The sequence below is a fragment of the Corythoichthys intestinalis genome, chromosome 17 (genome assembly GCF_030265065.1).
Source record: "Corythoichthys intestinalis isolate RoL2023-P3 chromosome 17, ASM3026506v1, whole genome shotgun sequence".
Classification (NCBI taxonomy): Eukaryota; Metazoa; Chordata; class Actinopteri; order Syngnathiformes; family Syngnathidae; genus Corythoichthys; species Corythoichthys intestinalis.
The window spans coordinates 21,382,959-21,671,316 of NC_080411.1; the positions used below are offsets into that span (position 1 = coordinate 21,382,959).

A 288,358-nucleotide genomic window follows, 5' to 3' on the forward strand; every position below is an offset into this window, starting at 1 on the left:
GTTTATTTCAACAAATTCCGTGCAGTTTTTCAGTTATTTGTTAGTTTCAGGGCCATTTAATCAATAGTGTTGGCTATGTTTTCAGGATAAAGTTATTAAAACTTACTATTGCATGTCAATAATTGTAGTATGAACAGCAGCAACATTTTAAACTTTCATTTGCCCATTTCGTCCGTCTCTTTCCACAGCCTCTAAATGCACATTTCACCTTGCTGCCGTTCTCAGCGCTTCCAACTCAGTAGACGTCAGATTGATGCAACTCATGAATTTGCGGTACTTTTTTTCCCCGATTTCGCAACTTAGGTCTCCGAGTTCGAGTGGCGTTCCAATGACATTTTCCTGGTCGGAGGTTGGAAAACGTCAGTCTACTGAGTCTTGACTGAGGAACGGCAACAAGGTCAAATGTGCATTTAGAGGATGTGGAAACAGACAGAACAAGGAACAATATAAACTGTGGTTACTTGTTGCTGGCTGCGACATAAACACACCGGTGGAAAAAATATCACTCTGCTCTGCAGCCTGTTCCCTGCATGGCTGCTGGATTACAAATGTTGCTGTTCATTTTACAATTATTGACATGCAACGGTAAGTTTTAATTACTTTATCCCGAAAACATAGCCAACACTATTGATTGCATGGCCCTGAAACTAAGAAATAACTGACAAACTACACAGAATTTGTCAAAATCAACTCCACCGACTAATTACCGGTAAACCCCTACTAACTGGAAGATTAAGCCTAATACCAAAAATTCTGAACTTTACCTTTAAGGTCCTGAAGAGTTTTTGGCTTTTCATTCATTTGTTTTTATGAAACACTTTTTATTTTGTCTCTATATACCATATAAAAATATTTTTCACACCCTGGGTATATTATTATATTTTTTCTCAGCACACTATCATATATAAACTGTTATTGTTACACTATTGTTAGGGCCTCTGCCACACCCTCCTGAGTCCTGGCCCACCTTGGGCAGGTGTGCATGTTTTTATTCTGATTACAGGTTGGACGTCAGACGAGTGGAGTGGCCACAGGTGATAGCAATGACAATCAGCCCTCTTTAAAAGCAGTGGACGCAGCCACCTCGTCGCCTGATCAACGTGTTTCTTTCCATCGTCAGTTGTATCTCGCATTCCTTTTTGAATTCTCTGATCACCGGCTCACAATATATTGCTCTTGCCCCAAGTCCTGTTTTTGCGCACCCCTCGTCGGATTATATGTCTGCCACCTTCCTGAGCTTCATCGCCTCACGCCAACCCGACTACTCCGATCAGAAAGCACCACTACCTTGTTTTGGGATACAAATAAAGTATTTCGTTCATCACTACACCACGCCTGTGTCTGCTAAGGGATCCTCTGCATTCCGCGAATTCTAACAACTTTAACATTATGTTACCATATCACGTAAAAAAAATACACCAAAATAATTGAATTCCGACTGGAAAAATATACAGAAATGAAAGGTCTGCTGTCCAATCACAAGAGCACGAGTGCCCCAAAGTGAGCACTCATGCACGGACAAACATATTTTCTACTATCAAATTAAAACAGTCATATCTACGTATTTCTACAGTTTATCCATGTCAAATTAAAACTGGGAGAGAGTTTGAAATCCAAACTATCAAGATTAAGCTGCTTTAAAGACACGTGATCATAAAACATAGAGGGTGATTTGCGACTCCATGCTTGGGTGTGGTCATGTGACTATTGTTACATCTGATTGGTATAAAGGAGTCATGAGATTATTGTTGCAACGTGTCATTGGTGAAACTGGTAGAGCCACTGTAGGCATCTCTTGCAAAAATAATATAAATTAAATTTAGAACAAAGAGGAAAAAGGTTAATGACTCTAGTGTACCCCAAAGTAGCGGAGTAAGAGTAGTGTTTTTAATCATGTCTTTTCAAAAAAAAGTATGGCGTGGCAGAACTACTGTCATTACTACATTTTTCTCAAGAAGTTACTCAAGTTAATGTAACGGAATAAATATAAATATATACCACTGCCAAAGGACAAAAGAAGCCTAGAATACAGCCACTGCATTCTATCCTGGAGAGAACGATTTGTTTTGCTCCATACTATATTCTGTACCAGTTCTTTTCTCTTAACACTAACATGTTATGGTCCTAATGATGACACACACACATGCAAAACATGCACACACACACACACCCCTAGTCTCCAACATCTTCCAGACCCAGTGGTACACTGTAGGCTGTGGCTCATAATGATGTGCTAAATTAAAAGAGTCCAGCAGGGCAGTGAAAGGGGGTGGGAAGAAGGTTATGTTTCACATGCCAATACAGTAGATGAATGTACATTTAACAAGGCTTAGAATGGCTCAAGAGTAGACATTTACAGGCAGTTCATAAATGTTTCTTCCCTCTTCTGAACATGTATCCCTTATTAAAACTGCGTGTTTCCCCTCAGATGCATTCAAATGTTAAAAAAAAAAAAAAATCACAACTGTGAAAGTCTCATTCACAGTACATTTTACAGCCTCTATCTCCATGATGTTAGGGAAAAAATGCAGCTTTTTCTTATCCGAAGAATAAGTATCAGGTTGTTAGAAGGCTGCTATAATTGCCTCCACAGACACAGCATGTGACAAGCAAGAGGTTGCACTGAATGTGATGTTTTTGCTTGTGGAGGTTCAGAAAATATTGTGTGGGTGTCAATTACGATATGTAGAGAAAAAGCAGTGATTCTTGCTTGTTTGGGTAATCGAAGCATTGAAGAGTGTTCTTGGAGTTTAGAGAGAACATTTAGGATGGATGACTTTATTAACAAAGGTATTAGAAAGGCTCCACCCCTTCATTTAAATGGTTAAATATTTCACAATTTTTTTTTTATCTTTGATGTCTGTGGTTTTTGCAATTGTTCTTCATAAGATGCAAGGATAGATGGGTGAATTAATGGATGGATGAATTCAAATTCCCATGTGAATTATGATGACTTAGTTATAGAAAGAAATAATACATAAAAATGCCGAAAGCCAAATGTAGTGTACCGTTTGAGAATCAAGCCTTTTGAATTGTTTCTATGTCACAGGTAAAGACGGAATGAATCAATGGGAGGACTTTCAAATTGATCCCAAACTACACTGTCACTACAAATGACTGGATTAAACGATCTGTCAAGAACATCGTTGAATGTGCTGGAAAATAACACCCTCAACAAAATTATTTTCCTTCTCATGCATGCTGTCTAAACTGTTTTCCGTGCTCCTTTTTATCTTCCTTTTACTGTTGTGTCTCAATATTCGCATCAAGGCAGGCATTGGATAAAACCACAAAAAATATATTTTTTTACCTTTTACCGTATGAATGTTTTCCTCATGTTTAAGTGAGTTTTCTCCAGGTAGCCTACTGTGGTTTCCATCTACAGTCACAAAACATGTATGCTTGGCAGTGGTGGCACACATACGGTATATGCCAGGTGGTGCTCAGGCACTAAACCTTGCCCTCTTAACTGAGCAAATGCCCGTATCAAGGGTATTAAGTCATGATCTTATTATCTTAGTAATTCATGTGCATACCCTTCCAAGCGACGCAGCCAGAATTACTGTGAGAGCGCCCCCTGTCCTCCAAACGTGCAAATACAACCTCCCGGGAGGTGCATACCACCCGTCATTTGTGAACATGAATGCGCAGCACGGACAAAAATGTACAAAGGCAGCACATCAATTGCAGCAGGAGCTGCATATACAATAGGTGCCATCCACGCTCTCTCATCGCCCCCACCTGCAGCCTCTATGCAGAGGTAACACATAATGAGTCGAATCTCGAGTGTATGTTTGTGACCCCTAAACCTCAGTTGTTTAACTATTTTTCTCGTGAAGTAGCCCTTGTATATGTGCAACTCTCTAAATTAGCCAACTGCCCTGTCCCACCTGTTAACCAAGCTAGGCTACCCGTTCGCCATAAATCAATTAATAGATGTGACGACCAGCACACAACCACTGGAAAAATAAATAAAATTATATATTATAGCTCAATATTTAGTGTGTGTAATGTGTATGTATGTTTAATATTAGTACTGCTGTTCCAGGAGAATGTTGCTGCTTAACAAAAAACTAATAAGAATCAAAATAAACACACCAAAAATATATATTGTAATACCCCGGCAGAGGAGTCCGGAATGACTTTATTCACTTTAATGTGGCAACAATAAACAAAAAAACAACAATACAGAGGGCTGCTGCAGAGCGCGACTGACACCACCAGCTACCGACCAGTTTGCTCTCACTCTACTCACTCGCTTCCCCCTGCGTCACAAACCATAAGTTCCAAGCATCTCTTAAAGGGGCCGCACTTAGTTATGGACATTATAGTATATTTAAAACTCACCAGGAGGAAGTGAGACTGAGTGTTTGTATTGGAAAGTGAATAATATACTCCAAGAAAACTGTAGGCTCCCACGTTTGAGTATGGGCACACAGATACACTGTTATGACAACAATTTTAAAGCAGGCTATAAGTATTATTTATTTGCTAAATGCCAAACATAAAATTAGTTGTGTAGTGTGTGTACCATGCTGTAACGTCAACAAGGAGGCTTATTCAAATTGTTGGTCATATTGTTGAGATAACCATAGTAAGATTATCGGGATCCTCATAACATGGCACCAAGGAGATTGCTCCTTTAAAGTCGAGATGATTCTTGTTTGAACTGTTTGTATTATATGACTGTACAGTATTTTGTTGACACTTGCTAGTTTGGAATAGGTTTCTATTTATTTAACTATATACATATCTAATTATGTAATACATCCTGAAGGAGATAGTACCTTTTCTCGTAGGCACCATCTAACTGTTTGCATTACTCTAACACACTTAATATAATCAATCAGGGAATAGTATCGTTTGTCGTATTTACTGTTTGACTGTTTGTATTACTCTAACACACCCAATATAAAATAAATAGCACTTATATCATAGTTTAAGGAAAACAAGCATAATATAGGGCATAACAGATAAACAACACCTTCTTATCACGGAAGCCCAGCACGTGCATCATTCAACTGACTGAGCAAGACTGACGCATCAACTCCCGAAATCAGTTCTTCTGGACAGTCCAGAACAAATGGCAGGACGCCCTGTCCCGACACAAGGAAAATCAACGCCCGATATCCAAATGATAACACGACTGACAAGACTCTAAGAGCCCCTTTGACTCTGAGGTGGCAAAATCCACAACCCAAGTTGCCCTGACAACAGTAACTCCCAAATCCTCCTGTCCAATCCACAAACAGACAATAATCTTAAACAACGCCCAAACACACCCTTCTTTCAGCCCATGGCCCGCCCAGCGACAGCCTTCAAAAGACTGCATGTTTAACTAATCGTGGTCATTTTTCTCAAAAACCTTTTGTTGACGTGTGTTTGGGTGACCTTGCCTCCCAGCCTGAGTGTTTCTGCTTCACCTTGCCGTTTTGATCGCTGTCGACCTGAATAAATTGTCAACTTGTTTTCGGTGGGCCTTCTTTAAACCTTTCAAAATGGGGTCAGTACAAAGGGTTAAGACGAAGATGAACGCACGAAATTTGGCCTTCTAGTCGGATTGTGGGGTCACGCCGGCCCGGGTCGTTGGAGCTGCGCCATTGCGGGTCTGGCAGTTCGGCTGGCGCGATTCCGACGGTCTGGCTGGATGGTCAGATTCCTTCATGTTTTTTTTTTTTTTTTAAATCTTTTATTAATTCACATTGTTCCAACAAGGCAGCTGGGCTGGCAGTTATATACGCTGCAAAAGGTACCCTTTTTTTTCCCCTGAGCACCAGCCCCCCCAAATTGTCTATGCACGCCACTGGTGCTAGGTTGATTGAAGACTCCAAATTCTCCATAGGTGTGATTGTGAGTATGAAAGGTTGTTTGTCTGTAATTGCCCTGTGATTGGCTGGCAACCAGTTCAGTTTGGTAAACATGCCTCTTTCGTTGTTTTTTTTTTTTTTTAATATCCTGCAAGAATTATATTGAAATATCTAGTCCCTCTAGTGTATTCAAGTTGAAAATGGTTTTCTAACTGTTTTATTTATTTATTTATTTATTTTTAGAATAATGTAGTTGTCCTCCACCTGTTTTTGTTTGTTACACCAGTGCATTAGTTGTGCCAGGAAAACGTTTATGTCCATATATATTTTTTCCCTTTTAGAGCTTCTTATTTGCCTGTGATTTTGGTTCAGTGAATCCTGCTGATTGCTTATCAGTTGTCCCTTAGGTACAAAGATAATGAATGTAATTTAAAAAAAATCCCTGTGCTTATCCATATTATTAAAGCATTGGTGTTTTGATTTTGAAATAATAGAGCTATCACCCAATCTAGGTGTAATCCTTTATTATTGACTATAAAAATTGCGAGCTTTCGGCTTTTTGGCTCATGAAATTATTACGTACATTTCTTTTAAACTCTGCCACTTTTACTCTTATGTTCTTTATTTTATTCAAGACAATGGAGAAAAGACAGAAACACAAGACCCGCCATGTGAGTTAATGTCATGCATTTATTTTAGCACTGCGACGTCCCTCACATGACCACTAACATGTCAATCATAATTTAATCACAAAGCAGACCTGGTTTTAAAACTTAATTACAGGACATACGCACATACATGAAACTCTAAGTGTTATGCTATTTGCTCAGTAATTGTCAAAGCAATTTTGTGTGCATTTAAACTTTTATGTAAACTTTAACATTTGTAGAGTGTCTCATTTCATTCCCACTTTGATCATTTGAGCATCCTTAGCGCATATCAACATAAATGCCTCAATAGTGGCTACATGTCACAGTTGTCTGACGCTTTCTTGCACTCTAGAGGTGCATAAATTGGCAGGTGTTTCTGATGTGTCAAAATATAGCTCGCAACACAACATGAAGTCTTAATTAATGGCAATATATACAGTACATGTCACAAACTGGGTCACATCTTTATTCAAACTACTTGTACAATGAAAAGAAAACAAAGATGTATAGACTAGAGTGAAGAAACAGGGTACATCTGAGAATACATGAATAAATATAGTTTTGTAATGCATTTATAATAAATTAGACTAATTTGTATAGCAGCTCTATTACATAATTTCTGTTTGATATATTTCTCTTGCCTGCAAGGTAAACATCTTCACAGATGCCTATCCGCGATAACAGTGTGCCAAGAACTGAATTTTGCATGTGCCTCTGTGTGGTGTGATTAATAAGGTGATAGCAAATAAACACAATGGCATAACAGTAGCAGGGAATTTTCATGAAGGCATAATGAGGCCCAAAGGAATTAATGCTTGAAGAGTATCTGCCTGTCAATGTAATGTACCCACACAGAGAGGTTAGTTCTAGCACGAGGGCCATCGAGTCTAGTGTTCATCATTTCACAAAGCGCTAGCAGCCAAACAGTTTTTGTGCATCTACCTCTTCACAATGTTGGTTTTCAGAACCTCTCTGTCTGCATTTTGATCCTTGTCCTTCCCTCCTGCTGTCACTCACTTAACACTATTTTGCAATTATGTTATTTGTGCTGTTTTTGTTTGCTTCACAATCACATCGAGGAGGTCAGATGCGTGTACTGCCATCTTTTCTTTTCTCCTTCAGCCATCTTCATGGTGTCATCAGGCTTTCCTCATCATCCCGCAGACTTTCAGGCACATCCTCTTCAATCCCCCTCCACTTTTTTCTGCCAGGTGTAGTGCAGGGTACTGCACTATAGGGGAAGACGGATGTGCATGGCTGAGCTATTGGGCCGGGCAGCCAAGATGTAGATGGCACTCTCCCTGAGAAAGTCTGCCCATGATGTTGGCCTATTAAAACCAGACAATATTAAAAATACATTACTGGCCTACTACATTAGTCAATAATAGGCTCCTTCATTTACAGCTAATTTCCTTGTGCCTGCAATCACGATTACAACAGATAAAAGTGTGTCAATCTAAAATGGTTTCAAAGGAAGAAATTGTTTCCGGAACCTGCTATTTGGGGGAAAATACTCTTTAGTCACTGAAGTCTTTATTTGTGATTTGCCTTCTACTACACTATATTATATAACATTACATTATTTTATATTACAGACAGACAGACATTAGATATTAATAATATATGGATAATATATTTCAAATTGAAGACTAAGTAGAACGCCTGACAAAATAGGATTGATTTCTGGCAGTGCATGCAAAGTCATACAGTACACCTTAAAAAAAACATTTAAAGTCACATCAATTTTCCAAATATTACATTTATTAAGGACCCCTCTCATCCTGGCCACTACCTCTTTGACAGGCTGCCCTTCAGCAGATGCTACAGATCCCATAAAACAAGGACTAACAGGCTGAGAGACAGCTTCTTTCCCCGGGCCATTACTACCCTAAATAGGGACAAAAAAACTTGACCCCCCCCCTCAAAAACGCTCTTCAACTGGTGTTTGTAACCTGCACTAAGCCGTGAACCTGCACTTTATTCGAACGACTTTTCTATTTATAGAATTTTTTAATTCATATTTTATTCTTGTTTTTGTACAAATGGCGCTGCTAACTTCAGGACCGTATTGCACTATTTCTCTGTTGCACATCCAGTATTTCAGTCTATGCAAGGTATAATTACTCACTCATAGTCCTGGAGTATATATTTTTTTATTTTAGTTTAATGAAACACATATTTTTACACCGGAGTGCCACGTCAAATTTTGTTGATCACAATGTTCATTCGTTGCTGACAATGATGATAAAGATCTTTTCTATTCTATCAAATATTAACCTAAATGAACCTCAATCTATTTGAGTGGCGTACGTATGAAAATAAAATATCGTGTTTACAAAAATAAATAAATAAAAAGAAAACTAAGTCCCACGTTTTTTTTTCATTCACTTTTTTCATTGTTGTACCAGTCATGTGGACAATGTGGTGATGGACTCAGATGCAACTTGCATATATCTTTTCTAATAAATAAATAAATAAAGTTCTTAAGTTATTTTCCCCAATGATATGAGCAATGAGTACACATTACCTACAGTAATGTGTTGTGTAGTGTTGTTTATACGTTTTAAAGCTAAATAACCAATAATTTCTTATGTTAACATACCATACACCTATTTAGCCATTGTGTATTTCTTCTATTATTATTTTAACTGAAAAGTCAGTTTCTCTTTCTATGTAAAATACGGTACATTTGCTCCCAAAATGTCACTTTGGAGTTCAGTCTGATTACGTTAATGTATTTTTTTTCAACTTCTTCATGATGTACTCTTTGACAAGAATGATTTGTACTCCAAAGCAATTTATAGTCTGAAACATTATGGTAACTGTCCCATATACTCTTTTAAATATCCACACACAGCATTTAAAGAGAATCAAATAATTTAACAGACGCATGCTTATTTTTGGGTAGTTATTCTTAGTATCAGTCTTTTTTTCTCTTTCCTTAAGATCACAAATGACATATCCGTCCTCTTTTTTTACTTGTGAATAATCACATCCTACCAGGGTCTGATTTTGACTGTGTCTTAAACTGTTCTCTGATGAATATTTAACTTGACAGCTTGCGGAACAGTGCATAACTCTGTTGGATCCCATTGGGAAAAAAATATGATATTTTAAGAACATTTGGCTTCATGAGACGGGCAATTAACACAAAATAAATCTGTATGATAAAATGCAATTGACCAAACATACAGTATCATTCAACATTGTTAAACAATTTTTCTAGCATTGTGAAAATATAACATAATTATTGTTAGCTCCTGTTTTGCATCTCATTGATTAGAATAAACAAAGTAGAGTAATACGAACCGATTGTCATCACTCTTGATCTGTTCACTGTTGGAGCTGCCTGGGCTGCTCTCACAAATGGGACCAACATTACTTATACTTGTGGACACAAGAAAACAAGACACCCCCCACAAAAAAGTTATTATCTGTCACAGAGCATTGCTTACAATTGCAACATTTTTTTTTTCATGAGAACTGTAACAATTGTTTTCTTGGGGCAATCTTGTTTAAAAATGTTGCCAGGATTCAAGAAATTAGTGAGATTTGATTAAAAGATTTAAATAAATAATGAAATGAATAAATAAATAAATAAATATTTTCATTTTCTTGGACTGAACACCGATGAACTTACAAAGGCAGGATGGAATGATTACACTTACTCTTCGCATCATTCGTAACCTCAAAATTGGATGTCAGGACTTTGTGCAGAACTCCTGATCGAACACTCTTAATTGTCCCTAGGTGTGAGTGTGTGCGTGTATGGTTATTTGTCTCCTTGTGCCCTGTGATTAGCTGGCAACCGATTCAGGGTTTACCCCGCCTACTGCCCATAGTTATCTGGGATAGGCTCTAGCACCCTTGTGACCCTCGTGAGGATAAGCAGCTCAGAAAATCAATGAATGAATGTACATATATACAGTATGTATGTACAGTATATGTATATATGGCGGAAAATCCAGACAAGACTGAAAAAGCAGTTTCTGCTCTTGCACTCCTCTTTAAAAGAAACTGCTGTATTTTAAGCCAAAACATCTGTTGTGTTTGATAGAACAATATCTCTATATGCTGCCATAGCAGATTCATGGCGCATTAAGCCCCCGAACTATTTTCAATTTGTCCGTTTTGCCCTGAAAACCCCGTTTACAGACGTCGCACAACCGCTTTTGTTTTAACTCAGCCATAAAACTAAGGTAATTAATTATATTTATTATTCAAAATGTCTGTCATTTTTAGCTTAGAATCATTAATTGATGTCTAATATTTCATTAAAAAAAAAAAAACGACTTTAAAAAATTATTCCCTCGCATATTTTAAACTTTTAAACAAATGACGTCACAATGAAAAAAAATACAGTCTGTAAAAAAGTCACGGATATCTACCTCATAACTATCGCTTAATTGTATTTTTTTTTTGTTACTGTCGCATTTTCTCCGATATGTTAGATGATAAATAATCGATCCAAAGGAAAAAAAAAAAAAAAAACGTTTAAAGGGGTGAATGTATGAAAAAGAAAATCTCGACCACTCTTTGATGTCTGTGATTTCTGCATCGCGACCCTTGTTATATTGCCATGTTTCACCCATAAAATCCCCAAATATCAATCTGTGGGCATTCACAACAGTGTCTTGACACTCAGTGATACATGTTGCATGGAGTTTCTGGATCGAAACAAGGTAAGTACGCGATAATATCTCGTAGTCGTGGCGTCTGTAATTCTGCTCTCGCGTGCTCTCGCCTCCAGATAGGGTTTTGCTGTTTAAAAAAACATTTTTTTTTTTTTTTAAATGCCTTCCTGTTCAAAATTTTTCCTCCCCCAGAAAATGAAGATTTTAAGCTTTCCAATGATGTATCACACATGCATATCGGACAATTTTGAAATTTGGCCAAATTGGGGGTCTCAGAGCGGAACTTCAAGTCACCTGAGTGTTTTCCGCCATATGTATGTATTTTATGCAATATTTATATTTTGTCTCATTGTAGTGTCATGTGTAGTACCAATGTGCACTCTCGATTATCCACTTATCTTTGGCGGGGGCTATTAATTCACAGGAGAGAAGGCCCGCCGCAAGATATAAGAGCTCATCATTTGAAGGGTTCACACTCCTCACGTTCTACAGGTACTTAATTCAAGGCACTGCATGTGTCCATGGTTCTCATATGCTTGCTTGGCAAGTGTCTAGAATGGATAATTTGGCTGAGCATGCATGATGAGTATCGCAGAGAGTTCTTAGGGTGTCTGAGAGATTGAAAGGAAATTAGCTGTGCCCATTGCTGGGTTAGACTCACCTGCAATTGATGGGCGCGCAGAGTCCTATGAGTCTGCGTGGTTGGTATGTCACATGATGAACAGGTGAGCGGGATGGAATGGTGCATCATGCGAAATAAGGCATTGAAAGATATAAAGATGTAGATGAAGCGCATGAAAGTCTCAGTGGTGGAAGCACTATTTTCCAATGATTGATTTCAAATATTTATGATGATAATCCAAGTGGATCCTTCTTACTACATAAGGGTAATAGTGTAAATATTATATATTTTGTTGATAATACATGTAAATTTGAAAAATGTTCAATATTGTGTTATACTTTTTTTTCCCACCACTGACATAAAGAAAATAATATGGTAAACAGTGAGTATCAACCAATTATAGACTGTTAGATGTTATAAACATAAATAAGTTCAGCTGTCATATCAGGTCCCTGTGGATTTTAATGTGATAAATGTTCAGGCACCGGTCACATATACAGAGTTCATATTGCACAATATCGAACGTGTTTCCTGAAAGTGCCTTGGGCCAAAGGAATGAAGAATCAATACAGTTGAGATGAATGCAACAGATACAGAGCCCATCTGTACTACCAAGTCAAGTCCAATGAAGTTATTTGTATTTATCACTTATTTGTGTTATGGAGTATGGCTTCTTTTGAAATGTGCTAACAATTAAAAATATTCTTTCTAGTACAGTAAAACCTTATCATACAATCTTCAATGACACACTGCATTAATTACTACTCCTACTATACTTGCCGCACTGCTACCACTACTAAGAATAACATGGATTTATATTTTGCCTTTCAGGAGCTCCAAGGGCACTAAATGGTAACTCTGGGCCATGATTAAAATTGATTAAGGTTATTATTATTTGTTTTAAGGAACATATGTGCCAATAACCACTTAAGCTACTTAATACTTATAGCGCATCCATATGGCTTTTGTTGTTGTTACGGCTTTCCTGTTGCATTCCAATTCTCTATTTCATTGAGTTTGCTCGAAAATTGAAAACACAAAAATGCGTTTACCTACTTTGTTAAATATGTAGCTTGACATGAATTTTGAATCAGCTAAACTTCTATACAGTATGATTGCTTCCTGCCTGACACGCCTTTGGAGTAGCTACACCACTGCTGGGTTTTGTACTGTTCATCGCTATATAGTCCCAGGAATCCACAGTTCCGTGATCACAGAATTGATCACAAATTTTAACGTCTTCTGTGGAAATCAAAACAGTCTGCGGAAAAAAAGGCGAGGTGCAGAATATTTCATTTTACCTGTAGTTTTAAAGCGAAGATAGATTTTATTAAAATGCTATAGTCTCGATTACAGTGGCCAGAAAGTGTCAGGCAAATTGCAAATACCAAAAGAAAAAAAAAGAAAAGAAAAAAAAAGAAAGAAAAAAAACCGCAAATGTTAATAGCCACAACACAAATGCAAAATAACTAAAACAGTTCAAACCTATAATGGACGTAGACAGTGGTATATCGCTAAGATATTTTGCTCTCCTACAATTTATCAAAGTAGAATTTAGATTCAATCAGACTCAGTGTGTGTGTTTAATTCTGTGCACTTACCTCACATTGCAGGATTGTGAGTCTTTACTGAGCTTGTTAAACCAAGACTGCTGGGCCTGGCGACATTCTGCTCTTGTGATCCAGCCATCTTCATCCAAATCCACACCTAGGAACACCAACCGCGCAGTGTCTCTTTCCTTGGCAGTCAGCAAACGGACAAGTGAATTCTAGGGGGAGTATATGGAATTTAGAATCAGATAATGACATTTAAGATTTGTATGCAAAGTCAAAAGCGACAATGTCCAAACTTGGTCGGATCCACCTAGGTTATTTTGTTAGATTTAAATATAATGATTATTCAATCCAAGTTTTCATCCACTTTCTTAGATGGCCTCTGGTTAATCAATGGACAACATTCCACCAGACTAGTCATATTTCACAATCACACTACAGTAAATGAGAAGGATTGCACCACTACAATAACTTTGAATTTTATATGGTATATTAACTGATCTTGGAAGATGAATGAAGTTTTAAATGTTTCCGAAAACTTGAAAAACTACAGCATGGTTCATTTTTTAAATTAACAGAAGTAAATATTAAACAGCATAAAAGTAAACTCGAATTTGTTGTTTTCAGGTGGGTCATTTTGTTAATTTTTTGTATGTTCTTCAAGCAGAAGTGGAGAAGGTCTTTATTTGAAAACATATGCTAATGGCTGAGCATCCAGATTGATCTCGCATTTTTCATGTTTAACCATTGTGATTGTCGTCCATCTCTCTCTAGAGCAGCCACTATGTTGGTTTCAAAAAGCAACAGTTTTAATTAAACGACCAAATTTGAAGGACAATTGCTTTAACACGTTTCAAATACATTTGATTGAAAGTTATGATTGATTAAGCATCAAACAAACTCGTAATAACTGACCACTCATGACAGCTTCAGCATTGAAAGGTGGAAGGTAGTTGTTAAAAATAGTAGTGGGAAAGCTAAAAGGACCTTTTATGATCAAATTACCCATCCCATAGGGATCTTTACCTCAGTGCGAAACTTTTTTAAGACAGCCAACGTTTCAAAGTAGAGAAAGTCAGACCACTCGACATGACCCTTCTTTTCCGGGTCCAGGGCTGCAAATTGTGCCAGTACTTCTTCCTCTTGCTCATCAGTTAGATCCTTATCAAACTGCTGCTTAGAAACAAAATGGTGGTACTGCAGCAGCTCATCTGACACCAGGCATGACTCTATGGTGACAAAGAGCAATTAATTACACACTGTGCACCTTCATTAGTCACTGAGAGCGTTTCTCAAATTATAATGACCTTTGAGTAAAACTGTTCAAACAAAGAAAGACCTCCCACACTTGTCAATTAAAGAATATAACAGAGGTTAACAATGAGACTCAGGGCTATTACGTGTAATATCATTCATTAGTTGACTGGGAGATAAAATAAATTAATAATAAAAAAACGGTGGATTCAGTTGAAATATTCTATTGAGTATATTCAATGCGACATATTCTTCTTTCCCCAGAAAGTAATTAATATTTCTGACTCCTCATTTAAATAAGAATATTGTTGATGCAACAGCCAGCCTTATTAATAGACTGTGTCACATGAACGTAAAGCAGTATTTTTTTTTTTTCCAGTGTTTTTTCAGGTACACACCTGGGATTATCTTACACTGCTTAAAGGTCTCCATAAGACTGTACATTTCTTCCTCTGTTAGCAGTAGGTTTAAATTATCCTGCAAGAAAAAGAGAAAAATGTTAGATTATACTGTGGTTGATTGGCAAATTGGGTCACATCTTTAATAGCTCATAGCAATTGTAATTGCTTTACACATAACTCAAAAAATGATTAAACGACAAATTTTAAAGGGCTATTCCAAAGATCTATGTTATATGAGAGAGAGAATGAGAGAGAAAGTGAGAGAGTCAATGGCTAAGATTCCAAACATTATGGTAAATAATTAATTTATGTAATTGCTTCTGCCGGATAAACAGTGCCTGCACAACACTGAATATAAGATAAAAATTGAAACTCTAAAATGTATACTATAGTTTTAAAGTAAATCACATATTTCATTGGATGACCAGTTAAATTGTTGTCTTAGAACAGGGCTGTCAAACAAATTTTTGTCACAAACTGGATGATAGTTACAATTTTCTTTAGATGGCATATATGATTGCAGACTTATATCCGTGTATAACCAGTAAGGGAGTTCAAAAAAATTGATTATTAGATGCATCGCGATTCGACACCTGTCGATTCGATTAAAATTCTCAAAAAACGATGATTTCCCTAATAACTTTATGACAGCCGCTCGTAGCGGAACGAAATTCAAGACCTGCCACCTGGACACCTTTAACGGACACATGCACAACGTTATGATGGATGCTGCCGGTTACTGAGCGAGAGATTTACTCCTTTTCAAAAGACTGGAAAATAAATTTGTGTATGAGACAGGGGTTGTGCTTCTGTGCGCAAGTTATTTTTTCAGAGCGAGAGGGGAAGAGAGATAGTTCGTTGCTCCTTGTATTTCAGATGTCCAGCAGTAGTTTCAAGTCATGTCAATTGAAAAATATCCTGAGTGTATTGCTAAGACCCGCGTGCGTCTATAAGAGGTGAGTACACGAACACTCTTGTACTGTTTAGCCTTTATAGTTGTTGTTTTTGAGATGTTAACAGTTAGCTCCGAGCGCTAAGCTAATTAGCTAATTCACTAACGTGTATTTCATATGCAGAACGTGTACAACAATGATTAAGTACAGTGGTAACACTACAAACATGCGAAATAGTACAGAAATCTGTGAAAACAAAGTATATTGGTCTTATTTCTAAAGACACTTTGTTTCCAGGAAATGCGGAATTCATTCCACCTGTGAGAAAAGAGTAATGCCTTTAAAATGGTTAATGTTTTTGCACTTTCTTGTAAAAAAAAATAAAAAAGCAGCTTAAGAGCAGCTTTTTGTTGTATGGGCATGTGTTCATCGTCCCTGTTGAATTATTAGGATATATAAATAATGGAAATACATTTTTTTTGGCTACTTTATTAATTAATAATGTGTGATGCATCGATAATCGTGATATCCGTAATCATCGTCAATACTGTGGTCATCGTTCAATAATCGAATCATAGCACCCTGAATCGTAATTGAATCGAATCAAATCGTGGGGTGCCTAAGATGGCACACCCCTAATAACCACCTAATTATTTTCCCACATATACATTGAGTGATATCTGATTTGTAATCAGAAACCTGTAAAAAGAAATGCATTCAACCATTATTCTATTTGTTTCGATAATTCCGCCTCCATGAAAAAAAAAAATTGCTGGCATGCTCTTAACACTTTGAAATGTGAAGTTGAGGCGCATAATTTGCTGTCGTCGGCCACTCATAATGATGTTGTGGAAAGGATTTGGCTCCCAGGCATTGAACACCTGTGTGATACAATATTGCTCAAAATGTCCCTAAGCTTTGCTATCAAGTGGTTCAGGCACTGCTGAGGCTACAAACATTTGATGAATAATGAAATGAGACGGCCTTTCCCCCCCATTTTCTTCAGGATGAATTGCAAGTATCTAAAGATTCTTTGCACGTCATGTCAAATTATTCAAATATGGCATGAAATATTTATTATCTTTCTTTAAATGTTCCCTGAAGCTGAGAGTCTCCCATATCGGGGATTGACAGCTTGCTTCTGGAGATGAAATTAATGTTATTAACTGCAGCTACTAGTGTTGGTTGGTTCCCTCCTAAGGCTAGAGTCCAAGAATTAGGACATGATAGTTCTTTTTCTGTTGCATTAAAAAGATTGATGATGATGATAAACACTTTTTTTTTTTTTTTTAAATAAACACACATCTTATCTTGGAAATCCAGTGTAAAGAAATAAATGTTTATTTATTTTGTAAAAGCTGACAATGAAAAGCTTCTTTCCCACTTTCTTTTACTCAGACAGAAATGTCTTCCAGTCTGCATTCCTCTCCCAGTGAAATATCTAACAAAAGACAGAGGCTCTTTCAGGGCCCTTTTTCAGAGTGGCTGAAAGCCCCCCTAAAAAGCCTCACTGAGTGTGTTTGGCATTTGCTTGAATTTCCCAGTGCTGATGCAATGCAAAGCGTCTACTTCACACTGAAGTGTTCTTGAGCAAAAATACTGTTCTCTTTCATGCAGGAATTAAATAAAAACAAAAAAAAACCCTGCTACTATTATTTTTAACAGGAGAGAATTTCACAGCTGAATATTTACTGCTCAAGAATACACACAAAAATGTTACCGTACTTTCTAAGGTTCAAGCCTTTGATTTCATAAGCTGTGATATCAACATGCTGCATGCGTTCAAATTTATTGGACAAAATAGTTATGAAGCTGTATAGCGTTCAGAAGATGGCCGCGAGAACAACCAACATATACTAGATATTAATATACTTAATGCCCAGGGCTTCCTATGTAAATAATTTAAATTTTAGTCAGTGGCTATTTAAAATTGGAATGTTTTCTCTGAATTCACACATGCAACTAATGCATTTTCAACATTTTGGGAACTATTTTTGCAGACGGTCCCCAGACACGCTGGTGTAAACCAAGTGATTTCATGCCAACGCAGTCCATTGCTGCATGTGTTTTTGAATTTGTGTGGGGCAAATAAGTATTTAGTCAACCACTAATTGTGCAAGTTCTCCCACTTGAAAATATTACAGAGGCCTGTAATTGTCAACATGGGTAAACCTCAACCATGAGAGACAGAATGTGGAAAAAAAAACAGAAAATCACATTGTTTGATTTATAAAGAATTTATTTGCAAATCATGGTGGAAAATAAGTATTTGATCAATACCAAAAGTTCATCTCAATACTTTGTTATGTACCCTTTGTTGGCAGTAACGGAGGCCAAACGTTTTCTGTAACTCTTCACAAGCTTTTCACACACTGTTGCTGGTATTTTGGCCCATTCCTCCATGAAGATCTCCTTAAGAGCAGTTATGTTTTGGGGCTGTTGTGGGCAACACGGACTTTCAACTCTCTCCACAGATTTTCTATGGGTTGAGAGCTGGACATTGGCTAGGCCACTCCAGGACCTTGAAATTCTTCTTACGAAGCCACTCCTTTGTTGCCCTGGCTGGGTGTTTGGGATCATTGTCATGCTGAAAGACCCAGCCACGTCTCATCTTCAATGCCCTTGCAAATGGAAGGAGATTTTCACTCAAAATCTCTCGATACATGGCCCCATTCATTCTTTCCTTTACACAGATCAGTTGTCCTGGTCCCTTTGCAGAAAACAGCCCCAAAGCATGATGTTTCCATCCCCATGCTTCACAGTGGGTATGGTGCAATTGAGTATTCTTTCTCCTCCAAACACGAGAACCTGTGCTTCTACCAAAAAGTTCTATTTTGGTTTCATCTGACCATAACACATTCTCCCAGTCCTCTTCTGGATCATCCAAATGCTCTCTAGCGAACAGCAGACGGGCCGTGTACTGCCTTCAGCAGGGGGACATGTCTGGCAGTGCAGGATTTGAGTCCCTGGCGGGCATTGTGGTACTGATAGTAGCCTTTGTTACTGTGGTCCCAGCTCTCTGTAGGTCATTCACTAGGTCCCCCCGTGTGGTTCTGGGATTTTTGCTCACCGTCCTTGTTATCATTTTGATGCCACGGGGTGACATCTTGCATGGAGCCCCAGATCGAGGGAGATTATCATTGGTCTTGTATGTCTTCCATTTTCTAATAATTGCTCCCACAGATGATTTCTTTACACCAAGCGTTTGACCTATTGCAGATTCAGTCTTCTCAGCCTGGTGTAGGTCTACAATTTTGTCTCTGGTGTCCTTCGACACCTCTTTGGTCTTGGTCATAGTGGACTTTGGAGTGTGACTGACTGAAGTTGTGGACATGTGTCTTTTATACCGATAATGAGTTAAAACAGGCGCCATTAATACAGGTAACGAGTGGAGCCTCGTTAGACCTCGTTAGAAGAAGTTAGACCTCTTTGACAACCAGAAATCTTGCTTGTTTGTAGGTGACCAAATACTTATTTTCCACTCTAATTTGGAAATCAATTCTTTAAAAATCAAACAATGTGATTTTCAGGTTGTTGTTTTTTTCACATTCTGTCTCTCATGGTTTAGGTTTACCCATGTTGACAATTACAGGGTTATCTTTTCAAGTAGGAGAACTTGCACAATTGTTGGTCAACTAAATACTTATTTGCCCCACTGTGTGTGTGTGTGTGTGTGTGTGTGTGTGTGTGTGCGTGTGTGTGTGTGTGTGTGTGTGTGTGTGTGTGTGTGTATGTATGTATGTATGTATGTATATATATATATATATATGCCACATTTTTGCATCAGGAGAAAATACTTTTATTTTTTACTTGTAAATTTTTAAGCAATTACTTTTGTACTTTTACTTGAGCATTTTTTTCTTAGATAGTTGTACTTTTAATATAAGTAAAAGTACAGACACAGGGACAAAAAAACAATACTTAAATATAAAAAGTGAGTACTTCATCCACCATTGCATAACTGTTACCATCTGTATTATACTGCTTAACCCCTTCAGACCTAAGCATGTTGCTGTAGGACATGACGCGTTTGCGTCTCTAAACCAATAAATACACTGAATTTAGTTGCTATTGGCAGTTCTGGGAGATGATTGGACGAAACTTTACCATCGAAATCAAATCATGAAGTTTAGCACGCTCTCTTTGCTATTTTTGGCTCTTTAAAAATGACTGACACAAAATACAACTTCAAAAAGGCAAACGTAAGGGCTCATTTCTTATTAAAAACACATTAATTTTAACATGAAAAATAACCAATAAAAGAATGAAATAATCCTCACCAAAAATTGCACTTTGTTCTGGTGTTTGAGTATCAGCGAATATGTTTTTTTTTTTGCCCAGCAGAAAAAATACGGGTCTGAAGGGGTTAAATTATCATGCTGGCCCAGACAGCGGGTGGCCAAGTATGAGGGGCAGGGGCATGTGAGCTTCGGTGTTCATGGTGAAATCTCCCTACCCAAATTCATGTGAGCTCCATGGGAGGTCTGCTCTACTCCCTCATACAATGTGTGTTAAACTTCTAATGAACAAAGCAGTTCCTCCTTCCGTCAGGCAGAAGATGAGCAGTGCCGACAAACAGCGGTAATTCACAGGCTCTTAAGCGACACATGAGGAAGCCTGCTAATTAGTGCGAAGGAGTCTCTTGCGAAGGAGGTGCTCTTTCCAAAATACAATCTCGCATCTGTCCATAATATTACAGCAACCTGGTTTAAAACTCTCGTTTGCTTGGCGCAGACCCGTGCTGGTCTAGATTTAGACCATAAAGAGACAGGGCCCTTTTGAAACATAACTGAATACCTGGGTTGACCCAAAATTATGTCTTATCATAGTTCCTCCTAAGATACACTTAGATTTAAACATAAATCTCAGATTCAAAACATGCTGGTAAATTTCTAATTCTTGTTCAATGTCTACTTACTGTATGTAGCAATTACAGTATATTTTAGACCACTATGGTCGGCAAGGACCGCAACAATACAGTGTGAATGAATCCCATGCATTCTGAGTGTCATTTTTCAAAACAACAAATGACAACGCTTACACAATAGTAGCAACTCCAGCCGTTAACTGTATGAGCGGTGTCTCTCATCTCCTGCAAGGCCTCAGCACGTAGGTAGCCCAACTCCCTCAGGCAGCCGTCATGGAACACTCGAGTGCAGATTCTGCATGGGTACAAGTCGTCGGCTGTCCAGACTTCACATACGTCACACATCTCATCGCTCGGTGGCTGGAATTGAAGAGAAATTGGTTGTGAAAGTGTGGCACCGATTTGGATGCCCTCATGACATTGTTGGGCTATCTGGTGTCTCGTATCAATATATCTAACACTCACTCCTAATAAGTCCAAGTGATATGGATAATGGATGGATGGATGGAATCTTAATACCCATGCAAGCTACAACAGATATTCTGTTTTGTTTCTTAGTAAACGATTTGGAGTGTGTTCCCTCCATAATTTTGTGCCCAATCAAAATCTTTCCATTTTTAATTAGTTTTCCAGCCCATCTTGAATAATAGGAAAAGGTTAGTTGGAAAATAGTACTGTTAGCTGGCTAAGTAGAGAGGCATCATGTGTCCCTTTGTACATTTCCTGCTGCCTCTATTAATATCAAAATGCTATTATACTTTCCCAATAATGAAAATAACCACATGATACTTGGCTGTTTAACACCAAGAATAAAGCTCCTCACCTGTTTCATCTTTTCTCAAATGCTTCAGCACTAGTTTTCGGCTTTTCCACAGTGACCCAACGCAGAAGAATATTGCTGCTGTCTTTATTAAAATGGCATCTAATATTTTGTTCCGTGACTATAATTGTACAGGAGCTGATTCAAAAGAAATATGAATGCAAATATCCTTTGGTAACCATGGGAACACACATGCCCATCAATATGTGAGCACTGGGATTTCTGTCAAGTTATGAGCCATTCAAGCTGCTGCTGAAGGGTTTTGTGCTTTGCTTTCCACCGTATGAACATTTGCTGTTGGATGATTTTTTTCCCCCTGTAATCCTTGTGGTAACTGAGCTGCAGCGGAATGGTATAAATATTCCAAATAGAGTATCAGTCTGTTGGGATTTACGGACCATCTTTCAAGACTGGACGTGTCCACTTAAGAATTCACTGTCCAAACAACCGGCAATTGGAACCTATATTTGGTAAATAGATTCTATACATTATTTTCCCACTGTTGTAGTGCCACTGTGCAATGTGCCATATTTTCAAGTGTACCTGTTGGCTCTATGTAACAGACAATATCATGATAACATAAATACAGCCGTAAAAGAAATGCATGCATTTCAAAATAACATTCTTCATGTTTGAATGCATTAAAATATGCCAATCAGGAAGAACAACCCTTGTGGACCGGATTGGACTCCCTGGTACAACAGTTTTGGCCCCTGGCCAAGAGTTTGGCTCCAATGGTTTAGAAAATAAAAGAGGTCCCATAAGTACATTCTCTTTTGACCGTACTATGACACAGTAGTAATATACAACACTTAAAAATATGGGTAATACTTTACAATAAGGGTCCCTTATTAAACATTAGTTAATGCATTTTTAGACAATAACTAATGTTTAAGTAACATGACAATAATTTATTTAATCCCTTATCTAACATTTATTAATATATTAATTAACATCAGTTAATGCATTAGTTAATGCATAACCAGACAGTAACTAATAGTTTGGTAAAATTAAAAAAAAATATATAGGCTGGGTTTAGGGTTTGTTAACTTAAGCATTAATTTCTTAGTTAAGGGACTCATGTGCTACACTTTACAATCAGGGTCCAAAAATCATTCAGTAATGGTTAATAAAAGTTAAGTGGGGTGGGGAGGATGGGAACTTAAGCATTTATAATTTCTTAGTTAAAGGGACACATGTGCTACACTTTACAATATGGGTCCAAAAAGCATTCAGTAATGGTTAATATAGGTTAGGAGGGGGGTAACTTAAGCATTTATAATTTCTTATTAAGGGACACATGTGCTACACTTTACAATAACAGTCTAAAAAACATTTAGTAATGGTTACGTACGTTCACATGAAATGATACGATACTTAAGGTTAGGTTATAATATATAATATATTTAATACATCATTTAACATTAATTCACGTATACATTAGTGCATTAATAAATAGTTATTAATGTATACTGGTACTAGTAAGTGATTATGTTATTTTAAAATGAGGAACATTGCTCTGTGAGTCCTTGGGTGCTGCTAACTAGGGTTGTTCCGATCATGTTGTTTTGCTCCCGATCCGATCCCGATCGTTTTAGCTTGAGTATCTGCCGATCCCAATATTTCCCGATACGATTGCTTTTTTTTGCTCCCGATTCAATTCCAATCATTCCCGATAAATTTTCCCGATCATATACATTTTGGCAATGCATTAGGAAAAAAATGAATAAAACTCGGACGAATATATACATTCAACATGCAGTACATAAGTACTGTATTTGTTTATTATGACAATAAATCCTCAAGATGGCATTTACATTATTAACATTCTTTCTGTGAGAGGGATCAACGGATAGAAAGACTTGTGACTTTGTATATTGTGACTAAATATTGCCATCTAGTGTATTTGTTGAGCTTTCAGTAACTGATACTGCAGCCATGCCCCAATGCATGATGGGAAGAGGAACCATGACTGCGTAGTGCTAGCAATTGATATATCTTCTCTGCGTTGGGAAATAACATAAGGTGTTAAGAAAAAGATCAAATGCTACCTTGCTTCCCCACATTGTTTCCCATGATATTTCTAATCATAGGGAGAGGGATTGTAAGGCTTTAGCCAATTAAAATAAGCCTCCAAAGGCTGTCAAAATTCACTCTACTTAATTTACGTTGCCTTTTAGCTCTCTATATAGGTAAAATGGCGCCATTGCAGATTGAACACGACAATGCGTGAGTGGGTCGTGCAACGCATGCATTAATTGCGTTAAATTTAATAATGTAATACATTTAAAAATACTTATTACCACCGTTATTGGGTTAAATTTGATAACCCTACCTTAAGCCTAAACTGAAGACTCTGGATGAGTGTAACATATTATGTCTGTAACGTTAAATACACTTACAAAAACGATGTAATTAAAAAAATATTTTTATATTACAAAAAGGCATGGCCGATATTTTTTTGCCGATTCAGATACTTTGAAAATGACGTGATCGGACCCGATCGATCTCTAATTGTAATGTTACTTAAACATTATTTATTGTCTAAAAATCCATTAACTAATTTTAATTAAGGGACCCTTATTGTAAAGTGTTACCAAAATATGTATTTTAACAATGCTTTATTATTATTATTATTATTTTTATATTTGTTTGTTTAATAATAACGTTAGTTCTGAGTTTTCTCCTCAGTGTGAATTTACCTGCCAAGTTCAGAAAACATATCTTGTAATAAGTCATCCTTAATTTTATTGTATTATTTACTCGCTGGAATCTTTCTTTGTTTCTTTTCAAACTCTCTTTTAAAAAAAAATCTTTCCCTTAAAGACTTTACTTAACATCGCATTTAGTCTTGAAAAGCATATATTAAATGGTGTCACTGATCCATTGAACTCAAGTCTGTTACAACCACTTTCTTGCATGCAGGTCACTTTGCCGAGACAAATGAAGCAACCCACTCTCTAGATGCTCTATGTGAATTCCCTTGAGCACACACGAATCTCACAGCAGGTTTGGAATGTAATGATCTTTTTGAACTTTTGAACTTTCTTATATCCTCCAAGAATGTTAATAGTAAAGCTCAAGATTTCCCTCCTAAATCGCTTCAAACCTGGAGAGGAAACCAGATCATCTGTTGGTGTTGCCATGGAGACTGACATCGCACAAACACCTCTTTATTACCATGCCACAGGGATTTTAATACGTGTGTAAACTAAATTTATTAAATACTTTCATGTATACTCTGCCAATGATTGCGATGGGCATGTTGTTTTGGTGGACTAACACGGACACAAGTGTCCATTTAGCTGCATTTAGCTATCACTGGCCAAATTAATTTAAACTGGCCTTCAGGTATATGGTCGCTAACAACTGTGTGCATCGGCACTGCCCTCACGATTCGATTACGATTCGGAGGGCCACGATTCGATCCGATTCGATTCGATTCAGAGGTTCACGATTCGGTTCGATTCGGCAATGCATCGCGATGCATTAAAGCCTGGGATGCATTAAATTTCTAAAGCAAAGCGTATTTTTCGTGAATCATTAGGCAACACAAGCGGTCAGACATTAAACAAATTTTTATTGGCTCTTGTGTCACTCCTGGTTGAAGTCAGATGAAAATAGTATACTTTCAGAGATATATTTATATATATATATATATATATATATATATATATATATATATATATATATATATATATATATATAAAACAGATCACAGCATTTAATTAGTGCTTTCTCTTTTTTTTTTTACACACAGTAGCAGCTTTTCATACAGTGCAACATCTGAACTCCTGTGCAAAATCAGTAATAACAGTCACTGTATTTTAGTCACAACGACCCATCAATAAAAATATTCAAGTAAATATTAAAGAAAACGACAAAGAAAATATTGTAGTGCCGCAGCATCTTTATCACAATAACAATCCAGGGAATTGATTGATATTTGAATGTAAAGTAGCTCCCTCTACAGTTGAGCCTAGATCTTGAGCCCGAACCTGAACCCGACCCGACCGAATTTCGGGCCGGGTCGGGCCCAAAATGTCCATTTACGTTCGGGTCGGGTCGGATCGGGCCGGACTTCACTCCCGCTAACGTTTTTTTTAAATAAATATATATTTGTATACTAAAAGAATGTATGGATGTTAAACTAAAGAATACTTGTTATAAAATAAATAAATTGGATGAAACAGAGAGAAGGCGCTTTTGTAATCACAAACATGAGCCAGTGCGTTGTTTGCGCACATGAACGCCGTGGCCCCGCCCTCCTTTTAATCTTCCCCACCTGCTCTTGGCGCTCTCCGCGAGTCTGCAACGCTGCATCCTGGTATTTCCTTTTTGAATTTCAATATAGAGCCGCAAGAGGTGAAAAGCAAACTAAAGACGGTGGGATTGAAAAGGCAAGAATCCACAAGTGGTGTGTGGAAAGCATTTAAATTGATAGTGGAAGATGTTACAGAAAAATGTCGGCCTTGCCGAATGCAACAAATGTGGCGCTTTGCTCTTGTACGAGAGCAGAAAGACTGGCACACTGACGCTGAGCAGGCATTTTAAAAACTGTACTGGCCTAAAAGATATTAGTCAAACATCGTTATTATCATTTATTTCAAGGCCTGCACCTCTTCGTGCTAAGCAGGACATCGTGGAGTTCGTGGTGTTCCTTAAAACGTCTTTATTTTGTTTCAGTGCTCCTTAAGGCAGGTTGTTCTTTTGTGTGTTCTGATGTGAGTCATTAAAATAAAGAATGTTATTTAAAAGTATTTTAGTTTATTTTTTAATATGCTGCTGTTCCTCTCCTTGTCAGAGAGGCGCGTATAGTGAGCACAATGTCCCACACAGAAATATATTTAACAAACCTTTCCAGCGTTATTTCGTTGGGTAAATGCATTTATAATTATAATAAAAATATGTAGACTATTTAAACATCAAGAAAACTTGTGTGTGTTTTTTCTGCCAACTCGAAGAAATTGAAATAAATGTCTATTGCATTTTGCCGAGGAATGATGCATGAACTATCCACCTGATAGAACAGACACACAAATATAAACGATATAAATGTTTATTGAATATGCATCTTACAGTCTTGTTTATCTGGGAGAATTTGTTACAAAAGACAGGTTTTAATTTATCATTATGCACATAGGCATCGTCCCAGTTGTGATCACACAAAACGCAACCACGCATTGCATCCCCGCATTTGCTCCTCCTGCTGAGTCCTCACAAATAAAACGGGCTCAGGCCTACAAATGAAACGTAAAATTTCGGCCTCTCGGCCTTTAATACACAGGGCCGGGTCGGGCTGGATTTTTTAGGCCCGAACTAAGGTCTAATCGAGAGAGCAGAGAGATAGGACATAACATAACAATGGCTGAAGCGGAGAAAGTGGGAGCGAGAAAGATTATTGATGCACCTAACACATTAAAAGCAGACATCTGGAGACATTTTGGCTTCTACGAGGTTGGTGGGAAACTTGACCAGAGTTATGCGGTGCGTAAAAAATTAAACATGAGAATAATAATACAAATGGGGAAACCAAATCCATTGCATCACCGGAATTGCGCAGGGAAGATTTTTGAAAGTACTTACATATTTTAAAATGTGCTGAATCGATTCGGCTTGTTGCCCGCATCGAATTGAATCGTCCATGCCCCGCATCGGGATGCATCGCCGCATCGATTATTGTTGACACCCTTGATATATATATATATATATATATATATATATATATATATATATATATATATATAATTTACACTCTGTAAAATAAAATAAACGCTACCTGCATGTTTTTTTTTGTTTTTTTTTTGCTTTTAACCAAGAATCAAGACTGTTTTACGCCCATATCTGTAAAGAATTCTGGGATTTAAGCATTATTCACAAGAATTTTCAACGAAAAAAGCTCTTTGTATACATATGGCGGCCGCTAGCTACATTCACTAACAGGCTAGCATTGTACTTCAACATATTTGTGTAAAATAAATGGTAACTGCAAGTTTTTTTTTGTTTTTGCTTTCAACCAAGAATCAAGACTGTTTTATGTCCATATCTATAAAGAATTCAGGGATTTAAACATTTATTCACAAGAATTTTCAACAGAAAAGCTCTGTTTACATAAGGCGGCCATTAGCTGCATTCACTAACACAATAGCATTGTACTTTGACATATTTACGTAAAATAAATGCCAACTGCACATTTTTTTTGTTTTGTTTTTTTTTTTTGTTTTTTTTTTTTGCTTTTAACATAGAATCGAGACTGTTTTACATCCATATCTACAAAGAATTTGGGGATTTAAGCATTTATTCATAAGAATTTTCACCAAAAAAGCTCTGTTTATATAAGGCGGTCCTAGCTACATTCACTAACTGACTAGCATTGTACTTCGACATATTTACGTGAAATAAATGCTAACTGCACGGTTTTTTTTTTTGTTTTGTTTTTTTTTGCTTTTAACCAAGAATCAAGACTGTTTTACGTCCATATCTATAAAGAATTTGGGATTTAAGCATTTCTTCACAAGAATTTTCACCAGAAAAGCTCTGTTGACATAAGGCGGCCACTAGCTACATTCACTAACACTCTAGCATTGTACTTCGACATATTTATGTAAAATAAATGCCAACTGTACGTTTTTTTTTTTTTTTTTTTTTTTTTGCTTTCAACCAAGAATCAAGACTGTTTTACCTCCATATCTATAAAGAATTTGGGATTTAAGCATTTATTCACAAGAATTTTCACCAAAAAAGCTCTGTTTATATAAGGCGGCCCTAGCTACATTCACTAACACACTAGCATTGTACTTCAACATATTTACATAAAATTAATGCTAACTGCACGTTTTTTTCTTGTTTTTTGCTTTTAACCAAGAATCAAGACTGTTTTACATCCATATCTATAAAGAATTTGGGATTTAAGCATTTATTCACAAGAATTTTCACCAGAAAAGCTCAGTTTACATAAGGCGGCCGCTAGCTCCATTCACTAACACACTAGTATTGTACTTCGACATTTTTACGTAGAATTAATGCTAACTTCACGTTTTTTTTTTTTTTTTGCTTGTAACTAAGGATCGTATCCATTTTAAAAAAATCAGGGATTTAAGCATTTATTCACAAGGATTTTTTCAACGAATAAAGCTCTTTGTCTGTGATTCCACTGGGTCAGCTTTGACGGCCTTGCCAACAATGCAGGCCCCTTATTTATCGGCCCTGCGGCCCGTGTCCCTTCATACATTATGAAATCTATGATATGATATGTATATCTAAAACTATTAGAAAGTACAACAGTAAACAGAAGTAAAATTTCAAAGTTGTGATCACAAACCCAAACGTTTGGGGAAACAAAAGTGTTTTTCTATGTCAATCTGACAAAACAAACTAGAAAATACCACTTATAACCTGGGAACAAAATATGTGTTACATGGTGTACAAACAACAAAATCAGCTAATTTACATGGCTGGTCATGCATGTGAAGGATGTAAAATTTAGAATCAGAATGCCTTTAATTGTAATTGCAAATAAATACAACTTGCACTTTGTCAAATTTTAAGGGGAAAATACATCCAATTAAGGGCAGTCTGGAGCCCCGCTGCTGGTACTTTCTAATTCTATGATGTTGTCAACCTTGCACAACCAGTTTTACCAGTTTTAATTCAGTCTGAGAAAGAGCTGCCCCAGCAAACGCGTGTCGCTATTAAAGGGAGTGGAAGAAGCGAACTAATTGGTGCAAAAATCAGTGTTTTCTCACGCCTATTACCACAGTATCCCACCATCTTTGCAAAGCGCATGCTTGGCCTGTCCAACAAATGATCAAAATCTGTCCTAAAATGCCTCTTCGCTTAGCACGGACTCACACTGCTCTAACTTTAGACAGCAGATCGCCAGAAGTGTTACCTGTTCTTTCCTTGCCAGCTCCACTTCTAAAGGCTGATCGTCATCTGCTTCCCTTTTGGGCCGCACATAAGCAGGAGGTGTGAGCTGGTGACTCTTTTCAAGATCTTCAGGCTCTACTCCTTTCCCATCCCGTAATCTGGACCAAGCCTCTTGATTTACAGAGGTCGTGGCCTGCTGCGCTGCAGACAGGCCGGTGCCGCTTTCCGTTTCCCCACCTTCTGCTTCTATGGTAGTCTTCTCCTCGGGTATGACTGAGGATTTAGCTGGCCCCTCACCGTCCTCGGCATCTCCTTCCTCCTGCTTGACAAGTCCTGCGCGGTCCTTTATTCCTGACTGGAAGGCTGAGACCACAGCAGTACACCTTTGCACCTTGTCCACCTGCTGTTTCTTTGACATGAGCACACCCATGGCTGCACACAGATGGAGAGAGGAAGGAACAGGGGACACTTGCATGAGTACGCTGAATAAGCCTGAGGGGTATAACGTAGTAAATCCATCTGCTAGCCATTTGGAAAGAGAAAAAAAACCCACATCATATTACACTATGTTATCCCCACTCAATTTAATCTAAGCTCTTTTATTTGTTGTCTTTCAAAAATTAAAGAAAGATACCGTATTGGCCCGAATATAAGACGGCCCTGATTATACAGGAAGACGATCCCCTCTTTTTCAAGACTCAAGTTTGAAAAAAGACTTTTTGAACACCAAATTAATTTTCATACAGAAAATAATTACAGTACATCCGAAAAAAATGATTATAACAATATATTTGAGAGAAAAAGCATGTTATTTCGCTTCATTCAAATCTTAATATTCGAACATTTAAATATGTAAACTAAAGTGCAATGACATTCATAAATGAATGGCTTCTGGTTTTTGAAATGTAAATAAACCGATCTATTGTGATAAACAACAAAACTGCAATAACTGCATTAACCACCAATGTGAAGTCTAACTGTAACTGTAGTCTTGAAACAAATCTGAATAAGGTAAAACATTTCAATAAAATAATGCAAACTGGTTAAACTTGAGAGTAGCTGTGATCTGTCATGACAGAACATCGCTTCAATGATATCTGGTGCCATCTAGCGTCGTGAATGGGGAGAGTAGCTGAGATCTACCATGACAGAAAATCGCTTCAATGATATCTGGCGCCATCTAGCGTCATGAATGGGAATAATGTCTAGACCGCGAATATAAGACGACCCCCACTTTTTCAGTCTTATTTCAATGCAAAAAAACACCGTCTTATATTCGGGCCAGTACGTTATTACATAATTTTAATTCTCTTGCAGCAAGACTGCTCTTTCTGCCCAGGATTACATCTTTGTTTTGAAAATGAATTGAATCTGCAATGTAATGTGAATTTAATGGCTTTCCACATACTACACATATGTTTTACTTATACAGTATGATAAATACATGAGGACAAACAATTATATTACTGTAGTTGGTCAAAATGACTCATCAATAAACTTTCTGACATGCCTTTAGCAAAATTGTCTTTCTCTATATTTTACGTATCCTGAACTGTTCTTTATTTTCTAAATTACCTCAACAACTGCTGACTCATGAGCAGTGTTGTCAGTAACGCGTAAGTAACGCGTTACTGTAATCTGATTACTTTCTTCAGTAACGAGTACTCTAACGCGTTCATTTTTCCAAGCCTGTAATCCGATTAAAGTTAGTTTCCCTAGTGCTTGTGCGTTACTATTTTGTTTTTGCCTCATAATGTATGTAGAATGAAGAATACTGTAGTCATGTACGAAGAGCATTTCTCATCGGGGGGGGGGGGGGGGTCACGTGTGTTACGAAGCTGTTTGAGGCTGTCTGCCATGGCGGTCAACAACATAGCATTTTGACGAGGCAGCGAGGCTAACACTGTTAGCCTAACAGTGAAAGGCAGTATATATATATACCGCAAATGGATGCCTTTGCTCACTGGAAATACAGCCATTACTTCACATTTCTGTCCAGTAAAGATGACAAAAATATCTCCGTGCGTTGCAAACTTTGCGCTAGCTGTAAAAGACTATCGGCCGCTAAAAACTCTACATTCAATTCAACAAGGAAGCACTTGGAATTACAGGACAACGCGGAATTACAGGACAACGCGACAAAACTCGAAACAAAGTTTGTAACCAGCCTTTATGCACATTTTATTGTCAGTGTTTGTAACCATAGGCGGAGTTTTACTTTTGTGGGGATGGGGGCAAAGCATGTTGATGACTGAAACAAAAGTCAAAAGTTTGGACACACCTAAACATTTTTACGTTTTATATATTTTCACCACTATTTTAAATCCTCTCTGAATACGTCAAAACTATGAACGAACATGTGGAATGGCAAAAAAAAGTGAAATAACTGAAAACGGGTTTTATATTGTACATTCTTCAAAGTATCCACCTTTGAGGTGTCGCCAAACTTTTGGCCAATACTGTATATATACATATATATAAAACTGTTCAAGCTCAGTTGTTGTTGGTTGCGTTTGAAAGCTTAGGTTTACAGATATTCTAAGTACCCATCTTGCCTCCAACAGGTGCAGTTTTGGCTTAGAGAAGCAAAAGCTAGTGTCTTAGGTGCTAGTCACATGATCTGCTCGAAAAATGATTTTGACCCACGAAATATACGTTGTAGGATTCTTGTTCGTTTCATTAATTTTTGTTGTTTGTTTTATTGCTTTACAACTTTTATAGACAATATTTTAACAGCTAGGTCTTTATTTTAAAGGGGAAGTTCAGAATTTTTGACAATAGGCTTTATCTTCGAGTTAGCGGGGGTTTATTTAGTCGTTGGAGTTGATTTGAACAGATTTAGTGCAGTTTGTCAGTTATTTGTTAGTTTCAGGTCTCCGAGGTGGCTAGGCTAGCGCGAGTCAATGGTGGTTGAAATCAACTCCATCCACTAATTAACCTCGCTAACTCAAAGATTAAGCCTTATGTGAAAAATTCAATTACATGCGATGACATTTTTTTTGTTGTCATTTTTATGTTGAGGCAGCAAAAGGAGAAAAATTGGTAAAAAAGTAACTGACAAGTTACTTTTAAAGTAACTTAGTTACTTTGATAATAAAGTAATCGGTGAAGTAACTAGATTACTTTTTTGCAGTGTAATCAGTAATTAGTAATTAATTACTTTTTGAAGTAATCTGTGACAACACTGCTCATGAGCACATTTTGAGCTTTGAAGATCACATCTACTAGTACTTCAATGTCGTTAATATTGGATAATCGCAAGTGCTCCAGCTTCCTCCCTCTTAGATAAATTGAATACAATGAGTTGAAGGGCTGTCTATATGTGCCCTGCAATTGACTGGTCAGAATTTACCCTATTTGCCCAAATTCATCTCAGATTTATAACATCATGAGTGGTTCTGATGCTAGGAGGTGTTTAAAAAATTTTTATTCTTTTAAACGGAACCTAGGACTTCAAGACTTGTAGGCTGTAATAAGCCACAATTGTTCTCTTTTACTAAAATGTGCTATTAGAAACACATAAAATATTGCCATTGATTTAAAAATCTAATATTTAGTGCGTTTTGACCTACGGAAGGCGCCTTGTTTTAAGTGCACAATGGACGCTCAGGGTAATGACGTAAATTGTCACTGTCACTCGACGAATACTACCAGGTTACAGCAATTGCTTCTTCGCAGTGAGACGTCCAACACATGCGCTCATCGGTTAAAAGCGACGAGTACTTACTATTTGTGTTATTATTAAGTCTATTATTACCTATTCATTTCCTCAAAATACTTTTTGTATGTGTTTCCCTCTCATACTTTTAAACAGTGTGTTGTGGTAGCTTAAAAGCAGATTGTTGATCGGTTGACCACATTAGTCACGTAGCATATTTAAACCACGTAGCATATTTAAACCACCCTTATTTGCTATTACTAAGTTTAAGTATTTTCTTCAAGCATTTTTAGTATGTTCTGCCGGTATGCATCTAAACAAAACAAGCTGAAAGTGCACAGTAGTACTTTGGGTGTCAAATTCACCTCTATTAAGACGTTTCGCTGGCGGAGCACATTTTGGCAGAACAGTCTTTTTCCCCTACTCTCGTCTCATCCCGTCTTTCTTGTTCATTTTACTTTTGCTGCTCGTTTTGTGAAAAATCGACAGTGCTATCATGCTCATTATTAATGTCCCTCTCGGGTTCAAATTGAAAGGGTTGAGCAGATGTCATGTTATGTCGATAGAGTTATACTCTTGAAGCCCTGCAGGGTAACCATGTGACGTCATTGCCCAATGACGTCAACAACATTGGGGACCTATTAGTTAAACTAATTTTACAAATTGTATGAAAACGAAAACATCAGGAGGGGCTTTAATATCAAATTATTTTAACTCATAATAACGTTTATCTTTAAAGAACTACATGTCTTTCTATCCGTGGATCCCTTTAAAAATAACTCTTGGACAAAATTGATGGCTTGTGACAACCTCAATAGTGAATTAGCAGATACGCCTCCATGAAAGTATCAATCGTGATTGATCGTTGTTATTTCCGTAAAGGTTAAATTATCGTATGAGATCTCATTATATCGTGTTTTTTTAATACATGTTTTTTTTTAACACCTTCCGAGGCTAAAAGAAAACTACTTTCAAAATGCTTGCCTAATGTATCAGGTCATCCATAAACTAGGGCTGTCAAATTTATCGCGTTAACAGGCAGTAATTAATTTTTTTAATTAATCACTTAAAAATATTTGAAGCAATTAACGCAAGCACGGAATGACCTGTTCATGCGTTGCCTCAAACAGTTTACAAAGACGCAGTTTTAGCACATTGAGAGCGAAAAGGCAGAGAAAAGCGAGTGGACACAGGTGTTCATTGGACCACACCTTTTATTGGCTTAACCTTTGGCAGCCACTTCTAACAGTCACAGTTGGCCAACTTACCATCATGCATTTGGGCGGAGCAAGAGACAATCTTTTTCTGAAAACGTTTAATTGAACCCAACGCAGAACATATTGTATACTATTTGCAGCCACCACTGACAGTCATGGTTGCCCAACTTCCCATCATGCATTCGGGCGGAGCAGGAGAGGTTCTTTTTCTTCCATCCATCCATCCATCCATCCATCCATCCATCATGACGCTTTTCCTCACGAGGGTTGCGGAGGTGCTGGATAACTACGGGCAGTAGGCAGGGTACACCCTGAACTGGTTGCCAGCCAATCGCAGGGCACAAGGAGACATACAACCATTCATGCACACACTAGTGTTGTATCGGTCGCGAACGATTCGTTCTTTTTGAACGAATTGTTTTGGTGAACGAGACCGAACTAATCATCATCTGCACTGATTCGTTCTATGAAGGTGGTGCTTGTTCGCTGCGTGGGAGGGCGTTGAGCAAGCGGCAGCGTCTCCTGACATCGCACACGACCAATCAGACGCCAGCCTCATCGCGGGCAGGGGAGGGAGCGGAAACAGAATCAGGGCGTTTGTCACTCACGTCCACGTGTGGCCAATAAGCAGCCAGCGTGCAGGCAGGGGGGCAAGACTGAGTTTTGTCACTTCCCGTTCAGTGACTCGGTCCTCCGGTTCCTGACCTAGCTTGCTGCTAACTTGATTTTCCAGTAATGACTATGCGGTGAACGAATCAGAAAATGAAAGGAAATGACTTTGTCACATATTTGTTAACGTGGAGCCTATCAAATGCTGCTCAAACAGACAAAAACACCACACAAATCTAGCGAGCATTGTTTAGAGTAGTACTTTTCTCAACAAACTCGTGACTGCCTATGACGACATACTATCAAATTTACAGTAATTTAAAACACGGGTAGCTACGAGGCAAGCAAAAGCTGAGCTGCGGTCGCGTGACTGTCACTATATGGAGGCTTCATGGCAGCGATATTTACCTCATATGTGCACAGAAAAAAATATTTAGTATGATCACCATAATACTGATTTGCAATGAAACTGTATATACATGTCAATTTTTTCCCGAGTGTTTTATTTTTTTTTCGTGTCAGCGTGTCGGGTGTTGGTTTGTTTGACAAATTATGTCAATGTGCTACCCAAGCGCCCAAAACAACGCACGCAGACACGGGAGATGTCGCAATATGTCTACATTTTTCTTAACAGACTAATGAGAGTAGAAAGGCGACATCGTAAAGCGCTAACAATTATTTCTCGTCAGCATTTGACGATCTGAGATGCGGGGACGACAGGGGAGCTGACCGGATTATTTTATTTATTAATACCAGTGCAAAAAAACAATATGATCACCATAATACTGATTTGCAATGAAACTGTATATACATGTAATTTTTTTCCGAGTGTTTTTTTTTTTTTTTTTTTCGTGTCAGGTGTTGGTTGGTTTGACAAATTATGTCAATCCGTCCATCATGTGCTACTCAAGCGCCCAAAAACAAAGCACGCGGACACGGGAGATGTCGCAATATGTCTACATTTTTCTTAACAGACTAATGAGAGTAGAAAGGCGACATCGTAAAGAGCAAACAATTATTTCTCGTCAGCATTTGACGATCTGAGATGCGGGGACGACAGGGGAGCTGACCGGATTATTTTATTTATTAATACCAGTGCAAAAATTCAACACGATCATCTTAATACTAAAAAACAAAAATACAACAGAGCGAGATGTAAATATGATGTGTTGGTCGTTCCATATTCAGAAATTAAACTTTCGATGTATTTTTATTTTCGTGACAGCAAACATGCTGTATATGTGATTGTATGTGTGATCAAGAACCTGCTAAAGAAAGTCCGTGCGCCCCCGCCCCCTACTCCCCTCACAAAAGGAAAATGTTTAACCGTGTCCTAAATCGAAATGCAAGCACGAGCCATGACTTTGAGCCCATAGAACTAGGACAGACGACGCGGAAGTTCTCCCTCGCTTTTGCAGCAGCAGGAGGGAGACGAGGCTGTCTGTGAAAGCAGAATGATACAGCCTGTCACTCATTTCTGAAACTACGACGAGTGGTCAATGTGGAAGAGAGGGAGGGACCAAGCAATGTCACTTCCCGTTCAGTTATACTGCGAAGCGGTCTTTGGTGATTCGTTCGGCAACGTCACTTCCCGTTCAGTAACCGAACGATTCGTTTGGGCGGGGAGGGAGGTGAGGGGGGCGAACGATTCGTTGAACGATTTGTTTGAACGAATCTTTTTACTGAACGAACCGGAATGGATTCGTTTACTCAAGTGAACGACAAATCTCGTCACTAGCACACACTCATACCTACGGGCAATTTAGAGTGATCAATCAGCCTACTATGCATGTTTTTGGGATGTGGGAGGAAACCGGAGTTCCTGGAGAAAACCAGGTTCTTTTTCTTAACACGCCTAATTGAAAACATCGCAGAACATACTGTATACCATTTGCAGTCACCAATGACAGTCATGGTTGCCCAAATTCCCATCATGCATTTGGGCAGAACAAATACAGTACTTATGTACAGTATGTTGAAAGTTTATGTCTGTCTTGTGTCTTATCTTTCCATTCCAACAATAATTTACAGAAAAATATGGCATATTTTAGAGATGGTTTGAATTGCGATTACGATTAATTAATTTTTAAGCTGTGATTAACTCGATTAAAAATTTTAATCGTTTGACAGCCCCACCATAAACTAAACCATAAATTAAGTGACCTCATCCTAATCTGTATTCCTCAACATATATATATATACTACCGTAAGAAAAAAATCACATCACTAGGAAAAACAAAAGGCTAAATTGTATAATTTTTGGCATTGTGTATAGAGGACCACAGATCTGGAATGAACTTGACGAAACACTTAAAATATCACACTCCATCTCCATTAATAAGAAAAAATTCTGATTCTTTGAATAACATTACTAAGGTATGTCATATCAAATCTGATGTAACCAGAATGTTGAAATTTTCCATAGTTAATTGTTTGTATGTGTATGGGTATGTGTATGTGTGTGCTGTCCAATTGGGCCCCTACTAAAAGCATTGAATAGCTTATTCGGAGTGTCTCTTTCACACATCTTATCAGATGAACTGTTTGTATATGACCATGTTTCTATGTGTAGCTTGATATAATGTGTAAATAAACTGAAACTGAACTAAACATGTATTGATTGATATCATCTGATTCAACTATAATCTACCCGCATATATAAAATTGTAATTCTATCGGAATTCAGGGTGTGCAGCATTCATTATTTTGTCATACCATGGTCACTTTCCTCCATGGGATTAATTTTGATCTGATCAGATTGGCTGGCAACCAGTTTGGGTGTGTGCCGTCTCCTGTCCATAGTTAGCTGAGATAGGCTCCAGCACACCCATGACCCTTGTGAGTATAAGCAGAATAGAAAATGAATGAATGAATGGATGAATGAATGAATGAATGAGTTTATCACTAATGTTGAGTTGTCAAAATAAATGTTAACCAAACATTAAATTGGTTTTGAGGATGGATATCTTTCACTTAGGTAGATTTTATTTCTAAATTTTACTAAGCCAAGTGCACACACTTTACTATAATTTGTAATTCTGTGAGACATTGCATTCTATTATTAAACCAGAATACACCGTCATGGATTCAAGTTGACTACATGCTTCCGATGAGACATGTTTCTTTGCTCAGAAATTCAATCCCATCCATCTTCACTCCACGTAAGTGGTTGTATGAAATTCGAGCTCATTTATCAGGAGTGAAATGGGAGTCATTCTCGCTGTATCCCCCCTGGCTACTCTAATGGCCTGCAAGCCTCTCATTTGGTCTCAGGCAGATAGTGAACTGTTGTACTTTATAGACAACAGAGGAGACAACACCCATATATAGCACAAACTCATTGGCCACATTTACACGGAACCAATATTCCGATTAAGGTCAATATTCCTTTTTTTGTTTGGTGCAAGGGGTCGTGACCACACAAATTAAATATCATGACAAATTGCATCATTTCTACATTTCTTCAAACCCTGCAAACTTGTTAATTTTCCCCCTCCTTCTTTAAAATCTTGCTTTTTTTTTTACTTCTACCGCCAATATATGGCTTAATGTTTAACTTTTTCCCTGTGACTACTGTATGCACAAAAAACAAATGAATACTCCGGACAGTTGGTTACATGGCTAGAAATATGGATTAGAAAAGGGTTAACCTAGGAGTAGTCCTAGTTTTTAAAACCATTAATATGAGCATATTCAAGTTTTTGAACATATTTACATCGCTTTGCATTACCGAGATACTAACAAAATCCAAATTATAAGATTATTGGCTGCATAGAAGCAACTGTGGAAACTGACACAGTTGGTGATGTCTCAGGTTTTCACAAGAAACACGATGTTTGCGTATGTGGGTGGTTAGGTGCGTTTACGTGTGCATGTTTGTTACAGACACACAACAGTCCCTTAAAAACCTGTTTTGAATGTTTTGACTTGGAGTCAAAATTTGAAAAATGTGTTGAAAATTTGCAGGTCGTGCCCCCTCGATTGCTATTCTCTAACCATCTGCCAAGTCACACATTGTGTTGTTACAGATTGCTTAGGGTGTCATCCACAAGGACAACTATTCCCTAAAGTGGTCAGTCACCGGTAAGTGATATCCATTACAGATTCCACATATATCTGTACATTCTTCCATACAAAAAGATTATACTAAAAGAGCCGGTAAACAGTAATGATGGCAGTGTCCTTGAGTTTGTGTGCTACATATGGGCTAACTGCAGTGAGGCAGTCCGAGCAATAATTATAGATTAGCAAATATAATAAATTCAGAGATGGACAAGCGCAATTATCCATCATCTGTACAGTTTATCCTCACAGGGGTCGTGGGGGTGCTGGAGCAGATCCCAGCTGGCTGTGGGAGTGAACTGATTGCAAGCCAACCACAATTCAAACATAATCAAATATTAGCATTCACAATTCAAATATTAGCATTCACACACACACTCACTTGTGTCGACAATTTAGAGTGTTCAATTACCTACCATGCATGGTTTTGAGATGTGGGAAGAAACCGCAATACAAATCTGAGAAAAAGTTCAATGAGAAAATTCAATCCAAGTAGCAGAATAAATAATACACATACATGTAATCCATAGTACAAAAACAAAAAAGTAGTCAAATAAACAAAACAATTGTTCTACCCACTGGAAAACAAAAACATCTTGAAGAGAGAGGGTGCTTGAGCAGAGCAGATTGGAACAGTATCCTTTACATATACTATACGGATTTTTTAGTGTTAATTTAAGATACTTTTCTAATCCATGCATGCTCCACCATTGCCCTGATGAGTAAACAGAGCTCTGACATTTTAACTAAGACTGCCCGAAAAAGCCCTTTTTCTTTTCTTCATTACAGAGCGTTTGGGTCGAAACCTATGGGCGCACACGCCTCTGTGCACGTCCGTGCATGTCCCTATGGAAGCAGCGCTGTTTCAGTCTCCATTTCACAAAAATACGTTACTAACCCACTTTTATAACCCACTTAAGACTTGCTACCAACAGTAAACAATCATGTTTGCTGTTCTTAGGTTTCTGGTGCTGATTTGATGTGCCCACGCTTGTTGCTTTTTGTTCGTGCTCATACAGCATGCGCACAATGCACGAGCTTTAGGCTGTAGTTATCCTTTAGGCTAGAGGTGGCAGTTGTGAGTAAAAAAGTGTTAATAAATTGTGCAAATCTTGTTAAAGTACATTTACAAAAACACACTAACATGAAATTATGAACCGTAAACACGATTTGGTGAAGAGAAGTTAATGATATAAACAAGAATGCTGCAATGTTGTTAAAACTGGTATACAGTACAGTAATTTTCTGACTATAAGACACACCTGACTATAAGCCGCCACCATCCAAATTTGAGACAAAAACGGCATTAGTTCTTAAATAAGCCGCACTGGACTATAAGCTGCAGCTGTCCTCACAATATTATGGGATATTTACACCAAAAGATATTAACCGGTAACACTTTATATGACAGCGGCATCATAAGACTGTCATAAGAACAAATGAACCACCATGAAGCTTTGAACAAGGTTGGTTGCAAAGCTGCATTGCTTCAAGAAGCTTCATTTGGCCATCCCGGCTCCTTTGAGGAAGACTATCAACCTCTGCTGCCGCCTGCCGTCAATGCTGTTGTCGTCCAACATGCCTCCTAGCATGCATTGCAGTGCTACAGATGTAAATAAAAATTGAAATTCATGTTCTGTGCTAATTATTTTTTCAGTTACTGTTCTAGTTGTGTCATTAATAGCTCGTTATAGTATTTGGTAACACTTTATTTGACAGTGGCACCATAAGACTGTCATAAGGCCATCATAATTATGACATGACACTGCCATGAGCATTATTAAATGCTTATAACATATCATTTTGTGTCATACGGCAAATTATCTCACTTGTGAATGGATGTAAAAGATCTGTGCTGGACATACAGTAAATGGGGACATGATTTGCCGGATGACACTAAATGACATCTGTCATATCCATAATGCTCATGATAGTGTCATGTCATAATTATGATGGTCTTATGGCAGTATTATGGTGCCCTGTGTCAAATAAAGTGTTATCTATTAACCCAATAAATCAACAAAGAAGCCGCACTGGACTATAAACCGCAGGATTTAAAATTAGGGAAAAAAGTAATGGCTTATAGTTCAAAAATCACGGTAAGTATGACTCCAAATAGATCATCCATCTGAATCAACAACACTTTTGTTTTGAGAAAGCCACAATACAATTAAAAAAGTTACTTCCTGACATCCTTTAAAATCATCACATTTTACATCCCCGCTGAAAGATTCCTATACTAATCAAAATACTGAATGTTCTTATTAGGTCGGTGGGAAAACCAAGATTTGTTATAACCTGTCATGGATTGCCGAATATGAATCCTGTGGATACTGTATAGGTGAATGAAGAATTTATTCAAATTAGACCCCTCACAACTCAGTCAAGATGTATTGATTCCTGAGTAAAATAATATGATATGCAACTTGAAACTTAAATATTTGTTAAGCAGTTGTTGTGGAGAACAAATAGCAGGTAGGCAAGTGTCTGCAAATTCTGGAAACAGTTTTTCTGTAAGTACGTAACAGCAGCAGATGTTGCTGATGCTTGTCACCAGCCTCTTTGCCCTCAAGGAAAAGCAAGTTGGATGCTTTTTCCATGGACTAAAAGACAACACTTTAAAAATGCTATATTTCATATTCAAGTACTAGTATAGTATAATATACAATAGTTGTATGCTGTGCAGTTCAAGAGTTATTCATATTTTGTTTATGTTGAGTGACTCCATCAGTCCATTTATGTATTATTTATGTAACATGAATGATATAATGTCATAGGAAAGATACTATTTGTATTCTCCATACAGCGGAGACAGGGGAGATGACAAGTGGTGTACGGAAGCAAACACGACCTTGTCATTTTCAGGTTAACTTCTGAATATTAAATAGGACCTCTGTTTTTGGTTACCCCTCACGAAAAGTTTATTCTGACACAAATGGGTCAGTGTCTTGCTTTGATACTTTCGTTTGTAAGAGTTCAGTAACCTGCCAGTTTGTCACCACTCAAACGTGACATCCTGAAGTCTCCTCGATGCTGAACTGACAGCAAGTTTGTGCTGTTCTGCAACTAGAGATAATTCTGGGGGGGAAACTGCTATCTTCCATCAATCTGTTTGAATTACAATTCGATTTTGCAGAGTATAGCTTTTTGATAGATCTTTCTTTTTATTGTTCTCCAAACACAATTGATTTCATTCTGTGTTAGTCCAAGACTGGTGCGCTGGAAAATGCAAAACATTGTAATAGTGGCATAGACTTTATAATGATATTGACGGAACACATTCCCCAGACACTGGGCCACACCTTCGAGTAGGGGGCAGTAACAAAGAATTGAGACTGTTTTACGTCCACATCTGTTAAGAATTCAGGGATTTACGCATTTATTCACAATAATTTGAAACGTAAAAAGCTCTTTGTGGTGATAAGGCGGCGCCACAGTGGCTTAAAGGCGAGCAGCACATTCAAAATATTTACGTAAAATAAATGCTAATGCCCGTTTTTTTGCTTTTAACCAAGAATCGAGACAGTTTTACGTCCATATCTATGCAGAATTCAGGGATTTAAGCATCTTTGGGTTGCTTTGGGGTTACTTTGCTGCATCTGGCACTGGACTATTTGACGGTTTGCATGGCATTATGAAGTCTGAAGACTACCAACAAATTTTGTAGCATAATGTAGGGCCCAGAGTGAGAAAGCTGGGTCTCCCTCAGAGGTCATTGGTCTTCCAGCAGGACAATGACCCAAAACACACTTCAAAAAGCACTAGAAAGGGATTTAAGTATTTATTCACATGAATTCTCGATGTAAAAAGCTCTTTGTGGTTATAAGGTGGCACCACAGTCGCTTAAAGACTAGCAGCACATACAGCATATTCACGTAAAATAAATGCTAACTGCCCGTTTTTTGTTTTGTTTTTGCTTTTAACCAAGAATCGAGACTGTTTCACGTCCATATCTATAAAATTCAGGGATTTAAGCATTTATTCGCAAGAATATTCCACTTAAAAAAAAAACTTTGTCCGCGTTTCCACTCGGTCAGCTTTGACGGCGATAGGCCCCCTATTAATCGGCCCCGCTTCCCGTATCTCATCAATATATTATGAAGTCTATGATAGTGGATAAATACTAACTATTGTTTTGAAGCGCTTGGAAACAGTAGTTGTATCCACATCTTGGTGCATCACCACATGCTGGTTGTTTCAGATATTCGAACTTTCATCTCTGAACTATATCCGAGACGTAACCCTTTTCAACAACATTGAGTTTGTTGTTTGAACATATCATCAGCCCTCAAACACAAGAGTGAGAGGTACTGTTTTGATTCCAGGTTGTTGCTTTCTTTGTCAGTTTTTCTGAAGGATTACATAAAACTGACCTCTGATTTCAATTAAATTTGGATTGTGCATGTGTGTAATGAAGATATCGGCTCAAATTTCAAATACCGAATTACAGTTCTATGAATTACTTAGCTGTAAATGAGCACTAATTTTGAACCCTTTATTAGGACGTACTTGTATTATTGGCTCAGACAATTATGTCATTTGTACTCCTTCCTGACAGTTACTGATATAGACCAGCCCTGAAACATGGGCGTGCTCTGTCAAATATGGCTCTGTGAACATTCTTCCACAGACTAAAGCAATTTTTCTTTTTAACACTCTTAAGGCTATAGTGAGTACAGCGTACTGCTCATGACCCAATACCATGGGAACACCTTTTCCCTTTCAAATACGCTGCCAGTGTAATATCCACACAACAAACACACAATGGTCACACAACTAATATATACAATGGTCCAATTAATTACCGTATTTTTCTTTTTCTTGCCGTTTCTACCCTGCAGCTTTTATAAGGAAGCGGCTTATTCATGGATTTTTATTTTTTTTTTAGTTTTTTTGACAAATGAGTTCATATTTTCCTGTTAATTTTTTTTTATTGGATAATTAGACACATTTTAAAAGAATGGCTTTCCAAATTTTGTCATGACATAGATCTTAGCGACTGCACTAGCACAAATAAAGCTTTCCAGAAGTTAGTCATTTACTCAAAAACCCAGCATTTTATAGATGAATATGGCGCCATCTGATACTATATGCTGCTAAAAAAGAACAATTTTAAATGGATGGGTATCCACCAGCGGTGAAAGTGGGCCACAACGGTCAGGAACGCAGTTCCGGTATAAGATTCAGGGCCGGAGCGCTGTTCCGGTATACGGTGCTTGATTCCGAAAATATGACGGCAACTGTCAAAGCGCTATGAAAAAAAAAAAGTTCAAAGCTGCCACACATGCATTTTATCTCCAAGAAGAAAGCAATTTACCAACATCCGATTTACATACACAAGTGTTAACAACAAGCATAATAAAGGGCTTGTGTATCGTAATCCGTTTCCACGTTTCCGGAGGTTCAGAACATCTTAACTGTCAATGTGCACTTTGGACTTTTATTTTTGTTCATTTATGTTAGGCTACTTATTCATTTCCTTATGATTTAAAAAAGTCAATGTTTGCGCGATCTTCAAAATAAATTCCATTTCACTCTGCATGATATGAGCCATTTGTACTTATTTTTATGAATTTATGTTACTTTTATTATTAAAGAAACACACAAAAAGTTAATGTTTACATTAACTTCAGTTTTAATTTACATCTTATGTTCTTAAGTAGTTAAAATTTGGCATTTAGTATATGAGGAAATGAGGGAAAATAAAAATTAGGAAATAGAGTTTGGAGTTATTGCTGTTTTTGTTAACTTTTATTTTGCAAATCATAGAAAAAATACAATTTTGAATGAAAACCAGTTTTTGTATGTGTTATAGAAATAACTGACCAAAACCGTTTTCTTTGCATTTTCAGTAGTTTTGACCCCCCCCTCCCCCATTTATTTTTTATTAAAAAAAAAATAAAAATAAATTCTGGCTCCGTTGCGACCTTCATGTCGGGAAGTTCGGCAAGAAATTCTTACCACTTTCACCCCTGGTATCCACTATTTGCTACGACAAGAGAATGTGATGCTAGCGTTGATTAGGTGTTTTCAAATGGCACTCGGAGGACTTTATTGCCACAATATGCTACAAAAAAGCTGCTATATAAGGCCTAGTGCTAGATGTTAACCGTTTTTAAGAGGATTTCATCCATTTCAAGTTCAGAAGGCAAGATTATGTATTTTTGCAATTGTAGTGACTTGTTTTTAAGCATTCAGAACACAAGTTGGTGATGTTGATGCACGTTTATCTGGTTAATAAATATATTTTGGATTAATCAAATATTTCTGTGTAACATCTATGTAAACATCCAATGTTAAGATATGGACACATGCGGCTTATAGTCAAGTACGCCATTGTGGTGGCTACCACTACCACCACAATTTAGTGTTTCAAGATTTAGTTAATTATTTATGTGATATTTTTTGGGACATGTATTTTCTAATGGGTGCACACTTTAGTTGATATTTGTCTGAATGCTTACTAGATTTTATTTGTCAGTTTGAGGTAACGATCCCCAGCTGTGTAAGATCTGGCACCTACCATTCTGAAGCGGGGATATTTAAGTTGGTTTAATTATGATTTTTTGGGGGTAAAGTTTTCACTGTTTGTTTAAATGCACATTAGTTAATTAGTGTTTGAATATATGTATATTTTCCATCTGTTGTTGTTTTATTAAGTTGACAATGTTTGGTTAATTTGTCATACCTCCTTCAGGTGGTCGTTAGTAGAGTCCGCCCTGATTTAAACGGCCACAGAGATGTGTCTGGAGGTCAGTTTGGTTGAAGCCTTTTGTTATGTTGGCCTCTTTTATGTTGGATATTTTGTTACATGTTTGTTTTGTGACTTTATAAAACTGAATTTTTATCTAAGTTGTAACGTCAGTGCCCTCATGTATGTGTGGTTCACTACAGGCATGCATGTAAATTTATTTCTAAAATTTTGTGAAATTTAGCCGATGCTGCTTATAATCAGGTGTGCTTTATATTCCAGAAATTACTTATAATGCTTTTTTAAAAGTTGCATGGGTGAATTTCAAAAGTTATCTAATGTCAACATTTGTAAAAGATTTGAGGAGGACATCTTCAATTTCTCTAAAACTTGACATTCTCTGTGTTCTCCCCCTCATCCAAGCCAGATGCATCTGAATGATTTACATGCCCCAGGTTAAAAAAAGATCTAAGGGAAGGGAAGGAGGACCTTAAGGCTGATAGAGTCTGACATATACTGACTTGGGAATGTTCAAAGTTGCATTCAGAATTTTTACTTGTAGTTTATTCTGACACTAGAGCAACACTTTCCTAAAAATAAATGTTGTATTTAGATTGAGGAAAATATACTTCTTTTTCTCTGACTAACCATGGTGAGAAGTTAAAGTACATGTGCATGAGGGTAGGTTCAATACCCACTGAGCCTCTTGAGTCCTGTCAGCAATTGATGGCGACATTGCTTTCAAAAGATTCTTGGATTGATTAAATATTCATGAATTGAAAAGAGAGGTGAGACCAAAGACCTCTTTAAATCCCTCTCATGTATTTTTCCAATCCACTTGAATGTCTTTTCTAGTATGTTTGTACCCCACAGCATAAATATTTTTTTTATCATAATAATGATTATGATTAAATGAAATATGACTTTTCAAAAGGCATATTCAGGCGCATACACTGCTGGCCAAAAGTACTGGCACCCCTGCAATTCTGTCAAATAATGCTCAATTTCTCCCAGAAAATAATTGCAATTACAAATGATTTGGGAGTAATATCTTCATTTATTTTTGCTTGAAATGAAAAAACACTAAAGAGAATGGGGAAAAAAATTAAATCACAAAACTTCAAAAATGGGCCGGACAAAAGTATTGGCACCCTTTGATCAAGTGATGCTACTCTAATTTGCAGCACCAATCAGTTACCTGTGGCACATAACAGGTGGTGGCAAGAAATAAATCTCTCTTGCAGCCAGTTAAAATGAATTAAAGTTGACTAAACCTCTGTCCTGTGTCCTTGTGTGTGCCACGTTGAGCATGGAGAAAAGAACGTGAAGACCAAATAACTGTCTGAGGTGAAGCAAAATTGTGAGGAAGCCTGGGCAGTCTCAAGGCTACAAGTTTATCTCCAAAGACCTGAATGTTCCTGTGTCTACCGTGCGCAGTGTCATCAATAAGTGTAAAGCCCATGGCACAGTGGCTAACCTCCCTAGATGTGGACGGAAAAGAGAAATTGATGAGAGATTTCAACGAAAGATTGTGCAGTGATGGTTAAAGAACCTAAACTAACATCCAAACAAGTTCAAGCTGTCCTGCAGTCTGAGGGTACAACGGTGTCAACCCGTACTATCCGTCGGCGTCTGAATGAAAAGGGACTCTATGGCAGGATACCCAGGAAGACCCCACTTTTGATCCAGAGACATAAAAAAGCCAGGCTGGAGTTTACCAAAACTTACATGAGAGAGCCAAAAGCATTATGGAAGAATGTTCTCTGGTCAGATGAGACAAAAGTAGAGCTTTTTTGGAAAAGGCATCAACATAGATTTTACAGGAATAAAACAAGGCCTTCAAAGAAAAGAACATGGTCCCTACAGTCAAACATGGCGGAGGTTCCCTAATGTTTTGGGGTTGCTTTGCTGCCTCTGGCACTGGACTACTTGACGATTTGCATGGCATTATGAAGTCTGAAGACTACCAACAAATTTTGCAGCATAATGTAGAGCCTAGTGTGAGAAAACTGGGTCTCCCTCAGAGGTCATTGGTCTACAAGCAGGACAATGACCCAAAACACACTTCAAAAAGCACTAGAAAATGGTTTGAGAGAAAGCACTGGGGACTTCTTGATGGGGGAAAATTTTACATTATGCTTTTGTGATGTATGATTGCTTCTGTGACATATATTGTAACAACTTCTATTGTTTTTCACCTTGTTCCCATAGTTAGGAGACACGCTTGAGAATCTCACAAGATAACTTGTTTTGCACCCATAATATTTACCATTTGTTGGCATATGTTGAAGCACAGCTCATTTGTCCCATGTGAAAAGCCCTTTTTCAAGGGCCTGAACCAAAAGTAGCTTAAATGTTTGTGATTGGACAGGGCCGCGCCGCTCGGGGGCGGAAGTTGGCCTCTCCGCCTCCAAGGGGTGCGTCCTTACAAAACCGGACATTTCCGGGCGACCCGTGAGGTCCGCCAGCGGGTCACATACGGATCGCCTGGCTTTGTCCCGTTGCCGCTTTACTGGAGTGTTGCTGGCTTCCCACTCACTTGTCACAGTAAGCGATTTTCATTGCTAAAGGGACATTTTGTTTTGCTGTAACAGTAACGCAGGGATTCTGGAGTTGACAAGCTCAAGTCCAGCATCATCGTTGACATTTGTTGATACTTGTTTGCTTGCTCTTGTGGGATTGTAATCAATAAATCTCATTTATTCTGCATTTTCTAATCAATAAACATCGTCTATTGAGTAAAAGTGTGCCTGTTACTGATTCACCGCGAACCTGGAAATTTTGGAAAACACTTCTTCAGTGGCCAGCAATGAGTCCAGACCTGAACCTTATTGAACACGTGTGGAGAGATCTGAAAATTGCATTTTGGAGAAGGCACCCTTCAAATCTCAGAGACCTGTAGCAGTTGGCCAAAGAAGAATGGTCTTAAATTCCTGCAGAGCATTGTAAAAAACTCATTCATGGATACCAGAAGCGGTTGTTTGCAGTTATTTTGTCTAAAGGTTGCGCTACCACGTATTAGGCTGCGGATGCCAGTACTTTTGTCCACCATTTTTTGGAGTTTTGTGTAAAATGATAATGATTGAATTTTTTTCAATCTCTTTTGTGTTTTTTCATTGCAAGCAAAATAAATCAAGCTATTACTACCAAAGCATTTGTAATTGCATTCATTTTCTGGGAGAAATTGAGCATTAACTGACAGAATTGCAGGGGTGCCAATACTTTTGGCCAGCAGTGTATGACTGAAAATATCAGCGTAGGGAAGTTATTTAAATAATTTAAGTAACAAATAAATTGTATGTCATCATAAACATACAATTCTCGCAGTAATTCAGAAAGATTTCATAGTCTCAATTTGCTAAATAAAAATGCGTGTATGGCTAAACGATGATGGGTTTGCGATTTATTTTAACCCAAACATACATTGACTAAAACAGCTTAATCGTTTTCACTGACAGCTCGATTACTTATGAATAAAAAACAAAATTGGCTCTACACAGTTTTACATGCATGTACATAATGTCAGATGAATTAAAAATATGTAATCCTGCTTGGGGGCATTGTGGCACTGGTGCTTCGGTACGGTGGTTATGACTCCTTTCCCAAAGCTGTTGGAGATCACTGGTATGTGCTGATTAGAATCCCAACCAGCGTTCCCTTTCATTCCTTGCCTAAGAGGAAGGGGACCTTTTTCCCCCCTGATGGAATCCCCACAAAGCATAGCTCTGCATGGGAAAAAATCCGCCCCCTTTAGCCACAGAAGTGACCCTCGGAGCAGGGAAGCAGAGACCTGGAACTAATTACTCTAATGAGTTTAGCCAGAACCTTCCAGTAAATATGTACAATTAAGTGGAATCACTCTCGAACATTTAAAACGTGCCGTTGGACATGCTTTTTAAATTTGAGGAGCTTAATATATTCAATTTAAGATGCTTCCACATTGATTCATTCATTAGTTTCACATGGAACGGTCAAATTAATACTGCTGAACATATGAAGTCGAACTGCATGATACAGGTGGAGTTTAACCTCAAGATTTTTATAGCGATGCAAATAATAAGCCTTGGGAAATAAGATTGTGGTGCTCAGATTGTATAGGGTCAGACCCTTTCCCCCCTTTCGTTCATAGTTCTCTAGTCAATATCACACCATTCACCAACAATAGCAGGGTTCCTGTGAAGGGGGGGGCTAAAACGCAGATCTCACTGAGATGGAGACTTCTCTGACTTATTGTGCAACATCACACATAACTGTTTAAATCTCACATTTAGCACTCAGCACTTTTTACACTTTACTAATGTTATGTAGAGCATTGCCCTAAATATAGTTTATATAAACAAAGCAACAAAAACATGTACAGTATGTGCTCTTTCAACCAGAAACTGTAATAAAACCATATGAACACTCAAGAATGGCAGATTATTTTAAATGTTATTGCATGTGCGCACTAAGAGACAACACATTGGCATTAAGGCACTGCCAAAGCTGAGCATGTTGTGTGCCAGCTCACATTCAGACAATAAACAGCAGAGAAGGCGGCTCACACTGTGGGGATCTGTCACATGCTGAGGACTCGAAATTGGCTCGATTGTGCAGCAGTGTGGGTAAGAAGATAACAAAAACAGCGATTAGAATGAAGACTAATGACAAAAAGCTAACAAGTGCTTTTTGAGATATAATAACCCATTATTGTTTATAGGGAGCAGAATCCACTCCACACAATCAATTTCAGTTCTAGTCATTTGTACAATCGAGAAGGTCATTTCTTCACAAAAGAAATGAGGAAGAAAAAAAAAAACTATATCACAGCATTGTAAAGATGGACAGACTCTTGGGTGTGACATTGCAATGTTGCTGTAAAGCCAAACAATCCACACCCAAGTGTATACTGACATGCTTTGAGTAATCTAAAAAGAGGCTCCATACTGTATTAAATAAAGTTAAAATAATGTACATTTGCAGCTATAGTGTGTTACTCATTTAACGCAAAAGGGAACTTAGGAAGTGGACACTTTCCCTGGTCTTGCAAAGACCACGTTTGAACCAATTATCTCTGTTCACTGCAAAATCTTCAATAAAGTGAGTCCCCAGAGCACAACCACCACCCATTGTGTGTGTGTGGGTGCGCACATCTAATCTTGCGCAGCTCGGTCCAGACTCACCGTTAAAGGGAAAAGAACAACGCTCAAATTGAACTTGATCACTCCGGTACGTTCACACTGGGCCGTGCAGCATGGCAGGAATTTGGCTCGGATGAGATCGTCACACCTTCGTTATTCCTTCGTCTCTCACCCCCGAGAGGAGATTATATGGTAAGAAGCAGATTCTCGCCTTCAGGAAAACAAGGAGGTGGGGACGTAAAGGCTAGAGTAGAGACTTTGCGGACAGTTCCAGTGCTGAAATGTGGTTAGCCTCCTTCCGTGGGCTGCTCCGCCAGTGCGTGTGAGCGGCCACGCAGAGTCCCTCCGCTCGCGTCAAGAGGAGAGACCTTGACGCTGCTGACTCACAGGCAGCCAATCAAGTTCCATCGCGGGTTTATAAGCATTGCATCCATAGCACCCTCCCATCACCCCTTCCTCATGCCTCCCTCCATCCCTACCTCCCTCTCTCGACCTCAGTGAGACAGTCAAGCGACCACTGAGGTTAATAAAGTTGTGGGTTGCCCTGATTGGACCAAACTGAGCTGCTGCGACAAAGTCATGACGTTAGGGAAGATGCTTCCTCAGCAACCAATTAACTCTTATCACATTCAGAGCGAGACAGGTCAAGCTGTTAAACTTTTCGTTCTTTTGTCTTTGCATCGTTAACAAGTGAAACCAAGGGATAAGTTCCTTTTGGATCTTGTCCAATTTAAGTCATTTCATTTGCATACTTTTTGTGGCTCTTTGGTAAACAAAAAATTGTGTAAATTATATGTCTTGGTAGTTGAGAGAACCCTCTGGTCAGTTTAAATTCACCAGATATTATTAATGGAAGTTGAAACATCCATTTATACACAGCTTCATTAAAAGAAATTGGAGGATTCTCAATACTTTGTGGCTATAGCCTACCATTAGACCATGCCCAATCTGTGATTTTAGCAGAATGTGTTCTACACCCATAATTTCAAAAAATACCTAAAAAGGTATTACCGTATGTATGCGACACACTGAGAAAAATAGGACCAATGGTTACTTAAAAAAGAAACAGTGACAGAAAAGTGACACGTAATATATTTTAAGCTTTTAAATTTTAATTAAAAATACAGTGAATACATTTAACTAAAATAATAATAATAATAGTACATGTACATGAAACCAGAAGTTTGTGAGAAAAAGCAAATGATAAAACACCAATAGGATTTTGTACATCATAGTCAATGTCACAAGGATAACTGTTTTATATTTATCTGAGCAAAAATAATTCAGATTCACGAAAAGCCTGGGGGAAATTAATTCATATTTACTGATTATTTATTTGTTATTTGGGTAATCAATATACATTAACTAAATAAACTATACTATTTTTAAATATTTGCCGCCGATGACACTTGAACTTCTGACTCATTGAATTTCAAAACATTGTCCAATAATTCTGAAGAAAAACTTTGACTGTTCCTTCTTTTGTTTAAAATAAAAGTAATCTAGAAAGTTAGTGTTAGTTTTTATTATTCTTAAACTTTTAAGTTTAGCAATCATTATTGATCAATTCACAAATTACAATTATAGATTTATTATACAAACAAAATAACACAAAAAAACTCCCTGAGTTTTATTACTTGCCCCCCTCATAAAAGGAGCGCAAACAATTTAAACACTAAGTTAGCAATTAATGTCAGTCAATATTGATTGGGGTCGGCAACCCAAAATGTTGAAAGAAGGATATTTGACCACAAAAAAAGAAAAAAAAAACATGCCTGTAGCCCAAAAAAATTAAAAGCCTTATAATGCAGGCAACACATGCCGTACGTATCAATATTTGCTATATTGGCCAACTATAAAAAATGACTAATTTGGCTATAAATACATAATGAGCCTTCATGATTAAATGTTTATTTTCCCTGCAGTGCATCCTGCAGAGAATGACGCACCGCGTGACTACTCTGTTGTACGATGCGCCACAAGTTTAACTTCATTACAACATTTATGAATTAGAAAAATGAGTGTGCCATGTTTGTCCTCCTACAGAAACCATATTAAAACAAAAACTATATTTCCTTCCCCCCATCTTTTTTTATTTTCTAATATTTTTGAAAAAGCTACTGGGAGCCGTTAAAGAACTGTTTGCTGACCTCCAGTTTAACCATTGAAAAAAAAAAAAAATTATGTTAATGGTTTAAGGTGAAATGCAAAACAATACAACTATCAATAGGGAAATTACCATTCAAAATCAATTATAGTTAAATTGATGTCCGAACTACCTTATCTGGCTTCTGTCAATAGCTCAAGTCTGAGTTGTTTTTGGCATTTTACATCTATTTTCTTTACTATTTATTTTAATGCTGTATACCAGATCACTCAACTCACGACCATAACAGCAGAGGTAGCATCTAGACAGTGATTTAAACAGCAGCTACTCCATCGCCTCTCTAGCCACTGCATGACTTGGTTTATGTATGAAAAGCTACATGTGCGGTGCCATACTGTGTCATTCCTAAGCTTGCTGTTTCGAATGGAGGCACCATGCATTATTGATAAAGACATACTAAGTGCAAGCTGACCAGCCAGTTTTAAAGTTCTAGGTCTCTTTCTACAACAGCACAGGAAGAAAATGGATGAAACGGTCCGTCATGGTATGTCACACGGGAAATGTGAGCTTCGACACATAACACAACATGAATGCACCTTTGCACATTGTGATTTATGAATATTAAAGTTTTATATTATTTTGAACCACCCGCCATCAAATGAAGTGCAAGGCATTGTCTAGAAAGACGAACAAAAATGACACTGGCCTTCATTTAGAAACAATTTCAATGACCTCATTGGAATAGTCAGTCACCATTAAGGAGTTGTACAGGTATATATTTCAACGGCCTCGATGGAATAATCAGTCACCATTAAGGAGTTCTATTTATACCAGCTGCATGCTTTGGAGAACACCCATGGAGCTAAAGAGAGCAATCATTGTCCTTTCAGCTCAGGATCAATTGAAAGTGGGGAAAAACACAAATGGCGCTCATAGTGCCTGATTCTTATGTTCAATTAAGCGGCAGTTGTACCTTTCACTCAGTATTTTGTCTTTGCTTGGCTTTTGTGAGTAAATTACTCCTTCTAACCTCCACTTATTGGTCACAGTTCACAACATGCTTTAGGTGCTGTTGTCGATATGCCTATACGGTATCACCCTGCTTCAGATTAGCCATAGTTGTTTACTTTGTAGAACTGAGTACCACAGATGCATTCTGGTCAATGGTATTATACTTATAGTAATCAGTACATTGAAGAGAAAGAAGAGAAACTATCGGTGGCAGGATTAGCAATCAGGCAGCATGGAATAGGATGTCAACATATCCACACTTACAATTGATTCACATAATACTGGGTTCTACACCTCACATTGCCAATTTGCTAGTCAGTAAGGAAATTAGCGGCCGCCATTTGTAAACAAAGAGATTTTTCCATTGAAAATTCTTGTGAATAATGCTTAAATCCCTGAATTCTTTATAGATATGGATGTAAAAGAGTCTCGATTCTTGGTTAAAAGCAAAAAAAAAACAAAAAAAAAACGTGCAGGTTGCATTTATTTTACGTAAATTTTGTGAACTATGAGTCTATTCAGTAAGGAAATTAGCGGCTGCCATATATCAACAAACAGCTTTTTCCATTAAAAATTCTTGTGAATAAATGCTTAAATCCCTGAATTCTTTATAGATATGGACATAAAACAGTCTCGATTCTTGGTTAAAAGCAAAAAAAAAAAAAAAAACTGCAGTTAGCATTTATTTTACGTAAATATGTTGAAGTGCGATGCTAGTCTGTCAGTCAATGTGGCGGCCACCATATGTAAACAGAGCTTTTCCGGCAAAAATTCTTGTCAATAAATGCTTAACCCCCTGAATTCTTTATGAATATGGACGTAAAACAGTCTCGAATCTTGGTTAAAAGCAAAAAACGTGCAGTAAACATTTATTTTACGTAAATATGTCCAAGTATGATGCTAGTCTGTCAGTCAATGTTGCGGCCGCCATATGTAAACAGAGCTTTTCCAGTGAAAATTATTGTGAATAAATGCTCAAATTCCTAAATTCTTTATAGATATGGATGTAAAACAGTCTCAATTCTTGGTTAAAAGCATTAAAAAAAAAAATCACGTGCAGTTACCATTTAGTTTACGTAAATATGTCGAAGAATGATGCTGGTCTGTTAGAAAATGTGGCGGCAGCCTTACAACAAAATGCTTTTTACGTTGAAAATTCTTGTGAAAAACGAAAAATATAATGATTACCTTGAATCCTCGAACAAATCACTCCTCAATCAAAGACAATCCTTCCTGTTTGTATGAGGTACAGCTTTCGTACTTTTTCAACTTAAATCCGGATATGGATCCCTGCATGTGTTGACTAACTGCGATCGACTGCGAATAATTGAAGCGGACTGTAGGACGGCCCCCTACTTGAAGGGGTTGTGCAGTGGCTGACGGATGTGATCCGTTAATACAATTATGAAGTAAATGTGGAGCAATTACAGCTTTGCAGACTTTGGTATTCAAGCTGTTAATTTGTTCAGGTAATCTGGATAAATTTCACCACGCTTCCAGAAGCCTCTCCCATATGATCGGCTTGAAGGGTTCTTCTTAAATACTTTATGGTCAAGCTTCTCCCAAAATAGCTCAATGGGGTTGAGGTCTGGTGACTGTGCTGGCCACTCCTACCCTGTACAAATCTCCAACTTTGCCAGCACCAAAGCGACCGTACCTAGCCTAAACCCTGCCCTAATTCAAGTAGTTTCGAAATCTCTATTTGACTAATTAACAGTGTTGGGAATAACAGCAAATAAATAAATAATGAATAATAATACATAAAAAACGGCATTATTTGTTCCGTTACAACGCCGTTACCGTTACTGACGGTCAAAAGCAGTGCGTTACTTACTCTGAATAAACTGAAGAAACTACCAGCCGTAGCGAGTCTACTCTGCTCTGTTTATTTGTCATCCAAGACTTGTGCGTTCAGGTTCGAGAATAGCTCACGTGTTTTGTTTTGTGCTTTTTCTTGGCAAAGATATACCACACAGGACGTGCTGGCAGTCTGTTTCTTAAATAGCACATATAACTTCAACATTAACACAAACGTACAGCTCTCGGCAGGCCGTGTCTCTAACTCAGTCCCGCATCATGTGAGCAAAACAATATTGGTGCCGTGTGCACTTTAGGGTGCCTTGGATAATTCTGTATCAGAATATTACAGCATGTACTTCTTATGACTCCAGGCTGTTTGTCCCTGCTCATTCAATTAGACAATGCTTTCCAAAGCTTGCTAACGTTTCTGTGTTTGCTAAACCTGAATGCTAGCCTCGTTCCCATTCCCCACTCTCAGCCAGCAAGAATGCTGTTTCCATCTTGAGGACGGCAGACGCATTGAGGGGGACGGGAGGAGTAGGGTGACCTGAATGCACCACCTGGATAGGTGCGATGGAAGTGACTGTGATTGGCTGAGGGTTAGAGTCATGTGTCATGGTAAGCCAATCAGAGCCGGTGTTTTCACACACAAACAGAACAGCGCGTGCGGCAAACACACACACACAAAACAGATGCAGAGGGATATGATGGCAGAGCATTCAGAGGAAAATGTGTCCTTTACGAGGTGGAGATATAAACACTATTTCAGGTCAAAATACTTGAAGTACACTAGGCTATGTCTACTTGACCAGTTGTCTCAGGTTGTGAGAGTTAGATTTAATTGACTAAACTCACTTTATATTGGTTACTGCTGATTGTTATTTTATTATATTGTTTACTGTTTATTTTGTTGCACTTCAAGTGTAGGATAAATCTGTTGCTGGTGAGGTGCAATAAATATTACAAGGTTCTATAACACAGCTACCTGTCTGCTCTTCTCTATTCAACTGACTCGAATACTGCTCAGAAAATTTCAACTTCTTTGACATACAACAACTTGTTTTTAAAATAACGGAAATAATTACTTCCCCTGGTAACTAGTTACTTTTACTATAGAGTAATTCAGTTACTAACTCAGTTACTTTTTGGAAGAAGTAGTGAGTAACTATAACTAATTACTTTTTTCAAAGTAACGTGCTCAACACTGCTAATTAAAACCAACAGTCATAGGCACTTTGCGGATATTGTTGTCTTTGCCATTGCATAAAATCAGCCCTATTCATTGCAGCCAAAGGCTTTTGTTTTACCCCCCCACAGAGCATTTGCGAGACATCCAACATGCCTGAAAGCCTTAGACTAAGGAAAGGTTATTATGAATCATTTTTGTGGGGCTTGAAGTTATATAGTTCTCAACATTTTGTCAGGAAATGACACTTGTACTGTATGTGGTGGAGGAAAATGAAAGCAAGTAGGCATGGCAACAGTGACTAACACGAATAAATCCAAGGCCTTGGATGTTTTTTTCTAACCATTTCTTATGTGCTTCATTTTCTTTAAAACATAATTTATCTGTGCCTGTGCCTCATTTAAAGAAGAAATCAATAAGATTGTTTGTGAATCACACTGGCATTTAATGAATTTTACAAAAAACCTGCACTAGAGTATAATAAGTTGCAAAAATTATGTCAAATACTGATAGGGAATCTTGAACGTCACATTTAAATATTGCTTTGTGGAGATGTTATGACTAAGGCTTCTTGTTTTTAATTGAACTCAGCTTGATGTCACAACTCTATCAGTAAAACTCAGCTTTGCAACCAAATATAGATTAGAAAATAGAGAAGTCCACACTTTTCAAAAATAAATGAACCTGTCACAATGGTGACAATGAAAAGAAGAGAGACCACAGGGAAGGTGTTGGAGGGAATTGTTAGGTGCCTTAAATCACACATAACAAAACAAAAATACCGATGTCAATACTTATCATTCTTTAAAAACATTTTTCTCAGATCTGCGGACAATTAAACATTGTGGAATGATTCAACTGAACTAAAATGGATAAATGATAAATTAAGCAACGTTTATATTTTTTTATCTGCCGAAACAAAATCACACTGATTTACATTTTAAATGTGTGTTGTCACATCTAATTTTAATTATCTTATCTTTAATCATATGCTTATTTCACACGAGGGGGACTCTCGTAAATTAATAATTAGATCGTCAAACTGCAACACTGACGGAAGAAAATGTTGACTGGAAAATTGAGACGGATATGTTTTCTACATTTTGTGTAAAAGCTCTACTGCAATAAAAGTATATATATAGTATACTGTATATACTGTGTACAGTATCTGGTGCAACCCTTACTGAATGTGATTACAGTTATTTATATACCTTAGACACATCTCTTATCATCTTTTAATTTATGACAAAGTACATCTTTGTCGTAAATTTAGCATGCGTTGAGTTCTTGTTAAATTGGACCTATTTAAAGGCTTATAAATAAGCTCATAAATTTTTTTATACTGCTCCTGTGTTGTGTAGATATAGCCAGTGTAGCCTGAGATGACTCACACCTGTATTGACATCTTGAGATTACTGCTTGAAGTTCATAGGAGCGGCAGTGCTAGCCATTTTTGCTGCTGGAATACACTCATGTTCTGCTTTGCTTTGTAAACTGATGTATAAATGTATGTATGTGCAGAATTAGCGTGTCTGAAACTGACAGTCATGACTCTAAACATAGATGCAGTTTTATTAGGTTTACTTCTGAACTGTGGAGCCAATGGTAATTGTGTCTTTTATTTCTTTTTTCATCTTTTCAGATTAGTTCCGATTCTCTATGTATTTTTCTGTGTGCATTCTGGACCTCCATGTGTAAATTCATCATTGGCATTATGAACTCTCTCACTTTATACTTAAAATCTTTTTGGGCCCCCAAAATATGTATTTTAGCCATGTTCCTATTGTATGTATACCTTATATTTAAATGATTTGTTTCTTCTTCTTTCTAAATTATTGTTTTTGTTGTTGTTGGTTTATTTTCTTTACTTGTTGTTGTTGAAATGCTTTTAAATGAACAAATGAAATTAAAATAACTTGCAAAAAAAAAAAAAACGTTCATTGTTTGGGACATTTTTAGTTTAAGCATAAATGGCTGTTTATTCAGTCCTAACAGCGTCTGTCAATGAACTGATGAAGACTGCTCAAATTAGGGGTGAAATGACATCTAAGACAACTAGAACATTCCAATGGATGCAATGCCCCTAGATCAGGGGTCCCCAACTGCCAGGCCGCAGACCGGAACTGGTCCGCGGTGCATTTGCTACCGGGCCACAGAGAAATATTAATTTATTAACGACTGCATTCAGGCCGAATTAATTTTGGCCTGTGCCCATTAACACACCAATAACTCTGTCTACTCTAGATATAATAGGACAGGATGTCATCATAGAAATCCATTGATTGGACTGCTAGCAGTACATCTTGTTTTGTATATCTACAGTATGTGCGCTTGTCCTCGATAATAACGTATGACGTAGGGCAGGCACATCACATTTGTTCCTGGGAATAATTAGCCCCAGCACTAGAATGACTGAAAAAAAAGACATCTTTGGACAGATTTTTTATGGGGAAAAGGGCACCTGATGAGCCAGAAGATGGGCCTTCAACCTCGAAGAAAAATAAATCAACGCTAATTCCCAATCACTAAAGACCCACGAACTGCGAAGGAGTGGATTTGTGACCCGTTTGTGAATAAACCGAGTAATTTAAGCATGTCTGTGCAACAGGAGAATCCGCTTGTAGAGATTGCAAATGACAGCGACCTTAAACGTACTGTACATTTGAGACAACAACTTTACCGAGGTTCTGGATTAAAGTCATTCCGGAATATCCTGACATCGGTATGAGAGCACTGAAAACCGTGCTACAATTTCCAACATCGTATCTTTGGGAAGCGGGCTTCTCGCAATCTCCCATCGCACCTAGATGGGACCATCTCGTCTCAACGAAACAAGCTCAGGCCTCCCGCTGATTCAGCGGGTGAGTTATATTTTCCCTGCACTTAACACGACGGGGCTGAAAACAAATGTTTTTTTTATATTTGCTGTATTTTTCTGCCGCACATTGCCGGTGTTCTAACAAATTTTGCATGCGCGTAATTTTAAAAATGGCCGCGAATGCAGCGATTCCAAAGTAAACACTTCAAACTGTCTTTAAAGAAGGGAATATTAAGTTATGTTTGATCATGGACGAACATGCAGAAAAGTTCTTCTCAGACACATCCTGCCATGTTAGCTGCACACAACAACTGCGCGCCACTCTCTCACTTGATGACTTCGCCGTGTCGTTAAGCATTAATTTACGCCATTTTCTTGTTGCACATGTATGTTTATGATGTAACTAGTTTTTGTTTTAGCAACGTTGGGTAACTTTGAGAGTTAAACTGAATATAAAAGAGTGTTTTTTATGAGGGTGCAAAATTTGGCAGAACACTGGTCGGTGAAAAAAAAGACCAAAATCACACCAGTCCGTGGTGCAAAAAAGGTTGGGGACCCCTGCCTTAGATGACTTTGCTGGATAAATGGGAATATTCACAAGGTTTTATCATTTGATTCATTCATTTGTTGGAAAGTGACAAATTTAGTGAAACTGTTCCAGAGGGCAAAGCTCACTACTGTAAGTCTTACCTGCTGTCTAACAACTGAATGTCATATACAGTATGTACATTGGGAATGTATAAAAATAAACCTTAGACACGGTATTGAAATCCAACAGTTTCTTGCTTTTAGCTTAATACAGTGCATTTTTGCCCTTCATGACACCTCTAAATGACGCTGTCGAGAGCGGCTTAGCGTACACGTTCTCAAGTCCCAGTGCAATATGATGTGGTAATTGGATTTCTTTCTCAAATATGATAGACTGCTACCAAAATCTTACTATATATCTTATCTACCTGGCCATCACACTTTGGTGACTGACAAAGCAGAGATGCAGACTATTCTATAATCAGAAAGACTTGTTTCACGGCAATACAGCTACGTTTTGTCACAATATGGCAATCAGTCAATCATGTTTTTCAGAGGTCATCAGCCAAGGCATGCTGACAAAACCACTGCATTAAAGGACATAAAGTACTGTGGTACTGTATATAACCAAGAATGGAGCTGTCAGTGGAAACATAAAGTATGTAATTATGTGCTTCTTGGGTGATGATCACAACAGAAAATGTCCCGCAAACCAACATTTAACCATTATAATGACTTGAAGGTGGAGTATGCCGATCTTTGTGTGATTTATACCATGAACAAGTGATGAGCATATTATTATGACACTTGGATTGACCGCTAACTACATTGTAAATTAATTTATAACTATCAGAATACATTTTAAAATAAATCTAACACTGCAGGTGTTAGTTAAAATTCTGGAAATGTATGTTTATTATATTGCATTTTTCATGACTTCTCTTACATGCTGTTCATATGCATGTATTTGTGTGTGACTGAGAGTGGGTAGTAAGGGTGGGTTGGTGGACGGCATTTCTGTTTTGTTTTGTTTTTTTTGGTTTTTATGTGTTCGTTTTATTTTCATGTGGGGCACTTTCATGTAAATGTATCAATGGCACTACAGACCCCTTTACTGTTAGTAAACAAAGATGATATCATTAGAATAAGTGTGCCGCTTTGGCTAAAAAAAAAAAAACCATAACAATCCACATTAGTGTTCAAGGTCACCGCTGCTATGTGTGAAAGATAGTGAAAATTACTACTAACCTTATCAAAAGATAAGCATCTTTTTTTGTTTGTTTGTTTGTTTGTTTGTTTTTGTAGATGTTGTTTATTGGGCACATGAGTCTCATGATAATGAGGCAACAATTGAGAATTTTCCCCTTGCAAAAAAAACAAAACAAAAACTGACAAACAAAAAAACAAACAAAACAAAACAGAAAAACCCAAGTCAAATAAATGAAAAGACTTCCACCAAAAGAAAAACCACCCTCAACCTCCCCACTATCCACGGCACATATCTCCAAAACAAACTATATGATTATTGTTCCTCTTTAGAAGGGAAAAGGGCACTGATCAAGAAAAACTAACACATATATACAGTATTTGGTGATTTCCCAGGCAAAGTTCAATTCAGTTCAATCATTCTGTGCTTCTAACATATAACAAAAAAGGGTTCCAGACGTCCTCAAAGGACTCGGCCGATCCACACAGTGTCAATCTAATTATTTCCGGTTTGAGAAAATATAACATCTCTCTGATCCAATGGGCTTGCGTAGGTGGGACTGAAGACTTCCATCTTAAAAGAATTAGCCTCCTAGCCAGCAAGGTTGCAAATGCTATAAGGTCCTATAACAGTCAAGGCATTTGAGCAATATCTATCCCAATGACCTTTGATAAGACAGCAAAAATGCCAGACCAAAGTGAAGTTATAGAATTACATAACCAAAATATGTGTAAATAATTGGCCGAAGCCTGCTTACATCGATCACGAGTGGAGGTGACCGCATCAAGCAATTTGGCCAGCCTAGCTTTGATATAATGTGCTCTGTGTAGAATCCTGCACTGAGTAAAACTGTGTTTAGCACAAATTAAGGAATTGTGTAAAAGGTAAGCATCTTAGCGATCCATACAACTTGCAGCCACAAGCTCCTGAAAAGGCCTGTTTCTTCTTGGGATTGAGAATAACTATTACCCCATTGCAGTGTTGATGTTAATATTTTTTAAAACGGTTCTAAAAACTATATGAACCACCAGATCTTCACATCCACTCACGTTGTCTCAGGGAAATGAGTCTAAACAAATACAGTTTGAGTTGATTTTATTTGTCATTATCATTAGTCCAAATGTCAGCCGAAGCAACCTGCTGCCACTAAGAACTCAAATTGGACTGGCAGGGTTAATAGATAAGACATGAGGTGACGGAAACCGGAACTATTTCTGAGCCCACAAGCGGCAGAAGTCACATTTGGGTCAAGCTTTTTAATTCTAACTTTGAAATAAGCTCAAACTTTTCAGTGTCTGCTTTCCCTTGTTAATCGAGAGAACCGTTCAACTCCACACCTGATATCTACATCCTGTATAGAAAGTACAAGTTAATTTCTGTGCACTCAAGAAGACAGTAATGAAAGGAAAAGCCATTAGCTGTGTATATCATAACCACCCGACCTCATTACCAGCAGTCATCCAGAGATTACAAGTAATTTGACGTAATGTTTTGAGTATGAACAGCAGCCCATATTTCCATGGCAGTGGCCCAACACAGTGTATTAGCGCAATTTAATATTTGATAGGATCCCTTCCTGTAATCATGACGGAGAAAGATCGTGGCAGTCAGGTTATGGTCAGCAGCCTGAAAGCTGGAAGAAAAGGAAAATGACAATATTATTTCACTGGGAAGTACAGGTCACAACCTGGGTGACGAACGAGTTCTGCTCTTACGCTGGGGACATAAAACGAATTTCCGCATTTGTCGGAATTAACCCTTTAAGAACCCTTGAATACCCCAATAATCTCAAAATAACTATCCAAAAACATGTATTTGTTTGGGCCTTGGCCCCTCCATCCTGAGACCAGGCCCACCTTAGGCAGGCGTGCGTGTTTTTATTGATTGCAGGTTGAATGCCAGACGGGTGGAGCGGCCACAGCTGCTGGCAGTGCCAATCAACCATATTTATAAGCCGGATGCCACCACCTTGTCGCCTGATCAACTCGTCAGATTCCCATGTCCTGTTTTATGCGCACTTCCTGTCAATTGACATAGGCGGGGGTGGAGGCTGAACATGGGGGAACAAGAGACTCGCTGGTTGGTGCGCTCACACTGACCAGCAGCTTGAAGCTGCCCTCTGCTGTACCACGCAATCCCGGAATGAGCAGCTTCCGTGGATTGACTACGCACACAACACGTTACACCTCCTCTGGTACGTCCCCATTCCTTTGCGCTTTGGGTTACCAACCCCTATTGTTCCCCTCACAGGAGAGCAAGATTGCTGTCCCGTTGGTCCAGGGGCACATCAGTCGTTGCTCCATGGTCTGGGAACAGGCACGCTCCGTGCTCCTATGTGCCTCCAAGAGGTCCCATGCTCAGTCTGACCGGCGCCGCACACCTGCGCATCTATGCAGTGGGTCAGAAAGTGTGAAAGTCCCTACTGCTGAAGACCGGTCCGGGTTCGTGAAGCTCTTGCCCCGGTTTGTCAAACCCTACGAGATCAAGAAGGTGGTGAATCCTGCTGCTGTGCACCTCAAGCTCCCTGCCCATTTCCACGTCCAGACTACCTTCCATGTCTCACAAGTAAAACCTGTGACCTCGAGTCCCTTGTTCCCCCCTATTCAACTTCTGCCACCGCCTCTGTCGATGGACAGGGAGCGTGCATAAAACAGGATGTGAGAAACAGACGAGTTGACCGGGCGACGAGGTGGTGGCGTCCACTGACTTATAAAGATGGTTGATTGGCATTGCCAGCAGCTCTGGCCGCTTCACCCGCCTGGGGTCCAACCTGCAATCAATAAAAACACACACACATCTGCCCAAGGTGGGCCAGGTCTCAGGAGGGAGGGGCCGAGGCCCTAACTGTATAATACATCATTGTACTGTCATCGTCAAGACATTGGAGCTAAATCCTAGCCAAACAGCAGCTAAACTTTAATCTCTCTCTCTCGCTCACTTTCTCTCTCTCTCGCTCTCTCTCTTTCTCTCAGCTGCGCGACTTCTTTGTGGGAACAAATACGCACTTCCTCGTGTGTCCGCGTGCGCTCTTCTTCGTGTGCACAAATACATTCTTCTTATGTGTATATGTGACCTTACCCGCATGCGGAAGTACTCCCTCTGCGCTAAAATAAAAGCATGCATCACAAAACAAAAGTCAACATTATAATCAAATACACATTTCACCTAAGGACAGAACAGTCATATTAATAAAATAAACGTAAAAAATAATGTACATTAAGGTACTGTCTACGCGACTAAAAAGAAAAAAAACAACTTAAAACAAGGCGGACGGGACTCCGGCGTCGTAACGTCAAAATCACGGCTACGTCGTAACTACCTGTATTTACATTTTGCATTAAATAAATAGAATGCAACTTCTCTCCCAATTGTGAGGAAATCTACCATGCAAACATTCATTCAAACTCTGTTCCCATGAAATCTGAAATTATGTGCATTAGGGGTGTGACAAAATATCGAAATGGTGATATATCGTGATACTTTCTATCCCAAAAGGTTATCAATATGCTCCTGCCAAGAATCAAGATATCATTTTAAAAAGGTGTCAATGTCGAAAAAAATAAAATGAAAAGGAACCAACAAGTTGCTACCAAAATCTTCCACCATAAAAGTGTCTCAGTTAACTCTACGGTACACGACGCCCAATACCTTTAGACCGGGAATGTCCGTTCATTCGAAACCAGAGCATTCAGTCATCCTGTCCGATTTTCAGGGCATTTACAGGTCACTTGCGGTTCATTTTAGGGCATTTACAGGTCATTTCCTGTTGAGTTTGAGTCATTGCCTATTCATTTGGGTGATTCCCAGGTATCTTCCTGTTCTGTAACTCAAAATAAACAGGAAGTGACCCATAAAATACCCCAAATTAAACAGGAAGTAACTGAACATTAACAGGTAAATGACCTTTAAATGGCCCAAAATTACCTCATTGCCTGGCATTGGCTGCCACTGACGGCCATAGACGTTCTTTCCATTTGAAGTGGGAGGGATGGCAGCGAATGAACGAATGGTCATTCGCTGCTACCCTCTCAGTTCAAATGGATTGGACGTCTACTAGTAATAAAGTCATTCCAATTCACAGCAGAAACTTGTTTTTCTGTTTATTAGTTGTTTGTAGAATATCCTAGAATGATTTCCTGACCAATGTATCGATAATCGTTGTAGCGCAATATCGTCAGATCATCGTTATCGTGAGCTTTGTATCGCAAATAGTATCGTATAGTGAGGTACCAAGAGGTTCCCACTCCTAATGTGCATGGCACGATGTTTTCATGTTCTCGGCTACAACACATACAGTGCATCACTAACCCACCAGAGCAATTTTAGAGGCACATGGCTCCAAAATCTGATCTGAGATATCAAAAACCTGCATTTGCAATTATACTAATCCTCAGTTTTTACTGAGTCACGAGGTATACTGTACATTCAACAATATGTTAACTACTGTGGTTGGAGTGTGTCTCTGTGTACAGCAGTACTACATCATTCTTATATACTTCTCTGTGGATTTCAAACCATAAGCCTCATATATATGAAGTAAAACTGACAAAGTTTGTGTGACATTATTTTGGGAAAGCGAAATGCTCGAATGGAAGGGGAAAAAGCCAAAGCAATAACTGTTCCTTTATTAGTCACACTGAGGGGAAATTAATGTAGATAACCATTTAGTAATTAAATCAGATAATGCATATAAATTCAGTAAGCCATACAAAAATAGTCAAACAGCACATTGTGATGATCTGATTGGAATCATAACCCATATAGCAGACCGACGTTGAAAAGATGTTGGATCAACATTCCGCTGTCGATCTTATATCGTTGAATCAGCGTCACTTTTGCACCCTCAGTTAATGTTATTTCAACAGTGAAATCCTTATAAACCTAAATGTAATTTCGATTATTAATAATATTGGAACAACGCTGAATCAATTTTATGTTTTCGACCGAAGCGCCCACTCAGTCATAATTCAATGACTTTTTAATCCTGTTTACTGGTCATTCATAAATCAACTATTTGTCAACATTAGTTCATCAAGTATAATACAATCTTAACCCAACCATCGCCTGACATACTATTGAACGATGTTGTTGCAACGTCTCTTGACGTCGAAAATTTCGATGTCAACCATACTGATCATTTTGATGGGAAATCAACGTTTATTCACTGTCTGTCTGCTATCTGGAAAACTATCGCAGCATTATCTCATGCTGTGTCTGCAGGCATCCATCCATCTTACTCCCTCTGATGTCAGTCAGCTTCCTGCATGATCATCCACAATCATAAATTTGATGGAACCTTAGAGGTCACCAATATGAGTAGCCTCAAGCCTGGTGTAAAATAGCTCAGTAGTGGTGAGCCTTTGAAATTACATTTTGAAATTAGAAGTCAACATGCTTGATAGCATTTGCAATCATTGATCGAAGAAAAAAAAAAAAAACTACATTCCTTTTTTGGTCTTTCCTACTTTATGAAATTGTTGATAATTATTAGGTATATTGTTAATCAATGCATAAGAATGACTTGAGTACGTTGTTTTGTTTTGTTTTTTTCCCGAAATGGTACCCTTTCGTATATTCAGTATCACCAAAGTAGTCACTCTTTGTTTCGAAAAGGTTGAGGACCACTAGTAAGACAAAAAAAAAGAAAAAGAAAAAAAAAACTATAAAAATCAGATAAAAAAAAGCAGATGACTACACAGTTATACAGCAAAAGTTACTAGTGCTCCCAAAAGTTTTGTTTTTTTTAAGACCTATTATTTCGTCATGTTTTTATGTTTGTTTTATGTATTTTAATCCTTTCATTACTTTTTAGAATTTAATTTGACTTCATACAGGAGCTCAGCACTGCAATCGCATTTTCATAGCTAAACCATTTTAGATGTAACATTTATAATATTTATTTTAGGTCTGTGAAAATTACCGCGTTAACGGGCGGTAATTAATTTTTCAAATTAATCACGTTAAAATATTTGACGCATTTAACGCACATGCCCCGCTCAAACAGAATAAAATGACAGCACAATGTAATGTCCTCTTTTTACTTGTGTTTTTTGGTGTTTTGTCGCCCTCTGCTGGCGCTTGGGTGCGACTGATTTTATGGGTTTCAGCACCATGAGCATTGTGTAATTATTGACATCAACAATGGCGAACTACTAGTTTGTTTTTTTATTGAAAATGTTACAAATTTTATCAAAACGAAAACATTAAGAGGGGTTTTAATATAAAATTTCTATAACTTGTACTAACATTTATCTTTGAAGAACTACAAATCTTTCTATCCATGGATCACTTTAACAGAATGTTAATAATGTTACTGCCATCTTTGTTGATTTATTGTTATAATAAACAAATACAGTACTTATGTACCGTATGTTAAATGTGTTTATCCGTCTTGTGTCTTATCTTTCCATTCCAACAATAATTTATAGAAAAATATGGAATATATTGAATAGATCTGTTAGGTTTTGTGTTGGTTTCCTCCTAGTGTGTCCCTGTCATTGCCCATGTGCTCGTCAATGTCTGTGACGGTGTCTGAGTCAAGCCCTGTCCAAGCCCTCGTGTATCAGTCCCTCCGATTTAAGTAAGTTTTGTTTGAATCTTGCCCTTTTGATCCCCAGTGCTTTTGGTTGTACTTTGTTTTTGTTAGATATCATTAAAACGTTTTTTGAGTTCACCTGCCTTGCCACTTTTTGTTTCCCTGCAATTGGGTCCACTAAACCTGCCTGCCTGCCCGCGTCCCTGACAAGATGGTTTGTATTGCGATTAATTATAATTAATTAATTTTTAAGCTGTAATTAACTTGATTAAAATTTTTAATCATTTGACAGCCCTAATTTATTTATATATTTTCATTGTTGTTATTATTATCTTTGTTGTTCTTTCGTGTAGGCTCTATGCAGGTAAAACTACTTAATTGGTGGTCACTGATCAAGAGGAGGGCATAACTTCAAGTTATAATAACGGCAAGATGTTTGAGATGGAAACAAACACAAATGGCTATTTGCAATTATTAATACTACCGTGGTTGTTTAGCAATAGTAAAAAATAATTTCAACATTGACATACTGTAGTTTAATCAATAAGCAAGGTCCCTCTCCATGTCAAAATGTTTGAAAAAAAGTGTTTGGCCATATTTTATCAATTCACTAGTAGACGAAAGATAAATACAGTATACTATTATTTGAACGGGAGGTGGAAAAAACATTTCCCTTTGGCCAGGGTCTAATGTGAAAGGAAATGGTCTGCCACTTATCGCAAATGCACCATTATGGATCTCTTGTTTTGTTGGGTGAAACACCATGTCACATGATCAGACGCCAAAAGGATCTGAGAGATCGTATATAAATAGGATATCACATTAGCAAGAAGGTTCGATGTGATTAAAGAATTACTTACCCACATTGTCTCTATACTGTATGTAGATTGTGGTGAACTAAATGTTTTTCTGGCCCTCATGATTTGACTTTGTTATTATTGGACAGCCCGGTAAAAAGCAGAAAGAAATATTTGTATTTTATACTTTTTATATTAATTTGTTGCTGTCAAAACAGTGCTTCTTAAAGTGCCTATGACAGGATAAAAAATAAATAGCACTATTATATGAATTAGAATCATATTTTGAGACGACTCGACTATATACAACAATTTGGCAAAGCACACATGACGAGAAATTACTCTTTATTCTGCCGTTCAGCCACGGCTACTATTATAGGGCACCTTCCAAACTGCTGTATATTTTATGCCCCTGGAGTTAGTCCGGCTTTTGTCATTTCCCTGCCCCGGCTTCGGAGAGCGAAAACAAACCAGAAGGTGTGACAGATAGCCAACATGCTAACCCAAACCGAGTGATGTTTCAAAGTCTTTTTCTCGGCTTTTGAAGCGAAAAATCACACAAAACTACCCAAGATCATGTCACACGGCAGCTGGGCTATCGATTGTCTTCGCCGATCAGCAACCCGCCGGCGAGCAAGTTACAGCTCATCGGACTCGTTCCCCTGCTGCGGGCAGGAGAGCTCGTTTGCCGGGGACGCGGCTGGACAAACCGGCCGACGTCTGAGGAGCGCATAGCTGCCACATGTTCAACACGAATATCGTATAAAATAATGCTTTACTACACGGCGAAGACGTAAACAGTGCGAGAGCGGTGTGCAGTTGTTGTGCAGCTAACATGGCAGGATGTGTCTGAGAAGACCTTTTCTACATGTCCGTCCATGATCAAACGTAAGAAAGGTAGTCCTTTATCTAAAGAAAGCTTGTAGTGTCTACTGTAATCATTGTATTCATGGCCATTTTTAACACAAAGTTGCAATTTCTGATGGGGTTGAAAATTTGACAGAACACCAGGCACACGAAGAGGGCAATAAGCCGAGTATGGCGCTCTCCCGGCGGCACACAAAGGGCCGAGGGATGTATGCGACAAGCCGCCGGTCGGCGGCCGAGTGGCATTCTCGGTGCACAATCAGCCACAAAATGCAAGCCATCTCCGTATTAAAATGTGTGCCATTATCCCAGTATTTGACATAATACAAAATATGATGTTTACTCACTTCCTCCTAAGTTCAATGGTCCCAAAGTAGTTGGGCTTGTTTTGGCCAATATGCACGGTGAATGGGAACCTTTTGTAACCCAAAAAGGCTCACAAGCCTCTCCCTGGTGCAGCAACAATTTTCTGCAGCACAATTGGTTGGCTTGATGCAAAAAATAAACAAATTAATTCGCAAAATCAGCTGAATCAGCAGTCCATCTGCATGCGATAAAGCAATGCTGTTTTGTGAGATGCTGACTTGGGTGACGTAACATTCACATTCGTCCTAAATCTGAGACTAGAGCAGGACGTTACTCATTTTCATGGAAAATCGAATACATAAAACGATCGTTACCACACAAATCCAAGCGGTCCATTTCATTCAGGAGCATAAAACACCACGTGAAATATGAAATAAATATGCTTTTTGTGTCATACACACTTCAAATATTGGTTCGGTGTGATTCCAGTGGCACTCTCATTGTCACTATGGAGTAAGGATTTTTTTACACAAGCAAACAATGTGAAAAGTGTAAACAAACCCTTAAGATGCACTCTTTGCACAGGGATAAAAAGAAAGGCGGCAAGAGACAGAGATAATGACAAAAGACGAAAGAAAGTGACCTAAACGCTATGAGGAGGAAATATGACAATGCGTATGTAGTGCTAGGCTAACAATCTTAATTAGGATTTTTTTTAGTTTGTTTTTCAATTTCAGGCAAATTGATGCACCGAAGAACCAAATATGGGAGAAATTGCTATGTTTCAGTTGAAGCCAGTGTTAAAATGTACAGTATTTTTTGGAAACTAAGGGAAATTTAAAGTTTGCCTTATAATCCAGTGTGCTTTATGTATGAATTCTTGTTGTGCTCACTGATATCTAATTAATTTTTTGCCGCATAACTACTATACTGCTCCAGTGCTCAACACACATTCATTCATCAAACCCATAAAACAAACCATTAAATCATATAATAGATAAATTCATAAATAAAACATTTACAATGTTAAACGAACAAATTACAAATTAAATATATTGATGCACTAATGTACCCATTTATTAGGCGCGCCTTATGTATGAAAATAGTCTCCTTCATTGATGGTGCGCTTTATAATCCGTTACGCTTTATAATCCGAAAACTGTGGTAACTACAGTATTTTTCAAACATGATCTCCTTGGGGAAAGTGAATCCAAAACACAGCACAACACTCTCCGGGATGATCGCTATTGTTCAGGAAGCCCTAAATGCGTGATACATTAGTGAGCGGAGGTTGAAGATGGGTGTTTGGAGGCTATGAGGGTGGGGGCGTGGGGGCAGTTGAAGAGCCCACCAGATTGCACATTGATCCATTAGCTTAATGTGTTCTTCCAGGCCGTGGAAAATCCTCAGCAATGCCCTGATGACTGCTCTGCCTTGTGCGCTTCCCCTTGTGCCTCTGGAGAGTGTTTTAAGAGGTACAATAGAGATCACACAGCATTCTGTAGTTGTGTCTCACTTATAGCTGCTCGTAATGGGACACATTTACTTATCACATTATTGATGTCTCTTGTTGTTCACTGTCCTAAAAAGATACAATACTTGACTGTAGCAAGAAAGCATACTGTACATGACTGAAATGGTTAGGGTTAAAAGTATATCACAATCATTCTTGCAAGATTTGTGATTGCGCATAAGACATCTGTATCTACTCCAGCAGCATATGCCTCACAGCTGTCAGCGGTACTGTGAGACCTAGAGCTCACTGCTACATGCTGTAAATATGTAATCATGGGACATGGCGACTAGAAATTACACTTTAAAAAAAATATAACTGATGATACGTTCACCTGTCATGCTGAAAATCATGCATTAGATGCCAATCTTTATACAGTGGTATGAAAAAGTATCTGAACCTTTTGGAATTTCTCACATTTCTGCATAAAATCACCATCAAATATGATCGGATCTTTTTCAAAATCACACAGATGAAAAAAAAACTGTCTGCTTTATTTAAAAGCACCCAAACATTTATAGGTTTTCATATTTTGGTGAGGATAGTGTGCAAACAATGACAGAAGGGGAAAATAAGTAAGTGAACCATCACATTTAAAATTTTTGTGGCACCCCCATTGGCAGACATAACTTCAACCAGACACTTCCTGTAGCTGCAGATCAGGCTGGCACATCGATCAGGACTTATCTTGGCCCATTCTTCTTTACAAAACTACTGTAATTCAGTCAGATTCCTGGGATGTTTGGCATGAATCGCTGTCTTTAGGTCATGCCACAGCATCTCAATTGGGTTGAAGTCTGGACTTTGACTTGGCCACTCCAAAACGTGTATTTTGTTCTTATGAAACCGTTCTAAAGTTGATTTACTTCTGTGTTTTGGATCATTTTCTTGTTGCAGCATCCATCATCTTTTTAGCTTCAACTGTCTGACAGATGGCCTTCGGTTTTCCTGCAAAACATCCTGATGAACTTTTGAATTAATTCTTCCAATAATGATTGTAAGTTGTCCGGGCCCTGAGGTAGCAAACAGCCCCAAATAGTGATGCTCCCTCCATCATGCTTGGTGGTGGGGATGAGGTTTTGATGTTGGTGAGCTGTTCCATTTTTCCTCCACACATGATGGTGTGTGGTACTCCCAAACAATTCAACTTTGGTTTCATCAGTCCACAAAATATTTTGCCAAAACTTCTGTGGAGTGGCCTTTTTGCGAACATTAAACGAGCAACAATGTTGTTTTTTGGACAGCAGTGACAGCAGTGGCTTCCTAAGTGGAGTCCTCCCATGAACACCATTCTCGGCCATAGTTTTACATATAGTTGATGTGTGCACAGATATTGGACTGTGCCAGTGATTTCTGTAAGTCTTTAGCAGACATGATATGGTTCTTTTTTACCTCTCTGAGTATTCTGCGCTGAACTCTTGCCGTCTCTTTGGTGGACGGCCACTCCTTGGGAGAGGAGCAACAGTGCCAAACTCTCTCCATTTGTAGACAACTTCTCTGACTGTCGATTGATGAACATCTAGACTTTTAGAGATGGTTTTGTATCCTTTCCCAGTGTTATACAAATCTATACAAATCAACAATCCTTGATCACAGGTCTTCAGACAGCTCTTTTGACCAAGCAATAATGCACATCAGACAATGCTTCTCATCAAGACATTTCTTACCGTGTGTGTGTTTTATAGTGGGCACAGCAGCTTTAAACCAATCATTAGTGATTGTGTACAGACCTGATTTAAAATGTTTGTTAAAAATTGGATTCAATTGCGCTTTAAGTCTCCTTAGCCAGAGGGTTCACTTACTCATTTTCCCCCTTCTTTCATTGTTTGCATGCTATCCTCATTAAAATATGAAAACCTATAAATGTTTGGGTGGTTTTAGTTTAACCAGACACTGTTTTTACATCTGTGTCATTTTGACAATGATTAGATCACAGGGTTTGAAGGAGGTGATTGGGAGTAGCAGCGGCTTAAAGTCCAAAAATGACAATCATTTATTCATTTCAACAACTACGTGCATGAATGGGTTACTCGTCCCATGAGAAATTAGCAAAACCAGTGTACATGACTGCCTTGGAAGACCTCGGTAAGATATAAGGAACTAATTTGTGTTTTTGTTGCTGCTAATCCTTTATAAGGAGGCATCTGGAGTGAGCATGTGTGAAGTGTGCTTCTTAGAATTATCGGAGATGCCAAGCAGAAAAGTGTACCCTGAGAGAAGTTGAAGTAACAGCTGTGGCTCATCAAAGGATTACCCATCCAATAGGCTAAAATCTTTTCGGTTTCAGCTTTCATTAAAAATTTGAGTGGAACAGTTTTATTTTAAAGAACTATAGAAATATTAGTATATTGCATGACCTTTCACACAGTAACTGAACTGAACTAATATATTTATATGTTGATTAACTCACTGTATCACATAAAACAGACCACAACAGGTATGGAAGATAGCTCAGAAAATTTCTCCATCTTCTATTATGTTTTCAAACTGGGATTTTGGAGCTTTTCTCTTATTTCTAAACACGGTGGCCGTCGGTGGGTATGGAAAATATTCAGACCTCTTGAATTTTTCCTTTTTTGTTCTAAAAGATTTTGCTTCCTCATTAATGTACACACATCAGCCCAACGTGTCAAAGAGACTTTTTTGCAGATTTATTACAAAACAAAAAAAACATAGGTCATTATACTGTCATTTCTTCTGATATTCCTTGAGATGGTTCTACACCTTCACATAGTCGAGCTGCGTTTGCTTATCCTGACTGGATTCGATTGGAAGACCTTATACTGTAGCTCACAGTGCATTGTCAGAGCGAATTATAGTCATGAGGCCGAAGCAACTGCATGAAGAGCTCAGACAGACACAAAATTGCAGTAAAGCTAAGATCTGGAAAAAAGTTACAAAACATTTTTGCTCCACTTAAGGTTCCTAGGAACACGGCAGCCTCTATAATCTTTAAATGAAAGCCGTTTAGGACAACCAGAAGCCTTCCGAGACCGTAACCATAATTACAGGTGATTTACATATACTGGGTTCCCCACCTCACATTGCAGAATTGTGTAAGCGTTATCCCGCCTAATCATGTCTCCTTTTGACTCACCTTCTCTTTCTCCTTTTTTATCAGGCCTCCTGCATGGTGTCCAAGGGTAAATATAATTAGCTAACAATAGCCCCACTATATTTATAGATATCATAGGCGTCTAATAATGTATTTCTCGTTGTTGTTTGTTCTTCTCTTCTGTCTGCTTCCTTCCTTTCTCCCACCCCCTTATAACCCTTTCCTGCTCGCTTCCTTCTCATAATAAATAAAACAATGAGCAACTCAATGGGAGTATGAGACCACAAGGACACCCAAATTCCTATTCTTCGTGTCTAAGCAGATGAACAGGACAGGTAAAAAAAGAAAATAAAAAAGAAGTAGCTTTCCTAGACCGTCGAACCAAACTGAGCAATCAGGAAGAAGAGCCTAGGTGAGAAAGCTAAAGAAGAATCTAAAGGTCACTGTGGCTGAGCTTCAAATATGCAGTCGGGAGATGAAAGTTCTAGAATGCCAATCACCATTGCAGCCCTCTACCAGTCAGGTCTGAAAAAGTCTCTTCCCATTGCAAGAGTCATGAAAGTTCTCATGGAATTAGTTTTTTTTTTTCTTTTCTTAATTTATTTTAAATAAATCAGTAAAACACCTTCGGACTACAACATGGGGAGAATTAATATTTTCTGGTCAGAGCGTTTTTGTTTTAATGTTAGGCATTACGTATGGGGAAAAACAGACTTACTATCCAATTCAGCCCAAACATTAATGTGGCAGCATGATGCTGTGGGGGTGTTTTTTTAGCGTTGTAGTTAGGACAACTGATTGTAATCAAAGGAAAAATGATTGTGGCTAAATATAGGGATATCCTGGATGAAACATTTCTCCAGAGTGCTCAGTACCTGACTGGGTCAAAGGCTCGCCTTTCATCTAAGATATTAACCCTAAGCACACAGGAAGAATGAAGGAATGGGTTCAGACAAACAATCACTGTTGTTGAATGAACCAGCCAGAGACCTGACTTAAACCCAATTGAGCTTTCTGACCTGAAATCTTTTTTAAAACAATGTAGCTTTCACTCTACTATATAACAGCTCTCCCTACAATGATTTAAAAAACAAATGTGACAATAAGCACTTTCTTTCCAGTGAGTGTGTTTAACAAGTCGCCGAAAGAAAATACAATTTGTTTATATTCAAACCGTTGACAGTTACCATTTTAGTGAGTGTCTTCTTGTTGCGAAATGTGCATGCAAAGCACTGGTGTTAGTCCATCTGTGTTTACGATCAGTAACATAATCAACACACTTCAATTGTGGCATTCCATTTTTTATGTCACGCATGAGCATTGTGCCACATGTTAATTACATTGACTGAATGAGGTGGGATCTCTAAGAGGCCATTTTTCATCCATCCGTTTTCGATACCACTAATTCTGTTAAACATTTTCGGCAACCAGAACCTATCCCAAGACTGAAAACAATGGTCAGACAGAAATAGAGGTAAATGCATTTCTTGTGTCACAGACGAAACACATGTAGCAGATTATAAAATGTTCCCAATATTATTATATTTATAAATCCTGGTATTTCTGTAGATGGCTGATAACTACATAAATAGTTAAGTAGTAGAAGTAATTCGATGCAAGTACTTTTCAAGGTTGAAATTCCTTTAGCCAACAGTGCACCACTTAGTCTGTTGCCTTTAAGTAGAACATAGAGTATTGCTCTGCTTTTTATTTGAACATATTACCACAGACCTGTAAAACTGTAAATGTCTCATTAAACGAGATAAATATCAGTAAAGCCGTCAAAAGATTTTAACGGTAGCAATTATAAAAACAATAAATAATTCACAGTAACCTTAGATAATTCCAGCAAATGGCGAGTACACTAGGTAGGGGTTGATGCTATCATTGTCATCACTCTGATTTAGTCTTCAGAGCAAGCACAGAAGTGCGTGCATGTGAGTCCATTCATTCATCCATGCTTTTTTTTTTTTTCCATTCTGCATTTTCAAGCAGACCATAAAACTTCAATATGACATGCCATTACTGAACAAAAGTGAAGTGTGCAAGGCATTCCTACCGTATTTAGAGTAGGATAATAAAACACAAGCGAGTTTCAAAGGCCCTTGGGAAACCTTGGTAAAAGAACATTTCCATTTTTGGAGTTCAATCATTCACTTCAATTTTGACAAATAATAACAATTCTAATCATAAAAGAATTACATGAACAAAAATTTGGTTGGATTCGGTTTAAGACGCATTTCGAGGATGCATCAAAATCTTTCAAGTGATCTAATATGGGAATCGCAATTGTGGATGTCCCTAGTGAATAATGAATGAAGCACATTGATTGATAGGTAATAAAATCTGAAGTCATATCATGTGATCAATAAACATGTTTCTTTTTAAAAGCACCTTTCAAATATAAATAGTTAGCAATATATAATGTACCATTCAACAGCTGAGATGTACATTGGTATGAAAAAGTATCAACCTTTTGGAATTTCTCACATTTCTGCATAAAGTCACCATCAAATGTGATCTGTTCTTTGTCAAAATCACCCAGATGTAAAAACGGTATGCTTTAAACTAAAACCACCCAAACATTTATAGGTTTTCATATTTTAATGAGGACACCATGTAAACAATGACAGAAGGGGAAAGATAAGTGAAACCAATTTTTACCAAACATTTTAAGTCAGGTGTGTGCCCAATCACTGATGAGCGGTTCAAAGCTGCCCTGCCCCACTATAAAACAGATAGAATTGTCTTGATGAGTAGCATTGTCAGATGTGTATCATGGCTCGGTCAAAATAGCTGTCAGAAAACCTGTTATCAATGATTGTTGATTTGTATAAAGCTGGGAAAGGATTCAAAACTATCTCTAAAAGTCTGGATGTTCATCAATCGACAGTCAGAGAAGTTGTCTACAAATGGAGAGAGTTTGGCACTGTTGATTCTCTCCCAAGGAGTAGCTGTCCACAAAAGATGATGCCAAGAGTTCAGCACAGAATACTTAGAGAGGTAAAAAAGAATCCTAGGGTGTCTGCTAAAGACTGACAGAAATCCCTGGCATAGTCCAATATCTATGTGCACACATCAACTACAGTGGGGAGAACAAGTATTTGATACACTGCCAATGGGTTTTCCCATTGACTGTGTATCAAATACTTGTTCTCCCCACTGTATATGTAAAACTATGGCCAAGAATGGTGTTCAAGGGAGGACTCCACAGAGGAAGCCACTGCTGTCTAAAAAAACACTGTTGCTCGTTTAATGTTCGCAAAAAGGCACATGGACACGCCAGAGAAGTTTGGGCAAAATGTTTTATGGACTGAGGAAACCAAAGTTGAATTGTTTGGGAGTAACACACAACGTCATGTGTGGAGGAGAAATGGAACAGCTCACCAACATCAGCACCTCGTCCCCCATAATGATTTGGGGCGGTTTTGCTACCTCAGGGCCTGGACAACTTACAATCATTAATGGGAGCATTAATTCAAAGGTTTTGTAGGAAAACCTGAGGCCGTCTGTCAGACAGTTGAAGCTAAAAAGAGGACGGATGCTGCAACAAGACAATGACCCAAAACACAGAAGTAAATCAACTTCAGACTGGTTTCACACAAAAAATATTAAATGTGATAGTTCACGGACTTATTTTTCCCCCTTTTGTCATTATTTGAATACTATCCTCATTAAAATATGAAACCCTATAAATATTTGGGTGGTTTTAGTTAAAGCACTTTTTTCATCTGTGTGATTTTGACAAAGATCAGATCACATTTGATGCTGATTTTATGACGAAATGTGAGAAACTCCAAAAAGTTTCTTTTTCATACCACTGTCATTGAAGGTATTCCCAATAGCAATCATATTATAAAGTTATATAAATTATTTTATTTTAAATTATTTTAGTTCCTCGTATTGTCCTACGCATTTTACTCAGAACAAGCCAACAAAAATTGACACCACAGCAGACGCTCCATGGAACAGAACCTTCCATTGATCTGACGAACGCAGTGTTTTTTCAACCTGAGCTCAACATACTTTCAATGTGCATTATTTTAATGAATTATTAGCAACACATTACACATAGTAACCTGGACACTGACTCGGACATTCTTCAGAAAATACATTGTTTCTAAAGGTTGTGGATTCAATGACCTTTCACTACATTATTCAAAAATAAGACATTGCTTTATGTCATGAGTAAGACATCTATTCAATTAGGAATTTGGAAACAATGCTACAAATCATTCGTAAAAATATGAAATGACATGTCAAAAGTCAACAGCCCTATTAAAATGACAGCTTAATAACTCAAAACACACAAAAACAAAACACATGATAGTTTTAAGTAGAATTCTTTTAGATGTCTTCTAATTATTATTATTATTATTATTCAAATTAGTGCTTGCATTACAATGATCAATTGTGATTTAAATATTTAAAATTGACAGTAACCTGGCACTTCAGTATTATCTAAACACAACAAAAATACATTATACAGCAAAAATAGGGAGTTTTTTTTTTTTTTTTGTGATAACCACAAGAGGTGTGCTAGTATTCTTGGGAAGCCACAAAAGTGACACATTCTATTTGCATTGTACAGTGGTACCTCTTCATACGAATTTGTTCCACAATAATGCAACTAATTGGGTTCTAATAAGGCAGTTCTCCTTTGCATGCTGTTTGTCGTTGGTGGGGGTGGAGCGGCCCAGTAAGCCGCGATGTCTAGCCAGTTCACTCACACGCACATCACGCTTATATTTTTCTATCAGTTCTTTCTTAATTTCAATGGTAAGCATCACCTCTTTCCACCACTTGCACTATCCTTCTTGGGACCCGTGTTGATTTCTCTCACAAGAAAATCCACCGTATGTCCGTCTCGCAGGAAAACAATGGAATTGCGACGCTGTCATTAATCGTCGTATTTTGAGCATGTCGTCATATGTAAAGACAAATGGCTAGTCAAATTTTACGTGGAATGTCAAAAGGATCGTATGTCGAGGTACCAATGTATTCGCCTAGTACCGTATTTTCCAGATTATACTGTACTTAACAGTGGAGGCAGCAGTGACAGTCGTAGATTAGTCTTTTAAAAATGTCTGATTACTGCACAATGAACAACACCTTTGCTTTCTGAGGCTGTAAGACATTTAAGAATGGGGAAAACATTCAAAAAGTGCATATCTTACTCAGACTTATTAAATTGGTAGTTCATTTACGTGTCTGAAAGAAAAATAAACTTTCAAAATGTTCCAGATTTGGCAGACTTAACATCTCTCCAGCCAGCCAACCAGCTCACTATTGAGGCTTTAGGTCTGTCTCTGGTTGAGCCTTTGCGCTTGAGATGAAGTGTCTTCAGAGCTTAACCACTTTAACCATTCCTTTTATGGCACAGTGTTCTCCAGTGGGCTGCAATGGTGAAGCAGCAGTTTGGTTGTTGCTACCTAGACACGTCAGGGATAAGTCTCTTGAACCAACGTCCAACGGCCACATCGACTCTAAGCACTAATGAGACACCAAGCAGCGAACATATGCAGCTCACCAGGAACCCTGAAGCTTCAAACATTAACCTAAAAGGAGGAAGACAACATATAAGCATTTTGGAAGTGTCACTCTGGGAAACAGCACTCAGTTGCAATTTTCTGAACTCTGATATCTGTAACTACAAGTAGATATAAGATATCTATTGCAGTGGTCCATTACTACAAGGTGAATCTAGATGCTCTAATGTGTGCACAGTGGAAACCTGTGTAAGTGCCTGGCATTTCCACCGAGTCCATATCCCAAAAAGCCTTTAAAACAAGCGAGTCTGTGTGAGCGGGAAATTGTAGTCAGGCACTTACTTGGGTGCGAAAACACTCCACACCATTAGGTGTCTCCTGAGAATAGCAGCTGCACATGCTGAAGAAAAGACCTGGGAAACAAGAGAAACAGATAATTACAGAAACAAATGAGAATAGCACAACAGGCTGCATGCAGATGCCAAGGCCAAGAAATGTGACTGTTGATCAATTAGAGATGACACAGTCTGAACATTTATTGATTACAACCAAACTCATTTTAGTCTAGTGCTGTCAAATGTATCGCGTTAACAGGCGGTAATTAATTTTTTAACTAATCCCGTTAAAATATTTGATGCTTTTAATGCATGCGTGGAATGACCCGCTCATGCATTTCCTCAAACAGATTACAATGATGCCGTTTTTTTGCACATTGAGAGCTAAGAGGCAGAGAAAGGCGAGTGGACACAGGCGTTCATTGGACCGCGCCGTTTATGGGCATAAGCTTCGGCAACTCCTTCACAACAAACATACAGTAAGTATCATTTAGTGAAAGCACAACAAAATAATATTCCTATCCCTCAAAAAAATATAATGTTCACAAAAAGAAAAGCGCTTCAATCGTTTAGCTCAACAAATACACTGGATGGCAATATTTAGTCACAATATACAGTACAAACTATCAGATGTCTTGTACGTTGTGAAGCCAGCACTCAAATGACAGTGAAGTACAATGGAAACAGGGAACTATACGGCATCAGTCGAAGGACAAAACACACTCATTGGCATGATTTCTAAGTAATTTAATACTCACCTTTGACACCTTGTGGTGTATTTCAATCACTACCTTACGTAGTTAAAGACACTGTGGAAGAACGGCAGGGAGCCCATGTGACGTCATCGCTCGGCGACATCAACAATGGCGAGCTGCTAGTTATTTTTTTATTGAAAATTTTACAAATTTTATTAAAACGAAAACATTAAGAGGGGTTTGTATATAAAATTACTATAACTCGTACTAACATTTATCTTTTAAGAATTACAAGTCTTTCTATCCGTGGATCCCTTTAACAGAAAGAATTAATAATGTTAATGCCATCTTATGGATTTTTTGTTATAATAAACAAATACACTGTATAGTACTTATGCACAGTATGTTGAAAGTATATATCCGTCTTGTGTCTTATCTTTCCATTCCAACAATAATTTACAGAAAAATATGGCATATTTTACAGCTTGTTTGAATTGCAATTACGATTAATTAATTTTTAAGCTCTGATTAACTCTATTAAAAATTTTAATCATTTGACAGCCCTATTTTAGTCATATATTTGATTGGGAAAAAAACCCAAACAATTTTACTTTTAATTCCATTTTGATTGAATGAAAGCCAAATAAACAGATGGAATTTTGATAGGATAATTCATAATTCAAATAATTAATTTCATTTTTTTCCCAGCTAGAAAAACTCAAAATAATGTTTGGTTTATAAACAGCAGAAAAGGGACCGCACTCTTCCAGTTGCTCGATAAAATGTGAAATTATCGCCTTGTTATTTTCAGTGCACCACCAAGTGTGGTCGTTGCTCGATAAAATGTGAAATTATTGCCACGTTATTTTCAGTGCACCACCATGTGTGGGCACATGAATGTCACCCGTTGACACAAAAATATACTGCTTAGTCCTGCTAACGAGCTAGAATGCCTCTTACCGACTACACCTAAGGCCAAACAGTCAGGTTTCTAAAGAAAGAAAGTACACCTCCTGCATTTTGCCTCAATTTTGTCATCGACACTGCTGGCCAAAAGTATTGGCACCTCTGCAATTCTGTCAGATAACGCTCAATTTCTCCCGGAAATTGATTGCAATTACAAATGCTTTGGTAGTAATATTTTCATTTATTTTGCTTGCGATGAAAAAACACAAAAGAGAATGGAAAAAAAATCATTATCATTTCACACAAAACCCCAAAAATGGGCCGGACAAAAGTATTGGCATCCTTTGATAAATCATGTGATGCTTCTCTAATTTGTGAAGTTAACAGCACCTGTTGCTTACCTGTGGCACATAACAGGTGGTGGCAATAACTGAATCACACATGCAGCCAGTTAAAATTGATTAAAGTTGACTAAACCACTGTCCTCTGTCCTTGTGTGTACCACATTGAGCATGGAGAAAAGAAAGAAGACCAAAAAAACTCTCAGAGGACTTGAGAAGCAAAATTGTAAGGAAGCATGGGCAATTTCAAGACTACAAGTCCATCTCTAAAGACCTGAATATTCTTGTGTCTACCGTGCACAGTATCATCAATAAGTGTAAAGCCCATGGCACTGTGGCTAACCTCCCTAGATGTGGACGGAAAAGAAAAATTCATGAGAGATTTCAACAAAAGATTGTGCAGATGGTGGATTAAGAACCTCGACTAACATCCAAACGATTGTGCAGATGGTGGATTAAGAACCTCGATTAACATCCAAACAAGTTCAAGCTGTCCCGAAGTCCGAGGGTACAACAGTGTCAACCTGTACTATCCGTCCGCATCTGAATGAAAAGGGACTCTATGGTAGGATACCCAGGAAAACCCCACTTCTGACCCAGAGACATAAAAAAGCCAGGCTAGAGTTTGCCAAAACTTACCAGCCAAAAGCCAAAAACGTTTTGGAAGAATGTTCTTTGGTCAGATGAGACAAAAGTAGAGCTTTTTGGGGAAAAGGCATCAACATAGAGTTTACAGGGGGAAAAAATGAGGCCTTCAAAGAAAAGAACATGGTCCCCTCAGTCAAACATGGCAGAGGTTCCCTGATGTTTTGGGGTTGCTTTGCATCCTCTGGCGCTGGGGTTGGACTGCTTGACAGTGTGCATGGCATTATAACGTTTGAAGACTATCAACGAATTTTGCAGCATAATGTAGGGCCCAGTGTGAGAAAGGTGGGTCTCCCTCAGAGGTCATGGGTCTTCCAGCAGGATAATGACCCAAAACACACTTCAAAAAGCACTAGAAAATAGTTTGAGAGAAAGCAGTGGAGACTTCTAAAGTTGCCAGCAATGAGTTCAGATCTGAATCCCATAGAACACCTGTGGAGAGATCTGAAAATGGCAGTTTGGAGAAGGCACCCTTCAAATCTCAGACCTGGAGCAGTTGGCGAGAGAAAAATGGTCTAAAATTCCAGCAGAGCATTGTAAGAAACTAATTGATTTATTCCGGAAGCGGTTTTTCGCAGTTATTTCGTCTAAAGGTTGTGTCTGGCCCATTTTTGGAGTTTTGTGTGAAATGATAATGATTTCATTTCTTTTCATTCTTTGTTGTGTTTTTTCATAGCAAGCAAAATAACTGAAGATATTACTACCAAAGCATTTGTAATTGCAATCATTTTCTGGGAGAAATTGAGCATTATCTGTCAGAATTGCAGGGGTGCCAATACTTTTGGCCAGTAGTGTACATTCAGGCATTATTATTTTGTTACATGTGGATACGTTAGTAGTTGTACCTGCAGTCCTTGAATAAAGAGGTAGCGTGTTGAGAGTTGCAGCAGAGCCCAGCTGAACATCTGAGGCTTCTCCCTCAGCCTCATTTCCATCACGGCGTCATCTCCTCCTTTTTCTATCCGAATTCCACGGACCTCGCACACCAAAGGCCAAAAAAGCAGCAACGGACATCCCACTGGGGACAACAAGGCACAATTGGTGGGACATAAATGTTATCAAAGTCTAAATGTTTAGGTATTAAATGTTATATACTTGAATATATTGAACACAAAAAAAAAAACTTATTGTTGCCTACTACCAAAACCTATACTGTCTATACTCCACAGGATCACAAATTTTCTCATGTTCTCATTATTGTTCATTCATTCATTCATCTTCTGAGCAGCTTATGCTCACGAGGTTTGCAAGGGTACTTCTCAGCTAACAATGGGCAGTAGAGAGGATACACCCTGAATTGGTTGCCAGCCAATCACAGATTACTGGTAATGCTAAATAAATATGTATCACTATACATGATACAAGAACAGTAACAACAATCTTACTTTTCTCCCATTACACAGACCATTTAACGACAATGGAAGTAACATACTTATTGTTTAATATCTCTTTGACAGGATTAATGACAACAAAATTATAACAATTGAATTGTTATACAATTTATGTATAAAGCAGTTTTTTCGTCAACGGTGACCATAAAAAATTTTTTGTCCAAGAACAATTTTTTCATGACGATGCCATGATGATGACGAGCTAAAAACGTGTCTTGGAAGACTAAAACATAACGAGACGAATGCCTGTTTTTGTCTGACGAGACGAGATGAAAATTCACCATAAGTTTCCATCTTAAACTCACAATGTGTGACATTTTCCTATTATATGTGTGGTGACTACGCATCATAGCATTGTTTTGCCGTGTGACTCATGTGACGTTCCGCGCCCCAACCCACACACGCTTACTTAACAGTGTCCTCCAGGCTCTAGACTTGCCTTTTGCTGACAAAAATGTAAGGTGCTGCTTGGTAAGTTTTGTTTTCTTATCTAGGTTACAGTGTCGTTTTTGGCAGCTATTTCAATTTTTGTTTTAGTCTTAGTCTTTTGAACGAAAATACTTATTTGTCTTAGTCATATTTTAGTCATTTCAAAATGGTTTCGTCTTTGTCTAGTTTTAGTCGACAATTTTCAAAATGTTTTTTTTCTATAAACTTCAAAAGTTTGGGTCCATGACTAAATAAAAGGTTTCCAACAATTTCAAATGAACATGACAGACGAGCACGTAACTGTTGAGTCTCAAAGGACATCACCATTTTCATGATACTACACACTCAGCGGGAAAACATCACATTATTTACAATTATTTAAACTCACCTGGAGGCACAAACTGTATGTAAAATGTTCAATGAGTTTAAGAAGACACCGAGTCACCACGCTAATGCTAACGTGAACGCTATGCTAACGCTACAAATTAGTGTAGTGTGTGATGATCACTCAGCACAGAGACCTTTAAAGGGTAAAGCAACATGGCATAATCTAGTCTACGATAAGAAAGCAAAAATGATCAAGCAGCATCTGACACATATGCATACCTGTCAAGTCGTAGGGTTTCGGCGTAATTTGAACAAAAGAGCACTGATTTTTAAATGTGTACGCCGTACGTTCAAAATCTGTACGTTTTTCGTGCATTACGTTTATTTTTCTCCGTTCGGATTTTGTCACCGTTTCGGCAACGAGACAATGTGCGTTACTGTGTTGGTTGAATGACGCGAGAAAAGTCAGAGACACAGAGAAAGAAGAGCGGGAGTGGGAAGGAGGGAAGAGTGTTGTCACGCTTTTGCAAACGCGATGCTAGGTGGCTCCAATATTTCCTGACTGTAGCCGACAGCCTCCAATCTACACCCACCTGATGCTACACTAGATAGCATATGCATTAGGGCTGCAGCTATCGAATATTTTAGTAATCGAGTAATCGACAGAAAATTCTATCGATTAATCGAGTAATCGGATAAAACATTTTTTTTTAGGTAAAGAGCAATTATAAATATACTTGAGAAAAAAAGACATTTAATCCAATATTAAAGATTTTCAGTCAATCAATGTCTTTATTTTCGATGTACATTGTTGAAAACAGCCAACAATTGACTAGAAAAAAAAAAATCACTGCCTCGCTCAAAAAACTTCTAGATCTTAAAAAAACAAAACCTATTTCTTACCTAAAAATTTAATTACGCTTCATAACACACATCACTTGAAAGCTACGTGTTTTTCCCCACGTGCTTCAAGTTAATTTCCATTTGTGTCAATTTATTTTTAGGTTCTAGTTAAGTTTTAAGTTAGTCTAAACTGTAAGTACTGATAGGATTTTGAGTTTTTGCAGTGTTCAAAATAAATGTATGATACCTGCTGTATTGGAGCACATTAGGGACCAGTGCTACTTGGCGTTTTATTCAGCAATGACTACTGAGCTAAAACTGACAGTTAGCTTTATTATGTTTTAATTTTAGACTCTCATCACTCTACAGCGCTGTGTTTTTACAGATTAAATAAAGCCTGTATGTAAGACACGTTAGCCACGCATCGAAAGTGGTCATAATCAACAGAAGCCTAGCCCTCCGAAGGGCTAACGTTACGTGAGCGAGTGACAGTAACGTTATATTTATTAGCGATGAGAAGTCTACTGCTTAAAGATGGCAGCTGTTTACTAATGCTGCCCAGGCGCGGCCAAGTCTGTCATTTCGCATCTAGTCCTAAATGCATGCGATATCTATGAGACGCATCGGACACTACCTGCTACCACACTAGCATCCTGCGTGCGTAGTTTTTAGCAACGTCGGCGTATTTTGTAGCGGCTGTCGGCTGCGGTAAGTTGTTTTATTTTATTTATTGCTTCTTCCTCTACGTCAGCGCGTTGTCCCGCATTAAAAGTAGTCCGGGCAAAACGTGATGCTTAGAGATGGCAAAATTAAACGATTCCTCGAGGTGAATAAAATTACTCGGATCAGTTTTTAAACTCGAGTTACTCGAGTTGCTCGAGTATTCGTTTCAGCTCTAATATGCATATTGAACTAGATGCAAAATGACAAACTCGGCGGCGTTAGTAAACAGCCGCCATCTTAAAGCAGTAGACTTCTCAGAAAGGCTCTGTTGTATTGAACCATCCTAGCGAGTCTATGTAACTTTTGATCTAAAATACTCCTAAATCGGCAACATTTTGACTTGAATCTATCTTTAAATGACAAAACTGTTTTAAAACTTTCACATGTCGAAAGTAGACACAAGGGAACTAATGCAAAAACGGAAGCAATTTTAACAACTTTACTGGTTGACTCACAACATTAAATGACGCCCAAACATAGCAAAGGTTACTATGTTTTTTTTTTATTTTTTTTATTTTAAAAAAAACAAAAAGGTAAAACCAGTTACTTTGCCAAGTAATTGCTCTTACATTCATACATAGAAATTGCCAAAAGTGCTACATACAATTATAACAAAAGTCACTGTTAAATTTTAGTATCATGATGTAGCTGAAGATATTGTTCTTTGATTGCACCAGGTTATATGTGACAATATTACCAATAAATTCATATTATTTTAAAAATTAGAGTATTATTTTCGTTTCATATTGCACGCTATATAAAACGTTGTAAGATTAGTTACCAATTTGTAAGGGCATACGTCACTATTTGTAAGATTGCCAACGGCCTCGGGTTGACAGGTATGCATGTGTTTCACAAAATGACCATGGAATAGGCACAGGCTTAATCATTGGAGCGTGTGTGTTGGGCGGAGGGGTTGGGGGAGAGGCGCAGCATGTCACATGAGTGACACAGCCAAACGCTGCTAAATGCGTTCCAACTACACATACAATACGAAAATATCACACATTGTGAATTTATGACAGAAACTATGGCAAATGTTCATCTCGTTCTCGTGTCATTAGACGACAACTGGCATGGAAATATTTTCGTTATCGTAATCGTTGGTGAAAACAGCACTGCTTAGATATGCCACATTGCTTTAGCCTTTAAAGGTCTATTCTGAGTGCTATTTACAGACTAAATGTAACTCGAAGCGTTAGCATAGCATTCGCATTAGGCTAACGGCGAGCGTCCTCGTAAACTCTGACAATTTTTTTTACATAAGTTTTGTGGCATCCAGGTGAGTTTAATTAATTGAAAATAATGTTCTGTTTTCCTGCGGAGTGTTTATTATCATCACAAAGATGGTGATGACCTTGTCGACTAAAATTATGTGCTCGTCTGTCAATGTTGATTGAAACTGCTGGAAAACTATTGTTTATTTATTTATTCATGGACAAAAACTTTTGAAGTTTACAGACAAAAACATTTTGAGTAATTGTCGACTACAACTAGATGAAGACGGCATTTTGAAATAACAATTATGACTAAGACTAATAAGTATTTTCATCCAAAAGACTACAACAAATGACAAAAATTAAAAAGGCTGTCAAAAACAACACTTGTATATAGTGTAATTTCAGCATCTTCTGTTGAGGTAGATTAGAAATGTCAGGTTTGTGCAATTCATACACTTTTGCAATTTATTTTTAATGAATCAAGAGACATTTTTATTAGACCGTCCGGAGGGCTAAAATCTCTCTCGCTTTGTTTGTCTTCTTGGTGGAGACATTAACTCAAATCGACTACTCTGTCATTTGTGGACAGATGGTGATTAAATTTGGAAAGTACTGTACTAGTATATTCTAGGGATGTAAACGCATCAATCCTTGGAGCCGGATTTTATTTATTCTTTTGTCTCAGGGCTGATTAATGAATTCATTAATCAATTAATGACTTATTGGCGAATGTAGGTTCGGACTTTTCCAGTGGAAGGCATGTGCTTTTTGAGCAGGGGTGCACGATATCAATTATTTGAAACCGATATCGATAACTTCCTGCTCCTCAAGGCAGATACCGATACGATAACCGATAATATATATAATTTTTCAATGTATATTCACCTGAGTTTTTCAACACCTGTAGGTCAAAAATACTAACGTTGATTCAGCATAGATTTGTCTTTGACCGAACCAGAATTTCATGATGACATGAACGTTATTATAACGAACAAAACAAAGACAAGAACAGTTTTGACTTCAAATAAAGTGCCCTTAATAATTTTCTCAAATAAATATAATTTGAGTCAATCACAATCAATAATTCAATATTTTTAACGATGTGTTCCGCTGAACAATGAGCACAGATCTAAAACAAACATAAACCAGACAGGTATTGTGCTTTGTCAGCAGATTAAACATTTGGTGCAACAGGACAGGAGACTTTTGTTGTCTTGGTCCATGAAACAACTTTCTTAACCTGGCAAATATAGAACAGCAAGCCTATCAATAACCAAAAGGTCTCTCAAGAACTTGTAAACATAACACTGTAAAATGCAAACGTTTGTGAATTGCCATAGTAAGGTTTCTAACTCAGTGAAGCAAAAATACGGCCTCTAAAACAGTAACATAACTTTGCAAACTGGCGAAACAAAAGTTGAAACAAATGCACACATCCCAATCAGACACCGTGCCAAAAATATTATTGTTAGGTCCGATAATATGTATTGTTATTGGATTTATCGGGATGACGTCATAATTCCTATTATCAGACCGATTACCGTATTTTCCGCACTATAAGGCGCTCCTAAAAGCCTTCAGTTTTCTCAAAAGCCGACAGTGCGCCTTATAATCCGGTGCACTTTATACTAGTATATGAATCAATATTGAGCCGCAACAGTTTATTTATTTATTTATTTTTTTTGACCGAGTTATACAAATTTGCAAACAAAAACGGGCTTACAAATTTGCTCCATTATAATAAGAAAACCACAAATAACACTCTCCATCATAATATACAAAATCTTTGCAACTTTGCACTATTAAGAGTGTTACTATATTGTGATTGCACCAACGTTTAACACTTTAAGGTTAACCTTTTTTGTCTGATTTTGCATGCCTTTGATATTGCATTTATATTTCATAGAAATAATTGTTCACAATGGCCTGGTTTGGTTCCTTTTTTCAGGACACCTTGAACTTCATGTCCAAACTGTTGTTTTTTTCACTGACCAGTTATAAATCAACATTTTGGGACCAAAAAGACAAAAATCCCCTAAAAATTTGAATAAATAATTTAATATTTGATAATTCGGCATAAGCAGCAGGTATAGTCATAGGCGTTTTTGGCCTTTATACATGCTCTGGTCAAATAAAGGGCATACATTGCAAAACAGTGGAAAAATTATAACCCATCTAACACAAAAAGGGTGACTGTGTACAAGAAAAATGTTCCCCTCCATTTTGTGATATAAATGTTGCACTAAATGTTTTACCTTGTTGTTGTGTTGCTGTTTTGTTGACATTCCCTTTAGCGCAGCACCGTCTAATGGATGCATAAAATAACCCCAGCCTCTACTGTAGCGTTTATTCTATGCGCCTTATAAAGCGGTGCGCCATATATATGGAAAATGTTTTAAAATATGTCATTCACTGAAGGTGCGCCTTATAATCCAGTGCGCCTTACAGTGCAGAAAATACGGTATTATCGGGCCGATAATTATCGTGCACCTCTATCTTTGAGTGAGAAAAATTGCCAATCATGTCTCTGGGTTGATGATACTTTTATGGACCGGGGCAGAGGTAGTTTGTTTTAACTTGTTTCTGAAGTACCTGCAAACAGTATCTGTGAAGCAAACGTGTTGAGGGCAACCAATGAGGCCGGCAGTAAGGTGCCTGTGTGCCCGTCAGGAAATCCTACAAAGGCTGCTCCCCACTGAATGGAAGGGAAGGAAGGCAGGTGACCTGTTGCGTGGAAAAACTGGGATGCTGCCAGTGACCACAGCACAATAGGAGTCCAAGGCACATTGAAACCATCTAAGGAAAATAGTGACATTGTCATATTTGATGAGGTGATGATGTACAGTAGGTAGATAAGCAAGGAAATGACAACATTCCCAACTCACCACAATATACACCCTGCCGGCCATAGAGGGTTGTGGAGGAGGCGTGAATGTGCAGCAGAGCCCCCATTTCAAACAGCAGGAGGAGGAATGACAGAGCCATGCCCTCTGGGTGCAAAAGCATCAGACCCAATCCCAGCAGCCCACAGAACAGAAGCAGTGGGGCAGAGTAGACCGTTCCTAGGCCGTAAGCCTCTACAGCATGTCTATTGGCCAGTTTACCGGCCTGACTCGTCTCTTCGTCATTTAACGAGTGCCGCATTCGCTGGTAGATTTGGGGGATGAGGTGGTGAAGCTCTGCTTGGGGGCTTATACCGGTGCTGGCTCGGTAGCGTGGCGGTGGCACAGATGAACTCTTAGTCATACTTGCAGGTCTGGCCTTCACAAATACAGTGAGTGGATCGAGCCAGATCAGTGTGAACCCCAGTCCCAGGAGACAATAGGCAGCCCTAGGGAGGACAAGCTGGGCCAGTTTGATCAGCTCAGCTAAATCTCTGAAATTATCCTCTGGAGAGGCACTAACTGCCCAATGAAGACCCAGACACACAGACAGCAAGGGTAGGATCCATCGGGCTGTAAATACTGTTCCACCTGAGGAGTTTAGGTTTCCGTAGTAGCGTAGACATCTTCTTAGAAGATATGTCCAAACAGCTAGTGAGAAGACCGAGAGGATGTAGTAAATGTTCTTCAGCTTATTATCCTTCACCCGAGCAAGAGAAGAAAGGAAGGGAGATGGCTGACAGGAAATATCCCCTTCTCTACAGCCATGGAAGAAGAGGGAGAGATAGAGGCTCCCAACGAGGGGAGCAAAGAAGGCTAGGAGAGTGCTACTTTCTTTCCTTACTGTTGCTGATGCAGAAGCAGGTGAGGGCAGCAGCAATGTAGGCTTCAAAGGGTCTTGGTTGGTAGGCAGGAGGAGGCCTTCCCAATTGAGATGAAGAAGAATGCAGATAGCCAAGGTTAAAAGCAAGAAGGTGACAACACGACCCTCAGCAAATAGATAGCTGTCAGAAAACATGGCAAAACAGCGAATGAGTATGACCAAGAAAGGTGGTGAGAAAGGATTATGCGGGGTCCTCCTACTTGCACTCATGCGGGCTTTAGCTCCATTTTTAACCATGGCGGTTTTCTTAGACTGGAGGGCCCGGAACAGAAAGAACAGCTCTGAGGTGAAGGCCGAAGCAGCCATGCACCACATAAACTCGATACGGCCGCAAGAGAGCAGCTGACCAACAGCAACACAAATGCCAGCAATCAGCACACCTACAACAGCCGCCTTCAGAGGGAAATTATTCTCTCTGACAAGCACAAATGATATTTCCGACACGGTGAAACACGTCATACAGGCAAGCGCCAAGATGATTATACCGACAACCATTTTAAGCGGGCTGAAACGTGCCCAGATGGCTCGGCAAGCATCACGGACAGAGGTGAGGTAGGCCTGCAGTTCAGTCAGCAGTTCATGAGAGGATGAGTGTCTCTCTCGGACGAATTTGAGATACTCTGAGGAGATATTTTCAAACTGATCCTTAAGCAGAGTCATAGTGTCAGGTGGTATATCATTGGCCACACCAGAGTATGACACCAGGAAACGGTTGACCTTGAGAAACAAAATGCACACATCACTAAAACAAAATCAAAACAACTCTTTTACAAGATTCTGTACTGTGTACCGAACCTGTTTTGCATTAATCCACAGCGCCTCTAGCTGGCTGGGACGTGCAACTGCGTCTGTTGCTGTGCCAACCGGTGGAAACACTGGTAATAGAACCTGGCCGACACTGCTGTATGGGATAGGCACGCCAAGCAGCAGGGCCAGGGTGGGTACCAGGTCAGTCTGGGGCACCACATCTGGTTCATTCTAAAGATAGGGATGGACATATATTTATGTAGAAATACAGTTGCAATTTCATGATCAATGTAACACGTTGTCAATTCCACTTGTGCAGTCCCTAAATAGCATTGAAATAATAATGTAATGTATAATGTCCTGACCAATGCACCTTCCTGCTATTAGCAGCGTTGCATTTTGTATATTACTGTAGGTGATGCTCCATTTAAAAAGCAATTATGGAAATTAATGTTGCACTTCAAGACTTTGGTGGGAGGTGCACTTTATTAATGGCTAGCAATGGAAAGACCGCCTACAAGCATCCATTCACTGGGTATCAACAACAACATGTATTCTCAAGCTGTTTCATTTAATCATAACAGATGGTCACTTACCCCCCACATTTTTCTAGAAGTTCAATCAAATAAAACAATGGCTAACAGATTTTCAGTTTTATTTTAATTTCAGTGTACAAAACAATGGACTACAAACATGACCATATCCTCAGTTACATGAGCACATTTCATGTGCAATATTTTTACTCTACTGTGAGTGCGAGAGAAGCCCAGTGAACGACTTGATGTCACATCTGTTCCTAATATGATGCATGGATGAGATTTAACCACTTTTAATTATGTAAAATACAAAACGGGACCACACAAATATTAAAACACTATGTATTTATAAAACTGTACAATATTGCTCTGGGAACCACATATACTTTTTTTTTCAGCTGACCATCGGTAGTACACTTTAACATGCCCTGTGGTTAACTCATTTTTTGCCATTGATGGCAGTGGATGTCCAAATGATTTAACTGAGATGGTTGCCAGTGAATTATCATACAGTGCCATTATTTATCACCGTCAAAAGCAGCAAATGAGTTAATGATGATTTATTCAAAAATATTTTTATTGTGGCTACTGTTGGAGCAGTGAGGAACTGCAGTGCATCACACATACAGTACATGTGTTTGCCTCCATATTTTTCTGAAGGAATATTAGAAAACACAATTTATTATTGCATTTGATTATAACTTTCCAGCTAAATTACTGCAGCACTTGGAAGACAACGCTGATGATTTCTACAGACCTGTGACGGCGCTCCAGGAAAGAGGGGAACAGGACTGTAGAGAAAAATGGCTGAATCAGTCTCCTTCTGACTTTCACCTCCATGATCACCTGTGTCTGTCATCCCGTGATCTCCCATCACTACCAAGATTGTGTCGTTTTGCATACGGTCGATCACAGACCTGGAGGAACGGACGTCAGTGTTATTTGACAGAGAAATATACAGCTCGTTTTGGAATTAAAAAAATAAAAAATAAAATCCCAAGTGGCCGCTTTATTACATACTGCGTTTTACCATGAGAAAACGGAAAAGGAAAAATTTCATGCTTTTAGACATGAAGACATGATTAAATATATTTTTATTACTGATGGAGTTATATTTATTTTGTATAGAAGTGTTCTGTGCCAAAAACTATTCACAGAGACATTAATGCACAACAACAATACACACAATTAATGTGTGTTACCCAGTATGTTTGCTTTTTACTGGATTGTATACGAGCATTTTACTGCTCTATCAAAGCACACAGCATATACAGTTGTGGTCAAAAGTTTACATACACTTGTGAAGAACATAATGTCATGGCTCTCTTGAGTTTCCAGTTATTTCTACAACTCTGATTTTTCTCTGATAGAGTGATTGGAACAGATACTTCTTTGTCACAAAAAACATTCATGAAGTTTGGATCTTTTATGACTTTATTATGGGTGAACAGAAAAAAGTGATCAAATCTGCTGGGTCAAAAATATATATACAGCAGCGCTAATATTTGGTAACATGTCCCTTGGCCATTTTCACTTCAATTAGGCGCTTTTGGTAGCCATCCACAAGCTTCTGGCAAGCTTCTGGTTGAATCTTTGAACACTCCTCTTGACAGAATTGGTGCATTTCAGTTAAATTTGATGGCTTTCTGACATGGACTTGTTTCTTAAGCATTGTCCACAAGTTCTCAATGGGGTTTAAGTCAGGACTTTGGGAAGGCCATTCGAAAACCTTAATTCTAGCCTGATTTAGCCATTCCATTACCACTTTTGATGTGTGTTTGGGGTCATTGTCCTATTGGAACAACCAACTGCGCCCAAGACCCAATCTTCGGGCTGCTGACGTTAGGTTATCTTGAAGAATTTGAAGGTAATCCTCCTTCTTCATTATCCCATTTACTCTCTGTAAAGCACCAGTTCCATTGGCAGCAAAACAGCCCCACAGCATAACACTACCACCAATGTGCTTGACGGTAGCCATGGTGTACTTGGGGTTAAAGGCCTCACCTTTTCTCCTCCAAACATATTGCTAGGCATTGTGGCCAAACAGCTTGATTTTTGTTTCGTCTGACCACAGAACCTTCCTCCAAAGGTCTTATCTTTGTCCATGTGATCAGCAGCAAGCTTCAGTTGAGCCTTAAGGTGCCGCTGTTGGAGCAAGGGCTTCCTTCTTGCACGGCAGCCTCTCAGTCCATGGAGATGCAAAACATGCTTGACTGTGGACACTGACACCTGTGTTCCAGCAGCTTCTAATTCTTGGCAGATCTGGTTTTTGGTGATTCTCGGTTGAATCTTCACCCTCCTGACCAATTTTCTCTCAGCAGCAGGTGATAGCTTGCGTTTTCTTCCTGATCGTGGCAGTGACAAAACACTGCCATGCACTTTATACTTACAAACAATTGTTTGCACTGTTGCTCTTGGGACCTGCAGCTGCTTTGAAATGGCTCCAAGTGACTTTCCTGACTTGTTCAAGTCAATGATTCGCTTTTTCAGATCCATGTATGTATATTTTTGACCCAGCAGATTTGATCACTTTTTCTGTTAACCCATAATAAAGTCATAAAAGAACCAAACTTCATGAATGTTTTTTGTGACAAAGAAGTATCTGTTCCAATCACTCTATCGGAGAAAAATCAGAGTTGAAGAAATAACTGGAAACTCAAGAGAGCCATGACATTATGTTCTTCACAAGTGTATGTAAACTTTTGACCACAACTGTACGTGTTCTGGAGTGGTCAAGTCAAAGTCCAGACATGAACCCCATTGAGATGCTATGGCATGACCTAAAGACGGCGATTCATGCCAGACTTTCCAGGAATCTGACTGAACTACAGCAGTTTTGTTGAGAATGTAATGGTTAAATGAAATGGTTCAGTTATTTTCCCCCCTTTTGTCATTGTTTGTAAACTATCCTCATTAAAATATGAAAACCTATACATGTTTAGGTGGTTTTAGTTAAAGCAGACGTTGTTTTTTTCATCTGTGTGATTTTGACAAAGATCAGATCACATTTGATGGTGATTTTATGTAGAAATGTGAAAAACTCCTAAAGATTTAGATACTTTTTCATACCACTGTATACACACGCGCATACGTGTATGCATATATACGCTGTGTGCTTTGAAAGATCAGTAAAATGCTGGTATACAATCCGGTAAAAAACAAACAAACAAACTGGGTAACACACGTTAATTCAATGCATAAACATTTTCATAAGATTGTCATAATCTTGACATGACACCTGTCAGGGACGTGATTATCGATTATGATTAACATGCTTATGACAGATGTCATTATATGTCCAACCCTGACTCAAATACATTGAAAACAATGTCAACTTTGCATCACAAGTGACATACGTTACCGAATAATACTTAATGAGGGTCATCCATTTAACAATTATGACAGTGTAATGATAAGCATTCAAATAAAGTGGAACCAAAAATTGTTGAGCACATGTTAGAGCACAATAAAAGTATGACACACTTATTTCACATTATTGACTGACCTGATGACTCCATCCATTTGGACAAGTTTGTCTGCCATTGCTGGGTGGTCAGGACCAAACGTGTGACCACAGTGGTCCACCCCGAGGAAATGAGCAACCAATATATCCCATTGATCGCCCACCACTATCAAAGAAAACAAAGTGACAGACGGAATTAAAGTAAAGTTCATACCCTGGATTACAAAAAATTAAAAAGAAATAATAATAACAGTTAATAAAAAAAAAAAAAAAAAAAAAAAAAAACATACTAGTTTTGTAGAGATCCTGGAGGATCCCATTGTCCACAGTGTGTAGGTCCTTTACATTAAAAGAGGGAAAGGGCAGAGAGCGGTAGAATTTCTTTGGGAAAAGACTCTCCCAGGTGTCATCACCCATGAATACCACTCGTTTTCCTGTTAAAAAGGATGCACGGATTAAAGTTAAAAATAAAACTGTGGACTATTTTTTTTTCTTTTGAAGGAATTAAAAAGGTCTATTACATTTTTGAAAGTAACTAGAAAATGCAAATTTCTGGAGAATTGTGATGGTATCTTTCCTGTAATGGTTGGTACATCAGGTCACTTCCTGTTGATTTTGGGGTATTTCTGGGCCACTTTGGGTTGATAATGGTCACAGCTCTACAGGTCACTTTCAGTCAATGGAATGGCAAATAGGGCCATTGGAAATGAATGGGAAATTTTTTGGCAAAAACAAACTTTTGTGCTCCTTAAATTCCTGAATTATTTTAAGTATGAATTATGTGATTTGGAAAATACTGTAGGACTAAACACATTCTGATATTTTACTTTTTTTTTTCTCCCAAAAACCTGCATTTTGGGGGCGAACTGTAATTTTTGTTTGTTGTCAAACCAAAGTTTCTCTGTGTCATACAAGAATTGAGGTCGTTTTGATGTTTAAACGATGTCAGACTGGCAAGCGCTGGGAAGTGCGTCGAAGAAAAACCAATTAAAAAAAATATATAAATTATAGATCAGGAGTTTCAAACTCATTTTGATTTGCGGGCCACATTTTTGGCAATTAGGTCTCATATGAGCCAAAGTAGTTTATTTTTGGCCAAGTAAGTTAACTGACATTCATTCGCCCCTCTGAGTCAAAAGGATTGGATGTCAGTCGCCGTCAGTGACACTGGAAGATGAGCATTCACAGCCAGTCCTTCCAGTATAAGTGAACTGAACATCTATCGTTGTCAATGGCAGACTATGAGCAAATAATGCGTCACTTCCATTTAATTTTAAGATACTTGCAAGTCATGACCTGTAAATTTTGGATCACTTCCTGTTGATCTTTCGGGCATTTCCAGGTTACTTCTCGTTGATTTTTTTATTTTACTTCCTGTTGGTTCTGGGGTATTTTCTGTTCACTTCCTTGGTAACTCATTGGCTGCCACTGACAGTGGTAAACATCCAATCCATTTTGACGTGGAGTGGGCTAATGAACAAATGTAAATGTGAGCACGAAAGTGAGCCAAGTGCTTTTAAGCTGCCAATGTCAAAATAAAAGCATATGATTTTGTATGTACAGCAAGGGCGTAGGTTTGTATAGGGACGGTAGGGACATAACACTACCAACTTTTCAGGATGCTCGAATTGTCCCCTCCAACTTTTAAGCAACCTTATTTGCATTATATAATGACTTCAATTATATAGGTAATTTAGATGGTCTTCTCATATGTTGAAAGGCTTGAATATAACCTACCATTATTAATTTCCTGACTAAAAAGTTTTTTTTTTTTTTTTTGTATTTATTAGACAATTTTGAGTGGTCTTAAGGCAAATGTTTTTTTTTTTTTTTGCATTCCTGGATAGTTAAGAAGTTTTAAAAAATGTGTCTTTAGTAGTTTTTGAAAACAAAGGTTTGAATCGAACGGTGTATCACCTGAACCAATGCATATGCACTTCAAAAACCCACCTTCTTAATATTGGAAGAAAAAAACCTTAAAATTCCCTCGTTGTTAGTGCAAATCTACTACAAAAAAGTGAAATTATCTGCCAGTGTGTCAAGTAAAACCTTCTCAGATTTTTTTTTAAAATAAGAACAATAGCGAGCTGAAAATAAGCTTAACAGACTTATTTTAAGCAAAAAGTTTATATATTTAATCTGAAAAAAAAAAACTTGTTTGTCATAAATGTTCTTAATTCAAGAAAGATATTGTTCAAAATATTATTTAAAAGCAATCTTTTCTGGATTTAGTTGAAAAATGACCAACTTTTAGATGTATGGTCTTAATAAGAACATATAGTAATATCTACTTATAGTGGAATAATCTGATGCAATAATCTGTGAACTAGCCTTTAACCCTCAACACAAGATGGAGAAAATTATTCGACAAGATTTATGAAAAATTATCAGATTTAGAAGTTATACTAACTTTCACACTGCAAATGTATAAGTCAAAAAAGATTTATTTTGCATTAATCATTTTGCCTATCAATTAACTAGGTTCATACTGGTGAGAAATGTAGCTCTGACCCCCATTCACACAATCTGTTTGGTGCCATTAATGTCCCGTCCCAAGCAAAAAGTGTACATGAAGGCTGTTATGCTGTTCTATCGTCCCGACGAATAGTCAGACCATACCTACGAACTTGATGTACAGTATGAATGAGCTACAGCGTGCCTGTCAGGCAGATCAAGCCCGTGGGCCGGACTGGACCCCCTGGCAAGCCACTTCCGGCCCGCGGGCCATACATTTGACAACTTTATAGATGGTAACTTTTGCATTGCATGCAAACCTAGAATCAATAAAACAAGAGGATAACAACAAAAACAAGTGATAAAAGAAGGTTAGGCAGCACAAATTATTGCTGCTGTACTGATATGGTTTACAATTGAACAGAACGAATGTGTATGCAGTACATACCAACTTGACCAAACTGGTGGATGAGGTTGTCCTCCAAGATGGCACTAGATGCAAAGTTATTACTTATATCAACAAAAGTAGGCAAAGATCCAGTAGTCAATCCCTTGATCCTCTGCATGGTGGTCGTGGGTGGGTCAGCACGAAATGGGTACAAGCGGCACTGTGTAGGCCTGGATGAGGTTGTCTCCTCAAAAACACGCAGCTTGTTCTCAAAGAAACGGGGCGACGTGTTGTGGGGATCAAAATGAGCAAAGTCAAACTTCAAGGCATCGATGAGGATTATGACAGCCCTACGAAAACGTGGTTGTACCCCACAAAAGTCTCTTGACTGTCCGCTTGGCTCCAGTACATCTCCGCAGGTGCTGGTGCGGTTCACCTCCACTCGTACCAGCAGAAACCCACTCATAAACAGGTAAATTCCCACAAAATACATTGAACACACCCAGAGGAGTAGAGATAAGGCTGGGACCCCTTTCATCCTACAAGACAACAGTTTAGCATTAAGCTTTTTATTTTAAGGGATTGGAAATGAGTAAGAATGACAGTATTACGACGTCAACTACAAGTTCTGATCAAATCAATATAAACGATGTTCTTTTCGACAGGCTCTATCATTGAGTTTATTTACAATCAGCTAGCCTGGTTCTTAAAAGAAACACACTGACCTTGTAGAAGTAATGCTCCCGTCGTCATTCAACCTGGGCGGACTTTACGATCGCTGGGTTGGACCAAGATTCAGGTGTCTCAGGGTATTCACGTTGTTTTGCCCCCAGCCTCATTGAGTTGTCACTTGTCAGCTCACTCAGCACGATTAGACAGTGGGTAGGAACGGAAGTGCGCACGGAACGTTTGCCTAAATTCCGTACGGACATTTTACCATGTGGCACTGAAATAGAGGGTTCATTTTGCTCCTCATTTTGCTTGCAGGTATACATTTATGAAATTATAAATTATGAAATTAAATATAAAACAGTGTGGGGTGGGCTCTTTGCATGAAAACTCCCGTGTTGTCCAAAAATTAATAAATAAATAAGTAAATTAATAATAATAATAATAATAAAAAAAAACACCGGTCTTTCCCTTCTCAAGGAAAAATGTTAGGTTTATTTATTCATTCCCATTTGCTTGTATTTTATGTGAAGTTATTTTATGCAGCTCGGCATTACAAAAGAATCTGTTCTCATTACTGTTACTGCTAATACTATTTTTACTACATATTTATTTTACTGCTAAGAAATCCTGCACATGCTGGTTTAACCAGTCCTAAAACAAAACACAACAAATGTATGGAGGTAGATTTGTGTCTTTATTATTCAATCAAAAAAAAGTTGATTCAATGAATATATGTATATATATATATATATATATATATATATATATATATATATATATATATATATATATATATATATATATTTACATATATATATTAGGGCTGTCAAACGATTAAATTTTTTAATCGAGTTAATTACAGCTTAAAAATTAATTAATCGTAATTAATCGCAATTAATCGCAATTCAAACCATCTATAAAACATGCCATATTTTTCCGTAAATGATATATATATTCTGTAAAATAAATTGTTGGAATGGAAAGATAAGACACAAGATGGATATATATATTCAACATACAGTACATAAGGACTGTAGTGGGCATTTCACTCTACTGTCATTTAAATCTGTCTATGCTGTCCTCACTCCGAAGCGTCTACTTTTTCCAAAGCTAGTGAACGACGCCTTAATAATCAGACTTCTTCCTTTTTCATCTGATTTATTAATAAAATGGCCTCAAACCATTGTTCTCTTTAGACCGTAGTAAAACTCCCAAAAAAAGTACACAAGCATTGCATTAGCAACAACGTTAGCTTAGCACGCTATACAGGTTCACTAAACATAAACAAAAAGCGTCTCATACAAAAAATAGAACATTTCGCTTACTAACATAATATGTACATTCTTTACAACAACCATACTTACGGACAAATCTTGTCCAAGGATCATATAAGCACAACATTACCACGTAGGCGTCAGCCCGAGACGTCGTGCAGCCATATTGAACTGGCAAGAAAGCAATAAACCATGTCGCAAAGCGACCACAAGAGTTCGATGTTAGACAGCACAAAAAGCCTTGCTTTAAAACTTACCAAAAGGCAGAATACTGTCTGAGTTGGACATGTGCGTTAATTGCATCAAATATTTTAACGTGATTAATTTAAAAAATTAATTATCGCGCGTTAACGCGATAATTTTGACAGCCCTAATATATATATATATTTATTTATTTATTTATTTATTTTTTCAATCAAAAAAGTCCCTTCAATAATAAAAAAAAATGTGTTTGCGAAAATGAATTTGAAACAAAAAAAAAAAAAAAAAAAAAAAAAAAAAAAAAGCATTTGAACTTTTTTTTTTTAAGTCAAGTTTTTTTATTGAAATATCTTTTTTTTGATTGAAGTGCAGCAAGGTTTTAATTTTATTTTTTTAATATACTAAAAAAAAAGTATAGGATGTTCGCAGTGTCCAGCCCTTTTCAGTCTCCAATTCACTGTGGTGGTGCTGTTCCTGATTGGATTGTTCATATTCCTGTTGTAAGTGCAATGCACTGCAAGCAAAAATAAATAACCAGAACATACAACTCGCAGAAATAATGTACCCACAAGATCAGTACATAAACACAACAAATCCAGCGATGTTTTGATGTAGCACTGGTTTTGCTGGTACAGGAACTGGCAAATGGCGGAAAACACAGACAAGACTGAAAAAGCAGTTTCTGCTCTTGCACCCCTCTTTAAAATAAACTGCTGTATTTTAAGCTAAAAGAACTGTTGTGTTTGATAGAACAATATGTCTATATGCTACCGTTGCAGATTCATGGTGCACTAAGCCTCCAAACTATTTTTAATTTGTCCGTTTTACCCTGAAAACCGTTTACAGACGTCGCGCAACCGCTTTTGTTTCAACCTAGCCATAAAAAGAAGGTAAGTAATTATATTTATTAGTCAAAATGTCATTTTTAGCTTGGAATCATTAATTGATCTCTAATATTTAGTATATATTCACTCGCATATTTTAAACTTTTAAACAAATTACGTCACAATGAAAAATTTGGCGTCTGTAAAAAAGTCACAGATATCTATCTCATAACTATCGCTTAATTGTATTTTTTTTTTGTTACTGTCGCATTTCCCCCCCGATATATGGTAAATAATTGATCCAAACAAAAAAAAATCGAAACATTACGTGTAAAAGGGTAACTATATGAAAAAGAAAATCTCAAACACTCGTTGTTTGCGATTTCTGCATCGCGACCCTTGTTATATCACCATGTTTCATCCATAAAATAAAAAAATAAAATAAAAAATCCGGCTGTGGTGTTGCATGCTACATGGAGTTTTTGGATCGAAACATGGTATGTACGCGATAATATCTCATTAAAATCGTGGCGTCTTTAATTCTGCTCTCGCCTCCAGTTAAGGTTTTGCTGTTATAATTTTTTTTTATTTATTTTAAATGCCCTCCTGTTCAAAAATTTTCTTCCCCCAGAAAATTAAGATTTGAAGCTTTCCAATGATGTATCACATGTGCATATAAGACAATTTTGAAATTTGGCCAAATTGGGGGTCTCAGAGCGGAACTTCAAGTCACCTGAGTGTTTTCCGCCATATATTTACAATCAAAAAAGTCCCTTCAATAAAAAAAGAAAATGTGTTTGAATGCAAAAATGAATTTGAAACAAACAAACAAACAAACAATGCACTGTATTCAAAAATAAATAACCAGAACATACAACATACAACTAACAGAAATAATGTACCCAATAGACCAATACCAAAACACAGCACATCCACCCATGTTCTCCTGGATTTGCTGTGATTTGGTACTGGTTTTGCTGGTACAGAAACTGGCATTTACTGGATTTCTTAGCAGAGAAGACCCAAGCTGCTGCAATCAACAGTTAGGGATGTCCAGCAGGACTGTACACCAGTGCGTGTGTATCTTGGATCATCAAAAATACAATGTTGTAATCAGTCCTTTTGTTTTTATCGTCTCGTACATCGTATCGTATCGTGTACATCATATATCGTATACCGTATAATTCATCGTATTGTAAAGTGTATCGTCTTATATCGTATTGTATCGTATATTGTACCATATATTGTACGTATATCGAATCATGTGCCAAACTGTATATCATTTTGCATTGTACATCATATTTACATATTGTATATTATGCATCGTATAACACTTTGCCTCATTTTATTATATCATGTCAGATATCTTATAGTATTTTGTATCATAGTGTATATAAAGTGGTGAAACACTTTTTAAAAAGTTTGAAGTAGTGTGCGAAAGGTAAGGAACATCATTGCTCTAAATATTTATAGAATAGTTCATTAAGGATATCTTTTGGATAACACTGATCATCGATGTCATAATCTATGAAGTTATGAAGTCTATGCACCGATTTACAAACTTATGGAAAATATCTGGTTCAGAGATAAAAATTTAAATTTTTGCAGTGACATGGATTGGAGAATACTGTACATTTTAGTATTGGTTGGCTAAAGTATTCAAGATATTTTATGTTTGATTACAAAGAAATTGGTATAATGATATCAGTTTTACAAGTTGTTACATTTAACATGAGATGGTTAGCTGGGATAGGCGCCAGCACCTCCGCGACCCTCGTGAGGACAAAGCGGCATGGAAAATGAATGAATGAATGGACATATCCATGTGTGCCATCGCTTATGTGTCTATATTAATGCATTTTCTCAATTTCCAAAACACCAGGATTTATCCCAATACATTGAAAACAGCATAATATGTCAAAGCTCTTGCCTACACGATTATATTCTGAAATGGTAGACGTTTTTTTCTTTTGTAAATATGTTTACCCGGAAATGACAATTTCAATCACTACCCATTTTTGCTTAAATTGCTTGGATTTTAACATTTCGGGCAGATACTGTCACTCGAAAACTATAGCCGATTTACACTTCTGGACTTGGTTTTCTTTTTTATTGACCCAAGTTTAGTAAAGTCTCACTACTTTTATCCAGGAAGCATTTTGCTTGTAGACCAGTGTAATTAAATGGGCTCTGAGGATCGATAGATACTGGCCCATGCTACTGTATATAGCTAATACATAAATTTCAAGAAGATCAGTTCATGAATGACAGTGGAGTACGACTTCAAACTTAAGTGTCCACAAGAACAACAACAACAAAATGTACGGTAAGTGGTGAGTTGACAGGCCTTCAGCCAGTAAAAATATTCAAAAAGGCACACAAATATATTAGAAATGTAATGAAGCCATGCAGACAAGGGCTGGAGATAACTGTGAAGGTTTATTTACTGACAACTGAACAAAGGGGAAGTATTTCTAAATAAAAATGCTTTTACTCTTTAACTGGTTTGAATTTAAGTGCTGACTACTTCATGTTTTACTTCACATCGGTGTATCTACACATGCTGCAAAAATGTACCTTCTTTACTCATATGAAGAATTTAAATTCTGAGATTATTTGAAAAGCACCTCTCACATTGACGAACGGAAACAGTAAAAAAGGAAATATTATGAGAAAGACAAAATGAAGCTCAGATTCTCTGTAAATCATAAACTTGAGCAACTTCCAAAATTAACTGCAATCAGAAGAATTGCTGATGTGACAGTCATTGAAAATTCCACTCCCGCAGCTCTGATAGTTTGTAATCTTACTTCACAGCACAACACTTCAATGGCAATCCATTGAAAAGAATGTTTTGTCTGTTGTGTTCCGAGTTTATTGATAGTTTCATGTGTTATTTAGTTTCTGGTGCATCCAAAACATCTTCACTGTTCTCCGCTTCTTCTGGTGGAATCTTCGAACTTGTCTTTGCTAATGTACTGTAAATGCTCATGGCCTGAGGGCAGGAAATCAAATTTAATTTAAATGTAATTAGTTCAGAAAACATTTTGTCTGTTTGCATATCTATACCTGTGTAACCATGCTGCTTATGTCTCCAGTATTTGATGGGAGAAGGACAGTGTTGGACTCTTTGGCAAGGTTGGAAAATGCAGACACGTACTGCTCAGCTACACTTAGTGAGGCTGCTGCATTCCCATTCTATGCAAAAAAATAACAAGGAATGCTTTTAAAATGTGCCTCACAGTCAAGGACAAGGAGAAAAAGGAAACAAAACATACAAAAAAAGTATTCACCTGCTCAGTGAGGGCAACAGATAACAAACGGATGGCCTTGGCTTTGGCTTCAGCTTTCGCTAAGACTGCTTGGGCTTCACCTGGAGGCAAATAGTATGACCAATAAACAGTCATTGACAATGAGCACATTATTCATGTTTAAATATAAGTAAAATAAAATAAAAACATAAAATAAGGTTTTTTGAGATCGAAAACATTTTTTTGGTCAGTTTCATTGATCACCTATTAGATTTCTAATTGACTATAACATGGTGCTGATGGAAACAGTTTGGGAGATTTTGAACAGTATTACAGACTAAGTCCGATGTTGATTGTTTCAAAACTGTGTTAAACTTGAGATCCAAGAAAAAGCACACATATCAAACAAAATTACACATACTATACACACGCATTATGATAACAAAAAAATGTTTCATTTTTCGAGTGGCCACGAACTTAATGCTATTATTCAATGGAGAACACCATTAAAGGGCTAATGAAAATTAAAATTATGAATCTACTTTCACAAAGCAGTTTTTCAACGTGCGCGTTGCATTGCTTACCGTCATCACATAATGTGGATGGATGCAAAAACAGGCTGGCCATAGCATAATGATATTACAACTTCATTTCAACGGAGGCCACACAACGTTATGTCTCGTAATATTACGTAAAGTTAGAGAATACTACAACTTTTTTTCTCATAATATTACCACGTCACTGTCAGTTGGTAATTATTGAAGAAGCTGAACATGACAAAGAATTGGTGTTTCAAAGGGTGTTTTATTCCTGAGGGGGGAGTTTCTTTTCTTTTAAATATATTTACCTTCAAAAATGACCCTTACTTGTGAGCCAGGTATTTTTTCCCATTCTAGCAATGTTGAATATATTTATTATAATTTTCCCTGCTTATAAAAGAAGATTCATGTATTTTATTATTGACTTATGTAATTTTGGATATACTAGTATGGAAAAAAGCAAATGATCTAATCCACCTACCTGCCGCTTTGTTGATCTGCTCTGCCTTTTCACCCTCTGAAGCAAGAATCTGAGCTTGTTTACGTCCCTCTGCGACGTTAATGGCCGATTCCCTTGTCCCTTCGGACTCTAGCACTGTAGCTCTTTTTCTACGTTCAGCCTCTACCTATAGAGCATTTCACAGTACATGAATAAATAGTCAACAGATAGAGTATAGTACGTCCACCATAAAATAAAATACCACCATAGGAAAATGTTTTAAAAACTGTCTCCAGTGATTATCAAAGAAAAATGAAAAGTTTACTACTACAAAGTTTAATATGAAAAATAAGAAATATTGGAATTTTGGACCTGGCATTAAAAGGGCTAACTCCCTTTTACACTTAACACAATTTGAGGCATATTTAATACATAGACAAGTATTAGCATTTAATGCAACTTTAAAACCTCTTTGAAAACTCACCTGCATTTGCATGGACTCCTTCACACGAGGTGGAACGTGAATATCTTTAATTTCATACCGCAAGCAACGGATTCCCCAATCATCTGAAGCTTGATTGATGGAGTGCACAATATTGGCATTAAGGGATTCTCTTTCCTAAAGAGGAAACAATAGATATATTTCTTATATTATGATCTTAGTTGGATTAGTAACAAAATGTAATATAACTATCATTTATTACCCTGAAGACTTTGTCCAATGTGAGTTTTCCCAGTTCTGAACGCATAGTGGTCTGTGCCAGCTGCGTGACGGCATATTCAGGATCCTCAACACCATAACTAGCCTGGAGTGAAGAATGTATATTATAAAAAAACAATAATAGTCACTGATTTAGGAAAAGGAATGTTAAAATATGTCATTCATTTTATAACCTTACTTTGAAAGGGTCCAGTATTCTTAAATACAGAACTCCGTCAATCTGAAGAGTAACATTATCTGCAACAAATAATAAAAAAAAAATCTTCCAAACATGTTTCTTTCCAAATGTTGTTACAGTGGGGAGAACAAGTATTTGATACACTGCGATTTTGCTGGTTTTCCCACTAGCAAAGCATGTAGAGGTCTGTAATTTGTATCATAAGTTCTCTTCAACTGTGAGGGACGGAATCTAATACAAAAAAACAGAAAATCACGTTGTATGATTTTTAAATAACAAATTTGCATTTAATTGCATGAAATAAGTATTTGATACATCACAAAAATCGAACTTAATATTTGGTACAGAAACCTTTGTTTGCTATTACAGATACCAAACGTTTCCTGTAGTCCTTGACAAGGTTTGCACACACTGCAGCAGGGATTTTGGCCCACTCCTCCATGCAGATCTTCTCCAGAGCCGTCAGGTTTCGGGGCTGCTGCCGGGCAACACGGACTTTCAGCTCCCTCCATAGATTTTTTATTGGGTTCAGATCTGGTGACTGGCCACTCCAGGACCTTAAGATGCTTCTTACGGAGCCACTCCTCAGTTGCCTTGGCTGTGTGCTTTGGGTTGTTGTCATGCTGGAAGACCCAGCCACGACCCATCTTCAGGGCTCTCACTGAAGGAAGGAGGTTGTCAGCCAAGACCTGGCCATACATAGCCCCATCCATCCTCCCCTCAATACGGTGCAGTCGTCCTGTACCCTTGGCAGAGAAGCAGCCATCATTTTTTGAATGATGTTTCAAAAAATGATGGCTGCTCCATGTTTCACGGTTGGGATGGTGTTCTTGGGGTTGTACTCATCCTTCTTTTTCCTCCAAACACGACGAGCCGAGTGTAGACCAAAAAGTTCAATTTTGGTCTCATCTGACCACATGACCTTCTCCCATTGCTCCTCTGGATCATCCAGATGGTCATTGGCAAACTTCAGATGTGTCTGGACATGTACTGGCTTCAGCAGCGGGACCTTGCGTGCGCTGTAGGATTTTAATCCATGACGGTGTAATGTGCTTCCGATGATTTTCTTCGAGACTGTGGTTCCAGCTCTCTTCAGGTCATTGACCAGGTCCTGCCGTGTAGTTCTGGGCTGATCCCTCACCTTCCTCATGATCAGTGATGCCCCACGAGGTGAGATCTTGCATGGAGCCCCAGAACGAGGCAGATTGACCATTAACTTGAACTTCTTCCATTTTCTAATCATCGCTCCAACAGTTGTTACCTTCTCACCAAGCTGCTTGCTTATTTTCCTGTAGCCTATCCCAGCCTTGTGCAAGTCTATTATTTTATCCCTATTGTCCTTACACAGCTCTTTGGTCTTGGCCATTGTGGAGAGGTTGGAGTTTGTTTGAGCATGTGAACAGGTGTCTTTTATAAAGGTAACAAGTTCAAACAGGTGCAGTTACCTCCGGTAATGAGTGGAGAACAGGAGGGGTTCTTAAAAAAGAACTGAGAGCTGAAATATTTACTAGTTGGTAATGTATCAAATACTTATTTCATGCAGTTAAATACAAATGTATTATTTAAAAATTATACAATTTGATTTTCTGGATTTTTGTATTAGATTCCGTCCCTCACAGTTGAAGAGACCTTATGATACAAATTACAGACCTCCACATGGCTTGCAAGTGGGAAAACCAGCAAAATCGGCAGTGTATCAAATACTTGTTCTCCCCACTGTAAGTGTGCTTCACAGGTAACACATTGTGAAATACAAGGCAAATTTACTGACCTAAGGATACTGCAGACTGCTCTGGGACATCAATGACAATTTCTTTGAGGCTTTGCACATACCGGATTCGGTCAAGTACAGGTATGAGGAAATTTAATCCCTGGAAGAGGTTAACCATCGGAGTAATAGTGAGTGCAGTGCAAACACATTCCCATTTTTAATGTAGGTAAATGCACACCTGTGTAAGACTAAATTGATTGTACTTAAGTGGAAGAAGGGTATAGTCATTTGATAATAGGGGTGTAACGGTACGCAAAAATCTCGGTTCCCTACGTACCTCGGTTTTGAGGTCACGGTTCGGTTCATTTTCGGCACAGTAAAAATACAAAATGCAAAATATAAATGTGCTAGTTGTTTATTACACACTTTTGTGCTTTCAACAATAGGAACCGTAGCCTATACAAATCTAGAATTCTGCTCAAAAAGTAGCGGGTATTTAAAGATAATAATCCAACAACAATTTGCCTTTCAGACCCCACGTATTGGTCAGCTTTCTTTCTGAAAGAAAGAAGAAAAAAGAAGTCCTGTGCTAAAGAGAAAAGCAATCCCAATGACAAAGATTTTAACATGTATTTTACAAATGAAATGCCTCAATGAATTTGTTTTCCTCATGAACGGTTTTCAAAAGCTTTATTGGTGGATTTTCTCAAGTTAAAGTGCCACACAGAAATTAATAAATATAATTGTGTAAGCAGGATCTGTGTATTATTTTTATTATTTAATTACAGGTGCTTTAGCTCATTTCAATTTATTTTATTTAATTGGGCTATTATTTATTTTATTATGTGTTTGTATTTTACAAATGTGATGTAGTATTCATTATTAAGGGTGTAACGGTACATGTATTCGTATTGAACCGTTTCGGTACTTGGGGTTCGGTTTGGAACGGACGCGTACCGAACGAGTTTCTGACGTAATGTAACCCTTAGGGCCCAAATACACCAGATGCATGATCGTTGCGGTTCCGGTCCGGTTCAGTGTTGACTGCGTGCCACGCAGTACGTCAAAAACAGGCAAATCATACCGGCTGCGCACGGCTGCGGTCCGCCAACTCCGTTCCCTCGTGAGCGCTCGCTTGATCGCGCGCTATAATGTGCCATTTAAAACAACGAAAAACACACAGTCTATACTCATCAGAGAAGCAGAGAGAGAGAGTACATTTTTTCTTTGCATACTGATATTTAAGTTATGTCTGTCTTTTAATTCCAGATTGACTGCATCATGTTGAGATCAGGGCTCCGTGTGTGGGGGGAAGGGGGGCGGGGCCCTATTATGCCCTTGGTTGTGTCGGTGGGTTTATATCTTTGTGCACATTTAAAATTTACGGCACATAACATCTCATAGAGCTGTTATAAACAACTGTTAAATAATCTGTAATATTTATAAAATGGATAGCAAATTATATACTACACGAACTAAAAAACAGCGTACTTGGAATTGGTGTCTCAACACTGCAGATTCCTGTGCCCAGCGCAAACTGTTGGTTTTTCTATGAAAAGTCAAGTATAATGTAGGAAAGAAAGAGAAACGTTTTGAATAGAACACCAGGTCGAAACTTGTGGGTGTCTCTTTTTTCTCTTTCGTACTTTTCTCCCTCGACTCTTTCCCCAAACCGACATTGTGTGTGCGCCGGGCACAAGAATTTCTGCAGTGGAACCACTTCCAGATACGCTGCTTTTTTTTTTTTTTTCCCCGCTCAAAGTTGTCAGCACGTCGTGTGTTTGATATCATTGCCAGAAAAACACACTTAATAGGACACCTTGCAGCTTCCCTTTTAAGGCTGTCCTTATAATAACGATCTGCTGCATCGTATATAACTTTGTGACTTTCCACCTCCATGATGAAACGTTCTTCGTCCATGTAATCGGAGCCTCTGAATCGTAATCAAATCGTTAGGTGCCCAAAGATTCCCACCTATAAAACCTACGCAACTTTTCCCATCCGAGTTTAATCCTCCATTAAGAAGCACGGAACATGAGCATTAGCTCATTCATTTTCATACGACTAGATTAGAGCCCAGTAAGGCGTTCCCATTGACTTTGCACATCTTTTCCAAAAGCAGTGATTTGTCCCCAAAAAAATCTCTAAGGTGTGCGATTCTTCCAAGCAGAATCAATACAACAAGATGATCGAAGTCATCTATTAATTGTTAACGAAATTTTATGGTGGCTGGCTAACCCTCAAACATGACTGGATATAAAAATCATACCGTTTCGTCATATTGGCTAAGATGCCAACCCTGAATAAAATGTCAATGAAATGGAATACAGTAATTCTCTTCAGGAGAAAAGGGCAACATACCGGTTCTAGGATGCGATTGAAGCGACCCATTCTCTCCACCACCCACGCTTCTTGCTGAGGCACAAACAGGACAACCGTGTTCATGGGCAGACTGGACGCCCATCGCTGCTGAACCGGGGACACCCACAACCTCGGCACTGTTCGGCGACTTTGCTAGAAAAGATACAAACATTAATTCCAGATGAGGACTGCAATTTAACCACACATGGTACCTTCTGTATGTGATTCAATACAAGCACATACGACCAATTATAATTTAAACAGTAATGAGCAAGGTCTCAAATAAATTCGCGCATTTTTTGAACACATTTACTCATGGATAAGAAGTCGACACCCAACGAGTTCGCACTGTGTGTGCACGTTTATGACAGGTAAGGAAAAGTGATTCAATTTGATTGAAAAGTTACCTGAAGAAGAACCCCGCCTGCGCGACACAGTGATCGTATCATCGTGTAAACTAGAATGAGATGACTGTAATGTGATGCTGTAATTCAAATTCTCTACCAAAAAACGCCTCCATTCACAGTCGCTCCTCACTCATCTATGTGTGACCTATCAGGAAAGTTACATCATTGGTGCAACGGTAAAAAGTCCGCCACTACAAGCAACAAGAAGGTGGTTTCTATAGTTCCTTTTTTTTTTTTTTTTTTTTTTTTTAATCTACATCATGGTAAAGTAGCTACAGTAAATGACAAAAAAATATAGATATTGTAAAACAAAAACATTAATAATCGTTAAAACATGTTATTAATTAATCAGCCTACGCTTGTGTTTTTTTTTATCCTATCCATTTTTGTGGTGCATTTATAATTGTAGTACAAAACTATATTCACATCGTGGCGCTGTTGTGTTTATTTTGACGCTCCAGAGTTTTTAGCCTTTTCTCAATGATTACTCTTCCAAAATGTTCCTATTTATTTATTTATTTATTGCTTTTTTTGTATCAAACTTAATTTCACTGTTGATCAAAAGCGGCAATTTAATGGCATAAATCCACATTTATTGTATCCCTGTTTAGGGTGCGTCACCTGTTTCCTCGTCGATATCTCCCCTAGGTTCATTGGTCAGATTTACAAGAAGTGACCACGCCTATTTGTAAATATTATGTTCCCATTGGTCAAAAAAGACGCTTTTCACACCGTTCTGATTCGCTTTTCCCCTCCCACTGTTTGCTCAGGTTGTAATGACTAAAGCAGGCAGCTGAAAATCTTTTACGGTAGTTTCAATTGTCCTGCATTTCGCTTTATAGTCCCGTGCCTGGAAACCACCTTTATTTCCATAACTAGAAAGTAATGACAAGAATGAATTAATCAACGGATTACCATGTTACCACGCTCGTTAAACTGCAATCACGCGTCTGCTTTTTTGCCAAAAGAGTGAAACTATTGGATTGTTGTTAGAAGCGTTTTGCCAATGTCTCTACTTTGCGTCAAAGGTAAGTTTCTCTTCATTTATTTTCTTGAACTAACAATACACTTCTATCTTGAAGTACTCATTAAATGGCACGTTTTAGAATTACACGCAGAAGGACTGAAATTACTTATTGGGTAGTGTTTTACATGTAGTGTTTGCAGCCGTGTATTTTATTTATATTGATTAGGTATAAAAGGAATTTGTAAAATCAATTTCAAGTGTAACCGTTATGCGATTATGTCTAAATAATTAAGAACGATACTATCAGAACTGTCATCAAACTATGTTTTAATAAGTGACCCACACCAACTCAAAGTCAAGTAATAAAGTAAGCATATCTTGTGCAAATTAAATAATAACATTTGAGCACGCATTACAGAGACCCTACAAAATCCTTAAGTAATGTAGCCCATTTTGCTGTTGCAAAGTATGTTATGCAATCCCCAATTTGTGAGAGATCCCTCTGCCAAGATACCATAAGTACTGTACGGAGTATTTGGGTCACGCTCAAGGGAAAAAAAATGTATACTGTGCTGTATGTCAGTATAGACGTCAACTTGCAGTTTTACAAGTTATCATTAGTAGTAGTTGTTATAAGGAAATGTATTATATCTTCAAAGGTTTCAGTTTATGTGACCAAATTTTCACTTTAAATTATGTTTTTTAGAGAGAGAGAGAAAAAAAACAAAAAACATGACAACACGTCAAGAATAGAGTCATGACATACTATCAGAAGAGCAAATAATTTGTGCTTGTGCATTGGCTTAACTTGGGTGGGATGGGTGGGTTGCAAGTTAACTCTATAATCCAAACCGGCCACCACAACCGCCCTAATAGCATGATTATTTGAAATTAATGATATCTTTTTAATGCACAAAAAATTGTGGCCCTTCCCTCATTCATTTCATAAATAATATTCAACCAATAACAACAAATAAAATATTTCATTAAAGTATAGTTATAATATATATATACATACAGTACAGTGGGGCAAATAAGTATTTAGTCAACCACTAATTGTGCAAGTTCTCCCACTTGAAAATATTAGAGAGGCCTGTAATTGTCAATATGGGTAAACCTCAACCCTGAGAGACAGAATGTGGAAAAAAAAAAAACAGAAAATCACAGTTTGATTTTTAAAGAATTTATTTGCAAATCATGGTGGAAAATAAGTATTTGGTCAATCCCAAAAGTTCATCTCAATACTTTGTTATGTACCGTTTGTTGGCAATAATGGAGGCCAAAAGTTTTCCGTAATTTTTCACAAGCTTTTCACACACTGTTGCTGGTATTTTGACCCATTCTTCCATGCAGATCTCCTTTAGAGCAGTGATAATTTGGGGCTGTCGTTGGGCTGTCGTTTGGTATTGACCAAATACTTATTTTCCACCATGATTTGCAAATAAATTCTTTAAAAATTGAACAATGTGATTTTCAGTCCCCCCCCCCCCCACATTCTGTCTCTCATGGTTGAGGTTTACCCATGTTGACAATTAAAGGCCTCCCTAATATTTTCAAGTGGGAGTACTTGCACAATTAGTGGTTGACTAAATACGTATTTGCCCCACTGTATATATAACATATACACACAAAGTGATTGAAAGTAGCTCCCTATTTTAAGTACTACCGGTAATTTAATGAATTTATCTTGGTATTTTTGGGCAATAATTCTTATAAGAAACGAACAGGCTAAGAAAGTGTATTGCATGGACTTTCATTTAAAATTCTTTATGGGCGCAAGTATTAGCCACCAGTTTCCAGGGAACCGCAATGGCGTACCGCAACACGTCACTTTTGCTCATTAAAATTCATGACGTTAGCAACTGTTGCTAGGCGGGTCAAGCTCGTGTTTGTCCCAAATGCTGAATGCATGTAAATAGTGTACGAACCAGATGTATATGGAGCTAAACCTACTAATTCTGTCTGAAAATAATGTCCCTGGTGCCAAATTCTCTGGTAAAGATGTGGAAGAACATACAAATGTTCAGTTAAAGAGATGGCTTGAGTGTCGAGGGCTGAAAAAGACTGGAAAAAGACCCGACCTAATCCAGAGGGAGCTTTTTTATCTGCACCTTTTTCTTGTGTGCATTGCCTTTCGCCACTGACAATGACATTCTCCTGTTTCAACAATCTATCCTTTAACACCATATGCCCTGCCTTTCTTATATACTATATCCTCTGGTTGTCTTACGTCTCTGAATGTTCTTGGGGGTAAGTTATATTGCTATTTTTATGTAGCGATCGTAAATGCTACTCAGTGACAGCCAACGAACACTTTTATTTATTTTTTATTAAAAACAAATGTTAACTCTATAATTTATTTACTCTTCCCCCTTACTAATGATGTTTTTTTTTTACAACAGAAAAGGTAACAACAGTGGCAGTCAGACACCATTAAAATTTTTTTCAGGTCATTCATTGTCAGACAGAAGCAGCACGGCAAAACGCCACGCTAAAAAAAATATAAAAATGGCATACCTCTTCAGGGCAGGCAATGGATTATAATTACTATGTGTAGGACCATGGCTCCTAACAAAATGTTTACTGCATATAAGCGTGAATGGCTTCAGCTTGCTGGCCTTAAAGTGGTCTTTTGGACGTCTGCACAAGTTGATCCATTGTTCAGTTTTTTTCCTCAGAGTTTTTGGCTTTGGGAAACGTATGAAGAAAACGGCCTTCGATGTCGTAATGTCTAGCGTTGTTTCTACAAGTTCCAAAGCAGCAGTGTTTATTTGGCATGTTCTTTTTTGAAAGATTACCGGCAGAAAACAAGCAATACTAACATGGGTTGTATGCGAGGGTGCTTCTATGTTGACCCACCTTCGGTTTTAGATGGTGACGTCGCGGTCTAAAACCGAAAGTGAAAGTTCAAAAACGGGTGTGAACACAGACTCCACGTTTATCTTTCTCAATTATGCGAATAGTAACTGTGTATTTTCACCATTTTCCACCACTTCAGATGGAAATTTACCCTCCCAATGATCAACTCAAAGTTACGGCCTTGTGTTTGTGTTCTAGACTTTCCGCCTGTCCGTTTTCCACATTAACACCTGTTTGGTTAGTTTCCCAGAACAGATGGAAATTTACACAATCGTTTCATAATCCAAATAATGAAAGAGCATTTTGTTAAGTGTGTCTCAAAGGTGTAACCTCTGAATCAAATACTGTTGTAGGTGATTTGGAATTAATTGGATTTGCAATTGACTATTTTTCCATTTTTGTTTCATTCAAACATTGTGTTGCAGTCAATTATAACGATTTCTTGCTTATTTCATATGACAGTATGTAGATGATGTACTGAAGCTGTAGATCCATGTGCACTCATCTTGTTCAATTGATAGCCTTAGTAGTAGTAGCAATGCAATTCTGTGATCCCCATTGACTTGTAATGATGTGACATTTGGGAGACCCATTTTCTAGAGTCAGCATTAGTGCAACATGGTAAAATTGAATCCAGGTAATCAAGAACTATTTCTTAAATATGGAGTATTTTCAATATTTAATCACTACTTATTAATTGATTTATTGTTAAGAGCAAATTGAAGGCGGGAGGTATTATGTGGTCCAAATCAGATTAGAGGAAAGATGTTACTTGAGCCATGGCAGTGTGATTAGCTGATGTTATGACTCATCTCTTGATAACAAAAGCTGGACAAATTTATGTTGCTCATGATGTATTGATAGTCAAGATGCTCCATCTCCATGGCGATGTCTGAACACACAAGTGGATTACCACAAAAAGTGGACATGTAGGCGAGACTCCTACTGTCATTCAAGTACAGGACGGAATGGATGCACATTGTTATAGAATTTGAAAATGTCCAGATTCTGTCTCAGTAATGAGTCCTACGACCACTTCAAACTATAACAGCCATTGTGAAAGCCTCTGAGTTAGTCAGCAATGAATGTTGAGTTTTATTTATTAGGGCTGTTAACATGTTAAGTTGTTCTCGCCATTATGCCTGTAATTATGGGTCGTTGTTCGATGACCATAAAACACTCTCCATAAGTTAAAAGTAATTTTATGTTGTATTGCCACCCCAAAAAATTAGTTTTTTTTTCAAGCAGTTAAAGGCATATTTAACTGAAAAGAGTCAGTTGTTCTGTATCATAATAAAGTAAGTTTTCAAATAAAATAAACCATTTTAATGCTTTTATTCATGCCACAATGTGGGAATGTTCTATACATTATTAATTTCAATTTTGAAATAAAATATTAAATAAGTACAGAGATATCCACTGTTGTCATGAGTTGCTAAAAGACCTAGCACAGTGAGTGGACAAACATTTCCCGGTCCAGGTGTAGTTTGTGTGAACTAAAGCAATTAAATCAGTAGATAAACTCACATTCGGTTTCAGTGGGAATAGTTTTGTTGATCTGCCTTTTTTGGCAGTACATCAAAGTCTGATGTAAGTTAAGTTGTCATAACTCTCAGAATAGATACGAGGTACTTGTCAATTACTTTGGAATGGTGACAAACTATGTTGATGTTCATGATAGCTATGTCCCCGATCCGATAACGTCATTGTAAATCAATCCAACCATGACATTTTTCAGACTATTGGAACTGGTTGAAAGAGATTGTATTTTACAAATTTATTTTCTTTAATTTTTTAGGCACTACAAAACAACAAAATAATCCAGCTACGCTTGCCTGGGCCGTGACTGCCAGCCAGCCACCAGCTAACTTTTAGGTTGATAAAAATTAGTACATAATAAAAAGGCACGAAATGCATAAACCTACGCGTAAGTAATGTACAAGCTTTCAAATGCATGTCTTGACTATCTAGTGAACTGCTCATGTTTCACTTTCATCAACTACAAGGTTGTGTGATGTCATGTTAATACCAGTGATTGGAATGAAAAAGATGTGGTCACACTATTGATTACCACTATGTGACAGTGCTAAAGGAATGCTTTCCTCTTTCTTTTTAATGAATACCTAAGATCTTATTAATCATACTCTGCTCTCTTCAACCCGTCATTGTTAAAAAAATATATTGTCAATACCCCTACCTGGTTATATAAAGGATGAATTAAATTAAAAAGAATAAATAAACAATAAAAAATACAAGTTTGTTCGTTTATGCATAGTTTTTGGTTGCAATGTAATTTTACACCTAACATGTTAAGCCCAGAACATCACATTGAATTAATTTACATATATTAACATTTAAGAAATGCTGGTGCATGCTGCAAAGTTTTATCAAAAAAAAATAATAATAATAAATAAATAAACTAAAAAAAATTGAGTGGTTTACGTGAAGAGCAGCAGCGTAGTGGAATTGTGGGAGAACTAAACACTGAGACGGGGAGAGCGCTTAGAGATTGCGGATGTAATCCCCTGACCATCTGTTATGCTCTCTCTCGTCCATGCTCTCTGTCTCTCTCCACCTGATCAAAGCCACCAGCATCAGCGGAAGTGCGCTTCAGCACGCAAAATTAGAGAGTATAGTGTCACTTCCTGACTGCTTACTGGTATCCTGCAAACAAAGCACAATCCTGTTTTTTTTTTTTTTTTTTTTTTTTTTTTTTTTTTTAATTATTGAAAGGGCCAAAACGTTTTTTGCTTTCCGAGCTACATTTAAAAAGACCAACCCAAAATTATTATTATACCTGTATATACAGTTAAGGCCATAAAATTGGATACACTGTGCAAAATCATGCAATTTATTTTTTTCTCTCACTGTCTGAAGTTAAATCAGACCATACTTCTCCTGCTTTGGGTCAGTCAGGATTACTGAAATTATTCTAGCCATTATGCCTGTAATTATGGGTTTTTGTTCAATGACAATAAAACACTCGCCATATGTGTTATAAGTGTTTTTATGATGTATTGCCACATAAAAATTCTAGTTTCTGACTTTAATCAAAAAATGTTATCTTATTTTCTTTGAGATCAACCATTTACACATAAAGTCTCTTGCAAGATCACCCAAATAAGAAGGAGAATCCATAATTCTTAAACAAACAAAAAATACAGATTATGTTTGCAAAAAGTCATCAAGACAAAGATCTTAACTTCTGGAGACATATCTTGTGGTCTGATGAAACTAAGGTGGAGCTGTTTGGCCATTGAGACCAATGTTAAATGTAGAGGAAAAAGGGGGAAGCTTGTTAGACCTGAGAACCATACCAAGTAGGTATGTCCCCGATCCGATCACCTGATCAGAAATCGTGCTGATCGGGCAATTTTTCAGCGGGTTGGAATGGGGTGAAAAGGATTGTGTTTTTTAATTAAAAATAAATATATATATTTTAGGGCTGTCAAAATTATCACGTTAACGGGCGGTAATTAATTTTTTAAATGAATCACGTTAAAATATTTGACGCAATTAACGGACATGCCCCGCTCAAACAGATTAAAATGACAGCACAGTGCCATGCCAACTTGTTACTTGTGTTTTTTGGAGTTTTGTCACCCTCTGCTGGCGCTTGGGCGCAACAGATTTTATGGGCTTAAGCACCCATGGGCATTGTGTAATTATTGACATCAACAATGGCGGGCTACTAGTTTATTTTTTGATTGAAAATTTTACAAATTTTATTAAAACGAAAACATTACGAGGGGTTTTAATATAAAATTTCTATAACTTGTACTAACATTTATCTTTTAAGAACTACAGGTCTTTCTATCCATTGATCGCTTTAACAGAATGTTAATAATTTTAATGCCATCTTGTTGACTTATTGTTATAATAAAATACAGTACTTAGACATAGAGTACTTACAGTGCCCTCCATAATTATTGGCACTCCTGGTTAAGATGTGTTTTTTAGCTTCTAATATATATATATATTTTTTATTCAAATAATATGGGACCTTAATGGAAAAAAAGAGAAAAATCCAACCTTCAATTAAGCCTGTCGCTATATGCAATAATTCCATTTATCGCACCATAAATAAAAATGATGGCGGTAATTTTTCAGCTGCGATTTATCGCCTCACGTGCGTGCGCGTGTGCGGCAGACGTGCTGTTAAAAGTTCGGATTCCTTGTTACCAACTACTCAAAATGCATCTTCGTTCCAGGTCCGGCAAAAAATGGTGCCGGAGCCAATCCGTTCCCATTATATCCTATTGTTCCACCTATACCGGCCACGTCAGTGCTCTGGATTGACTGGGGACAATCTCTGGCTTGCCGGAGCCCGCCGAATGGTTTAGGCGATTTTCTATTTTTGCTGGGGACGCATCCGTCAAAATGGGCGGATCCAGGCCAGGAGTCAACAGCCCAGTGTCTTATTAACGGTTTAAACACCAGTGAACATGGACGAAGAACGTTTCATCATGGAGGTGGAAAGTCGTGCGTGCACTTCCGGATATTTACAATGAAGTCCGCCAAAAAATTGTTACCGACTTTGCTGCTACAAACAACCTCGCTTTGACAACGGACATGATCAACATTGAGTGGCAAATTAAGAGCGCTGTGCTTCAAACTCGTCCTGTTTATGAAAGTCGAATGTCATATGCTGGTGTTGTGCAGTAATGAGCAGACCTGACTTCTGTGGCGTTTGCTAACTTTTTTAATGCGTGCACACACTAGATATCATAAAATAGCAAACTAGATGTGCTGCGTCCCATGCCATTGGCTACGTGAGCCCAGAGTGATTATGGGACACGTGGTCCATATACTACATCGATGAATTATAAACCGCCATGACTGAATGGGCCAAATCAATCCATACCAGTGACCATACCATACCATAGATAATGCTGCAAATTTTGTTAATTCAGTACGGGACACAGATGGATTCGGACCACAAATAGGATGTTTTGCTCATGTAGTAAACCTAGCAGCTAAGAGAGCTGTAGCAATCAACAGTGTGCCCCGCCTCACTTTACAAAAAGTAAAGATTGTTCTCAGCACTTTTATACAAAATGTATACACAAAGTAAGCAGATAAATATTATGCACTAAAATGCATGTTTATATGATGGCAATTTAATTTTTGCTCGTTAGCAAAAAAAAAAAAAAAAAAAACGGAACAAAAAATACAATCGTTAATTTTTTTTTTCAGAGCATTAAATGTATTTAATCGAATCGAAAATTGTGTCCCCTGTATCGAAAATCGTACCGAACCGTGACTTAACTGTATCGTTGCATACTATGGAGCACTATGGAACACCATAGCAGAAGCTATGAGGGGGAAAGATTTCATTTGACTAAGTGCTGAAGTTATCAAGTGCAATTTTTTTTTTTTTTTCTTGAAAAACCTTTTATTTATTCTGTGTTTCTGTGCGGTATTAATATTGTTGTCTTTTAGTTAAGAGCCATGGTCTATTGTTTTTAGTTATGATTTCTTAAACAGTATTTTTTTAAATTTAAGAGTAAACGTTTATCGCGTTTAAATGGGTGTACTTGGTCTATAAATATATACCGTATTCTCACTGTGTCATTGTAAATTGGTTTAAAAAAAAAAAAAAATTGGTGGGGGCGCAATAATATCGCATATTGCAATAATTTATGAGATAAATTATCGCACTCTAAAATTTGTTATCGCGACAGGCCGACCTTCAATACAAGTGCATTTATTCAGTGGAGAAAAAATCGCACATAAAGAAATAATTATTTGACATCAAATAATGTGTGTCAAAATTATTAGCACCCCTGGTGTTAATACTTTGCACAACCCCCTTTTGCTAACAAAACAAGGTCTGGGGACTGAGATGGCCATGGGAGGAGCTTGATTTTGTGTCTGGTGAACCATTTCTGTGTAGATTCGGCCATATGTTTAGGGTCATTGTCTTGCTGAGTGACGACCCATGTTCAGCTTTCGGGCAGAGGGCAACAGATTTTGATTTAAAATGTCCTGGTATTTTAAAGCATTCATGATGCCATGCACCCTAACATGGTTCCCAGGGCCTTTGGAAGCGAAACAGCCCCATAGCATCACTGACCCACCCCCAGTAAAACTATAGCATCATAATGTGTTAATAATTTCACACATAAGTCGCTCCTGAGTATAAGTAGCACCCCCAGCCAAACTAGGAAAATAACTGCGACTTATAGTCTGAAAAATACAGCAAACATAAAGTAAACCGGGTATTTCAATAACACCATTCTGTTATATTGGCTACTGCAATGCATGAAATATAATTATGTTACAAAAGGAGGAAATCAAACTAAAAAGATAACAAATATTGTAATAGCACTGACTTAACCCAGATAAAAAGTGACCTCAGTAGATCCAGGGAGGCCCTGCACACACCATGATAACCATCAGTTTCCACCATTATTGCTCAGTGGTTTGTTGTCCTCAGGCCTCAATAAAATGACGTCATGCAAATAAGAGTAAATGGCCACAGCTCAGTTTGTGTAATGCCGTGACAGTAAAACTAAAAGTGTTTGTTGGGAAATTTGTCTCCATCATTCAACTTCTTCACTGTGGGGAATTAACTTGTCAGGAAATGGTTCAGAGATTTAAAAAGACCGAATACGCCTTTGCAGATTTTGTGCTGATTTTATGACATTGAAATATCATAGATTTTAGCTGACTGAGCAGGGATGTTACAATAGATTGAAATATGTACTGTATGTGCCGCCATCATCCAGTTTTAACCCATCTGCCAGCTCAGGCTCCAGAGGTTTAGTAGGTTATATGCCTGCACACTGCCACAGCAATCACTATTAATCCCCTCTAAAGCACTTCACAATCCCACAAACATTGTTCTATAGCTGCATCAAGGGAATCAAGATGGCCAGGCTAAAAATAAACATTGTTTTTTGTATTTTTGCTAATGCCGTTCCGATTCACGCCCTGTTGTTTTTTGTGCCTTTGTTAGTGTTCTGCTTGTTAACCAGCTGTCTTTTGTGTGACTCAGATGTTCAGGTTTTCTCCAAAAACAAGTTGGTGTTTTGGGTTATGTTTAGAGTATATTTTCATTGTAATCAAAAATAGTTATCAAAAATAATTATACATTTTGCTGTATTTTACAGTAATAAGGACCTGTTAAATTTATAACCCAGCTGTAATGAAATTTTACAGCAACATATACCGTATTGGCCCGACTATAAGACAGTGATTTTTGCATTGAAATAACACTGAAAAAGAGGGGATCGTCCTATAGACCCTACCCACGTGACGTCACAACTCCTTCCTCCTGACTGGTGCCGCCCAATTGTCCGTCAACACATCATGTTTCCCTGTTACGGCTACGTACATTCCTCCTATTTACGACGTGTTTTTCTGCTCGTTAACATTAATAATCAAAATGGTGAAGGCGTGTGTGGCGGTCGGTTGCAATAACAGAGAAGATAGACGGAGAAGACGGAGAGACTTGAAGTTCTACCGGATTCCGAGAGACCCGGAGAGAAGAGAGCGAGATGGGCTGCTGCAATTTGACGAGAAAACTGGGCTCCAAACGATTACCACAGATTATGTAGTAGTCATTTTATATCTGGTAAGATGCATTTAATATATATTTAGAGGGTTTTGGGCTGACAACCACAATTAAGATCATTGCTAGGCTAATCGCCGACAACATACACGTATGTATGTAGTGAGAGTGCTATCGCTAAACCATATAAACATTAAAAGCCCTAACTCCATTGACAAACGACATGAAATACGTTAGACTTGACAGTGGATGTTAGCAATAACAAAATATTTTGAATTGAAAATTTCGTAACTCACCTTTCCAAGCACAAGATAGATTCCTGCCGAATTTTCGTGGACGAGGACCTGTTTCACCCAACCAGCAACGAAGTATTTATAAGCCTCCAAGCTCTGAAAGTTTTTCAAACTTTTGTGAGAATAGGATGATTTTGTGTGGACAAGATAGTTGTACAGTTCAGGGTAGCTAGCAGATGTCAGGCAAATACGGCGGAGACAGCGGGTCGAAAAACATCGATTTAGGCATCAAATATGGATCTGGCGAATGGATAAACTGAAGCTTTTCCACATAACGCCTTTTATGCAACGCATCAAGTGAGTTTACGGCATCCGAAAGCACCGGGTCTTCCATGAAATGCATTATAAATTGCTCGATCAATTGAGACCATTGATAATACAGACACAAAATGACGGACAAGTGGGCGGAACCATACAGCGAGCACGTGATTTTGTGACATCGGTGGGTAGGGTCTATATTCACGGTCTAGAAAGTATACCCATTCACGACGCTAGATGGCGCCAGATATCATTGAAGCAATGTTCTGTCATGACAAAGCGCAGCTACTCCTTTTAGTTTACCAGTTTGCATTATTTTATTCCAATGTTTTTCCTTAATCAGATTTGTTTCAAGACTACCGTTAGAGTTAGACTTCACTTTAATGGTTAATGCGGTTATTGCAATTTTGTTGTTTTATCACAATAGACTGTTTTATTTACATTTCAAAAACCAGAAGCCATTAATTTTCGAATGTGATTGCACTTTAGTTTACATATTTAAATATTCAGATATTAAGATTTGAATGAGGCAAAATAACATGCTTTTTCTCTCAAATATATTGTTATAATCATTTGTTTCGGATATACTGTAATTATTTTCTGTATAAAAATTAATTTGTTGTTCAAAAAGTCTTTTTTCAAACTTGAGTCTTGAAAAAGAGGGGGTCATCTTATAATCAGGGCTGTCTTATATTCGGGCCAATACGGTAAGTGCTTCTTTTTTGATTAGGCCACAACAGAAATGTCTGTTGTTTACTAGTTTTGTAAGTAATTTTCATTCCATAATCTTCCCCAAAAATATTGACAACAGCTCTCTGAAGGTAAATCAACTAATTTTTGTTTGGTGTCCATTCTGTCCACTCATCTAGGGTTATACTGGGTTCCCCACCACACTTTACTAACATTGTTTGCACTCTCGGCCATTCATCTTCCCCCTTCAGACTATTATCTGATCGATCTTCCCTTTCCTTATCCTTTGTTTACTAGGTATCGCCTCGGTAAGAGTAGTCAAATCGAGACAACAACACTAATTACATTAGGTAGCACTTATAGTATACAGAATTTAACTTTTAACTAAGTTTTAGTTGTACTATTCCCTCTAATTTGTTCTTTCTCATTTCCCCTGCATAAACCGTTTTCCGTCTAGCTACATTCTCAGAATAAACAACACAAACCAGCACAATGGGAGTACATCCATGTGCCACATAAAACTATTTCAGCCTCATATTTATCATTCTACGTGTCTAAGCAGCTGAACAGGAAAGGTTAAAGAGAAACAAAAAACAAAAGCTTTTGTAACATACTGTACCTGTGCCTTAGGTTAAAAATTGGTTAAAAATATTACGGCATTCAGGAAAACAATGAGTTTGTGATGTCACCACAGACAACATCTTAATTACATTATGAGCTGCGGTTGTTATTTGATGTTTGTGTTCTTTTACTTAACCCACTCTGTAAATCACCAGGATATGTACTTTTATTGATTTACATGTTTGATCAAGCTCCTCACCAATCAAACAGCTTAGCTTTATAAAGCTGCATATTGAGTGGCAATGCTCTTGGCTATGATGTCATGAGCCTGGTCTTTTTTTCTGTTTGCCTACTTTATGTGTAATCATGTGTCACGAGGCACGGCTCCTTTGTTTGAATATTGATGACAATGTCAGGCTTCGATAACAATTGCTTCTGACGTTATTCGTGCTGAAAAACTATCCTGTTAAAGGTTGCATGGTGCCTTAGCGAATCAACTTATTGGATTTAGGGAGAATGGTGAATCACTCTGAAGCAGGTCGCCAGTCTGTCGAAGGGTACATAAAGATAGACAACAGTATACACCTACATTCACATCTACATACCAGTGGCACTGAGAAATTTTTGAGGTTTTTTTTTTTATGTTTGAAAATCCAATTTTAGTGTGTTTATTGGTCTTTGATGAACACATGGATAGTGTGTTTTTTTTTTTTTTATACTTTGCTGCAGAGTCCCGTAACAGTTCTGAAATTTTTTAAAGTGCGGATTACAACTTTCTCTTCACTCCTCGTTAAGGTTAGTTTTTTGACTGGGAGTCCAGCAGAAATGAAAAAAAAAATCAAAACACTAACGTAAAATCAAATGTCATATTAAAGCAGTCATACAGTCACGTGAAAAAATTAGGACACCCTATGGAAGTCTGTGTGTTTTCTAACATATTTGGCCATATGGATATTTAATATCAATTTTAACAATCTTGAGAGATTCAAGTAATAGAACTTAACTGAAAAAAGGTTTTTTGTTTTATAACTTTCTGTGAAATTTAATTTTTAATAAATGCAATTCTTGTTGAGGAAAAATTAGGACACCCCCACATTCAATCCCACTTAAAATGGCTAAAGTCACACACAGGTGTATCACATCAGGTGCACATGATTAGAACATCATTACCCAGTGTTTTGAAGGAGGCTTGCCTTATTTAAACCTCACATTTAGTTTGGTGTGCCCCTGACTGTTGAAGTGAGAGAAAACACTATGGTGAGATCAAAGGAGCTGTCTGAGGCCTTCAGAAAGAATATTGTAGACGCTTATGAGTCTGGTAAGGGATTTCAAAAGATTCAAAAGAAGATCTGAAAATAAAATAAAATAAAATGAGCCATTCCACTGTCCGGAAAATAGTCTACAAGTCGAGGACATTCAAATCAACTGCCAACATGCCCAGGTCTGGCCGTCCAACCAGGTTCACCCTGAAAGCAGACCGCAAGATGCTATGAGAAGTCTCCAAAAACCCTAAAATGTGATCACGGTACTACAGCAGGCTTTTGCTACTGTTGATGTGAAAGTGCATGCCTCTACAATCAGAAATACTTCACAAGTTTAACTTTCATGGGAAGTGTGCAAAAAGGGAAAACTTTGCTCTCCAAGAAGAACGTGAAGGCCAGACTGAAGTTTGCCGGAGTGAATGTAGACAAAGACCAGGACTTCTGGAATAATGTTCTTCGGACAGATTAATCTAAAATTGAATTATGTGGACATCAGATCAGAGGACCTGTTTGGCATAAACCCATTACAGAATTCCAGGAAAAGAACCTCGTACCAACTGTGAAGCATAGAGGTGGAAGTGTCATGGTTTGGGGATGCTTGGCTGCAGCAGGACCTTGCCAGCTCACCATCATAGAATCCAACATGAATCCTATCGTGTATCAGAGGGTCCTCGAGGAACATATGAGATAATCTGTGAAAAAAATTAAAGCTGAAGCGAAACTGGACCTTGCAACTAGGCCAGTCGCGATAACAAATTTTAGTATGCGTGCATCTCACTGAAGTTATTTTAGCTAAAGGGGGTAACACTAGCTATTAGGTGGTAGGGTGTCCTAACTTCTTCCTCAGTTAGAATATGCCTTTTTTTTGTTGATATATTTGGTTTAATGAGTAAAACAATATTATTTTTTGTTGTTTACCTGGAATTGAATCACTTTCTTTTCCAAGAGATAAAGAAAAACAAGATCACACATTAATAAGTGAACATTTCTTAATAAAGAACTGAATATTTCATGGTGTTTCCTAATTTTTTCACATCACTGTAAATAAATGAACAAAAGTAGACTAATGTAACGGCTGAAATATACAGTAATTTAAGAAGTCATCAATGGTCATCCAAGTAGAATTTTATTTAATGATGCAGACTCCACAGTCCACACATTTGTGACATACAGTATCTTGGATGTGGTGACCTGGCAAGGTGTCCGTTTGTCCCAAAAACATTTTGTAACTTTGCTTACTGATGGTACTCTGTTGTGTTAAGATGTTAAGTCCCTGCAAAAAAATATCAGCAGTATTCCTTGGGTAAAGTTCCTACAGTGTAAATGCCTTTTGTTTCTGACTTTTGAAGTCCTTATCTGTCCGTGGTTGACTATACCTAGAATTTTGAACTTGATAAAGAGGCATAAACAAAATACTTTCCAACATATTATCTGGGTCCTTAACTAAATCTATTTTGCATTTTTTATTTGCAGTGAAAAAAGCCAAGCTCCAAGGACCTTCAGGTGAGTGCTCTCACAAACGTTCCTTTTCTGCATGATCACACATTTTCGGTGTTTGTATTAGGTTGAAAGTTCTGTTTACAGGCGGGTTTTGGATGAAATGTGACCCAGGTAGTATAAAGTCATCCTAGCTGGGATTAACGTTTGCTGAGGAAGTTGTTTTAGACTAACTGTAAAAGAGACCTGTAATAATGTTGGTAATTTTTATGTATGTGCCTCTTTTGGTTGGTTTGTGCAGGTAGCTCTATTAGCAGACTACTGTTATAGATTTTTTTTTTTTTTTTTGTATAAGAAATATGCAAAGTATATTAACATTTTAAGGCAAATGTTGCCCCTCTCTAATTCAAATACCCTACATTGTTTAGTACATATTTAGATTCTATATTTCTGTTAAGTATTACAGTTTACTTGAGAAACTTAAAATGCCATTTTGATGGAGCTTTGTTAGCAGTCAGACTTGTTTTGCGCAATGCAACTTGAGGCCCTTCCATGCCAGCATGTGCAGCTGACTTAAGATCGTTGACTGATCAGTACAAATCCATGTCCTCTCCTTTATGTCAATCCCTTGTTTAACCTCACACCTATCTTTTAAGCCTTTAGCGTGTCCTACCAGAGCAGCCAAAAGAGTCACAGTAACTTCAGATGTGATGTTCACATTTTCATTTTCACTTTCGATCACAAACTGACCTCTGTAAATTGTCTCTTTTTCTGTTGGGCATTTAGTTTTAATAATTACCCTGTGTAAGTCAAAGACTGGTGTGTACTCAAACTAAATGATGATTGACACATTTGTGCCTTTGATCGTAGATCGTAAACGCCAGCTGGTGACCAGGGGGAAAAAAACAACTATGGTCGCACTGCTTAGCTTGCAGGAGGGAGGGTGAGAGGCTGTATGAGCATGAAGCCGAAAAACAACTATATTTTTAAAATTTAAAACCCAATCCTTTTCACCCGAGTCCGATCGTCTGAAAAATGGCGTGATTGGGACATCCCTAGTAAGCGCGGAACATTTCTTTTGCCGCCTTTGTGTACACAGAGCACCTTCAGCTACACCTTAATTTGGAACAATAGTTTTTTGGGGGAATGACTCTCAGTCAAACTGACCTTTGATATCCTACCGTCAGATTTTCCACTCACTACCTCAGGAAACTGGAACTTGATGAGAGATTTGTGTTGCGGTTTGTGAATGTTTTTAACTCAGAACCAGACTGGAGAATGATGAATTCATCAGGAAAGGTTGAAATACTGTCAATAAGAGGTCAGACTTCAAAATGTCACTCTTCCGACTGTCTGAGTTTTCATGACTAATTTATAAAGAAGAGCATCACTCAATAATGGATGAAGATGCTTGATTTAAATTAGACCAACATCATGCTTCCTTACATTTTCACATCAGCATACAGTTCTCCATGTATACGGTATTTCAGACATTCTAAGTGTTAATAGCTGACATCAGCTATTAAAAGCTATTATACAGAAATTTTATGGCGACTGACTCAACAGTGACACTTTTCTAACCTTTCCAATCACTAGTTTCTATCTCATTTACTTCAAGATGTAATTAATCAACAATAAATCCAACCAAGATCAGCACTCAACCTGTAACCAAGTGACTCTATTTGCAACTGTAACATGCCATTGTTATAGATGATTTGGGTTAGTTTAGTTTTTCAGCTCATGAACATTGAGCACTCTGTTTGAGAATTGTCGTGTCTGGAAACCAAGAAAACTTCGCCTGCCAAACGTGATAATGATCAATGACTCTGTATGCTTTAGTTTACTCCTTGACAGTCTCTGGTTATTCTCCATTTTGGTGGGTCAGGGCTGTATCTAATTGTGACTGCCAGCCTATAGTTGACAGGACCTGTCGTAAAGCCCTACAGCTACTAAGTAGTGCTTATCTATTCCATACATCAAATTTCTTTATCTCATCTCTTCTATTCATGATAGCCACCCCAAGTGTGGCACAAATACAAGGCTAATGATTTAAATCTAATTAGAGATTGGTTTAAGGATCCCCCTGGCTCCTTTTAATCATGTATTTCATTTGGTTTATGTCCCCCTTTAGCCACTGATTAGGTCTGGGCTGTGTCACTTCTGTATTGTAGACAGTACAGCACTTTTAGACTCAAGGTGTTCTCAGTGCAGTTTAGTTTGTTCTCGGGTAGACGAAATATGATGCACACTATGTAATACGATGTATGATACTATGAAAACAGGAGGACCGTGATTACAACTGTAGGCTTTATTTTTGATGATCCCAAGACACACAACTCACTGTCACATATGCAATGGTGTGCAGTCCTCTCCTGGATTTCCCTCTCTAGGGCTGCAGTGGCTGTGGTCATCCAACATATGTTGGTTCCAGTACCAGCAAAACCAGTTTGTTGTGTTTAGATTCTGGTCTTGAAGCAGAACCTTGTTGTGTTTGTTGTGTTTTGGTACTGGTCTTGCTGGTAAAAAAGATTTCTTAGCAGTTTTGGCAAGTGCTGCCTCTGTTGGATGTATGGCGCCGCAAGTGTCTTTCCCAGCATCTTCAAGAAAGATGCACTTCTTGAACAGCGCACATTCCAGCCAGGATAGATATCAGTCCAGATGATCAATTAAATGAATCTGATCTTGGTCAAAATCACACAGATGAAAATACTGTGTCTGCTTTAACTAAAACCACCCAAAAACAAATATCCGGTCACATTTGATGGTGATTTTATGCAGAAATGTGAGAAATTCCAAAAGGTTCAAATACAGTACTTTTTCATACCACTTGATTGACAGCAAACGCTTCACCGTGCTGGAAAATGATATTATTAAATAAAAAGGCCACTGTGGAAAAAGCCATTATCAAATAAAAGAATACTTTGTGAAAAACACTTTTTATCTCGTAAAATCATAATAATATTACCTTATTTTACAATTTAAGGGCCATATTACACAATTTGTCTAGTATTTATCAAAATGGTATTTATTTCAAAATGTTATTTTTATTTATTTAGTTTTGACCCTTTCGGGGTTCCATACATTGAAGCCATTTGTCTAATAATTAAAACAATACGAATGGGAATGCTTTGCGAACAACACATTATGGATAGTTATGGTAGCCTACTGTACCTGACAGGTGTGAACACACCTTTAATCTATCACCACCGCCCATTGTTGACAGTTTGTGCAGACATGTATTGCTGTTTGGGAATACTACCTGAGTGAATGCAGTCACTGAGCATGAAAGTTGTTGCACTTTATTTTATCCAGTCTCAAAGGCCTAAAGAGTCACAGCTTTTCTACTGGGGAAAGGCCAACTGTCACAATGAATTGATGCTTTTGTCTTAAGTTAAAGGCATGACCAAACAGTACAGCATATATAAAATTCACATCACACCTTCACCTCTGATCCTACCACATTTTGTTTTTATTCTTGAATATATGGTAGTTGACAGGGACCTTTCAGGGAGAGGTAGCAAGTCAGGAGTGCAAGCACATCGGTTAAAATCAATATCATTCATTCATTCATTCATCTTCCGTTCTGCATATTCCCATAAGGGTTTGGAGGTGACGTCGCCTACATTTTAAAGTGCCTAGTGTATCCTCGAGAGACCACCCGCATAGCCTTTAAAAATTGTAAATCTGTTCATTCATTCATCTTTAGTGCCGCTAAGCAGAGGTGCGTAGCCTATCGCAGCAACTATGGGTAGTAGGCAGTGTACACGCTGAATTGGTTGCCAGCCAATCAAAGGTCACAAAGAGACAAACACCAGTCATACACACACTCCTACCGGTGCATGTTTTTGGGATGTGCGAGGGAACCGGAGTACCCGGAGAAAACCCACGTGGGAAAAGTGAGAGCATGCAGACTTCAAAAACTAAAATGAAATTATGATTAGTGGTAGGGCTAAGCTGTACAGAAGGTGAAGGAGTGAATGAATGTTTATTTTTTAATTATTATTATTATTTTTTTTAAACACTAGACGATTTTTTTTTTTTAATGAAAACTTAGTTTTAACATTAAAATGGATCATTGAGTCATCAAATTTTATTTTTTTGTGGCCTTTAAGAGCTGTAAACGACTAATCAGTCCCCAATTCATTCTTATTTCAGACAAATTTAACACTTACGTGACTCTGAAGGTGCAGAATGTCAAAAGCACAACTATCACCGTGCGTGGAAATCAGCCTTCCTGGGAACAAGATTTCATGTTGTAAGTACACTTATAAGTGAGGTTCGAAGATATTGAACTCAATATAGTCAATAGCAATTATGTTAGCTGGCATGAGGTTACAAGATGGCCTTTTGTGAACACGATCATTATACCATTGTTTGTTTTTCCAGAATCCAAACCTGCATCTCTCAACTGTCCATTAAAGATATTTAAGCTTAGCTTGGGTCAACTGATTTTTTTTTCTTTTCTGGGAAAATTCTCCCATTAGAGTTAAAAGAGTATATTTTCGTTGAAAGCAACACAAGATAACCTCATTGTATAACATCAAATATGATTATGTAACTGGATGCTACATACTGTGTTACTTGTGCTGCAACCATAAATCGATAAACTCGAGTAATCCGGTTAGAAAAAAATATTAAAAATAACATTTTGCTGCTTGGAGTACTCGTTTAATTAAAGTGGCGTTGTAATGGTTTGTTTTGAAAGTGTTTGCATTTAGTTTTATTGATTTGGGTGGATACACTGCACTATAGTGGCAACAGTGAATAGGACACAATTCATTTCACATAGCTGAATCCAGATGCTCCCTGTTAAGACCAACATAATTTATTTATTTCATTTATTTATTATTCTTTTTAATGCATTCTTAATTTAGTTTAGAGGTTTATTTAGGCCTTTTTTGTGCAAATATGCGCTTGGTCCATTTGTTAAGAGCATTGTAAAAAAGAAAAAGTTTGTGTTTTATTGCATTTAATCTAGCGGATTTTTGCTATGCAAATTAGCCAATTGTTCTACTGTTGTACTTAGATCCTCATTTATTTGTTTTTTATGCTGTTTGAGGCTAAGCTCAGGTATTTTAATTTTTTATGTTCCTTATCCGATTACTCGATGATTCTAACTCACTAGTTCATCGTTTAATCAACTACTAAAATAATTGATACGTATTACACACTCCACAATCATACGGACACTTCTCATATTATATGACCCAGATAAAAATTCATATTTAGCTCAGTGTGCCATACTCCATTTACCGATATGTGAGTTATGCCAACATTGTTCAACTATCATGTTGAGCGTCACCAAATCATACTATGACTTTTTTTGTATTTTTTAAATTTTAGTACTGTTATGTTAAAGTAAGACGTTTAGAAATTGTTAGTTTAAATTTATGTCCAATGTCAAACAGTCTTGTGTAATATAAAAATGTAAATGTGTAAAATTATTATATTTTTTACTGTTGATAAAGCCTTGTTTGATTGGCAATTTCTGTCAATCTACCTTCACTGTACCTTAACACTAGGCTCTTTTGAATAATTATGATTGAGGAAATGTAATATACAAAGAAATATTGGTGATCTTATTGACCATCGGATACCGATTGTTGAAAATGATTTCTTTCTGCAGTCTAAATAATACCCTAAAAGGCCCAAATCTGCCAGTTGAAATTAGTCTCATTGCATGACTGATTTATTCTGCTATCTTGTTTGACCATATTATACAAAAAGCCTTTATCTCTGCACCTGGACACCATGGATACTCTGCCCATCTAACCCCCCTTTTCTTTTTGTGAATGACCTGTTCACTTTGATTATCCTATCTCTCATCTCCTTTTTGATTGGCCCAGATATAGCTGCAAACTACCCCAGATGAGAGTATGCTAATGTTCTTTTCATGTGGCTCCCTTTCAAAAATTAATGTCCAATTTCATTGTATTGCCAACTGTATTTCAGGCCTTTGAATAGTAGGTAAATAAAACAAGGCAGGAATAGATTAGCCAAAAACATCTTTTGTCAGTAGAGAGTGGTTCCGTCATAGAAGGGATTGTTTTATCAAACTTAAAAAGTATTTTCTTATGAAAATATTACACTGCCTAGGAATAAAATATTATTTTCTCCCACAGTGAGATTAATCGTTTGGATCTTGGGCTCATTGTTGAGGTATGGAACAAAGGCCTTATCTGGGACACTATGGTGGGGACATCCTGGATCCCTTTGAAGCATATTCAACAATCAGAAGAGGTTAGAATGTGAATACTTACTGTATATTGGTAAAACATTCTTTATTTTCATGGATATTTACATTTTGAATTCTCACTGAAGGTATCAAAACTATGAAGGAACACATGTGACATTATGTACTTAGCAAAAACATAGTTTCCTAGTTTCTTCAAAGTAGCCACCCTTTGCTCTGATTAGTACTTTTTGCACACAGCTTCAAGAGGTAGTCACCTGAAATGGTTTTCACTTCATGGGTATGCTTTATCAGGGTTAATTCAGAGGTGGAGTTTGACTTTTGTGGCGGGGGGTCAAAACATGTTGATGACCCCGAAACGCAGTGCTGGCAATAAAATTAACTTGCAAAATATATGCTCGGATAGTAGCTTAGCCCATGCTCATACATACTGGCATCCCAGCTGTGTGAGCGTTTTTCCATCTTACCTAGTGGAGAAGTAGACGCCGCATCCTTTTTGACGGACTATTCCAGCCAGAATCTGTCCTGAGATGGTTTTGGCTAAGGAAAGCAAATGGACGTCTCTAAGGTGCTAGTCACATGATGTGTTCGAAAAATAATTTTGACCCATTATAAAAATATTTTTTTATGTTCATTTAATTCTTTTTTGTTGTTTGGTTTATTTGTTTACAACTTTCATAGACAACATTTTACCGGCAAAGTCTTAATTTTAAATTCTTATACAGGAAATTCAATTACATGCAACATTTTCGGCCACCATGAGGGGCTATGCCCTCTGGCCCTCCCTTAATCCCAGCGTATGGGTTAATTAGTGGAATTTTGCTTTATCAATGGGGTTGGGACCACTACTTGTGTTGCAATGAATGAGGTACGTCCAAAGTTTTGGCCTGTACTGTATATCGCAAAGATGATAGAAAAACAAATACTGTGACACTTTGTAATTTTTTTTATTACTGTTTCATCATTATAAAGATAAGAGTTCGTACTTTTGGTAGCAGGAACATATAATGTTCATTGTATGTGACGTAAGAAACACACTAGGGATTTCATAAATCACCACACAACACAAACTGACGGCATAAATAAAACGCTTAATGAAAATGAATACATTCTGGGATTGGTGAACACACAGACAACTACTACATAGGAAAAAATATCATCTAACAATAAACATGCTATAAATACTATTAAAAATATCCTATTAAAATATCAGCTACAAAAAGATTCTTTTTTTACCTCTTGTAGTAGGGCTGTGAATCGTTAGCCATTTTATAGTTTGAATGATAAATCGCTATAGTAAATATGATAATATCGTGACCTCGCCAGCAGGACAATGTGAGAATTGTGCGAGAGATTTTCAGTTTTTGCGATTTTAGTAACGTGACCAAAAAGCACGAGGTATTCCGTGGGACTTAGTAGATAACATAAAAATCCACTAAAACAGGTGTCAGTATGGTGAACACGGCTGGCAGTGAATGAGTTTGGCAGAATCTCTGAATAATGTTTAATAAATGTTCTCTATCACAAATTGCAGGAGGGCCAAGGTGAATGGCTTCTACTGGATGCAGAGGTCCTGATGAAAGCAGATGAGATATACGGCACCAAAAACCCGACCCCTCATCGACTCTTATTGGATACTCGCTTTGAGCTGCCTTTTGGTGAGAATAAAATTTGGATGTCATGTTTTTGTCGAGTTTGGTCTTCATACATGTCTTTAGTCATAAAGGGACCCTCCAGCTATAAAGGTAAATCTTTCACAAAAAAAAATTACCTTGTGTATTTTTTCTCAGGAAAATAAAATGGCTATTCATTTTCAATAACATCAATCCATTTTTGAGCAATCTCTAAATAATGAAAAATCCCCCAAATACTTACTTTTCATTAGCAAAAACAGCATTCCCCCATTGGTCATGTGGTCCAGTTTTGTGACCTAAGAATTAACTAGAGAAACATTTTTTCATTAGGCCTAACTTTTATTTATTAGAATGTCTAAAAACTGCTATCGATTGTCAACTAAATGTAGACATTAGGGCTGTGAAATTTATCGCGTTAACGGGTGGTAATTAATTTTTTAAATTAATCATGTTAATAAATTTAACGCATTTAAGGCATGCGCGGGACGACCTACTCATGCATTGCCGCAAACAGACTACAGTGGTGCCGTTTTATGTATATTGAGAGCTAAGAGGCAGAGACAAGCGAGAGGAGTAGACTCAGGCATTCATTGGGGCCGCGCTATTTATTGGCATAAGCTTTGCCATCTCTTCCACAACAATTATAATTATTGAGGTGAGCGACATGGGGTACAATGACAGGAGATAATCTATTTCTTAACACCCTGTATTGAACACAACGCAGAGAAGATATACCATTTGCAGCCACCACTGATAGTCATGGTTGCCCAACTTCCCATCATGCATTTGGGCGGAACAGTTAAGTCGCTACAGTATCATTTACTGAAAGCACAACAAAAATAATATTCCTATCACTCAAAAAAAAAAAAAGTTCACAAAAAGAAAAGCGCTCAATGCAGAGAGAACTGGCATTCCCAATCAAAATAGCTATGCAAAATAATACTCGGACTTTGGTCAAACTCTATTCAAACATTTCGTTTAGCTCAACAAATACACTAGATGGCAATATACAAACTATCAGAGGTCTCGTACGTTGTGAAGTCAACACTCAAATGAAAGTAAGGTACAATGAACCCGGAAACACCGGCGTCAGTCGAAGGGCAAAACGCAGTAGAAAAACTTGGCTAAATCTCCAATTAATTCAAAACTCGCCCTTGACACCTTGTGGTGTATTTCAATCACTAACTTCCACAATGGCGAGCTATTAGTTTATTTTTTTATTAAAAATTTTACAAATTTTATTAAACGAAAACATACAGAGGGGTTTTAATATAAAATTACTATAACTTATACTCACATTTATCTTTTAAGAATTACAAGTCTTTCTATCCGTGGATCCCTTTCACAGAAAGAATGTTAATAATGTTAATGCCATCTTGTGGATCTATTGTTATAATAAATACAGTACTTATGTACAGTATGTTGAATGTATATATCCGTCTTGTCTTATCTTTCCATTTCAACAATAATTTACAGAAAAATATGGCATATTTTAGAGATGGTTTGAATTGCGATTAATTATGATTAATTCATTTTTAAGCTGTGATTAACTCGATTAAAAATTTGAATCGTTTGACAGCCCTAGTATTCTAAATCTCTGATTAAACCCACTTCAATGTCTATCGCATCGATAATCCTCTCCATGCTTTAAAAAAAAATATTCATTTAATGAGGACATATTGTTAGCCGTTGCAAATCGCATATCTAACCATAATTTTTGGACTATAGGCCGCTACTTTCCCCCCTGTTTTGAACCCTTATGCTCACAGTTCAGTGTTACTTATGCATCTCATTAGCCAGCAAAAATCCATATGTGTCTTTTGGTGTGTATATCACTGCAGTTCATAGTCCAGTATGCCTTCTATATTGACAAATATAATTTAGTTGTAAAATTTGGTGGGTGTGGCTTATAATAAGCATCTTATAGCACAGAAAAGCACAGAAATGCTCCAGGGGAGAATAACAAACACTCGCACACAGTTTCTTGGCTGTCATGGACATTAAGTAGCAGCCCGAATATTTTCAGAAATTAAAGTGAAACAAGTACAGATGTACACCTAAATTTCGGTGATGATTCTTCATGATTTTTGGACTCTGGGTTTTCTTTGTAAGACAAGAGCTCTATTTTTATTTATTTATTTTTTTTCAGCATAGTGCTACACAATGAAAGCCACAATGAATCTGGAAGACTTATTTGTTTGATTGTACTGAAATTGTCGGAAAAACTAAAATAAAATGAAAATATTATAATTATTTTTCATGCCGTGTGCTTTATTTAAAGTATGTAAGACATTTTAACTTGGATTTACGACACTAACACTACAGTCGAACTATTCGTGTTAACCTGGAGCAAATCACCCATGAACCACAGAATCTTAGTGGACTGAAATATCTGGCTACTTCTGAAACTGCTTGCGGCATGAATCACAAATTGAGGGCATCCTCATGCAGGCTGATGCCCTTTTGTGCATTGTAAGAGTAGCAGAAGTGACTTTTGGCTTTTCGAAATAGTGTTATATCCTCTTTTGTTTGCCTTGAAATGTAATCGAACCATTCACAGCATGGATGCCTAGACTTGCTCGTTGCTGTGCTAGTTGCATTTGTAGGTATAAGTGTGCTGTTGGATTCTGATCTACCACACAGTAAATACTGTTACTTTGCTATTGTCTACCTTCATCTTTGGTCTCCTAATCGCTTGGTATCACAAACTAGCACATTTTCATTTACTGACATTTAAGCCCCTCATGCAAATTTAAATCAAGATTAATGGCATTATGAATTGTTTCCTGGAGCATGCTGCTGAAAATAAACAAAACAATAAATAAATATATTTAAAAACATAGGGGAATGAAGAAAAAGGCTGACCTGTTTTTGTGCATTTTACCACCAGACATTCCAGAAAATGAGGCACAGTATTGGACGGACAAACTAGAACAAATCAATTCAATGGAAATCCATAATGAGGTAATTCAGATTTATTAAGTTAATCATTCACAGAGTATTTAAAATGTGGAAAATAGTTGCATGCTGTTTGTTTTGTCATGTACTTCTATGCTCACAAAGTACTTGCTTTTATGTTTGTCTCACATTCAGTATTCTCTTCAGGACGACGTGGACAGTCATCCATTACCCCCCACAGCTTCCCAGTGTTGTGAGTAATTCTTACATTTAGCCTCCAGATGGTGTGATTTCTCAAATGTTCTTGTATCACAGGCATTTGCGTGCCTTTGGTCTTCCATTGGGGCATTTTCTTCCTTGACTTTTTATTGACCAATGTTGTTCTTATACATAAAACAGGAAAAATAACATGTTTACTACTTAAATTGGTTCATTCAGTATTGTGTCAACATCATATCAGTCTTAAAGCTTTGCTTGCATGCCCGTTTGATAGCAGATGTCTCTACAGTTATTGGTGGGTATTCACAATTCTTGAATTATTAGTTAACAAAATATAGTAACAATATAAATATGATTGTACTATTTATTTTTTTATTTTTTTACTTATCCTACCTACTTGTTTTCAACTTTTATATTTGCACTTTTACCAGGCAACTATTTCGGATGGGCTGACTCACTCAGTATGTAAAAGTAACACCATTAGCTGAAATAATTGCCCTAGCCAATCCTCAGTGTCCTATGCATGCCATAATTCCATATTTCCTAAGAACATGTTGTCCGTAAAGATTTGAGATAAAAGGTTTACACACCTCTGCTCTAATTCCATTTTTTTTTTTTTTTTTTTTTTTTTTTTTTTTTGGTGATATAAAAACTAAAACAAGATAAATCACATGCATTTTCTACAGTCAATATTTATATTAGAAAAATAATAAATAAAGCAAAAAAAAAAAAACATGGCCTTTTTGAGAGGGGAGGTAAAATAAACAGCTGAGATAATCAGGTTGCATAGATGTGAACATCATCTAATTACATGGGATTTGGCTGTGTTCAGAATTAAACAATCACTTTCAAACTGGGTATTTGACATGAATTTAGTCAGAAAATGCTACTATAACAGATGAACTGCATTTGAAGTTAATCAAAGGTACTTTTAAATTTTGGCTATTGTGTGCTAAATTTGATTTATTATTGGTTTGAAGAGGTAATTCTGAAGACAGTCACTTCCCCAGTTATAAGTTGGCACTGCTGGCCAAAAGTATTGGCACCCCTGCAATTCTGTCAGATAATGCTTTATTTTTCCCAGAAAATGATTGCAATTACAAATGCTTTGGTAGTAATATCTTCATTTATTTTGTTTGCAATGAAAAAACACGAAAGAGAATGGGGAAAAAAATTAAATCATTATCATTTTACACAAAACTCCAAAAATGGGCCGGACAAAAGTATTGGCACCCTCAGCCTAATACTTAGTGGCACAATCCTTAGACAAAATAACTGCGAACAATCGCTTCCGGTATCCATCAATGAGTTTCTTACAATGCTCTGTTGGAATTTAAGAACATTGTTCAATGGGATTCAGGTCTGGAATCATTGCTGGTCACTTTAGAAGTGTCCAGTGCTTTCGCTCAAACCATTTAGTAGTGCTTTTTGAAGTGTGTTTTGGGTCTTTGTCATGCTGGAAGACCCATGACCACTGAGGGAGACCCAGCTTTCTCACACTGAACCCTAAATTATGCTGCAAAAGTTGTTGGTAGTCTTCAGACCTCTTAATGCCATGCACCCTGTCAAGCAGTCCAGTGCCAGAGGCAGCAAAGCAACCCCAAAACATCAGGGAACTGTTTGACTGTGGGTACCGTGTTCTTTTCTTTGAAGGCCTTTTTTTCCCTGTAAACTCTATGTTGATGTTTTTTTCCCAAAAAGCTCTACTTTTGTCTCATCTGACCAGACAACATTCTTCCAAAACGTTTTTGGCTCTCTCAGGTAAGTTTTGGCAAACTCCAGACTGGCTTTTTTAAGTCTCTGGGTCAGATGTAGGGTCTTCCTGGGTATCCTACCCTTTTCATTACGAGGCCGACGGATAGTAAAGGTTGACCCTCGGACTGCAGGACAGCTTGGACTTGTTTGGATGTTAGTTGATGTTCTTTATCCACCATCCACACAATCTTTCGTTGAAATCTCTTGTCAATTTTTCTTTTCCATCCCCATCTAGGGAGGTTAGCCACAGTGCCATGGGCTTTACACTTATTGATGATACTGTGCACGGTAGACACGGGAACATTCAGGGCTTTGGAGATGGACTTGTAGCCTTGAGATTGCCCATGCTTCCTCACAATTTTGCTTCTCAAGTCCTCAGACAGTTTTTGGTCTTTTTTCTTTTCTCAATGCTCCATGTGGTACACACAAGGACACAGGACAGATGTTGAGTCAACTTTAATCCATTTTAACTGGCTGCAAGTGTGATTTAGTGATTGCCACCACCTGTTTTGTGCCACAAGTAAGTAACAGGTGCTGTTAATTACACAAATTAGAGAAGCATCACATGATTTTTCAAAGGCTGCCAATACTTTTGTCTGGCCCATTTTTGGAGTTTTGTGTAAAATGATAATGATTTAATTTTTCTTTTCCATTCCCTTTTGTGTTTTTTCATTGCAAGCGAAATATTAAGATAAGATATTACTACCAAAGCATTTGTAATTGCAATCATTTTCTGGGAGAATTTGAACATTATCTGACAGATTTGCATGGGTGCCAGTACTTTTGGCCGTGTAGGTGCACACACTTGCGCAACCACATAATGTAAGTTGTTTGTTCTATTTAATGTATTCATTTATTTATTGATTTATTGTTTGTTTTGCTTCCCCGTGCACATATTTTATATGTTAAAATATGGATATACAATGGAAATTTTAATATGAGCGTCTTGGTTTGTTTTTATATCCAGAAAATCTGTCATGGGGGTATGCAGACTTTTTGTTCCCATTGTAAATTGGTTATTGATTAAAGTACTGTCCCTTTCCACCTCTTTTTCCTCAATTTTTCCCAACATCCTTTTAACCTGCCCTTGTCATTAATGGTTTTCCCTGCGTTGTGTGGAATGAAGTGAAAGAGTGTCCTAATGTTATAGCTGTTTCAAAGCATTTTCATCTATCCATCAATTTCATATCATTTATGGTCATAGTTAAGATAGAGCCTATTCAACGTAAGATTGGATGAGAAATTGGGTACACATCAGATTGATCATCAGTTGATGAGAAACTGGGTACACATCAGATTGATCATCAGTTGATCGCACATACTGAAAAACAAACTTTTGCACTCGTTGCACTTTTGCACATTGCAGTCATTGATAAATTGACATTTCAGAGAAGTAATCTCATATATTATCTTCTAGTTCTGAAAGACTGAAAAGTGTTAAGCAACGGTTATTTTTCACAGATTCATTGTTGGTGTACTCCACTTTGTGGTGGAAAAGTTTTGTTTTAAACAACTAGTAGGTTTCTTTCTTTAGGCTATTCCTTTTTAAAATAATTGCTCACTCATACAATCTGAAATTATATTCACAACATTTACAGATCATCTGGAAAACTTTCCAAAACAAGGATCATAATAAAGGATCAAAATTAAAATGATTGCAATGACTCTCTGCACTCTGTACTCAGTTACATATATAGGTTACCATATACGTTTACCTCCTTCAAAGGCCGTATTCTCAATTTTTAGATTATTAGAATTTAGATGTAAAGAATTTTGATTTTTGTCTGAAGAACAAATTATTTATTGGTGTTTCAGGATGAATGTTTCCTTTTGTTGCAGCTTTGGATGACCAGGACAGTGCAGTGGATGACCGGGACAGCGACTACCGCAGTGAGACGAGTAATAGTTTGCCACCACGTTACCATACAACAGCTCAGCCCAACTCATCCGTGCACCAATATCCCATTGGGCCTCGTCCACATCACCTTCAAGACTCATGTACTGACTCCCTCCACAGTTTTGAACTGGAATACCGAGACCAAAGAAGCAGGTACCCCTTCACTATGCTATGCCAATAGGTAGTTGATTAGTACAGACTTTTGTTTGTCTTGAATAGACCCAGATATATACCGGAATTATATGGATTATAAGGCACATCTAACTCTAAGACTCTCCCACCAGATTTATTAAGAAATTTCATTTGTTCACATATAAGCCACACTTTTTCGTAAGCCTCAGGTGTCCTCTTTGCATGATGCGATATTTATACCAAAAGTACATTTACTTGTAAAATCCGTACATTAGTAAGTTTCATATAAGATACATACATACATACAAGATGCTTCTCAGCCTGAACGATTAAGATTTTGACTGTCCGTGACGTCACTCTACGCTGGATGACGCCTTTTTGCCACAGCAACCTGTCAGGTTTGTCAAAAATGTGGCCCAGTCTGAACAGGCCCAGATCTGATTTGGACACTTCCTAAAAATAGTGTGAACAGTCAGCACTAAAAATCTGATATGAGGAGGAATCCAATTGGAATCAGATAGGTTGCGTTCAGACTGCAGACATAAGCCGCAGGGGTCAAAGTGGGGGAGAAATTAGTGGGTTATAGTCCCAAAATTACAGTGTATAATAGACCACCGCATTACATCCATCCATGGAGTTTTACTTTATTTTTATGCATTTACTGTGTTATGTTTTTTTTTTTTTTTTAATTGGGACTTTTATAACGATATCTTTATAACACTTATTGAAGCCAGTGACTCAAATTGCAATGATAAACAAAATTGCACTTTTGGTATGAATGTTTGTTCCTGTTTCACCCTTATAAACATGTTTTTTGCTTGCTTTGTTTTCTTTTGCTATTTCTTTTTTCCTTTATCTTTTCCTCTTCCCTAATGTTTTCATCCTTAAAATCAAATCACACCAAACTTAAATTAGATCATTAAATGAAAAAGGAAGAGTCAGAATTATACCTGTAGATTCTGGAATGGGTTTTGAAGACTGGGAAAGCAAATACAGAAGGCGAGGACAGCATCAATTGAGTGACTTTTTAGATGATCAACAAAAAACTGCTCAAAAGACAACGGCATACCCTGAACCAACGATCCTTCAAAATAACCAACAAATTGCTACTATGCCGGTACTCTATCCTGAAGGCTATGACACGATAGATCGCCGGAGAAAGAAAAAAATCAAGGACCCAGGGGCTTTACTCAAAAGAGAAACACACAAAACAAATGAAAAGGTTTTCCCCAAAGACTTTGGTATGCACTGTGGGAAAAGAGGGGATAGGTTTACGTTGCAGATGTCAGAGATGCAGGATGGGGAGCAGCACATTACCCGGCAATACAACAGTGGTCTTCTCTACAAGACAAGAATGTGGGCCAAAAATGAACTTGATAACACCTTAGAAAATTATTTGGCTTACAAAAACGAGCAAGATGCAAGGATGCAATCACTGTATGATTTGGATTCAATGTATTCTGGAGACCATCACAATTCTTTCAGAGCAGATGAAGATATTGATGACTATTCTACAGAAGACATGCCCACAGTGATTACAAAACACACCCAAGATAGAACTTTTTCCTATGATAGCTATGTGGACAATTCACAGGGATTTCATGAAAAGTACAGAAGACCTAAAACTGGGGGATGGGTACCAGAAGCAGGACTTTCCCCTGTAGAAGAACCAAATGAAGAGTATGTTGACCCAATGGATGAGCTACAGTGTCTGGTGGAAACGGTTTCAGAATACCTTGCAGAGAAAGAGGAGGAAATTAGCAAATATGGATCTCTTCCTAAATCGAGTAAATCAAGGCTATCATCTCAAGGAAGCAACAAAACAGATTCTGCTGGAGATGACATCAACAGTTTAAGGGATCCTCTTGGGGAGAGTCAATCACACATTTCCACAGGTATTTCAGGTGTAAGAAATGCTGTGAACTCCTTATTCAATAATCTCACAGACAAAGTTGGGGTGGGGCCCAAACAGTCTGTTGTAGATACAAAATCATCATCTGAAGTGCCGCCACATTCGGGCATAACCAAACTGTTTTCCTTTATTCCTAAATCAAAGAGCTCTGCTCCTGTAGCTGTAGTTTCTCCCGTGGAAGCGTCACCTGAAAATGTGTTCACTTTGCCTTCGCAACCACCATGCAAGGCAAATATACAAAATGAAATTGAGAGACAAATCTGTTCAAGTACTTCAGATAGAAAGGAGCACGAGTTGGACTTTGGAGCCAAACCTCAAGAAAACTCTGTTTTAGGGAAATTGAATCCGTTGAAGCTTTTTTCCTCAAGAGATAATATAAATTCAAGTGAAAACAATGGGAAGCCAAAGCCACCATATTATGATGGTGATTTACAATTTGACAAGACTAAGGTTGTTGTTGTTAAACCAAGAAAAGATACTGTGTCTATAGCTGAATCTGCAAAACCTAACTCTGCTAATGATGCAACACAATCAGATAGCAGCAACTTCTCTAGCCTTAAAAAGTCAATTAGTTCACTGATCACACCTTTTTCACCCAACATATCCCAGGAACCCGTAGCAGCTGTTGCAGTGTATCCAGTATTCGGATCATTTGAAGAGCCTGGACTTCAGAAACAGTGCAAGGATCCATTAGCAGATACTAAGCCTAAACTGCCTTCGCTATCTTCTGAAAATGTCTCATCTCAGCAACAACCAAAGGCAGGCTTTTTGTCTGGATTTTTGAAATTTGCATCCAGTGAAGATGTTAATGTCCCTGGAAACAAAATAAATACAGAGAAATCACAACATGAATCAAATCCTGTAATGCCCAGTGTCTTTAGGCAAAACACTGCAATACCACAGAAAAACACTGAAAAAGGATGGTTTTCTAGCATATTTAACCCTGCGTCTGCTCCACCTGGCTCAAACCCCCATGCTGTCGGTAACCCTCATGTTCAGAACAGCAAAATGTCACCCAGCTTACATTCAAAACACCCATCAAATCTGAAAACAGAAACACATAATCAGATGCAACAGCAAGCTCCAAATCAAAGCTTTTTGTCAGGACTTTTTAAAGGAAGCACCTCTAAGGACTCTGCTTCGGACTGTGCTCAAGTGAAGCAGGTAGTAATGCTTGAGTCAAGTGGTGACCTGTCAACCAATACATTGCAGCATAGCCCACATAAGAACCAACCGATCAAAAGCAGTGCATCTGCAGAGGTACCCAGTCACATTCCCCCACAACAGAAAATGCCTGCTTCAAAAAAGGGTGGGCTTCTCTCTGAGGTACTAAAGTTTTCATCAACAGAAAATGTAGCACAGAATACTGACATTTTTGAAAAGGATAATCACGGAAATGTCCCTTGCAAGTACCCGTCAAATCAAAGAGCAGACCTCAGTAATACAACCCCAAGACAGAATGGCCAACAGGATACAAGCAAACAAAAGTTTTATCGACAACAAACGGTTCCAGTTAAGCAACCACCATCCAAACAAGGTGGTCTTCTTTCGGGCCTTTTTAAATTTTCTTCTGCTGACAGCACAGACACACAAAAGCCTTCATCTATCCAACCTCATGAAATTGTCCTAAGCATCTCAAACCATGAAAAAAATGAAGAAAGGAACATTCAGATGTCTGAACAAAGTAAACCACAAGCTCACTCAAAAGAAAATACTCAAGCCAGTGGTTCTTTGAGGCTGTTGGAGTCTTCTTCACAAAAAAATTTTCAACAATCCAAAATTATTAATGAGACACAGCATCAGATTAACGTGCAAATTAATCAACTTCACCAAGAAGAGAAAGAGACAGCAAATCAATCTACAATGCTCTCTGGTTTGTTTAACAAGTTAACACGATCATCTGAGCAACTTAGAAAAGACACATCAATCGAACAACCATCGTCTCAAAAGAGTCATAGTGATGTGGTCCAAAATAAGACATTGCAGATACAGACACATTTTAATAGAACTCAACAATGCTCACCAAAATATATTGACGATGAGAAGACACCACAAAATACCCAGCAACGTGTTTTTTCTGGTCTTGAAAATAAACCCATTCCTATAGAATATGTTTCCTATTCATACCCCGATCTACCAGGCCAGAGTACTGAAGAGTTGTATCTTTCATCTCAATTTGCAACATGTGCTGGGAAAGGTGCAAGTCAAACTACCAGTCCAAATCATTTAATTCCAAAACCAAGCAGACATGATTTTAAAAGTGCACCTGTGTTAATTGATTCCGATAGTTTAGATTTAAGAACAACAACAACTTTTGCCAGATCACTCTATAGTCATGCAACATATTCATCATTGAGTACCGGTAATTTACCTCAGTTATATTTCTCTCACTCTTATACAAATTCCTCATCGAAGATCATTGAGCCGTATATGTGTGGTAGCATGCCCTCATTGTATGAAACAAAAAGCCAAACCCTAAGTGGCCAACCTTCTCCTTATCAATTAAGTCCGTCCTATGATGAAAACCAGTGGATCCACGGAAGTACAATTTGGCAACAGTTTCAAAATGAATCGTTAAATTCTCAACTTCAAGGAGAGGCCTTAGGGTATTCTCAGAGCAATGAAAATGTGTCATTGCAAACTGTACATCTTAGCTACAATCCTCCAAAGATCAATCAGCATCTTACTTCCTCCACAACATGGCAAGGTGAGATTTATTATGATGATCAAGAAGAGGCGTATTTTCCTAATGGAAATGGGAATGATGGTTCTTACCCTCAAAAATGTTGGACTAGCCATGAAGAGTTGGGGAACTTACAGTATACATCCAATAAACAGGGAATATTGAATTTAACAACTAAACAAAGTACAGCATTGGAGAAATACCATTATAATGACAGCAGCACTTGCAGCTTGAATGGAATTACATATCATGAAGGCTATTATGAGGAGACTGCACCAAGCTTGTCTTATTCGGCTAACTGGCAGCATGAAATAGATAATAACATGATCCATCAAACTCAGTGCAATTTCAGTCAGTCAAATAATTATTCCTCAAATGGGAATAATGACATGGACGATTATCTATACCTTGAAGACTCAGAATGGTATCAGCAGTGGCTTGCACTCTTGGAGCAAGGAATGTGGTGGCCTGCTGATGATGGTGATTGTGGCTACTTTGTTTATACTGATCATGAGTACATTTATGCCCTGCTCACAGATTCTGCAGGTGAATATGTGTATGCATGTACTCCTGAAGACTACTCTTCAGAAAATGCACAGACATGTGATAGCTTTCCCAGTGCTCTGCTTTTCAATGAAATGGTTTTAGTGTGTGGCTTCAAAATTCCACTGTACAATGAGGATGAACTTCTGTGGTTGCCTGGCCAAGATTCTCAGCTCTTTAATGGCCCTTTAGATTTGTCTGCAGCTTTTAGAAAAGGGAATCAGATTATGAACCTAAATATTGAGCAATTTGCTCAGATGTTTGAAAATTCTTTTGCATCACCTGGACAGCAATATGTAGATCTCGCATCTTACACATTAAACAAAGTTCGTATGGATCAAAGACAACCTAACTACCTTACAGAGGACCAATGCAAGTATGTAATTGACCTCTCCTGTCGTAATAAAGACCATCAGGGCCCTGAGTGGAACAGCCAGGAAAATAGATTCTTTCTTGCGCAAAAGGTTGCCGTTTCACTGAATTCCACTGCTACTGAAAGATTGAATCAACAGGTACTTTACAACTGCTATCAGCCAAGCCAAGAACGACGTTCATCAACTGGTGTTACTATTAAACATATTGATGACGTATCAGAAGAAGACTGGAGAAAGAGAGTAACACCCGGAGAAGCACAACCAAATCGTCAAGTCAAAAAGATTTCTTCCCTCATTTCATCTTTTATGGGTAAAGGTCCTGCAGTTCAATCAATTAAAACTAGCGTATCTACTTCCAACCAAAGGGAACCTGATAATACATCTGATAAACATTCTAAAAATGTGTTTTCCTCTGGCTTTCAAAGTGTGAAGGCAAAGATCATCAAAGAAGATAGTAAACCTGCAAGTGCAGAAAAAAATGTACAGGAAAGAATTATGCCTGTATTTTCAACAACAAATCAAGTAACCCATCCCCCAACACAACCTCATACCAATTCACAGAAACAGAGATTGCCAAGGCAGACCACAACAGAGAGCTCTACAGTGCCTTTGGGATTAACAGAAACCCAAATTAAAGGTCGACTTCCTCAACAACTCGTAACTGATCAGCCCAAAGGGATAAAGGTCGAAAAACCTTCTGAGCAGCCAGGGTTCATGAACTTTCTGAAATCTGCGGTGGGATTAGAAGAACCCAAGCAAGAGTCAGAGATGTTGTCACAGCCATCTCTCAATCAGCAAATCAAAACTGGAAACACTGTTTCAATGCCAGCAAGTGCAAGTCCAGATAAAGAGCCAACAGGAGTATCAAATCTATTCGGATCAATTAGCAGCTTATTTAATGTTGATTCTGCTACGCCACCGAGAAAGGATGCACCCAGACAAACGGCAGTTAGACCTAAAGGTATACAGAGACAGCAAACACTGAACCAAAGTTGTACACCTGGGCCAGGTAAAGACGTGCCCTCTCCAAAATCAGAAGAAGTCTCATCCACTGCCAAGGGAATTGCTTTAAACCAATCAAAAGCTGCACCACCTGCTGAACAGACAAAACATGAAAAAATATCACAAACCCCTAGTGGCCTGTTCGGATTTTCAATTGGAGAAATGTTAACTGGATCATCTTCAGCAACACAGTCTGGAGCTACAACTCAAACAACTACATCACCTATAGCTCCACATGAAGAGTCATTCGGTAAAAGTTTTTTATCAGTGTTAAGTGGCTCAAATCCTGTAATATCCACAACTAAAACTGGGCCCTCACAAGCAAATTCCCCAGACAGCACTCCACAACAGCCCAAACTCGAATCACCTGGGAAGAGTATATTAGCAATGTTTGGAGGGTCACATTCCACAGCCCGACCCTCTCAAACAGAATCAAATGCTGGGATGCCACAACAGGAAAATTGTCCTCCAAAAGAACAGCAGACAGCAGGGTTTTTTTCGTTGTTTGGTGGCACAAACAGTCAACAGTCTCAACCTCAAACAGGATCTCTTCTAGGGGGAATAGTTTCTGGATCATCAAGTTCAACCGAAAACCCGATGAGAAGTCTGTTTTCAAAATTTAGCGATCCTAGTCCACCAGCAGCTCATTCAACAACAACTTCACCCCAACAACAAAAAGTAGTTCAGCCACAAGCTCAACAACAAGGTATGCAAACACAGTTAAAACACCAGCCTGAAGCACAAGGCCAACAGACTAGCTCTGTTCTAGGGGGAATATTAGGTGGGCTGTCTAATTCAAGTGAAGGTACCAGAAAAACATTTTTATCCATGTTTAGTTCGACCACTGCCCCTCAAACACCAGGAGCTGGTGGAAATACTGCAGTACCATCCAAAGAACCCACTAAAACTGTACGCTCTGGTATGTCAGACATTGGTACACCCACCCAGTCAACTGCTCAATCACCACCTACCATTACCTCAGCTTGCAAAGCACCACCAAAGTCTTCCCCAAGTCTATTGGTTTCAAACACTTTGGTACAAGAACACACGAATAAAGTTTCAAACGAACACTCAAGTCGCAATGAAAAAGTGGATTCCAAAGAACTCCAATCATTTAGTAGTGATACGTTTGAAGTTCAATGCACTGATATTTCAACAAAGGAAACAAATTCGGAAGGTTTAGCTCTACCAAAAGAAAAAAATGCTAAAACTACACCCGAGGATGTGGCTCCCCCTGAGGAACAACCAGCTATGGCCCCCTTGTCTAGTGTCAGTGGACCAGGTCAGACATCATCAAAAACAGGATTCATTTCAGAAAGTCCAGCTAAAGGCTTGCTTTCATTATTTTCTGGACCGAGTAGTGAACCCAGTGAAAGCCAGCCAGGTTCAAAACCTACACTAAATACATCTGGATCATTGGGCCCTAAGGACACCCAATCTAAAAGTATATTTTCTGTGTTTGGAAACACCTCCCCCCAAACTGGGTCTCAGTCTGGAAGTTCTCTTTTAGGGGCCATGTTTGGAGGCTCTTCAACTCAAACATCTACATCTCAGCCTGGAGGATCATTACTTGGTGGATTGTTTGGAGGACCTAGTCAGCAGTTTACTCCACAAACTGCCCCAACAAAGAATAGCAGGACAGCGGGACCTCAAGCAGGAGAATCTTTAATTGGAAGCTTTTTTGGTGGGTCCGCATCTCAAACAGGTGGATCTCAAACAGGAGGGTTAATTTTAGCTGGCATATTCGGAGCTTCAGCTGCTTCATCCACAACAACACAGGGTAATGGGGCTGTTGGTGGACTAGCTGGTGAGGCTTCTACAAAAATTTGTGTTCCTCAAAATAGTACACGTGTAGTGGTGGGAATTGATGAAAGATCAGTGACTGCACAGGAGTCTGACCATTTACAAGAAACTTCAGTCACATCTCAATTACCTGGTACAAGTTTGCTTTCAGCATTAAAAACTTCTGTTTCGCCTGCATCATCCACACCATCAGCTACACCAAATTTAGATGATCGGGAGAAAATCACTACTATTTCTGAACCAACTTTAAGTTCATCTCTTATACAAAAAACATGTCATGGCAATAACACAGATTTAGGATCAGTTAGTCAAGAAGCTCTTACCATTGGCCATCAAAGCAAAGAACATCAAGAAACATTGCAGAAAGATAATATTACAGATATTCTTTCAGAAGAAAATGTAATGCAAAATCATGGTAAAATAGAATACCATTGTGATAAAACAGACAAACATGCCGAAGCAGTTAATGATGCTGAACCTGCAGGAGTAAAGATTGCAAAAGATGGGTCTGCTCAAGATGAAACACCATTTAAAAAAGAGGAGGAGATGGTAACCACACCTGTGGTTGAAGTACCACAAAAGACACAAGACGAAGACAAATCGTTTAGTAGTTCATCAACAAGTACCGTTACAGGCCTTATGTCCTCCCTTTTTAAACCGATAGTGTCTTCCGAGACGGGTACTCAAGAGAGAAGCTCACTTTTTGGACTAGGAGGATCAGTACCTCAAGCTGCTACAAGCCAACCTGGACCTTCACTACTTGGAAGTATTTTTGGAGGTACTAACAATCAGACGGCACCTCCTGCCTCAAGTGGAAATTCACTTGGAAACTTAATTAAGGGTTCTGATTCCCATTCCAGTACAAGTAGTACTGGACCCACTACCGGAGGGTCAATTTTTGGAATCTTTGGAGGGCAAACCACAGCGAAGCCAAATGTTACAAAGCCAGGTGGGCCATTACTGGGTGGGCTGTTTGGAGGGCCTGCCACAGCAGCACAGCCTACTAGTTCTTTTCTCGGAGGAATGTTTGGAGGCCTCACTTCCCAGAATGCAGAATCACAGACTGGAAAATCAATTATTGGTGGTACAGGAGGGGCATTCATTGGAAAGGGACAGCCACCCAACCAATCTCAATCAGTGCAAAATGAGAAGGAGCCAAAGATGATTACTCCTACACATGCACAAATTATACAAGACAATTTGGCACCAAATGGTACCCTGAAAACTTCCAATAAAATGGATGACTCCAAACAAGCAGATTGCACTGAGGAGAAAACTAGCATCATGACAAGTAATGCCATGTCACCAGAGGCTGCTTGTCCAGACTCAAGTATTACCACAACTAAATGTGAACTCATCGATCAAATAGATGACACAAAAAAAGAAATGTCACCTGTTAAAGAAAATGTCACTCTCGAAAACCCTATTTTCACCAAGGAAAAATCTGCATGTGAAGATAACAAATCTAGCCAAACAAATAATTCTAACACTGCGAAACCTGATGACAATTTTCAAAAAGAGGCAGAGCCATCTCAAGCTAAGGCTCTTTTCGGTTTCATATCAACACAGAGTGATGCCGCAAAATCGCTTGGATCTTTTTTTGCACCAGCAACGACAACTCCTTCAGCAGGTCCTCAAACAGAAACGGGCAGTTCTCTTTTTTCGGGATTGAAAACATTGTCTGGAGGTTTATTTCAAGAAGAAAAAACAATTACTCCTACATTATTTCGGTCAAAGGTAGGATTTCCTTGGCAAACAGAGCCGCTAAAGCAAACCTCAACTCCAGTGATAACATCCCAACCTAAGAACAGTAGCAAGCCCACAACTGGTGAAACACATCAACTGCAAAACGTTGCCACATCTGATGCCTCAAAAGCTGAATCGGTAGGTTCCACAGATGAGGTAGCCAACCCCCAGATATGCATTTCCACCCCTGACCTAGATTCCCCAACATCCTTGCCCTTAAAAGATACCAAAATCCTTGTAGAAACAAACCCTTCTTCAGGTACTACCAATGAAGAGCCGTTGGACAACCAGTCAAAGAGGAAACTGTTGAAAACAAAAAGGCTAGTAAAAGTATTATAAATGTCCATGTTCCTTATATTTTTGATAACGTGAGATTTTTCCCTCCATATTACTCTTTTATCTTTGCTTTTCAACCCTCACTTAGTTATAATGTAAATAAAATTAGCCTTAGATTAATTTAAAGCTTATTGGCAATCTCTGCTATTTTAAAAGGCTTAACAAATACAATTGAGTTGTGTGTTCACACCCCAGTTAAACATGATTCCAAGGCCAAACACATTTTTACTTCATTTAATATTGTGAGAAGTATGATAAATTCAGTGAAATATACTGTATGTATTATGCCCAATTACCTGGAACACATTTGATTGTTGATCAGTGTTTGCAACCCATACTGGTGAAATGAGATTTAATTTTGCTTGGGCTCAGCAGGGCCTCTAGTAACCAGTGTCTTTGGCTCTTAATTTGACGGTCATTTTCAAATAGTAATACATTATGTTATAATATTACTAATTATCGTATTTTTGGACTATAAGTCGCACCTGACAATAAGTCGCACCAGCCATAAAATGTCCAACGAAGAGGAAAAAAACATATATAAATTACACCGGAGTATAAGTTGCATTTTTGGGGGAAATGTACTTGTTAAAATCCAACACATAGAACATATATGTCATCTTGAAAGGCAATTTAATATAAAAATACGATAGAGAACAACATGCTGAATAAGTGTACAGTGTACAGTGCATGAACAATGAAATGCGAATATACTGTTTTCACCAGGACGCTACGGCTCGGTCCTGGCTATACAGCGAGCTAAACTCCCAAATGACGATGCTGGACATCCGTACAATTTGCTGAATCAATTTCGTCCTCGATACCAAACAGGTTCGCATCAACGTAAATAAATGATAATTAGTTGCTATTACAGCAATGACACAAACGGTTATCATGCGTTCGCTAGCATTAGCACATCATTCAAACAACCACACAACTGGCTCTAAGTGTCCGATCGCTGGTGGAAAACACACAACAACAACAGAAAAGATGATACACAAAGGTGTTGCCTCTGTAGACGTAGGTTCGCATCCGTGTCTCTCTCCGTGCGAGTGCGCCCCCTATGTGGGCGTGAAAGCGCCACAAACTAAAAGCATGCATTTCAATATATAAAAGTCAATAATTGAATCAAACACACATTGCCAAAGGCAGAACGCGAACGTGGCCATAGTTATTAAGTTATTCAGATAACTATGGCATAAAGAACATGCTAACAAGTTTACCAAACCATCAGTGTCACACAATGTGGTAATAATTTCACACATAAGTCGCTCCTGAGTATAAGTCGCACCCCCATCCAAAATATGAAAAAAAAATACGACTTATAGTCCGAAAAATACGGTATATAGATGTTTACAACATAGGTGAACTTTACGAATGTCTAATTTGTGGACTTGTTTTGAAGTCTTCCATATTTATGATTTGAGATCTATTACTACAACTCTATTCACTCTTTACATACAGTAAATATATTAAGTATGTGTACTAAGTAAGTAAGTGTACTAAGTCAGTTACCAGTATTTTGAATTCATCCAAATACTTTTATGCATCTAATTTGCTGTCGTGAGGATAAAGTTCTACTGCAGTTTTTATTTGGCCCACTGCTGAAATATGCGAGTATGATCAGAATTTTTTATTCTTGCATGTAGGTGTTAAAAAAACATTACTCCTAGAAGTTTATGGTAGTGTTTCCAACTATTTTAAGTTATGAGATAAAAAGTGTGCATTTGCAGTAATTAATGCAAATGTTAAGTAACATATTTTCAATTTTTGTATTCCAATATTTTTCAACATGCAACAATCGCTCTTCAAGGTTGGGTATCTTTTTAGGTCATGTGTTGTTTCTATACAGCACATGTTTTAGCACTTAGAAAGATGATTGATAAAGCCAAATACACCTTGATTAAAATAGGATCTCGAATAATTGTTAGTAGATCAGTGGGGGTACATTCATTGCCAGGCCATTGCCAGGTTGTTCAAAATTCATTTATTTGGTCATTTTTGTCATCAGCATTGAAAATCTAAAATTAACATGTTTTGAAAATGTCTATTAGTATTCTATTAGAACCATCCCCACTTATCTATCTCAAATAGAAAAGTTATCCAAAAACTAGAAATTACAAGAAAATGCAGTAGCAATAGTTGTCAATAATTATAATGTTTTGATTTTGTTGAACAAATTCTGATAATGGTCATCTCCCTGTTTTACTTATTTAGTCCAACGGAAAGTAGTCGCTTTGGGTCATCAGGAAACCTGAGTCAGACCAGCTCTCAGCTGAGTGAGATTGGTCATGAAAGCACCGGAGGGTCAGAAATCGAAGAATCCTTCCATTCCTATCACAGCAGTAGTTTTTATCCCTCATCAAATGGACATTTTGCAACAAATGGACAGTCTGCTGTTGGTGAGACTATACCCTCGCTGTCCTTCGATGCCAGACGAAGCTTGCAGAGTGACACTACAGCAGACAAAGTGTTGTCTAAACATCAAAGGTATGGTTCTGTTTAACAGTAATGCTTAAAAAAAAACCTTTAATGCCTGCAATATGAAGCAATTGTCAGAGAATCACAGAATTTGAAAAATAAGGTCTTAATGAAACCTCTTTTCAAATTTGTAAAGAAGAAAAAACAAAATTAATATGTGTAATATCTAGGGCTGTCAAAATTATCGCGTTAACGAGCAGTTATTAATTTCTTTAATTAATCCCGTTAAAATATTTGACGCAATTAACGCACAAATGCCCCGCTCAAAAAGAATTAAAAGGACATCAAAGTGAAAGGTGTACTTGTTGTGTTTTTTGGAGTTTTGCCGCCCTCTGCTGGCGCTTGGGTGCGACTGATTTTATAGGCTTCAGCACCCATGAGCATTGTGTAAGTAATTATTGACATCAACAATGGCAGGCTACTAGTTTATTTTTTGATTGAAAATTTTACACATTTTATTAAAACGAAAACATGAAGAGGGGTTTTAATATAAAATTTCTATAACTTGTACTTGTTATTATCTTTTATTTATTTTCTATAAATTTTAAATATTTATATGTTTTATTTATTTATATATTTTCATATTTTATGTATTATTTATATTTATCTTTTAAGAACTACAAGTCTTTCTATCCGCTGATCGCTTTAACAGAATGTTAATAATGGTAATGCCATCTTATTGATTTATTGTTATAATAAAGAAATGCAGTACTTATGTACCGTATGTTGAATGTATATATCCATCTCGGTCTTATCTTTCCATTCCAACAATAATTTACAGAAAAATATGGCATATTTTATAGATGGTTTGAATTGCAATTAATTGCGATTAATTACGAATAATTAATTTTTGAGCTGTAATTAACTCGATTAAAAATTTTAATCGTTTGACACCCCTAGTAATATCTATAACCCTTGCTAACGCCAGTTTTTTTTTTTTTTTTTTATGGAACCAGCAGATGCATGAGTTGACTTGCATCCATTATTTTTTTTTGAGGAAAGATATTTCAAAATTCTGAATTTGTCTCAAAATCATGAAATTCTAAGTGTATCAAATGTGATACATTTGGCAATAAAGGGTTAAATATACCATGTCTGAAAATAATATACCTTGTTAATCGCTTATTTATGAACATTATTTCATGTTTCCTAGGTTCCACGATGAAGGGGCATCTTTACCATTTTCTCCATCCAGAGTTCGCTGGTTGAAGGCCATTAATAAAGTCAGGGTCCAACTACGGGAGGTATGGAATTTATTTAAATTTTTTTGCTCATGGTCTTCTGAAAGTTATTACTCTGTCATGGGTCGGGAACCAATGGCTGGCGAGCCAGATCTGGCTCTTTTGACGACTGCATTTGGCTTGCCGACAAATCTTTAATTATTTAAAAAAAAAAAAAAAAAAGTTTCGTTATACTACTTTGCGCTGTTATCGGCATCTCCAACTGTTTCAATATGACCGGCATTGCCAATTTAGTGCAGAAGAAGAAGTAAGCGAGCGTAAGGAGAGAGGGAGAGACAGGTGTAAAGAGAGAGTTGCGCGGGAGCGGTGTGTTGAGTGGCTGGGTGTCCTCCGCTGGTTTTTGTTTGTGTTAATAAAGTCTCAGAAAAAAAGCTATCCGACACATGTGTGTATTTATACACTACGCCACCTTCCCAAAGGAAGAACCGGATGTGGGAGCGACGAGCATTTTCTTCCCTCGCTTTGAATGAGTCAACAGACGTAAGCAACTTATCCCAGTTCAGTGTGATTGCAAGGTTTTGACTATGAAAGGGATGACAAAAGGGGAGGATTTATTCAAGTCCTTCACTGAGTTCGCTAATGAAAAAAAATCTACCGATGGATAAACTTTTTCATGAACATGAAAAGAGACGCATCAAGTTTCTCAATGCCTGCATGAAGCTTACCCCTCCAAGTATCCACCAGAGTACAAAGCCATTAGCAAAACCATGCAGCACCAGAAGTCGCATTAATGGTAAGAAATATTCATCATTGATTAGCAACAGCATAACAATATTATTGAAAAGAATCCAGAGACTTATTGTACTTTAAAATTGTTGAAATTACATAAAATGCACACTTTACTTGTATTTTTAGTTTTAAACGTATTGTATGGCTCTCACAGAAGTACATTTAAAAATATGTGATGTTCATGGCTCTCTCAGCCAAATAGGTTCCTGACCCCTGCACTATGTTATCGTACTTAGCGTTAAGAGAGTTTGTAATTTAAAATGTGTAGGGAGAGTCAAAACAACGAAAATGAACTGTGTGATACTCCTAGTCACACAGTCACCAGAATAGGCGGCATCAGTTTAACTTTCATCGGGCATGACTTTTTGAGCTATTAAACGCTTTTTTGGGACTCTCCACCTGTCTCACATACAATGTTTCTATTGGCCAAGTGGTGAGGGTGCAATGGGAAAATTGTTTCTGAATATGATAATTTTTCAAATCACTAATTCAGACATTTACCTTCCTGGGTAAGTGAGTGCAGAAGAGAAACATGGGATGACAACAATGCACTTTTGTGTGTGCAAAACGATGCGTAGCGATGATATTGTAACCTCCGACGGAACAACTTTAGGTTTTCGTTGTTGCTTTCTCAAACCTTTTTTTCAATCACAGCACGGCAACTGCTCGTAAAAGCCGAACATACTGTCTCTTCGCGCTCTCATGTGCTGAGCGATGCTTTCAAAAACAACACGAAAATAACTGTGCTCACAAAACAGATACACACAAAGTACACATATGTATTTTGTGATTTTATGTGGTTTACTCCAATAATTAGTACTGTTTTAATTGTGGATTAAATATGAATGTGAGTTAAAAAAAAAAAATCCTATTTATTCTGTCTACTCTTCATGACTGTGCCAACGCTGTTAATTCTGCTTCCCGATGGTGGGTTAACTTGTGACCCCTCACAATAAACGATCAATATGCGAGGTATTATTCTTTGGTTGCATAAAATATACATGCTTGTATATCGACACACCCGCACCACACGTGATCTTTATTATATAAACACTTGCTACAGACACAGCCACTGATGCAAGTGGCAATCAGAGCAAAAAGTTTACATTTATTATGTATTATAATTATTATTATTATTATACATAATTTTTAAATTAAAATTGCTTTTCTGATTTGATCCAGTCAACCACATATTAATAAGAATCTGGCTTTTTGTAGAGGAAAGCAAAAATTACAATTAAAAAATACTTAGAAAAAGACGCTTTCAACACAAATTTTCTTGTAAAACCTTCTATAAAATGGCATCAAAAGTTATGAAGTTAAAGTTATGTAGAAAATAAATAACTGGAATCCGCCTTTAATTTATTTGTGGATTCTCTTCTAATCTAATGTAATTAAGAGATAATGAACCAGGTAGGTTATCTGGATAGTAATTTACAGAAACATGCTATATGAAATATAATGTGGTAGACCCAAACACAAAGGAAAAAGATGATGCTGTTTATGGAAATTTTCAGATCATGTTTGTGCTTCCAGTGGGAGAGAGAAAGCAAGAGAGAAAATGTTGATGGTAGGGGTGGTGGTGGCAACATTATCATGTGATGTGTAACCCGCTTCCTCTCATTTGTCTGGTTTAGCACTGCAGTGGTAGTTGTGAGAGAATTTATCTTCAAGAAGTTTAGAATATTCTTTAAATCAGGCAAATGTCAAATTTTGCTGTGGCTGAGTTTCCATCAAACTTTGCTGAGGCTGCTGCCCCTGTGACACGGATAAGCGGAAGACGACGAAGACATTACATTCATTATAAACCTTTGGGGAATATATTCATAATGAATAAACGGATTTGATCCAATGAAGATGATTCCGGTTCTTCGCCAAATTACTTTCCTACTACTACTCCAAGGTAAGAACTTTTTTATTACATGTATGTATCATGTATAAAAATCAACAGTACAAGTGTTTACTTATATATACTGTGTATATTATATATGTAATGAATATGTGGTAATGTATAAAATATTTTGTCTTGATCTCAAATCAAATGTTGCTTTTTAGGCAAATTTAGATATCACAATTCCATTGAACAGGCACAATTATGTTGATTTTTTTTTTTTTTTTTTTTTGTACTGATCACTGTAACATTATACATAAATGGTTGGATGAGTGCAAATTAGAAGAGCAGCTGGTATAGTTAAAAGAAGACATAGCAACAACAACAGATACTTGACCTGTCATCTACAGTAATTGCCATGTTCCGAAAACGTTGCAATTACAGAGCTCAAAGCAGCTGCATGTGAGTCGTACGCCTGGTAGAGAGTGCATTTGTACAAAAATATTTCATATTGTCCACTGTATACTGGGGTTTCCTTTTTTTTTTTTTTAATCTAATCTAACCCAAATTAGTATTATTGTACCTCCCAGAGGACCAAGCCTGTTAAAATATATGTTGTGTGCCCAAGGTCAACATACACTGAATAAACACAGACAGTAAACGCCACAACATATGTTAAAAAAAATTATTGGCCAAAATATTTTGTAGGCTGTAGATCGAACGACTAAAAAGGTTATAGCATCTGACTGTCATTTCCCAACCCAATTAAAATTGACCCATGACCCATTTTGAGTCTGCGAAACCCTGGTCTTTACAGTCTAAGTTACTAATTATTAATTTACATTTTGGCTATGACTGGCTTTTAAAGTTTCTTGACAAAATTGGAAGCGCATTTGTTATTTTTACAAACGTAAACCTTTTTTTCTGACATTTGCAGGCAAAGAAGATGAGGATGTATTATAACGCAGTCACAGTATCTTTTTTCCTCCAAGTGTAGATAGCTAATCAAGAATTCCCTTTATCAATATGTTCCCCAAAGGACACCTTGATGGACAAAATGAACACCACATTAAGGAAATGCACTTACTTTCACAAACACTGAAACAATGCTTGAGCCCACAAAAAAACCTAAGACGAGTGTCCAGTGAGTCCTTTCCCCAAGTCCAGCAAAACCGCTGTTCTGGTTATGACTCTGGGATTTCAGCTGTGGAGGATAATATACCTCACATTATTAAACGGATCAGTATTGAAGATGATAAACAGGACAAGGAGAAAGGTTCGAATAATATAGTGGATCATATCCTTAAAGAGCTCAAAGGCATAAATAAGATCCAGGAGGAAATATCAGACCTAAAGGATTATCTAACATCTGTACGAGGCTCAGTGGATGAAGTGTCTTGTTGTGTTGATGCAGTGCTAAGTGAAATTGGAGAGCTATACTCTGGAGATTCAGCTACACGTCATTGTAATCCAGCTACTCGAACTCGGAGAACCAGACGGGGAAGCTTGGGAAGACAGAATGCTGTAACGTCGCCTCTCAAGAGAGCTACTACTCCACTTTCGGATTTGAAAGAACATGGGAATGTATCTTGCCATTTACTGTCTCAGAGAATTCCCGAGGAATTCACCGTCAGTCAAATAACTCTCCAATCAGACAAGCAACCAATGCCAGGGAATCAAGAATACCAGAGTAACCATTCTATGATATGCTGTCACTACTCCAATACAGAATTTCTTGATGACCCAAATAATCACAGATGGCCTTTCAATTATCAACAGTTCAGTCTGTGTGGGGAGGCATGTTGGAGTGAGGGTGAAGTCTCCTGTACAAACAGTGAACAACCACATGTTTGTGACCACTGTTGTACAGAGAAACAAAGCCACACACCTGATCCTTCTTCAAATGCAAGTTCTGAGCACCTCTCATTACTTTTCGGACTTCACTCATGTTCTTCTAGTTTGAAGAAGAGAAATAAAGGACTACAAAAGGATCAAAATTATTTGGCATGTGTGTGTTCTATCGAGTGTCCCTACTCACAAAGTTCTAATTATGACAAGATGAATGCCTGTGAAAATGCAAAGGGAAGGGGTTCCTCTCTGAGTGGAAGTTGCTCAACTGTACTGTTGACAGACAGTGATGTTGGCTACCTAGAGCCTCATTCGCTGTGCGATGACTGCTCATCATCTGGTGACACTCTTGCAATGGGATCAGCAGATAGTTTGGATAGGGACTGGACAGATCGCAGCATTGCAAAAGATGATGAATCTGCATCCCAATATTCTTTAGAAATTTCTCCCAATGTAGGTTTTGACGGTACAACTTTTAGCAAATCTCTGCAAAGACCCAAATCTTCATTAAGGAGGGCTTTGAAAACGTTTCACTCATTTAACTCTGAATGTTTAGAAAATATGTCACACTCATCTCGACACCTCATCACACACACAGATGTAGTACAAGAGACACTGATCACTCCCTGCAATACAGAGAGACTGACCAACGATTACACTCCATGTGGCCCATCTAAGGACATATGTGAGACTTCAGCTAATGTGGATTATGGAGAGACAATTGAAAAACAGCACTGTTCAGCTGAAGCATTGCACCAAGAGACTGGCCAAGTGCAGTCAACCTCAACTAATAGAAGTGATATAGAGATTTCACAGAGCAAAGAAAGTGAAACTAATTTGGAAATGTCCACGTCTACCCTTACACCACAGTCTTGCACAGGCCTACAGGGTGAGATTCCATTGGACACCTTGCCTAGCTTAGATGAAGTACCTTTTAATTCTTGTCAAAATGACATCGTTGAGGAGACTGAAAAACCTATTAATTCCAGTCATCAAGCACGTATAGCGAATTTTCAGCGCATTCTTAAAGAAAAGAGACAAACTCATCAAAGGCTGTCCCAGTCGACTGCAGGTTCTCAGGGGTCTTGTGGCTCTCAAAGTTCTCAAAGAGTCCTATCTCAGGAATACTGTGTTAAAGGTAATTTCTTGAATGTGATTACATTTATGTATACTCCATATACGGGTAGTCCCCGGGTTTCGAACTAATTCCGTTCCTACTCTAGCGATGTAACCCGAATTTCCACATGAGTCAGAATGAACCCTTTAAATACCCCCTAAATCTCAAAATAACTATCCAAAAACATTTATTATACATCATTGTACCGTCCTTACCAAGATGTTAGAGCTAAGTCCTAGCTAGACAGCTAGCTAAGCTCCTAAATGACGATGTCAGACGTCAGTGTGGATTTAGCTGCTCATGACATCAACACTTGCAGAATAAAATTAAATCAGTTTCATCTTCAATAACAGCATTTCAAATTTGCGCTTATATCTACCGTATTTTTTGGACTATAAATCGCGCCTGAGTATAAGTCGCACCAGCCCAAAAATGTGCAATGAAGAGGGGAAAAAAAACATACATAAGTCGCACCGGAGTATAAGTCGCATTTTTGGGGGAAATTTACTTAATAAAATCCAACACATAGAACAGATATGTCATCTTGAAACACAATTTAAAATAAAAGTACAATAGAGAACAACATGCTAAATAAGTGTATGGTATGATAATGTTACATGATGCATGAACAACGAAATGTGAATGTGGCTGGTACGTTAACGCAACATAGCTATTAAGAGTTATTTAGATAACTATAGCATAAAGAACATGCTAACAAGTTTACCAAACCATCAGTGTCACTCCAAAACACCAAAATAACATGTGAAATGATATAATAATGTGTTAATAGTTTCACACATAAGTCGCTCCAAAGTATAAGTCGCACCCCCAGCCAAACTATAAAAAAAAAAAAAAAAAAAAACAACTGCGACTTATAGTCGGAAAAATACTGTAACTGCAGATACAGCAATAACAATCCACACAAACAATTAGCGTGTATCATTTAGCGTTCGCGCATTGTCAAAAACAATCACATAAACTCGACCGCAATTGAAAACGCACAATAAACTGTACAAAAGGTGTTGTATACAGGTGTTGCCTGATGCTTCACAAGCAACAAATGTGCGCGCAGGCTTTCTTTCCCCTCTCGCTCTCACATGTCCGTGGGGACTTATTTATGTGTGCGCTCTTCTTCGTGTGTGCGCTTGCACTCTTATTCGTGTGCGCAAATACATTCTTCATGTGTACATGCGCTCTTACTCGCATGTGGAAGTACTACCTTCTCTGTGCTTCCTGCGCCACAATAAAAGCATGCATCACAAAAAAAAAAATCAACATTAAAAAAATAACAAAAATAACAACTGGAGACAAAATAGCAGACGAGACTCCGGTGTCGAACTCACGTAAATCGGGTACGTCGTAACCAGGGGACTACCTGTACTGAAAGTCTACCTCCTCACCAATTTTGATTGATATTAATGCTAATGTTATTTTAATTACTCTTTTCACAGAGGCAATACAAGAAGAAAATAAGGTTGCTCCAAATTTATTAGCTCCATATACTTAATACAGAGCTGTAGGATTTTTATCTGTGTGCCGTCCAGTTCCATTTTTTTTTTTTCTGTCAACTTCGTCACCTCAATGTTGGATGCAAAACACTGTTTGCAAAAAATGTTTCAACATTTTTATAGTTTGTGTAAATGTGTTTTTATGTTTTCATTAAACATACCCTAGTGTGAAAAAAACTGTTACCCTGATATAATTTCTTTTGGGTTTTATTTGTGGTATTCCATCTAAAATCAGGAAGGTGAAACTCGATGTACATTCCATTACTTTTTCCATCTCAACAATTGTTTGACTTAATTATTATTATTATATAAATGGCTTAAAGGCTCTTATTTTAAATCTTGCAGGTTTGCAGTGATGAACCTAGTGCAAGACAGGCCTGGGTAAAACCAGGGTAAGTCGAACTTGGATAAAATTACGTATTTTATTTAAATTATTTTTTTTCAAATTATTGTGAAAAATTAGGATTTTTTTGATGAAGTTTGGCCTTTTATAACTTTCCAAACTAAACATTTCAACAAATAGTCAATTCATATACCGAATATGCTGTTTTTGTCTGAGAACAGTGGTGGACAAGAGCTTTATGGGATTGACAGCATGCCAGACCTTCGCAAAAAGAAGCCTATCGCCTTGGTTAGCGATGTGGTTAGTAGAATAATATTTGAATTTTATCTATTGCCTATAAAGATTCATCGATTTGTATCAATGTTCTTCTTTTGAGTGCTTGGTTCATGTCTTTGTTAGTCCATCTTTCAGTTTGAAAGACCAACATTTAGGTCACAGCTATATATAACTGTTGAGTGTTTTTTGGGATTGATAAAATTGTTATCATTGAAACGCATATGAAAGCAAGCTGCTAATTGTTCTCTCCCTCCTCTCTTAAACCTGAAACAATTCCCCACAACTCTCTTGAATGCATTCTCTCTGCCTGGTCAGGCTATGGTAAGTTTTTAGAACCCAGCAAACTATCGAGTTGGAAAAAAACACTACTTTCCTCAAACTATAATATCTGCACCTTTTTCTCTAATTGGATTTTCCTGTAATGTAGAAATTTAAACAAATGCATGCATCTTTCCTGTTATTTTAACGTATTTAACACAAATAATTCCTTCTCCAAACACAAAGGCAAATTGTTTGACTTTTCATTAAAGGAGGAAAAACATACAGTGGTCACTAAAATAATGTGAAACAGACTGAAAATGTTTGTAGAGACATATTAACCAAAACTGACTTTTTGTAAAGTCACATCGGCAATGTGTACATACAGTGCTGGCCCAAAGTATTGGTACCCCTGCATGTCTGTCAGATAATGCTCAATTTCTCCCAGAAAATTATTAATATTACAAATGCTTTGGTAGAAATATCTTGATTTATTTTGCTTGCAATGAAAAAACACAAAAGAGAATGAAAAATAATTTAAATCATTATCATTTTACTCAAAACTCCAAAAATTGGCCTGACAAAAGTATTGGCACCCTCGGCCTAATACTTAGTAGCACAATCCTTAGACAACATATCGGCGAACAACCACTTCCGGTATCCATCAATGAGTTTCTTATAATGCTCTGCTGGAATTTTAGCCCATTCTTCTTTGGCCAACTGCTCCAGGTCGCTGAGATTTTAAGGGTGCCTTCTCCAAACTGCCATTTTCAGATCTCTTCACGGGTGCTCTATGGGATTCGGGTCTGGACACATTGCTGGCCACTTTAGAAGACTACAATGCTTTCTCTCAAACCATTTTCTAGTGCCTTTTGAGGTGTGTTTTGGGTCATTGTCCTGCTAGAAGACCCATGACCTCTGAGGGAGACCCAGCTTTCACACAATGAGCCCTACATTATGCTGCAAAATTTGTTGGTAGTAGTCAGACTTCGTAATGCCATACACACGGTCAAGCAGTACGGTGCCAGAGGCAGCAAAGCAACCCCAACACATCAGGGAACCTCCACCACTGTGGGAACCGTGTTCTTTTCTTTGAAGGCCTTATTTTCTTTCCTGTAAACCCCATGTTCATGCGTTTTCCCAAAAAGCTCTACTTGTGTCTCATCTGACCAGAGTACATTATTCCAAAACATGGCTTTTTTTGTGTCTCTGAGTCAGAAGTGGGGTCTTCCTGGGTATCCTTCCGTAGAGTACCTTTTCATTCAGACGCCGACGGATAGTACGATTGACACTGTTGTACCCTCGGACTACAGGACAGCTTGAACTTGTTTGGATGTTAGTCGAGGTTCTTTATCCACCATCCGCACAATCTTTTGTTGAAATCTCTCATAAATTTTTCTTTTCCGTCCACATCTAGGGAGGTTAGCCACAGTGCCATGGGCTTTACACTTTTTGAGGACACACGGTAGACACCGGAACATGCAGGTCTTTGGAGATGGACTTGTAACCTTGAGATTGCCCATGCTTCCTCACAATTTTGCTTCTCAAGTCCTCAGACAGTTCTCTTGTCTTCTTTCTTTTCTCCATGCTCAATGTGGTACACACAAGGACACAGGTTGAGTCAACTTTAATCCATTTTAACTGGCTGCATGTGTGATTTGGTTACTGTCACCACCTGTTATGTGGCACAGGTAAGTAACAGGTGCATCACATGATTTTTCAAAGGGAGCCAATACTTTTGTCCAGCCCATTTTTGGAGTTTTGTGTAAAATGATAATGATTTAATTTGGGTTTTTTTTTCCATTCTCTTTTGTGTTTTTTCATTGCAAGCAAAATAAATTAAGATATTACCACCAAATAATTTGTAATTGCAATGATTTTCTGGGAGAAATTGAGCATTATCTAACAGAATTGCAGGGGTGTAATCCTTTTTGCCAGCACTGTATGCTAAAGTGAAGCAGTCCACGAACACTGTTCCAAAGTGAAATAATGAGGATGCACTGTTGTGTGATGGGGTTGCTTTGTTAGTTCCGGCTGTCTCTAAACTCTGCAGGGTATAAGACTCTCAAAGCATTCAGGGGCATCCCAGTGTCAGACAGCTTGGCCTCAGGAACAGGTCAGGATAATGGCATAAAATTTTGAATAAACACTCAAGTGACCATTCGTAAGCCCTGATATACTGTAAATCCATTGAACATTAATCTACATACGTACACAGGCAAAGTCAGTTTCTGTGAGAGTTACAGAATTTTTTTTTTTTTTTTTTTATAGCATTCATCCTCTTAAAAGAACATGCAAAATATTTGATTAACAGATTAAAAGTAATAGTTATGGATTGTCATTTGTAGTAAATTTACAGTGGCTATTATTGTTTGGGTGGAATTATTTTAGTGGCCATTGTCCTAATGTGTTAATTGGTTTACATTTTTTTCCTGCGAAATGTAAGATCATCAAAATTTGGAATAAACTAACAGTCTAATGGCTTTTTGTGCTATATATCCCACTTTACCCCTTGTTGTAATCCTCTTTTCAGTAGTTCCTTCATACTAATATTTTCACTTTTTTTTTTAACCTTTAGTTAATGCCCTGGGGAAAATCACAACACAACCCTAATGGTGGCCCTTTTAACCTTCCTCTTCACTTAAAAGCACTGGCATCCATATTAGTAATAGTGCACCATTTGGTTTGGTTGTGGGTTGTTAATATGTGTATTTTAAAACTAATTTTAAACTGTTATGATTGCGTAAATATACTTTTTTCCTGTTCTTCAGTCCCTTGTCCAAGCTCGGAAGGCCGGTATTGCATCTGCGATGGCTGCACGATCTTCCATCAAGGATGAGGAGCTGGTGAGTGCTACAAAATGAGCTTTGTTTAGATTTCACAATCATTTTGTTAAAGCCATTTTCTTTTCTTGCCCCCATTCCCAAAACTGCATCAAAACAGAAAAAACATGTCTACAAGAAGACCCTTCAAGCACTGATCTATCCAATATCATGCACTACGCCACATAACTTTGAGGTGTGGACCGCCACAACACCCACCTACTGTTATGAGTGCGAGGGGCTGCTGTGGGGCATTGCACGACAAGGTGTCCGCTGCTCTGAGTGTGGGGTCAAGTGTCATGAAAAGTGTCATGAACTGCTGAATGCTGACTGTCTACAACGTGCGTAACTTTTGCCAATATCTCCTTTACTTCTACATATAATACGGTTGCACTGTCGTCGGGGATGATTTTTAGGAGCAAGAACCTCACAGTCTTTGGCTCATGATTAGGTGCTGCTGAAAAGAGTTCAAAACATGGAGCTGAGGACCGAACTCAGAATATTATCATGGCCATGAAGGACAGAATGAAGATCAGGGAAAGGAACAAACCTGAAATTTTTGAACTTATCAGAGAAGTATTCATGATCAGCAAAAATATCCATTCGAATCAGATGAAGGCCATCAAACAGAGCGTTTTAGATGGTACTTCAAAGTGGTCTGCCAAGGTCACAATCACAGGTGCGCAGAACGAGGAATGTATTACCAAAAAGAGTTTTTAAATGCATTGGCAATAATTTATGCTAAATATTTGTCCCGGCTGTCTGTGTCCTTTTTTTCTCCAATATTTTAGTTGTTTGTGCCCAAGGGCTTCAGGCAAAGGACAAGACAGGTTCTAGCGATCCCTATGTCACTGTGCAGGTGGGCAAGACGAAGAAGAGAACCAAGACTATCTATGGCAATCTCAATCCAGTGTGGGAGGAAAAGTATCACTTGTGAGTAACCACTGTATCTTTGTTTATCCAAAAAATCTGTTTTTTACCCTCTATTTTCTTCTTTTTTTTAGTGAATGCCACAATTCGTCAGACAGAATCAAGGTACGTGTGTGGGATGAGGATGATGACATCAAGTCAAGGGTCAAGCAGCGTCTTAAGAGAGAATCAGATGATTTCCTTGGCCAGAGTATTATTGAAGTCAGAACATTGAGTGGCGAAATGGACGTCTGGTACAATCTAGGTCAGTGCGTTCAGTATAAATTACAACAAAATAAAACATTTATACTTTTAGTGTTTAGCCTTGTAACGTTGTCAAACGTTTGAGCGAAACTGGTCTTGCAATGACTAATCATGTTCGCTTCACATTTTGAGAGAAGCAGAACGATTACGACAATTTGGTGTTTCCAGTCTTCCAAGAAATATATATTTTTTATAGCAAATTTATGACATATATACCATACAATGCTCTACTTACCCATGGATCTTTACAGAAATTTTAACCTCGGAATACAAATTTCCAGTCTTTGGTCTCTTACTTAGTTCTAGTTCTTTTTTCTTGGAGAGGACACTCATTAAATTGCTACTCTGCTGTTTTTAGTGGACAAATCACAATGAAATTTGAAATTCTAGGCATGTATGTGTGTCGATTCTTGAAGCCCAATTTATATTTTTTTTCGTCCTAGGTCTTATCAATTACATCAATTAAATGTCAATTTAAAATTGCTACCAAATTATATTTGGTAGGTATATTCTAGGGTTGTGTACACATTGATCCTCTGTGCTGGATTTTTGTTATGTATATACCGTATTGGCCCGAATGTAAGACGGTATTTTATGCAATGAAATAAGACTGACAAAGTGGGAGTCGTCTTGTATTCGCGGTCTAGACGTTATACCCATTCACGATGCTAGATGGCGCCAGATATCATTAAAGCGATGTTCTGTCATGACAGATCACAGCTACTCCCAAGTTTAACCAGTTTGCATTAGTTTATTGAAATGTTTTTCCTTATTCAGATTTGTTTCAAGACTACAGTTAGTTAGACTTCACTTTGATGGTTAATGCAGTTATTGCAATTTTTATCACAATAGATTGGTTTATTTACATTTCAAAAACCCGAAGCCATTCATTTACGAATGTGATTGCACTTTAGTTTACATATTTAAATGTTCAGATATTAAGATTTCAATGAGGCAAAATAACATGCTTTTTCTTTCAAAAATATTGTTTTAATCATTTGTTTCAGATGTACTGTAATTATTTTCTGTATAAAAATTATTTGGGGTTCAAAAAGTCTTTTTTCAAACTTGTCTTGAAAAAGAGGGGGTTGTCTTATAATCAGGGCCGTCTTATATTCGGGCCAATACGGTATATACAGTATATTAATTTTCTGAGCCGCTTGTCCTCACTAGTGTCTCAGGGATGCTGGAGCCAATCGCGGCTACCTATGGGCAGTAGGCGGGGTACACCCTGAATCGGTTGTCAGCCAATTGCAGGGCACAAGAAGACGAACATCCATTCGCGCACACACTTATACCTAGTGCCAGTTTAGAGTGTTTGATCAGCCCTACCATGCATGCTTTTGGGATGTGGGGGAAACTGGAGGACCCAGAGAAAACCCACGCAGGCACGGGAAGAACATGCAAACTCCACACAGGAAGGCCGGACCGCGGGTTTGGACACTTGATCTCAGAACTGTGAGGCCGACATGCTAACCACTTTGTCACCATGCCGCCTAAATATGTATATATGTGGCGGAAAACACTCAGGTGACTTGAAGTTCCGCTCTGAGACCCCCAATTTGGCCAAATTTCAAAATTGTCTGATATGCGTGTGTGATACGTCACTGGAAAGCTTGAAATATCAATTTTCTGGGGGAAGGCAGATTTTGAACAGGAGGGCATTTTTAAAAAAATGTTTTTTAAACAGCAAAACCCTATCAGGAGGTGAGAGCACGCGAGAACAGAATTACAGACGCCATGACTTTAGCGAGATATTGTCGCGTACTTACCTCGTTTCGAACCAAAAACTCCATGTAGCGTATATCCCTGAGTATCAAGACACAGCTGCGAACGGCCACAGCTGGATTTTGGGGGGGATTTTATGGGTGAAACATGGTAATATAACAGTGGTCGGAACGCAGAAATCACAGACATCAAGGAGTGGTCAAGATTTTCTTTTCCATATATTTACCCTTTTCATTTTTTTTTTTTAATTTTTCTTTGTTTGAATCGATTATTTATCATCTAACATTTTGGACAAAATGCGACAGTAACAAAAAAAATATACAATCAAGCGATAGTTATGAGGTAGATATCTGTGACTTTTTTAGACACCATTTTTTTCATTGTGACGTAATTTGTTTAAAAGTTTAAAATATGCGAGTGAATCATTTTTTAAAGTCTTTTTTTTTTTTTTTGACGAAATATCAGACATCAGTTAATGATTCAAAGCTAAAAATGACAGACATTTTGAATAAAAAATATAATTAATTACCTTCGTTTTATGGCTGGGGTGAGACAAAAGCGGTTGCGCGATGTCTGTAAACGGGGCTTTCCGGGGTAAAATGGACAAATTAAAAGTAGTTTTGGGGCTTAATGCACGATGAATCTGCTATGGCAGCATATAGAGATATTGTTCTATCAATCACAACAGTTGTTTTGGCTTAAAATACAGCAGTTTCTTTTAAAGAGGAGTGCAAGAGCAGAAACTGCTTTTTCAGTCTTGTCTGTTTTCCGCCATATGTATATATATAACAGATATCTACCTCATAAATATCGCTTAATTGTATTTTTTTTTTTGTTTCATTTTCCCCGATATTTTAGATGATAAATAGTCGATACAAACAAAGAAAATTTGAAAAAAAAAAATGTTTAAAAGGGTAATATTTGGAAAAACAAAATCTCGACCACTGCCTGATTTCTGCGATTTCTGCATTGCGACCCTTGTTATATTTCCGTGTTCCACCCATAAAATCCCCAAAAAGTTGTGCTTTGGCCATTCACAGCTGTATCTTGACACTCTTCGAGACATGCTACACGGAGTTTTTGGATAGTATCTCGTTAAAATCATGGTCTAAAATGAATAAATAAATGAATAAAATGGTTATCATAATTACATTCCTAATGAAACTGCTATTCGTTATATTGTGAAACTGTTTAGATGAGAAGCAGGAGTGTATTTATGTTTTATGCTGTCAAGAAAACAGGCATTTTACAGAGCTTTGAAATTACATAACCATTCGCATGAGTAGGACACGTCTGGTACATTTAACACGGTTTCCCTTTTCCTTCTCCATCATCTGTACAAATAACGCCCTCCATGTTCTTTATCCTCCTTATGTGTGATTATCGAGGAGCTGTGCTCAAGTTAGAAATTGACATGTATGAATTACACTTAATTGTGAGCCTGTCAGAGTAAATACCAGGGGTGAATCACAAGGCACTCCGCCTACAAAAAAGCTCCCGTTCATGTCTTCGGTGAACAGACACGGATCCAGAAAACCCACTACACATTTATCAGCCACCCTCACTTTGAAGAGCTTTAAATAGTCATCGAAATGACTTGGGTTAACCGTGTTTCACTTGGCCTTGATTCCACGTACTGTACAGTAGTAAACTGTATGTTCACCTCACCGTGTTTGTGCTTAATTACAGAGAAGAGGACAGACAAGTCGGCTGTGTCAGGTGCCATCCGCCTCCAAATCAACGTAGAAATAAAGGGGGAGGAGAAGGTGGCTCCATACCATGTGCAGTATACCTGTTTGCATGAGGTATAATTAACAGATTTTTTTATGTTAAGATAAATAAGACGAAGACTCAATTATTGCCAAATGAAAATTGACTGCTTTTTAAACATTTTTTGCCCAGACACACAGCACTGACAAAAGATCACTTGCTTTTTGGCTCCTTATTTGGTGTTCGTATTTCGCGTATGCATTCTTGAGGAGTAGAAACAACAAACCAGCTATCACAGATCACATTCATAGCCGCTTGACACAACTGCATTGAATAACTTTTTCAATTAATTGCTGTCTTGCAACATTTGTATTTAGAAACTATTAGATTTTGCAGTTATTATATTGTAATAACTGTGTCATAACTGTAGAGTGTTCATTTGTCTTAGTTGACTTTTTCCCATGTTTAAATTGGCTAATATATCAAGAAAATAACAGTAAATCTAATATAATAGATTATTAAATATTATTTAAAGCAAAGCTAGGTAACTTTTCAATCTTTATATTATATATTTAATATTTTCATAACATTTGTGATATGTCGACTGACAACTAGTTGAATGACACCTCTTTTATATCTTGAGGGGGTCTGTATCGCTTTCACTAGCACTAGTTAACTTTGAGAAGGGTGGCAGGAACTCTGCCACACCAAAAAATGTGCTGACTGCTTTACGGCATACCTCACTTCCTCCTTATAAAGACGGAAGTCGATGCAAACGCTTTTGCACGAAATCTGCAAAGATGGCAGAGCAACAAAAGAGACGAAAAATTTTGTCCCAGGATAATCAAGAATAAACATTGGCCCGGCTTTTCACTCGCTGGCGTGAAACTCGTCAGCGTTAGTTAGCCACACTAAGCCACACGTTTGCTAACCGTCATATGCTATTGTTTAGCCACAACTGGATTTATTACGATTCATCCTTCACACAGCCGCTGGAAACAAAAATGTTGTTAATCCATCTGCAGGCGACAGGGAGATCATGATTTTACGACACTGTGCAGGTGTGCGCTTGTCTTCATGGGAAACGCTGTCTTCCTTAAGGCAAAACACTACCGCTTTTGTCTACCGGCATCGCTAAAATCGACCAAAACTGAAAAGTTACCTAGTGCTACTTTAATACCATATTGATTTATTTGTTCTTCATGATCAATTGTCATGTACGGTTTTCTTTACTGCATGTCACTTTTTTTTTTCTTTTAATTTGCATCTTATAATAAAAAACATTTCTAATTTTGGACTTTAAATTCCATATGATGGAAAGAAACACTAATGTACAACAAACCAACCTTGATGACTAATAGGCTGTATACTTTTCATCCCATCCCAGAACCTGTTCCACCACTTTACAGATATCCATGGACACGGTGTGGTGAAAATCCCCGAGGCACGTGGTGACGATGCATGGAAAGTTTATTTTGATGACGTGCCGCAAGATATCGTGGATGAGTTTGCCATGCGTTATGGAATTGAATCAATATATCAGGCCATGACGTACGTTTGAAATTACTTAATTTCTTTTGTACCCACAGCAATATGGTGTTTACCTCATCCCTTTCAGGCATTGTATAATGGTTTCCAAATGCAATAATGTTGATTTTGTGCTTACATTTCATGCTATCAAGGGTGATCATTTAGAAAATGCACACTCTTATTGATCATTCATAAGACTTAAGTTGTCCAGTTGCTTACATTCAACAAATTTACGAATCAAAGAGAAAATAAGATCCTTGATGGATGACTAGATTTTTCACCAAGTGTGTTCTGTTGCTATTTTCAGGCACTTTGCATGCCTATCTTCTAAATACATGTGTCCCGGCGTTCCTGCGGTGATGAGCACCCTGCTCGCCAACATCAATGCCTTCTACGCCCACACAACCGCCTCCACCAATGTGTCTGCTTCAGACCGTTTTGCTGCCTCCAATTTTGGGGTTTGTACTGAGACACGTTTGCACATATTGTGACCCATATTCTGATCCCATTGTAAACCGTATGCAAGTACAATCACCATGTTTCTTCTAACAACATACTCAATACTATCTCATCCACAGAAAGAACGCTTTGTTAAACTCTTAGACCAGTTGCATAACTCCTTGCGCATTGACCTCTCTACCTATAGGGTAAGATATTATTATACACCAATGGTGTTCCTTTCCACTATTTAAAATCTGTGTATATTTTAAATGTCTGCATGACCAAACAGTTAAAGCAGTGTACAAGTCAACAACATTGGTTTGAAATCATACCATATATCTAAATTGACTTACAGTCATAGACTTCATAATATATTGACGGGACACTGTGTGCGGGGCCGTTTAATAGGGGGCCTATCTCCGTCAAAGCTGACCGAGTGGAAACACAGACAAAGAGATTTTTACATTGAAAATTCTTAGTTCTTTGTTAAAATCAAAAAAAAAAAAAAAAAAAAAAAAAACGGGCAGTTAGCATTTATTTTACGTAAATATGTCGAATGTGCTGCTAGTCTTTAAGCCACTGTGGCACCGCCTTATTACCACAAAGAGCTTTTTGCGTTGAAAATTCTTCTGAATAAATGCGTAAATCCCTGAACTCTTTATAGATAACGACATAAAATAGTCTCGATGTTATGTTGGCTGGAGGATGTGACCCAAAAGCGCAGCAGTGAGAAGTCAGTTAACAGAAGCAGCCCGAGGGCGTATTTATTGAACACAAAAAAGAGGGAAAACCGGTGAGAAGCTGTGGCTCTGTAGATTTTCTGGCAGTGCTGGAAAGGCTGGGATGGCTTGGAGTTGCTGTGAAGAAAAAGAGTTTCAATGAGTCAAAGTTTGGTGGATTTAGTGGCCTGTACTTTACCATGTGAGGTTAGGTGAAGCTCTGGCGTTGAATGACGTGCAGACTGGTCTTTTGTAGTGGCAGGCTGTTGATTGTGAAGTGGAGGCAGGTGTGGAGATTGATGACAGGTGTGCACAGCAGAGTCAGTGAGGAGTGGGAGGAGGTGAAGGTGAGTGAGCCGTAACAGTACCCCCTCCCCGAGGGGCGCCCCCAGGCGGCCGTCCAGGGGCATCAGGATTGGCCTTGTAGAAGTCCCGAAGGAGAGAGGGACACATGATGAGCTGCTTTGAGATCCAGCAACGTTCCTCTGGGCCGTAACCTTCCCAGTCTGCCAGGTATTGAAAACCCCGACCGCGGCGCCGGACCTTTAGCAGACGCCGGACCTTCCATTGGGGATGTCCGTCCACTAACTGTGGCGGCGGCGGAGCTGGGGCAGAGGGCATCAAAGGGCTTGCAGAGACAGGCTTGATCTTTGAGACATGAAAAACTGGATGCACATGTTTCATGGAGGCAGGAAGCTTGAGACGAACAGCTGCGGGGCTCAGAACGCTGTCAATCGAGAAAGGGCCAACATACCGCGGAGCCAGCTTCTTGGATGAGACTTGGAGCGGCAAGTCGGCAGAGGAGAGGTAGACCCGTTGACCAGGCTGATACACCGGGGCAGGAGTACGGCGACGGTTGGCCCCACGGCAGGAGCGCACGTTGGTACGCAGCAAGGCAGAGCGAACCTCCTTCCACACCCGTTGGCAACGGCGCAGATGGGCCTGGACAGAGGGGACTGAGGCTTCGGTCTCCTGGACGGAAAACAAGGGAGGTTGGTATCCCAGGGAGGCCTCGAACGGGGACCTGCCGGTGGCGGAGCAGGACAGGGCATTTAGTGAGTATTCCACCCAAGGCAAATCCTTGCTCCAGGAGGTCGGGTGGAGAGCAGACACGCAACGGAGGGCGGACTCTAGGCTCTGGTTGGTCCGTTCAGCCTGTCCGTTGGTCTGAGGGTGATACCCAGAAGAAAGGCTAACAGTGGCCCCAATACCTTTACAGAAGGCACGCCAGACCTGAGATGTAAATTGGGGCCCCCGGTCCGAAACGATGTCACAGGGCAACCCATGGAGCCGGAAAACATGCTGGGTCAGGAGTTCGGCCGTCTCAGCAGAGGTAGGGAGTTTAGGCAACGCCACCAGATGCACCGCCTTGGAAAACCGGTCCACCACCGTGAGAACGACAGTATTCCCCTGGGAAGATGGAAAACCAGACACAAAGTCAACGGCAATATGAGACCAAGGACGATTGGGCACTGGAAGAGGACATAGAAGCCCAGCTGGTGGCCGATGAGACGCCTTGGCCCTACAGCAAGTGTCACACGCAGCCACGAACTCCCGGACGTCCACCCTCATCGTCGGCCACCAAAACCGCCGGCTAAGGAAGGAGAGGGTACGTTGGTACCCGGGATGGCAAGCAAACTGGCTGGTATGGCCCCATAGAAGCACCTGGGAACGCATCGAGTCAGGTACAAAGAGACGGTTGGGGGGACAGTTGCCGGGCCGGGGCTCAGTCTGTTGGGCCCGCTCAACCTGGGCTTCAATGTCCAGGGTCACTACTCCTATAACCCGAGAAGTTGGAACGATGGGCACAGGTTCAGCAGAGGACTCCTCGGGAGCATGGAGACGTGACAACGCATCAGCCTTGGTGTTGCTGGAACCAGGTCGGTAAGTAAGGGTGTAATTGAAACGGTCCAGGAATTGTGCCCACCGTGCCTGGCGGGAGCTAAGGCGTTTGGCAGCCCGGATGAAAGTCAGGTTCTTATGATCCGACCAGACAACAACGGGCTCCACGCTGCCCTCTAGCCAGTGGCGCCACTCTTCGAAGGCAGCTACAACAGCAAGCAGCTCCCTATTCCCGATATCATAATTCACCTCCGCCGGCTGCAAACGGCGGGAGAAGAAGGCACAGGGGTGCAGCTTCTGGTCCTCCACTGAACGCTGGGACAAGACTGCCCCTATACCCACATCTGAAGCATCCACCTCGACTATGAACGGCCTGGAAGGGTCAGGATGGAGAAGGACGGGGGCGGTCGTGAAATGTTCCTTGAGGACAGAAAAGGCGGCATCGGCTGCTGGTGACCAGATATAGGGGCGTAGAGTGGAGGTGAGACCAGTGAGGGGGGCGGCTAAGCGGCTGTAGTTCCGAATGAAACGGCGATAAAAGTTAGCAAAGCCTAGGAACCCCTGGAGCTGTTTGCGGGTTGTTGGTCGGGGCCAATTGAGGATAGCTTGTATCTTGCGGGGGTCAGGACGGATGCAGCCACCCTCCACAATGTGCCCAAGGAATTCCACGGAGGGAGCGTGAAAAACGCATTTTTCAGCCTTGATAAAAAGCCTGTTCTCTAAAAGGCGCTGGATGACCAAGCGGACGTGTTGCACATGCTCCTCAAGACTCCGGGAGAACACCAGGATGTCATCCAGGTACAGGACCACAAATACATCCAACATGTCCCTGAGTACGTCATTCATAAGTGCCTGGAAGACAGCAGGGGCATTGGTGAGGCCAAAGGGCATAACCAGGTATTCATAGTGCCCACGGGGGGTCTTAAAGGCTGTCTTCCATTCATCACCTTTCCGGATGCGGACAAGGTGGTATGCATTCCGAAGGTCCAACTTGGTAAACACGGTAGCACCGACGAGGGGTTCGAAATTTGAGCTCATGAGGGGAAGTGGATACTTGTTCTTGATAGTGATGTTGTTGAGCTGTCTGTAATCGATGCATGGCCTCAGATCCCCGCCCTTCTTCTTGACGAAGAAGAAACCGGCCGCCACTGGTGATGTTGATGGGCGTATGAGTCCTTCAGCTAGGCACCCATTAATGTAACTGTCCATAGCTGCTTTCTCAGGTGGAGACAGGTTGTACAGGCGACTGGAGGGAAGTTCTGCACCAGGACGGAGCTCGATGGCACAGTCGTAGGGTCGGTGCGGAGGAAGGGTGCAAGCCCGCTCCCTACTGAAGGCCTCACCTAGGTCATGGTATTCAGAAGGAACCTTGGTGAGGTCAGGTGGAGCAGGGCTGGGTCGTTCGGCTAAGGAAGGTGTCTGAGCGGACCGAAGGCAACGGGCATGGCATGAAATACTCCAGCTTAGAATGCGGCCAGAACGCCAACAGACATGCGGTGTGTGGAGTTCCAACCAAGGTCTGCCCAGGATGAAAGGCGCATCAGGTGAGGCAATAACGTAGGGGCGGATTCTCTCCACGTGATTACCTGAGACAGTGAGCGTGAGAGTCTCACACCGATGAGTAATGGGACTCATGGGACGACCATCCAAAGCGAACGCTGAGAGAGACTCCTCCAGGGGTGTGATAGGGAGTCCAACCTCTAGAGCATAAGAACGGTCAATAAAAGTTTCATCGGCACCTGAATCGATCAGCGCTGGGATGGACAGTGTTCGCTCTTGCCAGGCGAGGGTGACGAGAAATCTGGCTCTACTTGAGTGGGGGTTAGACAAGCGGCTCACACGGAACCCCCGACCGAGTGAGCCTTGTCTTTTGGGGTTCGAGCCGAGGGAGCCCTGGAAGACAGGCTTGGACATGTGTCAACCGAGTGCGTCGAGCTAGCGCAGTACATGCAGAGCCCCTGTAGTCTCCGGTGTTCACGTTCCGCTGGAGTTAAACGGGCCCTTCCCAACTGCATGGGCTCCTCCTCACTAATAGGCTGTGAGGATGCAGGGAAGAGATGAGAAAACTGGTTCTGACTCACTGGTGGTGACGGACGTAGCTTGTTTGCAGCACGACACTGGTGAGCCCTCTCTCGTTTGCGCTCACGGTGACGCTCGTCAAGGGATATGGAGAGGGTGATGAGCTGGTTCAAGGAGGTAGGCCTTTCTCTACCCACCAAGGCGTCCTTTATGGACTCCGCCAGGCCTCTTCGGAACGCGCTGAATAAAGCGGGCTCATTCCATCGGCAGCGTGCAGCGAGGATACGGAATTCTGTGGCGTACTCTGCTACTGAGAGAGAACCCTGCTCAAGGGTAGAAAGGACAGAATCAGCATCCTGCCCAGGGACCTCATGATCAAAAACCATCTTGAATTCCTTGATAAATGCAGCGTAATCCTGCATATAAGGTGCGGAGCCCTCTCGACTAGCCATAACCCAACGACGGGCTTGCCCTGTGGTCAGGTTAGCAATGTAGGCTATGCGAGCTGCGGCAGTGGAATACATGCTTGGTTGTAGCTCGAACACATACTCACACTGCATCAGGAACTCGCGGCAGAGTGTGAAAGAGCCATCATACAGGGCCGGGGCAACGAGGTGGGGCTCACGGGCAGAGGGTGTGTCAGGCGGAGGAACCGTGGCTGGTGGTCCCGAAGGGGGAGAAATCTGGGCGCTGAGAGCAGCAACACGGTCGGTGAGAGTCTGAACCAAAAGGGTGAGTTGGCTAACCTGGGCCTGTTGTTCGGATGCCTGCGCCTGTTGAAGACCTGACACCGCCCGGACCTCCTCCCTCAATCCAGAAAAAAGAGCAGCTGCCTCAGATAGCTGGTGAGAATGTTGCGCCAGCAGCCTGTCCTGGGTCCGATGCGGGTCGGGGGTCGTGGGTCTTCCTGACTGCGACATGCTGGCTGGGTCTTTTGGCCAGAGCTTACTGTTATGTTGGCTGGAGGATGTGACCCAAAAGCGCAGCAGTGAGAAGTCAGTTAACAGAAGCAGCCCGAGGGCGTATTTATTGAACACAAAAAAGAGGGAAAACCGGTGAGAAGCTGTGGCTCTGTAGATTTTCTGGCAGTGCTGGAAAGGCTGGGATGGCTTGGAGTTGCTGTGAAGAAAAAGAGTTTCAATGAGTCAAAGTTTGGTGGATTTAGTGGCCTGTACTTTACCATGTGAGGTTAGGTGAAGCTCTGGCGTTGAATGACGTGCAGACTGGTCTTTTGTAGTGGCAGGCTGTTGATTGTGAAGTGGAGGCAGGTGTGGAGATTGATGACAGGTGTGCACAGCAGAGTCAGTGAGGAGTGGGAGGAGGTGAAGGTGAGTGAGCCGTAACACTCGATAGTTTAATAAAGCAAAGAACCGGGCAGTTAGCATTTATTTTACGTAAATATGAGGAATGTGCTGCCACTGTGGCCCCGCCTTGTCACCACAAAGAGCTTTTTACGTTGAAAATTTTTATGAATAAATGCTTAAATCCCTGAATTCTTTATAGATATGAACATAAAACAGTCTCCATTCTTGATTAAAAGCAAAAAAAAACGGGCAGTTAGCATCATTTTTACGTCAATATTACAGATTATGATGCCAATGCCGTAGCAGTTAATTTCTCCCATTGATTTTTTCCACAACGTTTTGCATGCATGGTACGAAAATATGATAATCACCTTGAATGCTCGAACAAATCACTCCTGAGACAATCCTCCCTGTTTGTATACGGAACAGCTTTCGTACTTTTTCAACCTAAATCCGGCGTTGCTTTGGTTTTAAGAATAACTGCGACCGACTGCGAAGCATTACTTAGCCTTAAGTGAAGCTGAGTGTGGGCAACCCACCCTACAGTAGGCGTGGCGCATGGTCTGGCGGAAGTGTCATATCAATATATAATGAAGTTTATGATCCAGTATAAACTGTACAATTCATTTCAGCCCAACCTAAATTGTAGAGAATTTACTTGAAATCAAAATAAATTATCATATGTTTAAATATTTTATAGAACCACTTCCCTGCCAGCAACAAGGATCGCCTCCAGGATTTAAAATCAACTGTGGACCTTTTAACCAGCATCACGTTCTTCAGAATGAAGGTAGCAAACTATGTTTTACATTGTCACATTGTAGTTGGCAGTTTATAAACTCAAAAATTAATTTAAACACTTAAACATTAATTAGCTATTTGGGTAAAAGTAAGTATTTTTGTATTTTGTCCATAAGTATAACTTGAAAAAGGACAAAATCAATATTTTTTTGTTTGAACTATTGTCATTACCAGTTCTGATAACACCCTATTGTTTTTCAGGTCCAGGAGTTACAGTCTCCACCCAGAGCCAGCCAAGTTGTGAGGGACTGTGTCAAGGCCTGTCTCAACTCCACATATGACTACATCTTTAACAACTGCCATGATCTATACAGCCAACAGTACCAACCTCTGGAAATGGTGAGTTCCCCATTGATTAGCCAGTTAGTTGTAATGTAGTGACCCTGAATGGCTTGTTGTAACAATTAAATACGATCTTTTTTTCTTAATTCAGAACAAGGAGGAACTCTCTTTGGAGGACCAGGGCCCAAGTATCAAGAACTTAGATTTCTGGCCTAAACTCATAATGCTCATTGTCTCCATTATTGAAGAGGACAGGAACTCCTACACACATGTGCTGAACCAGTTAGTATAGATTACTTTACATGTGTAAATTGGCTTCAGTTGATGAAAAGCTGACTCTTCCTTAGAATTTAATCAAATTCACATATTCAGTTTTTGTATTTCCTTTATTTTCTTTTAGGTTCCCTCAGGAATTGAATGTTGGGAAGGTATCGGCGGAAGTCATGTGGTCATTGTTTGCTCAAGACACAAAGTATGCTATGGAAGGTACATTACTCTTGGGTTCATTAATAAACCTAAATTCTCTAGGTTTACAATGTCATAATTTACACTTTATCTCTACAGGATGACAGTTTTCTTTGACAATAAAATACATTACAAAAGTAACGAAGAGTGAAGCAAAGCACCGTAATTTTCTGACTATAAGCACTACTGTTTTCTTTCATTTTGAATCCTGCGGCTGATAGTCCAGTGCGGCTTATTTGTTGATTTATTTGCGTTGATAGGTAACACTTTATTTGACAGCGGCGTCAAAGACGGCCATAAGACCGGCATAATTATGACATGACACTGTCATGGGCATTAATAAATGCTTATATGAAACATGTCATTAAGTGTCACCTGGAAAATTTTGTCCATTTATATCCTGCTAGGATCTTTTATATCAATTCAAAAGTGAGATAATTTGCCAGATGACACAAAATGACATCTGTCATATGCATTCACTAATACTCATGGCAGTGTGATGTCATAATTATGATAGTCTTATGGCGCTACTGTCAAATAAAGTGTTACCAAATACCATAACTAGCAATTAATGAAACAACTAGAACAGTAACTGAAGAAATAATTAGCACAGAACATGAATTTTGATCGTTATTTACATCTGTAGCTGTTGGAGGACAACAGTGTTGACAGCAGGTGGAGCAATGATGGCCAAATGAAGCTTCTTGAAGCAATGAAACCTTGTAGCCAATTGGTTCAAAGCTTCATGATGATTCATTTGGTCTTATGACAATTTTACGATACCGCCGTCAAATGAAGTGTTAAGGCATAACATTTTTGGGTGAAAATATCCCAGTATACAGTGAGGACAGCTGATAGTCAAGTGTGGCTTATCTATGAACAAATGCCGTTTTTGTGTTGAATTTGGTGGGTGGCGGCTTACAGTCAGGTGCACCTTATAGTCCCAAAATTACGGTACGTTAATTGTGCAGGCATCCAAATGCTCCTCATGTTTCTCAGTCACATCGCTGCATTTTTCATTTGCATAGCAAAGCCACACCACTTCCCACAGCGTAACAGCTATGGTATAAATTTTTAGCTCAAGTCCAAATATGAATTCCAATGTTGACTACGCCATAAAATCATCTTATGTCACCAATTAAAGAACCAAATAATGGATGTGATCTTTTCCCTCTGCCTGTCATAAGTCATCTGAAATCCCAGTCTCCCATGCCACCAAACAAATTAGTTCACAAGTATGCAGAAATTTGGTTGGTGGATAAAATGTGTGTGGTTTTTTTTTAATATTATTTAATTATTTTAATAGATTTTTTAAACTTATTTTGTAAATAGAGTTCACCATTAAGTTTGATAGGCTACAGCAAGAGTGGTTTCTTGAATAACATTATCATATTTCTGCCATGTGATTTTTGTTCACCTACTAAATCATTCTTTGGTATTTAGTCCTTGACATCCGACACAACCTCAATCAAGCCTCATTAGATACACTTTAGACTCCAATTTTTTCGTGTTTTTCCGACTCGAGTGAGGCATTAACTTGACGGTCTAAAGGGGACAAGTCGCATAGAAGTGGACCATTTCAAATCCGATCTGGGTCACTTTCGTATGTGGTTTAAATCCGATCTGGGCCACATTTTTTTCCAGAATGTCACGGCGGTCTGAACTGTCAAGTCTCCCAAATCGGAATTCATGCAGCAATTACATCAGCTAACACCGAGCGCAGCAGGCAGGAAGGCAGCGATACCTGTGCATTAGCGGTAGCACCATAGCGCCTAGCTGGGACACGGCTTCTATGCAGGAGGCAAGCTTGACCACAGTCATAAAAAAAAATAAAATGAAGTAAAGGATAAGCCTGACTGTGCTCTGTTTTCTCTGTGTGTGCCAAACAAGCAATATTAAGTATTGCTTACATGGCCAAGTCGAGGCAAATTTACGCGCACACATAAGGCTTATGTGTGCGTCATGCACGCGCGTGCATGCGTTCTATCAATCCACATAAACTTTGAAAATTAGACTAAACTGGGATTATTAATGTCTGTTATTTGTGTCCTCTTTTTGGAAATCAAAATATGATCACCCTGGAATGACTGATAATAGCCAGCATGTGTCGTGACGTGTGTTGTTTTGATGCTTCTGCGCATGCGGTTTGCTCAATTCGTGATGGACTGCGAATTAGTGCGCATGCATAATACCTGAACGGGCTCAATGGACAATAGCAGTCTGAACAGGCACGCCAAAAAAAAACAGATACGACAAAAAATTGGAATTGTACATTAAGACCTGCAGTATGAACGTAGCCTATGTTTCTTTTCCACCTCCAGAACATGAGAAGCACAGACTTTGTAAGAGTACTGACTACATGAACTTCCACTTCAAAGTAAAATGGCTCTATAATGAATATGTCAAGGAGTTGCCCAACTTTAAGGATGTTGTTCCAGACTACCCATCGTAAGTAACCAATAAGATGATGAATACCCAAACAATGCATTGGATTGACAAAAGAATTATGTAAAAGCTTACTGTGTAATTTTCTTGTTATAGATGGTTTTTGCCATTTGTGCTTCAGTGGTTGGATGAAAATGAGGATGTTTCCATGGAATTTATGCATGGAGCACTTGAGAGAGACAAAAAAGATGGGGTAAGAGGGTAAAATGGATTGTTGGACATATGAAAATACACTGCTAAAAACCATGTCCCTCTACCAATGCAGTTCCAGCAAACGTCCGAGCACGCTCTTTTCTCTTGCTCCGTGGTGGACATATTTACCCAGCTCAACCAAAGCTTTGAGATCATCAAGAAATTAGAATGTCCTGATCCTAATGTCATGGCAAAATACAGTCGCCGCTTCTCCAAGGTAACCGCTTGAAACTATCTAAATGTTTTTCTTATTCATAAAATACTGACATTCCTCTACACCTTTTGGAATTTGTCACATTTCTGCATAAAATCACCACCAAATGTAATCTGATCTTTGTCAAAACCACACTGTTGGAAAAAAACGCTGCTTTAACTAACACTATCCAATCATTTATAGGTTTTCATATTTTAATGAGGATAGTATGAAAATAATGACAGAATGGGGAAAAATAAGTGAGTGAACTATAACATTTAATAGTTTGTAGCGTCCCCTTTGGCAGCAATAACTTCAACCATACGCTTCCTGTAGCTGCAGATTAGTCTGGCACATAAATCAGTCGCTGTCTTTAGGTCATGCCACACCATTTCAATGGGTTTCAAGTCTGGATTTGGCCACTCCAGAACATGTATTTTGTTCTTCTGAAACCATTCTGAAGTTGATTTACTTATGTGTTTTGGATCATTGTCTTTTGCAACATCCAGCCTCTCTGTAGCTTCAGCTGTCTGACAAACGGCCTCAGGTTTTCCAGCAAAACATCCTGATAAACCTTTGAATTCATTTTTCCATTAGTGATTGCAAGTTGTCCAGGCCCTGAGGCAGAAAAACAGCCACACAAGCAACAATGTTTTTTTTAGATTATAGTGACTTCTTGCGTGGGGTCCTCGAATGAACACCATTCTTGGCTATAGTTTTACATATAGTTGATGTGTGTTCAGACAGATTAGACTGTGCCAGTGATTTTTGTAAGTCTTTAGCAGACACTCTAGGGTTCTTTTTTACCTCTCTGAGTGTTGTGCGCTGAACTCTTGGCGTCATCTTTGTTGGACGGCCACTCCTTGGGAGAGAAGCAACAGTGCCAAACTCTCTCCATTTGTAGACAACTTCTCTGACTGCCGATTGATGAACATTCAGACTTATAGAGATGGTTTTGTATCCTTTTCCAGCTTCATACAAATCAACAATCCTCAATCGCAGGTCTTCAGACAGCTCTTTTGACCAAGCCATGATGCACATCAGACAATGCTTTTCATCAAGACATTTCTTACCAGGTGTGTGTTTTATAGTCGGCAGGACAGCTTTAAACCACTCATCAGTGATTGGGCACACCCCTGACTTAAAATGTTTGGTAAAAATTGGTTTCAATTGCTCTTTAAGTCTCCTTAAGCAAAGGGTTCACTGACTTATTTTCCCCCTTCTGTCATTGTTTGCATGCTATCTTCATTAAAAAATGAAAACCTATAAATGTTTGGGTGGTTTTAGTTAAAACAGACACCGTATTTTCATCTGTGTGATTTTGACAAAGACCAGAAGGTGATTTTATGCAGAAATGTGAGAAATTCCAAAAGGTTCAGTTACTTTTTCATTCTTCTGTTTAACAAATATTTTATAGGCTAATGAGCTGCATGAATTTTTGTGTAAATGTCACATAATACAATGTGGACACCGTCTGTTTGAAGTCCAGTGTGGCTTATATTCACTCACCGGACACTTTATTAGGTACACCTGTCCAACTGCTTGTTAACACTTAATTTCTCATCAGCCAATCACATGGCGGCAACTCAGTGCATTTATCATGTAGACATGGTTTAAGACAATCTCCTGCAGTTCAAACCGAACATCAGTATGGGGAAGAAAGGTGATTTGAGTGACTTTGAACGTGGCATGGTTGTTGGTGCCAGAAGGACTGGTCTGAGTACTTCAGAAACTGCTGATCTCCTGGGATTTTCACGCACAACCATCTCTAGGGTTTACAGAGAATGGTCCGAAAAAGAAAAAATATCCAGTGAGCGGCAGTTCTGTGGGCGGAAATGCCTTGTTGATGCCAGAGGTCAGAGGAGAATGGCCAGACTGGTTCGGGCTGATAGAAAGGCAACAGTGGCTCAAATAACCACCCGTTACAACCAAGGTAGGCAGAAGAGCATCTCTGAACGCACAATACGTCAAACTTTGAGGCAGATGGGCTACAACAGCAGAAGACCACGCCGGGTGCCACTCCTTTCAGCTAAGAAAAGGAAACTGAGGCTACAATTTGCACAAGCTCATCGAAATTGGACAATAGAAGATTGGAAAAACGTTGCCTGGTCTGAAGAGTCTCGATTTCTGCTGTGACATTCGGATGGTAGGCTCAGAATTTGGCGTCAACAACATGAAACCATGGATCCATCCTGCCTTGTATCAACGGTTCAGGCTGGTGGTGGTGGTGTAATGGTGTGGGGAATAGTTTCTTGGCACTCTTTGGGCCCCTTGGTACCAATTGAGCATCGTTGGAACGCCACAGCCTACCTGAGTATTGTTGCTGACAATGTCCATCCCTTTATGACCACAATGTACCCAACTTCTGATGGCTACTTTCAGCAGGATAATGCGCCATGTCATAAAGCTGGAATCATCTCAGACTGGTTTCTTGAACATGACAATGAGTTCACTGTACTCAAATGGCCTCCACAGTCACTAGATCTCAATCCAATTAAGCATCTTTGGGATGTGGTGGAACGGGAGATTCGCATCATGAATGTGCAGCCGACAAATCTGCATCAACTGTGTGATGCCATCATGTCAATATGGACCAAACTCTCTGAGGAATGCTTCCAGCACCTTGTTGAATCTATTCCACGAAGTATTTAGGCAGTTCTGAAGGCAAAAGGGGGTCCAATCCGTTACTAGCATGGTGTACCTAATAAAGTGGCCGGTGAGTATATATATGTACCGTATTTTTCGGACTATATGTCGCACCTGAGTATAATTTGCACTAGCCCAAAAATGTAAGTCACATTTTTTGGGGGAAATTTATTTGATAGAATCCAGCACCAAGAACAGACATGTCATCTTGAAAGGCAATTTAAAACACAATAGAGAACAACAGGCTGAATAGGTGTACGGTATGCTAACATTACATGACGCTAGAAAGTTAGATCGGGCCTAAAAATTCCAGCCCGACCTGACCGGCCCGCGGGTATTAGAGCCCGACGGGCCCGAGCTCGATCAATTACCTTGATTTGCTTGCCTGAGCCAGAAAAAACCTGAAATTTTATGTTTTATTTGTAGGCACGAGCCCCCCCCCCCCCCCCCCCCCCCCCCCCCCCAAAAAAAACGAAATTTTATGTTTTATTTGTGATGACTCAGGCGAAAGAGGAAATGCGGGGATGCAATGCGTGGTTGCGTTTTGTGTAATCACGTTTGTCACGATAAGTGCATATATGCATAATGATATCAAATTAAAGCCTGTATTTTGTAAGGTATTCTCCCAGTTAAACAAGACTGTAAGATGGATATTCAATAAACATATACAGTGTATCTTTTATATCTGCGTGTCTATTCTAACAGGCGGATAGTGGATTTGACATTTATTTTAATCTCGAGTTTTCTCACTGTTTAAATAGTCTACATATTTTTATGACATATTTTTATGATCATTATAAATGCATTTACACAACAAAATAAGGCTGGAAAAGTTTGTTAAATATATTTCTCGTATGAGACCAAAGTGCCACGTTTGTTTACATTCAGCGAAGCCGACACAGGTTTCAGTATAGCACCTTCAATAGTCAATTTGAATCCTTTCCACATCCCACTCCTACCGCAGTTGTTTGCTTTTCAATTCCCCTGTCTTTGGTTGTTTTTTTTCACTCCTGTAGCTGCTCAATATCGAAAAGGAAATACCAGGATGCTCGCGGAGGGCACCGCAGAGCGCTGGGAGGGGAAGATTGAAAAGAGAGCCACTGCGTTCACGCATGCATAGCGCCTTCTCTGTTTTGTCCAAATTGTTTATTATATTTAACATCCATACATCATTTTAGTATAAATATATCAATATATATTTATTTTTAAAAAAAGTTAGTCCCCCCATGAGTCATCACCTTATCGTGGTGGAGGGGTTTGCGTGTCTCAATGATCCTAGGAGCTATGTTGTCTGGGGCTTTAAGCCCCTGGTAGGGTCACCCATGGCAAACAGGTCCTAGGTGAGAGGCCAGACAAAGTATGGCTCAAAAAGACCCCTTATGATGAGCAAGATTATTGAACCCCAGTTTCCCTTGCCCGGACGCGGGTTACCGGGGCCCCCCTCTGGAGCCAGGCCTGGAGGTGGGGCTCGAAGGCAAGCGTCTGGTGGCCGGGCCTGTCCCCATGGGGCCCGGCCGGGCTCAGCCCGAAAAGGCAACGTGGGTTCCCCTTCCCATGGGCTCACCACCTGTGGGAGGGGCCAAAGGGGTCGGGTGCGTAGGGAGTTGGGCGGCAGCCAAAGGCGGGGGCCTTGGCGGTCCGACCCCCAGCTGCTGAAGCTAACTCTTGGGACATGGAATGTCACCTCTCTGGCAGGGAAGGAGCCTGAGCTGGTGTGTGAGGCAGAGAAGTTCCGACTAGATATAGTCGGACTCTCCTCCACACACAGCTTGGGTTCTGGTACCAATCCTCTCGAGAGGGGTTGGACTCTCTTCCACTCTGGAGTTGCCCATGGTGAGAGGCGCCGGGCAGGTGTGGGCATACTTATTGCCCCCCGGCTTGGCGCCTGTACGTTGGGGTTTACCCCGGTAGACGAGAGGGTAGCCTCCCTCCGCCTTCGGGTGGGGGGACGGGTTCTAACTGTTGTTTGTGCTTATGCACCGAACAGCAGTTCAGAATACCCACCCTTTTTGGAGTCCTTGGAGGGTGTGCTAGAGAGCGCCCCCTCTGGGGACTCCCTCGTTCTACTGGGGGACTTCAACGCTCACGTGGGCAATGACAGTGAGACCTGGAGGGGCGTGATTGGGAGGAACGGCCCCCCCGATCAGAACCCGAGTGGTGTTCTGTTATTGGACTTCTGTGCTCGTCACGGTTTGTCTATAACGAACACCATGTTCAAACATAGGGGTGTCCATATGTGCACTTGGCACCAGGACACCCTAGGCCGCAGTTCGATGATCGACTTCGTAATCGTGTCATCGGACTTGCGGCCGCATGTTTTGGACACTCGGGTGAAGAGAGGGGCGGAGCTGTCAACTGATCACCACCTGGTGGTGTGTTGGCTCCGATGGCGGGGGAAGATGCTGGCCAGACCTGGCAGGCCCAAACATATTGTGAGGGTCTGCTGGGAACGTCTGGCAGAATCCCCTGTCAGAAAGAGTTTCAACACCCACCTCCGGCAGAACTTCTCCCTTGTCCCGGGGGAGGTGGGGGACATTGAGTCCGAGTGGGCCATGTTCCGCACCTCCATTGTTGAGGCGGCCGATCAGAGCTGTGGCCGTAAGGTGATTGGTGCCTGTCGTGGCGGCAATCCCCGAACCCGCTGGTGGACACCAGCGGTAAGGGATGCCGTCAAGCTGAAGAAGGAGGCCTATCGGGCCTTTTTGGCCTGTGGGACTCCGGAGGCAGCTGACAGGTACCGGCTGGCCAAGCGGACTGCGGCCTCGGCGGTTGCCGAGGCAAAAACTCGGACATGGGAGGAGTTCGGTGAGGCCATGGAAAACGACTTCCGGATGGCTTCGAGGAAATTCTGGTCCACCATCCGGCGTCTGAGGAGGGGAAAGCAGTGCACTATTAACACTGTGTATAGTGAAGATGGTGTACTGCTGACCTCGACTCGGGACGTCGTGAGTCGGTGGAGAGAATACTTCGAAGCCCTCCTCAATTCCACCGACACGCCTTCCTTTGAGGAAGCAGAGTCTGGGGACTCTGAGGTGGGCTCTTCGATCTCTGGGGTTGAAGTCACTGAGGCGGTTGGTAAGCTCCTCGGTGGCAAGGCCCCGGGGGTGGATGAGATCCGCCCGGAGTTCCTAAAGGCTCTGGATGTTGTAGGGCTGTCATGGCTGACACGCCTCTACAACATCGCGTGGACATCGGGGACAGTGCCTCTGGATTGGCAGACCGGGGTGGTGGTCCCCCTTTTTAAAAAGGGGGACCGGAGGGTGTGTTCCAATTATAGAGGAATCACACTCCTCAGCCTCCCCGGTAAAGTCTATTCAGGGGTGCTGGAGAGGAGGGTCCGTCGGGAAGTCGAATCTCGGATTCAGGAGGAGCAGTGTGGTTTTCGTCCCGGCCGTGGAACAGTGGACCAGCTCTACACCCTCAGCAGGGTCCTCGAGGGTGCATGGGAGTTCGCCCAACCAGTCTACATGTGTTTTGTGGATTTGGAGAAGGCGTTCGACCGTGTGCCTAGGGGAATCCTGTGGAGGGTGCTCCGGGAGTACGGGGTACCGAGCCCCTTGGTAAGGGCTGTTCGGTCCCTGTACGACCGGTGTCAGAGTCTGGTCCGCATTGCCGGCAGTAAGTCGAATTCGTTCCCAGTGAGGGTTGGACTCCGCCAAGGCTGCCCTTTGTCACCGATTTTGTTCATAACTTTTATGGACAGAATTTCTAGGCGCAGCCGAAGCGTTGAGGGGGTCCGGTTTGGTGACCTCAGCATTGAATCTCTGCTTTTTGCAGATGATTTAGTGCTGTTGGCTTCATCAAGCCGTGACCTCCAACTCTCACTGGAGCGGTTCGCAGCTGAGTGTGAAGCGGTTGGGATGAAGATCAGCACCTCCAAATCCGAGACCATGGTCCTCAGTCGGAAAAGGGTGGAGTGCCCTCTCCGGGTCGGGGATGAGATCCTGCCTCAAGTGGAGGAGTTCAAGTATCTTGGGGTCTTGTTCACGAGTGACGGTAGGAGGGAGCGGGAGATCGACAGGCGAATCGGTGCGGCGTCTGCAGTAATGCGGACGCTGCACCGGTCCGTAGTGGTGAAGAAGGAGCTGAGCCGAAAGGCAAAGCTCTCGATTTACCAGTCGATCTACGTTCCTACCCTCACCTATGGTCACGAGCTTTGGGTCGTGACCGAAAGAACAAGATCCCGGATACAAGCGGCCGAAATGAGTTTCCTCCGCAGGGTGTCCGGGCTCTCCCTTAGAGATAGGGTGAGAAGCTCGGTCATCCGGGAGGGACTCGGCGTCGAGCCGCTACTCCTCCGCGTAGAGAGGAGCCAGCTGAGGTGGCTCGGGCATCTGGTTCGGATGCCTCCCGGACGCCTCCCTGGAGAGGTGTTCCGGGCATGTCCCACCGGCGGGAGGCCCCGGGGACGACCCAGGACACGCTGGAGAGACTATGTCTCTCGGCTGGCCTGGGAACGCCTTGGGATCCCGCCGGAGGAGCTGGTTGAAGTGGCTGGGGAGAGGGAAGTCTGGGCTTCCCTGTTAAAGCTGCTGCCCCCGCGACCCGACCCCGGAACAAGCGGAAGATAATGGATGGATGGATGGAAAAAGTTAGCAAGAGAGAATTCGGCCCAACCCGACCGCAAATAATCACACATAAGTCGCTCCAGAGTATAAGACGCACCCTCTACCTATGAAAAAAAACTGCGACTTATAGTCCGAAAAATACGGTATATATAACAAATGTTGTTTTTTTGTCAAACTTGATAAATGACAGTATTTCTTTCTTCCCTAAAATTGCAATTTGATACATATATTAATAGATGAACTGTGAATAATCCAACTGTTTTATTGTAATGTTTATTTTCTTAAACATTTACCCCCTCATTATCTTTTCAGACTATTGCTAAAGTTCTTTTGAAGTACAGTGCCATTCTTAACAAGAGTTTCCCTTCGTACGTTGACAAGGAGAAGATTGTAAGTGGTCTGAAGCTAAATATAAATGTAAAACAATTTTAAAACAAATTTTGAAACCGCTTAATCAATCTCACTTTCTCTCTGTATACTACATGATTATGTGCAGCCCTGTGTCTTAATGAATAATGTGCAGCAATTGCGAATCCTGCTGGAGAAGATGTTCGAGTGCATGGGTGCCAAACAGGTAAGCTTGAGGGCAAATGACTTTGAATTGACTGACTGCTCTTTAATAAGAACAACTCAGCAGTTTGCAAGTGGCAACAAGTTTAAGTCGTGAAACGAAAAACAATAGGTATTGAATAGTTCATTTTATTTCATGTAATTTCTTTGATATCACAGGGCAATTAGTGTCCATAGCAGTCATATGATGACATTGTTCCACATCAATACCTTGTAACTTAAATGTCAACCAGTGTGTTCAATGTATATTCAAAGCGCAATGAGTTGATGGAAGAGGAAGAGCAGGAAGCTGAAGATGAGGTGGGGTTTCAGAACAATGTGACTATGAAACAGGCCATTTAAATATCAATGACAATACCTGTGATGCTTCATAATTTTTTTTTTTTTTTTTTTTTTCCATGTTTAATGCCTCTTTTGTCTGGCTTGAAAAGCTGGTGAGAACTGGTAATGAGGAACAAATGGCTCTGGTGCGTATCATGGGTAGTTGTTTTGGACTATATGATGGTGCTGCTGGTTGGTCGAATAACTTGATCCGTGACACATAGTGGCTTGGTTTGTAGTAAGTGGAACTTAGTGATGCTGCTCGTGCGGTAATGTGTGACAGAAGTAGTTTCCGTTACGTGAATCTGTGTTTTGGTAGTAAATGTTTATCACAACATCACTTGAGTGACCGCTAGATTAGAAAGACATTAGCTCTTAGCTTTCATGAATACCCAAAGTTTTATTTGCTTTCCTCATGATGCAGACTTTGGCTTTATAATATGCTGAATTTTTGTTCATTTAGTTTCCTCTCAGAACCCATGATGTTTTTTGTTCTTCTCTCCCCCCCCCCCCCCCCCAGTGCAACACTAGAATGCTTTCATGTCAGGCAAGTTACTGTACAGTATATGCAAACATGTTTGTATCACAAACATGCATTGCATTACTTTTTAGTCTACAAGCACCAGTTTATTAAATGCTGGTTTCTTTTTACTGCCTCTGTTAGCTTGAGGAGAGCGAAGAGGAGGAGGAGGAAAGGGAGAAAGACAAACTTCAGGTTGGGGTTTGTTGCAGTGTTTTAGCCCACACAATTCATGTGAATTGTTTCCATCCTTTTTCTGCTCCCAGCAACATTGTTGAAAACTAAACCCATTGGAATTTCAAAGACTGATAATAATTTCTGGTGACAATAGTCATCAGTCACTTAGTTCAATGGCCTTTCCCAAAAATTGTCCACTCATTTCGTCTTTACCAGCTTTTGCTGATGTCTGGTTTGCCTTTTCCTAATTTGTTTCCTTTCCCTCCCTCAAATATATTTTTCAATAGACTGGCGGGGAGAAGGTGGGTGTCAATATTGTACATCAACATACTAATTTAATACAATTATTTTATTTATGATTATTTACTAAAACATTGTCCAACATTTCTACCACTTTAAGCTGGATACTTTTGTAGAGAAGGTAAGAAGCATGGAAATACATTTGTAACTGCCATTCTTACCCTGAAGCCTTCCCGTCATCCCTCAAGCATTAAAGTTTCAACCTCCCTTCTTATACATCTGCACAGCTCTAGGCAAAGATGTACATTAGCTATATCCTTTCCTCTTTCCTACAGACAAATTCATCAATTTTATTATACTAGCAACATGATTTAATAAACGTTAATGTGTTTAATGCATGCTCATGCTGTATAAATTATCTAAAATATTGAAATAATTACATTTTATAACATTGTGGCACAGCTCTAGGCAAAAGATGTAAATTAGCTATATCCTTTCCTTTTTCCTACAGACAAATTCATCAATTTTATTATACTAGCAACATGATTTAATAAACGTTAATGTGTTTAATGCATGCTCATGCTGTATAAATTATCTGAAATATTAAAATAATTACATTTTATAACATTGGGGCAAATTTTGTTTCGTTCCACTTAAAATTATCCTTTAGGTTAATCAGTTTGTAGCTGCACTGCCAATATTTACCGTGATTTTCGGACTATAAGCCGCTACTTTGTCCCTTCATTTTGAATCCTGCGGTTTATAGTCCAGTGTGTCTAATTTGTTGATTTATTAGGATTAAATTAATATTTGACATCTGCGTCATACGACTGTCATAAGACCATCATAATTATGACATGAGACTATCATGGGCAATAATGAATGCTTATGATGGTTGTCATTTAGTGTCATTTGGCAAATTATGTCACTAACTCCATTTATGTCCAGCTTGGTTCTATTACATCCATTCAAAAGTGAGATAATTTGCTGATGGCACAAAATGACATCAGTCATAAGCATTCATTAATAGTTATGATGGTCTTATGACAGTCTTTTGGCGCCACTGTCAAATAAAGTGTTACAAAATACCATAACTAGCAATTAATGAAACAACTAGAACAGTAACTGAGGAAATAATTCGCACACAACATGAACTTTGATTGTAATTTACATCTGTAGCGCTGCAATGCATGTTAGGAGGCATGTTGGACAACAACAGTGTTGACAGCAGGATGGAGCAGAGATTTACTGTCTCCCCCAAGGGAGCAGTGGTGGCCAAATGAAGGTTCTTGAAGCAAACAAAGTGTTACCCGTTAATATGTTTTGGTGTAAATATCCCATGATACAGTGAGACAGCTGAAGCTTATAGTCCAGTGAGGCGTATCTATGATTACCCTGTTCTCGCCTTTTCCACTTTTAAAAGTTTAATCCGCAGATATGAATACAGTTTATTTTTTTCAAGGCACTCATTATAATATTATAGTACAGTGCCATAAAAACGTATTTGCCTCCTTCTTTGAGTCTTTTCTTTATGTGTTTGGTTTTTTTGCATTGTTTCCCTGCTTTGTTTTGAGCTCTGAACTGGAAATGAGTCTTTCAATATGCTATATTCTTCCCACTTGCAAAAAATGTTTAACTTCAACAACACTAGGCAGTTTTCAAGCATAAATGGCCTAAGGCAGTGATCCCCAACCTTTTTTGCACAACGGACCGATGTGATATGGGCCTTTTATTCACGGACCGGCAATGTGTGGCAGAAAATTACAGTAAATATAAACTAACACGACGGGGCTAAAAACGAACGTTAAGTACAGGGAAAATGTAACCCACCTTACGCTGAATCAACTTTTTTTAACAGCAGCCTCTCCTAAAAATTGACGGCAAATATCCATGGTCGCAGGCATAATGAGTTGTTCTCTAATCTTCTCCAAATTCTTCTCCAGTTTCTTGCCTTTAGCAATACATTTCGCCACAAAGTGTGACGCTCTCAGTGCATTCGCGTTTGTTGCCTCGTTCGCTAGCTTTTAGCCACACATTATGCAGAATGGACTTTGTTGTAGGCTCCCCTTCTGCCTCAGCCGGTGGCCTTTTCCCTATAAAAAAAAGCTGTCCAAAGACGTCACTGCACACAACCAACAGCAGCTAACGTTACTGTTTACATTGACTGATGCTGGGCTGCTACTCTGCAAATTTGTAACGTCTTACTCAGATTATTTTACTTAAATGTTGTCAAATTTTGAGATCTTTTGCCGGAGCTAGGTTAGGTAACTTAGCATCATCAGCATTTAAAAGATGTGTTTTATGTTTACTTTGGTTACTTATAGCTAATTTTTAAAATTGTCGATCTTCAATATTTTCAGTGGGGAAAAAGTAATACATCATAACTAGAAATAAAGAACGCTGTACCTTAGTGTGCATGACTACAGTATCGCCCCAAAAACTGTTTTTCATATTTTTAATGCATTACAAGCATCATTGCAAAGGTAAATTTTTTAAGAAAATAAAAAATCTGTAAGTACGCATGTGTTCTTTGTGTATTCTTTCTGCAGATGGACACTGAGGCAAGTGATCTGTTGACCGATTTGCAAGTGAAACTGAACAATGTGCTGGATGAGCTCAGCAGCACATTTGGGAACAGGTAGAACCCTGCCCAGATTTGAAAATACCTACTTGAGTCTACACACTTGTTTATACATGCATTTTTGCGGTCTTTAAGTTTCCAGAGTCGCATCCATGAATGCATGCGTCAGATGGCGTCTCTACTTTACCAAATAAAAGGCCCGCTCAATGCCAACACCAAAAACCAGGTTGAGGCGGACTCTGATAACATGCTACGGCCACTTATGGATTTCCTTGATGGGAAGTAAGTAGCTACACGTTATTAACCAAGAAATTATTGTGTAATTGCAGCTCCTTCAAGTTAGTATAACTATAATACACCAAAATATTCAAGTATGTTTTCTACTATGATTCTGTAGGTTGACTCTGTTTGCTGCCATTTGTGAGAAGACTGTCCTGAAGCGTGTGCTCAAGGAACTATGGAGGATTGTGATGACCAACCTAGAGAAGACTATTGTCCTGCCTCAGGGCAATGACACATTTGTAAGTTTTAATTCAGTTATGGCTTTGTGTGTGTGTTTTTTTAAATAATGTGTTACTTAATATGTTAATCTGTTTGTTTTAGGTGGCAAAACATTGTATACTTCTATTGAATCTTGGTGTTCTTTTTTGTAGGGCGCACAAATACTCTCAGCTGCAAAAGACCTTGGTCAGCTTTCCAAACTCAAAGTAAGAAAATTCTCCTAAAATTGCGACTTTCTAAACAGTGCTAGTCTAACTTGCCTCTTTGTTTAGGACCACATGGCAGGAGAGGCAAAGAGTCTGTCTCCACGGCAATGTGCAGTTATGGATGTTGCACTGGACACGATTAAGGTCAGATGAGGAAACCTTGATACAACTTTAGATAAATCATGTTTCCAAACTGTCCACCCACCAGTTGTCTATATACAGAAAGGTTACTGAAATGACCTATGAGCTCAAATACAACATTTATGATGGGCGTGCATTTTGATGAAATGCTACAACTTAGTTTTAACATTTTGTACCCAACTGTATTGAACCCAGATGCTATGGAATCATAGTCGTTAGTTAATCACCCTATCTGCATATATTTTCATGGCAAAAAGAGAGGCAGCGTGCACCCTGGACTGCCTCCAGCCAAACAAGCTCATTTTCAAATTTAAACTCATTGATTAATTGGATGTACATAACTTCTTGAGAGGGCAAAGTATTAGAGGCAGCTCAATAATTGATACAGCACACTGCAAACTGCACTTACAAAGTGAAACATAGTAAAGTGAACAGTGTTCAACTTACTTTTGAAAAGTAGAGTTTTATTTACTTCTCTGAAATAGTAACTAATTACTTTACTAGTTATTCAATTATGAAAGTAAATACTTTAAGTTACTTTAAAAGAAATAGTAATATAGAAAACGATTTTAAAAAGTGTTTTGGGTTTGGTTCCTGTCGTACTGTAAGAGAAAAGACAACTCTCTCCTAAAATTATAAAATATAATGAAACAATAAAACATACAGAAATTTTGACAGGCATCTTTATTTTTACAAATTTACCTACAAAACAAAAGTTGGATGTGCAATATAAGCTAAGTAAGTAAATTAAATAACATGTCAAAGCCAGAAGGCAAACGGCACCGAAAAAAAGCGCATTCTCGGCGGCCGAGAGAGAACCGTAGGTGAGGGCGGTCGTCGTGACGATCCCAAGCTGAAAATGGCACTTCTCGGGCGGACACGTGAGAACCGGAGAAGACAGTGGGTCGCTGCGTGAATCCGGCCGGAAAGCGGCGCGCAGCTCTTCATGAGTCTCTTCCGTGTGCTCTTGCTTACTTCAAAAATACTGCGCGCACTTTGAATATGAGAGCACCACTGCCACCCACTGAGTGGATGTGCAAGTACCACCCCTGGCATCGCCCCACTATTTGAGAAGTACTGATATAGTGACAGTGACAATCTATGTCATTACCCTAAGCCTCCATTGCGCGAATAAATATGACGCCCTCCGTAGGTCAAATGATGTACTAAATATTTAGAGATTTATAAATCAATGGAAGCATTTTATGTGTTTATAACATACAGTATTTTAGTAAAAGACAATAATTGTGGCTTATTAGAGCCTATAAGTCTTTAAGTCTGAGGTTCCCTTTAACAGAGAGCTCCAATTTTTTTTTTTTTTTTTTTTTTTTTTTTTCATTTGTTTATTTCAGGCCATTATTCCTTGTCAAGACAACAAATATATACAGCTCATATAATAAAGTAACAAAAAAGAGCAGCAAAGCTGAGTAACATTACAACATCAACTACATGCCTGAAAAGGAGTGGGAAGAAGAAAACTTATTTAATCCCACCCCTATTCTTATCTAATTAAGAACAAAAAATTCTTGCTACTTCCTTCCAAAAATGTAGGCCACCAAAAAATCAGTCCAAACAGTTTTGCACATATACAGTTTTGTACCAAATTTTGTCCCTTGTGATGAAGTTACCACAGGCAACACCCAAACCAAAAACAATTTCATACCAACATGGTAAATGAAAGTAAAACCATACCAACAATGGTAAAGGCCACAGACACAGGACAACAAATTATAAATGGCAACAATAACTATACCAACAACGGTCACGGACAATATACCAGCAATGGTAAAAAACAACCAGCACTCATTCCAAGACAATTTATTGATGTAATTAAGACCTTATTTCGGTATACTGTGACCAGACCATAAATTTGTTTAACCTTTTAAATTTGTAGATAGTTTGGCATTGCTTGTGTTGCATTCCCAAATTATTCCAAAGTTTCACTCCACACACAGACACACAAAAGCTTTTACGAGTTGTTCGAATTTTTGGTATTCTGAAGTCTCCATATCCTCTCAAGTTATGAGTTCTCTCTTTCATTGTAAAAAAGTTTTGCAATTTAATTGGTAATAATTTATTGAATGCTTTATAGAGGATTATTGAGGTATTCTAATTTACAAGATCGTTAAATTTTAGCAGCTTTGATTGAATAAACAAATTATGTGTATGATCCAAAAACCCAACGATAGCTCTATCACCGAAAGCAAGAGACATCAGTAAAATGACAGATTAACTCGGGCGTTGCAGGCAGAGACTCTTCGCTTGGCTCACGTTTCATAAACAACTTGGGCAATTAGCGGGAGAGGGAGGATGGATGGATGCTTGCTGGCTGGCTGGCTGGCTGGCTGGCTGGCTGGCTGGCTAGGGGGTGGCGTGGCTCAGTGGTAGAGTAGTTGTCCCCACAACCCAGAGGTTGTGGGTTCAATTCTCCGCCCTGATGAACTTGTCTAAGTGTCCTTGAGCAAGACACTGAACCCCACGTTGCTCCTGGTGCTGCGTCACCAGTAGGTGGATGGCGAGATAGTGTAAAGTGCTTTGAGGGTAGAGTAGTTGTCCCCACAACCCAGAGGTTGTGGGTTCAATTCTCCGCCCTGATGAACTTGTCTAAGTGTCCTTGAGCAAGACACTGAACCCCACGTTGCTCCTGGTGCTGCGTCACCAGTAGGTGGATGGCGAGATAGTGTAAAGTGCTTTGAGCGCCTTGAAAGGTGGAAAAGCGCTATATAAGTATAACACCATTTACCATTTACCATGGATGGATGGATGGATGGATGGAACAAATGTAATGGCATTAGTTCCAAAAATGAATACCTCACTGACTGTCAGTCAAAGCTGAGCATCATTAGATTCCAAGTATACACAATGACGTGACCCGTTAATGTGAAAAATAAATCAATAACAGTATTGCCCATTTTTATTTGCCTTTGCCTTTAACAAGAACCCAAACCTGTGTGTGTGCGCACTTTCCTTAATTAATATCAGTCCATACTAAACAGTGACATAGGAAACTGAGGCATTTTACGTTGGTAAATGGTGTTGTACTTATATAGCGCTTTTCCACCTTTCAAGGCGCTCAAAGCGCTTTACACTACATTGCCATCTACCTACTGGTGACGCAGCACCAGGAGCAATGTGGGGTTCAGTATCTTGCGCAAGGATACTTAGGAGAGTTCATCAGGGCAGAGAATCGAACCCACAACTTCTGGGTTGGGGGACAACTACTCTACCACTGAGCCACGCCATCCCCCGTTAGTGTGTAAAATTGTCTTTTCCCATTGTTTTTTTAATTATTTATTTATTTATTTATTTTTCCTCTTTGCAGCAATACTTTCACGCAGGAGGGAATGGTCTCAAGAAGGCCTTCCTGGAGAAGAGTCCTGAGCTCTCCTCACTTCGCCACACCTTGTCCCTCTACACTCAGACCACCGACACACTTATCAAGACATTCGTGACCACTCAGCATGAACAAGGTTAGCAACTGAAATGGAAAATTTCCCCTTCTTAACCCGGTAAATTGACCGGTACATTTTTTTCAGCTTTTTCTAAAAGTTGTTGTCCACACTTGACTGTGTTGACAAGTTATTGCTATCTCCTCTTTATTTCCTGTGCTGCCTATCTGCTAGTGCACAATGGAAAAGGTATAAGGTTAACCTCCAATGAGAAAATAAAGCCAAGCAGTGGTAGGTTTTATCATTTTGGAATATGTGACCATTCCCATCTGCTCATCTCTTTGTCACTACATATTTGTTGTCATTATGTGCCATTAAAGTGGGTAGAACAACCTAATTAGCCTTCGGCATCTCATCTTGATTCAGTAATTTAAATCTTTTAAGTCATTAATATACTCTGACTTTGCATTTAAATAGGATCAGGTGTATCCAACCCCATTGGTGAGGTGTCTATCCAGGTCGAACTCCATACTCATCCTAAAAGTGGGGAGCGTAAAGTGTCCGCCAAAGGTCATGGAGTACTCATACAATGGAGTTATATTAGAAAGGCTTCAGTCTTTCTACTTTCAATGCTCACTTCGTGTTATTACTGTGACTTACAGTTGTGGCAGCCACTGATCTGAAATGGCAGACAAGTGGAATGTTCAGGCCCTTTGTCGAGCTCACCATGATCGGACCACACCTCAGTGACAAAAAAAGGAAATTCCAGACAAAATCTAAGAACAACAGCTGGTCTCCCAAATTCAATGAGACCTTCCACTTGTGAGTACAACAATGAAATTGTTGCTTTTTGCTTTTTTAGTAAAGAAGAGATGACTTATGAATTGCCATTGTAACGTATTCTTGTTTTCATCAAATTACCGTATTTGTCGACCATAGGGCGTATCGTGTTAAAAGGCGCGGGCTCATTTTCGGGTGATGTTTTTGGATTTAACACACACACACAAGGCGCACCGCATTATTGGGCTCATGAAAAACATACGCTAGCATATGTGCTAGTTTGCAGCCTAGCATATATTTTTTCAAAAGGCTGCTTGAGCAAAATTCAGTTGTACTTTATTAAGAATTTACCTTACTGGGGGCACGGCTATGGTGGCCAAGAGGTGTCAGGAGAAATGCAAAGTCCAAACACTTTGCAAATAGAAAAAAGCACGAACCCCAATTGCAAACACTTTGCAAAAGAAGAAAAAACACTAATGCAAGCTGCCACAACACGATCCCCAATTCCTAAAACGCCATTGCAAATTGGCAAAAGCACGAACCCCAATTGCCACAACCAGACAGCAAATGACTCGCAGCATGAATGCAAAAGGCTAGCAAGACGAATGCAAAGACCCACAGCACAACAGCAAAATCCCACAGCACGACGGCAAGAGGAAAAAAGAAAAAAAAAAAAAAACAGGACGACACTATATATATAGCTATACAGTGTTACCTCTAAATACGACGTTAATTCGTTCCAAGACCTTGTTTGTAAGTCGAAGTGGTCGAATGTCGAGCAGGATTTTCCCATAAGGACACATTATAATTCCATTAATTTGTTCCAGAGCCCGAAAAACTACACTAAATTCTTAATAAATACTGATATTACTATTGCAAATATTAAAATAAATTATGAATAAAATTCAGAATAATAATATAATAATAATAATAACAATAATACAGTACCTGTAATAATGTAACAAACCAGGTTCTAATGTGGCAAATGTCTTTACATGGTGTACCTGAACATATCGCGTGGCTAACTTGATAGAGTTTCTCTGCTTTTCACTTTCACTTTTGTTTACTCGCTGCGGGGGACACTAGGCGTGTTGTGTTGCACAAGTTGATGGAATAAATGATTACAAACCTGACGAAGCTGGCCATTTCTTTGGCAATGTTTCCACGATAATAATTTCCACCTTAACTTATCAAGAAATGTCAAATGGAGGAGTACCGTCATAGACCGTCTACGGCTGTATTGTTGAGCAAGCCATATCACAGATGCACACCGCACGCTCATATTTTTCTATCATATCTATCTTCATGTCAATGGTATTGGTAAGCATCACATTTTTCCTTGTTTTCTTCACCACCTGCCTTAACATTGTTGGAACCCAAGTTAATTTCTCTCACAAGAAAATATGTCATGCGTCCGTCTTGCGGGAAAACAAAGAACCTGCGGGGCTGTCGTAGATCGTCGTATTTAGAGCATGTCGTCGGTTGTAGAAACAAATGGCGAGTCAAATTTTACTTCGGATGTTGAAAAGATCGTGTGTCAAAGCGATTGTATGTCGAGGTACCACTGTATGTGCTTTATGACCATCTCTACGGACCTCCGTGAAGTCACCCCCCCCTCCCCTATCAGACGCAAATTTATATGAAAATGATGTCAATCTTTTGTGCTGTAAAATTTTTGTTTATGCTGCTTTCGTTTTAGAGATATTTACAATTCTTTAATTGGTAAATCTGAGGTCAGCTAGCACCCCATTTCGATTAAGAATTGCGTCAGTCGTTTGTGCTGGTTTGTGTTTCAACGGTTTTGTAGATACAATATTATGCTTTTATTGAGATATTATTTTTCAAGTGTTGACATCACTCGTAGCATTTCCTTAGCTTAGCTCCCGCTCTAATGGAGCATCCGAATCGATCAATAACAGAGGGGTGTCCCAACAACTAGCACGATCATAACACAAAAAAATTCAGGTCCATTTTGCAGTAAATTGGGGGGCTTGAGGTATTCATTTCGAGTGATGACGTCACTCTGAGCCCCTCATTTACTGCAAAATGGTCTCGGAGAGGTGCCATTCCTGTGTGCTACATTCGTGCTAGTTGTTCGGACACCCCTCTGTTATTTAGAAAGTGTGGGATTTTGCTGTTGTGCCGCGGGTCTTTGCATTCGTCCTGCAAGCCTTTTGCATTCGTGCTGCGAGACATTTTCTGTCGGGTTGCGGCATTTGGGGTTCATGCTTTTGCCAATTTGCAGTCGCGCTTTTGGAATTTGGATCGTGTTTTGTTAGTTTGCATTAGTGCGTTTTTTCTTTTGCAAAGCGTTTGCAATTGGGGTTCGTGCTTTTTTTTCTATTTGTAAAGTGCTTGGACTTTGCATTTCGCCTGACACCTCTCGGACACCGTACACTGCCCCTATTATACGCAACCTTCTCCCTTTAAGGTTCTCATGCTGCTCTCAAATACGTCCGCCTTTTCAAAAATTGCTCAGTCAGTCAGACAGACACATTTTGGTACTCTGTCCACACAATAGGCGCACCACATTATTTGCCGCGCCGTCCATTTTGGAGAAAATATTTTACTTCTAGGTGCTAACCCCCACCAATAATGTATCAATAATTAAAAGGAGAAAAACACTAAACAAAAGGCATAAATTCAAATCATATTTAGTTTACAAAAGCTGTTTGATCTGTACCCAAATTGATAGGCAGCCCCTCCCTAATGCAGCATGTGCCAACACAAAATCGGCTTTGCATTGCCATGACAACCTAGAGTTGTTTTTCATGTCGCCAGTATAATTTTTACTTTAGACAAAATGTACTCAAGTATCAATGAATTAAATAATTAATTTCATTATTTTTGCTTGTGGAGCAGGCATTTCTTCAACAAGACACCAAATTTTGTGTCGTTTCTCTCCACAGCATTCTGGGAAGTCAGGATGGTTTTGAGTGCTATGAGCTACAAGTGTGTGTCAAGGACTACTGCTTTGGTCGAGCCGACCCTGTGATTGGGTTGTCTGTGATCCAGTTAAGAGACATCATGGAGAAGGGCAACTGTGCCTGTTGGTGCCCACTGGCTCAGTGCATCCACATGGACGACACCGGTCTCACTGCTATACGGATTTTGTCCCAGCGCTCAAACGATGATGTTGCCAAGGAATTTGTACGGCTTAAGTCTGAAACTAGATCAGCCGAAGAGGAAAGATGAGATGGTGGGGAGATCCCTCCTCAAACTGCAAAATAATTGACTGTTTTATGGCACCTTATCAAGAACACATTCACACTATCTCATTGGGAAATCCCACAAACACGCTTTGTGTTCTTCAACCTCACAGGTTTTAAGGTTTTTTCTTCTTTTTAAAACACTAATTATCACCATAAGCTCAAGTTCTCACACATTCATTCTCTCCACAAAACCCTCCTCCAACATGACCACCAACTTTGATGCCTTACATCCAAAGTCAAAACTGTTAACGTGTCAAGTGGAGTTGTTTGAATGCTGAATTTCCACTTTGGTGGAAAAATCACAATCAAATTTGTCTCAAGCAGTGTCAAAGGTTATTGATAGCAGCAACTATTTCAAGAAAAGTCCTTTTTTTTTTTTTTTTTTTTTTTTTTTTTTTAATCACTTGATGATTTTCTGTGCCTTGTTGTGCAGTTGGACGTTTTTCCACACCAGTGAGAAAGCTCCCCGATTCCCTTCACAACACACCATAGGAATGTCATATTATTAGAGGTAAAATAATAATTTATAACTCCTCATGAATACTAACATTCATGGTGATGCACAATGTGCTGCCATGGCAGGAAGTGCTTTTCACTTATTTATTTTTTAAACATTTATTTATGGGGTCCATGTTAGGATTTGTTGTTGAATTTGCACAGTTATTGCTGCTGAAGTGTTGTTACAAGTTGAGAATCCTCACAATAACCTTACACCTTAGTATTTGCTATTAAAAGCTATCTTTTTTTTTGTTGTTCACACGAATGAATTAGTACACTTTATCTTTGAAGCATTTTCTCTTTCCTAAAAAAACAACAACAACAGCAACTCGGCAGCAAACCTTTCATTTAAAAGTGTTTACTTACCAATGTTTACAAGTAGGTGGGTGACAAATTAGAGGCTCAGTGTGTAAACCATAAATGATGATGCTTCCATAGAGGAACTATTTGGGAGTCTTTGACTTTACCAGTCCACTGTTTTCAAAACGCATGAAATGAAGGAAAAATCTTTGGAAAGCTTCCAGACTTATGAAAATGTGAAGAATCTGTATAGATTTATGCGCAAGTTTGTCACCCAACCTGTTTTCTTGTTCTGTTTTCTACTGCTAATGATTTCGGTTGCCTTACTGTGATTGAAAACGTTTATTTATTATTTTAAACCCTTAATAGATTATTTTACCTATCCACTGTGAGGTTTTCTACTTCTTAACCCATTCTTGTATTGCAAGTGGTATTCCTTTTTTCTACTTTTTATCTTTTGTCTCTGCAAATGTTATTTGTCCCTATTTTTCTGTCCCTTTGTGAAATCATGTACGTATGTCTAATGTTTTTAATTATTTAGAAACATAGTAACTGGAAAATATGTTTAGTTTGATGCTAATACGAATTCATCTGTGCCATCAAATCTGAAGGCAAAATGTTTTATTTGTCCCTCCTGATGAAGCAAGTTTTACCAATATGAGAACCTCGATGTGGAGCAGTTCTTTTTAACAGTTGATAACCCTATTGAAATGAAGTAGATTAAATTTGTAACTGTACACTCTACTCCTTGTGCCAGTTATTTATTTTTTTGCTCCTGTGTTAAATTTTACAATGCCATTGTCTCTGCAAGACTTAACACATACACATCTGTGTATCTTGTCATCTAAACATTCCAATTACTTTTCTATAAAGTATCTGATTCTAAAAATGTGTCAGTTTTTTTTTTTTTCTCAACAACTGCAATTTATCATTTTTGAAAAAAATTGTGTTTCTATATGTGTTTTATATTCTTTTCTGATGTATTTTGTCATTTAGATGGAAGGATGATGAAATACAGAGTACTGACAGTCAACTTTGTCCAGTGCATACACCAAATGACACTGATGCTGGAAACATTTGAGTCAATGTACAATCTGCTCTCTCTTGTTTATCATTCACAATACGTTTACTGTATGTATGTACAGTGGTATGAAAAAGTATCCGAACCTTTTGGAGTTCCTCATATTTCTGCATAAAATCACCATCAAATGTGATCTGATCTTTGTCAAAATCACCCAGATGAAAAAATTGCTTTAACTAAAACCTCCCAAACATTTATCGGTTTTCATATTTTAATGAGGATAGAATGCAAACATTGAGAGAAGTGGGGGGGGTTAGTGAACCATCACATTTAATAGCCCCCCTTTTTTTGCGGGAGGGGGGGGGGGCAGCAATAACTTAAACCAGACTCTTCCTGTAGCTGCAGATCAGTCTGCCACATCGATCAGGACTAATTTTGGCCGAGTTTTCTCTACAAAACTGCTGTAGTTCAGTCAGATTCCTGGGATGTCTGGCATGAATCGCTGTCTTTAGTTCATGCAACAGCATCTCAATGGGGTTCAAGTCTGGACTTTGACTTGGCCACTCCATAATGTGTATTTTGTTCTTCTGGAACCATTCTGAAGTTGATTTACTTCTTCTTTTTAGTTTCAGCTGTCTGACAGACGGCCTCAGGTTTTCCTGCAAAACATCCTCATAAACTTTTGAATTCATTCTTCCATTAATGATTACAAGTGGTCCAGGCCCTGAGGCAGAAAAAACAGCCCCACTCATGATGCTCCCTCCACCATGCTTTACGGTGGGGATGGTGTTGATGTTGGTGAGCTGTTCCATTTTTCCTCCACACATGACATTGTGTGTTACTCCCAAACAATTCAAATTTTGTTTCATCAGTCCAAAAAACATTTTGCCAAAACTTCTGCAGAATGTCCAAGTGACTTTTTGCAAACATTAAATGAACAACAATGGGTTTTTTTAATACAGCAGTGGCTTCCACCATGAACACCATTCTTGGCCATTGTTTTACATATACGTAGTTGATGTGTGCAAGGAGGTATTGGACTGTGCCAGTGATTTCTGTAAGTCTAGCAGACACTCTAGGGTTCTTTTTTACCTCTCTATGTATTCTGCGCTGAACTCTTGGGATAGATATATACATTATATATAATATATATTGGGATATGAGCATCCAGACTTTTAGAGATGATTTTGTATCCTTTCCCAGCTTTATACAAATCAACAATCCTTGATTGCTTGTCTTCAGACAGCTTTGACCGAGCCATGATGCACATCAAACAATGCTTCTCATCAAGACACTTCTTACCCGGTGTCTGTTTTGTAGTTGGCAGGGCAGCTTTAAACCATTCATCAGTGATTGAGCACACACCTGACTTAAAATGGTTGGTAAAAATTGGTTTCAATTGCTCTGTAAGTCTCCTTAAGCAGAGGGTTCACTTACTTATTTTTCCCCCTTCTGTCGTTGTTTGCATGTCATCCTCATAAATATTTGGGTGGTTTTGGTTAAAGAAGACACTGTATTTTCATCTCTATGATTTTGACAAAGATCTGATCACATTTGATGGTGATTTTATGCAGATATGTGAGAAATTCCAAAAGGTTCAGATACTTTTTCATACCACTGTATGAGGTAGACTCATTCAACTTTGCATGTGCAATTCAGAAAAAAACCCAAAAGGCATTTTAAATGATGATGGAAAAATAATAATGACTGCTAAGTTTTAGTCTGAGTAGGCATATTTTCCCCCTGTGTCTAACTGCCAAGGTCTGAATGTTGCTTTAAAAAAAAAAAAAAAAAAAAACAACAACAATGAGTCAATTATCTTAAACGGTTGTTTTACTGCCCATGCTGTGTCACCATCCAGGTCCAAAGATTGCTTCATTGTTTACTTAAGCTCTAAGCAGGGAGGTTCACTAAGATTCGAGCTCCTCAATTTCAAACAAATCCTCGACTGAAAACTTCAGCACCTCCTCCTCCATCTTGCGTGCCTTTGGGTCCAGCTGGGGGCCCCAGCAGAAGCAGCAGGTTCGCTTCTCTACCAAGCTGGGGTCTGAAAGTCAAAAGTGAGTGCATATAACGGTCTGCTTTTGTTAAGCGTTTTCTTTTTACTTGTTATTTTGAGTGTTTTTTTTTTGTTTTTTTTTTTAGCACGCAGTTTTATTTTTGACATGACATGATTTCATGTCTTTGGAAGTGGTGGAAAGAAAGTATACATCTAATCAAGACCTAGCCCTTAACCATCTTATTGGAGATGCATTTTCATCAAAGTTTAAGATGTGAAACATTTTTTTTTAAGAATTAATGATAAAATGTTGCACCTCTATTTGGATTGACTAAAAGTATAATAATAATAATTGTCTGAAATACCACCTTTTTGTTATATTTATAAAACAAATAATGTAAATTCAATGACATTTGCAAACACATGAACTCTTCATCAAGTATTGCCCCCCCAAAAAAAGTGTCTGACATGAATAAGTCAAAAGCCCATAGTCATATCATTACTATTATCTTTCCATCTATAAATCTTCAGTCAAAGATTTAACTTTGGTGCAAAGGCTTTAGTAGGGAGTGGCCCACCATAAGTACAGGACTATTAATACTGGTACCAATGTAATCTTTTAAAGCACTATGTTGTCCTTGAGAGTGTCCCCCTCAGGAAGTTGTTTTATTGTTTGTTTTGTCTTTTGTGGGTGTGTCAGTTTGCTGAGAAGTTACATAGATTTCGGCCAGTAAGACAAATGAATGAGATTAAGCTTTTAAATTAGTTACGAGTCAAATAGATTGCAATATAAAATCCTAACATTAAAATACATCTTCTACATATTCAATACAGATAAACAAAGATAAGATGGGATCTATGGTGTCCTACGTTGCTCAATTGTGTGGGCAGCAAAAAAAGCAAGGTGAGCCTCAGTCCTTTTTTTTTTTTTTTTTTTTTTTTGTAACACCTTTGTGTGGTTTATTACTGAAGTATCTGGGAAATGACAAGGCATATACAGTGGGGGAAAGAGTATTTAGTCAACCAATAATTACAAGTTCTCCCACTTAAAAATATTAGAGAGGCCTGTAATTGTCAACATGGGTAAACCTCAACCATGAGAGACAGAATGGGGGAAAAAAAAAAACAGAAAATCACATTGTTTGATTTTCAAATAATTTATTTGCAAATCATGGTGGAAAATAAGTATTTGGTCAATACGAAAAGTTCATCTCAATACTTTATTATGTACCCTTTGTTGGCAATAACGGAGACCTAACGTTTTCTGTAACTCTTCACAAGCTTTTCACACACTGTTGCTGGTATTTTGGCCCATTCCTCCATGCAGATCTCCTCTAGAGCAGTGATGTTTTGGCGCTGTCGTTGGGCAACACGGACTTTCAACTTTCTCCACAGATTTTCTATGGGATCGAGATCTGGAGACTGATTAGGCCACTCCAGGACCTTGAAATGCTCCTTATGAAGCCACTCCTTTGTTGCCCTGGCTGTGTGTTTGGGATCATTGTCATGCTGAAAGACCCAGCCACGTCTCATCTTCAATGCCCTTGCTGATGGAAGGAGATTTTCACTCAAAATCTCTCGATACATGGCCCCATTCATTATTTCCTTTACACAGATCAGTCGTCCTGGTCCCTTGGCAGAAAAACAGCCCCAAAGCATGATGTTTCCACCCCCATGCTTCACAGTTGGTATGGTGTTCTTCGGATGCAATTCAGTATTCGTTCTCCTCCAAACACGAGAACCTGTGTTTTTACCAAAAAGTTCTATTATGGTTTCATTTGACCATAACACATTCTCCCAGTCCTCTTCTGGATCATCCAAATGCTCTGTAGCGAACCGCAGACAGGCCTAGACTTGTACTTTCTTCAGCAGGGGGACACGTCTGGCAGTGCAGGATTTGAGTTCCTGGCGGCGCATTGTGCTACTGATAGTAGCCTTTGTTACTGTGGTCCCAGCTCTCTGTAGGTCATTGACTAGGTCCCCCCGTGTGGTTCTGGGATTTTTGCTCACCGTTCTTGTTATCATTTTGATGCCACGGGGTGAGAGCTTGCATGGAGCCCCAGATCGAGGGAGATTATCATTGGTTTGTATGTCTTCCATTTTCTAATAATTGCTCCCACAGCTGATTTTTTTACACCAAGCGTTTTACCTATTGCAGATTCAGTCGTCCCAGCCAGGTGCAGGTCTACAATTTTGTCTCTGGTGTCCTTCGACAGCTCTTTGGTCTTGGCCATAGTGGAGTTTGGAGTGTGACTGACTGAGAGTGTGGACAGGTGTCTTTTACCCGTAATGAGTTAAAACAGGTGCCATTAATACAGGTAATGAGTGGAGCATCGTTAGACCTCGTTAGACCTCATTAGAAGAAGATCGACAGCCAGAAATCTTGCTTGTTTGTAGGTGAGCAAATACTTATTTTCCACTCTAATTTGGAAATAAAATCTTTAAAAATCATACAATGTGATTTTCTGTTTTTTTTCCCACATTCTTTCTCTCTTGGTTGAGGTTTACCCATGTTGACAATTACAGGACTCTCTAATCTTTTCAAGTAGGAGAATTTACACAACTGATGGTTGACTAAATAATTATTTGCCCCACTGTATATGGACACTTGTGTTTAGTATTGCTGACACAAGAAAACAAATTGTGTAAATCAAATTAGAACAAGAAGGTAACATGATCGGACTTATTAGTCCAAAAACATCTTAGCCATACTCTGTGGGTCTTCTGAAATGTTTTATTTTTAGGACAATCTTTTGTTTTTCATGAACAGAGGTGGAGAGACAATTACGGGCCAATGATAGACCTTTCAACCTTTCCTACCACTATGCTGTGAGTACACAAGATGGATGAAATCACACAGCATCAATCTAACTGTGAATTCTCACCTTTGCTTTCTTCAGAATAATGCCATCAAGACATCAAAATACAACATATTTACCTTTCTGCCGCTTAATCTTTTCGAGCAGTTCACGAGGCTCGCCAACTGCTTCTTCCTATTCCTCTTCACCCTTCAGGTATCTTACTATTTATATTCAGTTGCCAATCTAAATTTGTAAGTTCATCAAATAGGCTTAAAATATATACAGATGCATCACTGCGCATTATTCTCTTTCTTCTGACAGCTCATCCCACAAATTTCTTCACTGGCCTGGTTTACCACAGCTGCTCTTCTCATTTTGGTGCTTTCTATAACAGCGGTCAAAGATGCTGCAGATGACATAGTAAGCATACATTACAATTAAAATGTGACATATTTTCTAATAGCATAAGCTACAGCATTCTGTTATCTTTCTTTCTTTTAATAAACAGAACCGACATAAAAGTGACAACCAAGTGAATAACCGTGAAGTGAGCGTCCTTGTCGAAGGAGAGTGAGTTATTGCTCTTTTAGAAAAAAAATTACATTCTTATATCCATATATTTGGTTTAATTTTGTTCATATGTTTGTTTTGTCAGGCTTAGAACTGAAAAATGGAAGAATATTCAGGTTGGAGATGTTGTTAAACTGGAGAATAACCAGTTTGTCACTGTAAGTTGTACAACATTGCTCGAATACTTTATTAGAAGTTAATAGATTTATAGGATTCTTATACTATTTTCTGTGTGCTTAATTTCCAGGCAGACCTTCTTTTGCTCTCCAGCAGCGAGCCTCTTAATGTGGTTTATGTTAAAACAGCAGAATTAGATGGGTACGTGTTAAATGTGTTATTTGTTATTGTAAATGTGATATTTAAAGTGTAATCATATTTTTTGTTTTTGTAGGAGGGTGTAAAACAACTTTTAATTGAAGTTACTCATGCAACACTTCTAAATACACAAAACTGCAGGCTAAAATGTTCTATGCAAAAACTTTTAGTGCAAAATATCCCTATAAGAATATCTCTTAATATTTAAAACATGAGAATAGTTAAACATTAATGAGTTCCAGTAAAAGGAACTGGGAGTGAAGATTATACAAATCACTTTAAATTTCAAATAGACCCAGCCATTGTGTGAACAAGCACTTTCAATTTGCGTTTAATGAAAGAAAGATTAAGTAGACGGCATGGTGGCAGAGTGGTTAGTGCCATCATGGGTTCAATCCCAGGCTCTGGCCTTCCTGTGTGGAGTTTGCATGTTCTCCCTGTGCCTGCGTGGGTTTTCTTGGCGTACTCCCCCCCATTCCAAAAACATGCATGGTAGGCTGACCGAACACTCTACATTGTCCCTAGGTATGAATGTGTGCGCAAATGATTGTTTGTCTCCTTGTGCCCTGCGATTGGCTGGCAAATGATTCAGGCTGTATCCTGTCTATTGCCCATAGTTAGCTGGGATTGGCTCCAGCACCTCCGTGACCTTTGTGAGGATAAGCGGCTTGGAAAAATTTTCTATACGGAGTAGGTTAGTGTAGCGGCTTGGAAAATTAATGAATGAATTTTTAAATAATTTTCGTTTCTTAGTGTACATTTTTGCACATTCTATGGTACTTGCTTTATTAGCATTGCAAGTGAGCTGGATCGACCCAGTCAATCTTCTTATTGAAAACTGTATTGTTGAATATTAATTTCTAATCTTCAGAAAATGATTTCTTATCATCCTTCCAATGTCCTCATTGTCTCCTCTAGTGAAACCAATCTGAAGGTGAAACAAGCGTTGACTGTCACTGGAAGGATGAGAGATAGCACTGAAGCACTGGCCAGCTTCAATGGTGACACCAGAAATTTTTACAAAAATCAAACTGATACACGTGCACAAAGATAACACTGTCCTCTGTTTTGTGTTTCAGGGGAAATAAAATGTGAGCCACCAAATAATCGTCTGGAAATTTTTAAAGGGACATTGACAGTAGATGGACAAATGTATTCTTTGGATAATGACAGAGTGCTTTTACGTGGATGCTCTGTGAGAAACACAGAGTGGTGCTTTGGACTGGTTATCTTTGGAGGTAAACAGCAGCTACACGGCTAGCCACCTAAAAACCTTAAAATTCAGAGGAAAAAATACATCACTTATATATCTGGCCAAAAGTTTTGGCACCCCTGCAATTCTGTCAGATAATGCTCAATTTCTCCCAGAAAATGATTGCAATTACAAATGCTTTGGTAGTAATATCTTCATTTATTTTTGCTTACAATGAAAAAACACAAAAGAGAATGGAGAAAAAGAGAATGTAGAAAAAAAATTAAATCATTATCATTTTACACAAAACTCCAAAAATGGGCCAGACAAAAGTATTGGCACCCTTTGAAAACTCATTTGATGCTTCTCTAATTTGTATAATGCACCTGTTACTTATCTGTGGCACATCACAAGTGGTGGCAATAACTAAATCACACTTGGAACCAGTTAAAATTGATTAAAGTTGACAACCTCAGTCCTGTGTCATTGTGTGTACCACATTGAGCATGGAGAACATACAGAACACCAAAGAACTGTCTGAGGACTTGAGAAGCAGAATTGTGAGGAAGCATGGGCAATCTCAAGGCTCCAAGTCCATCTCCAAAGACCTGAATGTTCCTGTGTCTGCCGTGCGCAGTGTCATCAATAAGTGTAAAGCCCATGGCACTGTAGCTAACCTCGATAGATGCGGACGAAAAAAAAAAATTGACGAGATATTTCAACGAAAGATTGTGCGGATGGTGGATAAAGAACCTCGACTAACATCCAAACAAGTTCAAGCTGTCCTGCAGTCCGAGGATACAACAGTGTCAACCTGTACTATCCGTCGGCGTCTGAATGAAAAGGGACTTTATGGAATGATACCCAGGAAGACTCCACTTCTGACCCAGAGACATAAAAAAGCCAGGCTGGAGTTTGCCAAAACCTACCTGAGAAAGCCAAAAACGTTTTGGAAGAATGTTCTCTGGTCAGATGAGACAAAAGTAGAACTTTTTGGGAAATAGGCATCAACATAAAGTTTGCAGGGGGAAAAAATGAGGCCTTCAAAGAAAAGAACACGGTCCCCACAGTCAAACACGACGGAAATCCCCTGATGTTTTGGGGTTGCTTTGCTGCCTATGGTACTGGACTGTTTGACCGTGTGCATAGCATTATGAAGTCTGAAGACTACCAACAAATTTTGCAGCATAATGTAGGGCCCAGTGCGAAAAAGCTGGGTCTCTCTCAGAGGTCACGGGTCTTCCAGTAGGACAATGGCCCAAAACATACTTCAAAAAGCACTAGAAAATGGTTTGAGAGGAAGCACTGGAGACTTCTAAAGTGGCCAGCAATGAGTCCAGACCTGAATCCCATAGAACACCTCTGGAGAGCTCTGAAAATGGCAGTTGGGAGAAGGCACCCTTCAAATCTCAGAGACCTGGAGCAGCTGGCCCAAGGAGAATGGTCTAAAATTCCAGCAGATCTTTGTAAGAAACTCATCGATGGATACCGGAAGCGGTTGTTCGCAGTTATTTTGTGTAAAGGTTATGCTACCAAGTATTAGGTTGAGGGGGCAAATACTTTTGTGCGGCCCATTTTTTGAGTTTTGTGTAAAATGATAATGATTTATTTTTTTCATTCACTTTTGTGTTTTTTTTTCATTGCAAGCAAAATAAATGAAGATATTACTCCTAAATTATGTGTAATTGCAATTATTTTCTGGGAGAAATTGAGCATTATCTGACAGAATTGCAGGGGTGCCAATACTTTTGGCCAGCAGTGTAAGTAATGTATTTTCCCCCCCTGAATTTCAAGGTTTTGTGTGACTGTTGAGGTCAATTTTACACCGTATATTTGAGGTTTGATGCAAATATTCAGGTGCTTGACTTGGAGCTTAAGAAACATGTGTTTTACTTCCCCTGTTGCTATTTTGCTGAATATGTCCAATGTGCATAACGATTTATTTAAGACTAGAGCGTATCTTTGCAGGTCCAGACACCAAGCTGATGCAGAACAGTGGAAAGACAACTTTTAAACGGACTGGGATTGATCACCTCATGAATGTGTTAGTTCTTTGTGTGAGTTTCATTCACACATACACATCAGAAACAAAAAGATGTTCCTGTGCTTGTGTGGTGTTTCTCATGCATCTTCTCCAACATTACATTAAAGTGTCTAATGTAATGTTGTCACCGGGTTTAAATATGAGTGTGAATGTTTTTGGGCTTTATATTGCTGCAATTGGTTGGCAAACAATCTGTCAACCAGGTGATCCAAGTCACATATAGATCATCTCTAATGCTATAAATACAACAGACTGATCTCTCATAGAGATTCTATGCAATGTAGATCACATTCTTCAGTTTGCCTCATAGTACATGTTGATATGACATAGGCAATATAAAGTTATAGTTTTTTTGTCTTGGTTCTCCTCTTCTTCTTTTTTTTTTCTTTTTTTCATCAGATTTTTGTTTTTCTGCTGTCCATCTGCTCCGTTCTGGCTATTGGTCATGCTGTCTGGGAGACGAAGCAGGGGTCCGTTTTTGCTGTGTTCCTCCCTCCAGAACCTGACATTGAAGCTCCCGTCTCATCATTCCTCTCCTTTTGGTCTTATGTGATCCTCCTTAACACAGTGGTGCCCATGTCTCTCTTTGTTAGGTAATGTACTGACACAGAATATTTAAGGGACTTCGTTTGTCTTACACGTGGTTTATTCTCCAGTGTGGAGGCCATCCGTCTGGTAAACAGTTTTTACATTGACTGGGATAGGAAGATGTATTACCCCAAGAGTGACACTCCTGCTCAGGCAAGGACCACCACACTGAACGAGGAGCTGGGTCAGATCAAATATATCTTCAGTGACAAAACTGGTACCTTGACACAGAACATCATGACATTCAACAAGTGCTCAATCAATGGCAAAAGTTATGGTAAGCAGATAATTCAAAGCTACAAATATAACACAAACTAAAGTATTCGTTTGCATGTGTTCATTTTTTTAGGAGAGTTATTTGACCTGACAGGACAGAGGGTTGAAATTACAGAGGTAAGATTTACAAAGGGGTTAAATTTCTTTGTAAACCTGCTAAGGAAATCAAGTACAACAGTAATTTCTTACCTCTCCTTTAGATGCAATGCAGATGTTTCACTGCAATCATGAAGTAATATTCTTTTCCAGTAGAAAAATTACAGAGGCTTGTGTTTTAATGCCTGGAATTCATTATGCTGAGCCCAAGGGCGTAAGTTTGGTCTCAACATTGGTAGGGACGATATAACAGCATATAAGCTGCATGCACAATTTTTGCTGGGGACGGGACATTAATAAGACCAAACAGATTACTGAATCGGGGTCAGGGCTACATTTCTCACGAATATGATCCTAATTAAAGGGTAAATGATCTATGCAAAATAAATCTGTATTGACTTATACTAACTTTCACGCGTATTGGTTCAGGTGATACAACGTTCATTTCAAACCTTTGTTTTCAAAAACTACTAAAGAAACAGTTTGAAATGCAAGTCCCTTTATTAAAAAAAAACGGGGAGCAATCCAACAATGGGTCCACTTCTGTGGGACACTGGAGCACCCTTAGACTCAAACTAAAGTATTGTAATATATATGTTAATTAGGGAAAAAAATTAATGAAAAAAAATGATATGTCCAAGGACCGATCTACCTCTGACGCATACTAGACTTCCCCAAGACTCAAACCACAGTACTCTCATGAAATTCCGATGTATGATTTCATTTCACAATTTTTTTTTTCCATGTCAGTTCATGTTCATGTCAGTGTCCCTCTGAAGTGGACCCATTCTTGGATAGCGCCCTATGTTTTTTAAATAAAAGGACTTGCACTCTGAAGCCACCGTGCAGTAGCAAGTTCACACAGTTTAATGTTATGCTAACTCTGATGGAGGTCGGGCTTTCAGTAGCAAAATTAGTGGTGTTTCCTCCACGTCCACAACATTGACACCTTTTTACATTACTTACAGTGGCTGCTGCGGGCTGAAAAAAACCCTCTAATATCCCTCCTCTTCGAAGGGGCGGCATGTTGTCAACATAAATCTGTTGGGGCTGTGTGCGTGTGTGAGTCAGTGTGGCGGGAAAGGGGGGTTCAAGTCATCAGCCAATCAAACGTGCGTTTGAGGGGCAAAAAAAGGATCGGCGCATTCAGCAAGTGAAAAGGGATAAATGTAAGTCTGGATATAATGAAAATAATTCACTTAATAATGGTAGGGTATATTCTATTCTTACAGCATATGGGGAGACAATCTACAGTTTTATTCTATTATTGTATAAATTTAATAATTATTATTATACAACTGAACCCATTATATAATGCAAATAAGGTTGCTTAAAAGTTGGTAGGGACAATTTCAGCATCCTGAAAATTTGGTAGTGTTATGTCCCTACCGTCCCTATGCAAACCTATGCCCTTGGCTGAAGCGTTTTTTATCTTTTCCATTGTCCCGATTTGTGAACCTCCCACGGCAAATTATGTAGAACAGTTTGCCTTGTAAGACAAACAATAAACCCTTGAGTAGGACGATATTAAATGAAGAATTGCTATTAATTTATTGGAATTTGTCAGCTCTTATTCCATTTTGAAGAAGCCTTCGAAACTTTTTATATTTGTACTTTTTTCTTACACTTTTTTTTCCTTGAGACTGATGATCAATAAAATATTTTTAGTTTGGTATTTTTATGACACAAGACAACACACGTTAAAAAAATTAAGACTTTTCATAAACAATACTGTATGTGTCACTTTAAATATACTAATATATTTTTCCCCCTGTAGAATACACCAAGAGTCGACTTCTCATGGAACCAGCTAGCTGATCCAAAGTTCATTTTTCATGACCATTGTCTGGCTGAAACTGTCAGGGAGGGCAACTTGGAGGCGCAAGCCTTTTTCCGTTTGTTGGCTCTTTGCCACACCGTGATGCCTGAGGAAAAGAAAGCGGGTCAGCAAACCTTTCCTATCTGCATAGTCCATACTTGTATGACAAAACATATTTGATAATCTGTGCCCTTCCTTCCAAGGGGAACTTTATTACCAGGCTCAGTCCCCTGATGAAGGTGCTCTGGTCACTGCTGCGAGAAACTTCGGATTTGTATTCCACTCACGCACACCAGAGACCATCACAGTTGTGGAAATGGGCAAACTCGTCATCTACGAACTTTTGGCTGTTTTAGACTTCAATAATATGCGCAAGCGGATGTCAGTCATTGGTGAGAACAGTGCCCATAAGATCAACAAAAATAACAATATTTACAAAGATTTAGTTAAGCTACTTTAGAGTTTCTGGGATCCTATCGCAGTTCTCGTGAGGAGTTTGCACATTATCACTGTAGGGCTATATGAGTTTTCTAAGAGTGCTCTCATTACATTCAGTTAATTTAACAATAGCAATGTTCAGTGGTGAGTTGGAATTGTTTGTCTATACAGTATGTACCCTGCATTTGACTGTTCAGTCAAACCAGTTCAGGGCAGACTCCACCTTCCACTCAAACACTCCAAGAAGTTTCTCCTGCTGAACCATGATCTTGATGGGAAAAAAACCCCTATCAAAATTCGATGGCTAGACCATTATCAATTTAGGCCTTCATATTTTCATAATGATACACTGTGTGTAACCTTGAAGGGAAGTTTCCTCAATACAGGCTGATGACCAGGCCATGCTCTACTATTTGCCCAAAGTAGCTATAATAGGTCGCAGTTCCTAGTGACCCTAAACAAGATCAGCAGTGTATAAATTTAATGGATGGACATGTATGTACATGATGGATTTAGACATGTATATCCTATCAATTCACTATTTTGTGTGTGTAGTAAAGCATCAACGTTTTGTCAGAATAACTGAATTCACTCCATCTTCCTCCAACATCCTCATTCATTCAGAACTTTATATTTTCACTGTAATTTCTAGTGCGTAGCCCTGAGGGGAGATTAACTCTATACTGCAAAGGAGCAGACACCGTGATGTATGAGAGACTCCACTCCTCCTGTAACACACTGATGGGCGTCACCACCGGACACCTCAATGTACCATTTTTTTCTCTTAAAATATAAATCTTGGTTTATGGTTGTTTTATTTCTGTTCTCATCCCTAATTTTAGGAATATGCAGGTGATGGTCTTCGCACTTTGGTTCTAGCTTACAAAGATTTGGATGAGAGCGCCTTTAAAGAGTGGATGCAGCGTCACTATGAGGCCAGCATATCCATCAACGGAAGAGATGAGAAACTCGATGAGCTGTATGAAGAGATTGAGAAAGACTTGTTGGTTGGTTCATTAGTTGAGTACTTTGTTTGACGTTAGGTGGTAGATGGAGCTTAGGTGAAGAAAGTTTCCTTTTAAAACAAACATAATTTAAAGCAACACTAGGTAACTTTTTAACCTTTATATAAATATTTTCATAAATTTGTGATAATATGTCGACTGACAACTACACTGGGGAGAACAAGTATTTGATACACAGTCATTAGCAGTGTATCAAATACTTGTTCTCCCCACTGTAGTTGAATGACAGCTCTTTTATATCTTGAGGGGGTCTGTATCACTTTCACTAGCACTAATTAACTTTGAGGTTGGTGGCAGGACCCCTGCCACACACACACACACACACACACACACAAAAAACCCCTACAAATTTGCTGCTTTACCATATACGTCACTTCCCCCTTCCCTCATTCATTATAAAGACGGAAGTCGATGCGAACGCTTTCGTGCGAATGCTACAAATATGGCAGAGCAACAAGAGACAAAAGTTTTGTCTGAGGAGGGGAAAAAAAGAGAGGCTATCAGAATATACAGGCAGACCACAAGACCAAGACTGCCCTGCTTAACCAGCGCTGCCACCTGAAAGGGTCGAAGATTTTTTTGAAAGACAACTTAACTCGCCAACACCTGGGTCTCGGATTGCAGGATCCTTATCAAGATGCAAGATATGAAGATTAAAACTATAAGGAGTCTTGAAGAGCTGACCCCACTCAAAAATTAATGATGACATCTGAAACCACACTTCGATTAAAACTGGATGAACAGATTGAGTGCCATGATGACCCAAATGATTAGTTTGATCCGATCCACAACTTCTACAATAGCATGTTGGATAACTGTAAATACTACACAGCGGACCAGTAAAACAACTCTGTGGATGTGGACGGTAAGCTGAAACTTATCAACGGCAGGAGTCTCTACAAGAATTTTGAACACATTAAGGATTATATACTAAAGATAACAAAGGCTCTGACTTTAATTTGCACTGATATAACATATCACAAATGAATTAAGGGGGCATCTAAGGGGGGAGGGGGTGTGGCCTTGTTTGTTAATGAAAATTTTAAGTTTGAAATCCTACATGAAATGTCAATTAGGACGGACAGTCTCCTGGAATGTATTACAATTGAGCTCCTTATCCCCAGTTGTAAAAACATAATTATCTGCTGTGTCTTCCGAGCTCCTGATTCAAATGTCCAGCTTACTGAGTATATGGAAAAGATACTGTTTAAAACGAATAATAAGCGTGTCTTTTGTTGTGGAGACATTAATCTTGTGATAAAACATGTACAACATGTTGCTGGATTTTTCCTCATACATTCATATCTGATGAAACTGTTACAGTGATCTTTGTGTGCGGCAATTGTTGCCACCATGTACACCTTAGGAATGTTCCCTTTAAAGAGACTTATAAGAAAAGCATTTTGAGTCGCTACTCACACCAGCTGTGATAACACACAACATTTTTGCCAAACACATAGCCACAACAAAATGTTCCCACAAAAAATAGATGCTAGAATGTCATCGACAATTACTAAGCCATAACTTGTACTTCATGAAACTCAGACCACTAATCTTGTGCACGAGAGCTGCTTGACTGGACGCTGAGTTATTGTAAACCCAGATTGTTGATTGTGTTATTGTGAAGTTTGTGGCCATGTGATGTATGTAACTGTACCATGTCTGATTGTGCGTCTTTAGCTGTATGGGGGGACGGGAAAATGATAAGCTTATGCTTCCTCCCATCTGCCTTTGTCTTTTTTCTTCGGTTCTTTCTTCCTTCGGGCAAAACATATCACATTTTGTAATTGTCAATGATTGTCAATGATACCGATGATGATGACAATAAATATTTAATTCATTCATTCATTCATAAACATTGGCCCAGCTTTCACTCGCTGACGTGACACCCCCACTGCTGACGTGTTCGGATGGGGTGGGGGGTTTAGCCACACTAAACCATTGTTTAGCGACAACTGGATTCACAACCTTATTACTATTCATCCTTCACACAGACGCTGGAAACAGAAATGTTGTTTAATCCATCTGCAGGCGACCGGGAGATTGATTTTTGATTCATTGATGATTTTACGACATTGTTAGGGTGTGCGTTGGTCCTCATGGGAAACAGTCTTACATAAGGCAAAACACTACCGCTTTTTGCCACCGGCCTCGCTAAAATCGACCAAACTGGAAAGTTACAAAGTGTTGCTTTAATTTAGAGCATGTATTGTAAATCAAAGTAGGTAAATGGAGGAAATTTTTTACCTTATGTTACATGCATACTAAATTCCCACTTCTTTAGCTGCTGGGAGCAACAGCTGTCGAAGACAAGTTGCAGGATGGTGTCCCACAGACAATCGAGCAACTGGCCAAAGCTGCCATCAAAATCTGGGTGTTGACTGGGGATAAACAAGGTTATTTTCTGCTGCCTGACATTATGTATTGACATGTATAATTAATATTATTTTGTCGAATTCAATGAATTAAAGTTCATAAAATATGTTCATAAACAGAGACTGCAGAGAATATTGGCTATTCATGCAACATGCTGCGAGAGGAGATGAAGGATGTGTTCATCATTTCAGCAAATACGATGGAAGGAGTCAAAAACGAGCTTCAGTAAGTCTGTCATGAGCCAAATAATTTCACAACATACCCACCTTCACATCGTTTTGTTTTTAGGCTTGCAAGAAGGAAAATGTGCCCAACAGCAGCAGAGAAACCAAATGTGACCAAAGCTCATGTCGGCCTCTTGTGGCTGCAGAAGACAGAAACTATTCATGATGATAAAGTCGATGGAGAATATGCTCTTGTCGTAAATGGACATAGTCTGGTATGATTAAAAAAAAAAATCTATGATTGCAATGCCAAAAAATAAATAATTTATTCAAAAGAAAGAGAAAAGTTAATGTGTTTGTTTCTAGCCTAACCAAAGGAAGATTTGACTTCATTTTACGACAGACAACCAACGTTTCCTTGTCTTCCTTTTTTTTCAGGCCTTTGCCTTGGACAAAGATTTAGAATTGGAACTTTTGAGGACGGCATGTATGTGTCAAACAGTGATTTGCTGTAGGGTGACTCCACTACAGAAAGCCCAAGTTATTAAACTAGTCAAGAAATATAAACAGGTGGTCACCCTGGCAATTGGGGATGGGGCTAATGACGTTAGCATGATCAAGGGTAAACTCAATCACGTATAATACAACAGAGCTTTAAAGAAATGTTAAAAGAAAGTAATTGTCTTATTCTTGTTTGTCTTGCAGCTGCACACATTGGTGTTGGTATAAGTGGTCAGGAAGGTATGCAGGCTGTTCTGTCCAGCGACTTTTCCATTGCCCAGTTCCGCTATCTGCAGCGCCTTCTGTTGGTGCATGGGCGCTGGTCATATCTGCGCATGTGCAAGTTTCTAAACTATTTCTTTTACAAAAATTTCACCTTCACCTTGGTTCATGTCTGGTATTCCTTCTTCAGTGGTTTTTCGGCACAGGTGAGGAACATGACGAACATGACAAAATGATAAAAAAAAAACAAAAACAAAACCAGGTTTTTACACCTGCGTCCCGTAGAACGCAGCAACGGTCCAATAAACATGTTCTGCATTTTTTTTTTTTTTTTTTTAAATATGAAATGGTCTTTATTTTTAGGTGTTAATGACACATTTACTCATAAATACTGCTAGTAAATCAAATGTATTTGCATGTTCACTTTTTCTTCTTATTCATAGACTGTGTATGACCAGTGGTTTGTCAGCATGTACAACGTAGCGTACACGGTACTCCCTGTCCTTGGTATGAGTCTCTTTGATCAGGTATTCAACTTCAACATCTCCAAAGAAGGGCTATTCACACACAAATGGGAACGCATATAGAGAGATGACATAACAATAATCAGAGGCATATATATACAGTGGGGCAAATAAGTATTTAGTCAACCACCAATTGTGGAAGTTCTCCTACTTGAAAAGATTAGAGAGGCCTGCAATTGTCAACATGGGTAAACCTCAACCATGAGAGACAGAAAGTGAAAAACTAAACAAAATCACATTGTTTGATTTTTAAAGAATTTATTTCCAAATTAGAGTGGAAAATAAGTATTTGGTCACCTACAAACAAACAAGAGGCTCCACTCATTACCTGTATTAATGGCACCTGTTTTAAATCATTATCGGTATAAAAGACACCTGTCCACACTCTCAGTCAGTCACACTCCAAACTCCACTATGGCCAAGACCAAAGAACTGTTGAAGGACACCAGAGACAAAATTGTAGACCTGCACCAGGCTGGGAAGACTGAATCTGCAATAGGTAAAACTCTTGGTGTAAAGAAATCAACTGTGGGAGCAATTATTAGAAAATGGAAGACACACAAGACCACCGATAATCTCCCTCGATCTGGGGCTCCATGCAAGATGTCACCCCGTGGCATCAAAATGATAACAAGAACGGTGAGCAACAATCCCAGAACCACATGGGGGGACCTAGTGAATGACCTACAGAGAGCTGGGACCACAGTAACAAAGGCTACTATCAGTACCACAATGCGCCGCCAGGGATTGAAATCCTGCACTGCCAGACATGTCCCCCTGCTAAAGCCAGTACACGTCCAGGCCTGTCTGTGGTTCGCTAGAGAGCATTTGGATGATCCAAAAGAAGACTGGGAGAATGTGTTATGGTCAGATGAAACCAAAATAGACCTTTTTGGTAGAAACACAGGTTCTCGTGTTTGGAGGAGAAAGACAACTGAATTGCATCCGAAGAACACCATACCCACTGTGAAGCATTGGGGTGGAAACATCATGCTTTGGGGCTGTTGTTCTGCTCTAGAGGAGATCTGCATGGAGGAATGGGCCAAAATACCAGCAACAGTGTGTGAAAAACTTGTGAAGAGTTTGGCCTCCGTTATTGCCAACAAAGGGTACATAATAAAATATTGAGATGAACTTTTGGTATTGACCAAATACTTATTTTCCACCTCGATTCGCAAATAAATTCTTTAAAAATCAAACAATATGATTTTCTGTTTTTTTTTTTTCCACATTCTGTCTCTCATGGTTGAGGTTTACCCATGTTGATAATTACAGGCCTCTCTAATATTTTCAAGTTGGAAAACTTGCACAATTAGTGGTTGACTAAATACTTATTTGCCCCACTGAATATTTATCTTCTCTGAAAACAAGTTTCATTATGGTATGGTTAGCTTAGTGTAGGTGTAACATTAGTATACAGTACATACACCACACTGCCCCATGATAGCAGAAACAGCACACTGAACAATTTTGTATTCCTGTAGGATGTGAATGACAGGTGGAGTGTCCAGTATCCTCAGCTCTATTCTCCAGGGCCTCTCAACATTTACTTCAATAAGAAGTCCATGGTGTACTGCATGATCCACAGTTGCTACAGCTCCCTCATTGTGTTCTTCATTCCTTGGGCAGCTATACAGGACACAGTGGGAGATGACGGAAAAGATATTGCAGATTATCAGTCCTTTGCATTAGTGGTGCAGACTTGTCTTCTCATAATAGTCAACATCCAGGTGAGAAAGGACACCATACTTAGGCACCTACTAAGTGGTCCTATTTGAATCAGTAACACGTTTACTAACAAGGTCCAAAGAGAGGGCAGGACAGAAATCTGCACCCCCCCCCCGAAAATGAATGATTATATAAGGAACAAAATGTCTTTTTTTTTTTAAATTTCATTTTAATATTATTAATTACAATTTAATGTGTGTATAAAAACTTCCCATTCTGATGTAAATATTTCAATATATTTGATATATTTTCAATCTATTCACCTTACGATAGAAATTGGGAACTATGTACATCCATCTATCTACTACATATTTACTTGATGTTGTTATTATTGTTTTTTGATGTTTCAGCTCTGTCTAGACACACATTACTGGACAGTTTTGAACCAGTCCTTCATGTGGAGCAGCCTAGTATTCTACTTTGCCACCACATTCGCAATGCATAGTAATGACATGTTTTCCATATTCACCTCTGCATTCCCTTTCATCGGTGAGTCACTTAAAAAAAAAAAAATCTGTTGCCTTATTCTTTCCCTTTTTGTTTTAAACTGCTCACAATATAGTTGCCATTTTGTTTTCAAAGAACTAAACCCAGAGATAACTAAAATGTTGATGAAAATATTAAACTTGCAATTATGACTGTTTTTGGGATTGCAGGAACAGCAAGGAACTCTTTGAGCCAGCCTAATGTTTGGTTGACAATTTTCTTGACATGCCTCCTCTGTGCTCTTCCGGTGATAGCGTTCCGTTTTATGACCATTGTGCTTTTGCCCACCATCAATGACAAGGTATCAACAAAACACATATTTATTTATAAAGCACTTTAAAAAAACAAGACGTTGGCACAAAGTGCTGTACATGATGTACAAAGATGCAGTAACATAGAATAGATAAAACAAACAAGTAAAAACTACAATAAAAGAACAAACCATAAAATAATAACAGGTGATCAATCATGTAATTCCACTTTTTTCCGCATTGTTTCATGCATCCGATAGATCAAAGTGAGTGTTACGTAGCTGAAGTTTGTCATCTATACAGAGGTGGGTTTTAACTCGTTACATTTACTCCGTTAGTTTTAATTGTGTTACTTATTAAGAAAAATGTACTTTTAAGAGTAGTATTACTAAGCTATACGTTTTACTTTTACTTGAGTAGATTTGTGAAAATGAAATGATACCCTTACTCCGCTACTTTGGACTACACGAGTCGTTACAATTTTCCTCTTTATTCTACATATTAGATTTTCCTTTTTTCCCCCAGTGATGCAAACAGTAGCTCTACCAGTTTCACCAATGAGACGTGGCAACAATAATCACATGACTTCATTATACCAATCAGACTCAAGCCCGTTCACTCAAGTGGCTTCTTCAAAGCACTGTAAAAAATAAAGCATTTGACATAGAGTGTGCGGATTTTAACCTCCCTCCCAGTTTTTATTTGACGCTGATTGACCACAGAAAACCGGAGATATGATCCTTTAATTTCATAATAGGAAGTATGAAGGAACTATTCACTGTTCAACAATTCAAACGAGGAACTATTGTCTCCACAAGAGGGCACTCAATTACATTTTTTTAATTTATTTTTTTTTGGGGGGGGGGGGTGGTATTTCTTTGGCTTAATGTGGTTATGTAATAGGTTAAAGTACAGTATAATAATAACATAAAATACATAAACATAAAATAACAGCAAAAAATACTATTGTTAAAAAAAATCAAACATCATAAGCAGTTGCTCATTACTTGAGTATTGTTTTCACCAAATACTTTTCTTTTTACTTGTACTTGAGTACATTTAAAAAAAAAAAAAAATTATGACTACTCTTACATGGGTAAAACCTTTGGCTAATCTACCACCTCTGCATATTTGTGTATAATTTATGTTAATTAAACCACTCTGCAACGTAGAAGAATTGAAATTGATGACAGTTTGTCGTCACATTGCCCCTTTTTGTGCTTTCTCACTCCCGCTCGCCAATGGCCCTGCAGCATCTTGATATAAACACTTGCCCACCATCTAAACCACTCACTAACGGCCAATCAGAGTGAAAGTAGTGTGATACTATTGTTCTCTTCATTACAAGTTAGCCAAATGAAGTCATGAAAGGTTACTCATAATTAACACTGCTCAATAGTGCATCATTTCAGGATTTTTTTTTTTTTTTTCTTATCCCAACAAGCACATATTGCATTTTAAGAACATGTGAACCATGCAGACGTAATTCTTTGATATTGGTATTTATTCGAATACTTGTTGACAATGTGTTTAGCCAACAGTTGTGTCAGGAAACCTGGCACAAAAAAAAAAAACAAAAAAAAAAAACTGTTGTCCAAAAGCCATTCCTTGGCATTATAATTGGGCTGTCAAACGATTAAAATTTTTAATCCAGTTAATCACACCTTAAAAATTAATTAATCGTAATTAATCGCAATTCAAACCATCTTTAAAATATGCCATATTTTTCTGTAAATTATTGCTGGAATGGAAAGATAAGACACAAGACGGATATATACATCCAACATACTGTACATAAATACTGTATTTTTTTTATTATAACAATAAATCAACAAAATGGCATTAACATTATTAACAGTCTGTTAAAGTTATCCATGGATAGAAAGAATTGTAGTTCTTAAAAGATAAATGTTAGTACAAGTTATAAAAAATGTATATAAATTTTTTTTTCTTAATTTTCAAACGAAAATAAACTAGTAGCTCGCCATTGTTGATGTCAATAATTACACAATGCTCATGGTGCTGAAACCCATAAAATCAGTCGCACCCAAGCGCCAGCAGGGGGCGATAAAACACCAAAAACACAAGTAACAAATGGACATCACACTGAGCTGTCATTTTAATTTGTTTGAGCGGTGGCATGTGCTTTAAATGCGTCAAATATTTTAAAGTGATTAATTTAAAAAAAAATTAATTATTGCCCGTTAACGCGATAATTTTTATAGCCCTAATTATAATGGATTCCTCCACAGGAACGTTCACAAAACCAAAATACATATTTGTCAGTTCATAATTGCCCAGACTATGAGCTATTTCATACATTTTTGTTCATTGAACTGCTTCTGGTACAACATTTTATCAAGCGAACAACATCCACCTCTGCCTGGATTTCAAGTTTCCATTTCTTCCTATTCTTTGCATCCATATTTAAACTCAAAAATGTGTATACACTACAAATTGGGTGTTAAAGTTTTGAGGTGTGACTCATATTCACAGGTGAGACATATGGTGCGTGAGCAGCCGCAGCCAGGTCCTGCGCCTTGTCGTCCACTAGCCAGAAGAATCAGCACACGACGTTCAAGCTATGCCTTCTCTCATACTCAGGGCTATGGTAATCTGGTGACATCACCAAGATTCTTCTTAAAGCGTCCTCTAAAGAGTCAGAAAACCTTATACAAACAAATGGACTCTCCTGTGGCCCAGAACCAGCCACAACTCTACCGTACTATGACAGACAAAAGTCTAAATGACTAAGCTAATAATTATATAGACAGCAAGTTTCAATTTAATGTTGTCTTTTCTAATTCTGACACTCACCCTACTTGCCTTGAATAATTGTTTTTTTCCCCCTACAAACAAGTCATATAAACAAGCGTTGTATGTCAAATAAAATCTTAATTTATACAGTACTTGAATGTGTTTAAATGTAACTATTACTTTTAATAACATGTATTTTAAATAGATTATGAAATATTTCACTCTGTCAGCTCTTCAGTCTGCATACAAAGTTTTTTGTGTTGTTCTTGCATTGAGGGTGCCATGAGAGATAGGTTAGGGTTTGGTCAGAAGTACTGGGCGAAATTGTTTCCCTCTCTTAATTTCTCTCAAAAATGATTTATAAATCTTAGTTCATCCCTCTATTACATCCTTGACTGGTAAAAGGCAGAAATTTGATGCTCTTCTATTAGATGGCGGAAAGTACAGTTAAGCTGTGTATCCACCTGTTGCGACTGATAAACAAGGAAAAAGTAATTGCTTCCTGCAAATAAGTCCCCTTTATTTTCAATTAAACACACAGACTTCACACTGAGTCAGTTTGTGAGTAAAATGAGGGATCAGCTAAATAATGCACCATCGTTTTCCTTCCAACTCAACTTTGAACGGGATGGAATATGCACATTTAATCACATTTTATGTATCTTTGCAAATTAAGATTTACAGTTTCAGGCATTTTTCCAGTTAAAGCCATTTGCACCTTACACTGGTTTGTAAAATATGTTTTAGCAGATGACTAAATTTGTCCCCTACTGTGTATGTTTGTATAACTGTTTGTAATTTGTTTCAGTTGTTGCAAAACTTTATTCTTATACTTTTAAGAATGGTAGAATTTGCTTAGACAACTTTTCTAGGAACAATGTTGGGAACTTGAATAAAGGTCTGAATGAATAGGCAATCATCTATTGAATTTGTTTTAATTGTAAACCAAAAGAAAAACTGAGATGAACAATTAGCGCAATTATTGCGCTACAATGGAAAAAAATTAATGTAATATATTTATTCTAAGTGTAAAATTCCATGTGACCTTGACACCTTGTCCATAGGAGTTGACTTTATGTGTTATAGTTGCAATTTGTAACATTATTGGTCAGGTTTTTTTTTTTTTTTTTTTTTTTAAATTTTCATTGCAAATATTTTCATTTTAATTTATTAGGCTTTGTTATTAATCGTTTGAAGTCAGATTCTATGAACTCTTCTAATGACCGGCTTAATTTTACAATGACCCATGAAGGTAAACATTTGCAGCATTGCTCATGGTCCTCCTGTTGTGGACAGTGCTTAGTGCTTAGACAGTATGAAATTTTAGTTTAGTTAATGGAAAATAAAGATGTTATTATTATTTGAATGGCATCTTATTTTTTTTGTATTTTGTTTATTATTATTGGTGGGTTTCTGGGTGAGCGGGGGACCCAAGTGCAGAGAAGTAAGGCAAAGTTGCAGTGGTAAGATTGTTTATTGCGGTATGTGAAAGCAGTCTGTGTCCAAATGGTCAGGCGGGCAGTTGGTGGGTGAGCAAGTGAGCTGTGAAGGCAGGCGAGCAATACAGGATCTGTGAAAAAAGGCAAAATAAGATTAAGCGAGGCAATACAGATTTCGGGGATTAAGAGTAACTACAGTAAAAAACTCGTGGAATGGAGTTGTTGATCTGGTGATAATGTGAGGCCAGGGACTGGTTACAGTAAGCCGTAAACGATGATCACCTGCACCTGGTCCCGGGCTCACCAACCCCCCTGCAATAAAGGCAGACAGACACCCGGACACACCCACCCCTACATACGAGAGGAGTAAGCACCCCTCCTTACAAAAAAGTCAAGAATTGACTTTTCCCAAAAGTCAAATTTTTGGGCATATTCTGGCCGTGCCTAGAGTCCTGACATGTTTTTGGAACGTTTCCCGGCGCTCCCTGGCCCAAAATTGTTTTTTGACCATTTTTGAAATTTTGAAAAAATGCGTTAGCACCCCTCCTTACAAAAAAGTCAATAATTGACTTTTCCCAAAAGTCAATTTTTTTGGCATATTTGGGCTGTGCCTAGAGTCCTGACATGTTTTTGGAACGTTTCCCGGCGCTCCTTGGCCCAAAAGTGTTTTTTAACCGGTTTTGAAATTTTGAAAAAATGCGTAAGCACCCCCCCCCCCCTTTACAAAAAAGTAAAATATTGAGTTTTCTCAAAAGTCAACTTTTTTCGGCATATTCGGGCCGTGCCGAGAGTCCTGATGTGGTTTTGGAACGTTTCCCGGCGCTCCTTGGCCCAAAAGTATTTTTTGACCGTTTTTGAAATTTTGAAAAAATGTGTAACCACCCCCCCTTACAAAAAAGTCAAAAAATCGAATTTTCCCCATAATACACTTTTTTGGCATATTTGGACTGTGCCAAGAGTCCTGATATGTTTTTGAAACGTTTCCCGGCGCTCCTCGGCCCAAAAGTGTTTTTTGACCATTTTTGAAATTTTGAAAAAATGCGTAAGCACCCCCGCCCCCTTACAAAAAAGTAAAAAATGGACTGTTCTTAAAAGTCAACTTTTTTGGCATATTTGGGCTGTGCCCAGAGTCCTGACATGTTTTTGAAACGTTTCCCGGCGCTCCTTGGACCAAAAGTGTATTTTGACCGTTTTTGAAATTTTGAAAAAATGCGTAAGCACCCCCGCCCCTTACAAAAAAGTAAAAAATGGACTTTTCTTAAAAGTCTAATTTTATGGCATATTTGGGCTTTGCCGAGAGTCCTGACATGTTTTTGGAACGTTTCCCGGCACTCCTTAGCCCAAAAGTGTATTTTGACCGTTTTTGAAAATTTGAAAAAATGCGTAAACACCCCCCCTTACAAAAACGTCCAAAGTTGACTTTTCCCAAAAGTCAACTTTTTTGGCATATTTGGGCTTTGCCGAGAGTCTTGACATGTTTTTGGAAAGTTTCCCGGCACTCCTTAGCCCAAAAGTGTATTTTGACCGTTTTTGAAATTTTGAAAAAATGCGTAAGCACAGCTCCTTACAAAAAGTCAATAATTGACTTTTCTCAAATGTCAACTTTTTGGGCATATTCGGGCCTTTCCGAGAGTCCTGACATGTTTTTGGAACGTTTCCCGCTGCCCCTTGGCCCAAAAGTGTTTTTTGACCGTTTTTGAAATTTTGTAAAAATGCGTAAGCACCCCCCCTTACAAAAAAGTTAAAAATTGACTTTTCCCAAAAGTCAACTTTTTTGACATCTTTGGGCTGTGCCGAGAGTCCTGACATGTTTTTGAAACGTTTCCCGGCGCTCCTTGGCCCAAAAGTGTTTTTTGACTGTTTTTGAAATTTTGAAAAAATGTGTAACCAACCCCCCTTACAAAAAAGTCAAAAATGGACTGTTCTTAAAAGTCAACTTTTTTGGCATATTTGGGCTGTGCCGAGAGACCTGACATTTTTTTAAACGTTTCCCGGCGCTCCTCCGCCTAAAAGTGTTTTTTGACCATTTTTTAAATTTTGAAAAAATGCGTAACCACCCCCCCTTACAAAAAAGTCAAAAATTGACTTTTCCCAAAAGTCATTTTTTTTGGGCATAATTGGGTGGTGCCAAGAGTAGTGATGTGTTTTTGGAACGTTTCCCGGCGCTCCTTGGCCCAAAAGTGTTTTTTAACCGTTTTTGAAATTTTGAAAAAATTCGTAACCACCCCCCCTTACAAAAAAGTCAAAAATGGACTTTTCCAGAAAGTCAACTTTTTTGGCATATTTGGGTGGTGCCGAGAGTCCTGATGTGGTTTTGGAACGTTTCCCGGCGCTCCTTTGCCAAAAACTATTTTTTGACCGTTTTTGAAATTTTGAAAAAATTCGTAACCACCCCCCCTTACAAAAAAGTCAAAAATTGACTTTTCCCAAAAGTCAACTTTTTTGGCATATTTGGGTGGTGCCGAGAGTCCTGATGTGGTTTTGGAACGTTTCCCGGCGCTTCTTGGCCCAAAAGTATTTTTTCACCGTTTTTGAAATTTTGAAAAAATGCGTAACCACCCCCCCTTACAAAAAAGTCAAAAATGGACTTTTCCCAAAAGTCAACTTTTTTGGAATATGTGGGTGGTGCCGAGAGTCCTGATCTGGTTTTGGAACGTTTCCCGGCGCTTCTTGGCCAAAAACTATATTTTGACCGTTTTTGAAATTTTGAAAAAATGCGTAACCACCCCCCCTTACAAAAAAGTCAAAAATTGACTTTTCCCAAAAGTCAACTTTTTTGGCATATTTGGGTGGTGCCGAGAGTCTTCATGTGTTTTTGGAACGTTTCCCGGAGCTCCTAGGCCCAAAAGTATTTTTTCACCGTATTTGAAATTTTGAAAAAATGCGTAACCACCCCCCCCTTACAAAAAAGTCAAAAATTGACTTTTCCCAAAAGTTAACTTTTTGGGCATATTTGGGTGATGCCGAGAGTCCTGATGTGGTTTTGGAACGTTTCCCGGCGCTCCTTGGCCCAATAGTATTTTTTCACCGTTTTTGAAATTTTGAAAAAATGCGTAACTACCCCCCCTTACAAAAAAATCAAAAATGGACTTTTCCCAAAAGTCAACTTTTTGGGCATATTTGGGTGGTGCCGAGAGTCCTCATGTGTTTTTTAAAGTTTTCCCGGCGCTCCTAGGCCCAAAAGTATTCTTTCACGGTATTTGAAATTTTGAAAAAATGCGTGACCACCCCCCCTTACAAAAAAGTCAAAAATGGACTTTTCCCAAAAGACAAATTTTTTGGCATATTTGGGTGGTGCCGAGAGTCCTGATGTGGTTTTGGAACGTTTCCCGGCGCTTCTTGGCCAAAAACTATATTTTGAGCGTTTTTGAAATTTTGAAAAAATGCGTAACCACCCCCCCTTACAAAAAAAGTCAAAAATTGACTTTCCCCAAAAGTCAACTTTTCTGGCATATTTGGGTGGTGCCGAGAGTCCTGATGTGGTTTTGGAACGTTTCCCGGCGCTTCTTGGCCAAAAACTATATTTTGACCGTTTTTGAAATTTTGAAAAAATGCGTAACCACCCCCCCTTGCAAAAAAGTCAAAAATTGACTTTTCCCAAAAGTTAACTTTTTGGGCATATTTGGGTGATGCCGAGAGTCCTGATGTGGTTTTGGAACGTTTCCCGGCGCTCCTTGGCCCAAAAGTACTTTTTTCACCGTTTTTGAAATTTTGAAAAAATGCGTAACTTCTCCCCCTTACAAAAAAATGAAAAATGGACTTTTCCCAAAAGTCAACTTTTTGGGCATATTTGGGTGGTGCCGAGAGTCCTCATGTGTTTTTTAAAGTTTTCCCGGCGCTCCTAGGCCCAAAAGTATTCTTTCACGGTATTTGAAATTTTGAAAAAATGCGTAACCACCCCCCCTTACAAAAAAGTCAAAAATGGACTTTTCCCAAAAGTCAACTTTTTTTGCATATTTGGATGGCGCCGAGAGTCCTGTTGTGGTTTTGGAACGTTTCCCGGCGCTCCTTGGCCCAAAAGTATTTTTTCACCATTTTAAAAATTTTGAAAAAATGCGTAACCACCCCCCCTTACAAAAAAGTAAAAAATGGACTTTTCCCAAAACTCAACTTTTCTGGCATATTTGGGTGGTGCCGAGAGTCCTGATGTGGTTTTGGAACGTTTCCCGGCGCTTCTTGGCTAAAAAACTATATTTTGACCGTTTTTGAAATTTTGAAAAAATGCGTAACCACCCCCCCTTACAAAAAAGTCAAAAATGGACTTTTCCCAAAAGTCAAGTTTTTTGGCATATTTGGGTGGTGCCGAGAGTCTTGATGTGGTTTTGGAACGTTTCCCGGCGCTTCTTGGCCAAAAACTATATTTTGACCGTTTTTGAAATTTTGAAAAAATGCGTAACCACCCCCCCTTACAAAAAAGTCAAAAATGGACTTTTCCCAAAAGACAAATTTTTTGGCATATTTGGGTGGTGCCGAGAGTCCTGATGTGGTTTTGGAACGTTTCCCGGCGCTTCTTGGCCAAAAACTATATTTTGAGCGTTTTTGAAATTTTGAAAAAATGCGTAACCACCCCCCCTTACAAAAAAGTCAAAAATGGACTTTTCCCAAAAGTCAAGTTTTTTGGCATATTTGGGTGGTGCCGAGAGTCCTGATGTGGTTTTGGAACGTTTCCCGGCGCTTCTTGGCCAAAAAGTATTTTTTCACCGTTTTTGAAATTTTGAAAAAATGCGTAACCACCCCCCCTTACAAAAAAGTCAAAAATGGACTTTTCCCAAAAGTCAACTCTTTTGGCATATTTGGGTGGTGCCGAGAGTCCTGATGTGGTTTTGGAACGTTTCCCGGCGCTTCTTGGCCAAAAACTATATTTTGACCGTTTTTGAAATTTTGAAAAAATGCGTAGCTACCCCCCCTTACATAAAAAGTCAAAATTTGAGTTTCCCAAAAGTCAACTTTTCTGGCATATTTGGGTGGTGCCAAGAGTCCTGATGTGGTTTTGGAACGTTTCCCGGCGCTTCTTGGCCAAAAACTATATTTTGACCGTTTTTGAAATTTTGAAAAAATGCGTAACTACCCCCCCTTACATAAAAAGTCAAAAATTGAGTTTCCCAAAAGTCAACTTTTCTGGCATATTTGGGTGGTGCCAAGAGTCCTGATGTGGTTTTGGAACGTTTCCCGGCGCTTCTTGGCCAAAAACTATATTTTGACCGTTTTTGAAATTTTGAAAAAATGCGTAACCACCCCCCCTTACAAAAAAGTCAAAAAAGTACTTTTCCCAAAAGTTAACTTTTTGGGCATATTTGGGTGGTGCCGAGAGTCCTAATGTGGTTTTGGAACGTTTCCCGGCGCTTCTTGGCCAAAAACTATATTTTGACCGTTTTTGAAATTTTGAAAAAATGCGTAACCACCCCCCCTTACAAAAAAGTCAAAAACTGACTTTTCCCAAAAGTCAACTTTTTATGCATATTTGGATGGCGCCGAGAGTCCTGTTGTGGTTTTGGAACGTTTCCCGGCGCTCCTTGGCCCAAAAGTATTTTTTCACCGTTTTTGAAATTTTGAAAAAATGCGTAACCACCCCCCCTTACAAAAAAGTCAAAAATGGACTTTTCCCAAAAGTCAACTTTTTGGGCATATTTGGGTGGTGCCGAGAGTCCTGATGTGGTTTTTAAAGTTTTCCCGGCACTCCCAGGCCCAAAAGTATTCTTTCACGGTATTTAAAATTTTGAAAAAATGCGTAACCACCCCCCCTTACAAAAAAGTAAAAAATGGACTTTTCCCAAAAGTCAACTTTTTGGGCATATTTGGGTGGTGCCGAGAGTCCTGATGTGGTTTTGGAACGTTTCCCGGCGCTTCTTGGCCAAAAACTATATTTTGACCGTTTTTGAAATTTTGAAAAAAAAATGCGTAACCACCCCCCCTTACAAAAAAGTCAAAAATTGACTTTTCCCAAAAGTCAACTTTTTTGGCATATTTGGGTGGTGCCGAGAGTCCTCATGTGTTTTTTAAAGTTTTCCCGGCGCTCCTAGGCCCAAAAGTATTCTTTCACGGTATTTAAAATTTTGAAAAAATGCGTAACCACCCCCCCTTACAAAAAAATCTAAAATGGACTTTTCCCCAAAGTCAACTTTTTTGGCATATTTGGGTGGTGCCGAGAGTCCTGATGTGGTTTTGGAACGTTTCCCGGCGCTCCTTGGCCCAAAAGTATTTTTTCACCGTTTTTGAAATTTTGAAAAAATGCGTAACCACCCCCCCTTACAAAAAAGTCAAAAATGGACTTTTCCCAAAAGACAACTTTTTTGGCATATTTGGGTGGTGCCGAGAGTCCTGATGTGGTTTTGGAACGTTTCCCGGCGCTTCTTGGCCAAAAAGTATTTTTTCACCGTTTTTGAAATTTTGAAAAAATGCGTAACCACCCCCCCTTACAAAAAAGTCAAAAATGGACTTTTCCCAAAAGTCAACTTTTTTGGCATATTTGGGTGGTGCCGAGAGTCCTGATGTGGTTTTGGAACGTTTCCCGGCGCTTCTTGGCCAAAAAATATATTTTGACCGTTTTTGAAATTTTGAAAAAATGCGTAACTACCCCCCCTTACATAAAAAGTCAAAAATTGAGTTTCCCAAAAGTCAACTTTTCTGGCATATTTGGGTGGTGCCAAGAGTCCTGATGTGGTTTTGGAACGTTTCCCGGCGCTTCTTGGCCAAAAACTATATTTTGACCGTTTTTGAAATTTTGAAAAAATGCGTAACTACCCCCCCTTACATAAAAAGTCAAAAATTGAGTTTCCCAAAAGTCAACTTTTCTGGCATATTTGGGTGGTGCCAAGAGTCCTGATGTGGTTTTGGAACGTTTCCCGGCGCTTCTTGGCCAAAAACTATATTTTGACCGTTTTTGAAATTTTGAAAAAATGCGTAACCACCCCCCCTTACAAAAAAGTCAAAAAAGTACTTTTCCCAAAAGTTAACTTTTTGGGCATATTTGGGTGGTGCCGAGAGTCCTAATGTGGTTTTGGAACGTTTCCCGGCGCTTCTTGGACAAAAACTATATTTTGACCGTTTTTGAAATTTTGAAAAAATGCGTAACCACCCCCCCTTACAAAAAAGTCAAAAACTGACTTTTCCCAAAAGTCAACTTTTTATGCATATTTGGATGGCGCCGAGAGTCCTGTTGTGGTTTTGGAACGTTTCCCGGCGCTCCTTGGCCCAAAAGTATTTTTTCAACGTTTTTGAAATTTTGAAAAAATGCGTAACCACCCCCCCTTACAAAAAAGTCAAAAATGGACTTTTCCCAAAAGTCAACTTTTTGGGCATATTTGGGTGGTGCCGAGAGTCCTGATGTGGTTTTTAAAGTTTTCCCGGCACTCCCAGTTCCAAAAGTATTCTTTCACGGTATTTAAAATTTTGAAAAAATGCGTAACCCCCCCACCCCCCCTTACAAAAATGTCAAAACTGGACTTTTCCCAAAAGTCAACTTTTTGGGCATATTTGGGTGGTGCCGAGAGTCCTGATTTGGTTTTGGAACGTTCCCCGGCGCTTCTTGGCCAAAAACTATATTTTGACCGTTTTTGAAATTTTGAAAAAAAATGCGTAACCACCCCCCCTTACAAAAAAGTCAAAAATGGACTTTTCCCAAAAGACAACTTTTTTGGCATATTTGGGTGGTGCCGAGAGTCCTGATGTGGTTTTGGAACGTTTCCCGGCGCTTCTTGGCCAAAAAGTATTTTTTCACCGTTTTTGAAATTTTGAAAAAATGCGTAACCACCCCCCCTTACAAAAAAGTCAAAAATGGACTTTTCCCAAAAGTCAACTTTTTTGGCATATTTGGGTGGTGCCGAGAGTCCTGATGTGGTTTTGGAACGTTTCCCGGCGCTTCTTGGCCAAAAAATATATTTTGACCGTTTTTGAAATTTTGAAAAAATGCGTAACTACCCCCCCTTACATAAAAAGTCAAAAATTGAGTTTCCCAAAAGTCAACTTTTCTGGCATATTTGGGTGGTGCCAAGAGTCCTGATGTGGTTTTGGAACGTTTCCCGGCGCTTCTTGGCCAAAAACTATATTTTGACCGTTTTTGAAATTTTGAAAAAATGCGTAACTACCCCCCCTTACATAAAAAGTCAAAAATTGAGTTTCCCAAAAGTCAACTTTTCTGGCATATTTGGGTGGTGCCAAGAGTCCTGATGTGGTTTTGGAACGTTTCCCGGCGCTTCTTGGCCAAAAACTGTATTTTGACCGTTTTTGAAATTTTGAAAAAATGCGTAACCACCCCCCCTTACAAAAAAGTCAAAAAAGTACTTTTCCCAAAAGTTAACTTTTTGGGCATATTTGGGTGGTGCCGAGAGTCCTAATGTGGTTTTGGAACGTTTCCCGGCGCTTCTTGGACAAAAACTATATTTTGACCGTTTTTGAAATTTTGAAAAAATGCGTAACCACCCCCCCTTACAAAAAAGTCAAAAACTGACTTTTCCCAAAAGTCAACTTTTTATGCATATTTGGATGGCGCCGAGAGTCCTGTTGTGGTTTTGGAACGTTTCCCGGCGCTCCTTGGCCCAAAAGTATTTTTTCAACGTTTTTGAAATTTTGAAAAAATGCGTAACCACCCCCCCTTACAAAAAAGTCAAAAATTGACTTTTCCCAAAAGTCAACTTTTTGGGCATATTTGGGTGGTGCCGAGAGTCCTGATGTGGTTTTTAAAGTTTTCCCGGCACTCCCAGTTCCAAAAGTATTCTTTCACGGTATTTAAAATTTTGAAAAAATGCGTAACCCCCCCCCCCCCCCCTTACAAAAATGTCAAAACTGGACTTTTCCCAAAAGTCAACTTTTTGGGCATATTTGGGTGGTGCCGAGAGTCCTGATTTGGTTTTGGAACGTTCCCCGGCGCTTCTTGGCCAAAAACTATATTTTGACCGTTTTTGAAATTTTGAAAAAAAATGCGTAACCACCCCCCCTTACAAAAAAGTCAAAAATGGACTTTTCCCAAAAGTCAACTATTTTGGCATATTTGGGTGGTGCCGAGAGTCCTGTTGTGGTTTTGGAACGTTTCCCGGCGCTCCTTGGCCCAAAAGTATTTTTTCACCGTTTTTGAAATTTTGAAAAAATGCGTAACCACCCCCCCTTACAAAAAAGTCAAAAATGGACTTTTCCCAAAAGACAACTTTTTTGGCATATTTGGGTGGTGCCGAGAGTCCTGATGTGGTTTTTGAACGTTTCCCGGCGCTTCTTGGCCAAAAACTATATTTTGACCGTTTTTGAAATTTTGAAAAAAAATGCGTAACCACCCCCCCTTACAAAAAAGTCAAAAATGGACTTTTCCCAAAAGTCAACTTTTTTGGCATATTTGGGTGGTGCCGAGAGTCCTGTTGTGGTTTTGGAACGTTTCCCGGCGCTCCTTGGCCCAAAAGTATTTTTTCACCGTTTTTGAAATTTTGAAAAAATGCGTAACCACCCCCCCTTACAAAAAAGTCAAAAATGGACTTTTCCCAAATGTCAACTTTTTGGGCATATTTGGGTGGTGCCGAGAGTCCTGATTTGGTTTTGGAACGTTTCCCGGCGCTCTTTGGCCCAAAAGTATTTTTTCAACGTTTTTGAAATTTTGAAAAAATGCGTAACCACCCCCCCTTACAAAAAAGTCAAAAATGGACTTTTCCCAAAAGACAACTTTTTTGGCATATTTGGGTGGTGCCGAGAGTCCTGATGTGGTTTTTGAACGTTTCCCGGCGCTTCTTGGCCAAAAACTATATTTTGACCGTTTTTGAAATTTTGAAAAAAAATGCGTAACCACCCCCCCTTACAAAAAAGTCAAAAATTGACTTTTCCCCAAAGTCAACTTTTTTGGCATATTTGGGTGGTGCCGAGAGTCCTGATGTGGTTTTGGAACGTTTCCCGGCGCTTCTTGGCCAAAAACTATATTTTGACCGTTTTTGACATTTTGAAAAAATGCGTAACCACCCCCCCTTACAAAAAAGTCAAAAATTGACTTTTCCAAAAAGTCAACTTTTTTGGCATATTTGGGTGGTGCCGAGAGTCCTGATGTGGTTTTTGAACGTTTCCCGGCGCTCCTTGGCCCAAAAGTATTTTTTCACAATTTTAGAAATTTTTAAAAAATGCGTAACCACCCCCCCTTACAAAAAAGTCAAAAATGGACTTTTCCCAGAAGTCAACTTTTTGGGCATATTTGGGTCGTGCCGAGAGTCCTTATGTGGTTTTGGAACGTTTCCCGGCGCTTCTTGGCCAAAAACTATATTTTGACCGTTTTTGAAATTTTGAAAAAATGCGTAACTACCCCCCCTTAAAAAAAAAGTCAAAAATTGACATTTCCCAAAAGTCAACTTTTTTGGCAAATTTGGGTGGTGCCGAGAGTCCTGATGTGGTTTTGGAACGTTTCCCGGCGCTCCTTGGCCTAAAAGTATTTTTTCACCGTTTTTGAAATTTTGAAAAAATGCGTAACCACCCCCCCTTACAAAAAAGTAAAAAATGGACTTTTCCCAAAAGTCAACTTTTTGGGCATATTTGGGTGGTGCCGAGAGTCCTGATGTGGTTTTGGAACATTTCCCGGCGCTTCTTGGCCAAAAACTATATTTTGACCGTTTTTGAAATTTTGAAAAAATGCGTAACCACCCCCCCTTACAAAAAAGTCAAAAATGGACTTTTCCCAAAAGTCAACTTTTTTGGCATATTTGGGTGGTGACGAGAGTCCTGATGTGGTTTTGGAACGTTTCCCGGCGCTCCTTGGCCCAAAAGTATTTTTTCACCGTTTTTGAAATTTTGAAAAAATGCGTAACTACCCCCCCTTACAAAAAAGTCAAAAATGGACTTTTCCCAAAAGTCAACTTTTTTGGCATATTTGGGTGGTGCCGAGAGTCCTGATGTGGTTTTGGAACGTTTCCCGGCGCTCCTTGGCCCAAAAGTATTTTTTCACCGTTTTTGAAATTTTGAAAAATGCGTAACCACCCCCCCTTACAAAAAAGTCAAAAATGGACTTTTCCCAAAAGTCAATTTTTTGGGCATATTTGGGTGGTGCCGAGAGTCCTCATGTGTTTTTTAAAGTTTTCCCGGCGCTCCTAGGCCCAAAAGTATTCTTTCACGGTATTTGAAATTTTGAAAAAATGCGTAACCACCCCCCCTTACAAAAAAGTCAAAAATCGACTTTTCCCAAAAGTCAAGTTTTCTGGCATATTTGGGTGGTGCCGAGAGTCCTGATGTGGTTATGGAACGTTTCCCGGCGCTTCTTGGCCAAAAACTATATTTTGACCGTTTTTGAAATTTTGAAAAAATGCGTAACCACCCCCCCTTACAAAAAAGTCAAAAATGGACTTTTCCCAAAAGTCAACTTTTTTTGCATATTTGGATGGCGCCGAGAGTCCTGTTGTGGTTTTGGAACGTTTCCCGGCGCTCCTTGGCCCAAAAGTATTTTTTGACCGTATTTGAAATTTTGAAAAAATGCGTAACTACCCCCCCTTACAAAAAAGTCAAAAATTGACTTTTCCCAAAAGTCAACTTTTTTGGCATATTTGGGTAGTGCCGAGAGTCCTGATGTGGTTTTGGAATGTTTCCCGGCGCTCCTTTACCCAAAAGTATTTTTTCACCGTTTTTTAAATTTTGAAAAAATGCGTAACCACCCCCCCTTACAAAAAAGTCAAAAATGGACTTTTCCCAAAAGTCAACTTTTTGGGCATATTTGGGTGGTGCCGAGAGTCCTGATGTGGTTTTGGAACGTTTCCCGGCGCTCCTTGGCCCAAAAGTATTTTTTCACCGTTTTTGAAATTTTGAAAAAATGCGTAACCACCCCCCCTTACAAAAAAGTCAAAAATTGACTTTTCCCAAAAGTCAACTTTTTTGGCATACTTGGGTGGTGCCGAGAGTCCTGATGTGGTTTTGGAACGTTACCCGGCGCTCCTTGGCCCAAAAGTATTTTTTCACCGTTTTTGAAATTTTGAAAAAATGCGTAACCACCCCCCCTTACAAAAAAGTCAAAAATGGACTTTTCCCAAAAGTCAACTTTTTGGGCATATTTGGGTGGTGCCGAGAGTCCTGATGTAGTTTTGGAACGTTTCCCGGCGCTCCTTGGCCCAAAAGTATTTTTTCACCGTTTTTGAAATTTTGAAAAAATGCGTAACCACCCCCCCTTACAAAAAAGTAAAAAATGGACTTTTCCCAAAAGTCAACTTTTTGGGCATATTTGGGTGGTGCCGAGAGTCCTGATGTGGTTTTGGAACATTTCCCGGCGCTTCTTGGCCAAAAACTATATTTTGACCGTTTTTGAAATTTTGAAATAATGCGTAACTACCCCCCCTTACAAAAAAAGTCAAAAATTGACTTTTCCCAAAAGTCAACTTTTTTGGCATATTTGGGTGGTGCCAAGAGTCCTGATGTTGTTTTGGAACGTTTCCCGGCGCTCCTTGGCCCAAAAGTATTTTTTCACCGTTTTTGAAATTTTGAAAAAATGCGTAACTACCCCCCCTTACAAAAAAGTCAAAAATGGACTTTTCCCAAAAGTCAAATTTTCTGGCATATTTGGGTGGTGCCGAGAGTCCTGATGTGGTTTTGGAACGTTTCCCGGCGCTCCTTGGCCCAAAAGTATTTTTTCACCGTTTTTTAAATTTTGAAAAAATGCGTACCTACCCCCCCTTACAAAAAAGTCAAAAATGGACTTTTCCCAAAAGTCAAATTTTCTGGCATATTTGGGTGGTGCCGAGAGTCCTGATGTGGTTTTGGAACGTTACCCGGCGCTCCTTGGCCCAAAAGTATTTTTTCACCGTTTTTGAAATTTTGAAAAAATGCGTAACCACCCCCCCTTACAAAAAAGTCAAAAATGGACTTTTCCCAAAAGTCAACTTTTTGGGCATATTTGGGTGGTGCCGAGAGTCCTGATGTAGTTTTGGAACGTTTCCCGGCGCTCCTTGGCCCAAAAGTATTTTTTCACCGTTTTTGAAATTTTGAAAAAATGCGTAACCACCCCCCCTTACAAAAAAGTAAAAAATGGACTTTTCCCAAAAGTCAACTTTTTGGGCATATTTGGGTGGTGCCGAGAGTCCTGATGTGGTTTTGGAACATTTCCCGGCGCTTCTTGGCCAAAAACTATATTTTGACCGTTTTTGAAATTTTGAAATAATGCGTAACTACCCCCCCTTACAAAAAAAGTCAAAAATTGACTTTTCCCAAAAGTCAACTTTTTTGGCATATTTGGGTGGTGCCAAGAGTCCTGATGTTGTTTTGGAACGTTTCCCGGCGCTCCTTGGCCCAAAAGTATTTTTTCACCGTTTTTGAAATTTTGAAAAAATGCGTAACTACCCCCCCTTACAAAAAAGTCAAAAATGGACTTTTCCCAAAAGTCAAATTTTCTGGCATATTTGGGTGGTGCCGAGAGTCCTGATGTGGTTTTGGAACGTTTCCCGGCGCTCCTTGGCCCAAAAGTATTTTTTCACCGTTTTTTAAATTTTGAAAAAATGCGTACCTACCCCCCCTTACAAAAAAGTCAAAAATTGACTTTTCCCAAAAGTCAAATTTTCTGGCATATTTGGGTGGTGCCCAGAGTCCTGATGTGGTTTTGGAACGTTTCCCGGCGCTCCTTGGCCAAAAACTATATTTTGACCGTTTTTGAAATTTTGAAAAAATGCGTAACTACCCCCCCTTACAAAAAAAGTCAAAAATTGACTTTTCCCAAAAGTCAACTTTTTTGGCATATTTGGGTGGTGCCGAGAGTCCTGATGTGGTTTTGGAATGTTTCCCGGCGCTCCTTGGCCCAAAAGTATTTTTTCACCGTTTTTGAAATTTTGAAAAAATGCGTAACTACCCCCCCTTACAAAAAAAGTCAAAAATTGACTTTTCCCAAAAGTCAACTTTTTTGGCATATTTGGGTGGTGCCGAGAGTCCTGATGTGGTTTTGGAACGTTTCCCGGCGCTCCTTGGCCCAAAAGTATTTTTTCACCGTTTTTGAAATATTGAAAAAATGCGTAACCACCCCCCCTTACAAAAAAGTCAAAAATGGACTTTTCCCAAAAGTCAACTTTTTTGGCATATTTGGGTGGTGCCGAGAGTCCTGATGTGGTTTTGGAACGTTTCCCGGCGCTTCTTGGCCAAAAACTATATTTTGACCGTTTTTGAAATTTTGAAAATATGCCTAACTACCCCCCCTTACAAAAAAAGTCAAAAATTGACTTTTCCCAAAAGTCAACTTTTTTTGCATATTTGGGTGGTGCCGAGAGTCCTGATGTGGTTTGGGAACGTTTCCCGGCGCTCCTTGGCCCAAAAGTATTTTTTCACCGTTTTTGAAATATTGAAAAAATGCGTAACCACCCCCCCTTACAAAAAAGTCAAAAATGGACTTTTCCCAAAAGTCAACTTTTTTTGCATATTTGGGTGGTGCCGAGAGTCTTGATGTGGTTTTGGAACGTTTCCCGGCGCTCCTTGGCCCAAAAGTATTTTTTCACCGTTTTTGAAATTTTGAAAAAATGCGTAACCACCCCCCCTTACAAAAAAGTAAAAAATGGACTTTTCCCTAAAGTGAAATTTTTGGGCATATTTGGGTGGTGCCGAGAGTCCTGATGTGGTTTTGGAACATTTCCCGGCGCTTCTTGGCCAAAAACTATATTTTGACCGTTTTTGAAATTTTGAAAATATGCCTAACTACCCCCCCTTACAAAAAAAGTCAAAAATTGACTTTTCCCAAAAGTCAACTTTTTTTGCATATTTGGGTGGTGCCGAGAGTCCTGATGTGGTTTGGGAACGTTTCCCGGCGCTCCTTGGCCCAAAAGTATTTTTTCACCGTTTTTGAAATTTTGAAAAAATGCGTAACCACCCCCCCTTACAAAAAAGTCAAAAATGGACTTTTCCCAAAAGTCAACTTTTTGGGAATATTTGGGTGGTGCCGAGAGTCCTGATGTGGTTTTGGAACGTTTCCCGGCGCTTCTTGGCCAAAAACTATATTTTGACCGTTTTTGAAATTTTGAAAAAATGCGTAACTACCCCCCCTTACAAAATAGTCAAAAATGGTCTTTTCCCAAAAGTCAACTTTTTGGGCATATTTGGGTGGTGCCGAGAGTCCTGATGTGGTTTTGGAACATTTCCCGGCACTTCTTGGCCAAAAACTATATTTTGACCGTTTTTGAAATTTTGAAAAAATGCGTAACCACCCCCCCTTACAAAAAAGTCAAAAATAGACTTTTCCCAAAAGTTAACTTTTTGGGCATATTTGGGTGGTGCCGAGAGTCCTAATGTGGTTTTGGAACGTTTCCCGGCGCTCCTTGGCCCAAAAGTATTTTTTCACCGTTTTTGAAATTTTGAAAAAATGCGTAACTACCCCCCCTTACAAAAAAATCAAAAATGGACTTTTCCTAAAAGTCAATTTTTTGGGCATATTTGGGTGGTGCCGAGAGTCCTCATGTGTTTTTTAAAGTTTTCCCGGCGCTCCTAGGCCCAAAAGTATTCTTTCACGGTATTTGAAATTTTGAAAAAATGCGTAACCACCCCCCCTTACAAAAAATCGACTTTTCCCAAAAGTCAAGTTTTCTGGCATATTTGGGTGGTGCCGAGAGTCCTGATGTGGTTATGGAACGTTTCCCGGCGCTTCTTGGCCAAAAACTATATTTTGACCGTTTTTGAAATTTTGAAAAAATGCGTAACCACCCCCCCTTACAAAAAAGTCAAAAATGGACTTTTCCCAAAAGTCAACTTTTTTTGCATATTTGGATGGCGCCGAGAGTCCTGTTGTGGTTTTGGAACGTTTCCCGGCGCTCCTTGGCCCAAAAGTATTTTTTGACCGTTTTTGAAATTTTGAAAAAATGCGTAACTACCCCCCCTTACAAAAAAGTCAAAAATTGACTTTTCCCAAAAGTCAAATTTTCTGGCATATTTGGGTGGTGCCGAGAGTCCTGATGAGGTTTTGGAACGTTTCCCGGCGCTCCTTGGCCCAAAAGTATTTTTTCACCGTTTTTGAAATTTTGAAAAAATGCGTACCTACCCCCCTTACAAAAAAGTCAAAAATGGACTTTTCCCAAAAGTCAAATTTTCTGGCATATTTGGGTGGTGCCGAGAGTCCTGATGTGGTTTTGGAACATTTCCCGGCGCTTCTTGGCCAAAAACTATATTTTGACCGTTTTTGAAATTTTGAAAAAATGCGTAACTACCCCCCCTTACAAAAAAAGTCAAAAATTGACTTTTCCCAAAAGTCAACTTTTTTGGCATATTTGGGTGGTGCCAAGAGTCCTGATGTTTATTTGGAACATTTCCCGGCGCTCCTTGGCCCAAAACTATATTTTGACCGTTTTTGAAATTTTGAAAAAATGCGTAACTACCCCCCCTTACAAAAAAAGTCAAAAATTGACTTTTCCCAAAAGTCAACTTTTTTGGCATATTTGGGTGGTGACGAGAGTCCTGATGTGGTTTTGGAACGTTTCCCGGCGCTCCTTGGCCCAAAAGTATTTTTTCACCGTTTTTGAAATTTTGAAAAAATGCGTAACTACCCCCCCTTACAAAAAAGTCAAAAATGGACTTTTCCCAAAAGTCAACTTTTTGGGCATATTTGGGTGGTGCCGAGAGTCCTGATGTGGTTTTGGAACGTTTCCCGGCGCTCCTTGGCCCAAAAGTATTTTTTCACCGTTTTTGAAATTTTGAAAAAATGCGTAACCACCCCCCCTTACAAAAAAGTCAAAAATGGACTTTTCCCAAAAGTCAACTTTTTGGGCATATTTGGGTGGTGCCGAGAGTCCTGATGTGGTTTTGGAACGTTTCCCGGCGCTTCTTGGCCAAAAACTATATTTTGACCGTTTTTGAAATTTTGAAAAAATGCGTAACTACCCCCCCTTACAAAATAGTCAAAAATGGTCTTTTCCCAAAAGTCAACTTTTTGGGCATATTTGGGTGGTGCCGAGAGTCCTGATGTGGTTTTGGAACATTTCCCGGCGCTTCTTGGCCAAAAACTATATTTTGACCGTTTTTGAAATTTTGAAAAAATGCGTAACCACCCCCCCTTACAAAAAAGTCAAAAATAGACTTTTCCCAAAAGTTAACTTTTTGGGCATATTTGGGTGGTGCCGAGAGTCCTAATGTGGTTTTGGAACGTTTCCCGGCGCTCCTTGGCCCAAAAGTATTTTTTCACCGTTTTTGAAATTTTGAAAAAATGCGTAACTACCCCCCCTTACAAAAAAATCAAAAATGGACTTTTCCTAAAAGTCAATTTTTTGGGCATATTTGGGTGGTGCCGAGAGTCCTCATGTGTTTTTTAAAGTTTTCCCGGCGCTCCTAGGCCCAAAAGTATTCTTTCACGGTATTTGAAATTTTGAAAAAATGCGTAACCACCCCCCCTTACAAAAAATCGACTTTTCCCAAAAGTCAAGTTTTCTGGCATATTTGGGTGGTGCCGAGAGTCCTGATGTGGTTATGGAACGTTTCCCGGCGCTTCTTGGCCAAAAACTATATTTTGACCGTTTTTGAAATTTTGAAAAAATGCGTAACCACCCCCCCTTACAAAAAAGTCAAAAATGGACTTTTCCCAAAAGTCAAATTTTCTGGCATATTTGGGTGGTGCCGAGAGTCCTGATGAGGTTTTGGAACGTTTCCCGGCGCTCCTTGGCCCAAAAGTATTTTTTCACCGTTTTTGAAATTTTGAAAAAATGCGTACCTACCCCCCTTACAAAAAAGTCAAAAATGGACTTTTCCCAAAAGTCAAATTTTCTGGCATATTTGGGTGGTGCCGAGAGTCCTGATGTGGTTTTGGAACATTTCCCGGCGCTTCTTGGCCAAAAACTATATTTTGACCGTTTTTGAAATTTTGAAAAAATGCGTAACTACCCCCCCTTACAAAAAAAGTCAAAAATTGACTTTTCCCAAAAGTCAACTTTTTTGGCATATTTGGGTGGTGCCAAGAGTCCTGATGTTTATTTGGAACATTTCCCGGCGCTCCTTGGCCCAAAACTATATTTTGACCGTTTTTGAAATTTTGAAAAAATGCGTAACTACCCCCCCTTACAAAAAAAGTCAAAAATTGACTTTTCCCAAAAGTCAACTTTTTTGGCATATTTGGGTGGTGACGAGAGTCCTGATGTGGTTTTGGAACGTTTCCCGGCGCTCCTTGGCCCAAAAGTATTTTTTCACCGTTTTTGAAATTTTGAAAAAATGCGTAACTACCCCCCCTTACAAAAAAGTCAAAAATGGACTTTTCCCAAAAGTCAACTTTTTGGGCATATTTGGGTGGTGCCGAGAGTCCTGATGTGGTTTTGGAACGTTTCCCGGCGCTCCTTGGCCCAAAAGTATTTTTTCACCGTTTTTGAAATTTTGAAAAAATGCGTAACCACCCCCCCTTACAAAAAAGTCAAAAATGGACTTTTCCCAAAAGTCAACTTTTTGGGCATATTTGGGTGGTGCCGAGAGTCCTGATGTGGTTTTGGAACGTTTCCCGGCGCTTCTTGGCCAAAAACTATATTTTGACCGTTTTTGAAATTTTGAAAAAATGCGTAACTACCCCCCCTTACAAAATAGTCAAAAATGGTCTTTTCCCAAAAGTCAACTTTTTGGGCATATTTGGGTGGTGCCGAGAGTCCTGATGTGGTTTTGGAACATTTCCCGGCGCTTCTTGGCCAAAAACTATATTTTGACCGTTTTTGAAATTTTGAAAAAATGCGTAACCACCCCCCCTTACAAAAAAGTCAAAAATAGACTTTTCCCAAAAGTTAACTTTTTGGGCATATTTGGGTGGTGCCGAGAGTCCTAATGTGGTTTTGGAACGTTTCCCGGCGCTCCTTGGCCCAAAAGTATTTTTTCACCGTTTTTGAAATTTTGAAAAAATGCGTAACTACCCCCCCTTACAAAAAAATCAAAAATGGACTTTTCCTAAAAGTCAATTTTTTGGGCATATTTGGGTGGTGCCGAGAGTCCTCATGTGTTTTTTAAAGTTTTCCCGGCGCTCCTAGGCCCAAAAGTATTCTTTCACGGTATTTGAAATTTTGAAAAAATGCGTAACCACCCCCCCTTACAAAAAATCGACTTTTCCCAAAAGTCAAGTTTTCTGGCATATTTGGGTGGTGCCGAGAGTCCTGATGTGGTTATGGAACGTTTCCCGGCGCTTCTTGGCCAAAAACTATATTTTGACCGTTTTTGAAATTTTGAAAAAATGCGTAACCACCCCCCCTTACAAAAAAGTCAAAAATGGACTTTTCCCAAAAGTCAAATTTTCTGGCATATTTGGGTGGTGCCGAGAGTCCTGATGAGGTTTTGGAACGTTTCCCGGCGCTCCTTGGCCCAAAAGTATTTTTTCACCGTTTTTGAAATTTTGAAAAAATGCGTACCTACCCCCCTTACAAAAAAGTCAAAAATGGACTTTTCCCAAAAGTCAAATTTTCTGGCATATTTGGGTGGTGCCGAGAGTCCTGATGTGGTTTTGGAACATTTCCCGGCGCTTCTTGGCCAAAAACTATATTTTGACCGTTTTTGAAATTTTGAAAAAATGCGTAACTACCCCCCCTTACAAAAAAAGTCAAAAATTGACTTTTCCCAAAAGTCAACTTTTTTGGCATATTTGGGTGGTGCCAAGAGTCCTGATGTTTATTTGGAACATTTCCCGGCGCTCCTTGGCCCAAAACTATATTTTGACCGTTTTTGAAATTTTGAAAAAATGCGTAACTACCCCCCCTTACAAAAAAAGTCAAAAATTGACTTTTCCCAAAAGTCAACTTTTTTGGCATATTTGGGTGGTGCCGAGAGTCCTGATGTGGTTTTGGAATGTTTCCCGGCGCTCCTTGGCCCAAAAGTATTTTTTCACCGTTTTTGAAATTTTGAAAAAATGCGTAACCACCCCCCATTACAAAAAAGTCAAAAATGGACTTTTCCCAAAAGTCAACTTTTTGGGCATATTTGGGTGGTGCCGAGAGTCCTGATGTTGTTTTGGAACGTTTCCCGGCGCTCCTTGGCCCAAAAGTATTTTTTCACCGTTTTTGAAATATTGAAAAAATGCGTAACCACCCCCCCTTACAAAAAAGTCAAAAATGGACTTTTCCCAAAAGTCAACTATTTTGGCATATTTGGGTGGTGCCGAGAGTCCTGATGTGGTTTTGGAACGTTTCCCGGCGCTTCTTGGCCAAAAACTATATTTTGACCGTTTTTGAAATTTTGAAAATATGCCTAACTACCCCCCCTTACAAAAAAAGTCAAAAATTGACTTTTCCCAAAAGTCAACTTTTTTTGCATATTTGGGTGGTGCCGAGAGTCCTGATGTGGTTTGGGAACGTTTCCCGGCGCTCCTTGGCCCAAAAGTATTTTTTCACCGTTTTTGAAATTTTGAAAAATGCGTAACCACCCCCCCTTACAAAAAAGTCAAAAATGGACTTTTCCCAAAAGTCAACTTTTTGGGCATATTTGGGTGGTGCCGAGAGTCCTGATGTGGTTTTGGAACGTTTCCCGGCGCTTCTTGGCCAAAAACTATATTTTGACCGTTTTTGATATTTTGAAAAAATGCGTAACTACCCCCCCTTACAAAAAAAGTCAAAAATTGACTTTTCCCAAAAGTGAACTTTTTTTGCATATTTGGGTGGTGCCGAGAGTCCTGATGTGGTTTTGGAACGTTTCCCGGCGCTCCTTGGCCCAAAAGTATTTTTTAACGTTTTTGAAATTTTGAAAAAATGCGTAACCACCCCCCCTTACAAAAAAGTCAAAAATGGACTTTTCCCAAAAGTCAACTTTTTGGGCATATTTGGGTGGTGCCGAGAGTCCTGATGTGGTTTTGGAACGTTTCCCGGCGCTCCTTGGCCCAAAAGTATTTTTTCACCGTTTTTGAAATTTTGAAAAAATGCGTAACTACCCCCCCTTACAAAAAAGTCAAAGATTGACTTTTCCCAAAAGTCAACTTTTTTGGCATATTTGGGTAGTGCCGAGAGTCCAGATGTGGTTTTGGAACGTTTCCCGGCGCTTCTTGGCCAAAAACTATATTTTGACCGTTTTTGAAATTTTGAAAAAATGCGTAACTACCCCCCCTTACAAAAAAAGTCAAAAATTGACTTTTCCCAAAACTCAACTTTTTTGGCATATTTGGGTGGTGCCGAGAGTCCTGATGTGGTTTTGGAATGTTTCCCGGCGCTCCTTGGCCCAAAAGTATTTTTTCACCGTTTTTGAAATTTTGAAAAAATGCGTAACCACCCCCCCATTACAAAAAAGTCAAAAATGGACTTTTCCCAAAAGTCAAATTTTTGGGCATATTTGGGTGGTGCCGAGAGTCCTGATGTTGTTTTGGAACGTTTCCCGGCGCTCCTTGGCCCAAAAGTATTTTTTCACCGTTTTTGAAATATTGAAAAAATGCGTAACCACCCCCCCTTACAAAAAAGTCAAAAATGGACTTTTCCCAAAAGTCAACTTTTTTGGCATATTTGGGTGGTGCCGAGAGTCCTGATGTGGTTTTGGAACGTTTCCCGGCGCTTCTTGGCCAAAAACTATATTTTGACCGTTTTTGAAATTTTGAAAATATGCCTAACTACCCCCCCTTACAAAAAAAGTCAAAAATTGACTTTTCCCAAAAGTCAACTTTTTGGGCATATTTGGGTGGTGCCGAGAGTCCTGATGTGGTTTTGGAACGTTTCCCGGCGCTTCTTGGCCAAAAACTATATTTTGACCGTTTTTGAAATTTTGAAAAAATGCGTAACTACCCCCCCTTACAAAATAGTCAAAAATGGTCTTTTCCAAAAGTCAACTTTTTGGGCATATTTGGGTGGTGCCGAGAGTCCTGATGTGGTTTTGGAACATTTCCCGGCGCTTCTTGGCCAAAAACTATATTTTGACCGTTTTTGAAATTTTGAAAAAATGCGTAACCACCCCCCCTTACAAAAAAGTCAAAAATAGACTTTTCCCAAAAGTTAACTTTTTGGGCATATTTGGGTGGTGCCGAGAGTCCTAATGTGGTTTTGGAACGTTTCCCGGCGCTCCTTGGCCCAAAAGTATTTTTTCACCGTTTTTGAAATTTTGAAAAAATGCGTAACTACCCCCCCTTACAAAAAAATCAAAAATGGACTTTTCCCAAAAGTCAATTTTTTGGGCATATTTGGGTGGTGCCGAGAGTCCTCATGTGTTTTTTAAAGTTTTCCCGGCGCTCCTAGGCCCAAAAGTATTCTTTCACGGTATTTGAAATTTTGAAAAAATGCGTAACCACCCCCCCTTACAAAAAAGTCAAAAATCGACTTTTCCCAAAAGTCAAGTTTTCTGGCATATTTGGGTGGTGCCGAGAGTCCTGATGTGGTTATGGAACGTTTCCCGGCGCTTCTTGGCCAAAAACTATATTTTGACCGTTTTTGAAATTTTGAAAAAATGCGTAACCACCCCCCCTTACAAAAAAGTCAAAAATGGACTTTTCCCAAAACTCAACTTTTTTTGCATATTTGGATGGTGCCGAGAGTCCAGATGTGGTTTTGGAACGTTTCCCGGCGCTTCTTGGCCAAAAACTATATTTTGACCGTTTTTGAAATTTTGAAAAAATGCGTAACTACCCCCCCTTACAAAAAAAGTCAAAAATTGACTTTTCCCAAAACTCAACTTTTTTGGCATATTTGGGTGGTGCCGAGAGTCCTGATGTGGTTTTGGAATGTTTCCCGGCGCTCCTTGGCCCAAAAGTATTTTTTCACCGTTTTTGAAATTTTGAAAAAATGCGTAACCACCCCCCCCATTACAAAAAAGTCAAAAATGGACTTTTCCCAAAAGTCAAATTTTTGGGCATATTTGGGTGGTGCCGAGAGTCCTGATGTTGTTTTGGAACGTTTCCCGGCGCTCCTTGGCCCAAAAGTATTTTTTCACCGTTTTTGAAATATTGAAAAAATGCGTAACCACCCCCCCTTACAAAAAAGTCAAAAATGGACTTTTCCCAAAAGTCAACTTTTTTGGCATATTTGGGTGGTGCCGAGAGTCCTGATGTGGTTTTGGAACGTTTCCCGGCGCTTCTTGGCCAAAAACTATATTTTGACCGTTTTTGAAATTTTGAAAATATGCCTAACTACCCCCCCTTACAAAAAAAGTCAAAAATTGACTTTTCCCAAAAGTCAACTTTTTGGGCATATTTGGGTGGTGCCGAGAGTCCTGATGTGGTTTTGGAACGTTTCCCGGCGCTTCTTGGCCAAAAACTATATTTTGACCGTTTTTGAAATTTTGAAAAAATGCGTAACTACCCCCCCTTACAAAATAGTCAAAAATGGTCTTTTCCCAAAAGTCAACTTTTTGGGCATATTTGGGTGGTGCCGAGAGTCCTGATGTGGTTTTGGAACATTTCCCGGCGCTTCTTGGCCAAAAACTATATTTTGACCGTTTTTGAAATTTTGAAAAAATGCGTAACCACCCCCCCTTACAAAAAAGTCAAAAATAGACTTTTCCCAAAAGTTAACTTTTTGGGCATATTTGGGTGGTGCCGAGAGTCCTAATGTGGTTTTGGAACGTTTCCCGGCGCTCCTTGGCCCAAAAGTATTTTTTCACCGTTTTTGAAATTTTGAAAAAATGCGTAACTACCCCCCCTTACAAAAAAATCAAAAATGGACTTTTCCCAAAAGTCAATTTTTTGGGCATATTTGGGTGGTGCCGAGAGTCCTCATGTGTTTTTTAAAGTTTTCCCGGCGCTCCTAGGCCCAAAAGTATTCTTTCACGGTATTTGAAATTTTGAAAAAATGCGTAACCACCCCCCCTTACAAAAAAGTCAAAAATCGACTTTTCCCAAAAGTCAGGTTTTCTGGCATATTTGGGTGGTGCCGAGAGTCCTGATGTGGTTATGGAACGTTTCCCGGCGCTTCTTGGCCAAAAACTATATTTTGACCGTTTTTGAAATTTTGAAAAAATGCGTAACCACCCCCCCTTACAAAAAAGTCAATAATGGACTTTTCCCAAAACTCAACTTTTTTTGCATATTTGGATGGCGCCGAGAGTCCTGTTGTGGTTTTGGAACGTTTCCCGGCGCTCCTTGGCCCAAAAGTATTTTTTGACCGTTTTTGAAATTTTGAAAAAATGCGTAACTACCCCCCCTTACAAAAAAGTCAAAAATTGACTTTTCCCAAAAGTCAAATTTTCTGGCATATTTGGGTGGTGCCGAGAGTCCTGATGTGGTTTTGGAACGTTTCCCGGCGCTCCTTGGCCCAAAAGCATTTTTTCACCGTTTTTTAAATTTTGAAAAAATGCGTACCTACCCCCCTTACAAAAAAGTCAAAAATGGACTTTTCCCAAAAGTCAAATTTTCTGGCATATTTGGGTGGTGCCGAGAGTCCTGATGTGGTTTTGGAACATTTCCCGGCGCTTCTTGGCCAAAAACTATATTTTGACCGTTTTTGAAATTTTGAAAAAATGCGTAACTACCCCCCCTTACAAAAAAAGTCAAAAATTGACTTTTCCCAAAAGTCAACTTTTTTGGCATATTTGGGTGGTGCCAAGAGTCCTGATGTTTATTTGGAACGTTTCCCGGCGCTCCTTGGCCCAAAAGTATTTTTTCACCGTTTTTGAAATTTTGAAAAAATGCGTAACTACCCCCCCTTACAAAAAAGTCAAAAATGGACTTTTCCCAAAAGTCAAATTTTCTGGCATATTTGGGTGGTGCCGAGAGTCCTGATGTGGTTTTAAAACGTTTCCCGGCGCTTCTTGGCCAAAAACTATATTTTGACCGTTTTTGAAAATTTGAAAAAATGCGTAACCACCCCCCCCTTACAAAAAAGTCAAAAATGGACTTTTCCCAAAAGTCAACTTTTTTTGCATATTTGGATGGCGCCGAGAGTCCTGTTGTGGTTTGGGAACGTTTCCCGGCGCTCCTTGGCCCAAAAGTATTTTTTCACCGTTTTTGAAATTTTGAAAAAATGCGTAACTACCCCCCCTTACAAAAAAAGTCAAAAATTGACTTTTCCCAAAAGTCAACTTTTTTGGCATATTTGGGTGGTGCCGAGAGTCCTGATGTGGTTTTGGAACGTTTCCCGGCGCTCCTTGGCCCAAAAGTATTTTTTCACCGTTTTTGAAATTTTGAAAAAATGCGTAACTACCCCCCCTTACAAAAAAAGTCAAAAATTGACTTTTCCCAAAAGTCAACTTTTTTGGCATATTTGGGTGGTGCCGAGAGTCCTGATGTGGTTTTGGAATGTTTCCCGGCGCTCCTTGGCCCAAAAGTATTTTTTCACCGTTTTTGAAATTTTGAAAAAATGCGTAACCACCCCCCATTACAAAAAAGTCAAAAATGGACTTTTCCCAAAAGTCAACTTTTTGGGCATATTTGGGTGGTGCCGAGAGTCCTGATGTTGTTTTGGAACGTTTCCCGGCGCTCCTTGGCCCAAAAGTATTTTTTCACCGTTTTTGAAATATTGAAAAAATGCGTAACCACCCCCCCTTACAAAAAAGTCAAAAATGGACTTTTCCCAAAAGTCAACTTTTTTGGCATATTTGGGTGGTGCCGAGAGTCCTGATGTGGTTTTGGAACGTTTCCCGGCGCTTCTTGGCCAAAAACTATATTTTGACCGTTTTTGAAATTTTGAAAATATGCCTAACTACCCCCCCTTACAAAAAAAGTCAAAAATTGACTTTTCCCAAAAGTCAACTTTTTGGGCATATTTGGGTGGTGCCGAGAGTCCTGATGTGGTTTTGGAACGTTTCCCGGCGCTTCTTGGCCAAAAACTATATTTTGACCGTTTTTGAAATTTTGAAAATATGCCTAACTACCCCCCCTTACAAAAAAAGTCAAAAATTGACTTTTCCCAAAAGTCAACTTTTTGGGCATATTTGGGTGGTGCCGAGAGTCCTGATGTGGTTTTGGAACGTTTCCCGGCGCTTCTTGGCCAAAAACTATATTTTGACCGTTTTTGAAATTTTGAAAAAATGCGTAACTACCCCCCCTTACAAAATAGTCAAAAATGGTCTTTTCCCAAAAGTCAACTTTTTGGGCATATTTGGGTGGTGCCGAGAGTCCTGATGTGGTTTTGGAACATTTCCCGGCGCTTCTTGGCCAAAAACTATATTTTGACCGTTTTTGAAATTTTGAAAAAATGCGTAACCACCCCCCCTTACAAAAAAGTCAAAAATAGACTTTTCCCAAAAGTTAACTTTTTGGGCATATTTGGGTGGTGCCGAGAGTCCTAATGTGGTTTTGGAACGTTTCCCGGCGCTCCTTGGCCCAAAAGTATTTTTTCACCGTTTTTGAAATTTTGAAAAAATGCGTAACTACCCCCCCTTACAAAAAAATCAAAAATGGACTTTTCCCAAAAGTCAACTTTTTTGGCATATTTGGGTAGTGCCGAGAGTCCAGATGTGGTTTTGGAACGTTTCCCGGCGCTTCTTGGCCAAAAACTATATTTTGACCGTTTTTGAAATTTTGAAAAAATGCGTAACTACCCCCCCTTACAAAAAAAGTCAAAAATTGACTTTTCCCAAAAGTCAACTTTTTTGGCATATTTGGGTGGTGCCGAGAGTCCTGATGTGGTTTTGGAATGTTTCCCGGCGCTCCTTGGCCCAAAAGTATTTTTTCACCGTTTTTGAAATATTGAAAAAATGCGTAACCACTCCCCCTTACAAAAAAGTCAAAAATGGACTTTTCCCAAAAGTCAACTTTTTTGGCATATTTGGGTGGTGCCGAGAGTCCTGATGTGGTTTTGGAACGTTTCCCGGCGCTTCTTGGCCAAAAACTATATTTTGACCGTTTTTGAAATTTTGAAAATATGCCTAACTACCCCCCCTTACAAAAAAAGTCAAAAATTGACTTTTCCCAAAAGTCAACTTTTTTTGCATATTTGGGTGGTGCCGAGAGTCCTGATGTGGTTTGGGAACGTTTCCCGGCGCTCCTTGGCCCAAAAGTATTTTTTCACCGTTTTTGAAATTTTGAAAAATGCGTAACCACCCCCCCTTACAAAAAAGTCAAAAATGGACTTTTCCCAAAAGTCAACTTTTTGGGCATATTTGGGTGGTGCCGAGAGTCCTGATGTGGTTTTGGAACGTTTCCCGGCGCTTCTTGGCCAAAAACTATATTTTGACCGTTTTTGATATTTTGAAAAAATGCGTAACTACCCCCCCTTACAAAAAAAGTCAAAAATGGACTTTTCCCAAAAGTGAACTTTTTTTGCATATTTGGGTGGTGCCGAGAGTCCTGATGTGGTTTTGGAACGTTTCCCGGCGCTCCTTGGCCCAAAAGTATTTTTTCACCGTTTTTGAAATTTTGAAAAAATGCGTAACTACCCCCCCTTACAAAAAAGTCAAAAATGGACTTTTCCCAAAAGTCAAACTTTCTGGCATATTTGGGTAGTGCCGAGAGTCCTGATGTGGTTTTGGAACGTTTCCCGGCGCTTCTTGGCCAAAAACTATATTTTGACCGTTTTTGAAATTTTGAAAAAATGCCTAACTACCCCCCCTTACAAAAAAAGTCAAAAATGGACTATTCCCAAAAGTCAACTTTTTTTGGCATATTTGGGTGGTGCTGAGAGTCCTGATGTGGTTTTGGAACGTTTCCCGGCGCTCCTTGGCCCAAAAGTATTTTTTCACCGTTTTTGAAATTTTGAAAAAATGCGTAACCACCCCCCCTTACAAAAAAGTCAAAAATGGACTTTTCCCAAAAGTCAACTTTTTTGGCATATTTGGGTGGTGCCGAGAGTCCTGATGTGGTTTTGGAACGTTTCCCGGCGCTCGTTGGCCCAAAAGTATTTTTTCACCGTTTTTGAAATTTTGAAAAAATGCGTAACTACCCCCCCTTACAAAAAAGTCAAAAATGGACTTTTCCCAAAAGTCAAATTTTCTGGCATATTTGGGTAGTGCCGAGAGTCCTGATGTGGTTTTGGAACGTTTCCCGGCGCTTCTTGGCCAAAAACTATATTTTGACCGTTTTTGAAATTTTGAAAAAATGCGTAACCACCCCCCCTTACAAAAAAGTCAAAAATGGACTTTTCCCAAAAGTCAACTTTTTTTGCATATTTGGATGGCGCCGAGAGTCCTGTTGTGGTTTGGGAACGTTTCCCGGCGCTCCTTGGCCCAAAAGTATTTTTTGACCGTTTTTGAAATTTAGAAAAAATGCGTAACTACCCCCCCTTACAAAAAATTCAAAAATTGACTTTTCCCAAAAGTCAACTTTTTTGGCATATTTGGGTAGTGCCGAGAGTCCTGATGTGGTTTTGGAACGTTTCCCGGCGCTTCTTGGCCAAAAACTATATTTTGACCGTTTTTGAAATTTTGAAAAAATGCGTAACTACCCCCCCTTACAAAAAAAGTCGAAATTTGACTTTTCCCAAAAGTCAACTTTTTTGGCAAATTTGGGTGGTGCCGATAGTCCTGATGTGGTTTTGGAACGTTTCCCGGCGCTCCTTGGCCCAAAAGTATTTTTTCACCGTTTTTGAATTATTGAAAAAATGCGTAACCACCCCCCCTTACAAAAAAGTCAAAAATGGACTTTTCCCAAAAGTCAACTTTTTTGGCATATTTGGGTGGTGCCGAGAGTCCTGATGTGGTTTTGGAACGTTTCCCGGCGCTTCTTGGCCAAAAACTATATTTTGACCGTTTTTGAAATTTTGAAAAAATGCGTAACTACCCCCCCTTACAAAAAAAGTCAAAAATAGACTTTTCCCAAAAGTGAACTTTTTTTGCATATTTGGGTGGTGCCGAGAGTCCTAATGTGGTTTTGGAACATTTCCCGGCGCTCCTTGGCCCAAAAGTATTTTTTCACCGTTTTTGAAATTTTGAAAAAATGCGTAACTACCCCCCCTTACAAAAAAATCAAAAATGGACTTTTCCCAAAAGTCAACTTTTTTGGCATATTTGAGTGGTGCCGAGAGTCCTGATGTGGTTTTGGAACTTTTCCCGGCGCTCCTTGGCCCAAAAGTATTTTTTCACCGTTTTTGAAATTTTGAAAAAATGCGTAACCACCCCCCCTTACAGAAAAGTCAAAAATGGACTTTTTCCAAAAGTCAACTTTTTGGGCATATTTGGGTGGTGCCGAGAGTCCTGATGTGGTTTTGGAACATTTCCCGGCGCTTCTTGGCCAAAAACTATATTTTGACCGTTTTTGAAATTTTGAAATAATGCGTAACTACCCCCCCTTACAAAAAAAGTCAAAAATTGACTTTTCCCAAAAGTAAACTTTTTTGGCATATTTGGGTGGTGCCAAGAGTCCTGATGTTGTTTTGGAACGTTTCCCGGCGCTCCTTGGCCCAAAAGTATTTTTTCACCGTTTTTGAAATTTTGAAAAAATGCGTAACTACCCCCCCTTACAAAAAAGTCAAAAATGGACTTTTCCCAAAAGTCAAATTTTCTGGCATATTTGGGTGGTGCCGAGAGTCCTGATGTGGTTTTTGAACGTTTCCCGGCGCTCCTTGGCCCAAAAGTATTTTTTCACCGTTTTTTAAATTTTGAAAAAATGCGTACCTACCCCCCCTTACAAAAAAGTCAAAAATGGACTTTTCCCAAAAGTCAAATTTTCTGGCATATTTGGGTGGTGCCGAGAGTCCTGATGTGGTTTTGGAACATTTCCCGGCGCTTCTTGGCCAAAAACTATATTTTGACCGTTTTTGAAATTTTGAAAAAATGCGTAACTACCCCCCCTTACAAAAAAGTCAAAAATGGACTTTTCCCAAAAGTCAAATTTTCTGGCATATTTGGGTGGTGCCGAGAGTCCTGATGTGGTTTTGGAACGTTTCCCGGCGCTTCTTGGCCAAAAACTATATTTTGACCGTTTTTGAAATTTTGAAAAAATGCGTAACCACCCCCCCTTACAAAAAAGTCAAAAATGGACTTTTCCCAAAAGTCAACTTTTTTGGCATATTTGGGTGGAGCCGAGAGTCCTGATGTGGTTTTGGAACGTTTCCCGGCGCTCCTTGGCCCAAAAGTATTTTTTCACCGTTTATGAAATTTTGAAAAAATGCGTAACTACCCCCCCTTACAAAAAAGTCAAAAATGGACTTTTCCCAAAAGTCAACTTTTCTGGCATATTTGGGTGGTGCCGACAGTCCTGATGTGGTTTTGGAACGTTTCCCGGCGCTCCTTGGCCCAAAAGTATTTTTTCACCGTTTTTGAAATTTTGAAAAAATGCGTAACTACCCCCCCTTACAAAAAAATCAAAAATGGACTTTTCCCAAAAGTCAACTTTTTTGGCATATTTGAGTGGTGCCGAGAGTCCTGATGTGGTTTTGGAACTTTTCCCGGCGCTCCTTGGCCCAAAAGTATTTTTTCACCGTTTTTGAAATTTTGAAAAAATGCGTAACCACCCCCCCTTACAGAAAAGTCAAAAATGGACTTTTTCCAAAAGTCAACTTTTTGGGCATATTTGGGTGGTGCCGAGAGTCCTGATGTGGTTTTGGAACATTTCCCGGCGCTTCTTGGCCAAAAACTATATTTTGACCGTTTTTGAAATTTTGAAATAATGCGTAACTACCCCCCCTTACAAAAAAAGTCAAAAATTGACTTTTCCCAAAAGTCAACTTTTTTGGCAAATTTGGGTGGTGCCGATAGTCCTGATGTGGTTTTGGAACGTTTCCCGGCGCTCCTTGGCCCAAAAGTATTTTTTCACCGTTTTTGAATTATTGAAAAAATGCGTAACCACCCCCCCTTACAAAAAAGTCAAAAATGGACTTTTCCCAAAAGTCAACTTTTTTGGCATATTTGGGTGGTGCCGAGAGTCCTGATGTGGTTTTGGAACGTTTCCCGGCGCTTCTTGGCCAAAAACTATATTTTGACCGTTTTTGAAATTTTGAAAAAATGCGTAACTACCCCCCCTTACAAAAAAAGTCAAAAATAGACTTTTCCCAAAAGTGAACTTTTTTTGCATATTTGGGTGGTGCCGAGAGTCCTAATGTGGTTTTGGAACATTTCCCGGCGCTCCTTGGCCCAAAAGTATTTTTTCACCGTTTTTGAAATTTTGAAAAAATGCGTAACTACCCCCCCTTACAAAAAAATCAAAAATGGACTTTTCCCAAAAGTCAACTTTTTTGGCATATTTGAGTGGTGCCGAGAGTCCTGATGTGGTTTTGGAACTTTTCCCGGCGCTCCTTGGCCCAAAAGTATTTTTTCACCGTTTTTGAAATTTTGAAAAAATGCGTAACCACCCCCCCTTACAGAAAAGTCAAAAATGGACTTTTTCCAAAAGTCAACTTTTTGGGCATATTTGGGTGGTGCCGAGAGTCCTGATGTGGTTTTGGAACATTTCCCGGCGCTTCTTGGCCAAAAACTATATTTTGACCGTTTTTGAAATTTTGAAATAATGCGTAACTACCCCCCCTTACAAAAAAAGTCAAAAATTGACTTTTCCCAAAAGTAAACTTTTTTGGCATATTTGGGTGGTGCCAAGAGTCCTGATGTTGTTTTGGAACGTTTCCCGGCGCTCCTTGGCCCAAAAGTATTTTTTCACCGTTTTTGAAATTTTGAAAAAATGCGTAACTACCCCCCCTTACAAAAAAGTCAAAAATGGACTTTTCCCAAAAGTCAAATTTTCTGGCATATTTGGGTGGTGCCGAGAGTCCTGATGTGGTTTTTGAACGTTTCCCGGCGCTCCTTGGCCCAAAAGTATTTTTTCACCGTTTTTTAAATTTTGAAAAAATGCGTACCTACCCCCCCTTACAAAAAAGTCAAAAATGGACTTTTCCCAAAAGTCAAATTTTCTGGCATATTTGGGTGGTGCCGAGAGTCCTGATGTGGTTTTGGAACATTTCCCGGCGCTTCTTGGCCAAAAACTATATTTTGACCGTTTTTGAAATTTTGAAAAAATGCGTAACTACCCCCCCTTACAAAAAAGTCAAAAATGGACTTTTCCCAAAAGTCAAATTTTCTGGCATATTTGGGTGGTGCCGAGAGTCCTGATGTGGTTTTGGAACGTTTCCCGGCGCTTCTTGGCCAAAAACTATATTTTGACCGTTTTTGAAATTTTGAAAAAATGCGTAACCACCCCCCCTTACAAAAAAGTCAAAAATGGACTTTTCCCAAAAGTCAACTTTTTTGGCATATTTGGGTGGAGCCGAGAGTCCTGATGTGGTTTTGGAACGTTTCCCGGCGCTCCTTGGCCCAAAAGTATTTTTTCACCGTTTATGAAATTTTGAAAAAATGCGTAACTACCCCCCCTTACAAAAAAGTCAAAAATGGACTTTTCCCAAAAGTCAACTTTTCTGGCATATTTGGGTGGTGCCGACAGTCCTGATGTGGTTTTGGAACGTTTCCCGGCGCTCCTTGGCCCAAAAGTATTTTTTCACCGTTTTTGAAATTTTGAAAAAATGCGTAACTACCCCCCCTTACAAAAAAATCAAAAATGGACTTTTCCCAAAAGTCAACTTTTTTGGCATATTTGAGTGGTGCCGAGAGTCCTGATGTGGTTTTGGAACTTTTCCCGGCGCTCCTTGGCCCAAAAGTATTTTTTCACCGTTTTTGAAATTTTGAAAAAATGCGTAACCACCCCCCCTTACAGAAAAGTCAAAAATGGACTTTTTCCAAAAGTCAACTTTTTGGGCATATTTGGGTGGTGCCGAGAGTCCTGATGTGGTTTTGGAACATTTCCCGGCGCTTCTTGGCCAAAAACTATATTTTGACCGTTTTTGAAATTTTGAAATAATGCGTAACTACCCCCCCTTACAAAAAAAGTCAAAAATTGACTTTTCCCAAAAGTAAACTTTTTTGGCATATTTGGGTGGTGCCAAGAGTCCTGATGTTGTTTTGGAACGTTTCCCGGCGCTCCTTGGCCCAAAAGTATTTTTTCACCGTTTTTGAAATTTTGAAAAAATGCGTAACTACCCCCCCTTACAAAAAAGTCAAAAATGGACTTTTCCCAAAAGTCAAATTTTCTGGCATATTTGGGTGGTGCCGAGAGTCCTGATGTGGTTTTTGAACGTTTCCCGGCGCTCCTTGGCCCAAAAGTATTTTTTCACCGTTTTTTAAATTTTGAAAAAATGCGTACCTACCCCCCCTTACAAAAAAGTCAAAAATGGACTTTTCCCAAAAGTCAAATTTTCTGGCATATTTGGGTGGTGCCGAGAGTCCTGATGTGGTTTTGGAACATTTCCCGGCGCTTCTTGGCCAAAAACTATATTTTGACCGTTTTTGAAATTTTGAAAAAATGCGTAACTACCCCCCCTTACAAAAAAGTCAAAAATGGACTTTTCCCAAAAGTCAAATTTTCTGGCATATTTGGGTGGTGCCGAGAGTCCTGATGTGGTTTTGGAACGTTTCCCGGCGCTCCTTGGCCAAAAACTATATTTTGACCGTTTTTGAAATTTTGAAAAAATGCGTAACCACCCCCCCTTACAAAAAAGTCAAAAATGGACTTTTCCCAAAAGTCAACTTTTTTGGCATATTTGGGTGGAGCCGAGAGTCCTGATGTGGTTTTGGAACGTTTCCCGGCGCTCCTTGGCCCAAAAGTATTTTTTCACCGTTTATGAAATTTTGAAAAAATGCGTAACTACCCCCCCTTACAAAAAAGTCAAAAATGGACTTTTCCCAAAAGTCAACTTTTCTGGCATATTTGGGTGGTGCCGACAGTCCTGATGTGGTTTTGGAACGTTTCCCGGCGCTCCTTGGCCCAAAAGTATTTTTTCACCGTTTTTGAAATTTTGAAAAAATGCGTAACCACCCCCCCTTACAAAAAAGTCAAAAATGGACTTTTCCCAAAAGTCAACTTTTTTGGCATATTTGGGTGGTGCCGAGAGTCCTGATGTGGTTTTGGAACGTTTCCCGGCGCTCCTTGGCCCAAAAGTATTTTTTCACCGTTTTTGAAATTTTGAAAAAATACGTAACCACCCCCCCTTACAAAAAAGTCAAAAATGGACTTTTCCCAAAAGTCAACTTTTTTGGCATATTTGGGTGGTGCCGAGAGTCCTGATGTGGTTTTGGAAAGTTTCCCGGCGCTCCTTGGCCCAAAAGTATTTTTTCACCGTTTTTGAAATTTTGAAAAAATGCGTAACCACCCCCCCTTACAAAAAAGTCAAAAATGGACTTTTCCCAAAAGTCAACTTTTTTGGCATATTTGGGTGGTGCCGAGAGTCCTGATGTGATTTTGGAAAGTTTCCCGGCGCTTCTTGGCCAAAAACTATATTTTGACCGTTTTTGAAATTTTGAAAAAATGCGCAACCACCCCTCCTTACAAAAAAGTCAAAAATGGACTTTTCACAAAAGTCAACTTTTTGGGCATATTTGGGTGGTGCCTAGAGTCCTGATGTGGTTTTGGAACGTTTCCCGGCGCTTCTTGGCCAAAAACTATATTTTGACCGTTTTTGAAATTTTGAAAAAATGCGTAACTACCCCCCCTTACAAAAAAAGTCAAAAATTGACTTTTCCCAAAAGTCAACTTTTTTGGCATATTTGGGTGGTGCCGAGAGTCCTGATGTGTTTTTGGAACGTTTCCCGGCGCTCCTAGGCCCAAAAGTATTTTTTCACCGTTTTTGAAATTTTGAAAAAATGCGTAACCACCCCCCCTTACAAAAAAGTCAAAAATGGACTTTTCCCAAAAGTGAACTTTTTTTGCATATTTGGATGGCGCCGAGAGTCCTGTTGTGGTTTTGGAACGTTTCCCGGCGCTCCTTGGCCGAAAAGTATTTTTTCACCGTTTTTGAAATTTTGAAAAAATGCGTAACTACCCCCCCTTACAAAAAAGTCAAAAATTGACTTTTCCCAAAAGTCTACTTTTTTGGCATATTTGGGTGGTGCCGAGAGTCCTGATGTGGTTTTGGAACGTTTCCCGGCGCTCCTTGGCCCAAAAGTATTGTTTCACCGTTTTTGAAATTTTGAAAAAATGCGTAACCACCCCCCCTTACAAAAAAGTCAAAAATGGATTTTTCACAAAAGTTAACTTTATGGGCATATTTGTGTGGTGCCGAGAGTCCTGATGTGGTTTTGGAACATTTCCCGGCGCTTCTTGGCCAAAAACTATATTTTGACCGTTTTTGAAATTTTGAAAAAATGCGTAACTACACCCCCTTACAAAAAAAGTCAAAAATTGACTTTTCCCAAAAGTCAACTTTTTTGGCATATTTGGGTGGTGCCGAGAGTCCTAATGTTGTTTTGGAACGTTTCCCGGCGCTCCTTGGCCCAAAAGTATTTTTTCACCGTTTATGAAATTTTGAAAAAATGCGTAACCACCCCCCCTTACAAAAAAGTCAAAAATGGACTTTTCCCAAAAGTCAACTTTTCTGGTATATTTTGGGTGGTGCCGAGAGTCCTGATGTGGTTTTGGAACGTTTCCCGGCGCTTCTTGGCCAAAAACTATATTTTGACCGTTTTTGAAATTTTGAAAAAATGCGTAACCACCCCCCCTTACAAAAAAGTCAAAAATTGACTTTTCCCAAAAGTCAACCTTTTTGGCATATTTGGGTGGTGCCGAGAGTCCTGATGTGGTTTTGGAAAGTTTCCCGGCGCTCCTTGGCCCAAAAGTATTTTTTCACCGTTTTTGAAATTTTGAAAAAATGCGTAACCACCCCCCCTTACAAAAAAGTCAAAAATGGACTTTTCCCAAAAGTCAACTTTTTTGGCATATTTGGGTGGTGCCGAGAGTCCTGATGTGGTTTTGGAAAGTTTCCCGGCGCTTCTTGGCCAAAAACTATATTTTGACCGTTTTTGAAATTTTGAAAAAATGCGCAACCACCCCTCCTTACAAAAAAGTCAAAAATGGACTTTTCCCAAAAGTCAACTTTTTGGGCATATTTGGGTGGTGCCTAGAGTCCTGATGTGGTTTTGGAACGTTTCCCGGCACTTCTTGGCCAAAAACTATATTTTGACCGTTTTTGAAATTTTGAAAAAATGCGTAACTACCCCCCCTTACAAAAAAAGTCAAAAATTGACTTTTCCCAAAAGTCAACTTTTTTGGCAAATTTGGGTGGTGCCGAGAGTCCTGATGTGGTTTTGGAACGTTTCCCGGCGCTCCTTGGCCCAAAAGTATTTTTTGACCGTTTTTGAAATTTTGAAAAAATGCGTAACTACCCCCCCTTACAAAAAAGTCAAAAATTGACTTTTCCCAAAATTCAACTTTTTTGGCATATTTGGGTGGTGCCGAGAGTCCTGATGTGGTTTTGGAACGTTTCCCGGCGCTCCTTGGCCCAAAAGTATTTTTTCACCGTTTTTGAAATTTTGAAAAAATGCGTAACCACCCCCCCTTACAAAAAAGTCAAAAATGGACTTTTCCCAAAAGTCAACTTTTTGGGCATATTTGGGTGGTGCCGAGAGTCCTGATGTGGTTTTGGAACGTTTCCCGGCGCTTCTTGTCCAAAAACTATATTTTGACCGTTTTTGAAATTTTGAAAAAATGCGTAACTACCCCCCCTTACAAAAAAAGTCAAAAATGGACTTTTCCCAAAAGTCAACTTTTTTTGGCATATTTGGGTGGTGCCGAGAGTCCTGATGTGGTTTTGGAACGTTTCCCGGCGCTCCTTGGCCAAAAACTATATTTTGACCGTTTTTGAAATTTTGAAAAAATGCGCAACCACCCCTCCTTACAAAAAAGTCAAAAATGGACTTTTCCCAAAAGTCAACTTTTTGGGCATATTTGGGTGGTGCCTAGAGTCCTGATGTGGTTTTGGAACGTTTCCCGGCGCTTCTTGGCCAAAAACTATATTTTGACCGTTTTTGAAATTTTGAAAAAATGCGTAACCACCCCCCCTTACAAAAAAGTCAAAAATGGACTTTTCCCAAAAGTCAACTTTTTTTGCATATTTGGATGGCGCCGAGAGTACTGTTGTGGTTTTGGAACGTTTCCCGGCGCTCCTTGGCCGAAAAGTATTTTTTCACCGTTTTTGAAATTTTGAAAAAATGCGTAACTACCCCCCCTTACAAAAAAGTCAAAAATTGACTTTTCCCAAAAGTCTACTTTTTTGGCATATTTGGGTGGTGCCGAGAGTCCTGATGTGGTTTTGGAACGTTTCCCGGCGCTCCTTGGCCCAAAAGTATTGTTTCACCGTTTTTGAAATTTTGAAAAAATGCGTAACCACCCCCCCTTACAAAAAAGTCAAAAATGGATTTTTCACAAAAGTTAACTTTATGGGCATATTTGTGTGGTGCCGAGAGTCCTGATGTGGTTTTGGAACATTTCCCGGCGCTTCTTGGCCAAAAACTATATTTTGACCGTTTTTGAAATTTTGAAAAAATGCGTAACTACACCCCCTTACAAAAAAAGTCAAAAATTGACTTTTCCCAAAAGTCAACTTTTTTGGCATATTTGGGTGGTGCCGAGAGTCCTGATGTTGTTTTGGAACGTTTCCCGGCGCTCCTTGGCCCAAAAGTATTTTTTCACCGTTTATGAAATTTTGAAAAAATGCGTAACCACCCCCCCTTACAAAAAAGTCAAAAATGGACTTTTCCCAAAAGTCAACTTTTCTGGTATATTTTGGGTGGTGCCGAGAGTCCTGATGTGATTTTGGAACGTTTCCCGGCGCTTCTTGGCCAAAAACTATATTTTGACCGTTTTTGAAATTTTGAAAAAATGCGTAACCACCCCCCCTTACAAAAAAGTCAAAAATTGACTTTTCCCAAAAGTCAACCTTTTTGGCATATTTGGGTGGTGCCGAGAGTCCTGATGTGGTTTTGGAAAGTTTCCCGGCGCTCCTTGGCCCAAAAGTATTTTTTCACCGTTTTTGAAATTTTGAAAAAATGCGTAACCACCCCCCCTTACAAAAAAGTCAAAAATGGACTTTTCCCAAAAGTCAACTTTTTTGGCATATTTGGGTGGTGCCGAGAGTCCTGATGTGGTTTTGGAAAGTTTCCCGGCGCTTCTTGGCCAAAAACTATATTTTGACCGTTTTTGAAATTTTGAAAAAATGCGCAACCACCCCTCCTTACAAAAAAGTCAAAAATGGACTTTTCCCAAAAGTCAACTTTTTGGGCATATTTGGGTGGTGCCTAGAGTCCTGATTTGGTTTTGGAACGTTTCCCGGCACTTCTTGGCCAAAAACTATATTTTGACCGTTTTTGAAATTTTGAAAAAATGCGTAACTACCCCCCCTTACAAAAAAAGTCAAAAATTGACTTTTCCCAAAAGTCAACTTTTTTGGCAAATTTGGGTGGTGCCGAGAGTCCTGATGTGGTTTTGGAACGTTTCCCGGCGCTCCTTGGCCCAAAAGTATTTTTTCATCGTTTTTGAAATTTTGAAAAAATGCGTAACCACCCCCCCTTACAAAAAAGTCAAAAATGGACTTTTCCCAAAAGTCAAATTTTTGGGCATATTTGGGTGGTGCCAAGAGTCCTGATGTGGTTTTGGAACATTTCCCAGCGCTTCTTGGCCAAAAACTATATTTTGACCGTTTTTGAAATTTTGAAAAAATGCGTAACTACCCCCCCTTACAAAAAAAGTCAAAAATTGACTTTAACCAAAAGTCAACTTTTTTGGCATATTTGGATGGCGCCGAGAGTCCTGTTGTGGTTTAGGAACGTTTCCCGAAGCTCCTTGGCCCAAAAGTATTTTTTGACCGTTTTTGAAATTTTGAAAAAATGCGTAACTACCCCCCCTTACAAAAAAGTCAAAAATTGACTTTTCCCAAAATTCAACTTTTTTGGCATATTTGGGTGGTGCCGAGAGTCCTGATGTGGTTTTGGAACGTTTTCCGGCGCTCCTTGGCCCAAAAGTATTTTTTCACCGTTTTTGAAATTTTGAAAAAATGCGTAACCACCCCCCCTTACAAAAAAGTCAAAAATGGACTTTTCCCAAAAGTCAACTTTTTGGGCATATTTGGGTGGTGCCGAGAGTCCTGATGTGGTTTTGGAACGTTTCCCGGCGCTTCTTGTCCAAAAACTATATTTTGACCGTTTTTGAAATTTTGAAAAAATGCGTAACTACCCCCCCTTACAAAAAAAGTCAAAAATGGACTTTTCCCAAAAGTCAACTTTTTTTGGCATATTTGGGTGGTGCCGAGAGTCCTGATGTGGTTTTGGAACGTTTCCCGGCGCTTCTTGGCCAAAAACTATATTTTGACCGTTTTTGAAATTTTGAAAAAATGCGTAACTACCCCCCCTTACAAAAAAAGTCAAAAATTGACTTTTCCCAAAAGTCAACTTTTTTTGGCATATTTGGGTGGTGCCGAGAGTCCTGATGTGGTTTTGGAACGTTTCCCGGCGCTCCTTGGCCCAAAAGTATTTTTTCACCGTTTTTGAAATTTTGAAAAAATGCGTAACCACCCCCCCTTACAAAAAAGTCAAAAATGGACTTTTCCCAAAAGTCAACTTTTTTGGCAAATTTGGGTGGTGCCGAGAGTCCTGATGTGGTTTTGGAACGTTTCCCGGCGCTCCTTGGCCCAAAAGTATTTTTTCACCGTTTTTGAAATTTTGAAAAAATGCGTAACCACCCCCCCTTACAAAAAAGTCAAAAATGGACTTTTCCCAAAAGTCAAATTTTTGGGCATATTTGGGTGGTGCCGAGAGTCCTGATGTGGTTTTGGATTATTTCCCGGCGCTTCTTGGCCAAAAACTATATTTTGACCGTTTTTGAAATTTTGAAAAAATGCATAACTACCCCCCCCTTACAAAAAAAGTCAAAAATTGACTTTTCCCAAAAGTCAACTTTTTTGGCATATTTGGGTGGTGCCGAGAGTCCTGATGTTGATTTGGAACGTTTCCCGGCGCTCCTTGGCCCAAAAGTATTTTTTCACCGTTTTTGAAATTTTGAAAAAATGCGTAACTACCCCCCCTTACAAAAAAGTCAAAAATGGACTTTTCCCAAAAGTCAACTTTTTTGGCATATTTGGGTGTTGCCTAGAGTCCTGATTTGGTTTTGGAACGTTTCCCGGCGCTCCTTGGCCCAAAAGTATTTTTTCACCCTTTTTGAAATTTTGAAAAAATGCGTAACCACCCCCCCTTACAAAAAAGTCAAAAATGGACTTTTCCCAAAAGTCAACTTTTTTGGCATATTTGGGTGGTGCCGAGAGTGCTGATGTGGTTTTGGAAAGTTTCCCGGCGCTCCTTGGCCCAAAAGTATTTTTTCACCGTTTTTGAAATTTTGAAAAAATAAGTAACCACCCCCCCTTACAAAAAAGTCAAAAATGGACTTTTCCCAAAAGTCAACTTTTTTGGCATATTTGGGTGGTGCCGAGAGTCCTGATGTGGTTTTGGAAAGTTTCCCGGCGCTCCTAGGCCCAAAAGTATTCTTTCACGGTATTTGAAATTTTGAAAAAATGCGTAACCACCCCCCTTACAAAAGAGTCAAAAATGGACTTTTCCAAAAAGTCAACTTTTTTGGCATATTTGGGTGGTGCCGAGAGTCCTGATGTGGTTTTGGAACGTTTCCCGGCGCTCCTTGACCCAAAAGTATTTTTTCACCGTTTTTGAAATTTTGAAAAAATGCGTAACCACCCCCCCTTACAAAAAAGTCATAAATGGACTTTTCCCAAAAGTCAACTTTTTGGGCATATTTGGGTGGTGCCGAGAGTCCTGATGTGGTTTTGGAACGTTTCCCGGCGCTCCTTGGCCCAAAAGTATTTTTTCACCGTTTTTGAAATTTTGAAAAAATGCGTAACCACCCCCCCTTACAAAAAAGTCAAAAATGGACTTTTCCCAAAAGTCAACTTTTTGGGCATATTTGGGTGGTGCCTAGAGTCCTGATGTGGTTTTGGAACGTTTCCCGGCGCTTCTTGGCCAAAAACTATATTTTGACCGTTTTTGAAATTTTGAAAAAATGCGTAACTACCCCCCCTTACAAAAAAAGTCAAAAATTGACTTTTCCCAAAAGTCAACTTTTTTGGCATATTTGGGTGGTGCCGAGAGTCCTCATGTGTTTTTGGAACGTTTCCCGGCGCTCCTAGGCCCAAAAGTATTCTTTCACCGTTTTTGAAATTTTGGAAAAATGCGTAACCACCCCCCCTTACAAAAAAGTCAAAAATAGACTTTTCCCAAAAGTTAACTTTTTGGGCATATTTGGGTGGTGCCGAGAGTCCTCATGTGTTTTTTAAAGTTTTCCCGGCGCTCCTAGGCCCAAAAGTATTCTTTCACGGTATTTGAAATTTTGAAAAAATGCGTAACCACCCCCCTTACAAAAGAGTCAAAAATGGACTTTTCCAAAAAGTCAACTTTTTTGGCATATTTGGGTGGTGCCGAGAGTCCTGATGTGGTTTTGGAACGTTTCCCGGCGCTCCTTGACCCAAAAGTATTTTTTCACCGTTTTTGAAATTTTGAAAAAATGCGTAACCACCCCCCCTTACAAAAAAGTCAAAAATGGACTTTTCCCAAAAGTCAACTTTTTTTGCATATTTGGATGGCGCCGACAGTCCTGTTGTGGTTTTGGAACGTTTCCCGAAGCTCCTTGGCCCAAAAGTATTTTTTCACCGTTTTTTAAATTTTGAAAAAATGCGTAACCACCCCCCCTTACAAAAAAGTCATAAATGGACTTTTCCCAAAAGTCAACTTTTTGGGCATATTTGGGTGGTGCCGAGAGTCCTGATGTGGTTTTGGAACGTTTCCCGGCGCTTCTTGGCCAAAAACTATATTTTGACCGTTTTTGAAATTTTGAAAAAATGCGTAACCACCCCCCCTTACAAAAAAGTCAAAAATGGACTTTTCCCAAAAGTCAACTTTTTTGGCATATTTGGGTGGTGCCGAGAGTCCTGATGTGGTTTTGGAACGTTTCCCGGCGCTCCTTGGCCCAAAAGTATTTTTTCACCGTTTTTGAAATTTTGAAAAAATGCGTAACCACCCCCCCTTACAAAAAAGTCAAAAATGGACTTTTCCCAAAAGTCAACTTTTTTGGCATATTTGGGTGGTGCCGAGAGTCCTGATGTGGTTTTGGAACGTTTCCCGGCGCTCCTTGGCCCAAAAGTATTTTTTCACCGTTTTTGAAATTTTGAAAAAATGCGTAACCACCCCCCCTTACAAAAAAGTCAAAAATGGACTTTTCCCAAAAGTCAACTTTTTGGGCATATTTGGGTGGTGCCGAGAGTCCTGATGTGGTTTTGGAACGTTTCCCGGCGCTTCTTGGCCAAAAACTATATTTTGACCTTTTTTGAAATTTTGAAAAAATGCGTAACCACCCCCCCTTACAAAAAAAGTAAAAAATGACTTTTCCCAAAAGTCAACTTTTTTGGCATATTTGGGTGGTGCCGAGAGTCCTGATGTGGTTTTGGAACGTTTCCCGGCGCTCCTTGGCCCAAAAGTATTTTTTCACCGTTTTTGAAATTTTGAAAAAATGCGTAACCACCCCCCCTTACAAAAAGTCAAAAATTGACTTTTCCCAAAAGTCAACTTTTTTGGCATATTTGGGTGTTGCCGAGAGTCCTGATTTGGTTTTGGAACGTTTCCCGGCGCTCCTTGGCCCAAAAGTATTTTTTCACCGTTTTTGAAATTTTGAAAAAATGCGTAACCACCCCCCCTTACAAAAAAGTCAAAAATGGACTTTTCCCAAAAGTCAACTTTTTGGGCATATTTGGGTGGTGCCGAGAGTGCTGATGTGGTTTTGGAAAGTTTCCCGGCGCTCCTTGGCCCAAAAGTATTTTTTCACCGTTTTTGAAATTTTGAAAAAATGCGTAACCACCCCCCCTTACAAAAAAGTCAAAAATGGACTTTTCCCAAAAGTCAACTTTTTTGGCATATTTGGGTGGTGCCGAGAGTCCTGATGTGGTTTTGGAAAGTTTCCCGGCGCTTCTTGGCCAAAAACTATATTTTGACCGTTTTTGAAATTTTGAAAAAATGCGTAACTACCCCCCCCTTACAAAAAAAGTCAAAAACTGACTTTTCCCAAAAGTCAACTTTTTTGGCATATTTGGGTGGTGCCGAGAGTCCTCATGTGTTTTTGGAACGTTTCCCGGCGCTCCTAGGCCCAAAAGTATTCTTTCACCGTTTTTGAAAATTTGAAAAAATGCGTAACCACCCCCCCTTACAAAAAAGTCAAAAATAGACTTTTCCCAAAAGTTAACTTTTTGGGCATATTTGGGTGGTGCCGAGAGTCCTCATGTGTTTTTTAAGTTTTCCCGGCGCTCCTAGGCCCAAAAGTATTCTTTCACGGTATTTGAAATTTTGAAAAAATGCGTAACCACCCCCCCTTACAAAAAAGTCAAAAATGGACTTTTCCCAAAAGTCAACTTTTTTTGCATATTTGGATGGCGCCGAGAGTCCTGTTGTGGTTTTGGAACGTTTCCCGAAGCTCCTTGGCCCAAAAGTATTTTTTGAACGTTTTTTAAATTTTGAAAAAATGCGTAACTACACCCCCTTACAAAAAAGTCAAAAATTGACTTTTCCCAAAAGTCAACTTTTTTGGAATATTTGGGTGGTGCCGAGAGTCCTGATGTGGTTTTGGAACGTTTCCCGGCGCTCCTTGGCCCAAAAGTATTTTTTCACCGTTTTTGAAATTTTGAAAAAATGCGTAACCACCCCCCCTTACAAAAAAATCATAAATGGACTTTTCCCAAAAGTCAACTTTTTGGGCATATTTGGGTGGTGCCGAGAGTCCTGATGTGGTTTTGGAACGTTTCCCGGCGCTTCTTGGCCAAAAACTATATTTTGACCGTTTTTGAAATTTTGAAAAAATGCGTAACCACCCCCCCTTACAAAAAAGTCAAAAATGGACTTTTCCCAAAAGTAAACTTTTTTGGCATATTTGGGTGGTGCCGAGAGTCCTGATGTGGTTTTGGAAAGTTTCCCGGCGCTCCTTGGCCCAAAAGTATTTTTTCACCGTTTTTGAAATTTTGAAAAAATGCGTAAACACCCCCCCTTACTAAAAAGTCAAAAATGGACTTTTCCCAAAAGTCAACTTTTTGGGCATATTTGGGTTGTGCCGAGAGTCCTGATGTGGTTTTGGAACGTTTCCCGGCGCTTCTTGGCCAAAAACTATATTTTGACCGTTTTTGAAATTTAAAAAAAATGCGTAACTACCCCCCCTTACAAAAAAAGTCAAAAATGGAATTTTCCCAAAAGTCAACTTTTTTGGCATATTTGGGTGGTGCCGAGAGTCCTGATGTGGTTTTGGAAAGTTTCCCGGCGCTCCTTGGCCCAAAAGTATTTTTTCACCGTTTTTGAAATTTTGAAAAAATGCGTAACCACCACCCCTTACAAAATAGTCAAAAATTGACTTTTTCCAAAAGTCAACTTTTTGGGCATATTTGGGTGGTGCCGAGAGTCCTGATGTGGTTTTGGAACGTTTCCCGGCGCTTCTTGGCCAAAAACTATATTTTGACCGTTTTTAAAATTTTAAAAAAATGCGTAACTACCCCCCCTTACAAAAAAAAGTCAAAAATGGACTTTTCCCAAAAGTAAACTTTTTTGGCATATTTGGGTGGAGCCGAGAGTCCTGATGTGGTTTTGGAACGTTTCCCGGCGCTCCTTGGCCAAAAAGTATTTTTTCACCGTTTTTGATATTTTGAAAAAATGCGTAACCACCCCCCCCTTACAAAAAAGTCAAAAATGGACTTTTCCCAAAAGTCAACTTTTAGGGCATATTTGGGTGGTGCCGAGAGTCCTGATGTGGTTTTGGAACGTTTCCCGGCGCTTCTTGGCCAAAAACTATATTTTGACCGTTTTTGAAATTTTGAAAAAATGCGTAACTACCCCCCCTTACAAAAAAAGTCAAAAATGGACTTTTCCCAAAAGTCAAGTTTTTTGGCATATTTGGGTGGTGCCGAGAGTCCTGATGTGGTTTTGGAACGTTTCCGGGCGCTTCTTGGCCAAAAACTATATTTTGACCGTTTTTGAAATTTTGAAAAAATGCGTAATTACCCCCCCTTACAAAAAAAGTCAAAAATTGACTTTTCCCAAAAGTCAACTTTTTTGGCATATTTGGGTGGTGCCGAGAGTCCTGATGTGGTTTTGGAACGTTTCCCGGCGCTCCTTGGCCCAAAAGTATTTTTTCACCGTTTTTGAAATTTTGAAAAAATGCGTAACCACCCCCCCCCCTTACAAAAAAGTCAAAAATGGACTTTTCCAAAAAGTCAACTTTTTTGGCATATTTGGGTGGTGCCGAGAGTCCTGATGTGGTTTTGGAACGTTTCCCGGCGCTCCTTGGCCCAAAAGTATTTTTTTACCGTTTTTGAAATTTTGAAAAAATGCGTAACCACCCCCCCTTACAAAAAAATCATAAATGGACTTTTCCCAAAAGTCAACTTTTGGGGCATATTTGGGTGGTGCTGATAGTCCTGATGTGGTTTTGGAACGTTTCCCGGCGCTTCTTCGCCAAAAACTATATTTTGACCGTTTTTGAAATTTTGAAAAAATGCGTAACCACCCCCCCTTACAAAAAAGTCAAAAATGGACTTTTCCAAAAAGTCAACTTTTTTGGCATATTTGGGTGGTGCCGAGAGTCCTGATGTGGTTTTGGAACGTTTCCCGGCGGTCCTTGGCCCAAAAGTATTTTTTTACCGTTTTTGAAATTTTGAAAAAATGCGTAACCACCCCCCCTTACAAAAAAGTCAAAAATGGTCTTTTCCCAAAAGTCAACTTTTTTGGCATATTTGGGTGGTGCCGAGAGTCCTGATGTGGTTTTGGAACGTTTCCCGGCGCTTCTTGGCCAAAAACTATATTTTGACCGTTTTTGAAATTTTGAAAAAATGCGTAATTACCCCCCCTTACAAAAAAAGTCAAAAATGGACTTTTCCCAAAAGTCAACTTTTTTGGCATATTTGGGTGGTGCCGAGAGTCCTGATGTGGTTTTGGAACGTTTCCCGGCGCTCCTTGGCCCAAAAGTATTTTTTCACCGTTTTTGAAATTATGAAAAAATGCGTAACCACCCCCCCCCTTACAAAAAAGTCAAAAATGGACTTTTCCCAAAAGTCAACTTTTAGGGCATATTTGGGTGGTGCGGAGAGTCCTGATGTGGTTTTGGAACGTTTCCCGGCGCGTCTTGGCCAAAAACTATATTTTGACCGTTTTTGAAATTTTGAAAAAATGCGTAACTACCCCCCCTTACAAAAAAAGTCAAAAATGGACTTTTCCCAAAAGTCAAGTTTTTTGGCATATTTGGGTGGTGCCGAGAGTCCTGATGTGGTTTTGGAACGTTTCCCGGCGGTCCTTGGCCCAAAAGTATTTTTTTACCGTTTTTGAAATTTTGAAAAAATGCGTAACCACCCCCCCTTACAAAAAAGTCAAAAATGGTCTTTTCCCAAAAGTCAACTTTTTTGGCATATTTGGGTGGTGCCGAGAGTCCTGATGTGGTTTTGGAACGTTTCCCGGCGCTTCTTGGCCAAAAACTATATTTTGACCGTTTTTGAAATTTTGAAAAAATGCGTAATTACCCCCCCTTACAAAAAAAGTCAAAAATTGACTTTTCCCAAAAGTCAACTTTTTTGGCATATTTGGGTGGTGCCGAGAGTCCTGATGTGGTTTTGGAACGTTTCCCGGCGCTCCTTGGCCCAAAAGTATTTTTTCACCGTTTTTGAAATTTTGAAAAAATGCGTAACCACCCCCCCCCCCCTTACAAAAAAGTCAAAAATGGACTTTTCCCAAAAGTCAACTTTTAGGGCATATTTGGGTGGTGCCGAGAGTCCTGATGTGGTTTTGGAACGTTTCCCGGCGCTTCTTGGCCAAAAACTATATTTTGACCGTTTTTGAAATTTTGAAAAAATGCGTAACTACCCCCCCTTACAAAAAAAGTCAAAAATGGACTTTTCCCAAAAGTCAAGTTTTTTGGCATATTTGGGTGGTGCCGAGAGTCCTGATGTGGTTTTGGAACGTTTCCGGGCGCTTCTTGGCCAAAAACCATATTTTGACCGTTTTTGAAATTTTGAAAAAATGCGTAATTACCCCCCCTTACAAAAAAAGTCAAAAATTGACTTTTCCCAAAAGTCAACTTTTTTGGCATATTTGGGTGGTGCCGAGAGTCCTGATGTGGTTTTGGAACGTTTCCCGGCGCTCCTTGGCCCAATAGTATTTTTTCACCGTTTTTGAAATTTTGAAAAAATGCGTAACCACCCCCCCCTTACAAAAAAGTCAAATATGGACTTTTCCAAAAAGTCAACTTTTTTGGCATATTTGGGTGGTGCCGAGAGTCCTGATGTGGTTTTGGAACGTTTCCCGGCGCTCCTTGGCCCAAACGTATTTTTTTACCGTTTTTGAAATTTTGAAAAAATGCGTAACCACCCCCCTTACAAAAAAGTCAAAAATGGACTTTTCCCAAAAGTCAACTTTTTGGGCATATTTGGGTGGTGCCGAGAGTCCTGATGTGGTTTTGGAACGTTTCCCGGCGCTTCTTGGCCAAAAACTATATTTTGACCGTTTTTGAAATTTTGAAAAAATGCGCAACCACCCCCCCTTACAAAAAAGTCAAAAATTGACTTTTCCCAAAAGTTAACTTTTTGGGCATATTTGGGTGGTGCCGAGAGTCCTGATGTGGTTTTGGAACGTTTCCCGGCGCTTCTTGGCCAAAAACTATATTTTGACCGTTTTTGAAATTTTGAAAAAACGCGTAACCACCCCCCCTTACAAAAAAGTCAAAAATGGACTTTTCCCAAAAGTCAACTTTTTGGGCATATTTGGGTGGTGCTGATAGTCCTGATGTGGTTTTGGAACGTTTCCCGGCGCTTCTTCGCCAAAAACTATATTTTGACCGTTTTTGAAATTTTGAAAAAATGCGTAATTACCCCCCCTTACAAAAAAAGTCAAAAATTGACTTTTCCCAAAAGTCAAATTTTTTGGCATATTTGGGTGGTGCCGAGAGTCCTGATGTGGTTTTGGAACGTTTCCCGGCGCTCCTTGGCCCAAAAGTATTTTTTCACCGTTTTTGAAATTTTGAAAAAATGCGTAACCACCCCCCCCTTACAAAAAAGTCAAAAACTGACTTTTCCCAAAAGTCAACTTTTCTGGCATATTTGGGTGGTGCCGAGAGTCCTGATGTGGTTTTGGAACGTTTCCCGGCGCTTCTTGGCCAAAAACTATATTTTGACCGTTTTTGAAATTTTGAAAAAATGCGTAACCACCCCCCCTTACAAAAAAGTCAAAAATGGACTTTTCCCAAAAGTCAAGTTTTTTGGCATATTTGGGTGGTGCCGAGAGTCCTGATGTGGTTTTGGAACGTTTCCCGGCGCTCCTTGGCCCAAAAGTATTTTTTCACCGTTTTTGAAATTTTGAAAAAATGCGTAACTACCCCCCCTTACAAAAACATCAAAAATGGACTTTTCCCAAAAGTCAACTTTTTGGGCATATTTGGGTGGTGCCGAGAGTCCTGATGTGGTTTTGGAACGTTTCCCGGCGCTTCTTGGCCAAAAACTATATTTTGACCGTTTTTGAAATTTTGAAAAAATGCGTAACCACCCCCCCTTACTAAAAAGTCAAAAACTGACTTTTCCCAAAAGTAAACTTTTCTGGCATATTTGGGTGGTGCCGAGAGTCCTGATGTGGTTTTGGAACGTTTCCCGGCGCTTCTTGGCCAAAAACTATATTTTGACCGTTTTTGAAATTTTGAAAAAATGCGTAACCACCCCCCCTTACAAAAAAGTCAAAAATGGACTTTTCCCAAAAGTCAAGTTTTTTGGCATATTTGGGTGGTGCCGAGAGTCCTGATGTGATTTTGGAACGTTTCCCGGCGCTTCTTGGCCAAAAACTATATTTTGACCGTTTTTGAAATTTTGAAAAAATGCGTAATTACCACCCCCCCTTACAAAAAAGTCAAAAATTGACTTTTCCCAAAAGTCAACTTTTCTGGCATATTTGGGTGGTGCCGAGAGTCCTGATGTGGTTTTGGAACGTTTCCCGGCGCTCCTTGGCCCAAAAGTATTTTTTCACCGTTTTTGAAATTTTGAAAAAATGCGTAACCACCCCCCCCTTACAAAAAAGTCAAAAATGGACTTTTCCAAAAAGTCAACTTTTTTGGCATATTTGGGTGGTGCCGAGAGTCCTGATGTGGTTTTGGAACGTTTCCCGGCGCTCCTTGGCCCAAAAGTATTTTTTTACCGTTTTTGAAATTTTGAAAAAATGCGTAACCACCCCCCTTACAAAAAAGTCAAAAATGGACTTTTCCCAAAAGTCAACTTTTTGGGCATATTTGGGTGGTGCCGAGAGTCCTGATGTGGTTTTGGAACGTTTCCCGGCGCTTCTTGGCCAAAAACTATATTTTGACCGTTTTTGAAATTTTGAAAAAATGCGTAACCACCCCCCCTTACAAAAAAGTCAAAAATGGACTTTTCCCAAAAGTCAAGTTTTTTGGCATATTTGGGTGGTGCCGAGAGTCCTGATGTGGTTTTGGAACGTTTCCCGGCGCTTCTTGGCCAAAAACTATATTTTGACCGTTTTTGAAATTTTGAAAAAATGCGCAACCACCCCCCCTTACAAAAAAGTCAAAAATTGACTTTTCCCAAAAGTTAACTTTTTGGGCATATTTGGGTGGTGCCGAGAGTCCTGATGTGGTTTTGGAACGTTTCCCGGCGCTTCTTGGCCAAAAACTATATTTTGACCGTTTTTGAAATTTTAAAAAAATGCGTAACTACCCGCCCTTACAAAAAAAGTCAAAAATGGACTTTTCCCAAAAGTCAACATTTTTTGGCATATTTGGGTGGTGCCGAGAGTCCTGATGTGGTTTTGGAAAGTTTCCCGGCGCTCCTTGGCCCAAAAGTATTTTTTCACCGTTTTTGAAATTTTGAAAAAATGCGTAACCACCCCCCCTTACAAAAAAGTCAAAAATTGACTTTTCCCAAAAGTCTACTTTTTTGGCATATTTGGGTTGAGCCGAGAGTCCTGATGTGGTTTTGGAACGTTTCCCGGCGCTCCTTGGCCCAAAAGTATTTTTTCACCGTTTTTGATATTTTGAAAAAATGCGTAACCACCCCCCCTTACAAAAAAGTCAAAAATGGACTTTTCCCAAAAGTCAACTTTTTTGGCATATTTGGGTGGTGCCGAGAGTCCTGATGTGGTTTTGGAACGTTTCCCGGCGGTCCTTGGCCCAAAAGTATTTTTTTACCGTTTTTGAAATTTTGAAAAAATGCGTAACCACCCCCCCTTACAAAAAAGTCAAAAATGGTCTTTTCCCAAAAGTCAACTTTTTTGGCATATTTGGGTGGTGCCGAGAGTCCTGATGTGGTTTTGGAACGTTTCCCGGCGCTTCTTGGCCAAAAACTATATTTTGACCGTTTTTGAAATTTTGAAAAAATGCGTAATTACCCCCCCTTACAAAAAAAGTCAAAAATTGACTTTTTCCAAAAGTCGACTTTTTTGGCATATTTGGGTGGTGCCGAGAGTCCTGATGTGGTTTTGGAACGTTTCCCGGCGCTCCTTGGCCCAAAAGTATTTTTTCACCGTTTTTGAAATTTTGAAAAAATGCGTAACCACCCCCCCCTTACAAAAAAGTCAAAAATGGACTTTTCCCAAAAGTCAACTTTTAGGGCATATTTGGGTGGTGCCGAGAGTCCTGATGTGGTTTTGGAACGTTTCCCGGCGCTTCTTGGCCAAAAACTATATTTTGACCGTTTTTGAAATTTTGAAAAAATGCGTAACTACCCCCCCTTACAAAAAAAGTCAAAAATGGACTTTTCCCAAAAGTCAAGTTTTTTGGCATATTTGGGTGGTGCCGAGAGTCCTGATGTGGTTTTGGAACGTTTCCGGGCGCTTCTTGGCCAAAAACTATATTTTGACCGTTTTTGAAATTTTGAAAAAATGCGTAATTACCCCCCCTTACAAAAAAAGTCAAAAATTGACTTTTCCCAAAAGTCAACTTTTTTGGCATATTTGGGTGGTGCCGAGAGTCCTGATGTGGTTTTGGAACGTTTCCCGGCTCTCCTTGGCCCAAAAGTATTTTTTCACCTTTTTTGAAATTTTGAAAAAATGCGTAACCACCCCCCCCTTACAAAAAAGTCAAAAATGGACTTTTCCAAAAAGTCAACTTTTTTGGCATATTTGGGTGGTGCCGAGAGTCCTGATGTGGTTTTGGAACGTTTCCCGGCGCTCCTTGGCCCAAAAGTATTTTTTTACCGTTTTTGAAATTTTGAAAAAATGCGTAACCACCCCCCTTACAAAAAAGTCAAAAATGGTCTTTTCCCAAAAGTCAACTTTTAGGGCATATTTGGGTGGTGCCGAGAGTCCTGATGTGGTTTTGGAACGTTTCCCGGCGCTTCTTGGCCAAAAACTATATTTTGACAGTTTTTGAAATTTTGAAAAAATGTGTAACTACCCCCCCTTACAAAAAAAGTCAAAAATGGACTTTTCCCAAAAGTCAAGTTTTTTGGCATATTTGGGTGGTGCCGAGAGTCCTGATGTGGTTTTGAACGTTTCCGGGCGCTTCTTGGCCAAAAACTATATTTTGACCGTTTTTGAAATTTTGAAAAAATGCGTAATTACCCCCCCTTACAAAAAAAGTCAAAAATTGACTTTTCCCAAAAGTCAAATTTTTTGGCATATTTGGGTGGTGCCGAGAGTCCTGATGTAGTTTTGGAACGTTTCCCGGCGCTCCTTGGCCCAAAAGTATTTTTTCACCGTTTTTGAAATTTTGAAAAAATGCGTAACCACCCCCCCTTACAAAAAAATCAAAAATGGACTTTTCCCAAAAGTCAACTTTTAGGGCATATTTGGGTGGTGCCGAGAGTCCTGATGTGGTTTTGGAACGTTTCCCGGCGCTTCTTGGCCAAAAACTATATTTTGACCGTTTTTGAAATTTTGAAAAAATGCGTAACTACCCCACCTTACAAAAAAAGTCAAAAACTGACTTTTCCCAAAAGTAAACTTTTCTGGCATATTTGGGTGGTGCCGAGAGTCCTGATGTGGTTTTGGAACGTTTCCCGGCGCTTCTTGGCCAAAAACTATATTTTGACCGTTTTTGAAATTTTGAAAAAATGCGTAACCACCCCCCCTTACAAAAAAGTCAAAAATGGACTTTTCCCAAAAGTCAAGTTTTTTGGCATATTTGGGTGGTGCCGAGAGTCCTGATGTGATTTTGGAACGTTTCCCGGCGCTTCTTGGCCAAAAACTATATTTTGACCGTTTTTGAAATTTTGAAAAAATGCGCAACCACCCCCCCTTACAAAAAAGTAAAAAATTGACTTTTCCCAAAAGTCAACTTTTCTGGCATATTTGGGTGGTGCCGAGAGTCCTGATGTGGTTTTGGAACGTTTCCCGGCGCTCCTTGGCCCAAAAGTATTTTTTCACCGTTTTTGAAATTTTGAAAAAATGCGTAACTACCCCCCCTTACAAAAACATCAAAAATGGACTTTTCCCAAAAGTCAACTTTTTGGGCATATTTGGGTGGTGCCGAGAGTCCTCATGTGTTTTTTTAAGTTTTCCCGGCGCTCCTAGGCCCAAAAGTATTCTTTCACGGTATTTGAAATTTTGAAAAAATGCGTAACCACCCCCCCTTACAAAAAAATCAAAAATGGACTTTTCCCAAAAGTCAACTTTTTGGGCATACTTGGGTGGTGCCGAGAGTCCTCATGTGTTTTTTAAAGTTTTCCCGGCGCTCCTAGGCACAAAAGTATTCTTTCACGGTATTTGAAATTTTGAAAAAATGTGTAACCACCCCACCCTACAAAAAAGTCAAAAATTGACTTTTCCCAAAAGTCTACTTTTTTGGCATATTTGGGTTGAGCCGAGAGTCCTGATGTGGTTTTGGAACGTTTCCCGGCGCTCCTTGGCCCAAAAGTATTTTTTCACCGTTTTTGATATTTTGAAAAAATGCGTAACCACCCCCCCTTACAAAAAAGTCAAAAATGGACTTTTCCCAAAAGTCAACTTTTTTGGCATATTTGGGTGGTGCCGAGGGTCCTGATGTGGTTTTGGAACGTTTCCCGGCGGTCCTTGGCCCAAAAGTATTTTTTTACCGTTTTTGAAATTTTGAAAAAATGCGTAACCACCCCCCCTTACAAAAAAGTCAAAAATGGTCTTTTCCCAAAAGTCAACTTTTTTGGCATATTTGGGTGGTGCCGAGAGTCCTGATGTGGTTTTGGAACGTTTCCCGGCGCTTCTTGGCCAAAAACTATATTTTGACCGTTTTTGAAATTTTGAAAAAATGCGTAATTACCCCCCCTTACAAAAAAAGTCAAAAATTGACTTTTCCCAAAAGTCGACTTTTTTGGCATATTTGGGTGGTGCCGAGAGTCCTGATGTGGTTTTGGAACGTTTCCCGGCGCTCCTTGGCCCAAAAGTATTTTTTCACCGTTTTTGAAATTTTGAAAAAATGCGTAACCACCCCCCCCTTACAAAAAAGTCAAAAATGGACTTTTCCCAAAAGTCAACTTTTAGGGCATATTTGGGTGGTGCCGAGAGTCCTGATGTGGTTTTGGAACGTTTCCCGGCGCTTCTTGGCCAAAAACTATATTTTGACCGTTTTTGAAATTTTGAAAAAATGCGTAACTACCCCCCCTTACAAAAAAAAACAAAAATGGACTTTTCCCAAAAGTCAACTTTTCTGGCATATTTGGGTGGTGCCGAGAGTCCTGATGTGGTTTTGGAACGTTTCCCGGCGCTTCTTGGCCAAAAACTATATTTTGACCGTTTTTGAAATTTTGAAAAAATGCGTAACCACCCCCCCTTACAAAAAAGTCAAAAATGGACTTTTCCCAAAAGTCAAGTTTTTTGGCATATTTGGGTGGTGCCGAGAGTCCTGATGTGGTTTTGGAACGTTTCCCGGCGCTCCTTGGCCCAAAAGTATTTTTTCACCGTTTTTGAAATTTTGAAAAAATGCGTAACTACCCCCCCTTACAAAAACATCAAAAATGGACTTTTCCCAAAAGTCAACTTTTTGGGCATATTTGGGTGGTGCCGAGAGTCCTGATGTGGTTTTGGAACGTTTCCCGGCGCTTCTTGGCCAAAAACTATATTTTGACCGTTTTTGAAATTTTGAAAAAATGCGTAACCACCCCCCCTTACTAAAAAGTCAAAAACTGACTTTTCCCAAAAGTAAACTTTTCTGGCATATTTGGGTGGTGCCGAGAGTCCTGATGTGGTTTTGGAACGTTTCCCGGCGCTTCTTGGCCAAAAACTATATTTTGACCGTTTTTGAAATTTTGAAAAAATGCGTAACCACCCCCCCTTACAAAAAAGTCAAAAATGGACTTTTCCCAAAAGTCAAGTTTTTTGGCATATTTGGGTGGTGCCGAGAGTCCTGATGTGATTTTGGAACGTTTCCCGGCGCTTCTTGGCCAAAAACTATATTTTGACCGTTTTTGAAATTTTGAAAAAATGCGTAATTACCACCCCCCCTTACAAAAAAGTCAAAAATTGACTTTTCCCAAAAGTCAACTTTTCTGGCATATTTGGGTGGTGCCGAGAGTCCTGATGTGGTTTTGGAACGTTTCCCGGCGCTCCTTGGCCCAAAAGTATTTTTTCACCGTTTTTGAAATTTTGAAAAAATGCGTAACCACCCCCCCCCTTACAAAAAAGTCAAAAATGGACTTTTCCAAAAAGTCAACTTTTTTGGCATATTTGGGTGGTGCCGAGAGTCCTGATGTGGTTTTGGAACGTTTCCCGGCGCTCCTTGGCCCAAAAGTATTTTTTTACCGTTTTTGAAATTTTGAAAAAATGCGTAACCACCCCCCTTACAAAAAAGTCAAAAATGGACTTTTCCCAAAAGTAAACTTTTTGGGCATATTTGGGTGGTGCCGAGAGTCCTGATGTGGTTTTGGAACGTTTCCCGGCGCTTCTTGGCCAAAAACTATATTTTGACCGTTTTTGAAATTTTGAAAAAATGCGTAACCACCCCCCCTTACAAAAAAGTCAAAAATGGACTTTTCCCAAAAGTCAAGTTTTTTGGCATATTTGGGTGGTGCCGAGAGTCCTGATGTGGTTTTGGAACGTTTCCCGGCGCTTCTTGGCCAAAAACTATATTTTGACCGTTTTTGAAATTTTGAAAAAATGCGCAACCACCCCCCCTTACAAAAAAGTCAAAAATTGACTTTTCCCAAAAGTTAACTTTTTGGGCATATTTGGGTGGTGCCGAGAGTCCTGATGTGGTTTTGGAACGTTTCCCGGCGCTTCTTGGCCAAAAACTATATTTTGACCGTTTTTGAAATTTTAAAAAAATGCGTAACTACCCGCCCTTACAAAAAAAGTCAAAAATGGACTTTTCCCAAAAGTCAACATTTTTTGGCATATTTGGGTGGTGCCGAGAGTCCTGATGTGGTTTTGGAAAGTTTCCCGGCGCTCCTTGGCCCAAAAGTATTTTTTCACCGTTTTTGAAATTTTGAAAAAATGCGTAACCACCCCCCCTTACAAAAAAGTCAAAAATTGACTTTTCCCAAAAGTCTACTTTTTTGGCATATTTGGGTTGAGCCGAGAGTCCTGATGTGGTTTTGGAACGTTTCCCGGCGCTCCTTGGCCCAAAAGTATTTTTTCACCGTTTTTGATATTTTGAAAAAATGCGTAACCACCCCCCCTTACAAAAAAGTCAAAAATGGACTTTTCCCAAAAGTCAACTTTTTTGGCATATTTGGGTGGTGCCGAGAGTCCTGATGTGGTTTTGGAACGTTTCCCGGCGGTCCTTGGCCCAAAAGTATTTTTTTACCGTTTTTGAAATTTTGAAAAAATGCGTAACCACCCCCCCTTACAAAAAAGTCAAAAATGGTCTTTTCCCAAAAGTCAACTTTTTTGGCATATTTGGGTGGTGCCGAGAGTCCTGATGTGGTTTTGGAACGTTTCCCGGCGCTTCTTGGCCAAAAACTATATTTTGACCGTTTTTGAAATTTTGAAAAAATGCGTAATTACCCCCCCTTACAAAAAAAGTCAAAAATTGACTTTTTCCAAAAGTCGACTTTTTTGGCATATTTGGGTGGTGCCGAGAGTCCTGATGTGGTTTTGGAACGTTTCCCGGCGCTCCTTGGCCCAAAAGTATTTTTTCACCGTTTTTGAAATTTTGAAAAAATGCGTAACCACCCCCCCCTTACAAAAAAGTCAAAAATGGACTTTTCCCAAAAGTCAACTTTTAGGGCATATTTGGGTGGTGCCGAGAGTCCTGATGTGGTTTTGGAACGTTTCCCGGCGCTTCTTGGCCAAAAACTATATTTTGACCGTTTTTGAAATTTTGAAAAAATGCGTAACTACCCCCCCTTACAAAAAAAGTCAAAAATGGACTTTTCCCAAAAGTCAAGTTTTTTGGCATATTTGGGTGGTGCCGAGAGTCCTGATGTGGTTTTGGAACGTTTCCGGGCGCTTCTTGGCCAAAAACTATATTTTGACCGTTTTTGAAATTTTGAAAAAATGCGTAATTACCCCCCCTTACAAAAAAAGTCAAAAATTGACTTTTCCCAAAAGTCAACTTTTTTGGCATATTTGGGTGGTGCCGAGAGTCCTGATGTGGTTTTGGAACGTTTCCCGGCTCTCCTTGGCCCAAAAGTATTTTTTCACCGTTTTTGAAATTTTGAAAAAATGCGTAACCACCCCCCCCTTACAAAAAAGTCAAAAATGGACTTTTCCAAAAAGTCAACTTTTTTGGCATATTTGGGTGGTGCCGAGAGTCCTGATGTGGTTTTGGAACGTTTCCCGGCGCTCCTTGGCCCAAAAGTATTTTTTTACCGTTTTTGAAATTTTGAAAAAATGCGTAACCACCCCCCTTACAAAAAAGTCAAAAATGGTCTTTTCCCAAAAGTCAACTTTTAGGGCATATTTGGGTGGTGCCGAGAGTCCTGATGTGGTTTTGGAACGTTTCCCGGCGCTTCTTGGCCAAAAACTATATTTTGACAGTTTTTGAAATTTTGAAAAAATGTGTAACTACCCCCCCTTACAAAAAAAGTCAAAAATGGACTTTTCCCAAAAGTCAAGTTTTTTGGCATATTTGGGTGGTGCCGAGAGTCCTGATGTGGTTTTGAACGTTTCCGGGCGCTTCTTGGCCAAAAACTATATTTTGACCGTTTTTGAAATTTTGAAAAATGCGTAATTACCCCCCCTTACAAAAAAAGTCAAAAATTGACTTTTCCCAAAAGTCAACTTTTTTGGCATATTTGGGTGGTGCCGAGAGTCCTGATGTAGTTTTGGAACGTTTCCCGGCGCTCCTTGGCCCAAAAGTATTTTTTCACCGTTTTTGAAATTTTGAAAAAATGCGTAACCACCCCCCCCTTACAAAAAAGTCAAAAATGGACTTTTCCAAAAAGTCAACTTTTTTGGCATATTTGGGTGGTGCCGAGAGTCCTGATGTGGTTTTGGAAAGTTTCCCGGCGCTCCTTGGCCCAAAAGTATTTTTTTACCGTTTTTGATATTTTGAAAAAATGCGTAACCACCCCCCCTTACAAAAAAGTCAAAAATGGTTTTTTCCCAAAAGTCAACTTTTTGGGCATATTTGGGTGGTGCCGATAGTCCTGATGTGGTTTTGGAACGTTTCCCGGCGCTTCTTGGCCAAAAACTATATTTTGACCGTTTTTGAAATTTTGAAAAAATGCGTAACCACCCCCCCTTACAAAAAAATCAAAAATGGACTTTTCCCAAAAGTCAACTTTTAGGGCATATTTGGGTGGTGCCGAGAGTCCTGATGTGGTTTTGGAACGTTTCCCGGCGCTTCTTGGCCAAAAACTATATTTTGACCGTTTTTGAAATTTTGAAAAAATGCGTAACTACCCCACCTTACAAAAAAAGTCAAAAACTGACTTTTCCCAAAAGTAAACTTTTCTGGCATATTTGGGTGGTGCCGAGAGTCCTGATGTGGTTTTGGAACGTTTCCCGGCGCTTCTTGGCCAAAAACTATATTTTGACCGTTTTTGAAATTTTGAAAAAATGCGTAACCACCCCCCCTTACAAAAAAGTCAAAAATGGACTTTTCCCAAAAGTCAAGTTTTTTGGCATATTTGGGTGGTGCCGAGAGTCCTGATGTGATTTTGGAACGTTTCCCGGCGCTTCTTGGCCAAAAACTATATTTTGACCGTTTTTGAAATTTTGAAAAAATGCGCAACCACCCCCCCTTACAAAAAAGTAAAAAATTGACTTTTCCCAAAAGTCAACTTTTCTGGCATATTTGGGTGGTGCCGAGAGTCCTGATGTGGTTTTGGAACGTTTCCCGGCGCTCCTTGGCCCAAAAGTATTTTTTCACCGTTTTTGAAATTTTGAAAAAATGCGTAACTACCCCCCCTTACAAAAACATCAAAAATGGACTTTTCCCAAAAGTCAACTTTTTGGGCATATTTGGGTGGTGCCGAGAGTCCTCATGTGTTTTTTTAAGTTTTCCCGGCGCTCCTAGGCCCAAAAGTATTCTTTCACGGTATTTGAAATTTTGAAAAAATGCGTAACCACCCCCCCTTACAAAAAAATCAAAAATGGACTTTTCCCAAAAGTCAACTTTTTGGGCATACTTGGGTGGTGCCGAGAGTCCTCATGTGTTTTTTAAAGTTTTCCCGGCGCTCCTAGGCACAAAAGTATTCTTTCACGGTATTTGAAATTTTGAAAAAATGTGTAACCACCCCACCCTACAAAAAAGTCAAAAATTGACTTTTCCCAAAAGTCTACTTTTTTGGCATATTTGGGTTGAGCCGAGAGTCCTGATGTGGTTTTGGAACGTTTCCCGGCGCTCCTTGGCCCAAAAGTATTTTTTCACCGTTTTTGATATTTTGAAAAAATGCGTAACCACCCCCCCTTACAAAAAAGTCAAAAATGGACTTTTCCCAAAAGTCAACTTTTTTGGCATATTTGGGTGGTGCCGAGAGTCCTGATGTGGTTTTGGAACGTTTCCCGGCGGTCCTTGGCCCAAAAGTATTTTTTTACCGTTTTTGAAATTTTGAAAAAATGCGTAACCACCCCCCCTTACAAAAAAGTCAAAAATGGTCTTTTCCCAAAAGTCAACTTTTTTGGCATATTTGGGTGGTGCCGAGAGTCCTGATGTGGTTTTGGAACGTTTCCCGGCGCTTCTTGGCCAAAAACTATATTTTGACCGTTTTTGAAATTTTGAAAAAATGCGTAATTACCCCCCCTTACAAAAAAAGTCAAAAATTGACTTTTTCCAAAAGTCGACTTTTTTGGCATATTTGGGTGGTGCCGAGAGTCCTGATGTGGTTTTGGAACGTTTCCCGGCGCTCCTTGGCCCAAAAGTATTTTTTCACCGTTTTTGAAATTTTGAAAAAATGCGTAACCACCCCCCCCTTACAAAAAAGTCAAAAATGGACTTTTCCCAAAAGTCAACTTTTAGGGCATATTTGGGTGGTGCCGAGAGTCCTGATGTGGTTTTGGAACGTTTCCCGGCGCTTCTTGGCCAAAAACTATATTTTGACCGTTTTTGAAATTTTGAAAAAATGCGTAACTACCCCCCCTTACAAAAAAAGTCAAAAATGGACTTTTCCCAAAAGTCAAGTTTTTTGGCATATTTGGGTGGTGCCGAGAGTCCTGATGTGGTTTTGGAACGTTTCCGGGCGCTTCTTGGCCAAAAACTATATTTTGACCGTT

The 288,358-nt window shown here is 39.0% G+C and overlaps 5 protein-coding genes across 6 annotated transcripts; 2 read left to right on the top strand and 3 right to left on the bottom strand.

The window, feature by feature from the left end:
* Nucleotides 1–6,477: 6,477 nt before the first annotated feature.
* On the bottom strand, nt 6,478–51,181 carry phf24 (PHD finger protein 24). Of its 2 annotated transcripts, XM_057819461.1 has the most exons (9): nt 50,770–51,181; nt 29,393–29,802; nt 20,856–21,041; nt 14,919–14,997; nt 14,293–14,495; nt 13,315–13,481; nt 11,753–11,785; nt 9,767–9,844; nt 6,478–7,785 (listed from the first exon to the last, which is right to left on the bottom strand). In XM_057819461.1, exons 2-9 carry the CDS (start codon nt 29,798–29,800, stop codon nt 7,689–7,691), a joined length of 1,251 nt encoding a protein of 416 aa, XP_057675444.1. In that variant the 5' UTR covers nt 29,801–29,802; nt 50,770–51,181; the 3' UTR covers nt 6,478–7,688. The 2 variants fall into 2 exon arrangements, with proteins under 2 accessions (XP_057675444.1, XP_057675445.1); XM_057819462.1 differs by lacking the exon at nt 11,753–11,785 and having other exon boundaries at nt 50,770–51,180.
* Nucleotides 51,182–78,306: 27,125 nt separating this feature from the next.
* pigo (phosphatidylinositol glycan anchor biosynthesis, class O) lies at nt 78,307–100,042 on the bottom strand. The gene is made up of 11 exons (XM_057818097.1): nt 99,880–100,042; nt 99,215–99,693; nt 96,603–96,746; nt 96,355–96,478; nt 93,607–93,766; nt 92,362–92,544; nt 90,687–92,283; nt 90,394–90,597; nt 83,714–83,886; nt 80,289–80,359; nt 78,307–80,015 (listed from the first exon to the last, which is right to left on the bottom strand). The coding sequence occupies exons 2-11, from the start codon at nt 99,690–99,692 to the stop codon at nt 79,886–79,888; spliced, it is 3,264 nt and encodes a 1,087-aa protein (XP_057674080.1). The 5' UTR covers nt 99,693; nt 99,880–100,042; the 3' UTR covers nt 78,307–79,885.
* A 4,052-nt stretch (nt 100,043–104,094) lies between these two features.
* stoml2 (stomatin (EPB72)-like 2) lies at nt 104,095–111,895 on the bottom strand. The gene is made up of 10 exons (XM_057819194.1): nt 111,733–111,895; nt 111,326–111,478; nt 109,025–109,124; nt 107,254–107,312; nt 107,059–107,160; nt 106,839–106,973; nt 106,397–106,541; nt 105,419–105,498; nt 105,195–105,323; nt 104,095–105,120 (listed from the first exon to the last, which is right to left on the bottom strand). Exons 1-10 carry the CDS (start codon nt 111,772–111,774, stop codon nt 105,019–105,021), a joined length of 1,047 nt encoding a protein of 348 aa, XP_057675177.1. The 5' UTR covers nt 111,775–111,895; the 3' UTR covers nt 104,095–105,018.
* A 603-nt stretch (nt 111,896–112,498) lies between these two features.
* Nucleotides 112,499–205,387, top strand: LOC130905189 (protein unc-13 homolog B-like). Its single transcript, XM_057818332.1, has 47 exons — nt 112,499–112,760; nt 127,612–127,641; nt 131,731–131,830; nt 133,698–133,815; nt 135,303–135,426; nt 138,293–138,366; nt 138,496–138,553; nt 138,951–138,980; nt 142,114–142,324; nt 154,920–155,192; nt 156,337–156,427; nt 163,803–163,849; nt 164,022–164,100; nt 167,106–167,180; nt 167,278–167,497; nt 167,608–167,835; nt 167,948–168,089; nt 168,161–168,330; nt 171,747–171,862; nt 173,155–173,318; nt 173,605–173,755; nt 173,876–173,944; nt 180,323–180,412; nt 180,625–180,762; nt 180,857–180,987; nt 181,106–181,191; nt 183,492–183,618; nt 183,712–183,808; nt 183,881–184,024; nt 191,527–191,604; nt 191,711–191,788; nt 192,040–192,102; nt 192,216–192,251; nt 192,626–192,652; nt 192,770–192,820; nt 193,090–193,104; nt 193,203–193,223; nt 195,592–195,680; nt 195,759–195,905; nt 196,021–196,144; nt 196,277–196,330; nt 196,397–196,474; nt 199,794–199,941; nt 200,095–200,151; nt 200,338–200,430; nt 200,523–200,682; nt 203,550–205,387. The coding sequence occupies exons 1-47, from the start codon at nt 112,739–112,741 to the stop codon at nt 203,833–203,835; spliced, it is 5,010 nt and encodes a 1,669-aa protein (XP_057674315.1). The 5' UTR covers nt 112,499–112,738; the 3' UTR covers nt 203,836–205,387.
* A 3,132-nt stretch (nt 205,388–208,519) lies between these two features.
* Nucleotides 208,520–227,907, top strand: LOC130905896 (phospholipid-transporting ATPase ID-like). The gene is made up of 27 exons (XM_057819673.1): nt 208,520–208,574; nt 210,441–210,499; nt 210,571–210,684; nt 210,793–210,891; nt 210,980–211,041; nt 211,127–211,199; nt 211,289–211,359; nt 212,275–212,357; nt 212,436–212,594; nt 214,517–214,605; nt 214,992–215,185; nt 215,249–215,457; nt 215,530–215,573; nt 217,330–217,495; nt 217,575–217,763; nt 218,462–218,577; nt 218,652–218,816; nt 221,119–221,230; nt 221,330–221,435; nt 221,499–221,649; nt 221,813–221,996; nt 222,080–222,303; nt 222,541–222,624; nt 224,106–224,351; nt 224,700–224,838; nt 225,006–225,136; nt 227,583–227,907. Exons 1-27 carry the CDS (start codon nt 208,520–208,522, stop codon nt 227,838–227,840), a joined length of 3,582 nt encoding a protein of 1,193 aa, XP_057675656.1. The 3' UTR covers nt 227,841–227,907.
* Nucleotides 227,908–288,358: the final 60,451 nt, after the last annotated feature.

Excerpts from the sequence above, each read along its gene's own strand:
- stoml2 (XM_057819194.1), bottom strand. The coding sequence starts at position 111,774 with ATGATACGATCACTGTGTCGCGCAGGCGGGGTTCTTCTTCAG. Across the intron at positions 107,313-109,024 it reads GCAGTCTGCAGTATCCTTAG|ATAATGTTACTCTTCAGATT; the intron begins GTCAGTAAATTT and ends TATTTGTTGCAG. Across the intron at positions 106,974-107,058 it reads CATTGGACAAAGTCTTCAGG|GAAAGAGAATCCCTTAATGC; the intron begins GTAATAAATGAT and ends TTTCCTCTTTAG.
- LOC130905189 (XM_057818332.1), top strand. The coding sequence starts at position 112,739 with ATGTCTCTACTTTGCGTCAAAG. Across the intron at positions 138,981-142,113 it reads CGGATGGGCTGACTCACTCA|CTTTGGATGACCAGGACAGT; the intron begins GTATGTAAAAGT and ends CTTTTGTTGCAG. Across the intron at positions 167,836-167,947 it reads TGCCAAGGTCACAATCACAG|TTGTTTGTGCCCAAGGGCTT; the intron begins GTGCGCAGAACG and ends CCAATATTTTAG.
- phf24 (XM_057819461.1), bottom strand. The coding sequence starts at position 29,800 with ATGGGTGTGCTCATGTCAAAGAAACAGCAGGTGGACAAGGTGCAAAGG. Across the intron at positions 21,042-29,392 it reads AGCTGGCAAGGAAAGAACAG|CCACCGAGCGATGAGATGTG; the intron begins GTAACACTTCTG and ends CTTCAATTCCAG. Across the intron at positions 7,786-9,766 it reads ATCAAGAGTGATGACAATCG|GCCAACATCATGGGCAGACT; the intron begins GTTCGTATTACT and ends TGGTTTTAATAG.
- pigo (XM_057818097.1), bottom strand. The coding sequence starts at position 99,692 with ATGAAAGGGGTCCCAGCCTTATCTCTACTCCTCTGGGTGTGTTCAATG. Across the intron at positions 93,767-96,354 it reads CAAATGGATGGAGTCATCAG|GTCTGTGATCGACCGTATGC; the intron begins GTCAGTCAATAA and ends CCGTTCCTCCAG. Across the intron at positions 92,284-92,361 it reads TGTGGATTAATGCAAAACAG|GTCAACCGTTTCCTGGTGTC; the intron begins GTTCGGTACACA and ends TTGTTTCTCAAG.
- LOC130905896 (XM_057819673.1), top strand. The coding sequence starts at position 208,520 with ATGGGATCTATGGTGTCCTACGTTGCTCAATTGTGTGGGCAGCAAAAA. Across the intron at positions 210,500-210,570 it reads ACCTTTCCTACCACTATGCT|AATAATGCCATCAAGACATC; the intron begins GTGAGTACACAA and ends TGCTTTCTTCAG. Across the intron at positions 224,839-225,005 it reads CTCTGCATTCCCTTTCATCG|GAACAGCAAGGAACTCTTTG; the intron begins GTGAGTCACTTA and ends TTGGGATTGCAG.